The sequence below is a fragment of the Gasterosteus aculeatus genome, chromosome 12 (assembly GCF_964276395.1).
Source record: "Gasterosteus aculeatus chromosome 12, fGasAcu3.hap1.1, whole genome shotgun sequence".
NCBI classification, from domain to species: Eukaryota; Metazoa; Chordata; class Actinopteri; order Perciformes; family Gasterosteidae; genus Gasterosteus; species Gasterosteus aculeatus.
The window spans coordinates 9,144,221-9,427,575 of record NC_135700.1 but is presented as its reverse complement, the minus strand read 5'-3'; the positions used below and the strand labels follow the sequence as shown (position 1 = coordinate 9,427,575).

At 42.8% G+C, this 283,355-nt stretch overlaps 19 protein-coding genes across 47 annotated transcripts in view; 7 read left to right on the top strand and 12 right to left on the bottom strand.

Annotated features, from left to right (window-relative positions):
- gpc6a (glypican 6a) overlaps positions 1 to 4,737 on the top strand; it is a 100,676-nt gene extending 95,939 nt beyond the window's left edge. For both annotated transcript variants that reach the window (XM_040164557.2, XM_040164547.2), the window contains one exon: positions 294 to 4,737. In XM_040164557.2, the coding sequence (XP_040020491.2) occupies positions 294 to 514 (221 nt within the window). In that variant the 3' untranslated portion in view covers positions 515 to 4,737. The remainder of the gene's footprint in view (positions 1 to 293) is intronic.
- A 7,474-nt stretch (positions 4,738 to 12,211) lies between these two features.
- Positions 12,212 to 100,209, bottom strand: gpc5a (glypican 5a). The gene is made up of 9 exons (XM_040167321.2): positions 99,823 to 100,209; positions 96,724 to 96,885; positions 79,681 to 80,141; positions 79,365 to 79,598; positions 78,609 to 78,742; positions 78,341 to 78,466; positions 57,861 to 57,981; positions 47,077 to 47,239; positions 12,212 to 14,800 (listed from the first exon to the last, which is right to left on the bottom strand). The coding sequence occupies exons 1-9, from the start codon at positions 99,971 to 99,973 to the stop codon at positions 14,640 to 14,642; spliced, it is 1,713 nt and encodes a 570-aa protein (XP_040023255.2). The 5' UTR covers positions 99,974 to 100,209; the 3' UTR covers positions 12,212 to 14,639.
- A 7,463-nt stretch (positions 100,210 to 107,672) lies between these two features.
- On the bottom strand, positions 107,673 to 115,144 carry LOC120830535 (ephrin-B2a). Its single transcript, XM_040195250.2, has 5 exons — positions 114,757 to 115,144; positions 113,894 to 114,177; positions 112,778 to 112,870; positions 110,892 to 111,008; positions 107,673 to 109,961 (listed from the first exon to the last, which is right to left on the bottom strand). Exons 1-5 carry the CDS (start codon positions 114,861 to 114,863, stop codon positions 109,570 to 109,572), a joined length of 993 nt encoding a protein of 330 aa, XP_040051184.2. The 5' UTR covers positions 114,864 to 115,144; the 3' UTR covers positions 107,673 to 109,569.
- Positions 115,145 to 123,533: 8,389 nt separating this feature from the next.
- Positions 123,534 to 126,842, top strand: LOC120809802 (C5a anaphylatoxin chemotactic receptor 1). Of its 2 annotated transcripts, none has more exons than XM_040163890.2 (3): positions 123,534 to 123,656; positions 124,552 to 124,692; positions 124,976 to 126,842. In XM_040163890.2, exons 2-3 carry the CDS (start codon positions 124,564 to 124,566, stop codon positions 125,927 to 125,929), a joined length of 1,083 nt encoding a protein of 360 aa, XP_040019824.2. In that variant the 5' UTR covers positions 123,534 to 123,656; positions 124,552 to 124,563; the 3' UTR covers positions 125,930 to 126,842. The 2 variants fall into 2 exon arrangements, with proteins under 2 accessions (XP_040019824.2, XP_077941721.1); XM_078085595.1 differs by having other exon boundaries at positions 123,555 to 123,656; positions 124,552 to 124,715.
- A 118-nt stretch (positions 126,843 to 126,960) lies between these two features.
- cenpq (centromere protein Q) lies at positions 126,961 to 130,792 on the bottom strand. 3 transcript variants are annotated; one of them, XM_078085596.1, is made up of 9 exons: positions 130,519 to 130,792; positions 130,224 to 130,343; positions 130,086 to 130,146; positions 129,836 to 129,944; positions 129,264 to 129,332; positions 128,945 to 129,074; positions 128,659 to 128,772; positions 128,010 to 128,084; positions 126,961 to 127,694 (listed from the first exon to the last, which is right to left on the bottom strand). In XM_078085596.1, the coding sequence occupies exons 2-9, from the start codon at positions 130,326 to 130,328 to the stop codon at positions 127,476 to 127,478; spliced, it is 882 nt and encodes a 293-aa protein (XP_077941722.1). In that variant the 5' UTR covers positions 130,329 to 130,343; positions 130,519 to 130,792; the 3' UTR covers positions 126,961 to 127,475. The 3 variants fall into 3 exon arrangements, with proteins under 3 accessions (XP_077941722.1, XP_077941723.1, XP_077941724.1); XM_078085597.1 differs by having other exon boundaries at positions 130,534 to 130,603; XM_078085598.1 differs by lacking the exon at positions 128,010 to 128,084 and having other exon boundaries at positions 130,224 to 130,608.
- Positions 130,793 to 130,987: 195 nt separating this feature from the next.
- Positions 130,988 to 133,248, bottom strand: mrpl16 (mitochondrial ribosomal protein L16). The gene is made up of 5 exons (XM_040163877.2): positions 132,998 to 133,248; positions 132,719 to 132,790; positions 132,408 to 132,556; positions 132,003 to 132,296; positions 130,988 to 131,575 (listed from the first exon to the last, which is right to left on the bottom strand). The coding sequence occupies exons 1-5, from the start codon at positions 133,065 to 133,067 to the stop codon at positions 131,384 to 131,386; spliced, it is 777 nt and encodes a 258-aa protein (XP_040019811.2). The 5' UTR covers positions 133,068 to 133,248; the 3' UTR covers positions 130,988 to 131,383.
- Positions 133,249 to 133,766: 518 nt separating this feature from the next.
- Positions 133,767 to 144,392, bottom strand: tgfbrap1 (transforming growth factor, beta receptor associated protein 1). Of its 6 annotated transcripts, none has more exons than XM_040163496.2 (13): positions 144,102 to 144,392; positions 142,232 to 142,942; positions 141,508 to 141,702; positions 140,513 to 140,667; positions 140,254 to 140,336; positions 139,838 to 140,018; positions 139,583 to 139,743; positions 139,172 to 139,229; positions 138,938 to 139,081; positions 138,028 to 138,171; positions 137,389 to 137,548; positions 136,825 to 137,285; positions 133,767 to 136,491 (listed from the first exon to the last, which is right to left on the bottom strand). In XM_040163496.2, the coding sequence occupies exons 2-13, from the start codon at positions 142,926 to 142,928 to the stop codon at positions 136,303 to 136,305; spliced, it is 2,628 nt and encodes an 875-aa protein (XP_040019430.2). In that variant the 5' UTR covers positions 142,929 to 142,942; positions 144,102 to 144,392; the 3' UTR covers positions 133,767 to 136,302. The 6 variants fall into 6 exon arrangements, with proteins under 6 accessions (XP_040019430.2, XP_040019439.2, XP_040019423.2 ...); XM_040163505.2 differs by having other exon boundaries at positions 142,232 to 142,947; positions 143,791 to 144,389; XM_040163489.2 differs by having other exon boundaries at positions 142,232 to 142,947; positions 144,102 to 144,389.
- A 536-nt stretch (positions 144,393 to 144,928) lies between these two features.
- cul4a (cullin 4A) lies at positions 144,929 to 153,299 on the top strand. Of its 2 annotated transcripts, XM_078085582.1 has the most exons (21): positions 144,929 to 145,146; positions 145,347 to 145,634; positions 146,621 to 146,736; positions 147,041 to 147,145; positions 147,890 to 147,958; positions 148,054 to 148,127; positions 148,207 to 148,369; positions 148,467 to 148,556; positions 148,647 to 148,729; positions 149,344 to 149,411; positions 149,694 to 149,812; positions 149,902 to 150,094; positions 150,229 to 150,333; positions 150,443 to 150,553; positions 150,800 to 150,885; positions 151,007 to 151,114; positions 151,559 to 151,672; positions 151,750 to 151,855; positions 151,941 to 152,113; positions 152,211 to 152,363; positions 152,452 to 153,299. In XM_078085582.1, exons 2-21 carry the CDS (start codon positions 145,493 to 145,495, stop codon positions 152,545 to 152,547), a joined length of 2,274 nt encoding a protein of 757 aa, XP_077941708.1. In that variant the 5' UTR covers positions 144,929 to 145,146; positions 145,347 to 145,492; the 3' UTR covers positions 152,548 to 153,299. The 2 variants fall into 2 exon arrangements, with proteins under 2 accessions (XP_077941708.1, XP_077941707.1); XM_078085581.1 differs by having other exon boundaries at positions 144,929 to 145,634.
- A 117-nt stretch (positions 153,300 to 153,416) lies between these two features.
- lamp1a (lysosomal associated membrane protein 1a) lies at positions 153,417 to 159,576 on the top strand. Its single transcript, XM_040163569.2, has 9 exons — positions 153,417 to 154,740; positions 156,447 to 156,553; positions 156,637 to 156,856; positions 157,319 to 157,480; positions 157,583 to 157,842; positions 157,919 to 158,044; positions 158,147 to 158,213; positions 158,298 to 158,465; positions 158,701 to 159,576. Exons 1-9 carry the CDS (start codon positions 154,401 to 154,403, stop codon positions 158,838 to 158,840), a joined length of 1,590 nt encoding a protein of 529 aa, XP_040019503.2. The 5' UTR covers positions 153,417 to 154,400; the 3' UTR covers positions 158,841 to 159,576.
- Positions 159,577 to 159,691: 115 nt separating this feature from the next.
- On the bottom strand, positions 159,692 to 166,933 carry grtp1a (growth hormone regulated TBC protein 1a). Of its 7 annotated transcripts, none has more exons than XM_040163597.2 (9): positions 166,761 to 166,933; positions 165,917 to 166,072; positions 164,214 to 164,365; positions 163,973 to 164,131; positions 162,599 to 162,723; positions 161,920 to 162,016; positions 161,634 to 161,806; positions 160,340 to 160,525; positions 159,692 to 160,211 (listed from the first exon to the last, which is right to left on the bottom strand). In XM_040163597.2, exons 2-9 carry the CDS (start codon positions 165,985 to 165,987, stop codon positions 160,119 to 160,121), a joined length of 1,056 nt encoding a protein of 351 aa, XP_040019531.2. In that variant the 5' UTR covers positions 165,988 to 166,072; positions 166,761 to 166,933; the 3' UTR covers positions 159,692 to 160,118. The 7 variants fall into 7 exon arrangements, with proteins under 7 accessions (XP_040019531.2, XP_077941712.1, XP_040019540.2 ...); XM_078085586.1 differs by having other exon boundaries at positions 165,917 to 166,067; positions 166,761 to 166,920; XM_040163606.2 differs by lacking the exon at positions 166,761 to 166,933 and adding an exon at positions 166,246 to 166,671.
- Positions 166,934 to 167,836: 903 nt separating this feature from the next.
- On the bottom strand, positions 167,837 to 174,648 carry adprhl1 (ADP-ribosylhydrolase like 1). 4 transcript variants are annotated; one of them, XM_078085575.1, is made up of 9 exons: positions 174,508 to 174,648; positions 174,158 to 174,404; positions 172,882 to 173,046; positions 172,651 to 172,776; positions 172,334 to 172,474; positions 171,629 to 171,756; positions 171,368 to 171,533; positions 171,124 to 171,289; positions 167,837 to 170,089 (listed from the first exon to the last, which is right to left on the bottom strand). In XM_078085575.1, exons 2-9 carry the CDS (start codon positions 174,369 to 174,371, stop codon positions 168,235 to 168,237), a joined length of 2,961 nt encoding a protein of 986 aa, XP_077941701.1. In that variant the 5' UTR covers positions 174,372 to 174,404; positions 174,508 to 174,648; the 3' UTR covers positions 167,837 to 168,234. The 4 variants fall into 4 exon arrangements, with proteins under 4 accessions (XP_077941701.1, XP_077941702.1, XP_040019409.2 ...); XM_078085576.1 differs by having other exon boundaries at positions 171,368 to 171,527; positions 174,158 to 174,622; XM_040163475.2 differs by having other exon boundaries at positions 171,368 to 171,500; positions 174,158 to 174,622.
- A 1,051-nt stretch (positions 174,649 to 175,699) lies between these two features.
- dcun1d2b (DCN1, defective in cullin neddylation 1, domain containing 2b) lies at positions 175,700 to 181,457 on the bottom strand. 8 transcript variants are annotated; one of them, XM_078085589.1, is made up of 8 exons: positions 181,317 to 181,457; positions 179,228 to 179,444; positions 178,974 to 179,142; positions 178,610 to 178,740; positions 178,388 to 178,470; positions 177,873 to 177,969; positions 177,728 to 177,784; positions 175,700 to 177,450 (listed from the first exon to the last, which is right to left on the bottom strand). In XM_078085589.1, the coding sequence occupies exons 2-8, from the start codon at positions 179,400 to 179,402 to the stop codon at positions 177,374 to 177,376; spliced, it is 789 nt and encodes a 262-aa protein (XP_077941715.1). In that variant the 5' UTR covers positions 179,403 to 179,444; positions 181,317 to 181,457; the 3' UTR covers positions 175,700 to 177,373. The 8 variants fall into 8 exon arrangements, with proteins under 8 accessions (XP_077941715.1, XP_077941717.1, XP_077941720.1 ...); XM_078085591.1 differs by lacking the exon at positions 181,317 to 181,457 and adding an exon at positions 181,089 to 181,225; XM_078085594.1 differs by lacking the exon at positions 181,317 to 181,457 and adding an exon at positions 180,845 to 180,867.
- slc9d1 (solute carrier family 9 member D1) lies at positions 181,432 to 189,303 on the top strand. Of its 2 annotated transcripts, none has more exons than XM_078085583.1 (15): positions 181,432 to 181,573; positions 182,060 to 182,153; positions 183,065 to 183,378; positions 184,124 to 184,291; positions 184,737 to 184,916; positions 185,011 to 185,214; positions 185,333 to 185,461; positions 185,568 to 185,660; positions 186,529 to 186,715; positions 186,795 to 186,912; positions 187,032 to 187,227; positions 187,368 to 187,518; positions 187,628 to 187,707; positions 187,803 to 187,952; positions 188,440 to 189,303. In XM_078085583.1, the coding sequence occupies exons 3-15, from the start codon at positions 183,121 to 183,123 to the stop codon at positions 188,551 to 188,553; spliced, it is 2,028 nt and encodes a 675-aa protein (XP_077941709.1). In that variant the 5' UTR covers positions 181,432 to 181,573; positions 182,060 to 182,153; positions 183,065 to 183,120; the 3' UTR covers positions 188,554 to 189,303. The 2 variants fall into 2 exon arrangements, with proteins under 2 accessions (XP_077941709.1, XP_077941710.1); XM_078085584.1 differs by having other exon boundaries at positions 181,442 to 181,576.
- An 813-nt stretch (positions 189,304 to 190,116) lies between these two features.
- Positions 190,117 to 193,625, bottom strand: LOC120809652 (potassium-transporting ATPase subunit beta). Its single transcript, XM_040163626.2, has 7 exons — positions 193,325 to 193,625; positions 192,379 to 192,507; positions 192,179 to 192,292; positions 191,879 to 192,084; positions 191,697 to 191,759; positions 191,165 to 191,257; positions 190,117 to 190,667 (listed from the first exon to the last, which is right to left on the bottom strand). Exons 1-7 carry the CDS (start codon positions 193,434 to 193,436, stop codon positions 190,509 to 190,511), a joined length of 876 nt encoding a protein of 291 aa, XP_040019560.1. The 5' UTR covers positions 193,437 to 193,625; the 3' UTR covers positions 190,117 to 190,508.
- A 1,055-nt stretch (positions 193,626 to 194,680) lies between these two features.
- Positions 194,681 to 200,250, top strand: grk1a (G protein-coupled receptor kinase 1 a). The gene is given in 7 exon segments (XM_040203692.2): positions 194,681 to 195,647; positions 196,498 to 196,625; positions 196,746 to 196,903; positions 197,640 to 197,723; positions 198,126 to 198,250; positions 199,208 to 199,409; positions 199,776 to 200,250. Coding segments are annotated over 7 exon segments (1,842 nt in total). The 5' UTR covers positions 194,681 to 194,795; the 3' UTR covers positions 200,069 to 200,250.
- A 567-nt stretch (positions 200,251 to 200,817) lies between these two features.
- On the top strand, positions 200,818 to 214,238 carry tmem255b (transmembrane protein 255B). Of its 2 annotated transcripts, none has more exons than XM_040203662.2 (10): positions 200,818 to 201,055; positions 201,800 to 201,941; positions 202,565 to 202,707; positions 202,791 to 202,853; positions 208,937 to 209,026; positions 210,116 to 210,196; positions 210,585 to 210,670; positions 211,508 to 211,667; positions 211,965 to 212,111; positions 212,796 to 214,238. In XM_040203662.2, the coding sequence occupies exons 2-10, from the start codon at positions 201,878 to 201,880 to the stop codon at positions 213,024 to 213,026; spliced, it is 1,065 nt and encodes a 354-aa protein (XP_040059596.1). In that variant the 5' UTR covers positions 200,818 to 201,055; positions 201,800 to 201,877; the 3' UTR covers positions 213,027 to 214,238. The 2 variants fall into 2 exon arrangements, with proteins under 2 accessions (XP_040059596.1, XP_040059614.1); XM_040203680.2 differs by having other exon boundaries at positions 211,968 to 212,111; positions 212,796 to 213,164.
- A 579-nt stretch (positions 214,239 to 214,817) lies between these two features.
- Positions 214,818 to 225,608, bottom strand: gas6 (growth arrest-specific 6). Its single transcript, XM_040203648.2, has 15 exons — positions 225,039 to 225,608; positions 224,608 to 224,768; positions 223,146 to 223,170; positions 222,995 to 223,057; positions 221,341 to 221,463; positions 220,338 to 220,457; positions 219,599 to 219,721; positions 218,506 to 218,627; positions 218,231 to 218,349; positions 217,468 to 217,657; positions 217,218 to 217,382; positions 216,965 to 217,133; positions 216,724 to 216,863; positions 216,433 to 216,634; positions 214,818 to 216,317 (listed from the first exon to the last, which is right to left on the bottom strand). Exons 1-15 carry the CDS (start codon positions 225,112 to 225,114, stop codon positions 216,166 to 216,168), a joined length of 1,950 nt encoding a protein of 649 aa, XP_040059582.2. The 5' UTR covers positions 225,115 to 225,608; the 3' UTR covers positions 214,818 to 216,165.
- Positions 225,609 to 226,685: 1,077 nt separating this feature from the next.
- Positions 226,686 to 243,096, bottom strand: pros1 (protein S). The gene is made up of 14 exons (XM_040203630.2): positions 242,559 to 243,096; positions 241,798 to 241,955; positions 241,365 to 241,389; positions 241,180 to 241,260; positions 240,917 to 241,039; positions 240,613 to 240,738; positions 230,926 to 231,054; positions 230,598 to 230,838; positions 230,161 to 230,347; positions 229,889 to 230,053; positions 229,617 to 229,785; positions 228,788 to 228,924; positions 228,449 to 228,677; positions 226,686 to 227,820 (listed from the first exon to the last, which is right to left on the bottom strand). The coding sequence occupies exons 1-14, from the start codon at positions 242,635 to 242,637 to the stop codon at positions 227,633 to 227,635; spliced, it is 2,037 nt and encodes a 678-aa protein (XP_040059564.2). The 5' UTR covers positions 242,638 to 243,096; the 3' UTR covers positions 226,686 to 227,632.
- Positions 243,097 to 247,030: 3,934 nt separating this feature from the next.
- Positions 247,031 to 280,988, bottom strand: rasa3 (RAS p21 protein activator 3). Its single transcript, XM_040203618.2, has 24 exons — positions 280,696 to 280,988; positions 268,067 to 268,184; positions 266,555 to 266,658; positions 265,509 to 265,603; positions 263,214 to 263,290; positions 259,416 to 259,496; positions 259,247 to 259,319; positions 257,983 to 258,056; positions 257,787 to 257,891; positions 256,984 to 257,140; positions 256,722 to 256,870; positions 256,381 to 256,495; positions 256,117 to 256,191; positions 255,906 to 256,029; positions 255,444 to 255,550; positions 255,134 to 255,211; positions 254,937 to 255,014; positions 254,590 to 254,663; positions 252,163 to 252,269; positions 251,697 to 251,779; positions 251,383 to 251,591; positions 251,203 to 251,306; positions 250,929 to 251,112; positions 247,031 to 250,608 (listed from the first exon to the last, which is right to left on the bottom strand). The coding sequence occupies exons 1-24, from the start codon at positions 280,748 to 280,750 to the stop codon at positions 250,533 to 250,535; spliced, it is 2,502 nt and encodes an 833-aa protein (XP_040059552.1). The 5' UTR covers positions 280,751 to 280,988; the 3' UTR covers positions 247,031 to 250,532.
- Between the last annotated feature and the right edge of the window lie 2,367 nt (positions 280,989 to 283,355).

The window sequence follows — 283,355 nt, the reverse complement described above, 5'->3', positions numbered from 1 at the left end:
GTGAAAGAGCCTTTTCCAAACACTCTCCAATGAAAGCTTTTTACACGGATCTCACAGTTCTGAGTGTCATGGAGCGCTTATAAAGCCTTTTAGAGCAATAAACACAATCTCAAAGTGATACTTCTGCTGCAAATAGTTTGCTCTTAGGCGAAATGAAATATGTACCAAAGTTGCTCAAGAAAAAAGTTCCTTTCCCACAAACAAAGTATCCATCCATCTTCCAACTGCTTATCCGTCAAAACATAATCTTCATATAAATTTCAATTTGTGTGATTCTGTTTTGTCCATCGCAGGTGACGAGGGCAGCGCTTCTGGCAGCGGCAGCGGCTGCTCCGACGGCTGCACAACAGAGTATGTTTTTGTTGGAACAGAAGCTTCTGTGATCGGAGCCGATAGAGGCGACGAACGAGCAGCAGCAGCCGCAGGCAAGTCGTGTTCCGTCGGACCCTCCCTACTGCTGTTGATGGCGGCCATCGCACTGTCTCTCCAGGCAACGCAGACTCAATGGAGATAATACCTGAGTGTGGCCAAAAAAACTGACTTTTATACTATACGTACAGTATCTTTAACAGCAAGTTCTACTGCTGTTCCCTCACTGGACACGTGGAAGCTCCTGAAAGCCAGTGGAGAATGGCTGGCTGTGTGGAACGGTACCGTGCCACTGGAAGTGCTGCATCCTGCTCGTCCCCCAAAGAATGCTAGGTGCCGTCGTTGAACCAGCTTTCACATCAGTAAAAAAAATCAAAATATGGCAATTTCTCATTATTCCAAAATGGGTTTTAAATACCGTGTCTCTCTTTTAGAAAGTAAAAAAACATCTGATCTGATATTTTAGATGGAGGGGATTTATTTTTATTTTTTTATGACGGATTTGTGCAAATGAGACAACGTTGCCCTCAGTCTTTTCCGCCGGGTAAGACAAAAGTCTTACTGTGTGCATGCAGAAAAATAATGTTAACTGACAAAAACAATTATGTTTTCAGGCTACACAGTTTTTTGGCATTGGTTGGTGCAGGATTGTACAGTGCTAGCTGTTTACCTGGTTTCCCATTTTGTCATATCAGTGTGTCTTCAGGAAATAGCAGCCACTTTATAGTTGCACATTTATTTATCTCTTAGAGAGTGCTAATGTACTGCACTAAGAGAACGGCTTTGCACAAAATATTTTTTTTGGCTTCATAAGTTTATAAAGCTAAAGAAGATGTCCACCCCATTGAGACAGAAAATCTATATTTTGAGATAATTTACCTGTATTTTAATTATAAACAGTTACAGTATGTATTTCACTGAAAGGTACTGTAATGTATTATTACTGGTTTAGTAAATGGCTTAATTTTTTTATAAATCTGTTCTGATCTGTTTTAAAATTTATTTGGTCACCTGTAGACACTAAGCCATTATACGACAATTGTCTGCAAATGTTATTCAGTTACCGGATTTACAATCATAAGTTACTGAGGCTACTTAACATCAGCTTAAACCAGGCAGAAACTCTTTTATTGTATGTTATGGATATCAGGTAATGCAAACGACATTGCCATATATTTCCTCCATGCTTTAACTATGTGTGGAAATGGTTTATGTTGCTTGCTTTTAATGCTTGAGGATTATATTACATATATGTATATGTATGTATACATATATGTAGACATTTTTACCATTCAACCTGCTGAAAGCTCAGTCCTCTGACAGGCTCTACAGGTTCCCCACCTCTCATCTTATGGAGCGCCACAATGAAGTTTGTATGTTCTTGTTTGGCCAATCAGAGCAGACTCACACGCCCCTTCAGGCTGCAAGTTAGAGAAGTGGTAAGGTTTCCTAAAAATGATGTAGAAAGTCACCAACACAAAAAGAAGCAAGGGGCTGAGGTCTGACTGTGCTTTTAGAACTGGTGTTACCTCCAAAAAAGTTTCCACGAACGGGACTTCTGGTCCCACAAAAAGGAGGTTCTTAAAATTACGCAGGCATGAAAACAAAGGGTAGATGTTTCCACAGAAGACGACATTTAAGGCAGCCAATCTCATGATTAGTGTTCCTCGAGGAGCCAATCTCATGAACTCATGAACATGAATCACATGTCTAAAAGTATGTCTCAACAGAGGCATTCTTGAAAACTCATTGCTGTGACAAATAAGCAGGTGCTGTGAGCATCTCAAGGAGAGTGCAACCTACACAGCACATAGTAAGCAAGCAAAGGACACATCATCAAGTTGCATCAAGCTGCAACAGTCAAGACCTGCAAAATAATGATGTTCTAAGGCACAAATTAAGGTGTGGGTGACATACAGTGCTTTGTGGACCCCTAACAACTGAAGCAGACTGATAAACACATCACTAAAATGTGCAGCACCAACGTGGTTGTCTTCACAGACTGCACCTTGAAGAGAAATCCTCCTGCAGACCCCAATCACCGCAGGAACTCCCACTGCAGAACAGATGGGAACATCTCCCCTACGTAGTTTCACTCGCTGCAGAAAGGTGAGAACGTGACTAAACAGCAGCCTCCGAACAAAAGACCATTTAAATCGCTGGTGCGTAAACCTCAATTGTGGAAGGCGACTGTCTATCCAACCGAAACTAACACTGACCTGATCAACAAGGTCCTCCGCACATCCAGCTGTTGAGTGTAATAAACCAATCAATGGGAGGGACAGACAGATCATTTTTCAGTAACTTGTAAAGTTCAAAATGAAATATTATTCAACAATGGGCTATTCCAAAAAGAGGTTTTAGAGAGATTATAAAGATAAAATGAATGGCATCAAATATCATACCAATATTGCAGTTACATAGTCGCTGATGAGAAAAACAGCAGCTCAGCAGCATAATGACTAAAATACTAAAAGAATTCTCCAAACAAAAACACATGTATCAGGAGTCAGGAATCAGAAATTTTTTTTACCAAAATATGTTAGATGTATAAGGAATTTGACTTGGCGGTATCTAAGAGTCCAAATGGACAATGGAATGGAGCAAGTCAAAAAGATTCTCATTAGTGAAGCCAGGCAGCTTCATTGGGAGATATGAACCAAGAGCACAATCCGTCCAGTGATGATCCGTTGTTGGAGACCTGTTGGATATCCTTTAGTTCAGGCAAGAGGGAGGGGAGATATCTCCCCCTCTTCTTATTTATCTTACTGGTTCTGTTGCTCCTTTTAATCACAATGGTAAAGTGGATGCTAGTTCAAAAGGAAATCAGCATATGTGAGAACCTGGTCAATGAACCCCTCTGATTGGTCATGAGAATACATGCAAATGTCTGTGTGCACTGCAGAGGTGTGAGCCTGTTGATCCCTTTTGGGGTCAACGCCTGTATAATACAAAACCAGAGGAAACTAAATACTTTTAAACAAAGTTTAACAACCATTCCAAGTCTTAAATACTGTTTCCCTCAGACGTTACATGGCTTACGCTATGTCAAACATTTATTCTGGACTGCTCATGATCCTAAGTCAGATCGTCTCGATCACGAGATGAGAGCACCAAACTCTGTTAAGAGTTAAAGAACACATATCTCGATCTGCGCTCACTTAGTGGGTTATTAGATATGATGCACATCCAGCTGTAACTATTCAAAACTAAATATTGCATAAAGTAAATAACTGCTGGAACTGGACAGGAACCGTTTTTCTGATCAGTCCTGGACAGCAGATAATGGTTGTGACCCTCATAGGGGTCACATGGAGTCGTTGACTCTCAGACCAATAATTCAATTTCAGCTTCAGACATTTGAGTTTCACAGACATTACATCGACTCTTATTTGACAATTTAACACAAATAGTGGTCTTGTCAGCACGTTTATTTTGATATCAAGTGTATTGCTCCTAAAACTGCATTAAACTATGAGGTAACACAGTTGCAATTGGATGGGTTTTTTTTAACTTTGGTGACTATAATTGATTAAATACAGATAGAGTACACAACAGAAGATCAGAACAGCAAGTTAGTGGATTATATATTGCTTCAGTCAAACAGTGTCATATACATTTAGTTTTCAAGTATTACAAAAACACTGCTGGATGCAGACATTTCTGAGTCAAGTGAGACAGAAAATTAAAAATGCCAGCAAGCATCTCTGGCCACACAAAGGCTGAATGTTCCATTAAGAGCCTCAAGAAATTACTTGATTACAACAACTAGAGTTATGGATGAGTAAGGACACGCCAGGACTTTACTGGTGTATAAATCACCAAAACGTCCAGACCTTTCAGTTGACTGACTTTTCCAAAAGAGCTTTTGCTGTTACAAACAACAGTCTCTTACATTATCTCATTTTTCCATTTTTTGCTGGCTTGTGTTTTGTTCTCTCCTGACCAACTACAATACCCTGTTATACAAGAGTGTCACTCTTAAAGTTTCTGTCTCTTTGATTCTCGCTGGCAAAAGGCGTGAATTCATGGTCTGCTGAGGTTTTCTACAGAATGTTTTGAAAACTTGTTATGCAAGGTCTTCTCCGTTTTGATGTTAATCGTTTGCTGCACTTTTGGTAAAACATATGCTGTGGGTGTGTTACTGTTGTGATTTGCAAAATCAGATAACTAAGGAGCACATTCAGATTTTTGGAGTTGTCTGTGCACGCTGTTAGAAGTGTTTTGGGGTAACTGAAGTTGATGGTTGTACATGCAGACATGCCTTACCATTTATAAAAGATTAAAATGGATTGCTTATTTGGCTTTTGTTACACATTCTTGTATACAGAAAATAATACAAAGGTAATATTAAAGATTTTACAAAAATATTGCCTTGCTCTCATTTTCTCTACTGTGTCCATAATTGTCTCCATTTCCTTATTATTGTCCCATGGAAACCATGTACCTTGAAAAATATCATATGTGTGAGAAAAAAAGCTTTTATGACAAACGTGGTCTAATCCACTTCAAATTAGCACCCACTACATTACTTAAACGTTCGATGTAACAAAAAACATTTTAGATGTATCATCTATGTGATAAGTCTTACACATTGAGCAAGCATAGTGTGGTTTGCTTTAACACTGCTTTATAATGATGTCATATAAAGTAATAGAAAAAGGCCATAGCATTGTATGTCAATTAAATGTGATGTTCTGGAATATTAAAAATTGATAATTTAGTACGTCAAAACGACATTTCATAGAAAGTCCAGAAAGTGAAGGAAAAAAAAGAAAGTTCCCCGGTGAGAAGGCCTCTACTAGTTTTGGGATCCATTTGTTATGGTTGGCCTGCACCAATGTGGTATTCTTTGCAGTTTCCACCACTGGTGTCAGTGTGGGGAGAAACCAGTACCTTCCTCTCAACTCGCTAGTGAGACTTCTTTCTGGGGGAGCGGAGCTTCTTCTTTTTTACTTATGTGTGGAATTAAATCATAGAAATGTAATTTGACAATAAAATAGAATAGCATAGTTTGCTAAAGAAATGTCTGAAATTACATTGTTATGTATGTTAAGAAATATAAAGAGAAATGTATAATATTTAATTAAACCGTATATTATGACATAACATCACATGGAAAAGTTCACGGTACAATATGCCAAATTATAAAATTTCCTAAAATGTCATAAAATATGCGATAGTGTAGGTGTATTTGGGTTACATTGAACCCCATATTTATAGATTACATCATACCATACATATATTATTTTATATCATCACTGAACTGAACTCTTACTTTACCGCCAACTGTAATCTATCAATTGCCAAAGCTCTCTGTCATTTTGTGTCGTGGGAGACAGCAGAACATCTTGCTGACAAAAAAAGACAAAGGAAACACGCTTAGTGCATTATCACATTCTATTCATCTGAGTAGCTCCCCCGAGCATTTATTTATTCATTTTCACATGACAGCAGCAATGGGGACAACACAAAACAGCACCACATGTAAACCAGAATTATTCATTCTAATATCTTTTTCTGTCTGTACAATTATTTATGTGCTTCACTTATTGAAAAGCAGCGTGAAAGGACTCAAAATGGACAAAAAAAACCCTCCTTGATTTCAAAGAGACGTACTTTTGTGGGATCGACTTGATAATTCTAGATTGCTCTTGGCAAAACTCTGACCGTAGAAATAATTAATTCCATTTCACTGTATAGTTGGAGAAATACAGTTTAAATACAAGTGTTGCAAGGGCAACCGAAACATCTGATCTGCTGGCATAGATTTTCATTTAAATGAATGAAACCATTTATTTTGTGCTCGTCCAATTTAGAATTCAATTAATCTTGGTAATTTGTAATTCCTTTGCCATTTCAGCAAATACCTACTAAAGCATCCAGGTCATGCATTAAGTCACGAATAGACAGCTAGTGTGCTAGTATTACCATATAGCAAAGGCTTTGAATACTTATCTAGATGTTTTTGTTTTCGTCCTTTATTTTTAACAGATTTGCAAAAATGTGCAAAAAACAGTTTTCACTTTGTCATTAAGGGTTGTTGTGTGTAAAGTGAAGCGCTGTGAATACTTTGCGGATGCACTGTACTTTTACAACTTAAATATCTGAAGATGCTAAAGAGCTAATTATCTGATACATCCAAGAAGAAGAAAAAAGTAACTCTAAGCAAGTAGAGTAATGGTCTACTAGTTAAGGACATTTTTGATCATATGTGTGATTAAACAGATTTGTCTCAGTGGTGCAATAAGCCTTAACAGATTAACTAAAATGAACAATTCCGTGACCAATGTGTATCTGTTGGTCCCTACTGTCTCTTATAGCATCCCAGGAGCTCAGTCTCTCACTCACATGAATGGCCTCTTCTTATAACAAGGGCATTAACTTGATTTTTTATTCAGTTTTTACTTTTGATATAAGAGTGTTTGCATCAGAAACTTGATTGATACAAAAATGTCTTTTGATTTTCACAGGGTTTAAGTTTGTTTCTGCAGCTAATGCACTATCGTCATGTCAAGATTATACTGTTTACTTGCCCTAAAGTATCATGAAATGGGTTTTCCACGGAAGGTGTTTGGAGGGAGGCACTCAGAAAACGTGGGGACAAAAGTTCTATTCCGCAAAACCATTTTGAAGCAGTATGTAGAGAATTTTGTGGCCAGGTAATAATACGCTTCAGGGGAAGTCAGGGGAAGAAGGAAACTTGTTCCTTACATTAACTGTAAGGTTGCTAGGCAATAACATGTTTGACTTAGTAAGAGTTTATGGTGATTGACTGCATATTTATATTTTTACACATCCCAGACTAATTGTTATTTACCATGTGTATTCTAAGCTGAGCTAACTGGCTGCTGGTGGTAACTTTATATTTAGTGTTTAATTATGAGACGTTGTTGTCAATTCTCTCATCCAACTCTCAGCAATAATGTGAAAAATGTATTCATTTAATTCTGCAAACAGAGAAAACTTTGGATTGAATATGTGTAGGTTTTTTTGCACACATTTTAAACAATCATTATTGTGCATTGGAACAATTATAGGGGTCGCACTAGTTTAATAAATGTCATGGAGGCAAAAGAGCTCATTTTAGCATCTTGTCATTTCTGAAGCAATTCAAATACAACAGTACTAAATAAGTACATTTGTTAAGTTGTAATTGCCTCAAACAGATATACTAACAATACAGATCTGACAATGACACCAATGTCTTTTATTTGTCCTTTAAAAACTCATGAAACTCAGTGTGGCCTCTGAAAGTAGGGTGGTGACTGTAAATATTCATTTCTGAGGACATTGTTAATGGATTCTCTGATGACACATTTCATCTATGCACTAATTGTAATTGCTTTTTACATGACAAGTAATAGTGAAAGGGCTTTAGAGACACTTTAAAATCCCCTGAAAATAGAGACCTATGAAATTAAACCTCGCTTTTCAATTTTCACTCCCACAAGACTTAAGCAATTAAATGGATTTAGCCCAGTACAGAATAATAAGACGTACAAACGTTTCAGATTTAATCTTGAGTATCATATTTTTTTGGGACAGGCGTCATTCCAAACCTGGTACTTTTTTATAATGAACATAAGGTTTCAATAAATAAAATCTAATGCTGATGTTTTCTTGCTGTTTCTCGATGTTTTACCCGCTTTCTGTGTTTTAGCTTCACCATCACTGATCTGGTTTGCGTGATATTGATATGACCTTTTTCTGTTTGTATTGTCTTTAGGGACTTATTTGAGACCCGATGAAGGAGGACTCTGTGAAAATGTATTTCTATCTAGCTTCCTTTGAAAAAGTGCTCTGCATACCCAAAGCCCATTGCAATCATCTCAAAAATACAGATATATTGTTCACTTGTTTCACGCATTGAAGGTTTTTAAATATTTCTACTGTATCTCTCTCTCGCTGCTGTCTGTCTCTCCCTGGATTTAGGATGAGGACTGAATTACACAGCAGCCAAGTCCTGGATAGCAGAGACAGAGATTACGCTCCCGGATCTTTCTACAGACAAGAAATAGCTCAGTGCAAAACCCTCCCAGAGGGCTTTGCCACCTCAGTACTGACAGACTGCGTATTAGTGCGTATCAGAGAAGAGAAAGTAAATGGTTTTATCCCTTATGACCCACCACTTGACTTGAAAAAGGGATAAATGTGGTTAGATTTTAGGCATGTCACCACACTGATTTATGCACTGAAGAAAAGGTAAAGCAAACTGCCATGTCAGAGGCATACGGCTGCCGACAGGTAAAGCATGCCGACTTTTACTGAGAAGACAAGAAAAGCTGAGCTCCCAAAACAGCCCAGATTTGTTGGCTCTTTTGTAAGAAATGTTCAGGAAAAAACAAATATATTTAATTTACTGGCTTGCAGAGGGAGAACTGGTTGTTAACTAACTAACGGATACAGAATAACACCCATTCTCGTCCTTACAATTAAACAAACGGCTAAATTCAAAATACATGTTTCCTCTTCTCTGTAGTAATCAGTTAGTTCAGGTCATTTTCAGGTATTTTTTGCGTATTTTACAATGTAATTCCCATGTGAGGTTCACAATATATGCACTTCCTGTGGACTTTCTTAAAATCTTCAAAAGGATAATAATTTAACAACACCACTTTGTCTCTTTGTCATAGTGCCATTTGACATGGAGTTTGCTTTTGTATGGAGAGCAAAGTGCCATCCAACAACGTCATGAACAAAATGTCTAACTAGTGCTTCTACTAGTTAGACATTTTGTTGATGACGTTGTTGGTGGTTGGATGCTACTTCACTAACTAATTAAGAAGAATGAATAATACATTGGAATGTGTCATACATGGGAGTGGCAGTAAGAGGATGTGTCAGGCAAACTGATGTTAAGAGCGACAACCACCTTGTACCCGCACACGATGGTGGAAGTTGGGTGGAGTGGGAAGAAAGGGAGCATTAGAGGAGAAATATAAGGGAAGGGATTCCAGCATGACTTATGTGATCTGAAAATTTGAAATTTGGAAGGTTAGAATGTAACGAATTAGAATTAGAATGTAATGAATGAATCTAGCAAATGGGTCAGTGGCCACGGGGACGGTCTTAGTGGCGGCCGTGATAAATAGGTCAGTAAATAAAATGGAGCTCCTTTCCCAGAACATCAGTGTTAAGTGTTGATGCTAAAGTTATTGCATGAATAAAATGTGTTGTTTTTTCTTATTGAGGACAAAGGAATACAAAAGCGTCAAGTGAAATACGTTGCGTCAAGTCTAAAGCCTTTTTCTATGCAGCAAGGAAAAGATTAATCAAGTCTTTACTGCACATGTCTTATTTCAAGGTCTCACCGTTTTATTCAGGCTTCTTGTATCGACCAGTAGGTTTTGCTAGTTAAAATATAAACTCTGAATTATCTTTGATTTTGTACTTTTCCACAGAATGGAAGGTAGTTGCATATAGTTGATTGAAATCAAATTAAAAAATGACAATTTTCATGAATGTTATTTCAGTTTAGCCACTTACACTCAGCACTCATGTAGTATGTATGTGGATATATTTGGCATATATTTATTTACATGCCCCCTCATAAATGTGAAAAGCTTGTAAAAAGAAAAGACAAAAAATATTGTTCGGTTAAACTGAATTTCAGTTTGGGAAAGTTGAAAGGATAGAAAAAGAAGATGGGTGAAGAGAAAAGGATGGAGGGATGAAAGGATTTATGGTGAAACCTGTGCGGCAGTCCTGTCCAATGATCTGGCAGCAGCGGCGGGTATACAGCCGTATATTGATGGGGTTGTTTTCCCCATTCTCTGCAGGAAAAAGGCTTGAAAACAGAAAACAGGAGTGGGAAGGGACGGGCTGTGATCTCTAGGTTGTAGGAGGTGTGTGTGTGTGTGTGTGTGTTAGTCTCAGTGTGTCCCATTGTACCTTCAGTTAGCCCTTAATTTCTAAAAAAACACACATCAAGAAATGTGAAAGTGTCTCTGGGGCAACGGGGTGGCCTGGTTAAGTGCTTTTCGACGTTGACCATTGTATTTCTGTCTAAAATTGAAAAATCTGATGAATGGGTAGAAATTATAGCGCAAATGAATTATACTGTTGGCTCCAAGCTGTTAATGTTCAGTAAAAAATAACTGTGATTATCCATCATGCCTCTATGTTTTTATACTAAATGGGTTGACAGCAGCTCTTGATCTAAGCTTCACCTGCGGGCTTAAATGTTACGTTTCCTTACCTCTGTTTGTAACAGTAGGGTTTACTGCTTGGTAGACAGGTGTGTGTGTGTGTGTGTGTGTTTGTTAGGTGTGTGTGGGAGGAATTTAAGTAAAAGTTCACACATGCTGACACAAAGTATAACTGCATGAGCTAAATGTCATTCATTTTGCAGGGAATTTGTCAACCAAAGCACCGGACAAATAGGGTTTTATTGTCGACGAGTAAATGTAGAGATTCAAGCAAATACAGGGACGTAAAACCGATTAAATTCTTTTTCATTAAGTTCTTTTTTTTCTTCCTGTTTTTGCTAAAGGAGAGTACACAGCGCCTGCAGGCTGTATAACACTTGATTCACTCCTATTTCACGTCAACCTTTCTCCTTGACTCCTGAAAGGCAAACAATGTTCAGCGTTAAGCTTCTGAAAACACTTGCATCACCAGGAACAACTTGGAGAATGGAACAAAGCCTTGTCTGCGTCTGCACTGTGATGATTAAAGCTCCTGTCGAAGTCGCCTCTGAACGATGGCTGTTGTCAAGGTCACACTTACAGTTTTGAGGGAAACGGAAACCTCGATGGGAATTTGAAATTAATCAGCGTAAACGTTTAGGCAGTGCTCAGCACTGTTCTCCTCAGAGGTTCCCAGGAGCTGTTCTTCAGCATGCTGAGATAACAGGCTGCAAAGACCCCGGTGCAGGCTATCTGAGGCGCTACCTCAGACTCATTTTGGAGACGCCAAAGTGTATTTTAATTGGCCTCAACTCAGTACAGAGAAGCTTTATTCAAAAAACACCTGTCTTCAAAATACAGAGTTCAATAATGTCACCTTTTATTCTTTCCCCTCTGAGTGCAAAGTGAGCACTGTTCCATTAGTGTCCAAGGTTCTCAGCTCCCAAATATCTGTAAAAATAAAAAGCTTCCACAAATGAATAACTTCATTTTTAGCCACTTTAAAAAATGCAGTAATAATTGTTTTGATTTGTTGATTGTGAACTAAATTTTTTTGTTGAGAAATAATAGTTTTCCTGTCATTGTGGTTTGTGGTGTGCAGACGAGTCGGATTGTTCTGTACTCTGCTGAGAAACTTGCCACTGTGTGTTACAATCCTTCAATAAAGAAGGAATATCATCTAGCAACATGTATTCAAAACTATATCAGTGAATTGCATCTTCATGTGTCAAGTCATTTCTAGTGATGAAACAATCCTAAAAATTAAAAAAAAACACAACACAATTAGATGTAAAATTAGTGGTTAAAACCACAGAGACTAGAGATGTTGTAAAATGGATTATTTATTTATGGGTACTGAATTCATTGAAATTAACACAACCCATTAGGGCAGATTTGTGGACTTTGTGGAAAATATTATCTGACAGACTCCCTCCTTCAAATGTCGTAGCTCAGCCTCGCTGTAAGGACAGAGCTGTGTAAGGCAACGATTCTCCATCTGCTTAATTCTTGTTCCAACACCTTCTGTCACAACAAAAGAGGGAGATGATTGAGTTTGTCGACGTAAGATCACAGCCCGGCAGTGATGTCCCCAAGATCATTCTGCTTTAACCACCAACACTACAGGATGAAACCCCCCCCCTCCCGTCCCGAGTAGCTTCATGTGTAGTAACCACCTTCAATCAGCTCACACAGAATTTGGCCAAACCTCATTAAGAAAAATTCTAGTCTTTATTTTATAATATTCTCTTACATGTAATTGAACATATATTAAAGAATAGGCAGAACAAAATATACACCATTCTCTGATAATTTTTTCTGTTTTGGCTTTTCAGTTATAGGGGTACTTATAATTTACAAGAAAAAACAGTGAACTACAATGAAGAAGAAATCATTTCCACAAAAAAGCAGACTTTGAAACACCTGGCGATATGTTTTGAAAGAGACAAATATTGTTATTCAGTGAAAGGAGAGGGGGAAAACATGAATGATAGCCTAAAACCTCATATTTCTGCTGAAAAACATGTGTCAAGATAAAATGTTACAGATTTTCACAGACAAGTTATCATGTAACTACATTCGCTCAATTGAGAAACTGTGTTTTGGAAAAGCACTCATCCAAACTAGTCCAAGAAATTGCTGTGATCCGAGAACGTAGTAGACGTTATTAAAATGAAAAAGGTCCAATGGGTCAAAACAAATAGAAGCAGGCAGAAAATTGGTAGCTCTATTAGGATGTAACACCTAAAGTAGCTAATGTTGGTAGTAATCATTGAAGAGATCTGTTCCGGCTAAATCTTACCTACTGCGAGCATTATTGTTGCATTCCAAGAGCTCATTAATAAGTTTAGTTAATAGAATATTTTAACAGATGAATAAAAAAATGAGCAATAACAATTAAATTAATTACAAAAATCCTTTTAAAAACCATTGAAAATGAAAATCTCACAAAGCTGTGTGTTTTAAAGGAATGCATTTTTGAATTAACACATTTTCTCTCCAAAAACAATATTTGAGGTAAGTATATTCAAGAGGTTGGGAAACTTTGCAATGCCTGCAGAAGGACACCTGTGTAGTATGAGTGCACATCATCACGACATCCGACCTCATCATCAGCGCCAATTCAATTCAACTCAACCTTTTCCTTTAAATACGGGAGAACCAGCACAACCTGACATATTTTATTCAGCCTTAAGGGAAGTTTGGCTCTGCGGCTGCTGCCTGTTATCTAGGTAGAAACTGAACACTATTCTTTAATAGCGACATTAAGACGACTGTTCCAAAGACAGCAGCACTGACTTTGTTGTTTCCAGCATTAACGTGTCTGTTAAGAAGTTAAACCACTGTGATAAGGTTGTTAGGTAGTCATTATTGTTATCTGTGATTCTCGGCCAACACAAAAGACCAAGTAAAAAGATATTAAATGCAACGGTCAGTAACAAATGATGAGTAAACGAATCTCAAGGTTATCATTAAGAAAATCTTTAGCTGAAAAAGCTTCTAAAGTGGTTTAAGTGCCCGAACAGCCTGAAAGTTGCAGACTATGATCAGATCATATTATATATGATCAAACAGGATAACTTGGGAGTCTCAGGCCCATTTCGAGACTGTTGTCTATTTAGAGTAGCAGCTTCAACGCTAGTCTTGTTTAAATGCTGAATGTGAAAAGTGGAATGTGCTTTTAAAGATGATAGGAAGTATCATTTTAGCTTCTGCAGCCCATTAACAGTATTATTCAAATAGCTTAACAAGTAGTTTCTGAGAATATGCCAGTCACAAAAACATACGAAACAAACGTCTTTTCTAGGGGGCCTGCTAGCAACACATCAGCAGACAGCAGTCAGTTCGTAGGTCAGAGCAAGTCGATTCTTCCTCGGCAGTGACTCCAGGAGCTATCAGCCCCCATCCAGGCCCGAGAAGGTGCAGGATTGAGTTTGAAACGATAATAGACTCCTGAAGAAACTAATCCATTCATGAAGAAGAAAGGGGGAAGAATTCTCTCACTTGGCCCCACTTCCACCTGCTCACCTATCTCCTCACAATTTTCACTCAGCAGTAACAGGGCAGGTCAATTTTTGCAATAGAAATATCCCAATTAAATGGAGCCTGGAAAGGATGGCAGCTAACTCATGTGAAGAGGAGAAGATGTCTCCAATTCAATTCACACATATATACATATATATATATATATATATATATATATATATATATACACACACATATATACACACATATGTATACACACATACACACATATACATACATATATATATATATATATAATGTTAGTACCAATCAAACGTTTGGACAGTTTTTCTTTTGATTAAAATGTAAATAAAATGTAATAAATTCCAACAGACGTAGATTTTCTTGAAAACAGCTGTTATAGATAACTCATCATTAGGGTTGTTTAACATAATAATAATAATGTTGCCAGTTAAAAACAATTAAAATATGCAAACGTGAACCATATGTCGTCTTATGTGTTCCTATTTTCACAGAATTATTATCGTTCCCTCCTACCGTGTCCCGCACTCTGTGGAGGTGATTCCCCGTTGTTACGTCCACTGGCCCTTTCAGTTCTTAGTAAATATGATTCAAATAATGTCTTGAAAGTTCCATACTGCAAAAAGGCAGCTGTTACAAGGCCAGGAGCATATGAACACAAGGCAACATCAGGATCCAGATGGCCCCTGCCAATCCAAGACTCCTGGATCTGCCTTTCACCTCCGACTCATCAGCAGGTGGATAATGATGATGATGATGATGATGTTTGTGATCACCGGTCGCATCTGGACTCACTGAGGAGAGAGCAGAAACCAACAGGCGGATACTCGTTATTAATATCGGATATTCAAGCCATATTAACTTAAAGGACAAAGATGATGACTTCTATATTTGTCCTCAACAAAATCCAAGAAAAATCCAAATCCAAAAAGGTGTGTTTGGTAGAATCTCAATGTTATCTGACTTTGCTCCCTCAGCAGTGGCACTAGTGAAGACATAAAACCTGAACGTTTTTTTTAGTAGGTTGAGAAAAAATTGGTGAGTAAGCATCTGGTGTTCTAGTGAGTAGTTATGGCAACAGAAAAGTATATGATGGATTGACCAAAAATAAACGTTGTTCACGTTCATTGTAATGTTGGAAGATGTCATCCAGACTCATCTTTGTGTTTTACTTGTTTTTTCAAAATCAATGAATCTCACATGAAAGATCAATTGATGGTTCTGATTACAAAGTATAAATTCCAAGTTCCAAAAACAAAATCATTCACAGCTGGAATACATTAGTGCCAAACCATTGAGGGCTATTTTTTGTTTTTTTATAACCACCCAGTTGCTGATTCAACTAGGGAGAGTCTTCCTCCATCTTTCCCCCCAGGTGTGCAGTGCCACAAATACGACAATGAAACTTGAAGAATAGATAACTGCTGCAGTAAAACCCACAAACAAATCCGCTTGAGTCACGTGCTGTTTTCATTGTCTCAAGATTGGTTAGCTACCTGTTGATAGATTTGAATGTTTTGTTGAACAATATAGAATATCTCTTCTGCAGTCAGATCAGTAGTGATGACAGGAAGTCATGCGACAGTGGTGTAGATTGCTAACGTTATTTTTTCTACCAGCAGTTGCATTCTCCAGAGAACAGAAGTATGTTTTCTAAAAGGCTTAAAAACCTTCCTCCTATTTCGGGAAATGTAATGTTCAGTGACAGCTGGTGGGAAATGTTCTAGGTAGGGCAATCAAATTCATTTTTCAGAAAAAATCCCAGATTGATTTAACGCAAAGCAATTAAGGTATCAAAAACACATTGTTAGTTTGCAGTTGATTATTTAATATTTATTCCAACATAAAAAAAGCAACAAATAACGCTTTGACAATCAAATTTTTGTCACCCTCAAAGGCAATTTAATATAATATAAATTATTATTAATTATTATTATTTGATATATATATTGTATATATCTAATGATAATCCGTATGATATATATACTGTATATATGTCAGTCATCTCGTCTGCTTAAGTGGCGATAAAATCCGTGCTCTTTACATTCCTCCAGAATGTCATTCGTCGGTTGATACCAACTTCGACAAGAACGCGCAAGCTTGGGGCAAAACCACCAACGAGTCTATTCAACGACGCTGATTGGATAAAATTGTATGTAAGCCGTTTTTTAAAATGTAATCAGCAATTGGCTAAAGTGCTTCTTAAACCAGCCTTCCATGGGCAATCTTGAGATTGCCCCCTAGCGCCGCCAGAACGCTCATGAAGACACGACGTGCGTATGACAGGCAGGGACGTCCAGGAAACGCATTTATTTTGCGCAGATATAATATTTTACAAATTTTAGTACATTACATATTTCAGACACAAATATATTTTTTATAATTTAATAATATCTTATTTTAATGTTAATGTCATAGCTCTCCACATATTGCATTTTGGTCCATTCTGCCGTTATATTAACCTACGTATTTGATATTTGTTCTATTAGTTGTATTGATTGTGGTACTTGGTACTTGTGTCATTTTGCAATAGGCGGTTCTCTCTACTCAAATCCTGGGCACCATTTCTTGTTTTTCTTAAACAGAAATAAGAATGTTGTATTTCTTTAATCCCATGTTTGTATATTATATATTACCGGAGCCGAAATGTCGGTACATTCACACAGTCACCCTCTTCCTGCTAATTTAACTGTTTTTCAGAGGTTGCAAACTAAAATCTCTGAATAATAATAATGACAAATAGCGCGAAAAGAGTCTTTCTGTCCATTACAGCCGGACTCTTACTTGGATACTATAGTTATTAAAAAGTATATAGTAGTAAAGAGTTCTAGCGTACATCATGGCTCAATGGTCTAGAAATTGAACAACAGCGCTCCTTTCCCTCCCTAACCTTCAAAGAGCCCGGACTTGAACACTCTCGACTCTCTTTACCTTAAGAAATGAATCCTTAGCAGAAACAGATATTGATGCAGACAACTGCGGCACACAGGCTGTCAATGGAGGCATCAAGAATTGAGGAGGAAAATTCAGTGTCCCAAAACAGAGTGTTCTCTTAAGCCCTGCTGATGTTACCTCTGTGCACTTCAGACTACGCTTCAACCCAACTGGAAAGAAGTGAAGCTGAACCCTGACAGATGAACAGTTGCTCCGGGACTTCTTCACTTACGTCCAAGTGTGTCGTGGCCAGGATTAGTCTAACATTGACCCTTTCAGATGTTATCATTATGGAGGAATAAAAGACCAGTTGCAGAGGCCATTTGAACCTTACAATTTACAATTTTTATTATACAGCGGAAATAGCCGACATTAATTTCTCCAAAGATGCAATGGCTTTTCCTCAGAGGATCATTAAATAAAAATAAAAATAACACAAAACACCTTAACTAATCTCATTTTTTTTCTTTTAAATTGAACTAAATCAATGGTCATTTTGATTTCCAATTTTCAGATTAGATTCTAATGTAGAAATGAAATGTTTAATACTAACTGCCTCCACATGTAAGGCCCCACCTGAGCTACCTTTGAAGCATCTGATTTGAAATTTGAAATGATCTGCTTATTGATCCACTGCCAAAGAGCTCCCAGGACAGCTATTTAAAGGTCTACAGCTCACAGATGGTCTGTCTGAGTTTTGCTCCTCAGAGTATTGAACTTCAACGCCTGAATCAATTCCTCTTTCTGAGCTTAAATGTTTCTGAAGCAGCAACAAGTTGCGGACACAGGGACAGAATGTATCTTTGAGAGAAATGATTGTATTTCAACTGCTGAGGAAACAACAAAAGACTCACGGCATGAGAGTAAAAACGAAAAAACAATGACATGCATGACATGCATGAGTTCTGACTTCAAAAAGACTTCAATTTGCATGTAACCTGAATATCCAATGAGTACATCTCTTAGAGCGTATTCAATATACAGAGATTAAACTATAGAAATATTTTAAATCATCAAAGTTTAGGGAAATCTATGACACGAATGTCTTGATAAATCCCAATTTGGGTTTATTAGGACATTAGGACGTGTCATAATGCAAACATCTAGTAAATAGTGTACAATATTTGGTTGATTAGGATTTAAAATATATATATTGATAGAAATATAGCACCCAATTGTGCATTTAATGAAATCTTGAAATTAATTCTGAAATGAATATGTAAGTAATGGAGGTATTTTCATTTGGTACATGCATACATGCATACTTGATATTAAACACAGACACGTACATCGACGCAGTATTCCCTTTAATCGCACTGTACTGCTGCATCTTCTGGCTTTAAGTGGGTTCCTTTCATGAATGATAATGGAGGTCAAGGAAAATGCCCATAGTAAACCTCTAAAAGCCCAACTAAATACTCTGTATAGAAATAACACAGAGCTCATGTTGCCTGTGCTACTCAAGTGTCAGTCAGTCATCTTCCACAGTGATTATCCTTGGAGTGTCGCAAGGGGGCTGGCGACCTATCCAGGTTCATCCTGGACAGGTCGCCAACTGGCCGCAGGGCTGACACAGAGACAGACGACCATTCACACTCACACCCGCACACCTACGGGCACCGTAGAGTCACCAATTAACCTGATCCCCACAGCATGTCTTGGACTGTGGGAGGAAGCCGGAGTACCCGGAGTACACGGGGAGAACATGCAGACTCCACACAGAAAGGCCGCTGCGTGCTTCTGAACCCCCAGGACCTACTCGCTGTGGAGCGGCAGTGTTAACCACCACAGCACCGCAGCTGATTTTACCCTGGATCAGAAACGGTCTGTCCTCTTTGTTAGATCCCAGTACACAAGATTTTGAAAATTAACTTGCAAAGTGCTGCAGCTATGACGAATTAATAAGCCATTGCTGGTCAAGATATCTGAAAAGATGCTTTGTCTGAAAAGAGACACAGGTCAGAAAGAGAAGCTTGTGAAGCTTGTGAAATCAATAAAAGCTGATTCCTGAGGACTTGGACCAACAATGATCAATACCACCCTAAGTGCACCAGCGAAAAACACCTAACAGACAAACTGATGGAAAAAGCTTTTTGTATGATTATTAGAAAGGGGAAAAGCATTCAGAGCTTCATTTCCACATCCCCGGCTCTCCTGCTTGAGTAACAGGTTTAGTATCACCATGGAGAGGATATTTACATGGAAACTGTTAAACCTTTTGATAAAAAGTGTATTAGGTTATAACATTCATTAGAGTTGAACTCAAGATGTCCTGAGAGGGACATGCACAGTGTTTTGACGTCATTCTCTGTGGTCTTAGATCAGGATAAAAGGAAAGGGTTTCACTTTTAAGTGTTTGTAATAAATTATCTTTTATTGAAATTAAAATGACTCATTTTTAATAATAATTGTCAGCCTTAATGACAGCTTTCTTTAAGGCTGACAATTATTGCTGCATTTACATTAAATAAATGTTATAAGTGTCCAAAGAAGTCTAGGTTACACAGAATATCTAAAAGAATTACAAAATAAGAGAGAGAAAGAGAGAATTAAACCACTCTATCAAAGCCCCGAAATTGTTTGTGTGCAATTACAAACAGTCCATCCAATCACAAACAATCTTTAAAAAATAATGTGTTTTGAAGTAGACTAAAGTATTTTTTAAATTTGTACTTATTCTTGCTGTCGATTGGCGTGAAACTGAAGACATTTGATTTTTACATTCTGAAACAAAGCGCATTTTGGACACATGAGCTCCACAGAGGTTGTCATCTTCTCTCGAAGCTCAATTAATCTTGTGCTCCTGAAACAGCAGCCCATCTTCACGAAAGTGTCTTATCAATTGACAGAAAAGTGTCTGTGACAACAGATGCCTCCGTCCCTGATTCTGTCCATCAAGTCAGACAGCGTAAGATTGGTGTTTGCTGTCGCCATTTCTCAGATGTTTATGTCTTGTTTTAGCTGCTTGTGTGGTTGCACATCTCCCCTGAACAAGTGCTACATCATCCATAGTCCCGGTCGCCAACCAACATCTTTGTCCTGCACCATTGCTTCAAAAGGTCATAACAGCAGGAGGACACAACACTTTATGTCCCGTAGCAGGGATACAGAAGGCCTTGAGAAAAGGATCAGCAAAATGATCCCTGTCACACTTTGAGACCCACATATATTCATACACATCACTTACGCACTCACTAAACATGACGTTTGGGATGCATGCAAACAAGCTTCTTTATTGATCGCTGTATAGCGTAAGCAGCGTCACCGTAAGCAGCTTGTTTCCATGCCAGTTATTTTTACCCAGAATTGTTTTGTTTACACAAGAACAAGATCAACTGAGGAGAAAAGCTAAATGAAGAGAAACCACCTGAGACCTCTCGCAGAGAAGGCTGAGCGCGCCAATTCTCAGACAAAACAATTAAGTATAGCTCCGTGCTGCAGACGGCACCCACCTTCAATTAGATACAGACGCCCAGAGAAAGCAGAATAAATCAACTCTGTATCCACAAAAATCACATAATTTTGCCCAATTTCATTCATTTACCTATTCTGTATAATTGTGAATAGCCAGTTTATGATGATTGATACATAGTCAGTGAGTCCTCTCTTTCTTCTCTCTCTCTCTCTCTCTCTCTCTCTCTCTCCATGATCAAGAGGTGTAACATTGGACAGTTTTAGTTGCCACATGTTTATTATGTGCTAATTGCCATTAAACTCAATGTACGTTTGTGTTTGATGGTAATTGATCATTGGGGTCCCGACAAAACTATTCTATTGTGGCGCATGGAGTAGAGAGGGTGTGCTGGGAACCGCAAGGTTGCCGGTTCAAACCCCATCTGCTCCATGCCCCCATGTCCCTGAGCAAGACGCCCAACCCCTATTTGCCCCCCGGCTAAATGTAGACCGTGGGTTGACAATGCATTATTAGTTGCTTAGGATAAAAGCGTCAGCTAAATGACATATAATGTATTGACGAATTGTTGCGGTTTTAACACATTTAAATGAATGATTTTATACATGTTTTCAGCTTTTAAATAGGCATTTATCATGTTCTGTCCCGCTTTTTAATACCAAATCAAACACTGCACCAGACGTGACTTTGATAAACATCTTACCTGCTAAACATGAGTCTCATCAACTTAGTTTGCACAGCCTCATAAAAACGCTAGAGATAAGTTATTATCAACTATTATGCACGGTAGCAATAACAACCAAAGACATACATCTATCAAAATGGTTGATGAATATATAGTTTAGAACTAAATCATTTAATTTAAAATATTTTACACAGTGTACACTTGTGGGCATTTACGGCAGCAGGTCAGTGTATCTGTGACTGACTTATGATAATGTTCAGTGTGTGCTTACGGTAAAGAAGGAATATGTCACATAGTGCAGCAATGTGGCAGTTTTTAACAGTCTTTGGGAAACAAAGGAACTCTGTGGTAGAAGGAAGAATGCAAACTATGACGTTGAGGAATTCATTAATTATTTTTCATTGGGACTTGTTGACAATAAGCAAAATATATCACCAAACAGACACTGTTTATTTTGAATAAGTGGTCAAAAAGTATTTCAGAATTGTCTGTCTCAGTGTGTCTGCTGTGTCTGGGGACAGTTGGAGTCCTTGTGGGTACATTTATTGGTAATCTTAGACTGTCCAGGTCGGTAAACACAAACATAGTGTATTTACTGACAGAACATCACAGGACTATCTGTATAAAGAAGATAAAACGGATGCCTTTTGTGGCTGCCGTCAAATGAACTCACCTTGCAGCACAGATATTGAACTACATTGTGTTTAACACATTAAACATTGGAGTAATTGCATTAAGAATACATCAATGGAATGAGAAGTAAAAGTATGCACGGTGTGGCTAAGAATAACTGAAACAGACACCCATACGCTTTAAGTAAACGTCATCCGACAATACCTTAATAGTTCTTTCACCTTATCACATCAACACGCCTTCTGTTTGATGTCATTTAACCATTGCACTTTAGGTTAACGTATTACAAATGTCTGGTCTTACCCCCAATGAAACCAGCATCCATCCTGTTTGTGCAATTATAGACAAAAGCAGAATCAATGGAATCTAATTTAAGGCAGAAGCATTATTCTAAACCACAGAGCCAGATGCATGTCTACGCGGAGCAGGCAGAATGATTAAGTGCCATGGCTACATCCTGTACAGCTCTGCTGCACATGCCACAGTCAGAAGGTCCATGTCCCGAATCCCATCACCTCAGCCTCTATTACATCCTCAGAGCAGTCAATACTGGGCTCTGACCACTAGTCACTCACTCTCATACACACGCAAAATACAAATGATTATATGGAGAAACGCAAAGGTCTGCATCCTCTCTGCGGTCACACCTTTTCAAACAGGCTGCGGTTTGCACAAGCCTGTTTCCACAAATGTGGTTGGTCAAAGGAAAAGCTGGAAGGCAACATTGCTAATCATGACAGCTGAATATATTGGAAGAGAGTCAGGTGATATGCAAATCAGAAATTGCATGAAAAACAGGGCTTCTTATTATTATTATTTAAGATAAACAAAAAGAACTCCAACTATTCACAATAGATATTCAACCAAAGGCACCAACACATATGATCATGTGTGATGTCATCAATTGTCAAATATGAGAGAAATGTAAATATTTTGTACTGAAAGTTGAACGCAACAGCATTTGTGATACATGATTTAATATTTGTGAACTAAAGGAGATTGATATCCTTCAACAAAAGGATATTGTTGCCATAAATAATCTCCAATCATTTCCTAAACCTAATGACCATGGAAGAAAAAACAGATAACTTTTTTCCCAGTGACGAATGTTAAAAGACAAGCTCAAAACAAGTGTGTTAAAATTCAGATGGAGTCACAGAGTGTTAACTAAAGGAAGGGATGTGTTCAATTTTTCATGTGCAGTTCCTTTTTCCACCGAGGAAAGCAAAACACACAGACCTGATCAAATGGACATTCGCTGCTAAGGTCTCTGCAAACCTGACCTTCTTTGTCTTTTTTTTACTCACCCGCAGCAGCTCTTCTTCTCGGAAGTTAACCCACACTTAATTCAACTTGGCAAAAAGTGATGTCATGCATATCGGAGCAGGAAGCTTGCAGCTAGTGGAAAACTTTGTTGATTCACTGCACTCCATCAAGACATATTTAACAGTTTAAGCTGTACACCTCAAAGGTTTCTCTTTTTCAACCGGTGTGAAGACTGATAATTAGCATGGACACGTCATCATTTGACATTACGCTATTCAGAGAGGTATCGGGAGTTTGCAGGGATCACGCGCCAAAAGGCTTGGCCCAAATTCATCGGACCAGCTGTGGAATTGCTTATGGGTGATTAGGCCCTTGATGGCTGCTCGCCTCACCGAAGATGAAGATCTTGCAGAAGCTGCTTGTGAGCAAGGAGGTTACAAGGCCAGAGCCACAGCCAGAGCTTCGTTTAAGTCTGCATTTCCCCTCTCACGTTCTTCATCGCTGATTAGTAAATCAATACAATAGGAAACACTGTTGGGGACAATTCTGAACACTGTGTTTGTTAACTGACATGTCATATTTGTGTAAAGGAAGTTCAATTGTAATAAAATCCTCCAGAAAGTATTGCAAATATGTATCTTTTTTTAAGCTTACTTCTATGTAAAGGGCTATAAGAAACTACAGTAACATCTGCAGCATCGGTTAAGATAGTTCACAAGAATAATGACAGCATTTTCAAGGCTCATAGAAAAGCCTGTCAAAGAAGAAATATACAGCATCTCTTAGTTTAAAATGTGTCCATAGCGTCTTTGTCCATTCCTTACCATTCTGTCTTTCTCAGTAACCTCTGTCTCAGACGGAAACTCTTATACATTGATTAATCAACCTCTGTTAATGAAGGCTTTTGGTGTAATGTGATAGGATGCCGGACCAGACTATCAATCACCGTTTGCTTTGTAACCGGCCTGTATGGAAATCCACCACTATAGATTTGTGAGTCGGGTTCTCACACACAAGTCACCCCTGAACTCTGCTCAGTCTCCCTCTGTCTCCACGACGCAGTGAACTAAACGCATCTGTTTCAGTTCCCACAACTGGACCAACAAGCCAAAGGACTGTAAACAAGATCTGTTACTATTCATACCATTAGCTGAGTCTGCATTAGTTTTTATGACAAGAAAACCACTTAAAAATATTTTGGTGGCCATCACAAAAAACGCAACAAACTGACCACAGAAGAGATCAAGTCCTCCAAATATGGCAGTGGTTTACTTAATATACTTTTAGACATAATAACCTGACTAAGGTCAGAAGTCGTATTTTAAAAAGGAATGGTGGGTAAAGGTTAGAAATGATTATATTCATGATATACTGTACATTAGGAATATTTGTTGAAAACCCGTTGACCTGTCTACATTCCCTCCCGTCTATCTGTGCAAATTGTACTGGGAGCATGAATGCTCCATGAATCCACAAGGCAGAAAATCCCCACTGGTCCATTTGGTGAAAACCAGAGCTGCAGTGGGTGTTTTTCCCCCCGAGAACCACAATGTGCCATTGATGAGCCCATTCCACACCCGAAAACAAACTCTAATGAGATTTTTGAAAAGTGCATAGCTGTTTAATAATAAAGCATCAAAAAGAACGTGTTGGTCTCATGTTGGCACCAGAGTGGTTGTTCAACTCAAATTACATATTTTTCTTGTTAAGAATAATTATTCATCCATTAACATAGTTTAGGAACTATTGGAGAGGAGGAGTTCCTGCTTGTGACAGTGCGAGATGTAAACATTTAAGGCGTCTATACCAGCTGAGCTGTATTGTGAGCTCGCTCAGTTGTGCCAAGCTAGCAGTCTCAATTAGCTATGAACTATCGACACGAACATCTCGGCTCTAGAGACGGCGCACTAGAGTTGTTTTTATGTTTTTATTTGGTGCTTTGCACGCGACCACCCAAGTGCCGTATAGTTATTTTATATTTTAGGAGCTGATATCACCAAAGCTAGACAATTCACACCAAAGCAATCTAGATAGATAATTAAAACTACATGTAAGGGGATAAACTTAAATGATCCTGTTAATGTCCTGTTACCACAATGGCTCATTTGCGTTAGGCCATTGGGCTCATTTTATCATTTTCTAACACTGGTTGTGATGAATAAATATCTATTCATTGTTCTTCTAATTGCATTTTTTTATGATGTAAATTTGGCTAAACCTGTGCAGTCCTATGCAACAGACCTTAATAAAACTCAAAAGATTTGTCAAAACTTTTAATAGAGGTTTTAATTCAACTGTTACCTTGGAAAATGGCATGTCTGCTGATGCTGAACGTTATTGCACAATTCTTAGCTTGGCGAAACAATTTCCAATAACCTATTGGGTCCAAGCAGAGTGTGTTTCTGTGTGTTTGACTGTGTGTCTCCCAGAGGACTCCAGTCTAATGGTACAATCTACTCCTCTGGTTCAGTCAGGCTCTCCCTGCACTTGATTAACTTTATGATCCATTAAGTGGCTTCATCCCCTCAGCGGGAAGAAAGGGCCCTACACCCTCCAAGGATTAGGGGAGTCCCTCGGGCATCATCAAAGGGACTCCAAGGTGAAAAGTGCTGCTGATGTTCTATAAAGTGTCACTGAAGAGATCATCACCTCTGCTGATTATGCTCAAATCAAAGGCCGGTCATAAATACATGGATGGTTTTTAGCACCAAACTGAAAAACATATGACATCTTACATGCAATACAATGAATTTACTGCTAATGACTATTTCAACAGAACAACAGAATTAAGAAGTTTACATGAAACCAACTTCCAATTCAGGGACATAATTCATAGGCTTTCTCTGAAGCTCCAAGGAGTCACCTATTTAGTAAATGTGTTTTATCTACAGAGTTGATTTTACTTTGTCTTTTGAGGCTAAACCCACTTGTGATGGTATTTGAAAAATGAGACACCTATAAAAAAACTCCTTGTAACATCCTATAAAGTTACTCAACGCGTAACACATTCTCAAATTAGCAAATATTTCCATATTTGATGCAGTATGATCTTTCAACTTTGAAGAAATCTGAGCTTTGAATAATTTAGACCAACAAAGATGTCACTACATGTCTGGATACTTCAAGGCCCATCGGAGGATCTATCTTGCACTGCTTGTATACTCATTTAGGTTATTTGTTTGTATTATTATTATTAAAAGCTACGGTACTGTCAAAATAACTGGTAAACAATTACACAAAATTCTCTTTTTGTTTAGGTGGGTGCTTTTTATTTTCATCATACCATAAGATAAGTAGTCTTAACATTTCAAAACACCTTTTTTTCTTTATTTTGAACTGGTATAATACAAGGATTTTTTAAAAGTTATTCTTTATTAGGGATACAATGATATTGTTATCAGATATTGTTCTGAAATGCACCCAAAAGGCTTAATGGGTATTGTCAACATTGGGGCTGACCTATTCCATTAAGCTCTGTATGAACAGAAACAAATGATCCATCACAGTGATGTTTTGTTGCCTTCATCTTTCAGTCAGTTTTGAGAGGTGGTTTCAACATCTGCAGTCAAGAGTCCACAAATAAAATGCATTGCATTTATCGGTTGTTCCCAGACAGACAAACAATAGGCCCACATGGGTAGTGGAGGGAAGGAAACATCAATTCTGTTTTGTCTTTTTGCATTAAAAAGGTTGCTGTGTGGCAGACTGTAAAATCGGGCTTTTCACACAGTTTCAAAGGACTCAAATCTTTGTCATAAATTCTTCCAAATCCTCAATTACAAAGACCAATTATTTCTGCTCTAATGATGTTAATAGTGCCACTGAAAAGAAACAGTGGAGATCTGGTAAAAATAAGTTTAAGATTATCACAGAGGCAAAGATTATGCCTGATTATAAGCATACTGAAATTAACTGTAATTATGTTAATGGGATTAAGCGCATACTACAGACACACTTCCATGAAGAGGCGCATACACATGATATTTGCCCAATTTTGTCAATCGCAGCCCCTACATGTATTGACCCATCATGTCATCACCTTTCAGCATTGTATAATGTGTAGATACCCGCGGAAGGAAACACTGCTGCAGTTTATGACAGCACGCTAATATATCATCCCTAAGCATCAATGCAGAATTCCATTAAGATGAATCTCGAGTGGCTTACATCAAACATCATCTGCCTAACCAACCTCGCACCATTTTTCATTTCATCAACGAAGCTTTGAAATTTAAATCAGCTGTGATCATTTCTCATGTTACATAATAAAAAAGGTTTTTATTTCAAATGTTGCATTCCCTGTAGAAATCCTCTCAAATTGTCAGTGTAAAGACCGTGATGCTCCAACTAAGTGCTGCAATAAATAATATGAAGCTGCAAGGCCACAACTTTCATTTGAACTTTTCCTTAACAAGTTTAGACAAGGTGTGAATGTGGCCTGAAATAAGGAAGTTGGGCCAAATGGATGTTTGATTAATGCTAGGCCTGACGTGAGGGCCCAGGCTCATCTTCTGTATGTGTCAAATACGCATGATTTACAAGAGTGCTTCTTGCCACAGCAACTTTCCACGCATTAGGAGCATCAACGCAAAGTGATGTACGTGGCCAGCACACAGACGAAGCGAGTATTTTATGCAGCAACTCTAAGTGGTGATAAAAGTTATGTGGAGCAAGCCAACATCAGACATATTTCAGAAAACTAAATGCAATGAAATATCAGCAGAACTCTGACGGGGCTTCGACTAGGATGAAGATTTGTATTAAGTGCCTTTGTAATTTCATTTGAAATATTTATGAGCAAAGCAAATTATAAACCGCTTTGCTGATTCGGAAGCACTGAGCGGCTGAGAAAACCTTTTCTTTTTTAAACCCGTCTGTTTTATTAATGAATAACCTCTATAGATCCAGCACATTTTAAACTAAGATAAGATTTTGAATCCTGTTAGCAGGATCGTATGTTTGAAGTGTTTGACATGCATAATAACTTGATAGTTATTGTCATGGACTGGGGAAACTCAACTAAAAGTTGGCTTTTTACAACGGAGGAAATAAAAATGTTTATGAACATCTATACATGATGTACATGATGTTTTGGCATTTCTGACTTTGCCATGTAATCTCATGGCCAATGCTCAGGAGTCTACAAAACAACATTGGTGGGGCTTAAGGGTGTTCTTCTCAAATTACATTACATGTCATTTAGCTGACCCTTTTATCCAAAGCGACTTACAATAAGTGCATTTCAACCATAGGGATACAAACTCAGAAGAACAAGAAACAAGAAAGTGCAATTTCCTCAAATAAGCCAATTTACAATTTGCTATAGATGAGTGGCGTTACAAGTACAATTTAAGTGCTACAATTTGTTAGTCTTTAGTCGAGGTAGAGTCTGAAGAGGTGTGTCTTTAGTTTGCGGCGGAAGATGTGAAGGCTCTCTGCGGTCCATTTCGGAGCAAAGACAGCAAAGAGTCGGGATCTAGTCGAGTGTTTTGCTCTCAGTGAGGGAGGAACGAGCAGTTTGGCAGATGCAGAGCGGAGAGTGCGGGTCGGGATGTCGGGTTTGACCATGTCCTGCATGTAACCTGGACCCGATCCATTCACAGCATGGTAGGTGAGCACCAATGTTTTGAAGTGGAAGTGAAGAGAGCGGAGGAGCGGAGTAGTGTGGGTGACATTCATTGACACAATTGGGTGTCAATGAATGTCACAATTGGGTAAGATGATGATGGATAGACCTGCACTTAAATTTGCGTTACGTTCACACTGCAGCATGTTTTTTTAATGTTTCCTGCACTGTGCGTTTAATCACAGAATTGACATGCTTTTTATTTGTTTTATTCAAATTTATATTCAAGTGTATATTCCTCTTTTGACTTATCAAGACAAATTTAACCTAAAGTTGTGACGAAACAGCTGTGAGTGAACATGACCTGGTGGGAAGCTAGAAGAGTAACATCCAAGTAGGTGGTGTGTGTTTAGATTTCAGTTAGCGAAATATGTGCTTATGTTGACAAAGAATGTTGAGTTTAAGTTATTAATGTCCCCCTCCGTCTCCTCCTCTTCTTCCTGATACAACAACGTGGGTGAGGGACATGTGTGAAGGTGAATAATCTTGCAGCTCCTCAGCTTTGTATATCTCTATGCGGATGTCAGAACGGAACAATTAGGTCCCTAAGTGCATCCTGAAAAGCTCATTGGATTTATTAGAAATAAATTCTAGAGGAGAAAAAATATGAGGATTCTTTAGATAAACTATTGTAATAGCTAATGTGAAGGCAGCGATTTATCCAGCCTGAATGAATGCAAGCCTCATTAAGCAGAAGTGGAATCTAGGCAACATATGTATATATTTTATAAAAGAGCCTCTACATTTACACTCTGATCCCTTGAGAAAGTTTAAGGCGACACATTTGGCAGGTGAGGTTTAACAGGACATCATTTTTCCTACCTGGGCCTTCTGTCAACCCCCCACATTGCCTACGTTACATTAAATAAATGCCTGGCTGTTCTCAGGAGTCCACAGCAGCGTTATTAAACTGCCTACCTGTGTTACGATGATAGATCTCCCCCAAATGTTGGAACCCAAGCAAGCCCAGGTTACCCATAAATGCAGAACATAAAGAGATTGCTTGTGCGGACAACCGGTATAAGCAATGAAACCAGGCTTCACACAGCTGACTGAGTCTCTATTTGAACAGAAGGCAACTGGAAGGGAAAGAATGATAAGCGGCTGTGAAAGCTGACTGTGACTTTGATAACAGCATAAGGACAAAAAGAATAAACCAATGAAACCTAATGATTCCATATGTTTGTGAATGCGTCTTGAATTTCAATGAAACCCATTTTAAATATTACCCCTTAAGGACTGCAGAATCCATGCGTGATAAATGTATCATTAACATGCAAGTTCATTGCCAAAGCCATTTTACTGCTAACGACGAGGGCGCATGTGCCGCTCTTTCACTTTAGAGCGATGCAAATCACTGCATTCTGTTTGCTGCCTCCTGACCTCTGGACATTAAACCCCACTTGCTGTTACCACCAATATCTACAACAAGGACTGAACCTTCAGGATACAAACTCTAATCAAACTTCCACAAACTAAACCTTGGGCCAGTCTTCTTCGGCACAGATATATGGGTTTCTGGGTGGACAATGAAGCTGTCATGCAGAGTCCGCTGTGCGTGAAGAACAGACTAGTGAGTGAGTCAGTGAGTAAGGTATATATATATATATATATATATATATATATATATATATATATATATATATAGGGGACCATTTTTTCCAAAGAAACCTGTAGGGGTTTATCTGGTCACGACCACTGCAAAAACAAACGAGATGAGATGAATAAACGTGTCATGAATGATAAAAATACATTTTTCATAGACTTTAATCAATTAATAATTTAATCAATTAATTAAGCAAAAGCTTTTTTGAAAGAAACTGGAGAGCCTAAATCTGCTTTTGCATCACAGTCACTGCTTGCTTGTCTGCTTGCCAATTTCCCTCCAAGCCCCAGTGACAACTATGTGGATGGCGAGCGTGATAATGGATGGTTCTAATGGTCAAGCCTGGACCGCACATTAGGAATCCGGTCGATTCGCAGTATTGCACACAGGAAGTGCTGCCAGCAATCAATGCGAGACTAATGTGAGAAAAGGAGTAAGTTGAATGTCAGTGTTGCTAATCAATGACTATTCATTTTCAACAACCGCAGTTCAAGAAATAGGACACTTAATATTGTGCGATTGGATTATTACCATGCCCAATTAAGGATGTGTGACACTGAAGGATGGATGTAGGATGGAAAACATCTGCCTCCAGGTGCTAATGGAGACGCGCGTCAGGCTCTGATCGACAGCGGGGAGATGGATCTTGATGTCTGCAAACTGTGGGTTGCCAAGTAAATCCGCAGGAGTCAGATAATCCTCCACCGCACCTCAGATAATGGATGTCCGTCCTCCCTGATTCTGCTGGAACAGGACGCACTCACAACTTCACGGTCACTTCAATATTTGTTGCTAATCCTTCACAGTCTTCATTTATATTTTTAAATGACTTTTTTCAGATAAACAATGAGTCAAAATAGTAAAAAAAATAGTTATATTCCACATTTTCACTAATAGAGAGAATATTATTTCACTCTTCAGGCTTCAGCGCTGCTGCCGCCTCTTTTGGCTTCAGATTCAAACCCGTTATGGGAGCCAAGCGACAGGAAGTCAGTACAGATCATCATGCAGTGGCAACAGACTGACATATCAATCTTGTTTCCCCCCAATCTTTCTGAATCCAGCCCAGTCGCTGCTGATAATGTCACCGTATTTATTTTTTATGAGGAGTCAACACACATATAAAGTCCAGTACTGTTAGCCAGCATGACATTCAAACATCCCTAAATCTACTGTGTGTATCCCATTCTAGCAAAGATGTACCCCTGACTTTCTTACACACAGTGAGCCCCCTGGAAACTACAACAAAAAGCTATTCTCTTTCGGTAAAAGTCATCACCAGGCACTCTGTAAGTGTGCTACAACAATAAATCTATGTTAAATGGAAAACATATGTATTTTTTTGTAATGTAAACGGTTTACTTTAATCTTTGTACACAGACACACACACACGCACTCACATGATGTAACTGAGCCTAAAGAGGCCCATTAGAATTACCATCAAGGATGATCCTCATTGTCATTTACACAATTTCATCATGTTGGTTATCCAACTCCTGGTTGTTGACTCTCAAGTGAACTGTTGTAATTGGATCCGATGCACGATGTGATAAAGACTTCTATGATCAAGGAAGCACTTTGATGCATCACCGAAGGCGGTTACCAAAGAAATATAATAAAGCAGAATGTCAGTACTAGAAGCATGAGGGGAGGTTAACTAATATGCGTTAGTCTAGTATATCAATTCATTAGATTTATTAGTGTTGTGAAATTCTTTTGGCCTGAGGCTCTGTTGCATTCAAGAAGATGAAGATAGCCCAAACGACCATCTTAATAAAGGGACACATCCTAGAGATGGAATTTCTTAGTATGTTTCTTTCCTACAGGTATTCAAGGATTTAGAAAAAAAAGATCCAGAAAAAAAGATCCAGCATGAAGTCACTAAATTAAAATATTAAAACGGATTCATGAATTTCGGGTAGCTTCATTAACACTGATTTTAGGCGTTCCCTTCGGGGAATTGGTGTAAAAAACACAACTGCGGGAACTTGTTAAAAACATGTTAAAAAACAGACAAGTGAGAAAAGTGTTTAATTTAATCAAAGGGGCTATTTTAATCCAAAGCTAAACTCAATCACATCCACTCAACTGGAACAAAACATCCTTTTGCTCTTCTTCACAAAGGCTTATCTGCTGTTGGTGCAGAGACTGCTGCCAAGCTTTGATGGGGCACTTCCTTTTATTTGCGTAGGCAAAAAAAGCTTTTGGATTGTTACTTTTCGAAGCATTACTCACAGAAACCAGCAAAATTCTGCTATAAGTTTGTCAAATGTAATGAAACCTCTGCCACAGTGTGCAGTCGTGGAAGGCTATGTATCCAGGAGATGCACAATAACGCCAAAGCCAGGGCTGCCTTACAGGAGGATTCAAAGAGCAGATGGAGGGATAATAGGAAAACCAACATGGTTCTTAATGGAGAATTTAATTGCTCAAAATCCGGCCACAACATTATCCACGGCTTTATTTCACTTTCACTTTGCAAGTGTTTCTGAAAAATAATTACATCTATTTCAGACAAAATGCTGAGGTCAGCGAGGCATTACTTTGAATACTCTGCAGGCATTTATACTTGAGTGATGAGAAAATGTTTTAAACATTTCCCTGGCATCGGGTTCGGCTGTCTGAACTGTTTGCTTATATTTGAAAAATGCATACTTTGGCAAAGAATCCTACATTATATTTCATTCTTCACGTCTGCCTTAAATGGGTTTAGGTCAGAACATCAGTCTCTCTTGTTTGATGGAAAAATGACTTGAGAAAATATTCATCATTTTTCGTTGGCAGCGACAATGCGGAGACCATTTAATAGGCGCAGCTTTTGCAATCTGTTTAACGTTTTTTCTGCACATAAAAGCACAACAGCGTGTGTTTTATTTCAGTGCTTTCTCCAAAGGAGGGCTTTGGTAGAGGTGCACACATGTAGACTAATACCGCTAACTGTGTATTTGAACAATAATGATATGTCGTTACCATCATGTATTACGTCTTCTTGATCGTCTAGTACAGCCCGGAGCTCTCAAAGTTAATTAAAAAGAAATAAAGAAGACCTTTTGCTGAAACCGATGGAGAAATATGCTGTGTATGGCTACTGCTCCAGTTTTGCCATGTGTGAATTACATTCATTTATTCATTGGAGGCATTGAAATGAAAGTATAAATTTTGGCCTGAGATGGAATACATTTTGTCCTGCTTCAAGAAGACGCACAAAAGTCAGTAAACCTTGTTGCTTTAATGAGGATTTGACTCAGCTCCGGGTCTACAGCCCAGTTAAAGTTTTGGGTATTTGCTGCAGGTGACTATATGTTGCACCATTTATAGACCAACATTCGCTTTCTTCATCAAAGCGGAAACAGTTTACTTGACATTCCTATTGGCTTATTATCCAAAATATCTAGTAGCATAATGACTGAAGATCTTTTCAAAACTTTTCACCCAATGACCGCAAATGCCAGAAGTCAGAACACTGATCTCATTCAAACTAAAAAACAAATGAAAACCTGCTTTTGCAGAAATTTGTCCCAATTATATTTTGTGGGGGGAATTGAGGCTCTGAACTAAGTCAGCCGGATTACTTGAAAGGTGAAGATATTAACCGACTCCTATTAAGCAATATATTTATAAACCCCTGCTTCTACTAGCATAGTTTTCCATCATCAGTTTAACTCCTGCTATCGTTCTGAATTCAGAGTAAAAGTTTAATTTGAAAGCATCTCTAAACAAGATCTATCATTATTTCAGCATTGTGTCAAAAGGGAGAACGTGTATAACGGATGTCAGTCGTACATCATCAATTATTTCAACGTAAAAGTTGCGATATTTAAAGCAAATTTGTATCTATTGCCTTTGTTTTTCATAGCTAAAGTGGAAACATGCACTGCCATAGTTTAATTGTATAATTACAAATAATAAATCAAATCATATTTGAGTTAAAACTAAGCTGAATCTTTAAATAAAACATTTAAAGACAAATAAACTGTATTATAACATAACATGTATTGAATTATGTAGAATCACCAACTTATTAAATGATTGGATCATTTTACTAGTAGTAGTGGTTTACGTATAGAAAAAGATGCTACTTCCATTTAACTTTATCTGAAATATAATTGTAACAATTCTGTTTCTGAACTCAACCTAATTTTACTCGGATAGAAGATCGCCGCTGTACCTATTTATATCCTTTTTGCTGGTGGACGGGATGCGTGTAGTGTGTTACAGACGGGGATTTGAGTGAATGAGCTTGAGAGATGCACACAGTGTTTTGACATTCAATCACCCCGACGTGTAAAATTAATCATTGTGGCTCTTGAGGCAAACCTGAGGAAAAAATGTGAGTCCCACGGGGAGATCATAGATCACGGACACGTTTCAGCTCTCTGATGTCTTACTGATAAGATCGTGTGGTTGCAGTGATGTTGACACTGGTAGATTCTTTGGTCCAGATGTTTATCACAGTCAAATGCATGTGTTGTATTCAGCCTTTACGGCTCAAAAAGATGCATTTTTTTAGTTCAGTTCACTTTCTTCAACAAGGTTTGTAATTTTTTTGGGGGGGAGATTGGGGATTGGTTTCAGCTAGAAGATAAACATGCACTTGAAATTATTATGACCACTCATGTATTTAAATTTCAAATGATGTGGTTATTAATCAAAATATATGGGCATGAAGTCAGGATGGTACAATTTGATTAAATACAAAAATAGGAAGGACTTTCTGGTTCCAGATGTAGCGAGGACGTGTCCTCTGATGAACATCCAAAACTAGTTTAGAGTTTATAGAGATCAAAATACTAAAAAGCAATATGCAGTCAGCAGCAATTTTGTGGGGAAAACATCTCATCAGGGAGAGAGTTCACAGGCAATTGGCAAGTGTTTTTCAGGCCAACAGGAAAGGCCACAAATACGCGAGTGCCACATCTTGAACGTTGAAATGTGTTTGTTGCACCACCGAAAGGACCCTACGAAGTTCTACTCATGTCGGCTAATAAGACGGAAATGGGGCTGCTGAGGGAATTTTTCGGTCAACAAACCTAGATGGTTTACTTGTGGAAAGCATTTCCACGCTCAGAACCCTTGATTTCTGTTGCAACATGTTGATGATTGTCTGTAAGTAGTCGGAGGGCAGGACAGGATGTTTTTGTTGTTAAAGGACACCACTGGGGATTGAGGTGTAATTCAGGGAACAGTTTTGTTGTCACACATTGGGCCCCTTGATGCCAAAGGGGCATTATTTAAATGCCACCCTTTAGGAAAAGTACACTACCAGCGTATAACAGGTGGTGTTACAAAGCTCTCTTTGGTTACTTTCTAATCCAACGGCCTCCAGTCACACCAGTACACAGCTCCTTTGGAACAAGCTGCAATGCATGTAATTAAGGCCATAAATAACATTCATTAATTCCAATCAAGAAATAAAATGATTGAGGCTCCTGCGAAGGAAAAGTTACTAGAAAATGTAAACAGTTCTTTGGCATTTCGTTTTTCTTTCTTTACCTAAGATTTCATTAAACTTATTTTATTTTCATCATTTTACAATATTAACAAGAACACTGATAATGAAGGATGTTAGGTGGATATATGTATGAAGCACAATTTAAACCATGCTGTCTAAACTCAAAAGAAATCTAGTTTGAATTCAAATCAAACACTATAATTAAGCTTCTTATATATATATTTTTAATATGTTTAACCTATATTTTAATATAATCGGACAGGCTGTTAGTTTAAAAGGATAAGTAAAAGTAACAACTAACACCTGAAACGTTGGACCTTCATGTTGTCTATGGTCACTATTACTCAAAGAAGCGATGTAGCATGTTTGAAACTGAGAATGGGGAGTTTTCTAAAGCATCCACAATGCCACAGAAAGCTGTTTCTTCTTTAAGCTCCTTGGTGCAGACCTGGAACATGGTTATTAAATGTAGACTACTTAAACTGAAGGATTCTGTTTGCATATATTGAAAGACAAAAAAGGTGTTCTCAAAGAAGATGCAACTGCTTCTGCGTTATAAATAACAAGCACACTTTAAAGTGTGACTATGACAAACGCCAAGCTGCCTCGAGCATGTTTTCTCTGCGGATATCAGCCTTTTCCATTATTTCTCATCCATTATCATTGAAGGTCAACATAGAACATCAGCAACAACTTGTTTCTGTTGGGCAACTCAGATTTTCACCGGTTCACCTGACAGCGTGTTTCTGTCAGCGCGTGTGTATGTGAGAGTGTGTGTGTGTGTGTGTGTCCGTGCATACTCATGACTGCAGTTGAGGGTGTGCATGTTATTGAGAAAGAGGGCGAGCTGAGGGCTTTTGCAGCACAAATGGTGTAGCTGGGTGTTCTGCATCATAGGGTAGACAGACAGAGAGAAGGGATGATGGGGGAGCAGCGTGTGGGTCTGAAGGCCGCTGATGCACATCTAAGGATGACCTTGCAGGTCTGAGGATGAAGGCTGAGTGAAATTTTCAGAGGACACGAGGATGAAGGAGAGAAAACCTGCCTGTCATATGTCAACATGTTGACAAGTGTTGTAGGTCATGCAAAGTCTACTTACATTTTGCCACAAGCAGCAATATACAACTCTCTATGCTGTGAGAACGTGCTAACAGACACACATCCGTGTTCATGGTGAACTTCTAACTACTACTTTGTATTCAGAATCTGCACACTGATGGAAATATCTCAAATATATGCCAAATCTTTGATTAACGTTTATGAAAATATCTGTACTTTGTGAGTAATGCTAATCAGCAAATGGGAAACTAAGGTGAGGTAAACATCGTTAACAGTAAACCTGCTAGACCGGTCCCTGCTAAAACTATCACGGCACCAAAAGTGCATCGTACTAACCGGCGTAAGAAATGCTGCCATTGTGTAGGAATCCCACACATTTTCTGACAAAATCCCGTCAGCTACTTATCTAGATGTTGTACTCGTGGGACTCTCAGTAGCTCGATTGCACTTTGCCAAAGGGGAAACATTGTCATCCTGGACTCGAGTCTTATACTTTAATTAATTACATAGATACCTGGATTTCTTTTAATACATTCTTCATACATTTTAAGGAGATGTACATGGGGTGTGGGGAAGGGGGGCTGGGCGCATGAATATTTGAGTAGGTATGTAGGTTTTCTCATATGTGCATGCATTTATGTATGTATGAGGTCAACCTGTCAACATAACACACAGAAGCTAGCGCGGCTGTCGGCTCTCACGCTGCAAAAATGAAGGCAAAGGAAAACATAGCAAGGGACTTAGAACTTACATGAAGAAAAATCTAAACATGGAATGGTAAAGCTTATACTGACATACTCTCATAATATAAGATATCATTACCATTACCATTACTATTACCATGAATCATTATAGGAACCAGACAAACAGTAGTAGAGTTCTCATGGTGGCCTTGTGAGCATCTAGTTGGTTACGGAGTCAATTGGCTGCTGGGCCATCACAGAATAAGTTGTGTTAATGAAATATCTGGAACCTGTGCTTATTGTTAAAGCACACTTTTGGAAGATGGGCCGTGTGTCTGACATGAAGCTGATTATTAAAACCGTTCACACAATGATGTGTGCTTGCCCTTTTCATGGTTCATTAACACAATGAGATGTCCTTCCACATCCAAGCCGCAGCTCATTAAGCCATCCATTAAATCATGCAAGGTGTGAAAGAAATGATTGAAAAACAGGAATGTGTCTTTGAAGATAATGACATCTTACTGTGGTTAAAAAAGCTTTGCTTGAGAAGAAGAAGAAACAAACACCTGGAAGGGAAATGATAAAGAAAATGCAAGGTTTCTATTATCTTACAATGAAAATGTCATTATGTTTACTGTGGCAAATCAGAAAGCAATTGCATTTTATTTTCCTCCAAGCATGGTTTGAGTTACAGCAGGCAATGAGGCTCAGGGCACACACACTAGATGTGGTGTATTTCATCTGAAACAGGATCCACTCTGAGCTGTGACCATATGTTAATACACACCAGATATTAATCTGCGTGCTCTCGTCTGCCCTGCTTTGTGGCTTGCTTATATGAACGGGCAACCAATGAAATCTTGAACAAGGACATAAAGCAAAGAGAACAAATAATTAGGAAAGTGCACTACAGTACTGTAGCCCGGTCACACAGCGTGTTTGTGATTTATTATCTCTGTTATAGCTGGGTGATTAGTCACTGTATCATTTATGAATAAAGTGTCACTCTTGACCTGACTTTTCAAGCTTTAGATACTCGAGTGCGTCACCACACGGTTGTACATTGTTGTCCGTTTCAAACAAAATCTCAGATGCAGTATATGTTATCAATGTCAAACCAATTCAAAGTGCACAGCTTCACCAACAGTAATGTTGGCATTACCTCTCTAATTTTAGTCTGATAGAAAAACAACAATGATGAGTCCCTAACATCTATCAGTTCCAATAGTTGAAAGCAGGTTCAGTTGGATAAAAGGTGCCCAATTTTCCATCCGAGTTAGATAAGCCCACAGCGAATGGGGGAGGCATTTATGATGAGTCATAGGAGACTGATTACATAAACTAATCCCATAGTGGAGCTAAACCCTCAAACACTGGATGAGTGGGAAGCAGCGGGGTTAATATGCTGTTTAGTTTCTAGAGCATGCCAAGGTCATCTTACAAAAGAAGAATTAACGTAGACCAAATCAAATCCACACAATAACATATAAAAACAGACCGGTTACATGGGAAATTGGGACCAGGCTTTGCATGCAATTAATTAAATAGAAGATGCCTTGGCCTTTCCGGTAATAAAGCCACTTTATTAGTAATTTAGATGATTTTTGTTACTCTGCATTTCTATTTCCATTTGTTAAGGCAGTACAGCGGAAATCATAAGATATTTCCTTCCTCCCCGGAACGTCCACCGGCTCCGTCGACCATCAGAGAGAAAGCAGTCTTAGAGCAACCAACCTTGGATTCATTTCAGAGTTGTCAACCACAAGTTAAGCGGACAAAAGTTACACGCAGCAACCAGCGATGTTGAGAGAAGTGTGTACATTTGCAAACGAAATCTACTCCCCCCCCCCGTTTTTCAGCTCAAGATAAATCTTTTGGATGGAGAGATTTTATTAACTGTTTAAGTGGGGTTTGAATATGATATAAAACACGTTTTTAAACATGATTGCTAAACATTAGATAAAACAGTCTACCATTGCAGGCGGGATCCTCTTCAGGCCAAAACGGTAGGTTCAACCTCTTCTTTGTTTCCCTTTTTGTTAATGAATCATAATAGACCATCCGTATCAATTAGGCCAATTAATTGGCTTTGAGCCTCAAAAGGTGTTTCAATCATAAGAAGTCTTCCAGAGGAGCAAGAAGACATTGCTCAGTGAGTATTAACCTCTGTTCAGAGGAGAGAAGATGGATGGATCCAGATGCAGCAGGGTTGACTGAGGCGGACTAAAACAAAGACCTGCTATGGTATATCGGGATGATAGGTAGACCTTTGGTGTAGTCTATTATGGTAAATATGCAGGACTTTCCCATGTTTCCAAAAAAATAATGGTTACGGTCAGAGTGACGAATACCTTCATCAACATGATTAATTGGCCTTTTTAAAATTGCACTTAGGTGAAAATGCAATTGAAATACTCTTTGCAAATGTTGAACTCATTATTCTGGTTATCAAATCCATTGCTCCATACGTTCAGGACCCTGCTAATGGCACATGGTGTCTTTTTCTGACAATCTCTTGCAGCCACCTCATCTGTCTGCCAATGACAGGAGCAATTTCACTAATGTACTCAGAAATGCTTCGTGTTTCATTCAGCGTCCTTGGCGCTCACCTCCTCTGTCTCCAGCTGGGGAAGAAGGCTGATGGACTTTAGGTGGAAGCCACCATGCAGTGTAATGATTTTCTGTTTCTTGATATCAACAGCTTTAGCTTTTCCAGGTTTGTGACCAACAGCCGGGCATACGACCTGTTGCTTGTATATCTGGGATTTCACTGCCTTTCTTGGTCCCGGCAGCTGTCCTGAGTCCTTTTGATAGTTTGACCGCTTCAGTTCAAATTATTTTACCTTCTTTTGCTACTATTTACCTACATTGTCCCACAACAAATGCCCCCTCGGTGGCATTCTTGTAGATGCTCCTGTCATTTAACTGAATGGCTTGCATGTATACAAGGTGACTGCTGGCAGCCCCCGTCATGAACCGTTATCCAGTCCTTATGGTAATCTGTGAAAGGTCTAAAACCCTATGCTTGATAGCAGCAGAGATGAAGCATTAGGTTGGTGTGGAGCCACAAACGTCAGGCACTCATGTGATCATGCGGCTTTTAGTGGTTTTCTCCATTGAGTTTACGATGACGGCTCTTGTTGCTCTTGAGCGTTGTTGACCTAGTATCCTGCAAGACGCTCCAGGGATCTATGAGTGCTGCACTAAGTCTTTGACGGTGACTTTGTGGTTGTAAAGCTGAGCAGCCCGGGTAAAGACAACGAGAACAGATTTGGAGGATGTAGTTGGGCATTCCATTATTTTACCTTCCCTTCGAATGGATCTTATAAAATAACATAAACAGCAGTCCACCATAAAGCTCATCCCTTCAACATTACAACAAAACCTATTTCAGGGGTGTAGCATTTGTTTTAGCTACATGTGTTCTAGCAGCTGAGTATATTGTGTATCTAAATATCTCAAATGTCATTCACAAAATCTCACAAAATAAACTGAATATTAGACAAATTGTAGCACTTTGTACATATAATGGCTCTTATCTATAGCAAGTTGTAAATTGGCTTATTTGCTGAAATTGCACTTTCTTGTTTCTTGCTCTTCTGGGTTTGTATCCTCATGGTTGCACTTATTGTAAGTCGCTTTGGATAAAAGCGTCAGCTAAATGACATTGTATGTATCACAATCCCAAAGTACTCTTTACCTCAACAAGTTTTACTAAGTATTAATTAACCCAGGGATGGAAAGTAGCTAAATACATTCATTGAATTACTGTGTTCAAGCAAAACTTTCAGGGATTACTTACATTACTGATATTTCCTTTTCACTTTCTGCATTACTACTGTTATTACTCATAGTCATTTAAGACGTTAAGCAAACTTGGTATGTACATTAAATCAATTTAAGTATAGTGCGTTTTCACACTACCACACCCTACTTTTACTCAGCCCAAAGGATGTGAATACATCTCCCATCCAATCAAAACTGCTGGAGTCGCAGAGCGACGGCTGCGTCTTCAGAATCGCGTGCTTTGGGCGCCTGCTGCTGTTTCCGATCCCCTGCTGAGTTTGCTTTCCCTTCAGCTTCAACACTGTGGAGTCTGATGGAGGTTTTATGGTTGGACAGGAGTTGGGTGGTGCTATTCCCTTGTTTGTACCTTTTGTTTGACAGTCACTGTGGGAGTCTGCTTTAATGCAACGCCATTAGTCCCTGCAACCAGTCGGTGTGAATCGTTTCAGGAACCAACTGCTTTTGTAAAGGTAACTGTTTCCTGCACTGACAGATTGCAATGGAATCTGTGTCACTATTACCCTTTAATGCACTTAACAAAGGTATACAGTTCTGGGGCCTCATTTATAAAACCTTGCATAGGATTTGCGCCAGAAGTGGCGTACGGATGAAACATAGGACGTGCGTACGCACAGAAATATTCAGACTTATAAAATCGTGCGCACGCACGTCCTACGCAGCTTTCCCTTAATAAATCACAATCACTTCTAAATGCAGTGCAGCTTTTGCGGCTTCATGTCACAACCATAGTTGCCCATATATAGTCTGTGGAACGCCCACAAATTAATATTCATCGATTTCAAAATCATGGCAAACACTGAGAGGAAAACGAAGAAACGTAACTTCACTCAGTGTGAAGTCGAAATTATCATTGGCGAGGTGGAAAGGAGAAGTAAAATGATGAGAGACTGGCGGCAATGATTGGGGATCGGGGACAGGGTCTGGGCCAACACAGCCATCGGCGTCAGGGGGTCGAGGCACGTTTGGAAGCTGTGCCACATTATGTAGCACAGCACATGCCAGCACGATTTTGCACACCTTTTCAGGAGTAGACAATAACCTCCCTCCAGTGCAGTCGAGGCAGCGCCATCTGCCCTTAAACAGGCCGATGATGCGCTCCACTACAGCGCGAATACTTCCATTTGCCACATCTTCTAAGAGCGCAAGATCAGCCTTTTTGCGTCATTACGCATTGTGATGGCATCATGGCATTTTATTACCGTCCATTTGATTGCATCTGACAAGCAACAGCTGTGTTTGAGGATGAATTGCATAACATGTAAATATTATTGCAGAACACATTTCCCTTTTTTTTTTTTAAATATGTGTTAATTTGTATTTCTGTTTGTTTTAAGCTGCAGATCGATCAAACGGGTGTTCGTGTTATTTATGAGAGGCAGTATTGGCATTTCTTCTACACAACAGTCTAGTTTTACACACTTTCACACACGTTTGCGTGTTTCTTGCATTTGCCGACGGTTCTCATTTCACCCGTTTTTGTGCGTACGCATGGGTCCGAGCTCGCGTGAAGGACCGCACATTTTTCCGTCAAGTTTGCTTTTTATAAATACCAATTATTGCGTAGACAGCGGCGTACGCCTTCTTTTGTGCGTACGCAACGTTTATAAATGAGGCCCCTGGTCCCAAATCTTACGCCAAGTTGTTTTTAAACATGTGCTTTTTAAGATATTATTCAACAAAAACTATAGCAACAGTTTAAGCTACTGCAGCTCAATCGCAAAACCCAGTAATCACCAAGCAAATATTAAGTAGAATGGAAAAACAGCTCACGAAATGGACAGTTGGTAAAACCTGATCTAAAGCCACCCAGCCAGTTTAGAAACACACAGCTTTTCCATTCTCACGTGTAACATCATTACTACTGTGGCAAGAATGGATGCTCCTCATTTCTGCTTTTAACAGAAAAAAATCCCAATATGAAGCATTCGTTTTTCCACATTTTTTGTCAATGTGTGTTCGCCACAGTTAATGGGAACAAAATGTGCAATAAAGAGAGGAGGAAATATGTGTGCAATATTTAGTTTATTTGTAATCCTAATTAAACTAGGCTTATGATAATAACAAACTAATGTACAATATAGTACACTTGAGAAAATTATGCCGACTCCCTCATTTAGAGATCGAACAAGGTGTAAAATTAAGAGTGAATATTTTTCTTTACTAAATACATGCGGACCTCACCGTCGTATATATTGTCACAGGAAAAGTCAGAGTAAGTAAGTATACAATGGAAGAGTTCTACATACAGCAGTTACAATCAGTATCTTCCCTTCAGGCGGCGAGGTAGGAGCTCAAATAACATCAAATACTCTCCTACTTAGACACTATTAATTAATAAGAGTCACGGTAAAGCAGTCTCTCCTTTCCCCCCCATTGTGCTTACTTCCTAGAAATCAATTGATGTCTCCACTGCTGCCAGTGTGTCTGACAGATGTCTTATTGCAGTACAACGCTCACGCTGCAAGCAGTCACAGTGTCTGCTGCTGAACCACGCCAGGCAAGATAAGAATATAAGCAGCCTGCTGGGGTTGGAGCATGAAAGAAGACATCTTCGTTGTTCTCCGTTGCATAGGCAGGTCACGTAAATCCAAGATTCTTTATTGGACAGAGGGAAGTTGAGGAAAACTTTTGTTTCTCTTCTAGTACATAGCCAGGAACTGTAAGTGTCCATGCATTATTTGGGGTTCTATGCTAGCTGCACCAGCAATGTAATGGCCAGGCACCAATACCGGTACAGATGTTGTGGTTTCCCAGTGTTAGATATCCAGATACCAATGGTGAACCCCCAATTATTTCCCTAGCGGCACCTTCGCGTTTGTGGTTTTGGGGGAAATATCTCAACAACTACTTCATTCGTTGTCGTTTTTTTGATGCCAACGTTCATTGTCCTCTGAGGATGATCATAATATTGGGGATCCTTTGACTTCTTATTTTCTGCAGATTCAAATCTAATCCCAATTCATGACCAGATTCCAAAAATGAATTCACATAAGCCGCAGATGTACTTTGTGTTAAATAAGTAACTGATAAATAAGTAACACGTTAACATGCCGACATGCTTAGGTACATGGTAGCATTGTAATTGTGAGCATGTGAGCTACACAGTGCACTGTGGACTTGTTTGTTACTAGTTTGAGATTAATAAACCACTTTGGCTTAATGGCAAGCCTTATTTTTTTAATCTAATATCTGAGCTATGTAACCTTTTGCAGTGGTTGAACGAGGTTTATAATTGACTCATCAGAGGAGGTCTGCAGCAGATATCTATCTCATCCCAAATGTGTATGACTTCACCTTGTCTACCAGAATAGTAAAAGATCTGGATTTCAAAGTTAAAATTTGTCTTTTGTTATTTGGGATTGTGAAAGTGTCTAATTAAACTGAGATCTAAATTTGTGCTATGAAAAAAAGAAGTTTAACCTTTTATGGATGCACAAATCAAGCAGTCAAAATCTGGACTAACACAGATCCAAAGGCATGGGATGCATTATGATTTTACTTAATGAGTATTCCAATTATGTCGAATATAATTGGTAATTATCATCCTCGTTAGGATGCTTTACATGTGCAGTAATAGGCTGTAATACATAACAATATTACAAAAGTTTTGACATTGAGATGCTAGTTCTAATTAGCGTTAAATCTTCATTTAAATTAAGAAGGGATGTGTGCCTTTGTTGAAGCAATTAGCGGGTCCGTAGTAACTGCAAAATCAGGGCTCGATGGGGGATGAACATGTATGAAGGTCCGTAGATACATGCTCTCTCTATGGTATATGTTGGATGGTTCTTTAGTCAGTGGTACATGGCTGTGAGCAAACTGAGCAATGTATGCATCTCTCTGTTTAGCGGTACATGTTTTCAATAATTATCCTCAGCCCAATTGTAGTTCCAGAGTGACGTGCTGTGGAAGCTCTGCAATGCAGAAAACACTACCCGGCTGCAGTCACTAAACATTGAAAATCCTTGAAATAATTCTGATGAACTGCTCACACTGTATATATTTGTCACATCCATAGCGATCTCAACGCTTCTACTGCTTGATGAGGATAATCCCTTAAATCAGGGTTTTATAGTCAGTATTGAGCTTATCCTATTGTATTTTTCCTATCATCTTCATCTATCGTCAGCATGTTCTGCTGATAAACATCAGAGACACAAAGGAGGAGGATTATGGATAATTGCAGTGAAGAAATATCAGGCGCTGAGATGGCGACACCACTGTGTTCAATTCGTATCAAAAGAATGAAATGTACCGTGTAGCCATTAAATTATTATTGAATTAAATTATGTAAATTATACATAGTCAAAGATTTGAAAACTCAGACTTCTAGAATTTATAAACACTATGGAATGAATTTGAACACATAACTTCATGCATATGTGAATGACTGTTATGTTAGTTATGTGTGACCATGTGCTAATTAAATGAGCACTTTCATTTCATCCGACCTTCACCTTCAGTTTTCCTGCATCTCTGGTTGTTTGCTTCTGTTGTTGTATTTAATACTATATTTCTGTCACTTAAATGTTGGTTGGATAAAACTTACAGGAATATACTGTATTTTCTATTTGAATTGAGCAGTTGATGATTATTTTTTTGCTTTCTAAAGGTAGGGGCCCAATTAAGGATGGAGTCAAAGAAATGATACGGCTTGAGGGCGTCATTTTTATTCTTGTTTACAAATTCTAATGATACCACTAATAAAGAAAATTTGAAGCTGCATCATGTAAGACTCCATTTTTGGTAAAATAGAGCAATAGAACATTGGGGCTTTTAGTAATGCTGTATCCTGCTGTATTCCACTAAGAGCCACTACAGAGAAATCAAACCTCTCTTTTTATCAATGAATGCAAAAAAACCCAAAAAAAAACAGTAGAAACCGGGCCAAAGGTCTGGTTCAGGTGGGGAATCCTCTGTATTTTCGTGAGGGTCAGGGAGCAGGGGACAGATGCTCAACAGGGGTCACAACAGACAGTGGGTCATAAATATGGGAGACAGGCTGATCTGGCCTGTGACAAGGAAAGGGCAGCCCTACTGTAATGGGTGATAAATGTCAGCGCCTCCCCGCAGCCTCCGATGAGCGATTGTTAAGCAGCTTCTCTGAGCCCGACCTGCTAAGGGCCGGAGACCGACTGACAAGCAGTAAAGGAAACATTTACACAGATAAGACGGCTTGTTTTGCTGACCTCCCTCCACCCTTCCTTGCTGCCGCCATAGGCAAAATGAAAAGGCGATTAATCAGGTTGTTACCATGTTTGACGGAGAAGAGATGAGAAAAGGAGTGCACGCGCTGAGAAGACGGTGTGACAGGTAACAAAATGAGGAGGAGAGCTGCGCCATCAGGGGTTGCTGATCCTCTGAGGAGCAATAATTTTTCAAGTAGTGGGCCTTGATTGCAATAATGTCCCCATAGCGACTATTATATTTAATGACTATTATCATGGCTGTAATAAAATTGAGATGGGAGCAAGTCTAAAATATAGTATACAACCACACGTTCAAATTTATTCACTGATTAAAAACTACCTTTATTTTTTTATTCTACAAATGTTTTACTTTTCATGTTATATCCACGGTGTGTGTGCTTTATGAAAATTGATTATTTTCCTTTATTTGTCAAAAGTCTGTGTTACAATTTTGGATATAAGTTTCATGTTTTTGTTTAGTTTCTTCTCTTTTTCTCAGGAAAATCTTAACCTCATACAAAGATAAGAAACTTGCCTTAAAAAGCAAATGCAATCACTCATACACGTTTAAACCATGGACCCAATACGAATCATAATACATCCCCAATCAAATATCTAAACAGATGTGATGCATATTTTACTCAGAAGGGTAAAATATAACAGCACGAGTTCACATGGTTAATTGGTCAGGAGAATTTCAAAATATGAGACTTACATTTGGAGACTCTGGAGACTTTCCTTTTATTCTCACCACCACCTGAAGCACTACAGCCGTCCTCATCGTCACAGTCGCCGCTGTACCGTCCCTCTGTGTCCCCACTTCCTGTTTCAATCTGGTCCAATGACCCGAGTTTAGGAATGGACTTCCCTTGCAACAGCTAAAAGAGACACAGAAAGAAAAAAAAACATAATTATTTTAAATATTTATATTTTTCAACAAAGGTAAACTGGTTTGAAGTAGTAACCTTGCCAATGTATTGTATGACTATTACATTCAATATTCACAAAGTGAACAAGGTCCTCTCACGCCAAGGATAGTGCAGAATATGCACACAGAAAATAAAAAACAATAAAGGGAGAAAATGCAAAATAATTGCTAATTATGAGCCACGGTCCTGGGAGGGATGAAGTAATTAAAGTAACTAACTAGAGTTATTGCACTGCAAAGGGAATATTTCTATATAGATGTTTGCAAAGATTTTTCTCTGCATCCCATCCTAAAAAAAAATAAATCGATAGTTTAATTATCTTATTAGATGGTCAAAATAATTTAATAAAATAAAATAATAAGCCAACACTTATCTTCATTGCCACAACCAATAATCTACACTTAACCGTATCTGCTGCATGTGTTGAATGACCCTCACCCTTCTTGGCCCCGGTGAGCAGCAGGGCAGCTGAACTCTCTGCAGTGTAGTTGTGCTGCACCATCCCAATCAAAGACTTTTGCAGACTCGATACCGAGGGAAAGACATACGCTAATTGGCTCATTTAAATTCATGGTGCATTATTGGAAACCAGAAGGAATGCTTTGTGTTGATCAGAAAGGCATTGTCTATGCTAATTCATTGCTGTTGTGGTTCAGTGCAGCGGAGCAGCAGTGGTGGGGGTCGCTGCTCGGACATATCAGTGCTATTAATTAGCCTGTCTGAGTCCCAACTCGTCAAATGGTGACAGGTTAGAAGATGGAGAATATGGAGAGTTTGGGCAATATAAGCGCTCCTTTCGGGTGTGTAATTGGTACGGTTTTCTTCCCATTCATGTCTGACCACTCTTTTAATATATTACATGGAATAATGAGTTTCTGTGGTTAGCCTGGTTTGACTGGGTTTGAACTTTGCACTTCACACTTCAGGCCGTATACATGTGTGTGAGAGGAATCAATAACATTCTTTTTACACACAATTAGACTCTTAATCATTCAGTCTAAAATTATAACTTCATTGAGTTTATAACAAGAAAATTATATCTGAGTAGAATGAAAAGAGATGATAAATGCAAAGTATGTTATTACTTATTCACTTAAGAAGAATATTTTCTGTTCCCAGTTCACTCCCCATGAATTGCTTTGTAGGAAGTTACTGAAACTAAAAGACAAGGAAAACAATATTTTTTTTTCTTATCAAAAATAAAACTTCACTTTTTGTTATGTTACAGCCTTATTCCAAAATGGATTAAATTCATTATTTTCCTCAAAAATAATGAATTTGTTGTGTTATGAGGGGGTATGTGAAGTGGGCGGAGTCAGCAGCCCAGCGTAATCAACAGGACAGCTGATCACACTTTGCGCGCCAGCTGTAGCTCGTTTCGCCACCCTATAAGACTCTCACCGTGTCCCTTCTCTCATTGTCAGATCGTTGTTTGATGTCTCCTGTGTGTGTCGGTTTTCCTGTCGGTGTTCCAGTCTCGTGCTTCGTATCGTGTTCCTGTGTTTCTGAGTTCGTCGCCGCCGGATCTCTTTTCCTTTGGGCTCATCATCATCCCTCTCCCCGGCTACAGGCTGACCACCCCGTCCATGCGCCACCCACCACCAGGAGGATCTTGGGGACTGCAATTATCGACTCTGACATAATAAACTTTGTTTTCACTCGCATATCTGCTTCCGCGTCTTTAGGATCATGACAAGCACTCCACAAATCAGGCCTGTTTGGTAGAGTGGCCAGACTGAAGCCACTCAGTAAGAAGTTTGCAAAAAAGCACCTGAAGGACTCTCAGACCACGAAAAACAAAATTCTCTGGTCTGATGAAACAAAGATTGAACTCTTTGGCCTGAATGCCAAGCATCATGTCTGGAGGAAACCAGGCACTGCTCATCACCTGGCCAATACCATCCCTACAGTGAAGCATGGTGGTGGCAGCATCATGCTGTGGGGATGTTTTTCAGCGGGAGGAACTGGGAGACTAGTCAGGATTGAGGGAAAGATGAATGCAGCAATGTACAGAGACCTCCTCGATGAAAACATGCTCCAAAGCGCTCTGGACCTCAGACTGGGGAGACGGTTCATCTTCCAACAGGACAACGACCCGAAGCACACAGCCAAGATAACAAAGGAGTGGCTTCGGCACTCTGTGAATGTCCTTGAGTGGCCCAGCCAGAGCCCTGACTTGAACCCGATTGAACATCTCTGGAGAGATCTGAAAATGGCTGTGCACCGACGCTCCCCATCCAACCTGATGGAACTTGAGAGGTTCTGCCCAGAAATAAGTGTGCCACGCTTATGGAATCATACCCAAGAAGACTTGAGGCTGTAATTGCTGCCAAAGGTGCTTCAACAAAGTATTGAGCAAAGGCTGTGAATACTTATTATGTTATAATATACTATGTTTTCCTTCTTTATTTTTAACAGATTTGCAAAAATTTGCAAAAAACTGTTTTCACTTTGTCATTATGGGTTGTAGAATGTTGAGGGAAATAAGGAATTTAATCCATTTTGGAATAAGACTGTAACATAACAAAATGTGGAAAAAGTGAAGCGCTCAATACTTTGTGGATGCACTGTATCTACTCCTTTTTAAGTACCATTTTGTAAAAATTACATAATTATTAACTTCACCAGCGGTGACAATGTAATGTCTTTGCCCATCAGACAGTCAAAAGAAAGCACCATATTAAAAATGTTGGGTTGTTCAATGCATGAAACTGTAGTAATTCATTAATCAATGAAGATATTTCACAGCAATCTAATTTGTTCGCGGGTTAGAAAGAGAAACAGTTGTTGTGTTTCAGTTGGTCTGTCAATCACCAGGCTGCTTGATTCTCATACACTTGAGGGCCAGAGGAGTAACAGCCCTGTGTTGGATTGCAGCTGTAGTGCTTTCTGACACACAATGAACTATGTTACTGGCCTCACTTCTGTGAATGACACAAGGCTTTGTTCAACGCTGGATGTGAGAGAGGAGCTCTGATTCCATTCAGTGCATCTCCTGCCCCCTCGGGCAGGATTCTGGCAGCAACTGCAGCGTGTGAAGAACATTGGAATCCCCAACTTGACCATTTTCTTTTAACATTGCTGCGCCAATTAAGAGCGAACACCGCACAAGATATACTTGTGAGCAACACATTGTCAGGAGGACACAAGATGACGGTTTCAACTAAATGTGGAAATTGAATGGAAAGCTCATATGTATGTGCATGCGAGAGATCAAGGCACATGATCAGATGAACATGAACTTGTTATCCAGTGACACAAACTTTGACTCACTTGACACCTAATTATCAAATCGTTATATAAATCTCAACTAGGAGGATAACCTGGCCATTATTTTACACAGGCTATTGTTAGAAACATATCTTTGTATCTGATTTACTCTGCTTTATTAGTAGAGATACATACATTTCTTGTTTCTGGATGTTCTTTAATGTCAATGCAAATTAGTTTAGTTTATAGTTTAAGCCCAAGGTTCTCACGGTTTTTAAGTCTAAATGATCCACTTCACAATTACTTTAAATGTAACATATTAAATGCACCAGTAAATAAGCATGGCAACCACTAAGCTGGCTGGAAACCCAACTGGGAGAAATTCTGCCTTTTAATAACAGTGAGTCTAAACAGGCGTGGACTACGGACGGAGTAGGAATTAGAGTAACTGATTAGGGACTAAACAATATTTGCAAAACAATTATGTTCAATCTCAGAAACAGGGAACACGCAGCGAAGGCTTCAAGCCCAGTCAACAAGAAAGATTGCTGGTTTGAGCTTTTGTGAGATCAGTCGGTTGCCTCGGCCGAATCCTATTGAGTGCTGCAAACATCGGACCTTTCTTCTATTCATCATCATGGTCATCGTCGTCATCGTCGTCAAAATGTCACTTTTTCCAGTTCTTTAGTTTTGACCAAATAACCGAACAACATTCCCATCAGCCTCAGCTGTGTTTTGGGTTTGGTGCTAACCCAAAACATCTGCACGCAGACATTGTCTTTGTGAGAACATTAGCATCTCAAAGCACAACTGTGCGTGCCCAAGTGCAGTCTCACAGAGCTCCAATCGCACAAGAAATTCCCTAATGCTTCTTCTTGACTGATATATCTATTTATATTTAAATGCATTCTTGTCCTTCCTGTCTGCGGTTTCCTCAGATACTCAACCGGAAAAAAAAAGCCCTGGCCACGTGAGATATTTAATACATGTCATATTCACCACTGTACTCATCTTAATACAAGCTGCTTCTTCATGAACTCACGATGAAGACTGATGAAGTTTCAGGCTTGAGGCTTTGCTCAACACGGCACATTCTAACTACATCACAGGACATGTTATGGCGGGACCGAACACCACAGCGATGTTAAGCCAGCATGAAGAAAATTACTGGCACAGACCCACAACAAATCCATGATATCTTGGTATAAGGAAAGCCTAAAGAATCATCAAGGACACCAGTCATCCAGCCCACACACTATTTTAACTGCTGCCATCTGGAAAACGCTACTGGAGCATTAAAAATGTTCCTCACACAGGTAGTCAGAATAATTAATAGTACCCTCCTCAAACACACACACACACACACACACACAAATATGCACATACATAGACACTAAAGCTGGGCGTATGGTGGGTATAGCCCTTTATACTGTGTGTTTTTCCTGGTATCACATGATTATATTATCTCCTTTTTTTTTTCCATGGTTAAGAATGCCAAAGTGCAAAAATTGTATTTACATAACTCTACATCGTGTTTTTGGGCCTTTGACTGTACTTTTTACTCTTAGAAAGGTAAGGGATTTCTCATCATACGCCACTGTTTTCCACCCGCAGATGAATCCAGCTCGAAAAAAACGAATTAAATGTTTTAAATATTAACTTACCTTTGATAATATAATATATTTATAGTATTACATAAAAGTATAGTATGTGTAGGGTACATATCCTAAAACAGTGCCAGGTGTCATGGGGCAAAACAAACCACACCTTCAGAGATTGATGAATAAAACGGTTTGTGGATTTTTAAACTCATTGTTAATCTCTTTGAACACATTGTACTATCTGTAAATAGAAGGTGGAGAAGAGATCTCACAATGATCATATTTGCCATGCAGAGGAGAAAAGTGTCAAGACGTGAGTCGGCTCCCATGACACTCACTGTCATTTTTCATCTCCCTCACTGCAGCAGCTGCAGCACTGACAGCGTGCAGATCCAGACCAAGTGCTGCAGCAGCAAAGCAAACCAGTGAGTCAGAAGCCTGAATAGAAATTACAATATACAGTGACGATGAGAGTCTGAGGCCACGGTTCTCTGCCGGAGTGCAGCCTCCAGGTTGGAGGTGAGTTGCTGCCCCGAGCAAGTATCTCAAGAGTCCCTGTCAGGGTGTTCAGTGCGAGGTCAGCAGTGATATGGGCGTGGTGGGCTCTTAGTAAAGAGGGCGCAGAGTTGGGAGGCAAAGCTCTCGACCTACCAGGTCATCTGCGTCCAGCCCACCCACTTATGGTCATGAGCCTCGGGTAGTGCCCAGAACGATGAGATTGTGAATACAAGCAGCCAAATTTAGCTTATTTCATCATGTGGCTGCGCTCAGCCTTAGAGATAAGGTGAGGAGCTCATACATCAGACAGGAAGGGAGCTGGAAAAAGGTTGTGGGGAAGAGGAACTTCTGAAATACCGAGCTGCCCGGATATGACCCGGATATGAATACATGAGGGGATGAATGTAGGCAAGGATAGTGATGTGCATAATTCAGATGAGCTAGCCGTCCTGGTTTTAGAAACCAAAAACAAAGAAGTGTTCCTACTAGTACTAGTTATTTTCTTAACTTACCTTATGGGTATAATGAATGAAACAATGAGGTAAATGAATTAAACAAATGCTAAACGCTGAAGGTTTTGAGATGTTTCTCCAACTTGACTTGCTTGCACAGTCCTGACATATTAAGTCTTTGCTGGATACCAACATGATGTTATTGATCAATGTATGTTTAGCACCTGTGGTGTGTTCAAAATGAAATATACTTTAAGAGGACAGTATGTTGTTTATACTCAAGACTTCTCGTAACTCGTTAACCGGACTCGTATGAAAGTCAAACGTTATGCTCATTTGGAGCACGGAAAGTGAAATGTGAATACATGCTCAGTGTTAATCCTTTGGACTAAGAGGAGAGGAGGTATGAATAATTCACAAACAAAACTGCTGGTCAACCACCACATCAATGACTGGTAAATAATTCAGGCTGCAGACGGGGTGAGGAGCTGCTTGCTCCTGATTTTGATTGAGAGACACAGGGACAGGGCCTACTTATAGATTCCTAATGGGTTTTACCACATCAAGAGCAGAGGACAGGCCAGAAGGAGAGGAGCCAACAAATAATTCATAGAAAAAAGGCTGCTGATGAGCAAGATGATGAAATCTAGAGTTTGTACACTTAGATTGCATTACGCATTTGTCAATAGCTGCACTTCTTTTTTGTGTTTTCTCGCCGCCTCAGATGTGGAATAATCATGATACATTTCCCTTTGGTTCTTGGGAAAGTTGTGTACTGTTTCTGCTCCTCAGTTGGTAAAGGTCAGGGGCAAATACAATCAAATAGTAACGAACATTTCTGATAGGAAGAACATGAATATTTGCATGGTTTTCATGGACAAATCACTCTTATCCTTATGAATGCCAAACAGCAGAAACACAATTTCTGCTATTGCCTTCATCCATTTAGTATTTCTGTGTAGATTTTATCTCCAGCCGTTTTAACAAGTAACCTGCCTTTCACGCACTCACGCAGATGCATCTTAATAACAGCGTGCACCACTACCACAGCAATTTATATAGCTAATATACCGTGTGGTGTATACCCCCATTCACACAGGCGCTCAGGCGCACGATCGAATGAGTGTGTGCACTGGTAAAGGTAATTGATGTGTTTGTCGGTCATAATCTGAGATGCTATTAACCCTCCGCACTTCTTCCCTTTGCATCCAGTATTCATCTACCACGAAAAGATCAAATGAATAAACATTTCAAACCATCACCATTTTACGCCAGTTGCATTTTCAATATGATAAACACATCTTCCTGAAAGCAGTTCCCATCATAAACCAGCACAGTGTCATGGAATTACACGATTACCACCTGCTGTCATGCATTCTGTTTAACTTGGCGTGTCCCTCAACACACGACAGACAAACACCTTGAAGACGCCACAGGAAGAAAATCTGTGGGTTGAAAATGGATAATTAGTTACATTTGTTCTGAATTTGCAGACTCATGAGATTAGAAATATTTGTAGATCAAGTCCCAGTGAGATGATAATGCAAATAGACTCAAGGACTTTGAACAGACAAGATGTTGAATCGATAGTACAACATGTATTCTGTAAACGTTTGCAATTCTTAGACACAACATTGGTTGTGAGATTTCACCTTCCTCTATGCCAATTTCTGGTACAAAATATAGGTCATTTTTATACTTTTTTTCAATCTCAAGCACAATACAGTTCAGTCTGAAGGGACTGTGTTGACTAATTAGGTCTCTTAAAAGCATTCACTGCTTCAGAAAGCCTGTGCTAAACCGCATGACCGTACTTAAGGGTAGAAATTCTTTGTGCAAGGCAGCCTGCCTGATGAACTGATTTTATATAAAAGCCATATTAATAAGCCATTATAATATATATATATATATATATGTATATATATATATATATATTTTATGCAAGGCTCAATTGCGTCTTGAGTATATTTTTCACCCACAGCCTGATATAAAAATGTTACCAATCTGTTATTGTCTGTATGTCGCAAACCTTTTAGCAAATACCTACAAGGACTGATCGAGGCCGCCCATTTTTCTGTGAGCCTTACCGATGCATTAAGGGAATATAGTGCTCCAGTAGAAGGGCATCAATTGACTGAATGAACATTGGCCGTGTGGATTGAATCAGGGGAGACCTCACAGTAGCTTTCATGAAGCATCTTGTGTCTGATGCAAAGTTGGGGGAGACTTTCTGCAGTACTGCAACGTCACAATCTGCTTCTATTGAACAAGTCGTAGTTTGAAAGAACAACCGTAGCTTTGTACTAACTGAAATTGCATTCGACCTCAGGTGAGAGATATAAATGGATGGAAAGCACCTTATTATTTGAAAAGCTTCTGGAAAGTATCTTATCCACAAGAGCGATTGGGAGACAGCAAATCACTGCATTCAGTGACTAATAAGAGCATTAGACCCCTTCTGTTTGAGAATTAGTTTGACCCGGTAAGGCATTGTAATTTCGCTGGAGTGTGCTCGAGATGTTGCTGCGATTAATTATCGGGTGTTGGCATCTTGACTTCCCAGAAAAGAATAAAGAAAGAAAAAAATTCAAAATAGCTGACAGCGACAGCTCATTGAACACAAGATCTGGGTGGTTGTCATCATGACTAACACAGACAAGGTTCACTATTTACACAGCGGAACATGCCGTGCATCTTTATTTATTTTTCCTCTGCGTGTGCTGGAGGCAGAGCTGGCACAGAAATGAGGATTTGGCAGACGGCACTCGTGCAAAAGGGCAAGTGCTGAACTCGATTTTGACAAAGAACATCAAACTTTTGATGGCTCTCAATCTTACAAGAGTTACTTTTTTGATCAGCATTGAAGCAGGCATCATGCCTAAAACGATCGCTTCTTGACAAGGTTTTAAATTGGCCAAATTAGGGATTTAGTAAGCAGAGAAACCAGAATAGCAGAAACAGGCTGGAGTAAACTTGTGATTTGCTACCAGTGTCTCCAGATCATGTCCAATATTGTTGGAGATGAATTTACCGTACAGCAAAAAAACAGATTCCGTGTTGCATTTGTACTGTGTTTCATTAGCAGAAATACAGTCAATTTAATGCGGATACTTTATATTGATGTTGAGTGACTAATAAGCACTTTTTTGTGTTTTATTGCTATGCTGGGGGATTGTTACAGCTTTGGCTGATATATTTGTAAAGAGTGTCAAAAAAGAGTGAGATTTTGTTTATTGTTCACACCTTGTGAGTGAGTATCTGTTTGTGCTGTTTGTGTTGTTGAGCTGTTTGAATCATCATGCTGGCTGTACATTTTTAGTGATTTTATACAGCTGCCTTAACAAATTATGATATTAACAATCATTTCATATTAATGCTGAAATGGAGCTGGATAATCGTGTAAGATCAATTTGTAATGGTGTGAATCTATTTTCTACTGTTCAGGTGTAAGGAGTCCACTACCTGCTCAGAATCTAGCGTGCTATTTGCTGAGTCCCACGTGCAGCTCAGGGTGATGGAAATGTTGTCTTTTAGTGGCAGATATTAGTTTTCATTCAATCCATCTTAATGGGAAGTGGTATAATAACAGAAAATCCATCAAATAACCAACAGAAAGACAATCCACTGTAAATCAGCTCTGTCAAAAACTGTAAAGGTGCAAAAACAAATCCAAAACAGAAGCATAAAACACAACTTCCACTGAGAGTGCTCCAAGATTATTAAATGAGCTGTGAATCTGAAATGTCACACTGTCAGTGTTATTTTATTCTTGTATTCTTGTTACAAGTCACACCTACCTTAATTTTTCTTCCCACACAACAGGAGATTTCCCTCTCGGACGGGTGAGTTAACTGATGCTTTGCTTCACATAGGTTTTGTGCAGAAGTGTCGTTTTTCAGCACCGCTTGTGACAGAACAAACGGGTCGGCGCGATGCCTCAGTTTTATAGCAAAGCGACAGACAACTTAATAAGTTTACAGTCACTGAAGGACTGGCTCACTAAAGATTGTAATTCTTACGTTATCTCTTCTGATCTGACGATCGCGATCGGTTTCATAGTTGCAGTAAATCATGTGAAGCAGATAAACAATTTCTCAGCTTTCGCTTAAAAGAAAAAAAGCAAGACAGATCAGGTGCTCTCAAATAGTTATGATATAGATTTATTTGTTCTGACATCCCACAGATGGTGTGAATTAGTCAGGGAGGGGGTGCCAGCACGAGGTCAAGAAAGTTGACCTGGCCTTCAGCCTTCCGCTCGGGAAACCAAAGCAACAGACGTGTGAAGCTGCTGCTGCAGCGCAACAACACAGAAGCTGCTACAGCAGCTGTTATTCAAGCTGCAGAAGAGAAGGTGCCCCAGCACACTGTCCCCCCCAACCCCCAATGTCATCGTACTGAGAGACGACGAGCGCTGAAAGGAGCCACATCAGCACAAACGTGCACGCAGCGCGGTACAAAAGCTACATCGATCTCGGGCAGATTTTGAAAATATAAAACCACCCAAACCAGACAAAATAGTTTCCTAAATGTGTGGAGATGCATTTGTGACTCTGTTAGCCGGTACTTACTGGTTATATGAGCGATGGTATGATATTTAAAGGTAACGAATATAATCCTACAGCTTTGTGAGCAGTAACAGAATATAGTGAGAGACGCTTTATGTCGCTTTATGACACAAAGACGCACAGTTGATTAGCATATAGCCTGAGGACACAGAAACCGGGACTGAGAGCTGCAAAAAAAAAAAAAAAGAGAAAGAAATCCTATAATGTAGATACCGTAAATATTTAGACAACAAGAGCGGCTCACCTGATTGACGTGCTTTAGCTTGTCAATGATCTGGTTGATCACAGGGTCGGCCTCCTTCACTTTGACCTCGGGGTTGACACTCTGGGCCTTGATCCCGTTGCCGACCACACGCAGGGTGTAGCTGTGGACAAAGTACAAGAGCGGCCTGTAAGTGTTTCTACGCGTCTATCTGTCGGGTTAAAACACAACATGGTGGCAAGTAATGAAGCGATTGTGCGGAAGAGTATTTTATTTTATATACAACATGATAAAGGGAAATATTGTACTTTTTACTCAGCGCATGTGGCAAACATACGCCGAGTTAATAACACCGTGCTTTGTGCTTGTTACAACAGGAGAGTTTAGTTTGGGCAGCTGGTAATGTTTCATTTTTAGTTTTGCTCAAGGTGGAATTCTTACGAGGTATGATTGTTACTTTTAAAGGTACTTATTTACCTCTTCCACCACTGCGAAATTCAGGGGTGATGTATTTGAAAAGAAAACACGACCCCGAATAAAGTCTAGTTGTTTCTCTCTTCTCCTCTTGTAAGGTGATAGTGAAAAATGATCGAAATTATGAAGTCAGCCGAGCGTCTCTGCTGCAATGCTGCAACGTTGCACATTGCGTGCATGATTTTATAAAAACTATATATCAAGCTCTTCTTGCCTTCTTCTGGAAATGAAAGTAATAACCCACTTTGAGTAAAAGATACACAACTATTCATTAAAGATCTGTGCTTTAATGTTTGAATATGTGGCATTAATCCTTGTTCTAAAGCGCTTTATTGTTGTTATAGCTTTGTAATAGGCTCCGGTTCGCCTCAAGGACTCCTCACTCTTTAGTTTGAATACGGTTTGTCAGCTGTGATGACTTTGACCATGGCAGCTGGTGAGTGAGAACAATTCAATCACATCTCAATCTCAATCTCCAGCATATCGCTTAATCAAACTAGTAGATCAAGGTAAAGTCACTCATTGCTGAAATACCCTTGTGTGCCTGTGCATGTGTGTGTGTTTGGGTGTTTCAGGTGTGTGTGTATGTAGGTCTGGAATAAAATTCAAATAAATATAACACTATTCACTCTGTTTGTTAACAAGACCAAGCTCATGATGTTCACTTCACCTTTATCTCCTCTGCTGCGTGTGGATCAACACTTTGCCAACAATTCAAATTTATTTCATGAGTATGTACATGCTTCCTGTCCTCCATGACCTTTTCTTTTCCTCATAGTGTGTGTGTGTGTGTGTGTGTGTGTGTGTGTGTGTGTGTGTGCGTGTGTGTGTGTTTGTGTGTGTGTGTGTGTGTGTGTGTGTGTGTGTGTGTGTGTGTGTGTGCGTGTGTTAGGCATCTGTGTGTCAGATGGAGCAGACCACCGAGGTGTTAGTCTCTTTGAATTTAAATATCTGGATGAGAGAATTAACAAAAAAACAATCAGCGGCTTAAATGACTGGTGGGTGGTTTTGTAGCGACTAACTCAAATATGTGAGAGCTCTTCAAGCAATACAAGGTCAGAAAAGGAAAGAAAAAGTATGAATAAATAAGGTGCAGGAAGCCTGGGTGTTTAATTTATTTAAAAGAAAGGTTGGTGGCAGAATTCAAATATTGTCAGGATGTCAAGGTCCTTGAGATGCAATTTTGATGTTAATTTCCTGCAAGTCGGGACTAATAAATGTGATTAGTTTTGGAAAAATACAGCTGCCACTCACTGTGCGTTTTTCTTTTTATCAGTATTTAGTCTGTTATCACCATTTCGTTTCTCATTAGGTTTTCTCTTGTCTTTTTTGTGTGGCCTTTGTCCTCTCTGTATCAGAAAGGCTGCTTCCTGTATTCTAGCCCCTGCATCAAATTAAATATTAAAGTGAACATTTATAATTTCTTTACAACAACTGTCTTTTGGTCATTTTAGAGAGCAGATGCAACGGTCAAAGATGTACTCATTAAATGCATGTTTTGGCCAACTTAGAAGGATGATATAAAACATTTTTAAAAACTATTATAAGTCTATAGAATATAAATTATGGTTACAAGTGGCATTTATACATACCTCAATAGGGTTTCAGGCAAACAGCAATGATCCATCACCAAATGAATCAGCAAAGACTTGAATTTTGCACATGGTGTAAATTGTAAATCCAGCATCCTGGAAATTGTCTTGGTCATTTTACTTCCTGACACCATTTTCTAAAAATCTTGGATTCAAGAAAATAAATCCATTAAAAGTTAATTTCCAGAAAAAAGTATGAAACATCCCTTTAAGACTTTGATGTATGTTGGAAATAATGCTTCTAATTGTGCGTCATTTTGATAGTCAGCACGTTTCCTTTATTGCTTTACAGTTTTTTCTAATTATAATAACAATCGGTGATAATGATGAATAAATACAATGCATGAGGGTGAAACGCTTCAAACTGAAGCATTATACTAAATTTGAAATATACCAAACGTGTCCGGGCCATTGATTAGACAGAAGACATGCTGGTGGTTGGACCCATCTTCAAAGTTAATAAAACCCTTCATAAAAAAAGGGAAAATTAAGTTAACAATTAGTAGATTGAAAGAGACGGGAGACATGTTGAATTGACCCGCTAGATTTGGGGTTTTAGAGCCACCGCTTTGCAGCCTCCAATTCTTTTTTGCCACAACGTGATTTCTCCGAATAATTGTCTCCTTGTGACCCTCAACAAAGTGGTGTGAAAGTGAAGGTCCTGTTTGCTGGCTGCAGCAGGTGCCTCCGGCTCAAGGCTGATGTGTTTGGACTAAACTGCACCTGAACCGTGAATACTGGAGTTATGATCCTGCTGCCTGCAGCTCTGTTGCTTCCCTGGTTACAAAGGCGCAGATTGTATGTGTAAGAATGAGAATAGTCATTGTTGAGTTTGGCACGACAATATATTGATTTGCATAAACCTATTGAGAAAAATAGGGCTACAATTTCAAGAACAAACAGACTTGTTAAATATAGTTATTATGACATCCCATGTCATTTATTCATGACACACGATCCTACAAATCCATCTTTTCATGGCCTCTACTGCAAATTACAGCAGTCATCTGTGCCTATTTTTGCTCAATAAACGCGTAAAGCCGGTATTTTAAAAATGTTACAACCAACAGTTCCTTTATATTGTGAGAACCACAGATAATGTATTTCTTTGTGAGTCAGTATTTATTGCAGTTAAATGTGAAGAAAACATGTAAAATATCACTTGCATCCATAAATATAGACACACACACACACACGCGGCTCCTCTTGCATTCCGTAAGCAGTCTTTTTCATTATGCCACTGGGATCCATAACCTGAAACACATACAATCTCCTGTAACAGGCTGCAGGGTGGCAATGCAACACAAGGACTCTGTGGGAGCTGCAACCCCAGACACTAAAGGTCTGCTCCTTAAAAGGTGTCAAAGATGAAAGAGGAGAAACATTGATCATACTATTACATATTCTTCAGGGTGAGTGAAAAGCACACAGAGGCATCAAGCACAACCTACAAGAGGATATCAAACAGCCGAGTGATTGCCTGCATCTCTGTGGACCAGCAGCAGGATCCTATAATCTATAGCTTGCACCCCCAGAGGGATTCTTGGTTTGCATCTCATCTCTGCTCAGCTCCAGATTGGAAATTTCAATCATTTTATTCTCGGCTCTTATCCCTCTCTGATCCAACTATAATTGTCTGTAAGTGCAAAACCTTCACAGCTGGAACAAAGACATTTGAGGCCTCTTTTGTCTTATTCCTTGACTTTGGGACAGAATAGGATTGGTACGTCAAAGTAATTTACTCTCAACACAAGAGGAACTTCCTCAATCCATTGTATTATAATACTGTGATTGTGCATAAAACAAAGATGCAAGCTACTATGAACAATGGAACGCTTTCTATTTATAATATCTTTAATCGGGGGGAGTTTGGCCGCAAGACTATTTTAGATGCCCAATAAAAAGGCAATTGTTTCTGCGGGTGCGGAGCATCGGCTGAGCAGCAGCGATGCAGTCAGATGTGTGTGTACTTCGTTTAACAAAAGGGGGCAATTGTTTTACCAATTGGCACACAATTGGTTATGTGGTCACCCCCCCCCCCCCCCCCCCCACCACCTCCGGTGTGTTTCGGAGATACACTCAGCTGTGTTATCACTCGGGGCCCCTAGCGGCCAGGAGATGGTTATGACGGGTAAGCGGGGAGTCGGCGGGCAGTCTGGGGCAGCAATAAAACAGAAGTTGTATGTGAAAGTGTAACGCATCTCAACCTTGAGAGGCCCTTGAGCGTAGTGGACGGACAGAGAAGCGCACAATAACTCATGCACACTCCAAAGTAATCACAGGATTATCATTTTATAATAATAACGTGTTAATGGTTCGATTTTAGACATGCATTTGGCCATCACACAACTGAATACGAATAGAAAAACACATCGGAATAGACAAAACACAACCAAATGAAGAAGAAAATGTCATTGTGACATCAGCACATGCAACGTAGCAAACAAAAAAAAAGCTGCACTGTTTCAATCAGCCTGTTTTGATTTCTGTAAGAAGCTGTTGAATGTTCACCACATCATTAAAGGAGCAGGTAAGAGACTGCACCCGGTTCATATCCATTAGTATGCTTCTGCTGCCTTTAAAGGCATCAATCACGAGCTGCAGTTGAGCGTGCATGTTAGCGATTTGCCTTCATGCCGTCTGTCCTTCCATCGTGAGTTCCCATGTATAATTACTTTGTTGAAAACAGAAACATACGAGAAACAGGTCAAACATGAAACCAGAAACCAATTCTGTTCAATTCCCGTCTAATATCGAAACCCAAACTTGTTTTTTTTCCACGGCGGTGTAGAAAAGGAAAAAGGCTGTCTAAATGCAGAAATGTGTTTTTCCAAGGAGCGCCTTCATCAAAATGTTATGGAGAGCGCAGACCATGTGCACACAGCTCATGGAGGGCTGAGTGAGAAACAAAGCAGGCCTGTGGTTAGGAGGCAATACCTGCTCTCCAGCCGTCACGGAGGAAACAAAAGTCCCTCTGGCTAATTGCCGAGTACAAAGAGGATCAGGGGGAGTCGGCCACTTGAAAGCTTCAGGCACGACAATGTGTATAATATGTGCGGTTTAATGTGGGAACTCAACAAGGAGTGTGGGGTGGGGGGGGGGGTTTAAACAATGACCCAGAGTTAATATGGTAACAACCATTAACTCTGTAGCAACTCTGTAATTAAATAATACATCAATGTGCCCAAAGTCAAGCGTTTGTTTGAGGGGTGACATTTATATCAGCGCACAAATTCACAAACCAGACCAATCACTTGACTGACAAAACTTTTGCAGACAGGTTGTAATCAGGTATTTTCATAAAGGATTATTATAATTAGGATTACATGGTTTGCCACTATGTGTATCTAGAACCGTGTGCCTTTTATTGAGAGCTGTGACAAAGAGGATAATAGAACGGCAGTCAACAGGGCCTCTGGCAAAGATTTAGCTCCAAACATCACAACTGCCATGTTTGTTCCAATTACTAGGAAGCCCCGAGCCTTGAAGTTGCATCGACGTGCGCCGGGAGGACGCTATGGAATTAGCCAGACAGAACTGTTTGAGCAAGGTGGCAGCGGTAATTAATATGGTCTGGGGGTTGGTCAGTGGGTAATGGGCAGTCGGGAATCTGTTCTTGCACCTTTGTGCACAAATGTTGGGACTTGCTCTTACAAGTAGACGGTTTATTACAGATTTATAATCACAAAGAAACTAATTGAAGCCAGAATGACTTAAGTGTACTCTGTTGGTGGTTAAATGCAATTTTGCCGAAAAGATGGAGAAAAGATTGTAGATTATTGAGTCAGAATGATGCAGATTGCATATACTGATTGCAAGTATACAGCAAATGCAAATACTGTTGGCCAAAGATGCCGATCTAGCTTTTGTGGGGCTGTTTTCAGTGATTTTATGTGGACTGAGTCTAGTTGGGCGATGATGATGTCACATACTTCCAAACACAAATCAGGAAATGTATTATTGTTAAATTGTTTATAGATGTTATACTTCCTGCAAATGCATTCAAAAAAGCAAATCAGAACTACTACATTCTATAGGTGATGAAGTTTGATCATGAATCAAATATAAAACGTTATATCCTATGACTTATTCACTTGCATATCTAATGCTGCTGCCTTCAAGTTCATGTGCCATGAGTAGATCAGTGAACATTTGTGTTGTGCCTTTGTGTTTCCGCTACTGTTGTTACTATAACCTCCTGGTGCTGCAGCCCCACTGAACAACAACTCAACTATTTGTGCAAATCCAGGGCAAACATTGTTTGAAACCCATCCACATAATAGTGCCAGCATATGGCGCCGCGGCTCTCAGCGCTCATGCCATAAATGACGGCAACATCAGACACAGGGAAATCCATTATTAGGGTTGTAAAGACCGTGTTAAAATGTACAGATCATTTTCCCCTACGTCGCTGAGCAACTCTGTGTGCATATGAGCTACTCCATCATCCACGCTGTTAATGCCAAAAAGATATCAGAAGCCCTCAAATGGCAAAGGAACGTTTATAACACCTCTTAAATAATTGAGTGTTATGGAAGGTAATAACGACAAATGGAAAAGTTGGCTATCTAGGAAGTACAATGGCCTCATAAAAGGCAGATGGTCAGCGAAAGAGGGGATTTTTAAAAAGGTGTTAATGCCCCATAAGGACGATAATGTTCAGGATTAAACAGATGTGGTAAAAGCCGGGCAGCAAATAAAAATACTCATTAGAGCTTTTATGATATCATTGATAAACATGCCCACCTTGAAAATAATGCTGTTCTCTATTTCCTTTACAGTGCACGTACAGTTTTTAACAAAAATCCTGCAGAATCTCGTGTGCACACTTCTTGGTCTCAATCCAGTGGAGATTATCAAAATCATCACTCTAATGAAAAACAATTTTTCTCTCTGGCACAAAACGTAAGAGGCTTACTTTGTCTTTGCCTCATTCCTCATTCAGTGACCGGGCTCGTCCAAGTTCCAACACCTGCTTCACGGAGATGCAGAGGAGAAACATTGAGGGGACGATTATGGATTTGTGAGCAGTTCCGTTAACGCGCATTAACAAATCCAGCAATGACTGGTCCTCCTTTCACAATGGCAGCGTTTCATGACAATGTGTCGATCCGGTCGAGCAGCGGAGCACTAACATCTGGTAAGGAGGCATGAAACGTGCTGCAGCACTGCGTTGGCACATTTAAACAGGTTACATTACACATGTAATCGGTGAGTTCTATGCTCAGCAGCGCTGCACCACTCACGGTCTGCAAATGATCAATGGATGTGAGTGCTGACAGAACGTTTCGTCACAATACCAAGAAAATGTTAACACGGCTTATTGTTTTTTGGTTTAAAAAAAGAGTGATAACTGTAGTTGTGTGTCAATACATCAATTGTTGGTTGTTGATGTTAAGCAGTATTCTATAGAAATACCTAAGATGTTGATCATATTTTTTGTAAAATCTTAATCTGTTAAGTAGTAACTATATGTGTTGAATAGAAGTAGAGTATTAGATCCCTGGGGAATATAAAGCAGGACATATTGGAAATTCTCAGTTGAAATAGAAATACAAAATGATTGTGAGGTACAGTATTGGTCAACGTAACCTCTGGCTCTTTTTATACTACAGAGGGTGTCTAAATGTGGTTAAAGATGTGGTTACACCAGCACCAGCAAGTTAAGAGTTTAGCCAAATAACGTGAATATGCAACCTGTTACTTGTGCAGTTTTTGTGAAATTGCCGTAACCCCTTAATTCTTTCAGTTCAATTATTTTAGGAAAAGCAGGTATGTAGTGGGCAGCATGACAAAAAAGCACATCATTTATATAATGTAAACTATGCTCACTTATAACTATATGTATAAGTAATTATACTGAGAGATATTCTAGATTTAAGGTCCCACTCAAACACTACTGAGGCCCAGTTTAAAGCTCCTAATTCAATGTGGCAGAAACAAGAAGCCACATCTGCTGTTTCTCCAGCTGCAGACGATCCACAGCAGTAAACAACACATTGGCAAGAGGGACCCAAATACCAACAGTCTAATCACCCCCGTGAAACCGGTATTCATCTTCGCTCTCAACCTCTTTCTCCTTTTCACTGAGTGTAACAGCAGCTGTTTGAGTCGAAGCAAAGAATTGCTGTTAGAGGTAAAGCAGCTCATACACTCTTCGTGAAAGCTCAAGGTGAGTGACAGCTAGAAAGAAAGAAAAAAGTATGACAGTATGAAACAAACACACATATATGAGAAAATGTATTTTTTGAAACTTTTGACTGGCACTGTGTATATAAACATGCTTCTAATATTGTTTGTCTACTTGTGTCGGTATGAATAACAGTTCTTATATCGATATTAAGAATGCAGCTCAGAAGGTTTAGCTAAGTAACCCTCTAACAGCACCAGTACAGTAACAGTATCTTAAGTAAAAGGACCCTTTTATTTCCAACAGCGGCCCGGGTAACGAGCTGCATGAAGGTAGAATGTACTGCAGGGCTGTTTGCATTAGATTAGCATGTCAGTTGCAGGTGAAAACACTGGAAGCTGATGGTGTTTGTCTGCTACACACACAACAAGTGAACACTGGAGCTGAGAGCGCAACTGATCAAAAACAGTGGGATTGTTAAACATTTTTCTTCGACATCATCTCTCTTGAGAGACAGTGAAACTGCTCAGTCCAAGTCAATTTTATAGTCGACTGATCACACGCTGCCGCATCTCTGCCTTCATCCTCTGATGGGCTTATCACTGTTTATGTTTCCACACAGTATCTACCCACACTTGTCTCTGTACGACCAATCACAGGAGAATAATACAACCCCCTCCCCCAAAAATCCATCACAATTACGCTCCATCGCTCTCCGTCTGATGCTAAATCAGTCAATGGGTTTTCCCCTCACGTGTTGCTCGCTGTTTAACTTGCTTTGTGATTAAGGAGAATTCAACAAACGCAGGCTGTACGACGCTGTGCTCACAGCTGTAGTGTGCATCCAGCTGAAAGAGAAAGGCTTCAAAAAACACGTTTCCTCCTTTCAGAGTGAAGGGAAATGATGCGCAGCAAACAAAATACAAGTTGATGCCTGGGATTGTGAAGCCGACATATAGTATATTAGAATGACCTAAATAAGCATTCACCAAAACGGTGAGAGAGGAAAAAAAGTAAGTAAACTTACAATCAGGACAGGAAATTAACCTTCCCTACCTTTTATCTATCTGGCAGTCCCCTTGGTGTTTGTGAGGAAATAAAATATCTGGGCCATGTCATTTGAAAGTAGCTTACAATGATGCTTTTAGATTGCTGCTTCATGTGCCTAGGTGGCATAGTGCTAGTCAGTTGTTTGTACGTACCAACCTGTGAGGCGCTCTCGAGACAATTGATGTATGGTTTCATGTGTCGACTGGACAAATCTGAGAACTGTACAGTAGAGGTCAACCCTCTAAAGAGCTGCTATGGATTTACTTCGACATTAAGACGACATTGGCACAAAAGTCTTCATACTTTTTAATGAACTGTATTATGTATCTTCTTGTTTTTCTCTCTTTTTTATAGTTGTATGTCTGTTATTTTATATGGAACTTGGCGTCTGAAATAAAGATTAAAAAAAAAAATCAGACCGATCCTTTACACAAACCGTGATGTTCTTCTGGGTTGACTACGGACTTTAGCCGGGCAATTTGTCTTCCCACTGTCAGCCTAAACAGGTCTGACTGCACACTCTGTGAAGATCATTGTAATTTATCCGGGGGGATTGTACATTATCCTCCACCGCAGCTTTTCAGTTACGTTACATGAGGCGCTTTACAATAGCGGCAGTTTACGAGCTTGAAAACTGCCTACACGTTCATACCTCATTCCCTCAGCAAGGTCTGTGTGCCAATGCTTTGATGAGTTCATTTATGTGGTGATTTCATTTTATTTTTTTAAATAACAAGGCTTAGGGTTGTCCGTGAAGTTTTAGTCCAACTCGGGTTTTTTTTTACTGTGCTTTAATAACGTGCCCTCAATTTAAATGGACACCCATCCTCGTGGGGGGGTATCAGAAGTCTTTAAGTATTTTCTAAATTATTTTAATGATGTTGTTTACGTCATCCTGCCTTATGAACGGGTCTAATTAAGAGTTTCCTAAACTTCGCTCCAAGTGGGGCAAAGCATTTCACCAACAGATATCACCATGAAATGTCCCCAGTTGATCACTTGCTAGTGACAATTATACATGTGATTGCAGTGATACTTCCCCAGACGAACATAAATTATTATTGGTAGGACAAGAAGGAATCTTTGTTAAAATATGCAAATGACGCATTTTGCAATGCAACATTATCATGAATTTTAAATCTACCAACCCAAATAGAAAAAGGATAGTAAACTAAACATTTATTTCCATCAACCATCTGAGAGGCTTTGGAAAGTGGCCGTTACTTTCGAAAAAATTCTTGGATTGGATGATTGGATGAACCATGTGTCAATCAAATTGTTGCAATTGCGAAAATGCCTTCAGTGTTGTTCTTTGCTTTTCTTTCAACAAAAGAAATACGCTCCAGTTGTAATACAAGTGATGTCATTGCATCATCTCTCGAACCTCCGTGTAGCTGCCAGTGGCGCTTCACAGGAAGCGAAGCGGTCCGCGCCTCGGCTTCGTGGTCACGCTTTACCTGAAGCCTGACACAATGGGTTTTTATGGGATCCCCCCCCTGTTCTCCAGTAATCAAAACAGGTCTTTAGAGAAGCCCAAGACTCAATATAAAAAAAAAACACACACATATATATATATATTTGATATCATTAAATAAATAAAAGGTTAGAAAAGGGCCAAAAAGAACTTTGGGAAAAGCTGGAAAACAATTCACACAGCTTAGCTTTAGGTGTTATGGATGTGATGCAATAAGAATTTATCTCATTTTACAACATAAACAAATGTTCCCCGTGCAATTCTGTAAAATGTCAGCATGACAAATGGAGCATGCGCCGTATTTTGGGTTAGCTACTTTTTGACTGAAGCCGGTTCCAAGGCTATGCGGCGAGCGGCGGCGCTAATCTTCACAACTTCTTCACACTTCTTCAGCTTGTGTCAACACCACTGTGAATCAGTTAGCCATTCGTATGCTGCTACAGATGGTCTCATCCCTCTTCTTCGGCTCGGCTGCTGACATGATTCATGGGGCCCTGTGTCTTGATTTAGGGTCTCTTTCATATTTCTTCTTGCCCACAGCGGAGCAGCATTTCTCTAACACAGCCCCGAGGCAATGACCCTGCTCTGCCTGGCTGGAGAAATGAAAAAAAAAAAAGCTCTGCTCGGCAAAACTGGACAGGACACAGCATGCGCAACACACGCGAAAACCCACATGCTGCTGATAAACATGCACATATCAGCTGAGGAGAGCTTGTACGGTCAAAGGCAAACGAGACGTTTCTTTGACCGTTCGCAAAGTGCGCTTTATAGTAAACAGCAGAATTATAAACCAGGATGAAACGAGACAAACAAGTGCAAATGGCCTCTTCAGGGTGGTCTGCTCCAGCTCATCATCACACCACTCCACCCTTCCCGTTCGCTCTGCGGTTATTCGCTTATAGCCAATGGAATAAGCACGTCACTAAAAATGAAATCAGTAGTCTCCGGTGATTGTTTCTCTATTCAATCTCAGTTTGTCGAATTTGTAAAAATAATAACTTTGCGTAATTCGCTGCTATCTGGAGTCAAACTTTTCCTCCAATTTGTTCTCTGCGGGCTTCAGATTGCCCTGTCAGAAAGGACTACAGCGAAAGACTGTGCACACCACTTCCTTATCGCTACGAGTAAATTACTTCAGTATCAGATACAGGCTGCCAACTCGCTGAAACTCCACTCACCAGACACAGAGAGGGGAAAAAAGAGGAGACGGGAAAAAGGGAGCGAGGGGGAGAAAAAAAACATGTCAAGACATGGCGAGAGGAGGAGGAGAGTATTCCTGTGGAGAGCGATAGTTTCGGCTGCTCTCAAAAGGTCACCTGATGTTATCTAAGGATCATCTTCAGTCACCAGCACACGCCTTTTCACAACAGCTGGAGTCAAGCTCCTGTCAATCAAAATCATCACATCCTGCAGCAGCAACAAAGTGGTTTTCTCTTCCCAATGTAAATCGACGTGAAAGAGAATTAACACGAGCAATGAATAGAATGACAAGCATCCCAAAAATATACATCCGATGGCATTTCTGTTTCATGGATTTTCTATCAAGGGAATGTGGCAAAAACCTACTTATGGTTTCAAGGTAAAAAAAGACATTGAAACCAATCAATCGGTGATGTGTCTCATAACTGGGCCGCCGGAAGAAGAGGTGCTTAGTGATTCCTCCTGGTAGTCGCTCTGTTTAGAAAGAAATAATAACTCCACCTACTTCAGGCCCATCATGTAGAGCTGAAAGTAACAATTGCTCTTATTATCAACTAATACCTCAAATCATTATTTTTGTATGATTCTATTCATCGTTTGGTTTATAAAACAGCAGAATTGTGAAAAAGCAAATTCAGACCTCATATATACTATTCCTTCTGAAAAAGAACATGAAGAAAAGCAATAAGATTCACATTTTTTCAATTAACTGTTTCTGCTCCTACATCAAAGTACATGTCCTATTAAAATAAACACATGTAATGGGTCTAAGAGGACCAATCAGAGAGAAATATCAGTTTCTATTTAACGTCAATCACTGATAAATAATATCTTTGCATCTCATTAGGAATCTGAAAGTCTTTTATTTTGACATTTGGTCAATGTCCTTGCAGAACTATTATATATATATATATATATAATACACTTGACTGGCTGGTCTTCTGTACATAATGAACATCATTTACTAAATCAATATTATCATGTGCATCTGCCCTAAAAACTGATGTTGCTCATTGTTTGTTTCTTTTTCTTGTGACCTCTGCCATATAAGCCAACTCCAGGTTGCCCAGGTCACATAAAATATGCGGCCTATCAGACTGGTCACCTTAGCAGCTCGTGGTGTGAAGTCGGGATTAAACTGATCGGGATGCAGGCGGCGGCGGCGGCGTCGGGGGACACTGGCGCTGTGTGATGCAGACGTGCCTCAACTTCTCTCTGCAACATTGCGGGGCGCAGCTCCAGCGCGACGGAGCCGAGCAGATGGTGAACGTATGCGGCGCTCATGCATGTCATCATCACCTTCATTAGCTGAAGGTGACATATGACATCATCTGGCCCGCGTGCATTATGGGGGGCCAGAAAGAAGAAAAAGAAGAAAGCGACTCTTTTTTTATTTGAGCATGGTTCAAGGTTGATGATGGGAGGTATTGTGAGTAATTACAATCTCTCTTCTTCTCCTCCTCCTCAAGCCTCCCCACTTCACCTCGGAGCATTAAGGTAAATAAGGGCTTCCAGCAGAGAGCCAATGAGCACGGGCCGCTGAGCAGAGATGCATGTTTGTGTTGCCTTTCTCCCAGGACCCTGCTCGTTTATCTTGGCTGTCAGGTAAAGGGCAGACTCAGAGAAGGTGAAACTTTTTTTTTTTTTTAATAAGGCTGGGCTTTGTTTCCATAGAAACTGCAAGACAACATTACGGGGACAATGATACGAGAGCAAGGTCTGGTCTCAGGGCATCCCGCGTTCTGCCACATTGTTGTTGGGAGACGTTTGTGTTTACGTCAGAGAAATGAAAGAGCTATTTAGATGAATTCTCAGGGCGCCCTCCGACTTAGACCTTTTTACTGTGGGAGGTGAGATTAATGAGAACGTATTCACACGGCTATCACCTTGGGTCAGGAGTTAAAAGGTGTTTTCCACTTATAAGGTGTTGACTCCTCTGTGGGTTCAAAGTCCCTGATAAAGACAGAAAAGAACTCAGATGATCATACTTTTTTATGCAAGGAACTAATACTGCAGAATGTACTTTTAAGAATATATGGAGGACAATGGCCGGATTCGCTAGTTTTAATTATTATTTTCAAATTAATGAATAATAAAACACTGAACTTCATAAAGGTTGTCTTCTACAACGGTTAATATTCAAAATATGAGCTACCTACGCATTCACAGATTTCTTCAAACTAAAAAGGAATGAAGAAGAAACAAATTGCACAGGTAATGAATACTTAATGACTACCACATTTTTCACTTTGTGGCAGTAAATGGGAAGCATGTTTAGTTAACAAATGAGTGGAAAATCAAAAGGAACAGAAGGTACCACACGCATTGTCAAAAGCCTGCAGCTGTGAGATAAACCAAGACAATGATACCAAGATATGAGTGTCTTTGTTTCCAGAGATACTCGTAAAAGAGAGAAATTCAGTCTCTTCTGGAGCAGAACGCAACATGGATATGGTTCATATGTACTCATTAAGTTGATATGAAATGAGTGCCAAAGTAGGACGGCGCGACTGATAAATGGGCAGACATGCAGAAAAGTGTTCAACATCAGCCATTTTCTTCTGCATGCAGGCATTATGATTGTCTCAGTGGCTGAGGAAAATACTTATGACGCACAATCAACAATGCACAAAACAGCAAGAGAAAGGATATTTCAGTAGCTTCTTTCTCAACGTCCATTACTGAAGTTGCTCCATTAGACCGGCGTATTCTGTAGAACTCATCCTGCTAAGAACTGTGGGAAACAGCTTTTGTCCTCGAAAGAATATTGCTTTGTCGCTATGTTTAAATCCATTTCCTTAAAAAGTATTTTATGACAAAACCAATAGATCACTCTCAGACAGAGGGTTTTTCCACCAAAGACGTGTTACCTCTGCTGCCTCTTTATGAGCATTAGCTTCACATTTTTCCCAACCGTTTTTTCCCCGCTTTCCAGCAGCCTCTGATTTATATCCAAGGTAAAGAGGAAGAGTGCTCCACGGGGACCAAGCACGTATGCTCGATGGTAGACGGAGGCAGGGCCGATATCACACACACGAGGGTGAGGGCTCTGACAGCTCATCGGTGCACAATAGGGCCTTGGCTGTTAATGTCCTGCTACCTGGCATGCTGCAGGGTCACAATCTGCACCAGATGCTGGAGGCGGGCGCCCAACTTGTGGTGGAGGCGTGTTTGGGGAGGGAGGGGGGGTTCAGAAGCAAAAGGCACTGGACACACTGAAAAATGAATGGGACTAGATGGACATACGCATACATGCACCACCTGCCAGCTGAGAATTTACTGTCTCTGCTGTAGTGACCTCGCTGGCAGTTACTGAAGCAACATCGGGGGAACATTTATGTGCACAAATAAATGAAATCTCCTTTTTCCAGAGAGCTAGATTGAAAATGTATCTGTGCAGAGCAATCATGCATAATTCGAGGGGGGTCGCGCTGTCCGCCACACACACACACACACACACACACACACACACACGAAGAAATACTTATGGACTCAATTTACAATTCTTTATTCGGTCACTTGGGGTAATCGTCAGGATGTGGTGGTCTGACCGAGCCCCCTGCGCGTAAACCCAGGCAGGATATAAGGTCATGTTGGAGCGGAACTCTAGCCATGCAGCACCCAGACCTCAAGTGCTCCAGTGGTTTTGTGGTTATCTGCAGTAGCCAGCTGTCGCAATAGAGAGAAGCTTTTCAGGAATGTCCCCTCTCCTCTTCCTCTGCCTCTCATCTTTCCGTCCTCTCCTCTCTCCCCCAATCAAAACTGTCCAATCAGCCCGGCCATCATTTTCCTTCTTTCTTTTGACAACTTTGAACATTTGGGTAGATTTGCAGATTTGTTGCTTGTGTGCACAGACCGAAAATGCGAAAACAAATCTATAATTTTTTGTGTACTATGACAAGACACTAAATTACCAGGTTTGTTTTCTGACAGGAAGAGAGGGGGAAATCCTCGAGCTATATTTGAGTTTATGAACTGTTGCCTTACTGGGGACTCGACACCACATTCATTTCAAATCGGGGTTTTTGCATGTGATGAAGGGGAAACAACTCTTACTTTCTCGCATGAGAGTGACTAAGAGGACAGCTATGCATAATGTATTTGGCAGTGCATGTTTAAAAGGTAATTCCTTTCCGTTCAAAATTAGGTCAGTTCATCAAAGGACTTGATGTTCTGCAGCGTGTCTGTCTATCACCCAGATTCAGTTTTGTTTGTCACTGTCAGGGACAGGGACAGCGGGGATAAGAAACACTTCTCCACCACCATGCATCCATCATTAAAACAGATGGAAACGGAAGAAGCGAGCGATCAACAATCTTGACTGTTGTGAGTGGTGTAACCCAAAGTGTAGAGCTCCCCCTGCTGGTCGGAGAGAGACACTACAGCACGAAAACAGCACGGAGCGCCAGTGCTTGAAGTGAAATGTCCTGTAATTTACTGAAGAGGAAGCAGGACCAGCCGGTCTATTCGATGGACGCATTTATATGTGCTTTGAACAAGGATAATTAGCTGTGTTTTCATGTGTATTTGTGGTAATATATCAAGATTTATCTAATGCTCGTGTAGTGTACGTTTGGAGAACATATTTTTAGCTCTTGTGTTTTGTTTTTTTCAATGGCTTTCTTTCTTAATTGCTTGGGGTCCCACCGATCCCACTGCTGTAAGTATAAAAAAGAAAAACGTTTTATTTAGATCTTATTAACCTGATATATATTAAAGTCTGGAAAGCACTCCCTTCCCTCTGCCACCAAGTGGGCTGCTACATTCAAAGAGTCTGACAAATTACAGAAATAAACCATTGTTATATCACATTTATGACATGTTTCACTAGAGTTAAATGAGCTATGCATCAACAATTATATTTTAGGTGACAGTCCGGAAAGGTGTAATACCTTAAACAGACTGCATAACAAAATCATAAATAAAAGGTATTTGTGACTTAATTAGTTCTTGCTGTGTAAAATCTATAGTGAATCCCAACCAGATAACTAATTAGTGCGGACTTTAGTGAACATGAGAAAATGAATACTTTGTTTATTAGTTTAGGATTAAATAATAATCAAAAAGCATTAAGCTGATTTACAATGTAGCGTATGTAAAGTGTATTTAGAACCAAAACGTTAATATGGTTAATAGATTATATTTTAGGGGTTCAGTGGCTCCCAACCCCTGTATATACATTTATGCAGCGTGAGTATATATTTATCCGAGTGCCTTTTTGTCTAGTAAATAACTTAATTTAATCAATCATTTAGCCTTTTTATATAATAAATAAATGAATGAAGGGAACGTTACTCTTTAGCTAACTGTTGTCTGAGACACAAACACCCTGCGAGGACGGGGCCAACAGTGGGGGTGGCAAGTTTTCGAGTGAATATATATTTCATTATTCAACACATGCTGTCCCCTGATGGGACGACCGTGTGGGTTTCACAGCCAGTCTCACGCAACCCTCAGATGAGCTGGCACATTCCCCAAACAGGCCGGGGTAACCGAAGCTCTTGATATTCACATTAGCAGAGCTTAAAAGCTGTCTTTTCAGTTAAGCCAAGGCAAATCACCTGAGCTCCAAAGTCCAGCGGGGGGATGAAAGCAAAAATGAGACAAATATCAGAAAGGGAAAATGACAAAACAGCCAAATGAAGAAAAGCCGAATTTAAAGAAGACATGAACAGAGCAGCGTAGGCTAACTTTTATAAAAAATCAGACCTTTCCACTGCAAACTGGACACACATTAAGGAGAGCCCTGCACTGCAACTCTGGGGCCTTTATTACCATGTAATTAACCTCTTTAAGATTAATCCGGCAGCAAAGAGACACGGGAAAGGTCAAAGTTCAAAGCTCAGACAGCCACTGCAGCTGAAGGGTGGCCTGCTAAATGAAAGGCCACGCTCAGGTCCTCGTAGCATGCAGCGCTCATATCTTCCGTGTTAAATTACAACAGCATGCGAGGTCAGGTGCCTTATTATCATAGAAATAAAAAAATAAAAAATATTGTATTCAACTAGGAAAAAAAAGGCTCTTTGAAAATGTACATTCACCGCCAAACACCTGGTGTGTGTTGGCAGCCGCGAGACAAACTGCAGGTGGCGATGAATTAAAGCGAGTCTACACCGGAGGAGGTAATCATGAATAACACATCACACTCTTTTTAGCACTGCTATAACTCCTGGGTGTTGTCTCTCATTGTAAGGGTGACAAGAATAAAGCAAAAAACATTTCCAAATAAATGGGCTGCCTCACACCGGTGGCACAGAAGTTTTAGGATCAGTTGTCAAACTGATTTAGAAAATAGAGGGGTGGCAGCTGAGAGGGAATGAGGATCCTTGTATTTCCTTGGGTTTTTCTGCACGTTGTGAAAGAGGTTGTACATAGTGATGAATCCGCAGAGAAACAGCTGCATGTGGGACGCTCACATGTGGAGCACCGTGACAACAACACACAGACTTCATCTCTCGACTTGGGACTTGAGTGCAAAGCCCCGAGGCTTATTTTTGACTTCCACAACATCGACTTGGGCCCATTTCTGTTAATAGGTGATCATTTTCATTGCTGTTCACAGCTCGTTCTCACTGCTCCCCAAGTGGCCACAGAAATCAATCATTGCAGGCTTAATGAAGTCTAAACTGTTTTCCAAACACAAGAGATCAACAACTAATAAAAAGACTCAAAATTAGCTTTAAATCAGTAATCACTGGATTAGTAAATAAGTGGACAAGAATGCAAATCGTACGCAGCTTCCAGAAGATTCCAACTTAACAAACATTTCTGATGATGATAGTGAGGTTTTTCCCCTTTCTCTCAGTGGATGTTGGGTTATGACCCCAAGGCAGGAGGTTATTTATTGCTTTTGTCTCAGCTCGCGTTGACTCTCAGCCACTCATCTATGGTTCTAGGCTAATAGAAAGCAGCACAGGGCTTTGGATCTGCAGGAAGCCTGCTAAGCCGCAGGGACTCTGCTAGTCGCCCGAGAGCCGCAGATTCTTAATGTCTCTCAATTCCCCGGCTTTCCCCCTTTACTCTGGAAGTGACCAAATAAAAGTGAGGAACCTGCGAATGAACCTGAGGTGAACGAGTGCCAATAAATAATTGTTGTAAATGAGAAAAGGAAGAAGGAGGGATAGAGAGCTAAGATAATCCCGCAGACCGCAGACATTTCCCACGAGCAGCAGGCGGAGATGATTGGCGGCCTGCTGGCAGAGCTCTTCGTCCAGCACATGAGAAAACAGCTCTATTCTAAGACATGGCTCCTTCCTTGGTAATGGTGTTAGAGGCGTTATGTCGAAGAAATAACAAACAGATGAAAAGTGTAAATTGTCAACGGCAGAATGAAACTTAACCTTGGTCTCCATAGTAACGAGAGTTCTGATGCGCTACCACACAGACTGTCCGTCCATGTCTCCGGTTGCTAAGGAGGCTGTCAAAGGCCTCCTTCTCCTTCTCCAACCCTCGTCCTTTCTCACCTTCTAACGGCAGCTGTGAAATGATCTCAACGCCGCTGTCACCCGTCACAGCGGGCCGTCCAACCCGAACTGGCCAGCGCGACCTCACCGTAGTTTGAAATACGGGGCCAACTCGCGATTTCTACTGCGCTGACAGCTGATGACAGTTAAGAGGAACAAGCGCAGACTGAGGATTTACGAGACGGGTCCTTGAGTGATGACAGCGCAGGCGAGATGGCTGCGGTGATGTAATAGAGACAAGGACGCTGACTGATACCATGAAGGAGGACAGTTGGTTTGCTTCAGTTCACAACCATTCATATCCAAGATCCATAACCTATGTCTGTGAGCGCGAGCAGTTAATGGAGGACTTCGACATCTATCAGGGCGGGTGTATTTAGAAAACCAGGGACAAACAGTATATCAACGGCCGAACACCAGGAATCATTCAGTGAGATGAGAGCAGTCGTTCCCAAATAGTCTTTCAGAACGAATGCGTCGCCAATTATATTGGCAGAATTTATTCCTTTTGTTTAACATTTATACCCGTACACCTGTAAGCCACGTGAGGCTGAATGTTTGCATTGTTGTGATAATTGTAGCGTATTAATAATCAACTTGAATCCAACACCAAAGGCCAGCTTACATTCGGGTTGTTTCTTCGATGCAACGCGAGCTTGTTACCTCAGGCTGTTTGACATGTTTTCATGCAGAAAACAACAGATTTTATAAATGTGGTTTTCCTATTGAAGAGATCAAAAGCTGAAGCGGGAATTGCAGAAAATGTTCAGCAACGGTCTCGTGCTCAAAATCAATCAAATCAAGATTAAGATGCAACGTCTATTGTGAGCCGAGTCTTCATACTTGATACTTGTTTTAAGGTTTAAGTTTGGGAAAACACTTTGCGGGGATTTTTGTCAATCAAACAAACATGTAGGCATGACTGCACACTGTGATAGTTGTAGGCTCTCATGTTAATACCTCATTAAAATGTAATTATTTTAAAAAATTAAAAAGAAGAAAAAAAATGTCAAAGCCTCACCCCTGGACATGAGAAGTATAAGTTGTATACTGGACTAGAACGGGCTCCCCGAGTGATTTACAAAAAACTCAACAACAGAATAAATTACGATGAAAACACAAAGCATGAATGCACAAACCTTTTAACGATGTTGGTTCCATTCCAGCAGGACAGCCCATCACCGGAGGCCAGGTCACTCACGCACAGCTGATCCGCCAGGCCGCCATAGAACGTACGATGGAGACGCAGACTGCTCAAAAAGTCCCTGCAAAAGCAGCAACGGTGCAGACAGATAAATAACTTGTTCAACAAGGGGTTTTACACATTGATTGTGGACCTCGGGCACTAAATTCAGAAAAGGGCACTTTTTACTGTGGGCACACATCTGGCGTCTTTCACCCACTTACCTCCTCATGGTAGCCAGCGAGTCACCAGACACTCTGACGAGGGCTTTAAGAGGGACGCTTGCTCTGCTGCTGCTGCGCTGGATGCTGACCGACTGCGCAGGCCGCCTGCTTGGTGGGCCACACAGTTTGTGCACCTAATACCCCATGAGACAGATGCAGATATACAGTAAGTCCAAGCACTGAGGGAGACACATGCATTTAGGTGCATGACAAATAATGTTGTTTTTTTTAATGATTAAGTGATTTCATAAGCCAAGGCCATTTGTGCACGTGAAGCCTCTTACACAGCAGTGACACAACACAACCACTAAATGGAGCTGTGGCATATCTATCAGAGCGCGGGACAAATCGTAATCCTTCATAATTAATGGTCACATTCTTTTGTGAAGCTCATTCCCATAGTTGCAATACACTATAATGTATCACGCATAGCAGTTTAGTTCTACATGGTCACAGTTTGCTTTAAGTGAAGTACAATTTACAGTGTGATCATACAACTTCTCCTATGAACATTATATAATGCTATTTTCTGATTATTGTTAGGAAGCATTATGAACACTAATGAGTTCTTATAATCATACAGCAGCATAGGCCGGTCACAATGCACTATAGCATGTTTAATACTTCATAGAAAAGTGTTTGATCGTTCATCTCTTCCGTTTACGGGTGGTACGGTTTTCACCTCCCACAGACCTCTTTACGGTTTCAAGTCAACCATCTTAAACAACATGAATCTCTCCTCGCAGATTATCTGACCTGCGCTGAGAGGCGGGGTCCATTCTTCTGAGCCTGTCCAACCGCATCGCGAAGCTGCGTGTGAACTCCCAAGAGCACTTGCTCCAAATCCTGAGGCCCGTGCATCCGCGCCGACAGGCCCTCCAGCGAGCGGACAAACTCCCTCCAGTGGGCGTCGATCTCTGCCATGCTCGCCAGGCAGCCCCTCATCACGTTGAGGCAGTAGCCCATGCAGGGCTGGGACTGGGTTAAGCCCTGTGAAGCAAATCACTTCGTGATCAGTGATGCCGTTACTTCCGATCGATAAACGTCACTTCGCACAGACCTGCATCCGTACCTGACAGTGAGGACAGTAGTGCATCTTGAGCAGGGCCCGTCTGCACTCGCGGCTCAGCTGTAAGTGGTCCGTGGTGTTGATGACCTCGATGCCGAGGTGCAGCGCCTGAAGGAGAAGCTTTCCCGAGACCCCGGAGCGGGAGATCTGCTCGGCCAGCAAGGAGGGCCCGCCGCCGAACGGCCTGACGTCGCGGCTGGACGACCTCACGCATTCGGCGTAGCCCGGCGTTATGTCGCTGAGGCCCGGGTCGATGAGGTGATTGTAAACCAGCGGGAACAGGGCGTCGAAGAATCGCTGCACTAAGTCATCGACGTTTAGCTCAGACCCCAGCAGGAAGAGGCTGATATCTGTGAAGAGTTCCCGCACGGGGCCCGCCGCCTGGTCTGCCATGACACGGTAGGACTCCTGTAGGACGGCGTTGGTGTGATTCTCCGCCTGCCTCATCAGGACCTCAAAAGCGTCTGTGGGGAGAAGACGGGAACAAGAGAAAGAGAGACAGGATTACAGGAGGGTTTCCACTAATCATCACCTTTACCTGGCTTCAGAGTATTTCTTGCTGCCAGTCTTGCAAAGACAAATGAAAACCCAAATGCCATCTAACCGCCCTCACATACTGTATCTTCTAATTCCATAAACCTAGGACGAAGGAAAGAGCAGAGACTCCGGCGGTCCCAGCAGGAGGTGAAGCTCCCTCCGTCTTTCCAAAGTGGGGGCAGAGTACGTGTTTACAGGCAATTTGTTCTCTAATCAAATGCTGAGCTGACAGAGAGAAATGGAGAAGAAGGGCAATACAATTCATCAGTGAGGAACCGGCAGCAATATAAAGTGAACAGAGCCACATTATATGGTGTCGCGTGTACAGTGTAAAGGCTAATCGTGTCATGATGGGTTCTTGGATTGATGTGAGTAGGGCGGAGGAGAGACAGACACATGAGGTCAAGAGACTGAAATGAGGGGAAAGAAATGCTGAAGAGACAAGGGAGATGAAGACATTTTGTTTTACTAATTAATTCCTCAGAGAATAAGCAACTATTATAATGGCTAAACCAGTACTTCTCAGTAAGAATTGACAGGGCATCACGCTTGTTATCATGCACATACACAACACGCTGTACGGGGATAATAGGCTCACTTACCTAAAAGCATGAATTCACTATACTCAGCACATGCTTTTCCACCCACAGTTTTATTATCACCACAAAAGTAAATGTCAAGCAAATTCCATTAAGCTGCATGTGAGAAAAAAAAAAGAAGTCTGTCGACTCCTGATAAAACGCCTGTGTGAGGGGTACTAATACTCAGGCTGAGGCAAAGGAGTATCATGCTGTTGCTCTTTTTTGCGCGCCACAGCCGTGTAACCCTGAAAGCAGCGTGCATACTTTAGCAGCGGTTGTTTTGGACGACTTTGCTGCGTGCGGCTGTTTGCGGTCATTCCAGCCCTGTTGGGAGCCTTGGCGGAGGGGGGGGGGGGGGGATAACCTCAGCGAAATAGAAAAATGTTTCACCGTGGCAATAAGCTCGCCTTTATCCCCTTGTCTCTCCCTTTTCAGCTTCTGTCTCAGCTAATACCTGAGCCATGGCCATTCTCCCACCATGTGCTTGTCATGTGTTGCGGTGGTCAGGGCTGAAGGCCTGGAGCCGCCTGGAGGGCTGAGGGTCCGGAGGGGGGGAGGGAGGGGCGTAACCGGTGAAACGAGGGCTTAGACGGTCAAGTGCAGTACAATATTCAACGGCGTGGAAAGATTGACTTTAAGCCCCCTGGGGAGGGAGACCGGGGAGGAGGGAGGAGGGAGCGGGGGGGCAGAGAGGGGTCTGGCTTGCCTACGGGCGCATTGTCTCAGGCAGGCAGCTTCAAACGCGGCGGCAGCGGGATCTGGATCCGGCCGCGACCTCACACGGACGCGATCTCGCCCTAGCGAGATCCGCGGCTCAGAGGCTCATGTGTGGATGAGAGCGAAGGCAGCAGTCTCCCGCACAGAAAGGAGAGAATGAATGAGGAGAGTGGCAGCATGTCAAGGAGCATTGGGGATGAGACAGACTGATAGAAGACAGGCGAGGAGACGTGCAGAGGCGCAGAGAGGGAGGGAGGAACGTGCGCAGTACAGTGAGAGCGGCTTGCAGCTCCTTGGGTCGTAGAAAGCACAGCAGGCAGAGTTATGAAGGGTCCCACAGGGATTACAGCATGTGCTTGAGGAGCTGTTTGCCACTTTAGATGGTGGAGTTAATGAATCCAACCTGTCGAACCACCGAAAGAACATCCGTGGAGTAAATCCTGATTATAATTCACTGTTTCTTTTTCATGCGCTTGTCGTCCAGTCCTGACTTCCCCAACCATAAAGGTCTAAACCGGCAAAGTTAAAAAGTCACGGATAACACGCTGACCAGCAATTCTGCTGTTTAAACAAGTGTGCTGTGTTAGAAGAACACCCACAGAGAAGTTGCCAGCTGTCCAGGCAGTGTTGATGACATCGGTGTTTTTTTCACCAAAAAGAGAATTTGAAGCAGCGTCCCTCACTTGGGGGCCCAGACCGGCGGCCAGGCCTCTGGGTGAGCCTGAGGACACAGATAACACAAGGAAAGGAGGAGATGAAAAAGAAGCAGAGTGGGAACGCGGCCGGGACGGTACATCGCCTCACTTTCTGGAGACAGTATTGTCCAAGTCTATTTGAGATTGGGTCTCGAATTTTTATAGCTATTTCTTTAAAGCTGCTGTAATCATTTTTTTTATTTCAACCATTGAACAAGTGACTATGTCTTCGCTCCAAACCAGTTGGTGACCATAGTGACGCCAATTGCCGTTAAAGAACCAGATATTTATCTTGAGGGAGGATGTAGACAAAATCAGAGCTAAACGAAGATGAATATTGGATTCACATTTATGACTCCAAACAAATGCTAATGTTTATCATGCCAACATTCCCCATGTCGGGTTTGCAGCTTAACAAATACATGGAATGAAGAGAGGACAGTTGATGCAAGTTGAAGCAACACCTGCAGATGAATCTTTATTTAGCCATTTATCAGAGTTTATTTACTCTACATTTCTCATCGAGTTTCTAATTCCTTATTTATAATGTCCAGTTTGTTAATCCCCCTTTAGACGCCCGCTGTGTTCTTCTGTCTGTTTACAAAAATAAACAGACCTAACGAGGATGCCTGCTCTGTTCTGTGAATGCGCTGAGTGCCAATGACCCTGCTGATAAGAGGAGAGCAGACATGTTTGTATTTCTGGCAGAGGAGGAACACTGAGAAGAGGCCGAGCCAGCGTGATGGAAAACACCTGCATGCTGTGCAGTTGTCTCTTACTCGGTTACTGAGGGTCTGGTCAGCTTCAATTAACTAGCAACTGGACACATGGTGGGCATCGTGCTTAACGTGAGGTGAAGAGTTAAAGGAGGGGAGCATGTGTAGGTGTGTGTGTGTTTTCATTTAGCAAATTCTTCACAGAGCAATAGAAAAAAATAGCAGCTGCTGACCTGACGCGATGATATGAAGAACGTAGAGAAATGTGAGAAACATTTTAGAGTTGAAAGCCTAGACATGTAACCGTTAACAGAATATCTTTTTGCAACCAGTTACTTAAGTCATTCAGACTTATAAAATTATATTAAACTACTTTATTGTTATATGGGTTGTTATCCCAAATGTTAGCATCCCAACAGAAGAAAGGGATCTGCAACAATTGGCATGTATGTAGGTTTCAGGTTTCACATTCAATTTGATCCCATGAACATTCAACTGAATTGAATGGGATCCACATCTGATGAATGTGGAAGGATTTAATAAAAGGGAAGAATGTGCAACTTTAGACTCACTACAAGACAACATTAGAGCACCCATCAACCTGTGTGGGTTTCCTCTCGCCTGCTGGCGTGGCAAACAAACTGGGATGGATGAGCAAATAATGTCTGAAAGCTCAGTTATTATTATATATTGGCTATTATATAACAATCACAAAGCCCCTTGAGTTAAACTCCTTGGTAGCCGAGCTTTCATCCATGTCTAAAAGGCTTTTAATTTGATCCCATTTTATTCCTTTCTCCTATAATTGCTGCACTTCTCATTTTCTTTAATGTAGGATGATCGGGTTAACCGTGACAGGGGTAGCTAACCGAGTGATGAGTTACACTTAAGGTCGGGGCTTTGTGGTAGTTGCCACTAAACTAGAAAAAAAGGAGCTTTCATTTCGCTTCACAGTGCCACCTTTCTCGCTCTCAGTCTCTCTTTGTGGCTCCCTGTGTTTCATTGGTTTAGGATGTAACAGAGACATTTTTACGTATATTTAGCAGATCAGACATCATATGCAGATTTCAGAGAAATTATTGATCCCCATGGGGAATACAATAGAAAGTATAGATGGCATGAAAACTATTGATAAAGCCAATTGAACATGTAAACCAGTAAGTAAATGCACAGTATGGCCACCAGAGGGAGGCATTTTATTTGGATGTGCACGTGTAGGAAATTGGATCAGTGTGATGTTAAGAAGACAGTGAAGCAACTGACTAAAGATGTGTCTCGTTCTCCTTCCAATGACTGACTTCAAAAAGAGCATCTGATATGACGAGCAAGCATTTGTGCAATTATTATCAACACACTGCATCAACAATGTGTGTATCTGTGTGTTTGTACTCGTTCCCATTGAGGGAACTGTACAGCTGGACGACAAATCCTTTGAAGTTAAAGATCCCTTTGAGACAAACAAAAGACCAAACTCCTGTTCTTTCTTTCCTTCTCTCTCTCTCTCACACACACACACACACACACACACACACACAGGCAAATACAGTCAAAGTATCGCGTTGCATAGTGCACGCCAACGTGTGCACTGTAATGGGTGTTAACAGATCTGCTCCTGCGTTTGAAGCTTCCCGTGTTTCCAGGTTCCGAGCACTCAAATGCCAGCGGCCGACCCCAGCTGAGCTGTTGAGCAACAAAGATGGCTTTTATTAACGTGATTCTTCCTCTGTGAATGGCTGCGACCACAGCGGAGGAGCCCGGTGACATCCGATAGGCTGCGGAAAAGGCCACTCTCCATCTCCAGAGGATGAGTCAGTGGTTCTGTGGGTTCAGCTCATCCCACAGCCAAAGGCAAACAGTGCAATCTAATGACTTACAGGGCGACACGGTCTGTACAGTCAACAGAAAGCTGTGTCTTCTTCATGGGGGCTTATGAGAGGACACGCAGGCTGTGTCGTTCCAGGACGGAGATTGATGACCATGAGGATTATTTTTTGCAAAAATGTTTGCGGCGACTGAAAAAAAACATTGAAAATATCCAAAAGTGAAGCTTAACTTCATATAAGTGGAATTTGTTTGTACCGAATTACATGACTTTGTCAAAATGATTAGGACACGTCCATCAAGCCTACGATCCAATGATACATTTTTTTTTTACATTTCCAAAGATGTTTGCAAAGTTGCTTTGGACTCATCTGGTTTCAAGTTAGGACGGTTTAATCCACGTCTTCTTCTCCGGCTGTGCACTGGAAGCTGGTTTGGTCCGACAGAGTTATTCTAACAAACTAACAGACTTTAAGGCGCTAAATATGTAACGTAAAAAATAAACCTGCCTGTAATCTCTGTATCCACTGAATGCTGCACGGTCTGGGTTTGGCTTTTCTGGCATGACAAATTTTCATCCGAATAAGCAAGTTTGTGAGCGGCGTAATCGCACAACAACACAACACACAGTTCGGGGCTGAAAAAGGTGTCTTAAATTGTCACACACAACAACATCTAGCTGCTCAAAAGTCTAATTATAAATAATGAAGGGAAGCAAGATAAAACGTCAGACTTGATGGAGGTAAAGCACAACGCGTTATTCAGTGTGTGTGTGTGAGTTCAGTGTAGCTGCCTGCTCTGATCTACAAACAAACCACCAGGTACAACTGGGCCTTTTGTGCATGTTTGTGTTTGTGTTGGCGCGTGTGCACATTCTCAGTAGGAAGGGGAGCAACACATAAAGTGGGAAAGTCGAGACCAATGTCTCCAATCTCAAACTGTTTCCCAAAGTTTCAAGCCTCTGCCTCCGTTTGGGTTTGGAAGCTGCACAGCAAACACCAACACAGACTGACCACACTGACCTGCAGATGGCAGAGAAAAGTTTAAAAGCCCAGAGATGTTTGCTTTTTCCTTCCGTCCTTGCTTTCAATAAAGAGAGCATTGTTTCAAAAGTGAAAACAGTCGACTGCTCAGGGGTGTTACAGACGTGTGCTTTGGCTCTGCGCTCCTCGGAGAAGGACACAGGGGGTGAAATGTCCTTTATTTAATTAAATAGTGAAGGAATGAAGGGAAGGAAGGGAGACAAAAGTGAGAAAGGAGAATATAAAAATGAAGGAGAAAAGGGGGGGGGGGGACAAGGAGAGGAAAGAAAATGGAAGAAGGGATGAATGATAAGGAAGCGGAGGAAAGAAGCAAAACGAGAGGGCATGATAGGCCCATTAGGACTGTTAGTCATTTTAATCCATCCTGCCTGGAGGCCGGCTCCACTTACCATCAGCCCTTATCTCTGTGTACTTCCTCCTCTGCATCAATAAACACGCTCCTCCCTAATAACAGCTGACAAACACATATTTAGCTGAACTAAATCCAGTCATCCTGTCATACATCTGATAATACACCCACATGAACTAAAAAATAAAAAAACTTCCTTTCACCCACCATCACTCCATCCCTCTCTGCTGCTCTCTCTCTTTTCTCCAGAAGGCTCAAAAGTCAATATTTGAGGATCTGTTGCGGCTCTTGAGCACTGCAAAGAGCACAGAGCTCCGCTGTGAACATGGCCTTTAATATGCCTTTCAGGAAAAGAAGCAGAGAGGGTCAATAAAGTTCTGCACAAGTACTTCTTGTAGGGAAGTGAGTGTACACGTGTGTGTGTGTGTGTGTGTGTGTGTGTGTGTGTGTGTGTGTGTGTGTGTGTGTGTGTGTGTGTGTGTGTGTGTGTGTGTGTGTGTGTGTGTGTGTGTGTGTGTGTGTGTGTGTGTGTCACATGTGTAGGTCAAACAACCGTTCACACAAAGTTCAGGTTTAGCACATCTCGACTTGTAAAGAGAAAACACCCTCACACACACACACACACACACCCTCACACACACACAGAAACCCAGACAGACTGAGAGCGAGTTACCAGTTATAAGAGCCATAACTTATAATACTATAATAAAGCTTTCATTGTGCGCTTTCAATGGCGTCCCTGTGCGGGGAGTTTCCTGTGTTTGGCCTTTGGGAGCTGCCAGTCGAGGAGCCAACAGGACAGTCACAAGCCTGAATAGAGGCCCTGATGCACACAGCACGCTGCTGATTACTCTATTCAACTGCATAATTACATTAGATTTATAAAAAGATGATATGGATGATTAGGTTCAAGGATCCGAAATTGGTACGCTATTATTATTTTGACTTGTTGATCGGCCTACAAAAAGAGGAACTGTTTTGTTATTGATTGACACCTAATTATAACCTCTATTAATAACCATTAATTAAGTGTCTTACTTGTACAAAAGCATGCGGACGCGCAGGCATTCCTGCTAAACTAACGTGTTGAAAAGGCAGCAGACATGTCGGAGACAGTGAAGTCAAAGAGCAATTTCATCATCAGACATCCATTAAATTGTAACGTTCTCATTTGGCATTTATTGTGCACTCATTTGGGTTGTTTCTAGGCCATCAATGACACCTGCGCTGCTTTAGTAGATTTAAAAAAATGTTAGGAGGTTTTAAAGTTTCAATCATTTAAACTTGATGCTTTTCTATTGGAGGCGGAGGCCTCTTTATTTACCATTTTTAGATAATACCATTATGCCCCAAAAAGAGATGCCTCACCTTTGCACTAGGTTTTATTCTTTTACTAAAAAATAGAATATATATATATAAAATGTCTAGAAAATATTGACAAAAAATGACCATTAAAAATAAACGTGTCATGTTGCATAAAAAATGTGTACACTTCAAAATGTATGTGTACTATTGTATTACATGAATGAATACGACTGTAGTTACTGCAACTTAGATGCCGTTTTGATTAGATTTCAAGTCAACAACTATCAAGGCAGTGGCAAAGTTTATGTAACATTATCTTAACTTGACACACTTGCATGTGAACATGTTTATATAAACTGTGACATGTTTAGTCAGTATTAAATAAAGACAAAAGGTACTTTTAGGTTCAATAAAGTTGTGTCATCAGCTGCAGAGAATTGGCCATCAGACACTGGGGTCCCAGCAGTAAAAACAACATTAATATGGCCCTCATGATGGGACACTGGTGATAAGAAGGTCTATTATACCATTATATCGGCTATGTGGGTGAGAAGGACAGGATGAGGAGGAGGAGGAGAAGAGGAGTGGAGAGAAGGAGCAGACAGTAGGCTTGGTGTGTTGCTGTGTTTAGGATTTCATCGCCCAGACGGCTACAGGCTAATCCCTGGGGTCTCCTTTCTTACTTAGGAAATACTTCCTTCCGTCAGACTGGAAGAAAAGGTGATTTCTCCTCCCCGACCACTACACTGGAACAGAGCAGCTCAATCCCATTAAACAAGCGTCTCATGGAAAAACAATATCACACTGACATTTTGACTGCAGGGTCTGTGGTGGAATCTGAGCAGTTTTCTTTTAAGATCAGTTATGCAAAGTGCTCTTTCACACTTAAATGTTCTCAAATCCAGATCAAAGCCATAATTGTGCTGTCTGGCTTGAGTTGGGCATCTAAATTATTTAAAGAATGTTGGTTTAGGTTGAGGGCCACTTCCAGAAAAAGAACCCATAATGGCCTCAACCATTCACTTGGCATAGCACCAAAGTTCTCACTGACTCGTCCGCTGGTCTTCACACAGCTCAACACTTTTGAGTTTAAAACAACTGTATAAATCCGTCATAAAGATACAGCTCCCGTTGAGCAGCGCGCTGTATAATCCAATCTACAAAACGCCCTTAAAACAACAGCCAGCAGCTATAAATCTCCATTTCAAACGGGCACACAGGAGACAAACAATGTAAAGTGCTGACTGGTGTGTGTATTTTTAGGGCTCATCTCCATGCAGTGGGTCTGTGTGTTTGAAAGAGACACAAGCAAAGCGTAAGACACAGTGCGTCTGTGAGCGCGTGCGACTGCTGATGTCCACCTCTGGGACACAGCTGGATGTGAAGTACGTTGGCTGCACTGGATCTCTTGAGAAGCCGCAAACAGAAGCAGAACACGGGGAAAGAAAAGAATGAGAGATCTATGCTTCAACATTTTAAAAAAAAAAGTCAATCAAAGTCACAGCTGGCCGATTTTGCTTTCTGGTTTGCGAGGAAAAGATTGATCTCACATTACTTTGAAGCTAGGTTAGCTTAGCATACCATAAAGACTAGAGACAGGCTGAAGCAGTCTGATCACAAGGTAGCAAATGTTCACGTACTAGCGGCTTGGTCCTCTAAAACGCATTAATTGACACGTTATACCTCAACTGTTTAATCTGTACAAACGACAGCGGTCTGGTACATTACCCTCAAATTGTTGCATTTAACGGTTCAGTTTTCTGTTTGGGTTAAATAAAGGAGATGTAACATGTTGGTTAGTACGTTTTAGAGGCGTAAACAGATGCTGTTAGCTTTGATAGAGCAAGACGAGTTTTTCCTGTATGTATGCTCATAGAAACAACACCTAAATAGCCCTTGTTTATATCCATAGCTCTCAGAAGTTGTAAAATTGACTGATAGCAGAATCCAGAGTTCTGTTCCTCTCAGCGAGTCAGACACCAATCCAGAGCAGTTCTAATCTTCTCATATAACCCTCTGCTAGGAAACAAATAAGCATATTCCCCAAAAGTTAACCTATAGGGTAAACTGATTAGAAACCAGATTAGAAAAGTGCCGACCCAAACCGGACACCCGGCACAAGCAGTCGCAGTGAAGAGCAGCGCTGTGTGTTGTTTCTTTGCTGCAGTCCAAACGCTTGGATGGGGAAGGGTATTGACTCTGAATAATCCTCCTTCCCTCTAAATCCTCATCCTCTGACTTCAAACACTATGAGAAGACTTTCAATAGCATCTGGCATCCTCCCAACTTTCTCTCCGTCACTCGGTCATTCTTCTTCTCCTTCGCATTCCTTTTCCTTCTCTGTCCTCCCCTGGATCAACTGTCCGGCCTTGAAGCACAAAGCCAAGCCCAAATTCTGTGGAAATGTGGAGGAGAGGCCCCTGCGTTGGGTGGAATACACAACCGCACCAACACACACACACACAGACACACACACACATACACTCCTCTTGTACGAGTGACAACAAAGCAGGCACAGCCGCAGACCGGTGGACAAAGAGTCTGCTAAAGGCCCGACACAAAGGCGCAGAGAGCGCGTTAGAAAGGGTTTCAAGACCAACTGTGAGAATTAACGTATCTTCAAACAAAATCACCACAACGCATGTATTCTTTATTCAGCCGATAGGCCGTGCATGCTTGTTACTATGCAACTCAGGGTTAGGCAAAATAGTAAACTAAAAAAATGTAGGTGTAGGTATTTGATGAATAAAATAAAACCACACATGGTAAAATCCTGAAAAGTCAGGAGGTCCAAAAAGCAATTAATCTTCCAGGGGGCCATACATACCTGCATATTTCCTACTGGACCAAAGTACATGCGTTTAGCGTGGCTAAGAAGCTTCACACCGTAGTTCATCCACACCTTGTCATATTTTGTCATATCCGGTATTCTAAATGATTTCTGATAAAAAAAAACTGAAAGAAACTTCTTGCAGTGTAGCAGTTTCGAGAGTGCGATCTAACACGAGGAATGTTCATTTTCAAGACAAAAGATCCTAAAATACAGAGTCCTATAAAAAGCAGCATACTTTCCCTGAGTGAGGCCAGCTGCCAATTTGTGACCAACATAGAAACTTCACTGGAAGGGAACACTACGTTACTGTAGCCAGTGGTGCAGCGCTGCTCCGGACTGGTCACAGCACCGTATCTGTCTCTGCTGAAAAATGACTGTGAACTTGAAACTCTGTGTGGTGGCTTAACCAGCTCTGATTTAAGTGTGATATCCACTGAAGAGCGGCAATCAAGCTGGAATATTAGTAGTAAGTAATTACAGAAGAAATGTATTCATCCAAAATTCAGCCGTCTGAGCAGTCACTAGTCAACAGCGAGAGTTGGTCCAATTAGAAGATCAGGACGATGAAATGAGTTAGTGAGGCCGTAGTTCACACTGCTCACATTACAGAAAGCATCATGTAATTAAAAATAACACTTTGTGTGTTAGTAATATGAATACATTTGTATACGAATATCTAATTTACTTCAGCAGTGCAGTTAGAAGAGTAGAGGCAGCAAGTGAAGCCACAACATCTGTGCTTATTCTCACCTACAGAACTTTACTTGCTTGACAAAATTTATTTATTAAAAAGGATCTTTTACCGAAAATGTTACTGGACATCGGCTTTAACCGACCAATAAAAAACATAAGTCGTGTTTGGAATGTTATATTTCATGTTAACACATTCATGTGATATATATCCATGTATATTTGGACACAGGCTTCTCCAACAGCCAAGTAACAAGGCAGGACTTTCAATAGGAGCCAGTTTGCAAAGGGCCTCGTCTTTGAGAGCCTCCAAAGGAGCTGCATGGGGCGGAGGGCAGTTGACACCCTGCCTCTAAAGGGCAACTAAGACTCAGGTTTCCTCTAACAAACTAACTCATGCACGAGCGTAGGCCAAAGCATTTTACACCGCAAAGTTACAACCGATTATAACATAATTGTTACTGTCAATAATAGGTTCACCCTTTCAGTTCGTACAATGAAACACAATCATTATCCTTCTTCCTAAGCGGCAATAAAATAGAAACTCTGCACGATGATCAGCTTAATGAATAGGCAATCAAAACAACGTTACTCCATCCTCCACTCAGACCTCCTTGTTCAGCACACACTGTGCTGCTATAATTTGTTGTCTCCTCTCAGTCAAGGCGAGGGGCCGCCATTCAAATAAGCTCCTCTCTGAATTCTAAGAGTTTAAGGTGAGCAGTGGGTCCTTTAAAGGCTAGTACATAAAAAACACAATTGGAATTGATGAGTGCAAAGAAGACCCAGTCCCAGAACAACGGGTTAGTTTTCCACGGCACTCAGCGTAGACTGTTTGATCTCCCATCAATCCACGACCACTTGTGTTCACGACAAAACGGTAGCTCACAATTTGAAGCAGAGCAAATCGAAAAGCAAGAGGTTGACTAACTGTGTCTCCTGTTAGCTGGGATGTTTTTATTTTCCCAGGCTAGAAACCAAAATTAAGCATTGACTGGAAGGAAGGCCACAAGCCACAGAGCGTTCGTGGTGACGACACCTCCGCGCCTCAGTAAGAGCAGCATTACATTTAAAACAGCCTGTCCCATCGAGTGGTCAGGCAGACCAGAGCCAGCCAGAGCCAGGCAGCGGTTAGCTTAGCTTAGCATCAAGACTGGAAGCGTGGGACACAGCTACTCCGGCTCAATCCAGGGACAGCCGGTGGGATTGGAGCGGCTGGTTCCTTTAACCTCTCGAAAAAAAGACTCTCCGGGAAGTGACTGAGCACTGAGAGAAACCGCTAGAGCACTTTACCCCACGTAAAAACTGCAACTTTTATTGTTTTATTTTATTTTATATTTTATTATTTCTGTATAAGAAATATAGCTGTTGATTAGTTTTACATACGATGTGTTGATCAGACAACTCAAATTCAGTATTCTTTTAGGTGCTGCTAGGATGATATAGTCCCCTTTGGGGCCTTTCACGATACGCTAAGCTAACTAGCTGCTATGTGCAGCTTCATATTTTAACAGACACGTATGAGAGTTGTTTATATTTTCATGATTGTCCACTGTTCCTTAAGCTAACTAACAACTAACAGTAGCAACACTCCTTCAGGTTGTCAGTCAACATAAGACATATTTTAAAGTTTCTCATATCAGAGATTATCCCAAAGGAGGGCACTCCTTTGATCTGCTTATCCGAGACCTTTTTGCTTTACCTTCAGCAGACAGACTCTCAGACATCTCAACAGATGCATAGTGGGCTCCGTCTCCGAGTTTTATTGACTCCTGCACCACAGGGCGCTGAGATTGCACAGGTTGGTTGCCATGGATGTAACCCAAACCTGCACAACCTGCACACAGAAAAAGGATCTCCCCTGAAGCTCAGCAGGCCGCATATTTGTGCATTGTGGGGACGACGCAGGAACCTCACAGCCGCTGAATGAAAACATGCAGCCATGAGAGACTCGCAGACGGACCGGGATCGAGACGGGAGAAGAAACACGATGGGCTGGAAAACGTGTCAACAATTTGCCATCAACTTTGACTTTATTCTTTCAACTTTCCTTTGACTTTTTAGTCGAGTTACGCAGCCATGGTTTGGCGGTGGAATGATGAGACGTCTGTGGTCGGGTTCATTTAAGGACATGACATTAAAATGTCGAGGCGCATTCCTCGGAAGAATAGTGAAAAATGTACGGAGCCATTACTGCGGGATGAGCTGTGCTTTGAAGCTCTACTCATAATTAACATCACTTGTTTTTACTTTATTACTCATTATGTTAAAGCATTGGTTGCTTTTTCTCCATGTGCCCTTGATGATTTATTTTTGCTCCTTTTTTATAACCGTGGGACATTACAAGCAAAAAACATCAAGTCTCCTAGGAAAAAAAAAAACACTTTTAAATAGCACTTTATTGGTTTGAGTTATTTCTCAATGTCTCCTGAGTGTTTCAGACTGTTATCCATCTACATTCCTCTAATTTCCTCATCCCTCCTCTCCCTTCAGCTGCCTCATATAAAAGATGCCTAATTGAAGGCTTTGCACAAAACATATGACCGCATTAGCCTCACCCCTTTTAACTCGTCTGTCTTCCTGTCTGTGGTCGTAATGCATTATACTCTCCGCTCTGACTCCGTTGTCTCTCCAATTACAGGCGCGGCTGCCAATCATTTTGGAGACCAAATTGAAGGGACTTTTTCTCCAGAGCCCCAACCCACCTACCGCCTGAGAGAGAAATACGCCTTCCTGTACTCCGCAAAAGTGTTTATGATAAAGCAGAACGGTCGTTGTGCTGGGGGCAACCAGCCGACATAAAATCTATTTTCCATTTGTAAAATGATCCATAACGTTGTTTGCCCGCTTCCACTCCAATTACAATATGAAAACACCCCAAACAGAAGTCGCCTTCACACAAGATGAATCACAAACAATTCATTCATATTAACTCAGCATCATTGAACGCTCCCTGGTTAGGAAAGACGGATTAAATGCTTGACTTGTGTTTCTTTTATTTTCCGCACATGAACAGAAGAACAGCTCTTTTTCCCCACTCTGTTAAGATCTAGAACCTGCCAGACATTTCTGTCCCTCCGTGCTTCCCATACATTTGGTGCCACAGAGAGTTTCCTCCATGTGACAAAGGCTCTTAAAACCATCGCGGGCAAATAGAACAAAGCCACGTGGGTGGCGCTCTCTCTGGCTTTGTGCATGTGTGTGCATGTGTGTGCATGTGTGTGCATGGGTGTGCATGGGTGTGCATGGGTGTGCGCGTGTACGTGTGCAAGTGTGTGCGTGTGTAGACAGATAAGACTATGAGACAAAAAGTCTGCATCAACATTTGAACAAGCATCAGGTTTCAGCACAGATTTACTTCGATAAACAATATGAAAACACACTGAGTTGGCATTAAATTACACACTTGTATATAACATTTTGATGAAAACATTTTTAACAGTAATGTTATAACGATATACTATCGTTGGTGGTAACGAGTCAATAAACAGCGGCATCAAAGTCAGTGAAGAAGAAGACTGCTAGCAAGCCAACACGGATGTAAACAATGCAAGATTTTAACAATTAAAAACAGTTTTTTTGGGAAATGCACTCAACATGTTTACTAGCCATATATATATATATATATTTATATTATATTGTCTTCATCCAAATGACCCACAACAGATTCAGCAGACCCTCAAAACTACTTTACTGTGTAAATAAACAGAATGAACATAATGATTTCCAGAGGTGTATAAATAAGACCACATTCATGAGAATTGTGATAACAATTATTCAGTGACAAACAACAGCAGGTCAACTCCACGTGACTCCTATACGACAGGACTGAACCGCTCTTTAAATTGTGCTCGGACCCTTTGTACAAGCCACCCAACAACAAATTTGATTGTGTGCGCGGTTCTCGCATGAGGCCAGGTGTTTTGCCAAGGAACTGGATGTCATGCAGTTTGGATTGCAGTTAAATGAATAACAAAACCGCCTTAGGGACACTTAAAAAAAGTGAGATGCCAAGCAGTTACACGGCTGCCGTGACTCCAATATGAGACTCAAATTGCTGAGCGTCTGTTGCCACTTGTATTACGCGGCCCGGGTGTTGGAAGCAGCGACCAGCGTTTGTTGACTGACGAGAGCCGATGTTGACAAGGAACTCTGTTTGGTTTGGCAGGAGAGGCCACTGGCTGCCATTCCACAGATGAAACCATGTGAGTGCTGTTCATTTTGAAACGGCTACTAGACCCTGCAGCCTTTTAGGACTTAAAATGAAAAGACCAAAACCAACAATGAACTCATCTTAGTGTTGCATATCGCCTGTGTGGCCAACGGCTAATTAAGTTTACTGTTCTTTGCAATGTAAAGACTCACTAGAGCACAAAATGTAGCAAGAATCTGCTGCTCAGAATATGCGCTCGTTCAAAGGAAAATTAATTAAAAACCTCATCTTTTGGAAAATTAATTCCAAGAAACTACACATTTGTGAGACATTTTTTAAAGCTTCTGTTGGGGGCTGGGAGCCCCCAAAAGGGGAGGGAAAACCCAATGACAAATTAAGTAAGAACCTTTGATACATAAAATAATGGCAGCCTCCTATGAGTTAAGAGGACGCAGAACAGAGCGGTGGGGTTACGTATCCCTTCTGGTTTCCCAGGAAGAGCTGGAAAATGTTGCTGTTGAAAGAGGGACTCCTGCCCCCCTCCCCCCACCCCCCTCCGTGATCCAGCCCGCCGTAAGGATGCATGGATGGATAACCCAGTAATAACTTTCATTCAATTGCATTTTGTAACTATGTTTTAAGTTAAAGTAGTGGCCATGCTTCATAATGGTCATTATGAAGACGGAGAATTTTAGTTCACCTTGGGAGTCTGAGGAGGCACATCTAACATCAGGGGACACAAGCGGGGCATTGCCCCTGTCAACCACCACTAAAACACTGTGATCATGCGGAGGCCCTCCCATAAATCATTTGATTTTGGGAGCAGGATAAGAGCCCGTCCTTAAACTGAGACACATCGTTAAAGAGAATTGGCTTAATGATACGTCTCAGACGGTACGTTCAAGTCATAAGCGCTGTATTTCTTGCCCACTCGTTTCGGTCGTCACATGACAGCCATGATCTAGAGGTGTGGGGGGGTCGGGTGGGGCGGGGGGGACATGCCACGCCGGGGCCAGGAGAGCAGACAGAGGCAAGTTGTTGCCTGTACGTTAACGGTCAGCTGTTGCTGAGGGAAAAGATGGAGAGGAATGGAGAACAATAAGAGACAGATGTGGAAAACAAATGCAGGGATGGACAGCTGCCCGTTCGTGGGCGCGTCCCAGCACTCATCAAAATGACACAGAAGAGCCTGACGCCTCGCACAGGAAGAGAGGTCATTCAGGAAGAACTCGGCACACATCATGACACAAATTCACCCCCCGAGCCTCCTACAGGAACGGCCGACCTAATCTCAGGATCACAGGGTAGCGGTAGATCTGCCAGCAGGACAGACCCTCCTCTGTTCACACTGCAGCCTCACAGCGCGCGCGCACACACACACACACACACACACACACACACACACACACACACACACACACACACACACAGACTCATCCAATGTTTTTACAACACCCACACAAACTGCAAATGTGCACTCCGACTCGGAAACACACACAAACATCTGCACGCATAGAATTACCCATGTAAACACTGACGCTGTCATCTCAGCACACACACACACACACACACACACATACACACACACAGGACGGTTAACTCTCACCGTGAAAAGCAGCCACATTGCGCGAGATGAGGAACTTGAGGCCGGAGCTGGACGTCTGGACGAGGTTCTGGGCGTCCCTGCGGGCCGCCACCTGGTACTTCTCCTCCATCTTTTTGGTGCAGCAGCTCAGGTTCTTGGACATGCACACCTGAAGGTCTGAACCTGAGAGCCACATGAGGGTGAATGTTATGAACCCATTATAGACAAGCGGGTTAAAAATAAAACTGGATTTCTAAATCCACTTAGTCCGAGCTTCGAGCTTTTCAAACAATACCAAATAATATGCAGTGAACTTAAACAGTGAAATAGAACACACAGAGTAAATGGTTGATTCCACTTGCAAATATTTGTAACATGGCTACCATGTTTGTTTGTTTTCGCGAGAGGCATTAACTGAGCTTGGAGATTTGCATGCTCTCTTTAAGGGGCTCCACTTTCTTTTACACATTCCACAGACGTGCGGATCAGGTGGATTTGACACCTTGAACTGCCTGAAGGTGAGAATGGGTCTAACTATCTTCTGTGTTATCTGTGGGATGGACTGGAAAGTGTCCAGCAGCTTCCTTTAGCAGCATTTCATCTGCAAGAGAACAACAACAAGAGCCTAAAGTCACGCAATCCAGCCAATGGAGAGATTTCAATCAAAACCGCACAAGCCAACCATGTGGCCCCCAGGACGAATCGTCATCATCATCTTAGATACACATAAACAAGGATTAAGTTGCATGAAAAGAATGTGAAGAGATATTGGTTCTAACGGTGGTAATCATGCCTTTACACAAAAAGCAAGGGCCCGTTTCCAGCATGTTCAAACCAAAACACGTAGACCCGGAGAGGAGATCTAAGCGTTAAGTGAAGTCTCAGGTTTTCCACTACGAACAAATGTAAGCAATCTCCAAACAAAATCAAAACATCTTACAAGAGACCCCCAAAAACTCCTGTAAAAGCCGCTCCGACATGCCTAGGCAGAGCCGCTGCCAGAGACGCTATCAGCTCTCTGCGAGGCTCGAGAGGAGTGAAGAGGGAGCCGTGCAGGCGATGGCACACGTGGAGGAATTTAAACTCTCCCAGATAAGACGACTTGAAAGAGCCCTGGGTCTTTGCTTTTTCTCTCTTTTTTTCTTAACCTAAATGCTCCGCGTGCCGTTTCCACAAAGAGCAGGTTTTCGTTTGCCTCTCGTGACAGACTCCTGACTTGTTGTGTTCCCACCTGAGCCCAGGGCTGTTTGGCTCTTCTTATTAGAAAACATGGCAACAGCTTCATCTCGCTCAGATTCCTGAAATATCTGGAGGTTATTTGTGACGAGCCCACGAGTCGATCCCAGGTAGCTTCTAGAAGGAATTATCCCGGACTGACTGTAGCTCTCGCTATCTTCCGTCACGCCATCTGATGTGTTTCAGCATATTAACATGAATCCATCATGGGAAACTCCCTCCCAGCGTGGAGCCGCGGGGAGACTTGGAGGATGGGGTGTGAGGTTGCGAGGAGCTCGGCATCGCTGCAGAAGGAGGCGCCCACCAACTCCTCGCTCAGAGGGAGAACTCTTCACAACACAGGGGCTCAGTCTCTCGCACACTGGCGTAAGGGGCACGAGTTGCGATGCCATCATAAGGGTTAGCGAGAGGCTTCAGGAGGCAGTTGAGGGTTTTTTTCTGTCCATGCACTTAAGTCTCCTGGTATCGGCGGCGGAGGAAAGGGGTGAAGTTTGCACAGAGGATGGAATTCTACACCATTAAGATTTACTGTTCCAAGAGAAAAGAGCAGCAGCAAACTGCCCACTCAATAATGAACAGATTGCATAATCCACAACCCTTAAATTGAGCCATGTGGAATTACATGAGAAGTGGTGTTTAGTGAAGCCTATTTACCAAACTTTACAAGTATCTCAGCCACTTGCGTTACTGGTTAGATTAAATTAAAACAGTATATTTGAATTTATCTTATAATACAGTGAAGTACACAGCAAAAGTCTTAGAGTTCATTTTCCAGTGTTAAACAAAAGCGTTGAAGTGCAGAGCTGAAATCACACTGCAAAAAGTTGATTCAACTCTTACAGAGTCAATTGTAGGAAAGAGCTGGAGTCATTGTTCAGTGTCAAGATCTGATCCATTTGCGACACTTAGTAGAGTTAAATTAACTCTTTGATTAGGTTTGAAATTAAGCTGTACGGTGTCACACTTCTTGGTGTTCAGTTTAACTCTACGCACTGTGGTGCATGGAGTAGAGAGGGTAAGCTGGGAACCACGCGGTTGGTGGTTCAAATCCAGGCTGCTCCATGTCCCATGTTGAAGTGTCCCTGAGCAAGACACCTAACCCCTAATTGCTGCTCGGGCTAAAATGTAAAAACCATGGGTTAAAAATGCAATGCAAGTCGCTTTGGATAAACGTGTCAGCTAAATGACCTGTAATGTATTTAACACTGGGAAGATTTATTTTGACACTTATTCCGAGTTAACTTGTTAACACTTCGTCGAGTGTTGATTTAACACTGACAATATAGGGACAATATAAACACCAGCTTAGAGTTAAAATTGAATCTCACAAAGTCAATTTAACTCTCTGAAATTTACTGTGTGCCCCAAACTATTTTACAGGCTGACTTTTAATAAACTCCATCTCGAAATGTAGTCGTCTTGCAAGTGTATTTCAACATGTGACAAGAACGTGAAACACAACCAAAAATAGAGTACTAATGTAAAAGATGAGAGATGACTCTGAAAGCTGTAGTAATTTAACACACACACACACACGTGCGCGCGCTTTCGTCATTGAAGTCCGGCAGCAAGATGCACTTTAAACACCTTGAAGCTCTCGTTCCATATTATCATTATAAACTGCACACACGCCTCTAAAGTGTGTTTTTAAAAGCTGTGTTTTGTGAGTACGGAGAACTTCAATGACAGGTCCACAGAAAGGTAATCAGGTGTTGAGGGACTTCACAAGCATGTTCCTCTCCAGCATGTATGTTGCCAGTGAATGAGGAGAATGGGCGAATGATCAAGTAGAGATGCGACTTGTTTTGTTTTACTGGCTTGTTTGCCAGGAGGTTTAACCTCAGGAAGGGAGAGACACGCAGCGCGTACTCAAACGTCACCTACCTGCTCGGGGGTTTAGAGGCAATAATTGATTCGGTCCAATTTGTCTGAGTTGGAAAACTTTCCGCACGTCGTCACATCTGTTCGGGGTTCCGAAGCAAAAACCAGAGCAAAACGCCAGCAAGAAAACGCAGTGCGCCCGCAGATCTCCCATTGTGACAACAAACCGGGTCACTACTCCACAAGAACAGACGCCGGTTTTAGGAGTTGACGTTTCTCCTGAAGGTGAAGTCCGCTCAGGTGAGTCTCGGGTTGCAGCACTGAGCGCCGACAACGTTTGCGCCGAGGAAAACGCTCCAGGTCACCGGTTAAGTCCAGGCACACGGGGGCAAAGTTGCAGCGGTGTGAAGGCTCTGTTTGAAAGCGGCATGTTGTCAAACTTGGCCGCAGCAGAGGCGGACAGAGGCGGACCCGCAGACCCGCCGCCCCGCAGCGCGCGGCTCAGCGGCGGCCTCTAGCGGACAGAAGCACACTTGCACCCTACGACTGGTTTGAGACGCGTCGATACGTAGTGAATCATAATGTCGGGGGGGAAGAAAAGAAACTCCTCACAACCGCACTGCATTTTCCCGCATTGAATGAGGTCAATGAGGGTGGCATAGCGGATATAGTGGTGGGGGATTTATTTAGTTTGATTCATATTAAAAAAGTATACTGATTGACCATTTTAAAGTCACAAATTAAAAAGAAAACTCATCTTATGTTCAATTAAACGGTTTCTTTTTTTGGTGGTCTTAGATCTCAACCCTACCACAAAAAATACAAACCAATTTGAACACAGTATTGTGGTTTTCCTTTATCCATTTCTTAATAAATTTTAACCAGCACAAAACAATTTGAAGAAAAAGTAATTGTTTGAATGTGCTGAAATTTATTTTATTAGCATCTTGGCATGCAATTATACTAAATGAGGGCCTAACACCCCCTGCAAGACTTGTTGAAAATGCTTGTGGTTCACTGCTGCAAAACTAGGTTACAAACTACAACTAAAGCACGTGACAACTTGGGAAAGATTCATTTGATATGGTGAAGAAAATAGTCACACTTGTTATGTAATATTTGTATATTGCTAATAAAGCTTTTAAATTAACCATAAGCTAAGTGGTTTGAACAAAGCCCCTGGTGCCACCGCATGTCAGACTAATTAGTGCCCACAAACCACATAGTTCTCATAAGTGATTAACAGCAGTCAGAAAAAATGTTTTAAAAAATGTATTCGGTTTCATGAAACATTACAGTCAAACACAGATTTCATATGAGCAGCAGTTCTTTAATAACTTGGGTCATGGTCTCTGTCAGCTCCATCTCCTTTTTCCTATACAGGCCGGGACAAGTGCAATACCTTCTGGTACACAGCATTGCTACTAATCCCCACCTGCACAGGAAGGGACATCTCCAAAGATCCAAAAGTCATCCACATCCACATTTTGATGAAACTGTTTAGCAGAAGATAGTTCATCAACTTAATCAGTTTTGCATGGATTTGCACAGCAAACAATAGTTAAAGCTGGATGCAAACCAGCAAAACTGACCACGCGACGCTTCAAAAAGATCTTCTGTGGTGATGAACACCCAAAGCTTGCGGAAAGATGCAGCAAGTTAGAAGTACTTCAAGTGCTTATATTGCAGTAGATAGGAGAAAAACACTACCTGCACTATAAGCACTTTAGTACTGCTGAAACCGAGTCAGTTGAGAACTGGAAAAACTCCCCGTTTTCAAAACAGCGTTACATGTGTATTATGACAACAAATTATGTTTAATGAAACGACCCCCCAACCCAAAAGATCTTTACAGGTGGAGAGCAAGCAGGCCACCATCAGTTTTGCATAGATTTGCACAACTCATCTATTCTTGTAGTGCAACTATGCAAAACTAGCAGAGAACTGCAAGATATTTCAGCCCAATTGGAAATTTAAAATGGCCTAGTGGCGTATATCACAGCCCCTTATGCCAGAAGGAGCACTTAGGGCAGTAGGTGCTAGTCTATTTCACTATCTGCACTAGATGCACCTTAGCACAAAGACAGTACTTCAAATCACATTTTGCATCAAACAATCTGCACGTCAGTGTCGGGGTATTGCTGTAAGTGCCTCCACTGCAGTAGGTATTGCATAGTACTACCTGCACTGTAAGCACTTTGACAATACACAGACTGGTCGGTGCCCTCCAGCACCATTGGAGAGATGGCCACATGGCTGCAAATTGGGTCTAGGGTCCCGCACTTTGGGGCCGATCTGAAAATGAAAGACACAGGACAGCTTGTTAAGACGAGCAATGCGACTTTTTTTGATATTAGTTACACACGGCGGTGCACGCGTGCCCACGTGCAACCGGTTTAAAGTCACTGAAAACGCGGAGCACGCGTTCCCATCAGTTGCGCGCCGCGATCACTTGTTCGTCGTGCAAAGTGTAAAAGATGCAGTTGGCGATGCGACGTGTTGTGATTTAACGGAGCAGCACGAGGTCACTGGGAAAAAAAGCATGAATGAGAAGCGCAGGCTGTGGCCCGCGTTCCCTCCGCGACACGGGGGCGCCTGCGCAGGGGCCGGTGTTGTTCACCCCTCCCCCCACCCTCCTTTAACATGGCGCCTCGAAGTGCGCCAAACCTTAGCACGAACGACTTTTAAAAAAAACAACAAACACAACCACTGTAGTACGCAAACGCGCGAGAGCCGCACAGTGGAGCCCGCACGCGCGCGCTGTGTATGAGGCGGGAGGCGCGGTGACGTGCGGGCTCGAACCACCGACCGAACACCGTGCTGGGGGCGCGGATGCTAGCGGGCAGCGCTGGGTCGGGACGCTTTAGCTGCCGTCGGCTAACCTGCTCGCGTGATGAAAACACGGCTACGCGTTTTAACGGCGCCGCGGTCACAATGACGTGCGGCACACGCCGTGGAGGTGTCTCGCGGGCGGCTTGGAGCGTTTTGTTTTTGGGATAAATGAGATGGGGATTTGTGGGGCTCGTGAAATAAAGTGTTGGGGCAACACGTTAGCAGTTAGCCCACAACAAACGACCACACTTTTTGAATTTACACAAAGACCCATGTGGCTCGCGTGGTTGTGTGTCTTGATCTCCGCCCGTACGTGTATTAAAACATGGCGCACAACGGTGTTTTTAGCACGAGGGTTAAACTACGTCCAGCGTGCAACCACTGGGCTTAGCTTAGCTAGGCTAGCTTAGCCTAGCTAGGCTAAAACGCGCGGCCTAACACTGCCCCATGTGCTGCTGCTTTGTTCTGTGGGCACTTTAACTCACACGCCACTGCACTCGACACGGAGCAACAAAATAAACCGATTTGTAAAACTTTCTCTCCGGGAACCGGACCAGCACGTTTATACCGAACCGGGTGTGGTAATTAAGAGGCCTGATTTTTGTTCAACTAGTTGCTAAAGCGCAGCGGAGAGAAGCTCCGGACAGCTTTTCAAATCTCCCTCATTCCCTCAATGGTGGAGCAGAGGGGGCTGCCACGCTGTTTTCATCGCCAGCAGATCACCTATGTTCAGATATCCCCGCCGGCCGGATAGTAAAACACTTTTTAAAATGTATTAAATACGCATTGGTTTGGACATTGCGTAAAGGAACCGGGGCTGAGCAGCAGAGGCAGAAACCCCCGGACTTCCTCGGCGATAAACACGCGTTCGGTAGAGACTCACCAGCTGAAATCCACCATCTTCGCTCACTTGCTCGGTCTGCAGTCTCCTACCGACAAAAAAAAAGAAGAAGAGAGAAATAAATACGCAACTATTCCGAAAACTTTTACACCTGCGGATTAAAAAAAAAACAACAACAAAAAACGGAACATAGAATGAAGTCCGAGTCGAGGCGCGAGCGTGTTCGCAGCCCTCGCACGCTGCTTAAAGAACGCTTTGCGGGATTTGGGAAAGTGGCGCGAAGGCGACCAGTTGGTAACCATGTGGGTGAATGAAGGGCGGCTCCCACTGAACGTAAATATCTAGCTACAACCCCCCGACTCTCCCATTAGCATACATAAACTACGGTACTTCCGACCCGCATCTCCAGCCAAACAGCCTCCACCTCCCCGGAGGAAGCGGAGGGGCGAGCGGCTGCCTTCCACATCCTTAAACATAAAGAAAACATGGACGCATGCTTATCGGGGGGGGGAAGAGCCGCCTGGGCAGCCGGGGAGTTTTATGTTGATTTGAGTTTTGCATTGAGATGTTGACGAATACAAATGTGAATCATCTCAAAACAAGTTTCATTTTTTTTTCTGTGAGAATAATAGCGCTGAGTAGTTGAACTAATGTGTATTGGTAGCGACCATATGTTGTTTCTTAAGTGCCCCCGATGCTTGTTTGACTAAAAGATATTAACGATTAATTAACCTGTTGCTTGTCCACAACACATTGAAATTAGCCCACGGGGAATAGTTTTCACACATATCAGCCTGAAACTCACCCATGATAATTAGTTTATTTTTTTATCGGACGGAAAAGGTTTTGCATTTACTTGTAAATTGTGATTTGACAACCTTTTATGATATAAAACAATGGTATTGTATGCGTTATTAATACATTCAAATAATTACGTTTTTCCGATCATTTATTGCATTAATCGTCTATGTAACACCCATTAAACACCAGAGTCAATGTGTATTAAATAGAATATAGATCTTTTGAACGTTTTTTTATTCAGGAATAATCATTTACTCAAACTCACTTAACATTTTTGCCAAATTGGCTTCCAACCACTGATTCAAAATAACATGTGCAGCAAAAATAATTATACAATAAATAATCCTAGGACTAAAATCATTTAAATATATTAATTAAACAGATTGGGGTGTTTAATTAGTTTCTTTCATACTAGAAATATTTTTCACTATATTCTGTCAGTAATATTTTGACCTTCAAAGTAATTTTACTCTACACCAGTACTTAGCTTCCCCAAATTATTGAAACAATGTACATTTGGTTTGTGCAGTTAATTACCACTTGTTAGAATTATAAAATATTTACAATCACAACTGCATTTCATCATTTTTCTCAGGCATGAAAAAAGACTTCATTTCCCGTTTGTCCACAGCTGCACAGTTTTCTCAGAGTATTACAACAAATTAAATGTGTTGGGCAGTGGGGCCCAGACTTACTGCCAAACACATTCAGTTTGCATTCGGTTAAAGTAAAAACCTCTCGGAGCACTTTAAAAGTGTTCGTTAGGATGTTTGAAATTACAGAATTCTTACATACTTTGCAGTGAGATCGAAAGAACGCTGTAGATGTGTACAAGCAAACATGCTTCAGATATTTGCGGCATTCTACAAAGTGTACTTTTATAATGAATATAAGATCTCCTGGTTTTGTGTTTGTTTTTTTAATATGTTTATGATGAGGATGGCTGTGGTTTGGTGCTCTGCAGAAAGAAATTCAGCTATTCATTACAAGGATATCATTTTAACATGATTATGAACATGAGGTTTTCCTTTTGCCCCCCGCAGCAGAACTCTTTATGTACCCTGATTTAAGATCCATTTGCAACCGTTTCAGGGTGTTTTGCCTGCAGCTTATCATAAAGGATCACATATCACTGAAAGATTTTTCCCTCAGATATAGTTGAATAGAAAGAAATAGAGGTCGGTAACTTTCCTAACTTTCATTTGTGTTAAGAAGAGCTTTTAGGTCCCACCCACAGCACCCGGATGTTCCAAGAAGAACAGTACCCGGTTCTTCACAGAGATTACAGAGGGCCGAGGATGATGTGGGGCAGCGAAATACAACAATTAAGGCTTACAATCAGATTGTGAGGGCCGGAAGGATTCTTCAACAACCATGCTTGCAAAAAATCCAGAATTATTTTCCATCAAAAGGGTTCTTGATTTACACCCTTAGTCTTACGAGAAACCCCTTGAAAAACAGCAGAGCAAATGGCTGTGGGTGGAACCTCAATCCTGAAGGGCCGTCTATGAGTGTCCCCTGCAGCTTTAAGGACCAAAAACAAATCTAAATTCTATGTTGCCTTTGCACACAAGCCAAATATGTAAATACATTTCAATCAATTGTAAATGGCTATTTATCAAGAACACCCAAGTCTATTTTCATTGGAGTTAATAACAAAGAAACCAGAGATGATCCCCTCCAAATCATTAACAGACCCCCCCTCCTCCTGCTAAATGCACCCCTTGAGTAGTTGAGAGTACAATGGGGGTTTGAATGAAACGCTGTAATTAGTTTTACCTTACAATACAGAGCAACTCATTGTCATTAATGAAACGTCGCGTTGAGAAGCCGCACAGATGTGAGTCGATCGCATGCAGAAACTTAGGTATTGTGGAACGTCCAGTCTGCTGCTGACCTTCAGTGTTCTTTATCAAATTTGTTGGACCCTGTCAACCGCCACAAACAGCGTGAGCGTGATTCAGTATGGCAGCTGGCCAGCAGAGGGAACCAGCAAACTAAATACTGTACTGAAAAAAAGACATGATTGCATTTCAACTGTAAGAGGAAGTAACCTACCACAACTTCCCCATTCCTGGGGTTTCTGTAGTTAAAGATGCATCACCTGTATGCAACCCACTGACCGTCAGAGAGGGGTTGGAAGCGTATGTTGCCAGCTGCTGATCGATGACATTTGTCCATTATTTAGTTGTGGTGCTGTTGATGTGAACTACACTCGGTTGTCCACAGATTGGTCAAGTCCACTTCCACAAAATGTTAATTCGATTTGAGCTTCAATGCTCACTCCTCGAATACCCCCCGATTCCAGAATATCTGTTCGTCTTCTCCCACATCTACGGACACAGGGTGGGAGTGGGAGCGCTCATTCGTGACCCCCGACCCCCCACACAAAGCCAGTGGTGGGGCTAGTTCCTCTGCATATGGAAGTGAGGTGGGGGGTGGGTGGACGCAGGGAGCCTGCAGACTTCACATCGTCCCATGGGGTCAGATAAAAGCTTACAGCTCTCCTTATTAGACCTTCCCCCTCCTGGTAAAGCCCTGTGCGCTCTGCACAAACGTCAGTTAAAGATTTATGTGGGTATCAGTTGCAAAAGCATTTTAGGACACTTTTTATATAATGGTTTTTATATTATTTGGGACAAGGATATAGTAAAAATAGCAATCCATTTGGACAATACAGCGGTACATGCAGATACGGGATGTTTTTTATTTCTGCATTATAAAACTGAGCAGACCTCACAAAATGTACAGCTTCAAATGGTAATACCTGTGATATTCAAGCAACTACTGTACTGTAACCATGATATAAAACATCCCGTCTGATACAGTCCACTTCTGGGTCTTTTTTTCTGAGTAAAATACCACAGCCAAGCCCCTCCCACAACAGGGGCCATGAGCCCGGGGGCCTCTGTTTTGTTCTTCCTATAGAAGCCCGGCCGCCATTGTCTTCACGTGATCCTTAGGTCAACTGAACTCACCTCTACCGACCACAGCCCATTCAGCTGTGAAGCCTCACATGGGACAATAACGTCTCTCAGGACCGAGGATCACTTCAAGTGAGGGGGTGGGAAGACACACACACACACACACACTCACTGACACACACAGACAACGAGCACACTCTGTAGTGTTTCAGAGTCACAAGTTGCTGTTTCTGTTATATTGTCTTTTCACAATGCAGCAGGACACTAGAGCATGTTGAGGTCCTACGAAGTGCTCAAAAAATGAATTGGTCTGCTTATGGTTCATTGCATTCCCCGAATGCGTTTCTCTGTTGGAAAACACCCAGAGTCATTTAAAATTGTCTGCGACACGTTGGTCTATTAAGATAATTTACAGTAAGTAGTAATAACGTCATCTTTGACACATTTCCCAAAGAATCTCTCACTCGCCTGAGAGGAAACTGCATGTTGCTGCAGGTTAAGAATGACAACATCCATTCCGCGTCCCGTCATCCCTTTATTACAAGTCAATACATCAGGCTACAGGCCAAATAGAAAAGTAGTGCATTGTCACAGTTATCACCATATTCAGCCCAATGTTCTCCTGCAAGTTTTGTTTAAAAAAAAGCATTTTATTTTTATTTTGTTGACTAGTGGCTTAATTTGAGCGGAGCCGTTTCCTTGTTGGATGCACATACAGCACATTGTCCTGGAGATCCTCCAGTCTGCCTTCCAGAGGCAACAGTGTCCCTGGTGGAGAGGAAGCTCATGGAAGCTGACAGGTTGAAAATGTGCAGCATGATGTGGCTGAAGGAGCATGAAACATGTTCACCCATGGATGCTGTGCACAGAGCCTCGGGAGGCCCTATAGGGACAATTAAATGCTAGGTGTTTTTATATTTAAATAAAAAGAAATGTCATTACCCTTAGAGATGGTTTCGTAGCTTGCAGGTAGATTAGACACATGTGTTGAACTGTGAAGACGAGCCTGTGGCTGTTAAAACATCTTCATGAGTTGATGGGAACCAGTGAGAGATGTTGATGCACAGCCTTCTCTCGACCCCGTGTCCTTCTTCTGGTCGCGGCGCTGTTCCCCCGCAGAATGTCAATCAATGTTCCATTGATACCGTTACGTAATGGTGAGACATGCTGATTGGGGAAGCATCTACCCACCCAGAGTTATTCAGAAAACATTTTTGAATATAAAGTGTGTGTATCAACCACATCAAAAACACCTACCAGTGAAAACATCTAAATGTCATTTAAATCTAGAACAGCGGGTATAAATGCTAAGTGGGGACCTCCATTATCTTCTATTCCTTTTCTGCCTGCGTGTCCATCTCGTTTACTGTTGCTGGTTTGTGAAAGGAGCGATGATGAGACGATGAAGAAAGCACTACTTACAACTTGTCTCCTTTCTTTAACTCTTCCCCCTTTACCAACAAACAAAGCACTTCTGCTGTTTTTACGTGTTTTCTTTTCAGCACAGCTTTATACGCTGTTTGAGAAGAGTTATGTCTTTAGAAGGAGACATAATATTACCTAAATAACATCTGCCTGGAACAGAGGGATCCATTGCACAACATTTTAAACTGAGTCAGAAAAAAACATTCAAGTTCTCTTCCGTTTGGCGTGTTGGAGCGCGATCAGTCTTTATGGGGAGATGTAGTGGAAAGGAAAAAATAATAGGTTTCTTGATTTGCTTTTTCCTCTGGTGGAAGAAGTGCAAAATGCACTACTACGATCAAAACTCTGTAATTAAAATATAAGTAAAAGTATGCAATTATTACCAGGCAATGTTCTTATTAAAAGTAACCTCCGTAAGTAACCGTTATATTTAACAATCTAAAAGGACGAAACGTTTGACACAGAAATGAGCAAAACAGTCAACATTCCTTTTTTGATGAGTTTTGTCTGTAAATATTAGTAGTACAATGTACCCAAAGTAACATCCGTTTAAAAAGCAACATTTTTAAAAAAGTGTCACAAGTTTCATAGTTCTATGTTATTGGATCATTATTACTGATCGTTTTAATGTTTAATGTTGGGTAGAATGGAACTCTAATATAAAGTTGTGATAAGTTGTCCATGTAAAGTCTGCAGAGTAACAACTAACTGGATGTGCCGCCATTTGAATGTAGAGAAATAAAAAGCAAAACATTGTAGTGGAATGAAATGAGACTTCAAGCTCCTCTCTGGTCGTCTCTCTTCGCTCGGTTTGCACTTGTGACAGAAATGTGAGGAAAAAAAGTTCAGAGCAGGAGCTCAGATGAACGTGTGACGAGTTTGGACGTTACCTTTCTTTCCAATTGCTACAAACCAACTAAAGCGGCGGATGTGCTGCGAGTCCCAGGCAGCAGTGGGACCCGCAGGCCGGCACCACAGCGGCCCACATCAGACTTTGTAGTAGACGTTGGTGGGACTCTGGGGCGTTATCTCCTGAACGATGTACACAGGGGGCCCGTAGTCGCCGCTCGCACGCTCATAATGGCGACAGATCATGCTGTCAGAAGCCCGCAGAGGAAAGACGGCATCGCTGCGGTCCGAGTCGTTGTAGTCGCTGCCGATGCTGTCCCGCTTCGCCCCGGCCAAAGTGCCGAGGGACACGGAGGCCGGCTGCTGGCCGTCTGGGACGAGGAGGAGGAGGCGGCGGCGCCGTCTCCACAGCAGCACCAGCAGAATTGTGACGACCAGGAGGAGGGTCACGCCGCCACAGGCGACCCACATCAGCAGGCTCGCCGCTGATCCATCGCCGCCGCTGGGGTTGGTTTGTCCCGTTTCCGAGTCTGAGTCCGTCACGGGAAAATCGGAGGAGGGAGAGAAAAGAGGGATGTGAGGTGAAAGAGCGAACTGGGGCACGCAGACATTTAGCAACACACTTTCCCTCAGAAGATGTGTCCTCATCTTTAGTGTGTAACTGCTAAACGCCATGTTGCTCTCCTCTGAATCAGAAAACGTTTTAAGCCATTTTAACAACAAATGATACATCGTTCAAAATGATAAACTTCAGTACACATCCACAGCTGAACTGTAATTCGTCAGCGATTTGCATCGTGAGAGAATGTGCATCAACAATCAAACTTCTTTGGTTAGTATGCTCCCTGGTTTAATTGTAATTGAGTTTGCCTCTTTAATGCACTAAAAACAGCAGCAATAAAATGTAAAAAAAAAATGTATAGTCATTTGCATCCATGTGTAGATACAGATGTTAGAAGTAAGTCAAACATTCTTTTTTGGAGAAAAAATACCCCAAAGATTATATTATATATATTATAATAACCACAAAGATTTGAATTCACTTTCATACTTCATACAGCATACTTTAAAAGCTAATTTCATGAATAATTTCTTGCCACCTGGGCAAGAAAATAAAAAGGTAATCAGTAAAGTTAAAGAGTAAAGCAGAAGAACAGATCTCATTTCTGTGAGTTAACAGAACTAACTAATACTGATTTGATGACAGTGGCTTGTCTCCTCTCCATGGAGCAGAAACAATTAGAAACACATCAATGGGTCCCGCTCTGTGGGCCCTGTGGTTTACTGTCCTACTACAGGAAATTAGTCCTTAGCAAATATTTACTACTGTTTCGTTGGCTAAAGAATGCAGTCCACCAATATCTTTTGAAAATAGTTAGCCTCTTTTTAAAATACAGAGTGGGCTAAAACATGGAAAATATATAATTCATTTAAAAAACATTTCTGCTTTGTCTTCATACCAGTTTCGCCTTTACTATCCTCTTCTCTTGCAGGCGGGTCCTTGGATTTGGACTTCGGCCGTGTCGGGGGGAACCGAGTGGGGGACTCCTGCAGGGTTGAAGTGGGATCTGAAGAATCTGTAAGAATAAAATCACAACACACAACTATAGTAGCCAAACACTTCACATCCCCTGTGTGTCCCTGCATGGCAGCGAGTGCAGGTGGGGTCATGTCATAGTGTCCCTATCGGGACGTCTGTTAAATCACTGATGGGTGGTGTCAGGACCAAAGCAAGAAACGGTTTTCCATCAAGAGATTGTTTTGCAGCGGCAGTCACTCAGGTAAAAATGCAACGCTTTCCTAAACAGACAACAACAATTGTGTGCCGAGTCATGACCGGGTCTCTCATTTACCTGCTTTCAGGATTCAGCTGATTCAAATCCTTTACAAAAGGAATCTTAGTAAATGTAGGAAATTCAAAACCTAAATCGGCACTCTACCAATTTTACCGTTTTATGATGTTGTAAAACTAACTGCGAATAAAGTCAACAAGACAACAATATGATCAACACATTGATGCACCTGTCATGTAACAATGTCACTTTACATTTTGCTAATGATTCTTTTAGGGAAAAAGGATATTTTTTGCAGGGATTTAACTTATGATGGAGTATTTTTGCATTGCTTTGATGCTATTTTTTATCAAGTAAAGCATGTGAATACTTCCTAAAACATTGCTTTTTAAGTCTCTCACAAGTCCCTCTGCTTTGTGCACATAATAATTGGGCTTCAGCTGATATGGATGAAATTAAATAAAGTTCCTTCATTCTAACATTTAATTTGTTTTGGTTTATTCATTTCATTTATTATTTAATAGGGATAACACAGGTAAATGAACATTTCTGTACAGCATTCATTCAGTTTTTGGAAGTAGTTCAATTTTACTCAACTCATTTAGCATAAAAGTACAACATTAATTATAACTATATTTTCAGTTCTAAAATGCTCAATCCATTGATGCAAACCTCAGAAGGATCGTGGCCAAAGCTAAAATCTCCACACAAGACTGGAAAAGGCAGGAATTTGAATATATAAAGATATTGAGAGGAGAAAACAAGTGAATCTGAGTTATTAATGTTTTCTGTTGCTGTTAAAAGCTCTGTTTACATCAGTAGCAGTTTGTAAACACAGCAAGAAAAAAGCCCCATATTTGCAGTTATGATCCTCTGAGAAACACACAAAATGCTTATTTTTCATCTCAAATTCTTAAATAATTTATATGAATAATACTTCACATTCATGAGGTCACAAATTACATGTTGGAGCTTTAAAAAATTCAGCTCTTCAAGTTTTTAGGATCACACACAGGAACAGCATCTGTTTATTTTATCTGGTTAACCTCAAAACACCCCAAAACACAACTATAAATGCCTGTTACTTCAAATATAAGGTGATGTCCTAAGAACAAATCCCACCACCATCATAGTGTACTGATTTAAAAAACAATAATTTTGTCTCGATATCCCAATAAATTGTTTGGACGGAAAAGTCAGTGAATACGTTCAGAATCGGTGTTATTAGACTATTGTCTATTTTGATGTTTATCCAGGGGGGAAATACGATTGACAGCCCGGATGATCGCAAGCAGGATAATACTGACGGTCTTAAGCTGCCAGCGGTTTGAATTAGGGATTTGAGATAATTCGTAACGGCAATCCCTCTTCAAGAGAATGAATAGATGATTGAGATTATCTGACCACTTAGAAATGCCAAACAGGAGTGATATCATTGCAGGACGCATACAACAACCACGGGGAAACAATCGTTGTCATTGTTCCTGCATCATTAGTCATTTAGTTGCTCTTTCATCCTCTCACCCAGCTTTACGCAAACACAAAGTACTTACTTTGGCCGACTCTCAGCACGAGCTTCATGGATTTGGTTCTGCACACCCCTCCATCAGGATTATCCAGACCCTGCAGAGAGCCTGCAGAGGTGGCTGACATACAGAGAAAGAGCGAGAGGGGAGGCAAACATTATTAAGTATTGTTGAACATTGTATGTTTCATGCAATCATCTTAGTATCGGATTAGCAATGCATGTTGCAACGTCGGAGGCAACAGGATGCCGCCACAATCCCACAGCAAAGGTGTAAATGATAGTTTATGAATTATTTGGTGTGTGAAATATCAGAAGACAGTTATAATTAGTGTTTTGTCAGATCAGCGCTCCAACATCTGAACGGGCTTGTTATCCCATCAGACAGAACAAAAGCAACAAATATTCATATTTATGAAGCAGGAACCGGAGAAGCGACATCATTTTGCAAGGACATTAACTATTAATTAATTATCAAAACAGTTACAGATACATTTTTCTTGTTGCACTGACAAATCCACTCTCTTTAAATTCAAAATGTGTTTTGAAATTTTTTTCTGCTCACGCTGTCTAAATCAGACATAAACACACACACCAAGAACTCTTGTTCAACCCATAAACCCACCCAACACACACACACATATACTTGTTAGCAGCATTTAGGTCAGATAACAACATCTCACAGTCTACGAGCCACGTTGCCATGAAAGCTCCCATCAAATCTGCCTGATGCTGTAAAAGCCTTGTGTGATTTGGGGCATGTAAGCCCTTGGAATCACACTGGCTTGCCAGAGCAAAGTGTGCTGTCAGAGCGTAGCGAGGTGGATGAGGCTAGATGGTCAGACTTGCTCTCTATCTCATGCATCACTTGCCATTAAGATGCTGGTTCAACCGACAGCAGCCCAATAACGAGGCCACGTTTTTTTTTGACTCTCACGCAAACTGACACGTTGAGAGGGAGCCAAGGATGATGGCTTGCTTTTAACCCACGAGGAAAAAAGAAACAGTTGCTTGCATCGATTTAAATCCACCTGTAGGAAGCGGCGACCTGTGACTGTGCATTTATAAAGGGTTCATTTCTGCAGAAACCTATGGGGGGGATGAATGGGGGGGATGAATGGGGAGGTTGCACACAGAGACTCACAGGTGATGTAATAGTCCCTCCCCTTGAGGAACTCCAGACCCCACAGGTTGGGGCTGAACTCCTGGAACTTGAAGGTGAACTTTACGTCTTGGTGGGGCTTGTCGCAGTTGAGCAGGGGCGTGTCCTTCTTGGCGATGGTGCAGGTCTCTATCTGACTTCTGGGGACCAGGTACACTCGGTAGAACTCCTCCTTTGCCCCGGAGGAAGCATCTGCCCGGGGACACACAATGTCCATCTTATCCCCGATCTGGGGGTACAGGATCAGACCCTGACTCCGAATAAATCTGTGCGTGGGGTGTAGAAACATCAGTTCCATATTATCAAGTTCAGAAAAGGCCCACACAGAAGAAACTAAGATATTACATTTTGAAGCTTGACAATTAGCCGACCACAAATTATTTTGATATTTCATTACAGCAAAAATTGATCGTGAGAATGTGTTGTTTTTCCTTGTATTCTGTGACAGTACGTTGTGTTTTTAAACGAAATAACTAATGCAGGTGTTATAAAAAGTTCAATCAATAAATCGATCAAGAAATGAATCATGGTTTTGCATCAACAATCATTGGTGAAGAAAATATAAGCTATTTGCAGCCCTCTCAATTGACCATGAAACAAAACATTGCTTTGAGAAGATGAGGCCAGAGAATGAATGCTTCATTAAATGCTTCATTAAAGAATTCAAACGATTAATCAATTATCAGAGTTTTCTGAGAGTAACTGTTTCTCCCTCTCAGTGCCTCTTACGACCCAATACAACCACGGGCTTCAGCCAAATGATTGTTATACTGATATAACCTCAATCAGTCTAAAAGCACAAAGCCTCAAGTATCCCCGAGCGTGCAACTGCTTGGTGCACTTACTTGGTGTTGGAGCTGCTCCAGTGGACGGACTCCAGGGTGACTGCACGACATGAGCTGGTGACGGCCAGCAGGATCACGGCGGCGCAGCTGCATGTGATTCTCCCCATAACCGGAATAAACCGCGGCTCGGTATCATAAAACAGTGTGGAAAGCGGCGGGAATGCGGTGCGTCTGCATGTCTCCGGCGGCTCCAGGCGCGCGCACAGGACGCATTCCCACCAAGTTGCGAGTCGTCCCCCTGCAGCTGCAGGAGATCTTCCACATTGTGCGTAATTGGCTAGAGAAGCGTTCGTGTGACGAAATGCATGTATTGGGGACAGCGACAGAGCAGTGTTTCAGTCATCAGCTGACTGACCGGTCCGCCCACACGCCGCTCGCGCGCTGCTGTGGGGAGACCGGGGCTGCTTGGCACGGTTTGTCCTACATTAAGATAGCCCGAGATAAATATGGCATCAATTAAATGGTGGATTTGGTGGAATGCCGGGTTCGTTCTATGAATACCTTTTAGAAATGTAATGTTAAAAATGTATTCCCCAAACCCGTTTCACCCCTCAGGGCTAATAGTGCAACTTGTATTTATAACATTTATTGCTCAGCTGAATTAATGACTGTAAAGCCTGTTCAGACAACTTATTGAATTCTATAAATTGATTCATCCATTATTATTTCCCAGCGGCCTTTAATATAAATTGGGTTTAATGTGTTTGTATTGCTTTTGTATGTTTTGTCCTCCTTCTTCTTCTCAGGGAAGTGACCATTTGAGGGAATTTCAAGACTCAGAACAGATTGGTTTGATCTTGTATTTTGTGGCCATGATGACTGACAGAAAGAGGAGCTCTGACTCGGGATCACCATAAAGTACCAGAATATACAGACTTTAATCAGGATCAGATGTGTGCCGAGCTTCATTGTTTGTGGATCAGTGAATGTTAAATCATTATTATGAGTGTGCAGGGATTCTGTAGTTGTCATGGCTGTATCTGCTCATCTTTTAACAACAGGTTTAAAAGATTGCACAAGACTTCGTGCACCACAAATGAACTGCACAGAAATGTACAGAGTCTCTGCTGGAAACTGACTGGGCTCCGTGCAGCATCTTTCCATATTTATAATTCATTTGGTGTTTTATTTATATATTTATTTATTGGACAGGGACTGCACAGAAGAAAACCGATGAAGATATGTTTTCTGATGTAAACACAAAATTATGCTGCTTCTACGAAACAAACTTTGGATATGCTACAACCTTTTTATTTTCTTAGTCGTTCATTTAGCATAATTAAAGGCCAATTCAGGTGTCATTGGACAGTACGCATTTTGAGTTTTTAGTACCCATACTGAAAATACAAATATGCAAAGTGAACTTGATCACAAAACACGTCTCTGCTGGTTCTTGCTGGATTGTAATTGAGGTTGAGGTTTTTCCGTCTTTGTTTTGAATTGTTGCACTTTTAGATTAGAGCCAATTTATTCACAGTAGGTAAATTAAGCACACCAGAGGACCAATTACCACCTATTCATATAATATTGTGTGAGCCTTATCTCTTAAAAACATAGGCTTTTTATTTGTTAATAATGATACAACCTTGTGACAATGCATTTATCGTCCCTTATGTCACATGATTGCGTTAGAATTTGAGGTAAATCAATCAAAGGAACACTTTTGATTTTCAAAAGAATGCATCATTTTAAAGCCAGACGGCGGTTTTTCTTGATCTGGGTGCATAGACCTCTCCTTAAGTTTAACATATATATATATATATATATATATATATATATATATATATATATATATATATATATATATATATATATATATATATATATGTTAAAGGAGAGGTCTGTGCAGAGTTGTGCTGAAAACTTTAAAAATAGACACAAGTCAATCTGCGCATGCTGAGAAGAGGTTGAATAAGCCAACAAAACTGCTGTACCTATTTTAAATCATGTTGCGAAGGTTCCAACTCAACCTTTAATGCATTAAATGAACGTCAAAGATTTGCTGAGAGCTTTAAATGTACCACTGCAGTATCTTGACATCCCCACAGAGAGCCACATGTGAGTAAGTCCACGCTCGGTTCGTTTCTGGCATCACTGCAGGCATCGTTGCTCGGCTGAATGGTGACTCCGTCGTTGATGTTTGGCTTGTTTTTTAAGTGAGATATCCCAAAGTGAAGCTAATGCTAACATGTTAGGTGTCTGATGAAGAACAACCCCTATCACGATTAGCATTAACTTCAACCTGGGACTGGATTGGACGGCGTTTTCTTCAGGTCAGTGCAGCCTGTGTGGGAGATCCTGCAGGGGGGGACAGACACACTGATCACTGGGTGACTTGGAGACAAGATTTGAATTTGTTTCATTCACAAGTATCATTATGAATAAATTCACAAGCTGCCTGAATGTATGAAGACAAAAAAGCATCAGCTTCAACACAAAAGTGAAGTCACACATAAATCACACTTCAATTATTATAATTCATTTATGATATATATTACTTTGTATGCAGAATATTTGCAGTCCATTAACTTTTCGTATTATTTATATGTTTAGGAAGCACATTTATGAATACAGAACTTTAACTTGTAACAGAGAGTTAATGTGGTAATGTTAAGTAAAACACTTCTTCCAACATTGGGGGCACGGCCATTGTTGTTTTTGTGGTAACCTAGGTAACAGTAACAACAGTAACGGTATTGGAGAATGGGAGACTAAATGAAACAACATTCTGTATGTAAACTGTCATCTTTACCTGTCACTGCAAACAGAACATCATTTACCCAACTGGCCATCTGAACCACAATTTTGTCACTTATCCTCCTCATATTTTCTCTTAAACAACTTTACGGTTTGATGAGAGATAATTTGTGTGGGTCGATCCGAAACCCAACTTAACACAATGGGGATTGAGCCTGTCGCCAACAGATGAAAGTATTGTACCATTAACATATTTATAATATTACAGCCAGGTGTCCATACTGCGACATTCACAGAATCTGCGCTGTACTGCCGTGTTTTTCTCCATCGTACACACAAACATAAAACGGACGTTTACACACAATTATGAAAATGTTAAGGTTTTTCAAAAGATTCTCCTTACGGTGAGAAGACTCTTGTGAGATTGAAGAGTTTAAATCAGGTATACATGAACGAGCGTTCACAGAGACCTAAACGGTCTAGGTGTGACGAGGCAGCTGCAAGTAACCGTAAAGCTTTGTTTCCGTTATCGCCCTCCAGAGAAGCCATGAGCTCTAGCAGGATATAGCAGGTGTGGTTGTATTTTGATTCTGGTTTAGAAGATACTAATGTGAGATGAGATGTTGCCAGTAAGTAATTGTGTCTGTGTGTTTGTTGTAATGGTAGTTGGGTAGTTACTGACCGCTCTCCACTTCCTCTTTCAGCAACGGGTGTCCCTCTCCATCTTCTTTCCTGAGTGCCTCTCGCTCTCTCGCTCTCTCTCTCTCTCCCTACCTCTCTCTTTCTCTTTCTCTCTTCTGTCTGCTCTCCACCTTCTGTATTTGCTTTTTATACACTCGCGTGTGACTCATATGAAATCCCCCATCTAACAGAGAGACGATGAAAAATGACACATTTTTCAATAAAAATCCATTTATCATTTATGTAAATGTTTTGCCTACAGAAGAGAAAATGAATCTATGCTTGACACATTATTTTGAGTCACTTGATATGTTGAAATATGCAACACGTCAATGACATGTCTAAAAAACTAAATCGCTTCAAACTTATTAAATTACCTCAATGTGATATTTAAAGAGATTTAACAAAGATTGATTAAGTAAAAGGGCATCTGAAGTTCAATTTAATGTGTGTGCATTTCAATTATAACTACATTACATGTTTACCTCAATCAAGAGAATGGATGGATACATGAAGAAACAAAACCGTATTAATTGTAAAATCATTTTGGTTTGAGTTTATTCCAAACGAAGTCCCTTTTCCAGTGTAGAAACTAAAAACCTGCTACAGGCAAACCAGAAACACTCTGAAACTGCACTTCATACACTGGTAGAAGTTAAACGTTGCCAACAACGCTCTAACATGATGCGATTAGAGGTCCCATATTGTAAAAGATAATTGTCATTTGTTATAAAGCGGGTCAATGCTAAATAGATACTGAAGAAGTTTTGAAATACGTACATATTAAAAAATGGGGCCTTCAGGATTTCCATGCAGTTATGAGGTCACATGTGCATACACCACTTCATGGTTTTAAGCGACACGCGCTCATTGTGTTATTTCTGGTTACAGTGTGTGAATGACATCAACTGACAGGAAGGAAACATGGACCCCAGCGGTTGCATGGCAACGGATTTCTGTTGAAACAACCTTAAAAGGTGTGTTTCACACAGCCAACGATCGCAAAAGTTATTCAGTTAGACAGTATGAAAAAAAGAATCTTTATTTATCAAGGCATGTAAACATGTTCTTGAACAAACAGTTGTAAATGAGCACAGTCTGTCTTGTTTAAAATAATATTTTACCCACAAATGAGCCTAAATAGGTCAATGGTGGTCAGCTGAACTATGTCAGAAATAAAGTCTTTTACTTGCGTGGACTCGAACACAGGAGACATTATAGTGGAGGAAGGGTTTTAGTAAGTTTTTAGCAAAGAGTGTTTGGGCAGCATTGAACGCGGATGAATGAGACTATGATACTCCTCAAATTGGGTTACAGTTAGTAAACGGATATTTTGATTTTTTTCTTATTATTTTCTCTATCTTTGTTTGTTAATTCAATTAAATTTATTTGTAGAGCCTAAAAATGCGACCACAACTTTGTTCAAGAGGGTTTTACAATCTGTACAGCATTCAACATCTTCTGCCTCAGATATCAGTGAAGGAAGAATCCCCCCCAAATAACGTTTACAGGAAACAAAAGGACAAAAAGGGCAGTAAGGGAACGGAGAAGGGACCCCTCTTCCAGGATGTCCACGTGTGGTAGATGTTGTGGGTACAGGAGTTATTCAAATTACAAGATTTACCTGTTTTTAATATGGGAAAAGCCTAAGAATCACCAAAATCCTTAGGTTTCATTTGTTAAAACAATACGGTTTGATTTCTGAGCACTGTAACAGACTTTCTCTGTGCGACCATTTCATTGAAGTCATAGTCATATATTCAACATACAGCCCCATTTCTCACCTAGCCACCTGTACAATCCATGGACATTATGAGTGTGCAGGGTCGTGAGATGAACTGGAGGTCTGTTTGACAGTTAGCGGCTTGTTACTGGTGGGGATTTTGACAGCGACCCCTTTTCGCCTAAATGACTGTGATCCTGCAAACTTTCCTGGTTACCATGAACTGGCCCAGAATGATCACTGCCCGTAGTGTTTGTGGTTGTGGTAACCCGGTAACCAAGTCATATTGCTCTGTTTCTGAGAAGACAAGGTGCCTCCCCAATCCATTCTCACTATCTGTTCGTCCCCTCCCGCTCTGCTCCAGAGCTTCACGCAACCCTCCTGTCTCACACTCGCAGGGTGGACGTGTGCCGCCGAGGCCACGTCGCATTCCCCTGGGTGTGTTGACGAGGGGACACGTTCGAGAAGACACATCGGCGGGGAAGTGGGTGAAGGGAAAGGGCTGAAAGTACATGAAGAGGCGGGGGAAGAAGCGACGCTGTGGCGGGGACCCTCCCGTTCACCGGTGGAAATTACACAACGTGTAATGAGCCAGCTGAGGAGGCTTCAGGACAGGCCTCACTTCTTCTGTCTGGCGTCACGTCTCCTAAGCATTGACGGAGGAAGTTGCTTCTAATTTTCCCCTTTCACGAAAAAAAAAAGAAGACGATCAGAGAAACTGATATCACATGAAAACGTGTGTCGAGATAAAGAAAGAGAGGAAGTGACGTCAAATTCAGATGTTAAGGGGAAAAGCAGATCAGTCGCATCGATATCCCTGACTTACTTTCAATTATTTCTCTGGAGTGGTGGAAACGAGAAACAAAAGCCAGGGTGAAAGTTTGTGTATTAGAGCGATTATATGAGAGGCAGCGCTCTGCGTCGGTGTTTCCACGTGGGCAAACCGCGCTCTGTTTTCCTGTCGTGTGCGGTATCTGCATGAGAGGCCCCAACAGACGTACAACTCGTGTCATGACATTTCCAGCTCTCTCTCTCTGTCGTCATCTCGTCTCCGTGTCAGGTTATCGTCATGTCATCAACGACATGGGTTGAAGACCAGAAACAGCTGCTGCTTTTACTCCAAAATCTAATGAAATGTCTGTTGAACATTGTGAAAATGAGACGAAGGCAACAAAGCGCAGAGTTGAGTCGTTTTCTTCTTTGCAACATACCAAAACTGTTCGGTTTCCCCGATCAAAACCACGAGAGCTAAACTTAGCAGGTTTATAGGAAGTGTGGGTGAGCTTGAGAGGGGGAAAGACCGTCGCTGGTTCAATTCCACAAACTATTTTGAATATACGCACAATTCTTAGTTTCATTGGTTATTATTCAATGAAATATAAGGGGCAGTCGCCCGCAGAGCTAAATGTCACTTTCTTTTCAAAGTGTATTTTAAAACGTTAGTTTTTCAGAAAATGCAAGTATTATAAATGTTAGACATAATACATGTATGTGTGTAAATACTGTTAATAATTTTGTTATTTTTCAATGCTTCCGAATTAAAAACATTGCAGAGCAATTATAAACTTTGACATTGTGGATATTAGTTGACGTGGCCACATTTCCGCCACAAACTTTGGTTTTCCTTTTAGTGGCTGCCAACCATCAGAAACTAACCGGGACAAAGGGGACACTATTCAAAATAAACAAATCTAAAAGTGGCCATTTACGAACTTTCTTTAAAGGATGTATATTTATAACCTCAATTTTCTGTTGTTACTGTTTCTGTCTGTCATTATTTTAGTTAAGTAGTACGCTGAACAGTGTGTATCATTAATGGGGATCTAAAAAAAGGGAAAATATGGAACACAAAGCATGTTATCTTTAAAGAAAAGAAAGGTGTTATGGTTACATTGGAATGAGTCGTTTGTGCCAACATACGGAGGTCTTCTTCCTTCCTTCGGAGTCGGCGGCCATGTTTCTACAGTAGCCCAGAAGGGACAAACCGACAGCCATTCACACACTGGGTTGAAATCTACAACCTCAGCGCGAAATGCTGCCACACATTTAAGTACAGTTTGATTTACTTCATTCAATCATTTACATTTCGTTCTACTCTACTACATAGAGGAGGCAATACTGTACCTTTTCATCCACTACATGTACTTGATAACTTTGGTTATTTGTTACGTTAGAGATCGAACAATCAATAAAAACATTGAACTCAGCGAATAATTAATTATATATAATCATAGGTCAATACATACAGCAGTGTATTTGAAAGCTCCCATATCTATTGAAACGTTAAAGTATTGGACACATTTTTCATTCATTAACTATAAATTGGGGATTTAATACATACAATTCTGGAATGGGTCATTCTGAATTAATACCATACTTTTGGTACTTTTATTATATTTTGATGGCTCTGCTTTTCCTTTTTAGCTTTAATCCTACAAACCCCATCTGGCACCGAAAGGACAAAAGATGTAATTGTTTGGAGAATGAGCAACACTGCTCTCTACCGGGGAAGGTCCTCTACTGCAGCTCGATTAGAAAGAAAACGCGCTGTGGCTTCAAGTCTCGACGGGGAAGTCAGTTGTGCTCTAAGCAAACGCTGATACACAAGCTTACCTTTTCATTCAGTGTGGCACTATGAAGGACTTTTATTTCAAACAAATTCCACAATACGGCCAAGAGTACCAATGGCTTGATCCTAACAAGTTTTATCTGACCAACACATCAGAGTCAAACTGTGGTACTGACCTTTATCCCCTTAAAAATGGCCTCTGTGATTTGCTTTGAGTCAATCGCCGGTTAAGTAAAGCAACAAATCTGTATTAAAATAGTCTCTTTTTTTTGAGTAACATTTCTTCAAACGACAGTGGAGCAATTGAAATTGTTATTGTTGTTGTTGTTGTGGTTTTTTTGGCAGTCTTGTGACATGAAATTACAAATACATAAGGCCAAATGTGGTGAACTCAAAGCAACGTTTCAGTTAGAAGAATTTTACTCAACACCGGTGTGAAATCATTTGAACAGGACATTTGCTAAATGCTTGCAAGCATGAAGCAGAGTTGAAACACACACAAGTCATGATTCATGCCTAAGATGCTTCCTAGTCTTAGATGTCACAATCCGTGACCCCTGCTTCCGATGGGGGGTTGCTGAATCAGCTTACAATGGTCACCATTGTAACAAATACGCTTTGTAAAATGATTACATATATATTTATATATCCACATCCAAAGTTGGCTGCACTATCAGTACAATGCCAACATTTAGGCTCCCTCATGTGGTTCAAAGATTTACTGCAGATTTAAATGTTAAATAAGAGACCATAGAAGAAAGCGTATTTTCCCCCTCCGTCTTCAATCTAATTAAAGTAAAAAGCCAAAATCCTTTGAAGAGTTCTAACAAAAAAAGCGTTAAAGGACTGCATTTGAGAGCATAAATGTGCACCTCTGAAGAGAGCGCACTGATTAGGCTGTCCTTGTGAATGGAACCTCACACAACTCACACAAAAAATAAAAGCAAACAATATTTTATAAGTGTAATGCGTAAAAGTTATGCATCTGAGGCTAACGTTCACTCAATCCAAGCTGGTTTATATCAACTTTTGTTAGAAATCAAAACGTATGTTTTCATTTCCATAGATATGTACAAAGGAACAAGTGTGTGTTGCAATCTCACACAGGAAAGAGAGAGAGAGGGACAAGAGAGAGAAAGAGAGAGAGAGAGAGAGTATAACAGCAAGTGGCCGCTCCTTCTTTCTTTATCGCCTGCTCCATTTCTCCCACACACAAGCCAAATAAAGCAGGTAAGAGGGAACCGCTTTAAATTTACATGCAAATAATGTCAAAAATAAAAGAAGCTTTTTAACACGGACTTTAAGCGCAGATAGATCTTGACTCCTAAACGTCTGGTTCAGTGGAGTCTCTAGAAGTGGTTGTGCGCGGAATCAGGAGCCACAGCGGCTTCAGGTAACTTTGGCGCAGTTTGTCGGCGGCGCTGCTGTTTGGAGGCCGAAGGAGAGCATTCATGCACGCCGTCCTCGTTCCAGCTGCACGCCAACCGCTCGGTCCACATGTACAATCAGGCAGGGCCCCCGATGGGCCTGGGGCCCGCAGGAGATAAGACCGGATTCCTTTCTCCGTCTTTAGTGACGGCTTAAGCAACACCTGACACGCGTCCTGTAATCTGGGTAGCGTGCGTGCGCTTGTAAAAATACTGGTTGTTTGTATGAAGATATGGCGAAAATCTTCAGAGGTTCACTCATTTGGGGAGAAAAATCTGGTTCTTCAAATGTTACTGGTTTGGGAGTAAACCTGTGGCGGTTGCGGTTGACGAAAGTCGCTGGCAACTCATCATAAGAGATCAAAAACAAATGTGCTTGGAGGCGAGGAAGAGATTAGACATGAATTGCTGTGCTCGATTCATTTAGTGTTGAACTAATAGACACAATATTGGATGCAACACTGAATATTTCTAGTCAGGAAACCAAGCTGTGCAAAAGTAAGGAAGGAAGTGTGTGGTGACATGTATGTGATGTGGCCATCAGCCAGTCAAAATGTGAAATTCATATTCAGTGTTCCACATCTTCCATGTTTGTCAAAGGTGAAATGGATTTTTTTTTAAAAAGAGAAAACCCTTTTGGGATGTTTTTGATTGTCTCGTCCAAAAAAATGACCCTTTGACATAAATGTGTGTTTCAGCTCCTCACCTCAATGGCCGATATGAATGGCACAAAGTCTCCAGTCAACTTGCTTCCAACCAGCGCGAGCAACCCCAACGCCACCTGGGAGCAGGACGCAGCCCGGGGAGTCCAAATGGCCTTTACTTTGCTCATCTTCCTGGTGAGAAATCATCTTTAAACATTGTACGTATGGAAATATGACATACCACTCGAAAAACCACAACTTCTCAGTTTCTCATGTTGTCTATAATAGCAACATACACCGTCTTTACTAGTTTAGCGTTGATGTGTTTTCCTTTGGACCGAGCTCACCGTGTCCTCGTATCTCTTCGGCCGTGCTGAGCTAATTGGCCACCATCTTTCCGAGTGTGTTTTCCCTAAAATGTGCATTTGCCCCAAACGCCTGCCATGCTGAATGTCCTGGGTTCTCTCGGTCTCTCGAGGTCGGCGTATCCCTGAACGGGCTGGTGGTTTGGGCTCTCGGACTGCGCCACAACCGCTACCTGATGCGCAGAGGCAGCGGCGGGGAGACGCGCGCCGCCAGCAGCTTCCGCATCTACGTCCTGAACCTGGCCCTGGCCGACCTGGTGCTGCTGGTGCGCACCCCCCTGATGTTGGGATACCTGGCCAACAGAAACAGCTGGCCCTTCGGAACCGTCATGTGCCACCTGACCATGTTCCTGCGCGTGCTGGGGCTCTACGCCTCCGCCTTCCTCATCTGCGCCGTGGCCCTGGAGCGCTGCCTGTGTCTGCTGAGGCCCGTGTGGGCTCGCCTGCGACGCCCCCCCTGGGCCGTCCCCCTGGCCTGCGGCGTCTTGTGGCTGATGGCCACCGTCTTCTCCGCGCCGTACCTGTACCACGCCACCCTGGTCAACGCGACGGGCTTGCAGTGCAAGGAGAGCGGCACGTTTAACATCGGGCTGGTCGTGACGGAGACGGTGGCGGGGTTCATCTTGCCCCTGCTGGTGTTCTTGGGCAGCAACGTGGCCGTGTTGCTCACCATCAGGAACGCGGTGCCGCTGACGCCCACCTCCTCGGGCCCTTCCACGGGCCGCAGGATGACCCGGATGTACCACTTGATGTTCCTCACCATGCTCCTCTTCCTCGCCTTCTGGGTGCCGTATTTCGTGTGTCGGTTCCTGGTGGCTGTGGCTCAGGGACAACCAGGCCGGCAAGCGCTGTCTGTAGGAGCACTTAAAGGCACTTACATTTCTCTGTACCTGGTGTACGTCAAGTGTGCTCTGAACCCGGTGCTGTATGTGTTTGCGGCGCGAGGATTAGGCCACGCGATCAGGGCTTCACTCGTCTCCACTATTGAGAAACTCTTCAACGACGACTCGTCAGAGTCCATACGCAGGAAGTCCCTCAAGAACTCTCTGAAAAACTCTCAAATATAATTCAGAGAAAAAAAAAGGTTACGCAAGTAACTACGGTTCTATGAATTCCTGTAAAAAAACAAAAAACAGAAATGCCTAGAACCATTTTTGAAAGAATGTGAAATCTCTTAAATATAACTTTTAGCTGGTTCATCCATTTGCTCGTATTTGCCTAAAAAGTGAGCTGCGTTCATAAAACAGGCAGACTTGAGTTACTGCAAAGCAAAGTTTATGCTTGAGTGTCTTCCAAATGTGTCAAAAAGCAGCTGCAAATGGACAAATAGTGGGAATATGCTCACATCATGTACACATGTGTATATATATATATATGGGGATCCTCTACATTAAAAGGGTCGATTCCAGACTTGCTGGCCGGGCTGATGGCGGCGCTGGGTCGTTCACAGACAATCTCATGGCAAGTGAAAAGTACGACACAACAGTGCACGAGGAGGAACCCTCAACTGGGTTCGGTTGCTCTACGGTCAGCGGAGATGAATGGATGCAACCGTCGGTGAAACTACATGATCAGAGATGTGGGGAATGCGGCTTCTGTTGCAACGCGCTAAATTAGGCCGGCACATACTTGGGCAGCGGAGTGAATTCATGAATCATCGTGTCTGTTGCCTAATGAGCGAGGAACGCCCTCATGGTAATCCTGCCGATGCCAGTCTCCTGTACCTGCAGTAACCTTGTTCTACCAAGCTCATGCGTTGAAAAGCCTTCACGCACGAACTCTGCCGTGTTCCGAGGGAACGGGATACCGAGTTTATTTCCTCCGCCTGGTTCTGGTTGTAACTCATGTTAATGGCCGTATGTGTCGTAGAGCACAAGATGCTGAGGAGGAATTATATGTTGCAGGTTTGTGGTTAATGACAGCAAACCTGTTCTACCTTTTTTTTCTTCTTTTCTTTTAACATTAAAACATAAGTGACCAGAGGTCAGCGTCTTTAAGAGGCATCGGTTTAAGGACATCAGATTTTACTTGTCATCTGCAGGCACACGCGTCTTCATGATCCAGCAGAGAACAAGTTCAATGATTAATGACCACAATCTTTATTTGCAAGTACAGTATTTCTTTAATGAAGTGTATGTATTTAGGCTCCTCTAACGAGTAGACTGCTCTCTGAACTTATGATGTGAATAACATCAACGGACAGGGAGTTTACCTGAAACGAGCTAAAGGCAGGGTGTGATCACAGGTACAGTATGATAAGATACCATTAGGACATGTAAACATGTTCTAGTAGGACCCAGAATGCAGGAGTGAACTTGCAAATGGGCATGATACGACTCCTTGGAAGAGAGTTGATCATTTGTCTCGTTAAATAATTATTGCTTGAGTTGCTGTCTGCTCTAGTACTATTGCTGCTGCTGTTACAACCAAACGTGAGACTTTTCTTTATTTCTTCACATGGGGGCTACAATTTCCAGGGGTTTAAGTTGTATTATTGCAAGTTTTCCACAACCACACAAAGGTGGAAATGTGCAATATTAAGACTTTTCCTTAAAATGCCAAGTGAAGTTTGCACATTTCTTCAGTCACATTCCTTTAAAAACACACACACTTTCAGACCAGTGTGAGCAGGGCTTTGGGGGCATTTAAGTCAGAGCAAGGTGCAGCAGCGGTCGTGGTGAAGCCGGGGTTGAAGAGCTGATCGGCGTGTTTGTGTGCCTGCAGGAGCAGCGCCTGTGCGGCCCGATCGGCCCCGGGTGTCTGCAGGATTTCTCCCAGTTTCCGGGCGGTGGTCTCAGACTCGCTCTCTGGGATAATTCTTCTCAATCGGGCCTGTGGAAAAAAGTTGTAAAAAATTAAGCACTGCCACTACGTGTTTTGTCAAATGTTTTTTAAACCTTAAAAACAGGATCAACAAGATCAAACGAGACAACACAGAACACCAGATGTCACATAGTTTCTCGGCCTTTCGTAATACGTATCTACAATTATTTTCACAACTTCACAGAACATGTTCAGACTGTTGGGTAACATTTCCGAGGAAGCGCTAGCACAGACATTTTACCACATCTTATTCACAAAAAAAAGAAAGACGCAACAACACGAACGCTTGCAAAAACAGCTGTCAGAAGTTTTGAAATCGCCCACCTCTAATGTTGTTCCATCGGGTTGTGGCAGAAGCCGGGGAAGATTGAGATCTGCTTGTTCAGCTATCCGTAAAATCTATGTTTGCACAGGCACGAAGGACAGCAGGAGTAAGACATTATGGCCTGTTGGTCATCAGCTAATAGATTATGTAAACGTACAGCAAGAATGCTGCAAATCTCTGCTTCCGGTTTACAGCTCAGACCTATTTAATGCAGAATGCAATACATTACATCGGCCCCCACATCAGTCCGATTTTTTTTCAGCATGCTGCTGAAATGAGTCACTGGGTGGAGACTGTGGTAAAAGAACGCATTGGTGTGAGCTGATAAAGATCACATGAAACGCGATAATAAAAAAGCTACGTTGTTAAAATCATTTAACAAGAATCCTTCCGACAAAGCACCTCCCCTTCAAACTGATTCCAAAACCTATATATTTACACCGCGTGAATGAGACCAGCATTCCAATAGAGTTTCAGGTGTTTCATGCCTGCAAATTAAAACATAAACTTAAATAGCCGTTCACAAGAATATCCGAAAAGACAAGAAGCTCATTTAAACTAATCAACATCATCAGCTACGGAATATAAGCTACGCCCCATACATTAAAATACTTGTGGTTTATTTCCCAACGTTGGCATGTTTTGCACCTCTTTAGCGAACTCCTCCTCCACCTGCTCCCTCAGCTCACTGCACGAGTGCCGCAAAGAGACGTTCTGCTTGTCTGTCGTCTCCAGAGCACGGACCACCGACCTCAAGTCCTCCTGAAGACCCAGAGAGGAACACGAAAAGTAACACAGTAACAGACACCTCCGCAATGCCTGAAGAAGATTTCATCAAGGTATCATTAGTGGTTTACGAACACGTTACACACGTCGCATATAAGCAACGGAAGAGGTGAAGGAATTGGCCTCTTCGGACTAGATTTGTTTTTACCTCCAGAGAGCTCAGACTTGTCTTTCCCACCAGCAACTTCTTAGCTTCCTCCTGGTGCCGTTGAGATGATTGCTCGGAATTAGCTTTTTTTTGCAATGGAACTTTGAGTTCTGAACATTGAGCAAGAAACCTAAAAATATATAACAGCAAGGAAAAAACAAACTCATTGAATTATGATCGGATGATATATTAAAGTCATATGTTGTATTGCTCCTATTCTTTAAATGTTAATGGAGCCGTAAATTATATATATATATATATATATATATATATATACACACACACACACACACACAGTACATATCAACTTCTGACTCACCTGGTTTTCATTATGTTGAGATGTTCCTGGCTCCCTTTCTTCTCTTTCTGCCTCAAAGCAAGCGTTGCTCTGGGGAAAAAAACAAAAACGAAGTGTCTTTAAAAAGTATATTTTCCACTATTATTTAATGCATGCAGCAATTGGCTGGTCCGAGTACAATCATGTCTGTCGACCCATAGCAGAATATGAGGGCGATGACTAAATCAATATTTGGCTAATCTGCCGTTTGATGAACATTATGTTTAGTGACTAATCTAGTTGGCATTTGGGTACAACAATCTCTCCATCAATCAATCATTACCGACATATCTGCCATAAGAAGCGGTTTATCACTCGTGCTCTTGGTAAAATAAGTAGGCGTGTGAGACCAGACACTCTAGAATCTAGAATCTAATGCATTCCTGCGTGACTGCTCTTCCACAGACAAAGCTTTTGGAAAGCAAAATATTATCTCTCTTTCAGTTATTCACCTGACACAGCAAATAAGACCCACCATTGTATTAAATGAAATTAGGAAAACACTTTTTGTAACAACAATGAGTGCTTAGGTTCAAATCAACGGGGAAACTCACAGTATTGACAAGTCCATGATGTTCTCCAGCGCAACGACGGAGGATACTGGCATCAGCTTCCACTTTTCCTCCTTTTTGACTTTTTGGGGGACCGAAGATGCGCCTCCAGCTTGGTGAGGACACAAATAAGAGCGACGCAAAATAACAACATTGCGGTTGGTTTGCGGTGTGTTGAGCTGTTATACCTGCAGGGTGTCACATGCATACACTTGAATATAGATGCCAGTGTGCTTGGGGGGGTTCCTCTAACCTTTCCTCTTGCGGGCGGGGTTCGGGTGGGCGCCGCGGTTGCGTTCACTGACCTGCGGGTCCTGTCCGTCAAACATCGGCAGTGAGTGAAGCAGCGCGAGGGAACCTGACCAGCTGGTCGATGTTGTCTGTGACTTACCTGATGCTCAGGTGTTTGCGGCACCATCGTCTGGTCGGTTTTCTTCTTGGGTTTCAAGTTAGGTGCCTGTGACGAGGCCCGGTTCGAACCTCTCGCGGGCTTCATGGCTGCAGACGTCAGCTAGCGTCAAGTTATCTTAAGGCAAATGAACGTGACGCAATGTGACGACACAAGCTAAACTAAGGCAACGTTAGCTTACGCGCTAACCGAGCCAACGCTAAAGAAACGGCAATTAACAGAGACGGCTTTCTGGTTCAAACTAAGACCGCCCGCTAAATTAACGAATCAGGAATACAATTGCAAAGTATACGAGTTTTTGTCAACAGCCGAGCTGCTTTTTCGCGCTGCTGTTTTTGAACGAGCCCATTCAACGCGCATGCGCAGGGAAACTTTTAATCCCGGGGTTATGCTCGGCAGGCAGCTGATGAGCTCTGCACAAACCACACCGGGCTTCTTATTGACAACTTTATCAAACACTTTAATCCCTCGGAAAAAAGTCCCCAAAAATAACATAGTATTCGATGGATGCCTCCTCCAAAGGTCACGTCAACAATGCTACCTATTAGCCCGAACTCCGGGTATAGTCGACTGATAGCAAAGAGAATCAGATCATTCATTTAATGGATATCTGGAAACATGCAGCAGGACATTTGGGTTTCTGTGTTCAGGGTATATATTGGCTGGTGAAAACAGCTTGGTTGTCATTTAGTTTCTGGCCCACGTACGGGTGCAAATTAAATTGTTGAAGTTGACAAACACAAAAGGGCCACTAAAGATGTATTTATTAGGGGAATTGTGATACTTATTTCAACATCATTAGCAAATACACCTCCAGTAAAAACAGGTTTATTGCAACACGTGAGAGAATCTGTGATACATTTTTCACTTCATTTTTACTTTTTTGTAGCCAATTAGAAATAGACCGTTTAATCCAACAATGTGACACTCTGTGACCATGTGATAATGAAATACAGTATCTAGTTTATTGGGGGTTTTTGATGAAAAAAAGAAATCTCCCTGACAAAGTAATATCTCAAATATGTTTGCATATGAAATAAAAATGAAATAAAATTCCCGGCATGGCTATTTATTTGGGTTGCTTCTTCCACATGGTGGTCCTGTTTCAGTGGGACACTGTCCATTTCTGTCCCTCAGGTCCATCACACCCTCCATGGGAGGTGAAATTTGCCTGTGAAGCAGCCATGGCTGCGCAGGTCGAAGGGGCTGAGCACCTTCCTGATACCCAGCATGTTGCCCAGTGCGATCTCCCTGAAGGTCCAGGGATTCTGGTTGTTCTGCTCCATCTCAACATGCTTCTTTTGTAGGGCCGCTAAGCTCTCTCTGGTCATCACCTGGAGGAAGAACACAGTGCAGGGAATTATTGGGCTATTCTTTAGTCATTTAACCCTCTAAAAAGGATCTTTGGCAGTAAAGTCCTTCTCAACTCAAAGAAAATTGGTTTTGCTTGATACTGTCATATGTTTTTGTTCAAGAGGCAGTGTAGAGAGGTGTTTCTGTTATTACAGTACCACAAACTGCAGCTTCCGAAATGACCAACAAGTTGAATCAACACGTCTCTAAAAACAGTATGAATATTACGGACTGCACTGATCTAGGATGTTTTGAAGGACTGTATTAGACTGCAGCAAGTTGTGCCTGATGAACTGAAAATGAAGTCTATTCAAACAAATAAATAACCAAACCTTCGACAAATATACTGAAACTTTACTACCTAAAATGATTTAAGTGTATGTTAGACATTAATATCAGTCATCTCACCTTGGCAGGGAAGGGGAGCTTCTTTGCCACTTCAATCAAGATTGGCTCAACCTCCCCGAGCTCCACCTTTCCTCCCACTTCCACAATTAATCGACCGTAGCGGATGGGTGTCACATAGTGGTCGATGGCTCCCTTGCCCCCACCCATGCGCTGACCCAGACCTTTGCGCGTGATGGGCTTATACGGGCCATTGATGCGCCAGCGTGCAAATGTGGTCCGGGAATCCATCTTGCGGTTGACGGTTAGACGGATCATCTCTATGTGGCCCCAGTGAAGGTAGCCCCCTCCCATGGCCTGAGTATTAGAAAGAAAGACAGAGATAGAGAAAAGTCCCTTGAGATGTTTCTACAGACTCTGATGCTTCCAGATGTCACTAAAGTGTTTACAGAACAAATATGTACTGACCACAATAGCGTACTTTCCTGTCGTGAAGGTATTTGCTGCCTTTGCTGGACCTTGAATATCCCGAAGCTTCTTCATCTCTTTCTTTGCTTTCTTAAAGTTGGGAACCTTGTTCATGAACTTCAATTTAGGCTTCTCTGGCAGCACCACATCTTCAGAAACAAGAGTATGGAATCATGAACATGGACATACATCATCATCATGCAAACAAGTCTACTCGAATAAAGCCTAGGAAACTGTGTGTTTTCCCCCACATCCACCGCATGTACTGTGTTTGTATAAAAACGAAGAGGCAGGAGACAATGAATGATTACCGCTGTAGTCTGGTGGCATTTCGAGTGTCTTCAGTCCTGCAAACAGGACTTTCAAGTGGCTGTTTAGGGGACCTGTGGAACAAACAGAAGAATCAACATCGGTCATGTAAACCTGCTAAAATCACACTACTGCGTTTTAATGCATGAGAAATGAAATGGAACAGATGCATCTTCAAGAGTCATTGTCGGATATTATCAGTTTAAATGAGCCAACTTAAAGTTAGTGGCATTGTTGACGCGTGACGTCATTGTACGTCACCGCTAGCTACTCGGCGTTACCTTGCTGGTGACCGTGTGCTCGACAGATGCCTCCCAATCCACCGACTGCGACCTTGATGAAGGAAAACATGTTATCGCTGAGAAGGACACTATAAACACCGAACGGCCACTTCGTACGTGCGAATTACGCCGGCATTTTACGATGGCAAACTAACGAAACTGTTGTGGACAGCATGCCCTGTACAAGGTCGCTGCCGTTACCGAGCTGCTACCACGACTTCCGGCAAGTCACTTCCTGTGAGTGTGTGGTCTTTCACAATAAAAGTATCTTTATGAACAGATGTGCAGGCTGCCACCAAAAAGTTGTATTTACTAAATGCATCAAGTGTATAGAACTGTGTTGAGAGAATTATTAGCGAATTATTCGTTTTCCAATTTGCTTTCTGGCCCAGAGAAAGGGTTACTTTTATTATAATTATATTTTACAAATAATCAATAATACTTTTCATTTAAGGAATGTGATTTGAGTCAGAGGCCTGGGGTTCAAGAGGTTCACACAATAGTTTTAGAAGTTGTGTAAAAAAACATACAAAATGTCTTCTTGCACATGAAGGTCACTTTAATCTTCTGCCCCGCCACCTCATTCTATTCAACCTATCTGCAGCCCGGTCGTGTTTTTACTAACATCCATGATTATTATTCGATCCACATTTAGAAATGAGTTAGTTGTAAGGAATCCCAAAAGGTAAGTTTATTGTCAAGTTCTAATATAAGATAAGAAAAAAAGAGCCATGCAAAAACGTGAAATGTGAAATTGAGACACTTGAGATGATATAGTTTCACGTTTATTAAAATGGGACGGATTTACAGTTTGTACACCATCCACATTGGCATTGATTTAGAAAGAAACAAACAAGTACAAATGCAGTATATACATACTAGTATACATGTTATAAAATACAATAGTATTTTTTTTACACAAATGTAATGTTTTAAATTATTTAAAGTCATGGTTAGGAGGCCTTTCAAGCAAGCTACACTAAAACTGTTGATTTGTGCATAAGATGTGAATTCCCACATGAGTCAAGTCAACAGAATCTACAACATTCAGATCTCCATGTTAGAAAAATAGTCCCACGTTTGTTCCCACAGAGATGTGTTGCAATTACAGAAGGCAAGCATAGATATCACCAGCATCAGGGAAACAAACAAACAGCAGTATAATGGTTGAACAAATATAAACAAGTTCAAACTAAACAACTGAGACATAATTCTGTTATGTTTATATTTTTTCTACTCAGAAAACGGCAAAATCTAGTCAATGGAGGCTTGATTTTGCAGATACAACCTCTTTTTCCCCCCACCAGAACAGATTTAAGTGAATATCTTGTTTGTAGCGTGTGAAGAGAAAGATTCAATTCTACCATCTGCTGATCAAAATAAATCCGAGTGAGCATCTTCAGAAAAGAAGCTGACAGTAGCACATCTCTAGGATGAGAGACAGGAGTGTATGAGAGAAAGGATTTAAGCAGCGTTACATAAACATGTTTAGTTTTCCCATTTCTGTCATAAATTATCTTTAGCAAAGTTCCCCCCCCCCCCAGCACACATTTAGGGATATGTCCCTGATTGTTAGAGGTTACCACACAATTGCTGCACTTTGTAAAGCTACTCATACCAGACTTTTGAAAAGCACTAAAGAACAAACTTGTGGTCCGTCAATTTAAGGAGTTCTACATGAGATAACACATTTTTGAGAATGATGTCATGATGTAGGAATTAAAGATAACACTCTGGCAGTTATGAGAGCTAAGGTGTTGTTCTTGGTAACTCCAATGATTAAAAAAGGAAGGAGTTTGGTGCAATGCAATAAATCTTTCTCTGACAGAAAATTGTTAAGCTTGTTTGGAAAACTCTGCTCTTTTTCGACTGCTGAATCTGGAGGTTTTCATGCTAGTTCTGTACACTGTCACAATATGTAGTATGCAAAGATAGTTTAATAGCAAACTGACTGAAGAAAGCACTTCTTTTTAAAACCATAATTTAAAAAGGATATTGAGGGCATTTAGTAGAATAGTGAGGACGAATACCATAATATATTTTCCATCACGTTCCAACTGTAGTTTATTTAATTTATTTTAAACATGTTACACATTGATGCCAGCTTGAGGTAAAATACAGCTAAATTACTCGTATCTCACAATGTGTTAACTGTGAGGGAAAATACCCAAATAACCACTGAGTTCAAATTGAAAATGATTGGAACAAATGACCCGAGGGGCCGTCCTGATGTCAAATTGTATTTCAAAATTAAAATAAACTACATTGGCCTTCCTAGCTACAAATTAAGTTTGACACTGAATGTCATTTGTTTGGTGTCATCAAAATATTAAAAAAAAGTCAGCGTGATTGGTCCTTGATGCAGTATGAGGAGCTATGTGAGACCTCATGTAGTGTCTTACACCGATATTGCTCCACAGACGACACCTCCAGCAGTGACAAGTAAGTTTGGATCAAAATGTTGAACTGAATTACTGTGAATAAAACATCCGGAGCCCTGATAACTGAGGGGACACTACAGCAGCAGTGAGTACAGATCCCACAGAGTAAAAGACAGACAAATAAAGACTTATTTTCCATCAGTAATGATGAATATTTGTAGGATCACATTAAAGCCCAACATCACAATGTGCCAGTTAGGACAATATTAATACAATAGCCATAAGAGGAGGTGATGAGATCAGAACTATAAAGAGTGGTAGTACGCTGCATGCGTATACAATGCTTTGACAATACAGGTTTCAAATATGTCTTCTTTAGCTCAAGCAGTTTCTCAAGTTCTGCTTTAAAAACGGTTGAAGCAGAGGTGATGATCGGTACAACCCAAAGAACAGCATGGGGTTATGGGGAAAAGGGGGCAGGTGACTAAGCGGTTGTTTGTTAGTCCCGGTTCAGGCCTGGCAGTGACATGCGCCGACGGTGACATGATCAATAGAGGAAAGCTCCAAATTGTCGGTTCACACCTGCCATTAAAATGCATCTCCAGTGACCATTCTCTGCTTTATGTGCAAATTATCACCCATATCAGGAAGGAAGCAATGCAAATGCACCGTGTCCAGTTTGTCAATTGCAAAAAAAAACGTTGTCATCTTACAAGTCAGTGCCAGCCCTGAACGGGAAAGAACTTGCAGTCTGACACACTCGCACAGCTGTCTGTGTCCTCAGCAGCTCCATAGCGCATCACTATGGCAAAGGGTGTTGTGGGCTTTCTGTTCTCCCCACAGTCCTCAGTCCCCGCGAGCGGGTCCTGCTTTTGTTTGGTGCCTCTGATCACAGATCACGTGGCCATTTGAAGGTTTGAAGTGTCACGTGTGGTTACTGCTATTAGTTAACTGTCTCTTTGTGGGAGAGTCTCTTACTCTCTGGGCCACGCAGCGGGTGTGGACAGGCACTCCACCTGGCAGACACACCACGTCTGGCTCACTGAAGGTGTTGTGGCACAGGTGGCATCCTTTCTTCTCCGACACAAAGATTGGTTTCTTACAGTCTTTCAACTGAGTAGACAAATGAAACAAAAGAAATTGAAAATTACAAAAGAGAACATGGAATCATCTCACATATGATGCAAATCATATTAACTTTAGTTATTATTTCATTGCTTCATTCAAGTATGGGGAGAGCTGTAACTTCACAAATACCTTTAAAAGTGGTAGACATTCATGTTTATATTGTCAGTATTATTGCCTCATTGCGTCAGTAATAAACATCTGATAAATGATGGTGTCCTACGACGAAACACAACTCACTAAAGTACAGCGGTCGGAGGAAGAATTCATTAAATGTCTCACTAATTTTCATGTTTTTGAGTCGTGTCATGCGTGTCTCACCCTGTCATGCAGCAGTTGAAGGTTTTCAGAGTGCGCCAGCCCCACGGCGATCTGGGAGGTGCGGCTGGCGTGCACACTGGCCCTGATGGCCCGACCCAGGAAGGGCCGCAGCAGCTGCAGTGACCAGCCCTCGGGCAGCATGCGCAGGACGCGCACGGCATCAAACACCTCGCCGTGCCGATTCAGGAGGTCCACCGCTGCCATCGCCAGGTCTCCACTCCCCGCTGCAGCCTGCGGGTTTCCCGCAGGGTTTCCGTCGAGGTAAATCCCCAATAGCAGGTGGAATAGCCGCTGTCGGTACGCCAAATCCCGACTGGAGGAGGCCCACACACAGTAGGCCTCGGCAGACGGGAAGTCTCTCAGCTCGTGCACCAATAGGTGCAGCGCTTTATCGTGCTCCTCCAGCTTCCCATATAGAGTGGCACGCTCCAGCAGCAGATGTTCACAGTTCTCCATCTTACCTGAACAGAGCAGAATAACTTGAAACATTAAGAGTTAAAAACCTGAATTTTGACCTCCATCTTTAAGTAAAATACTAAAGTGTAGTTCCAACCTCCGACTCACCCAAAAGCGACTGCGCATGGTAAAGGTTGGACCCCCTGAGCAGCGCCTGGAGCATCTCTCTTGCTCTGCAGATCTTCTCTTCGTCTGTTGGTGACATCGACAACAGGGACAAGACCGTCTCCAGGTACAACATGGCCAAGTGAGTGTGGAACTTCTCCTTCTGTATCCACAAACAGAAACTCCACGTTAACATGTGCAGATTTCTGATTTCTACTTTTGATTGAGTTGCATTTTTCTAATTATCTTGATCACAATGGGGTTTTTTTTAAAACCGGTCTTAAAACTAAACATTTTTTGAGGTTGAATACTCCTTTATAAATCTACAGACATGCCCGTGAGACGCCCAGTACATCGGCCAGTGGTTTTAACGGTCAGATTTTCAGTGGGAATCTGACAGCAGGGCACTCCAGAAAAGGAGCAATGCTCCAAGTGGAATTGTCTTGGTTCAATTTGTTTCTCAAAACCATTACAAACATTCATCCCTCTGTTGGCTTTCTTGTGTACTTAGGTGGTGGGTCTGTTGCAGGCCACGTAACTAATTTAATTCAGGACACTTCAATGGGACGGGCCACTTGTTGACCTCACTATCTGAACCAGTCTCCCGCTTCTCTCTTTCACCACACAGCCTTTTTATTGTACCTTTATCCGTCTCTCTAGCACCAGGTGCTCCAGGTAGAGGAGCAGCGCCTGGCTGTGCTTCCCCAGGTAAGAGATTACATCATCAGGGTTGAGCTGTGGAAGCTCTTTACTGGCAGGCCTCTTGGTAAAGATGTGAACACCCACCTGTGGACAAAGAAAGACCACATTTAAAACCATATGACGTAAAATGAAGGAGAAAGCATGCAGAATATGAAGATGCTTCACACGATACGCACTGATGAAGTATTATGTGGGTATATGAGGGAGGTCAATACAAACTTGATACGATAGCGGCCTGAAGAAATGGCTTCCTACCAAAATATTTCCTACCATCATAAATGTTTGAAGCACTTAAATCAATGCAATGAGCATTGTAGAAAATTGTCGCTTACTTTCAACTATAAACAATTATGTTAATTTCTCACTGCACACTTGTCACTTTCTGTTCGCTTTATTTTTTAAAAATATTTTTCACTTTTGTTCCTTTATTTTTAAATTAACCCATAGCCTTGTACTACTAACCCATAGCATTATATTTTATTTTATTCCTCGTACACTGTTGTCTTGTCGTACTGTCTGCTGTTACACACCAACCGCCAAGTCAAATTCTTTGTATGTCTGACATATTATGGCAATAAATGTTTCCTGATTCCTGAAAAATCGTGTGTTGTGTTTATGGGATATTTTTCACATGATTGTATGTTTTTTTTTTATCCTTTTATTCTAAAAACAAGTCCTTGAGTATTTGCGGTTTTATCTTTTGTTACTGAACAGGGTTTTCTTGAGACAATTATTGAAATTTAAAAGCAAGACAAATTCATACCCCTGGTTTAAAATTGAACCAGCATTAATAATCTTGAGAGCACAGTTGGGATTTGTTTTCATACAATTTAAAGTTCTGGTAACCTACAGTGGGATCCTTCCGTAAGGCCCAGTCTGCGTACTTCCACACAAGGTCCAGGCTGGAGCAGGAGCCGAGAACGTCCACAATGTACTCGTAGAGGTCAGACCTGGTGGAGTCCTGCAGATCCCCATCTGCAACTCGAATCCACAGCTGTCAGAGAAAATAAAGAGACAATATGAAAACACCTCAAAGATTGGTGTTGGTGCCAATTCTTTAGTGACACAATTAAGGAGTTCGTACCTGAAGCGCTGCGGAATCCTGACCGTTACAGCGATAGAGCAGACCAAGTGCAAAATATCTACGAGAGGGTAAAAAAGAATGAAGAAAAACGTCACCTCCATGTATGTAATTAAACTGGCTCGACTAAACTAGACACAATATTAAAGCTTTACAAGGCAGGTAATGAACAGTGTCAATTAACCAAACGCAGCCCTCACTCATTCAGTCTGCGTAGGAAATCAATTGATTCACAAACGTTCAATCACTAGCTGTAAGCACATGACACCCTCAAATAGAGGAGGAGCAATTTAACATTCAAAGCTCTTGAAAACATGAAATGTGATTGTTAAAAATAGTATTTTTAACAAAGAGGATTATGACGATCAATACATTCTTAGTAAAGGCTGGACCCAAAACTGACAGTATACCGACTTGTTGTATTTCTCCAGCCATGGGACGCTGTCTGCTAACAGGCAGGCGTTGTCTGAAGCCAGCAGGTCTAGGAGGCTGTCATGATCCTGTTCAGCATACAGCTTCAGCAGCGCCGTGTCCACGTCCTCTCTGCACCCGTTGGCCGTCTCTGTGCTTCGTACCTGCGTGTAAAAAATGACAAAAAGAAATGATGCAATACATATAGAACCTGCTGCAACATTTGTGAATAAATCAATTTCTTGGGACTGTGTTCACCTCCCCCAGATAACTGATGAGGAATTTCTTGCAGCGCAGCACTTTGTCCTGGTCGCCCTGTGCCAAGTGGTTGAGATCTGCAAACTCATGGAGGGGAGGATGGCAGCGTGTGAACGGAGAGGACGCTGGCAGCAGCAGCGGGTAGAGAGATATCAACTCCCGCACGTCCAGCTGGCCCTTCCTGCAAATACATAAAAAAGGCAGCAAGAGAAATGAGCAACGCAATAAAGAGCTGAAAGACGAGAGAAACCTCGTAGCTGCACAACATTACTTTTAATATCAATAATTTCAAAATATTTGTCAAATATTATATATAAATATTATAGTACCTCACATATAATAATATTATATAGTACCTCACAGTAATTTGTTAGCAGTTAGTTAATAAACAAAGTAACACCAACTTAAACGTTTACCTGAAGTGTTCTTTTGCTTCTAGAAACTGAAGTTGGCCAAACTGGATGAAACCGGCCTGCTGCAGGATTCTTTTGTGCAAAATCTATAGATGCAGAAAGAAGCAATACATGAGACGCTTTTGTTTTTTTAGTAGAGAAACATCCTGACAATGACGCAATAGTTTATTTTTAAATATGTACAAGTTATCAAGTCATCACCCACCATGAACAAATTAACACAATTCAGTCATTTATTTAAAAACACAACAATGTCTGTTACCTGGAACTTGTCTTTGGGAATATTTTGCTGCGCTCCCTCTGTGAGGAGGAGCGCCTCCTCCACTCTGTGACCGGCCAGCAGGTCCTGGATCTGTCTCTCCAGGGGCAGCGGCACCAGGATATACACGGCCTTAGTGGAAGCCAGAATGACCTTTCCTAAAATCACACACACTCACGGGTCAGGACTTCAACGCTCACGCACGGCCACAAAGGTGTTTTTTTTTTTGCATACAACCAACCGACTTATTTGACTAATTCTGCGGTCTACACGTTCAAAACGTGTCCAGCTCTGGGAAGAGATGACTACATCTGTAACGTTTCTCTTGCTTTATCAGTTGTTACTATCTGTAACAGGAAGCTCATCCTCCAGATTCAATTGAGACTCCAGTGCTCTAAAAAGTACCTAAAAAGGTTTTGGAATTACGGTCCAACCGGCCAAGGCGGAGACTCTTTCCTTACGTAGACTAGTGAAGAACCGACATGTTTACCAATTCCTTTTTTCCACACATCCGTAAGTAACAAAGAAGCACTCAACAGTTAAATACTGGCTTCTTAATGGTATGAGAATTACACAGCACAATAATATAAAACAATGTCAAGTAACTATAATGTCTCATTATTAGAGAAGCGCTTTACAAAAGGAAAAGTAAAAAGATCAGCTGTGGGCATTAAAAAATGGCAGCTCGGCCAGACTGCTTCAGTCTGTATAATAGACACCTGCAGATGTACTCAGGACACTTGGCAGGATGTAATGCACAGTAAGCATAACGCTACGGTCAAGTGAAACTTTAATTATTACTACTTCTCATTACATTTTAAGGAACAGGTTATTATCAGGGAGCCTTGTTGACCTTTTTTACTGCATTACAACCTAAATGAATAAAGAGGAAATGCATAGACAGCAATTAGATAACCACTCCTTCACATATCTATTGATAAATATTTAGTTTCATGACATATGTTGAAAATGCGTGGGAAAGCCATATGTAAACATACCTTCAAAGTCTTGCAGAATGTGTCCATCCCTGAATGCAAGTGTTTGTTTTAGCTGTTGGTCCAACATGCTGTGGATGGTGATGAAACTTTCGTCCAAAGCAACCACATACGGAAAACACACAGCGGCACCAATAACGCTCTCCGACCAGTTGACTGGAGCCCGCTGAGACACCCCTTCTGCATTGGCAAACATTCCTGAGAAAGAAAAGGGAGAGAAAACTTTAGATGGATAGGAGATAAACCGGGATCATTAATGGAGCACTCGAGTCAAGAAGTACTAATAAAATACAAGAACAGGCAGGTAAAACTACCTTTAGATTAACACTAAATGCTGTACATTAAAAGAAAAGTTAGGAATTCAAACCATTGGATGGAGAAGTAACAATAATTTGAATACAACAGGTTGAATTTAGTATATTCTTCAGGCATGGAGGTCAAAGAATGACAAGATTGGTGGATTGAATAAGGCCAACAAATACCTATTGAGTAAATTAATTTATGGACATTTGTGTCGCCACTTCTCAGCAGTAAAAGGAAGGGAAAAAATCATAATTTTCCCAATAATAAACACGATCTGGACACTGATAAGTGACATAATATGCATCAAATGTCAGATAAAATGTAGACTTGTCCATTCTGTGAAGTGCACAGCTTTTTATAGCGGAGTAAACCAAATCCAGTGCTTCGGGTACTGAACAGGAACCCTGGTTTTGTCCCAACGTACCCAGACCACCAGGTGCTGCCAAGAGGAACTCCTCCCTGCCGATCCGCTTCACAATGGGTGTCCTCCTCTCACTGTTGTAAGGGAAGAGGTCTTGGGAGGCTCCCGTGTTGTAGTTCAGAATCATGTACTGTGTAGCGAGGGCCACGCACAAGAAGTAACCATCAACACTGACGGCACACGGCTGCTCAGGGGTGGTCACCTCTTTGACCAGCTGCACTCTGTCCTCGTGCACCATGTATATCTGCACCGTACGGCGCTTGGAGGAAAGCACTCCCATTTCCACACAGAACGGGTCGCCGTTTACAGGGTTCTCGTTGACGCAGAACGCCGTCACACCTCGGATCTTGGCTCCGCCTCCTGCCCCCGAGGGCATGGTCTCCAGAGTCACCATGTCGACCAGGAACACTATTCCATCACAGAGCACGATGAGACGCTCCAAAGCGGAGGCGGCGCGCAGCTCGGCAACTGGTTTCTTAAGGCCCAGATATTTGTGCAGCAGCTTCTGAGCCGAGTAGCTCAGTTTCCCTTTGGAGGAAGTGACCTCGTCCAGCAGGAAGTGGTGGATGAAGCAGTCATTGGTGCCCAAGTACAAGTGTTTTCCACAGCATTCGATGCACTCGATGTTGATGCGAGCCTTGTCGCCCATGAGGAGATCTCGCTCCACAGCGGGGACAAGCTCAAAAGCCTTCACACTCATCTCAGCCCAGGCATCTACACTAGAGGATGCAAAATAGAGAGACCTCATCAATCTGCATACAACTCAAACACTTACACTGGCCATATACTGCTAAATATCAACTATACAGAAATAAGACACAATGAGGGACAGGTGTGTCCCTAGTTCACAGCGGTCTTTGGATTTGAGGCAGTGGAGATTTGGGTAATTGGACTGATTCTCCTTGGATGAAACACACATACACACACGAGAGGGAATTCAAAATCCCAAACATTGTTTATATCTAAAGGATTTCCAGGTGGAAAACATTATCTTGGATACCTAGGATATCAAAGCAGATATTTTCTGAAATGATCTGACATTTCATGGATCAGACAATTCATTGACACTAACTGTGTCTAGTCATGCTCCCTCCTCCTCCTCAAGGGTTGGGCACCTTGGGTTGGTGATACGTTTATAAAGATGCTACTTATGGCCGAGCTGCCAGTCATATATGTACATAGTAATATTAAAATGAATGAGTCGTTTTTTTCTTAGATATAAATGTTGAAGCTACCTTCAAAGTCTGCCCTGTTACTGTAATCAGCTCCTTCACCGGTATGGTTAGCTCATACACATCCTTTAAAAAAAACCGATCCCGAGTAATGTCGTGAAGCGAAGTAAGTCTTATTTCTTAAACAGTATTCATGTTGAGTCAAATTTTAGTTCATTTTCAACAGTTCTTGAAGACATTAGCGAACATACTCTCTCATGTGGTGACAGCTAAAGACATTAACGCTAGCTTGCTAAAGGCTAAACCCAGTAGCTAACGTTAGCTCAACAATGTCACCTGGTTAGCACAGGCTGACTGGTGGCAGAACAATTTACTCGTAGTAGAAGGTACCTGTGGGTGTGCGAGGACGTCGTGTTCAGATTTAAAGTGCTTATACTAGTTAGCCACGGACCAGCTAGCTAAGCTAACGTTAGCTTAAATAGACCAGTGGTGCCAATGCTAACAAGCTAATTCCGCTGAGATATTATATTTTCAATGTGGTCATAGAAAGCGGTCACTTTGTCTCACGAAGCGAATATCCAAAGGAAAAGGACCTAGTTTCCAACCGGCCTCCTCTCCCTCGAGATGATGCTCTGTCAAGGACTCTGCGCACTAACTCACTCCCTAGTTTCTCTTGGAGCTGTTGGCGCAAGCATACGTACCGCTGCAGACAGCGTTCAGGACGGCAGGCCAGTTCACCGCCAGCAGGCGAGCCTCACTACTCTAGAAGCAGCCGCCGAGACATTTATGTACTTTGTAACATTAATATGGCCATGGCGCTCGGGTCAGCCCCATACCGACAAATGCAGTAAATACAGCTAATTGAATGGTGCCCTTTCCACTATATTAAACGCCGCCCATCTGCACTAAACTCCTGCTGGTTGCAGGTGATATAAGGATGCGTTTACGACCTGGAACAAAGTTGTTAGTTTTCTCAACACATGTTGTACTGACCTGATGTAAGATGTATGTGTGTTGCAAGAGCAAATATCAGATGGGTTAAGTGCTTTGTTGACACTACATGTGCGTTAAACAACAGTATTGATTGCATCCCACAAGGGAGGTCCTGGCACGGAAATAGCTCATTATGACACTTAATGGAAAAAAACAACATTGATTTTATTCCACCTGTAGTTTCCCTGCTATGACAGGGCAAATGTCTGTTTTTTTATTCTGTTTAAAATACGTAAATTTGTTGTATTATGGTATTTTTCAGTACAATGTTACCGTGAGAAATTGTATGTACAGTATGTGGAGAGCAATGGAAGAAAACGGAGTCAAATGAAAAGGATTCGAATGTATCCGCTTTATTATCATTATTATATTTTAATTACATTTCTGTAATTGTTAAGTTATTTTTTTTGACGTTGCTTAAACTGTGATCTAGTATAATGTTGGTTTAGAAATTAAAGTATGTGTATGTAATTCAATTCAGTGGTTTGATTTAACGTTTTGAGAACTTAAAAAAAAAAGTTACTGACGCTGAAAGTTCAAATTGTCCTGAACGCACCTCGGCCGCTTTTCACCCAGGATGCACCTGTTCAGCTGAACTGTCCAAGAAAAGCCATTTTGTTGTGCTAGCTAGCTAACGTTTAGTGGGTAAAGAAAGACACATTTGATATGGGTCTGTTATACCAACGTTAACTATGTCGCTTTTACGGGCGCGTATGCTTCTGCCAAATGCAATAATTGAACTGGTTGAAATCTGTAAGTAGTCGAGGCTGGCATGGACTAGCCTCAAAAAGCTAAAGTGTTGTGGTGAAGACGAGAGCTGGTAGCTAAAGTGTGCTGCAGTTTCAGATAACACACTGTTAGCTAGCTGCTTACTGACTTTACGCTAGTTATGTTTTCTCATTGATCAACCCAACGTTAGCCAGCGTTTATTTCTACCTGTGTATCACATACAGCGAGACTGCCCGTGCTGTCTGCCAGAGACGAACCGCTCCAACGAAGAGTCCGTGTCGCTGACAGTAAATAAACAGGCGAGGGGAAACAAATCTAACGTTACAGTAACTTGCACCATACCGCGTTAAGCCCACGCGCTAATCTGATAATGGCAGAAGACACCCGACAGGACAAGAGAGCCAGCTTCTCCGCTATAACGGAGCACAACACCAACGGGATGGCCAGGACCTCCGCCGTGGCCTCGAGCAAAAGTGGCGCCTCAAAGAAATTAGTGATCAAAAATTTCAAAGGTAACGTGGCTGTCTTCGTTCGTTTTCTTCCTCGTTAATTAACAAAATCAGTCGCGTTGATTTTTTTCATGAATAAGACCGGATGAGTTAACTGGGAGATCACGCTGTTATAAAAGTTGATCTCCTGCGGGGCAGTGAAGAATGTGTTGACCCCCCCACGCTAACTGGTCATTAGCACATGTCAGCCCCGCACGGGGCTTTTGTTTGTAATCGCAGTGTTGCGTCACGGTGAGTTTGCTGTTTTTACTCAACGATGCATTGATTTAATGATGGCGTGATGATTTAAAAGCCGTTCACAGCTTTTGGTTGTATCAATCGAACATATTTGGTTCTTGTGGTGTTAATACAGATACCACTGTGTATGTACTCGGAACATCGTTTGGTAACATCATTTTAGGGACATAAATGTTTTTTTAGGTAATTGAGTTTTGATTTCTGGCAAATCTAGAATCCTAAATTAAGATGAAATAACATCTTCCTAAAGTGGCCCAATGGCTTGTGGTGATATGTATTACTAACTAGTAATCATATTCCAAAAAAGGACTATCTTCTTTTATTGAAAAATGTTAAACGCTATGCTTTTTACCTGTGTCCAAACCTTTTCAGATTCATCCATGTCCATTTTATGAACTAGGTAAAGAAATCATAGTTGGATAAAGTTCCATAAAAATGAGCATTTAAATTCTTACCTTGGGTCCAAAGTGTTTCTATGTGAGGCTCTCTCTCGTCCAGTGTTTGGTTATTCCAATACGACCATGTAATTATGTATCTTTGTATTTGTAACTGATATATTAAATACTACCCATTGCAGATGTTGGTGAGAAAAAATGGCACTGCAGCATAAACTATAAGAACTGATGGTTTCCAAATCTCAAGCTATGTTCTATCCAATTGCTGATATTGTTTGATTTGTATTAATGAGTTAGCATGTTTAGCGTTTCCCGGTGTGTATGAATAAACATTGTTGCTTTTTTTTTTTGTAACAGACAGGCCAAAACTAGCCGAGAACTATACCGAGGACACGTGGCTGAAGCTCCGGGATGCAGTCAGCGCCATCCAGAACAGCACCTCCATCAAGTACAATCTGGAAGAGCTCTATCAGGTTAGCCGATTACTCCTGTACAATTTGGATGGAATCCATCACATTGTGAACAGCATCTCTCCTTAACAAGTAACTTGTGTTACTAGTATACGTGGATGTGCATCAAGATTTAGAAACTACATTTCCTCATAAAAAAAGTGGATTTACAAATTTTACTAAAATGAATGGAAACTAGTGACTATATCTGTCACAATGAATGTGGTTATAATGTGTTAAACAAACCGCTGTCTGATCCTAGTAAACCACGTGTCTGCTGTGTGTCTCTTGTCTCCTCTCCGTGTCTCTCTCTCTCTTTCCCTTGAAGGCGGTAGAAAACCTCTGTTCGTATAAAGTCTCCCCCACGCTGTACAAGCAGCTACGGCAGGTCTGTGAAGATCATGTGCAGGCCCAGATCAAACAGTTCAGAGAATATCCTTTGTTTTGCAACGCCATCACCACGTTATCGGGAACATCAGCTGTGTATAGGATGATTAATGAGGTGGTGTTACATTTTGAATCATGGTACATTGTGAAAGAGAGACGTCCATGACGGTAGTTGTATTACCTTGAACTGAATCTTGTCTTTACTTGCATCGAGGAGCCCGTGAATGATAGCGAGAGAAGACAGGTGTTCCAGTTTAAACATTGCCGCGTGAATGCACTGATCACAAAGCTGTTGTGTTGACCTTGATTCCAAATGTGGTTTTCTTTGGAGTTACCGTGTTGGCTTTAAACTTAATTTTTCTTGTCTCGGGGTTTTTTGCAGTGTTTTGTCATCTAAGGGCAAAATGCAACAATTTAGGCATTTGTCCTTCATATTATTATATTATATAGGTGAATCAGCTTGAACAGACTTTGTCTGTCACTGACTGATGATGCACAGCTGCTTAAAGTGTTGTCCAGTACAACAAGATGCTGAATAATTGCCTCAAATGACATACGATTCCATTATATAACTATTTTAATTTCCCCCAGTTGCTTAATAGATGTTTTTATACTTTATGTACTTGCACATAGATTTATTTCTTCTAAAATGACCCTTGTCAGGCTCAGTACATTTAAGAAAATTGGTTTTATTTTATTCCTGCTGCCTAGTCAACGATACTGTCATGTACGGTCATTCACGTTTTTGGTTCAGTGACATAAATGTTTTTCCCTTAACACTGAGCTCACAGAGTCTTTGGACAACCTTTCCTTCCTCAAGCGAATGAACCGCTGCTGGCAGGATCACTGCAGGCAAACTGTAAGTGTGACGTTTGACATGTATGCACATGAAATGTTCACTCGTACAAGGATTTCCTTTGAACCTGTTTTTTTTTTGTCCTTCTCTTCTTATAGATAATGATCCGAAGTATCTTTCTCTTCCTGGATCGTACCTATGTGCTTCAGAACTCCCTCCTCCCTTCCATCTGGTAGAGTTACAGTTTATACCTTATTGTGTTTGTTCGGGTGTACTTGCACTAGGACGCTGATGTTATGATTGCGCTGCAGGGACACTGGATTGGAATTGTTTCGTACCCACATTGTGAGTGACACTGCGGTTCAGAAGCGCACAGTGGACGGCATTTTGGAGCAGATTGAACTCGAGCGAAATGGAGAGACAGTAGACCGGAGTCTGATCAGAAGCCTTCTGGGGATGCTGTCAGACCTGCAGGTACCTGATCACTTGTTTATTAACGTGCTACGCTGACCAGTAGGAAATCGGCCGAGGATGTGTCTGAGCTGTTGGCGTCCCTCTAACTTGTGTTAAGGTGTACAAAGAGTCCTTCGAGGAGAGATTTTTGATTGAGACCAATCGCCTGTATGCAGCAGAGGGGCAGCGACTGACGCAAGAGAGAGACGTGAGTGAGACTATTAATGCTTCTATCATCAGTAAAGATCGATGTCCTTCTCATCTGTATCTGTATTGATGTGTGTTTGTATGTGTCCAGGTGCCTGAGTACCTGCACCACGTGGCTCATCGGCTAGAGGAGGAGAATGATCGCATCATGAGCTACCTCGACCAGAGCACTCAGTAATTAGTTTCTTACATTTGTTTATGTTAATATAATGTACAACTGAGACAAAAAGAAGAAAATGAGCATTCATTTCCCCTGAAAGCTGTAAACCTAGCGGAAGCTATATGTATAAAACTTTGTACAATCTACTACATGGTACTATTAATGTAGGGCCATGCCATCAGAGTATCAAATGACCCCAGGGCTCTGGTTGTAACTCTAGTTTGTGGTCATTTAACTGTATCCACCTTGTCACAAAACAGTTGGTTTTGTCATAATTAGACATGAATGCAAACATTTCTAATTCGTATTTTAAAAATGACATTTTTGACTTCATCCATTTCTGAGTCGATGCCGATTCTTTCATTGAACAACCAAAAACAAACGTTCAATAAAATAGTGATTACCTACTCTCACTGCTGTAAAAGGTTAGCCTACTGTGTACAAACATGGAACATGGCTCCAGTTTACCAAGTGATCAATAAGCCAGGTAATGATAAGGATGCTCAAAAACAACACAACGTTTTATGTCTGTTTCTGGCAGACAATGTTCCCAACTAGCTGCATCCAGGAGTAAAGGACCAATATGGATGTAACCAACATTTCCTAATTTCTTGTCATTATTTTGCAGGAAACCCCTTATTAACTGTGTGGAGAAACAGCTTTTAGGAGAACACATTACTGCAATGCTACAAAAAGGTACGTCCACATGAACGACTTTAATTGGTACTCAATGTTAGTATTTGTGTTTGTTTGCGCCGACATTTACTACATTTGTAAAAATCAATTTTTCGAACTGTGCCAGCAGATCGCACTGCAGTAGTTTTTGAGGCTGTAGTTCGTGGCGTCCTTGATTTGGTTTCCATTACTTTGCAAGTCGCCGTTTTGTTAATAACCTCATGCCCTGTGTTGTTTGCTGCTCTGACTCCCGCCTGTCTTCAATTTTGCACATGCAATAACAGTGTGATATTTTGGTACCAGGTCTGAGGACCCTGCTGGATGAGAATCGAGTGACTGAGCTCGGCCTCCTCTACCAGCTCTTCAGCAAGGTGAAGGGAGGACTCCCCACTTTGCTTCAGTTCTGGAGAGATTACATAAAGGTATAAATAATGCTCAATCACCATACACACGCAGCGCTAAGCGCTAAGACAAAAGTGTCTGACATCGGCCAACCTTTCTCTGGGCGCAGTCCTTCGGTGGGGAGATCGTATGCACCCCGGAGAAAGACAAGGACATGGTGCAGGACCTGCTGGACTTCAAGGACAAGATGGACAACGTGGCACAGATGTGCTTCACGCGGAGCGAAGGCTTCATCAACGCCATGAAAGAGGCCTTTGAGACCTTTATCAACAAGAGGCCCAACAAACCGGCTGAACTCATCGGTGAGTCAGGCAAACATACGGCACGCCGTGGCGGTCGAGCTCGGACGCGAGCATTTGTAATGTGGCTTTAGTTCCCTTCCGCATGTGATAACCGCTCCCTTGGTTACCCTCCCCCCTCTCTGCCCTCTATCCAGCTAAATATGTGGATTCGAAGTTAAGAGCGGGGAACAAAGAGGCCACGGAGGAGGAGTTGGAGAGAATCCTGGATAAGATAATGATAATCTTCCGCTTCATACACGGTCAGTGACGCTGATTATAGTCTGTGGCGTGTGTCAAAAAGTGTTGCTAACCACTGTGTCGCCAGTTGCACTCTGCTGAGACCTGTTGCCCATTGTTGTCTGCCTGCAGGGAAAGATGTGTTTGAAGCTTTTTATAAGAAGGACTTGGCCAAGCGTCTGCTGGTCGGTAAGAGCGCGTCTGTTGACGCTGAAAAGTCGATGCTCTCCAAGCTCAAACATGGTGGGTCCAAAGTCTTCTGTGTTGAATTACTAAATCCATTCATTGCATTAATCACAATCCTCTCATAGATATGTGATGAACGGCTGCATTTATGTTCACTAGCACCTTTACCAAAGCATCTACGCAGTATTTTAGATCAACAGATGAGCACTGAAGAAGTAAAAGTTGAAAACAATCTGAGATAGTCTCTCGCGGTCGCTCATGTCAGGCGAGTGTGTAATATTTTGTGTGTTTGACTTCCTCCAGAATGCGGAGCAGCATTTACAAGTAAACTAGAGGGGATGTTTAAGGACATGGAACTGTCCAAAGATATCATGATCCAGTTCAAACAGGTACTTTCAGTCTCTGTGTGTTAAAATATGAATACCATGTTTATAGTGTTTATATGCAATGTACTGTGCTGTCATTTAATGGGCTTTTCCTTCAGTATATCTAATATATATCTCTACTCAGTATATCCAGAACCAGAGCGGGCCAAGCAACATAGAACTTACTGTCAACATCCTCACCATGGGCTACTGGCCTTCCTACATACCCATGGAGGTCCACTTGCCCCCAGAGGTAAGTATTATTATGCTTTAGACTTTTTAAAGCATAATTCTATTTGTTCAAACAAAAATCATGTGTTGATTCATTTATTTAAGTCTGCTGGTTTGTGGTACGTTGGCGGCAACATGGTGGATTTATTGAGAAAAATATTATCGAGAATGAAAGTTTAGATTGAAAGTGCTGATGGTGTCGTCCTCTCGATAAACTCTTCTCATGCCGGTGACCTGAACACATCCTTAACAGACTGCGATCAGGCTAAGCAAGTTCATTTCAACAGCAAGGCAGTTCAAAGTGCTTCATATAGAACCATTAAAAGCATCAAAACATTGATTGTGACATTAAACAAGCGGAAAATGACTCTGAAGAGAAAGGAGACCCATCGCAGACGACCTGAGGGGGTCAGGACGGTTCGTAAGGCAGCACGGATACACAATTCAACCTCTTATGTTTTGGTAGATGGTAAAACTCCAGGAAGTGTTCAAGCTGTTCTACTTGGGGAAGCACAGTGGGAGGAAGCTGCAGTGGCAACCCACCCTGGGTCATGCTGTGCTAAAGGCGGAGTTCAAAGAGGTGAGCGCACGCTGCGTCCTGACGACAGAGCGAGTCATTGAGGATGAGGAGTCATTGTAGACTACTTTATCCTGCAGGGCAAGAAGGAGCTGCAGGTCTCGCTGTTCCAGACGCTGGTGCTGCTGATGTTCAATGAGGGAGAAGAATTCAGCATGGATGACATTCGCGCTGCCACTGGCATCGGTTAGACACGTCTTTGAATATGTAGCACAACTTCTTTTGTCAAAGCGGTACATCCTGTATCACAATCTCTCTCTCTTTCTCTCAGAGGAGGAAGAGCTCAGGCGCACGCTGCAGTCGCTGGCCTGCGGAAAAGCACGCGTCCTCAACAAGAACCCTCGAGGGAAAGACGTGGAAGACGGAGACCGTTTCAATTTCAACAATGATTTTAAACACAAACTGTTCCGTATAAAGATCAACCAGATCCAGATGAAGGAAACTGTAAGAATACTGCCACATTTCTTTCTCTTCTGACCCACTTTGTGTCTTTGGCAAAAGTTTGATTGGTTAACCATTTTTAAACACATTTTCCTTGCAGGTCGAGGAGCAGGTAAGCACCACAGAGCGTGTGTTTCAAGACCGGCAGTATCAGATCGATGCCGCTGTGGTGCGGATCATGAAGATGAGGAAGACCCTCAGTCACAACCTTCTGGTATCGGAGCTCTACAACCAGCTAAAGTTCCCTGTAAAGGTGATGTCCTATTCTCACTATTTAGTTTTTCTTCCAACACACGCTCAGAGCTCATCATCATCTATCCGACTTGCTTCCCTCTCTGCAGCCGGGTGACCTGAAGAAGCGGATCGAGTCGCTCATAGACAGAGACTACATGGAACGTGACAAGGAGACTCCTAACCAGTACCACTATGTTGCCTGAAGGGATACCACTGTAACCGCCACGCTTTCCTCAAAGCAAGCGTACAGCTGGCCCCCTAAAACAGCATTACAGCCCTTCAGACACCAGACTCTCCTCTGGTGTCCGTCTTTTCCCTCCATCCACACTCCTGGACGCAGCGTCCAGATGCCACAGAGCTCCAGAGAGACGAGAGAGACTTTGCTGTACTGTCCCCGCTCTGCGTTGTCTTTATAGGGTGCCGCGGGTTGTTGATGGACTTACAAAATTGCTAATGCAAAACTCAAATGAAAAATAACTAGCACTTTCCTCTGTTATTGTTTAGTTTTTTTTCCTCCCTGGAATTTGGATTTTATTTTTCTCCACAACGTTGTTCTAAAAATCACTTATTTTCTACCGTAGTTGGTTTGTTTTAAGAATTTCTTTAGGGTTTTTTTCTTTTTGTTCAAGGCGTTCTCTTTGTGAATGGTTGCATAAACTGCTGAGTGTGACCCTCATTGGTTGGTTGTTTGATTGGGCAGAGAAACCGCTGCTGAAGAAGATATTTGAAGAGGATGAAGTGGGCCAGATGTGTCTGGGTCGCAGTGGGAGGGGGGTTCATTGCTTGTAACACAGAAGCTAATTGACTGGCCGGCACTTGGGTATTTCTTTGGGTATCTTATATGTTTTGACCAAAATGTCCAATGTCATGTGCTGACGGTTTTTTGTAGATCAGATTGTATTCTATGTAAGAGTGAGAAAAGTGAACCTGAATAAATGGATATTTAATGATTCAATGAATGATTGGTAGATAAACAGCTAGTGGTAGATTTTTTTAAAATTATTTTTTAGTGTATAAAGTCTGCTCTTTTTCCTCTGTCAGCTTGAGCCTGCTACGTAGTTCATCATGGACAGTGTACAACTCCTGCAGTCTAATCTGATTTCAATGTTAAAGTGAGTTCTAGTAGAATAAGGGCCGTTTGGGATGATGAGTAACAAGGGATGTTTGCATAATATCCCGCTAATGTATGTGGCGTGCAATTCAAATATCAAAAAGTGACCAATATCTTAGTGTGAAAGTCTACTACACATAACACGACGTTGTCCTTCAGTCTGTATCGCAGCCCGAAATAATACAATAAGTGTCCCAACTCTTCATACACGGGATTTTGAAGCACTCGTGCTATTTTCACTTTTGATAGAAATTAGGAACACAGGGTTTAAATATCTCGAGATAGCTTTTGTGTGATAAGGAAGTATAACTTGAACAAACGCATGAAGAAGTAATAGTGGTTTGGCATTTTCTCTTGATTCTAAGACAGAAAAACGACCCGTGTGTGTTTGAAGGAGCGTGGTGGAGGGAGAATGTAGCAGGGCCCCGATAAGTCTGCCTGCAGCATTATAGAAGCCTTTGCGTTCCTCCTTGGGTTCAGCACACCCTCGTGAATTGATGATGGTGTCAGCTGACTGCCCACAGCGCACTTCGCAGCCTGCGCAGTTCAGGGGGAGCGCGTGCGTGTATGAACACGTGCGTGTGACAGTCGTATATAGGAAGATGTAGGGCGAAGCGGATATTTTGCATGCGATGTATTTAAATAGTGTTGTGTTCAAGTGCGCATTCCTGTATTTCCCAGTCAGCAAATCAACTTCTCCACCGACTAATAGTTCAGTTTGGTGTTTTGGTTCAAGGAGAATTGAAATATTCCTTCCAAGTCATCTTATTTTTCTCTTTAGTTGCGCGGGACAGAATCTGTGTTCACATTTACATTTAGTTGATGGACCATTAAACTATTCGTTTATTCGATCTGCTTCGAACCGCGCTCAAGTAAAAAAAAAAAAAGGAGCGAGTGGCCTCACGTGACGTCACGTGATTGCGTTGCTAAACTCCGCCAGGTCACATGACCAGTCGTCAGTTTAGTCAGTCGCTCGTAGCTGTGACCGACATCCTACCGCATCTATCCGCCGTTTCTCTTAGCGGGACGTGCTTTAGGAGTATCCACCAAACGACTCCAGCCTGCAACGTGAACATCAACAGGAAGAAGAACAGCGGTGACGCCACAACACTTTTAGCTAACGATCCGTATTGGCAAGTGCCGCCCGACGCGAGACCACCTCCTCGGGCTTTAATCCCTCTACTACGGGGGCCGAAGCGGAAAAAAAGAGGAAACATTTCCCCGAAAAGGATGAAACTCTCTCACGCTTTTGTGGCGCTCGTCATCGCCTTGTTTGCAGATTCTGGTGAGTATTTTTGCGGAAGTTACTTAAAGCTTCCTCGCCACGCGCCCCGAACGTTGGTCCGTTCAATTGTTCGCGAAAAAAAGCCGTCAAGACTCAAGAAAATAGTTGGCAGGTTGTATATATATATATATATATGTATATATAAAAGACTGCACATACTCGTTAGCCAGTTATAGCGGTCTGTGTCGTCACGGCTATAACGTAACGTAGTCCAGTGTGTCACGTGACTGTACGGCAGGACGCGAATGCCACCGGCAGAACCCGCGCGGGGCTGCCTGGTGTAGGCCGATAACCAGTGGCGACGTCTCGCTCCCAAGTTGGACCAAAGGGCGGACGGGTACTGGCGGTTTCACAACCGCAAAACGGAGGTCATCTGTCCTCGGTTAGTTGGGTCAAAGCGGACCGGAGTCAGTTGACTTTGTTCCCGTTTGCTCGCGCTGCGGCGCTTTGGCCTCTTTGTTGTATGTATGAGAGCTTCACGTGACCACAAAGGCCTATAGTTCACTTATCGGGCAGTAAACAAACACACAGACACACACACATCGGACAGAAAACAATACAGGGCAATTTTAAAAAATATATTAAAAAAAAAAACGTTCCAATACTCTTAATTTAAAACATTGGATTACGATAGATAACTTGGTGCATAGGTTTGACTTTCCACAGACCCCGGTGACTTAAAGAGGTTAAAGGTCAATTGCCTGCACCAGCATTTCTTACACGTGTCAAGAGTCGGAATACCTTTCTGTTTTGCTATCTTCTCCAAGCTGAGCGTCTAACGCCGCTATCTGTAGCTCAAGACTTTGCACACACGGGCGCTTTTACCTCCGGGTTCAGATTGCCGTGTTGTGTAAACCCTCTGCTGAGTGTTTACAGGGGGAACAGAAAGGTGACACCGGGGTCAAGTTTCAGCAAGTCTGCAGAGAAGCGACTGTGGGATTGACCGAGTGACACAGAAGCACGCTACTCTATCCAACACATTCTACTACACTCGGTCAGCTATGAAACCGGCTATCATTTTGAAAATGAAATGTCTTTTGATCTCACAAATCTTTTTTTATTCAAATATTTAGAGTAGCTTAGAAACCTGCTAGTGGTCGTGGCCTGTTGATTGACTCTTGGGATCGATTGACAGGTGGGATCCATCCAGTATGACTCCTACTGATTGCCTTTACAGGAGACACTTTTTACAAATAGTTCTATGAAGCTCAAAAATTCATAGCCCACTGTGTTTGCTACTGTTTGCTGACCTCTAGTGGTTGCTTCTGTGAACAACTTAATTCTGTATTTGTTGTTGTTGCTGCTGTTGTCTTCTGCATACTTTACCATCCGGGAAGTCAAAAATATACCATAAGACATAGAGGATGTAAGCAAGTGTGCATTCTAATATCATTACAATTAAGCTAGTTTAACTGGGCATCAGGTCACACTAAGGGTCAATGTCCATTCTTCATATTTGTGGCATGTTTTATAGTATTATGAGATATGACACATGTAACACCTGTAACACACACATGTAATGACCAGTGTCATTACCTCACTTGTTTTTCAAATATTGGAAAATAAAAGAGAGACCTGGATTAATTTTTTATTTTGCAGTAGATTTTCGTTCGAGTAAGTCTATCAAGATATTTCTCATTAATGGAAATGCTTTCCCATATGATTTCACTGCAGCGCCTCCCTGCTCGTTGTGTCCTCCTCTACAGGTTGCATTCAGGCGGCTTCTCTTGAGGTGAAAGAGGGAAACTCCCCCTGCATTAAGGCGGAGCTCTCGGCAACGTTCTCTATCACATACAACACCTCAATCAGCACGGTATGTAAACCGACGGCGACCCCTCAGCAGCTGTATGGATCGCCTCTCCGTGAATACCAGTCTCACCGCTCGTCTCTCTCCAGAGAACAGTGCATGTCTCTCTGCCCGACTCCGCCACGGTGGACGAGCGCAGCAGCTCGTGCAGAGAGGCCGACGGCTCCTCGTGGATGGTGGCGCTGTTCGGATCGGGCCACACGCTGGGCCTGCGGTTTACCACCAATGGAAGCCTGTACAGCGTTGCTAACCTGACGCTGCAGTACAACCTCAGCGACACCTCCATCTTCCGGGACGCCAGCGAAACGGGTGAGAACGAACGCCGCAGCAGCCAGAGGGCTCCAATGGATGTGATGCTCGTAGAGACAATAACTTTCTCAGAAAATCCCGCATTACGAAATGGAACAGATATGTTGGGTCAGCACCCACAACCCACATGCCGGCTTTTGCGTGACGGGCAACAAATAAAGGGTTATATTGTTGAATTAGCAGTCGGGTTCAGAAGGGCAATAGATTGTACTTGTATAATCTTCCATCCACTCAAAGCCACAAAGGAAGAAACCCTTAGTGCAGAGAGGTGCAAAGAATGAGGGTCAGAGGAGTAATGGCTGTGGCAGGTAGCGCTGGCATGGCAATATAAAAGGAGGCGTGTTGCCTCCCAGAAGGCGCTTTGTTCCCCCAAAGTAAGGAAATGTTACTACTAACTAAAAACAAAATTCACCGGCAACACATTCGGACGTATTGGTCTTTTTTTCTTCTTCTCATCCTCAGGTGTGATCACTGTGGCGTCGCCTTCGGTGGGGATCTGGGCGATGATCAACACCACCTACAGCTGCGTGAGCCCCTCCACTTTTAGAATTGGCGACGAAGCGGTCACTTTCACCAACGTGAGGCTGCAGGCGTTCATGCTGGGAGATGACCTGAGTCCAACAGGTGCCGCTCCGGTTCTGGGCCCGGGGGCTTTTTAATCCGTGTCTTTATCCCCCCCCTCCCGCCTTTGTCACACATTTATCCGTCGCTTCTCTCGTCTCACAGAAAACGTGTGTACGGCAGACATCGCAGATACAACCACCACTGCCAGCACATCGACATCGACGACGACGACGCCGCCGCCGCCGACAACAACAACAACAACAACAACAACTGTGGCCCCGGCACCGACCCCGGTACCGACCCCGCCGGGAACACCCGAGCGCGGCACCTACTCTGTGACCAACGGCAACGGCACCGCCTGTCTCCTGGCTCAAATGGGACTGCAGCTCAACGTCTCCTATTTATCCCTATCTCAGAATAAGGTAAATGGGGGGAAAATACGGCCGGTCCCATTCAGAACAAAATCTTTAGATAAACCCACACTGTCTGCTTTGACAGACCGTCCAAGAATTGGTCAACCTGACTCCAAATCTGACACGCTCATCGGGTTCGTGTGAAGCCAGCAGTGCTTCCTTGGTGTTGAGTCAGGGCGAAAGCACCACGCTCAACTTCACCTTCACCCTGGTGAGGTCCTCCTCTCGTCTTTTTTGTAAATTTGGCTACATAATCAATTGGTTTTTGTTTGGGTTTGTGGGTTTATTGAAACTCGTCTCCTCCCGTCCACAGAACACCACGAGCAACAAGTACCACCTGAGCGGGATATCCCTGGTTGCCAATTGGTCAGATTCTACTGGTATGCCACTTGTCGTAAGCGACACTTTTGGACTGGTCTCTGATTCGCTTTATTCAACCATTGCTGATCCGTTTGTCTCCTCAGCTCCCCTCTCAGCCAGTAACAGTAGCCTGGACTACCTGCGCAGCACGCTGGGCCGCTCCTACATGTGCAACGCACAGCAGACGCTGGTTGTCGTGTCAAACTTCTCTGTCAACACGTTCAGACTGCAGGTCCAACCCTTTAATGTCACCACCAACCAGTTTGCCACAGGTGAAAATGCTTTGTTTGACTTTCCCAGCCCAAGTTTTCTTCATCTTTGTCCTTCCTTCACATTGACAGTGGTGAGGAGTCGGTAGAGCTATGGTATCACAGCTTCTTAATTAAATATGAACCTCTCATCACTGTCCTGATAAGTGAGCTTTAAAGGCATGGTTGTTAAAGTCGGGAGGATACGGCTGAATAAGATCCCACATTCTGCAATGTTAACTTGAGTGTCTGTCTACAGCGGAGGAGTGTCAGGTGGATCAAGACCAGATGCTCATCCCCATTATCGTTGGAGCAGCTCTTGCCGGCCTGGTGCTGATCGTCCTCATTGCGTATCTAATAGGCAGGAAGAGGAGCCATGCTGGGTACCAGACCATCTGAATGGACGGACCGGTCGTAGAGACGAGGATGAGCTTGTGGAAGCAGGTGTTGCTTTGTGGCAAGTGCATGTTTTTGCAAACCCCATGTGACCTCTGGATATTTACTATTTTCCCTCAGTTTCTCTGTGAGATGATGATAAGCCAAAGACCTGCTAGCTTAGATGAAGCCCGAGTCTTTAGAGGATGGAGGCAGTTTGGATTTTCTGTAGCAAGTTCACCGCCAACTGTCCATTCTTTTTCCGTTGCGTTCTTGGAATTTTTTGAATTTTCTTGAAGTGCCGTTTTTATCGAATGTAATTATTTATTTTAAAAAGAAATTTGTCAAAATGCAATTCAAGGAGAGTTAAAAGAACTGTAGGACGAAGCTCAGTTCTTATGGTCAAGTGGCGTTTTATTCCTACGCCTACACATGTTTACTAGCATCATTTCTTTTTTTTTTTAAACTTCACCAGCTATAGAAATTTCTCAGAGAGCCCGTGTGTCCGATTCCTGCGCAGTGGATACCCACCGAGCTAATCAAACGCAGACTGGTTGTTGTGAGGGTGAGAGGTGGCGAGCTGTTTGACGGTGTTCCAGCTGTGCAACTGCATTACTAAAATGTATTCAGTAAACTGGTGCATGGATTATTTTTTTTAATCTTGCTTTTTCCAAATCTTAAAAGAAATGTTTATTGATAGTGATTTGATCTCATTTTCTATCATGCATCTTTCTGAAAGTTAATAAAAATCTTAATGAATTGGGTTGGGTTTTTTTGCGGGGGTTTCACTGTGTTGATCTAACTTCTGGTTGAAAATAAACTCCTTTCTCATAACAACACATCTTGGCCAAGCTGACCAAACTGGACACAACTTATTTGTTATGTTATACAGCATTCATTTTATCGTAGTGCACTTGATTTCATGACAGCGGATTGGATCTAAAGCAGTTGATACAAAAATCAGCACAGAATGAGATTATAGCGAGTCTTCACTAACCGTTCAGTACGAAAGACAGTGGGCCTCTTGCTTGTCCTTCGACCGGGCAACGTGTTATTCATCTGACCGGACCGCTTCTCTACAGTGTCTCTGACTTTCAGCAGTAAAGTGCAAAACATCACAAAAGAGGAATAAACTACTTCAAATGGAATGGTCCGATCACATACCGAAGAATAAGCTCACTTCAGCATACTCAGTATGAAATAGTCAATTTAGTCGGTAAAAAAGAAGGTGCAAACGAGCGGCCCGGATGTGATCCCAGTGGAATGCGTTCTCAACTTGAGCAACAGTTGGTCCAGTTTGGTTCAGGATTCTTCTGCAAGGCAGCGAGATCGACACGTCCCACGCAGCTTAGTCAAGGTTGCCAGGGAGAGACTTCCTGGTTCAATGAAGATTTTCTAGGAAAAAGCAGGATTATAGGATTAAAGACTGTTAATAAGGGACGTGCGTTTTATTCTAATTGGTCCGTGCTTCAGTGACTGACACTCATTACCAGCAGTGATGGGACGCCTCCCTTTTCCTTTACCTTCATAAAAGCGTGGCAGTCTTCGACAGATGGTCCCTGGGTGATATGCTTGAAGTTCTCGCAGACGTCCGGCAGCGAGCGGGCCTTTTCAATCAGAGCCTGGTTGTGGTGGATCAGTGTCAGAGCTACACGGAACAGGATTTTAGAGCCCTCGTAGAACAAGCAATCCCAAATCCGCAGCACCGTCTGCAGAGAGACAGGAACATCGGAATAAATCCAATCAGTGAGCACATGCAAGGGGCCGCACGGCATGTTCCACAAGCGCTAAAGACATTAGTGGGAAGGCTGATCAGTGTACCCAGAAGAAAAAAAAAAAAACGATCCTAAAAGCAAAATAAAGATTTGAATATGAAAATATAAAATCTGCGACCAAAAAAAACAGCAAATATCAAAAATATACATAAGAAAAAACTATATTCAACCCCAAAATACTTTTATTTTTCAATGTTCAATGAAACAAACTTTCAGGTTCACGTTTGTTTGTCAAATGATCAAACCTTTCGGCCTTGATTTGGCTCCGTAGACTTCCATCACTTCTGCTTGCCAAACTTTTAAGCAGTTCAAGTGTATTTATAGTACAACATTTACCGCTGAGATGTTGTAAAATTTATTCATCTCTGAGAAGAATAGTAATTGGCACCTGACGTCTGGAGTGTTATCCGTCCAATCCGAAGACAAGGATTTTAACTAATTAAAGCTAGTGATACAATAGTGACTGAGTGTGCTCTCTAACTATAACAATAAGAAATAAAAAAAAACATTGTAAAACTAGCAAGCGAGCAGGTGAAAGCTCTGAAAGCAGCGTTAGAAGTCGCCTAAAGCTTAAATATGGAGAGCAATTTTGCGCATCAGAACCAAAACATCAATAAACCAGTAGTTGAATGAACACACACCACCAGCTAGCGATAACGAACTGATAAAAACCCACACAAATACTCCTTCCGTGACCATGGAGTAGTAACTGTTTACATTACATGTTAAAGACAGATGGAAAAAGTAAGCAGAGACAATGTGTACCCATCATATAAAGGTTCATTTGTGACCCTGAATGGAGGAACGCTTAAGCCCTTCTGGCGAAGCTTGTGTGTATTTGGAGAGCAAACATAATCATCCCCGCCCGTCCCGGGAAGGACTGTTTATGTGCTAGATCAACCCTTCCGCGGTGGAAGAGAAGGTGTTCTGGATTCCACTAAAGCAGCTCCCTTGAATGCAGCACAGCAACGTTTTGAACCCTGTTTATGATTCTAGTAATTAGAAGCATCAACATCCGGACCTCCGTCCAGGGCTCACTCACCTCGACTGGCAGGACGTCTATGAAGAGACAGATGAACCATCGGGAGACCACCAGGGTCCACATCACGCTGTTGTCCGTCATGGTCCGCCACACTCCGGGGATTTTAACTCTCACCAGTTCGCCCAACACCTCCTGGTCCGTCTTCAGGCCCAGCATGGCTGGAGTGTAGTAGTCTGGAACCACACACACACACAAACACACACGTCACAGAAAGGTGAAGACCTCTAACAGTATTATTATCCGCCCACAGCTCAGGGAGAAACACGACACAGGGTAACAGACTCACCTGGTAAGATTCTACCGAGCAGCGCGTCCATCAGCCAGAAGGACTTCTCTTCATCCTTTGTGATGATGAGCAGATACCCAGCAATGAAGTTCATCCCCTGAACACAAAAAGACTTTAGTCACACACACACACACCATGAATCATGCAATCCAGCCGGAGCAGGTTTTATTGGAGCTCTTTGATAAAGCATCCCGGGCTGTGCGTGTGCAGTGGACAGGAAACAAACCGAAACCCGATTACACATTGAATGGTTCTGGTTATACTTTAGAAGTTGTAACCATCAACACGGCCTTTTGAATTGCAAAACAGACTACGCATGCTTTGCTAGAGGACATTTGTCTTTCAAATGGGAATGATTAACAAAGGCCATACTGACAAAACAACCTTTCTTTAGAGACATCTGCGACACATAAAAGACTCAGCGGGGCGGTACGGAGTCCACCCAAAGTAAATATACATTGTCTTCTGCACTTATTACATATTAAAGTGAGTATTTATATCAGTTTTGCATGTTTTTTAAACTATAATCCACACTGCTTTTGGACCTAATCCTTCATTGCAAATTTAAACCAAACACCCCTTGAAATCTTTGCCTCATGTGTGAAAATGAATCCCATGAAAACGTAAGAATGGGATAATGGGAAACATATTTTGGGCTGGAACAAGGCCGACGTATTACCTGACAGTATCCCACAGCTGGGTCGTGGTGGCCATAAGCCAGCAGCACATTGTACAGAGCTTTCTGCAGACAAGGGTTGGATGTCTTGTGAAACTGGACGTTGTCTGGAAACGTTCGGTTCAAGTCTGAAAGATAAAGCACACAAAATAACACAGTGAGTGCCGTGTGTTTATGGTTGTGTGACAGCAAGTTGGTTTAAAAGAAGAAGCGAGACAGTCTGCATCAGCCTGGGGTTCAAATTGTGTCTGCATGCAAACTACAACAGCTGAATAAGCTTTATCCATCTATTAGGAGCTTTGTCTTTATACAAAAAGGTAGAAAAAACATCTTAATGTATGTGGTTCTCTATTCCGACACGCGGCAGCTCAAATACAGCTGTAACCGTCTCACCCGTGTAAAAAGGAAGGGCCACAGGAGTTGAGCTAAATGTTCTTGCCGCAGCACTAACTCGTCCCGTCAATACATCACAAGGCAACTTAGAATTGTACAGAGTATAACAAAAGACACATTTCTGGACATACTTTACCCCGTAAAGCACTCAGGATCACGTTAAAGTATGGTTTAATGTTGCAATCTAAGACGCAGAGGATAAAATGATTGTGGCCCTGATAACTTTCCGGAGTCCTTGGCCACTAAAGCTGTTGGCAACCAGGGTGCCAGATGTGGCCGGCTGTTGACTGGGGTCTGGCACCGTTTGGCCGTAGTCAGCACAAATCAGCACCTGTTCAGTCGAATCGGCACACTGACTGCATCAGCCTCAGAGGCAGCGACGGGGAAGGAATCCTCTGACTGGCTGTTCAAACACAATGTTACTTCAATAATTTAGGCCCTATTGATGTCAATGTCAGACCAAAATATAAACCTCTCAGGCCATAAGCAGGCTTTTTATTCAAATTGACAGGAGTGGATATGACGGGGCAGCTGGTTTTGTATGTTTATGGTGAGCGTACACCTGGCCGACTACTCATCATATTTGAATAATTTGTGTTACAGAAATTAGACATCTTTTACGTCGTTCATTCTGTACACATGCCATCCATTGTAGTCGGTCCTTTCCGGGAGAGGGATCCCTGCTATGCAGTCCTCCTAAAGGTTTCTTCCCTTTTTTCCCCCAATCAAAAGCATTTTTCATTTTTTGGAGAATTTTTCCAGTGCCAATGTGAAGATGATGCACGTGCACAGACTGGAAAAGCTCTGGGGCAAATTTTTAATGTGCGATTTTGGACTAAACAAAATGAAATAAATTGATCTTTTGGTTGGAAACATATATATTTCTTAATCGAGGGTCTCTCCCAGAAGAAGTGCTTGTCAGGGCTTATAAAAGGGAGGTCTGAGTGAACAATTGGACCAATGATAAACAGTCCAGGGTCCCACCTGTGTTGATGGTCTCCGCCAGTTTGGGGTCGTGCTGGGCTCTGAGCAGGGACTGGTAGCGGCCCGGGTTCTTCTCCAGCTGGTCCTGAGCCCCGCTGGTTGCCATCCAGATCAGAGCCCGGTGCTCATTGGGAATCCCCTTCCGGACGTAGCGCTTTACTGTAAAGGAGAGGAGGAACAGACCAGTGTGGCTCAGCTCACTCCGCTCACATAGTGGCACGTGTTGCGTTCTCACACTCACGTTTTACATTCCTCGGCACCTTGCTTTTCCCCTTCAGCAGCTTGGACCACTTGATGGATCGTCGGGTGAGCACCACCAGATACTCCGACATGAGCTCCTCATATAACTCATAGTCGAAGTCGTTTGGCCGCTGAAAGCCGTACGGATCCGTGCTGAGCAGGAGAGCGGAGGGAGAAACGGTCAGCACCATTATTCAAACAAGCAGCCACATGACTGCACCGGCAAACTCAAACAAGTTCATTCAATCACACAGTCAGAGGGCACTGGGTTACAGATGCAGCTGCACTATGAGGTCAATTCATGTATTTGAGGCAAGACTGAAGACGACTCTGGATGAGCTCTGAACATAAAGGATTTGGCGTTACTATATGAAACCCTATAGGTGGTATAATGTACTTTTATATAGATATATATAAACACATTAGCTACATGTACAATCTGGTTGTGGATGAATAAAGTTGCGTGTCATTGGCTCAAGCTAATTGGTTGGGTAAGGCGATAATCTTCCTGCAGCTTAACCCCTTCCCAAGAGCAAAGTTATCCCTAGAGAAGAAAATAACACACGGCGCGGCACGGTGAGGGGAATCTAAACATGTTCAAGCACACTAGCACTGGATGCTCATACGGGATGTACTACAAACTGTGCAGGTCTCTGCAAATACTGGGTGAAATTATAGGTTTCAGAATGCAAATGTTACTCAGTGGAGAACAGCTGTTTTGGTGAAAACAAAGGAGAGGCCACAGAGTGAGTGAGTGTGTGTGTGTGGCACTTGACTTCAGGTGTTGGTTTGGGTTATCTGTCGATCTGAACTGCGCTACAGCTCCCCTTCTCTTCAACAACAACAAAACATTGAACATTTACTGCAGAGACAAAGTGTGAATTTCATGTGGAACATGAACAAAAGAAGCCCATAAGGCTTCAGCCCACATTTAGCCCACACGTAAATAGAGTTCATGAACTGTACTATTTCAAGAGCAGTTATATGATTATATACCATCATTGATATAAAAAGGAAGTTTACTATTACAAACCACAAACTGCTATAATAACCATAAAGTTGAATCAACACTTCTCTAAAACCCGTTTACCACAGAGTGGGTAATATTCTTATTACCACGCTGTTGGTTGCACCAGGTAAGACTACATTACCAAAACTGATAGCATTTAAAAAAAATATAAATGCAAATGTAATTACTATGTTTTCTTTGAACAATCATGTGATTCAAAAAGGAAAATTCTAAAGCGCCAAAGCAAACAAAACAAAAACACAGCTGCCTGCCAGTTGTGCACAACTCGTACAGAAAGCATATAAATTCGATTAGTCAGCGGAGTCCATTTATTGCAGAGACGTGCTGAGGCTCACAGCGACCTTCCCTGCACACTGAATTACATAAAATACCGTTTTTTAAAGTGGGAGAAAAAGTTTTAAAAGTTTTGTAATAGTTAGTCGTGACTGAACACCGTGAGTTTTAAGAACAACGTAAACGGTTGACTCAAGTAACGTGCGAATTAACTCATTACCTTTAAGTTACGTTTTCCAACGTTGCTTCCAACTTACACAAACTAATTGTTTCAGAAAAAGAACATTCAGTTCGGGTTTTCTTATCGGATTAGTCATTAGCCTCCCGAACTCCGTAACACCGAGTGGTACTCGCGTTAGCGGGCCGACGGAAGCCCGTTAAAAGCGCAGCGTCCGCATTACCTGCCCACTCGGTCCCGGGCTTTGCCCTCCGGTGAGCGGAGCCCGGCGGCCGGCTTGTCCTTCTCCCCCATGGCCTCTTCTGCTCCGCTGATATCCCGGCGATGTGTGCGAGGGTCTCACCATGTACTAATCCACTCGCGGGGGGCTTTTTCTGTCCTCGAAAAGCAAACAAATGCAACGGTTTACAACGTCCGTGTATGTCGAGGTTAAGTTAGCGTCAACTCTTTTTCTCCATGTTGGCGTACGGGGAGGAGGGGGCCCGAGGACAAGTCTCTGGCGCTTTTCAAACCCCCCAAAAAACTAACTCACTTTGTTGCTTTCGCTCGTACCTACGCGAAAGTATCGACCCGCCCGGTGTTCAGGGCGGAGTCTGCTTTGTGCACCTGCTGCTCGCTCCCCAGAGGGCGACCAACCGACCGGCCCCCTGGAGCTCTGGCCGCCTCCTCCCCCAACGACTCGCGGGTACGTGAACGCAACACGTCCGAACTCAAGTCCCTTCAACGGCTCTCGTCCGGATCAAATTACGTCAGCGTCTTCGCGGGTTTGTCGCGTTTGGCCCGGAGACGAACGTCGACGTAACCCGATGCTGCTTTCGAGTGATTCCTGGAACATCCCAACTTCAGAGCTGGGAATGGGATTTGTGGTGCAGTCACGGCGCGTTGGTTTGGAAAATAGTAGCGCGCTGAGAGGTCTGCTTCTGATTAAGGGTTTTAAGTGAAATCAGTTTGGCGTTGCTCAGTTTTTTTCTTTTATATAAACCAGCAACTGGTAACTGATAAACATGACCCCCCCAGAAAGACATTTCAGAGCATTTAGAAAATCATTCATTTGCCATTTCACATACCACGTTTACGCGTACTTGGCAAACAACTTCACAGCCCTTGGCATCTTGCTCATTTAAAAATGTCTAGGCCAGGGTCACCCCCTCTCCATGGTCACCCCATTACCAGAAACGGTGGTAGCAGGTCCGATAACACGGGAAGGCAGCAAATACTCATGTAGCCACGCCCTCTCAATGACGTCACACCTATTCACCTGATACTGCTAGCCAGCGTTGCTCCAGTTAAATTAAAAACATGTCTGCTGCTTGGGTAATGGAGATCTCCCGCAGTACATGAAAGTCACTGGGACTGTAAAGATAAGTTGTATGACAGTTTAAATAGATGGATACATTTTACTATGTTTTTTTCCCTATCGAAGGCTTATTATTATATTTTGTTCTTTTGAGTTTTTCATGGGTCCGATGTGTGGGTTTCGGGACAGAGGATGTTGCATGTGTAGGCTACAGACTGTCCGAGGTACATTTGTAATTTTGGGCTATACAAAATAAAATGAATTGAAATTGAATTGAATTAACCAATTAATAAATAAACACGGTCCAGGGTAAATGGAATTCATCAGTTTATCTCTTCCCCCCTTGCACAGCTTTGATGATGACATGATGAATGTTTTACCTATTTTGATGAGATGAGTTAAAGATCATGAAAATGAATATGAATAAATATATGTTTGGCCATATTCCGACATAATGAATGCATTAAGCAGCTTTAAAAGCAGGCAGTCATAGTAATTGGATGTTTATTTAAAAACAGTTTGTTGCTGCTTTTAGTTATAGAGAAAGAAAATGAGAGACATTGTTGTAAATAATACTGCATGCAGTTAAACAGCCTGACACTGAGAATGAAATCATTTGGCTTTGGAACGTCCCGCCATGAGGAGCTGGGAGACGCAGCCGCGGAGAGAGGCGTCTGGACCTGGCCCTGGATAATTGGACGGACAGATTAACAGATTTATTTTGAATAACACCGTCAAAATGTAAAACTGTTTACGGGTAATCTCGTTTTTGTACTTCCAAGTCTGACACTGACTTTTGTAAAACAATTAAACAATAGTCGTCAAGTCTTTGGACGAAAGTGAACTTTTTTATTCTTATATTTATACTCTAGGCATTTAGGAATTACTAAACAAATGTACCAAATGGCTTTTAATATAAGCCTATCAAAATGTTAAATAATCTTTGAATCAACAATGTTGATACAAACATATACAAAATATAAGCATTTGCACAGGTTTTTGCATGAGCCATCGTGGCCCATTATTTATACCATGTATTAGCTTTTTGAACAAAAACACTAGTTCCACTTGTTGCTCCAATGGCTTTTTTGAAGCTGTAACTGTCTATACACTTTTTCTGCTGTTGACGTATGAAGCTACATTGAGAGTAGCCAAGATCTTGATTGGAACTTCTTGTATCCGTTGGAGGAAACCGATGAGGCCGTCAGACACGGATGCATCACTGTGTGTTCGACAGGACCAACCTAGAAAGTAAAGGTGTCGGTAAACCGAATGACTTTGGGTTTAAATGTTTGCTTGACTGAAGGATCCCCGTAGTTGATTGTTTTGTATTTTGGTCTCTGCTTTGCATTGTCTCTCTCACGCTGGATCTCCGGTGATGTCACGGCAGACGTCTCTCCCTCTTCAAATGCAGCCTCACAGGCAGTGACCTCGGGAGGTTTAAAACATTGCAACGCACTTGTGTCTTTTATTTCCATTGTATTTACTTTGTCTCCTGCCTTACCGACCTCCTTGTTTTGTTCATGCGATTGAGCGTGCGTTGCTATCTCTTTTGTCCTTGTCGGGGTTTGCACCTTCATGTTATCAGGAGGACAACTAATAATCCCCCTTGCAGCCGATCCTGCATTGAAAGCCATGATAGAAGCGTCGTATTGTGACGGTGGCACCGCAACCGAAGGAGTCTCAGTTCCAGTGTGCAACGCCGGCCGAGGGGAGGAATCCTCGACGTCTCGTTCAAATTTACACTCGCATGGGATGACGTACTTTGGCGACCTTCTCTGAAGAGAATGTAGTGCAGGAGAGGAATCTACACACGTGGACCACACAGGACTGCAGGTCACGACGGTCGCCACATGACACGTGACGTGGGCTTCTACCTGTGGGACAAGTCTGTGAGGCTCGGGGAGCGACTGCTCGGTGACGCACGTTGAACACAGCAGCTCTAGATGTGCATGTTTGAGATTGTGTCTCATGCTAGTTTCTTCTCCTCTGGTGTGAATTTCACCACGTTCGTCCGCCCTCCGACCAATAACATCGCTATCACGAGGTTGATCTTTCCTGAGGTTTAATGAGCAGTGAGTGTCAGAATGTTGATCCGAGGCCGACTGGCTGCGGTTTTGTCTCATTTGCGCTGCTTTTAAACATTTCTTTTCTTCCAGGTTTGAGTTGATTTTTTCTAAAGCGGCCTCTGCCTGCTGTTGTTTTTGTTCCTGCCCATTTGTAGTTTGATTTCCCATCAGGGATGTACTTTTCAGCTGCTTGCGGTGGTGTCGTCTGTGGGCAGTTTGCGTTGGCGCTTGCTGGAGCTTACTCTCATGACACGGTACTCTCTGTCTCACGCTTCCGGTCACCTTGACTCCTGCAGGCGGCTTTTCAGGTGAACATTTCAAGTCACATCTCGTGCAAACAGTGGCCATGGACTCAAACCTCTCCATCAAGGAGGAAAGCAGGCTCCCTCTTCCAGCAATACTCTGTTTGACGGGCTCTTTCTGCAGCGTGCTCGCTCCCTTTTCCTTTTGCTCCGCCATGGCAAACTTTGCTACAATATCTTTCACTCTGCCCCCCATCTTCAGCCCTTGATCTCTTCTGGAGCGCTCCGTCTTGTGAATGTCACGCTCACGGTCTTGGCAGCGGTTGACTTTCCCGGCCGCTCCTCTGCTGGAGGACAGCGTTCCAACCTCCCTTTGGTGGGTCACGGGCGGTTTGGCTGTGGACCGTATGAATTTGGATTGGAGGAGCTGGAATGTGGTAAGAGGCCTTTGTATTAATCCTCCTTCCTTTTGCTCCCTTCCATAGGTGTCTTTTTGTGGATCTGTCCAATATTTTCTCCCATGGTTCACTTTATGCTTTTCAGGGACCAGAACAACAGTGCAAACCTGCTGAACTCTCTGATCGGGCCAATATGTGTTTCTTTTAATGATAATATCTGATCCTGGATTCTCCGGCGGTCTGTTCCTGGTGGTCCCGGGCCGATCCTGTGTGAGGTAATGCAGAAGACTCTCCAGAATCCCTCGGAGAACGGGGCGGCAGTGGCGGTCTCTAACCAGCTTCCTCAACATACTGGCATCAGGGCAGATGCTGGTTTTCCGACAATCTGGTCTATGGAAAATAGAGGACATGCAGAACTTAAATCCTTGTAGCCATTTGCAGGTAAGCTGATACCTGATTATTAAGTCATCCTTGTCCTGCAGCAAAGTGCAGGAAATAAGATGTTCAGACTTGAGGTGAAGCGCTCCAGCAGTGTGAACTTGTTACAGGTGATTAGTCGAGGGGCATTGCAGAGGAGTGGCACAGCAAGGAGATATCATGTTGGAGAAAAGTTGTCCTTTAGAATAAATGTTGTAGTTAAGATAAAGAGAGAAAGGCACTTCATGCAGGATTCATATTGATAAGTTCTTTTTAATTTTCATATCATATTAATATTCACCATGTTATGATGCTTTGACATTATAGTACTCTAATGCCCGATAAGAGCATCACAGTGCAAATAATAATCCTTCACAGTATGGATACAATGATTACAATTGTGCATACAAGTTAAAATCATTCTAAGATCCCACTAGATGAAAAGCCCAAATGTACTTCGATTAAAACTATTGAAACTTACTGCGGTAAGAGACCAAATCGGGTTTGCACAATGTTTTGAGGAATTAAATACATGACACAACATGATGATGTGCTTCTTGTTAATACAGGTTAGCCTTGAACAAGTTAAATGTCAGAAAAGAAAATGATCTAGTAAACTAGTCTACTCTTCCCAGTTAAAATAAAAATTAAAAATGCAGAAGTATTTCCCTTCCAGCCAGCAACAGAACATGGCCTTTAAACACAATTATGGAGATACAGGTAATTGGCTAAAGGTCACACCGTGATAGGTTTCCCTTTTGACACTCTTGCCTCAATCCTATAGCTGATACGTGCTTCAACTTTTCCAATTTATGACACGCTATGTGAATAAAAATGCAAAGACTGCAGGGCAAGAGTGGCGAGGAGAAGGCAGGATGTCACTCAAGACTATTGAAATACTGCCGAGGGACTTGAAGGGAGCTTTGGGCCAAATGAAAGCGGTTTGACGGCTGCGTGCAGTTCCTCTGATAGCCAGTAGGATTCAGGCCAGTGAAGAGCAGCATTACTTGTCCATGCACTTCTCTGCAGACGCTGCTTTGTAAAGCTTTTCTCCCAGCTCCTCCAGACGTTCTCTTTTGTCCAAATCCTGGTACAGTCCTCGGGGAACCTGATCCAGGCCGTTCATGAGGCCAAAGAGGCACCCCGCGATCAGGCCTGTGGCTTCACTTTCACCTAAAAAAACAACAACATTTTCAGTCACAGTGAGCAGGCGTGGAGTGTTTCATCCGCTAATGTCGTGCACTTTCTCACCTCCATGGAACATGGCCCGTTTACACAGCTCGGCCCAGTCGCTCCCGGCTGCCAGAAGGGCATCGTAGGCTATCATCGGGGCGTCGTGGCCTCTGCGCCCCGCTCGGCCCTCTGAGCTCCAGCGCTTGTATATCTGTAGGGACGGAGTGACAGCGCCACACTGCTCCTGTTAGGGGTTTTGTTACAGGAAAACCTGAATGTACGTTCTTGGTAATACATGTATTTATTTTTGGGGTGTGAAAGAGAAGAGGCAGGATCTACTTTGTCCGTCTCCTCAGCATCATAGCGATCAGGGAACAAAGGTTTGTTCTGTCCTTCCTTCTCTATCTCTTTTTCTTCAAGGTAGAACTGCCACTTGGCCTCAAAGTAGAACCAGTTTTCCTGATACTCTGGATACATAAACACAAATACACATTACTGGCGTCACAGAGGTAATGGTCACTTTAATTTAAAATACATAAAAAAGAAGAAACAATGATTTTGATGATGTTTCTGCTTTAAAATAAAAATGATACAAATCGGCAGATACCACATGAACATTTGATTGGTAAGATCTCTAGAAGTAAATTATGACTAACCCCACCAAGATAAGAAATTATCTTGAATTAAGGCTGGGAAACTAACTTTGAGGTATATTTCACTGGTATTAGAAATTGCTATAGTTCATAAGAAGCCTGTAATCCTAAATGTAGTATGTGTTCACTTACAAAGTTTTTCAAGAACCAATGTCTCTAATATCACAGAAATGTAACAGGCTATTGTGTCTTGTATATAGTGTTATGATATATTTTGACTAGTTGTTAGACAGATATACTGTACGTGGTAATATTTTGCAGTGCATCTGATGGTCCTTTGCTCTCGGACAGACAAAGAAAACCCAGTAAACTGTTAAGACAAACCCTTGCTGTGTACTTCCAGAGAGGCTTAAGATGAGCAAACTGTAACATGACAGAGACACAGTCTAACCCGACATGTGCCGTATCGTCTTCCTGCAATACTCCTGAGCCCGAGGGATGACCTTCATGAGCTCGCGGCCCCACATCACAACAGCTTTCCCCTGGATCGCATAGGATGCAAACAGCGCCGTCGTCATGGAGCCCAGAAATCCTGAAGCCAAGAGTGACATTGCTGGTCACGTTTGTCGAATGACACGTCAAACGCACACATTGAGCAATAAGGTTGTTATTGCATGTAGAATTACACTAGAGATGCTTAACAGTTTATCAGTGGGATAATAATCAGCCTGCAGTTTGATAACATTTGTGTGGGTTAACCATAGTCACCTGTGGGGTGGTTGTGGGTCATTCTGCCGATCTCAATGCTGACCTCCACCAGGTTGTCTATTCGCTCCGGTTGCCAGTATCTCATACCCACACACATGGCCTTGGCAGCCGCCCCAAAGCCAGACCCTGCACACAGACACATGTGCACACATTTTCATGAACTCAAATGTTAGGGGGAACTGTATGAATATAAATACATAGATATGCAGTATATACAACATCTCCAATGACCTTTTTCATTGAAGGGTGTGTGCCAGGCGAGGAGGAAGTTGTGGGGTTTGAGGTGAACACAGTTCTCCACTGTGGCAGGATCAGGAGCTCTGCCCTGGAGAGACACAATGGCTTCAACGTAGACGCGCACCAGCTCCCGGTACAGATCCTCCAGACACCAGTAATCTGGAAACACACACATAGACTGAGAGTCTTTCACAACCTGCATGCAAAGAGAGATGAGTGGTGCTGCGGTGGACTAAATTTAGCCTTAGTGGGCGACGCCGGCGATTAGGACCAGCATGCCAGCGAGTGGCGTCACTTCCACACACCATGAGGTGAACTGGGATCCATGAGCAGACCCCACAGCCTACTTGCAAGAATTTAGTTTGTGAGAGCCTATGTGGACAAACAATCGTCATCTCTAAATTTAGTGATCAAGGATTTCGATGAAAGATGGGTACTCTCACACGCTTAACTGCACAGTGGTTCAGGTTTGGTCACAAAGCAGCTGAGGGAGTATTGATGGCACATTCTTCAATCAATGTGTGTAAAGAGGAAGTTGCAAATTCTTGTCTTCTTGTCTCTGGTTTAATTGAAGTTCTTTGTTCTCTGCACGCGGTAAGAATGTGTTAACAGTTTCTTTTCCTCACTGTCATTCTGTATGCTTGACTAGAAAATTGGCAAAGCAAACACCGACATTCACCACATTCATTCCACTCCACGACTTGTATGTGTGAGTATGTGTACAGGCATGCTGGACGGCTGCTAAATAGGGCTCCCTAATCTCAATGGATGTCACCACCGTTTCAGTGCTGCTGCCTTTGGCTTTGAACCGCATCTGCAGCCAAACATGATACCGGCAGATTATGGAGGAGTCCGACCTGCTATTGTTCAGCAAAGCAGAGCCGGGGCTCAGCTTTTCATAAGTAGTCTATTTTCGACTTTTCTGTCCTAGCAACTCCTGGCCACCATAAAGGGGCTCGGTGGGACATTTCAGTGATAGTTATAGGCTTTTATGGACATTTTGTCTTTGATGAACATTTGGCAATAACTGATAATGATAGATCAGCGGGTTATCATTCAAAGACCGGCGTATCAGTTAGTGATTAGCAGTTTCCTTTGACTTCATAGCAGCAGCTATTCTGGTCTTCTTACACGTCGACTGGTCCGTTGTGTCTATATTGTGTTAAAAACAATAAAGAGTTAAATGTTTCGATTTTGCATGAACTTAGGCAGAAGAAACACTACAACGAGTGTGTCTCCCTCTTTGACAATCACCAACACTTAAACGTACCTGTTACCAGTGCTTCCGCTGTGGTGATGTGCATCAGCACTGCATCACTCAGGGGCCAGTTATCAGGGTCCAGTTTCTGCGCCCCGAGTCCCCCCAGAGAGGCCAGTTCGTCTTGGATCTTCTTGCCCGAGATGCAGCCTTCCCAACGGCCCTTTCGGGAGCCCAAGGCATCCCCAACGCCACCCAGCACCATGGCTGCCTTGAATTTCTCCATAACACTGCGCTCCGCTCAGGTTGGCTCACCCGGCTGAAAAAAAAAAATTTGGCTTCTGGCACACTCACTGCTTTCAGCTTCACGTTGTGGCCTCAACACACTCGAAAAATACTCAAATAGCTTTATCAGCTCTCACAATTTGACTCGTTCCAGTTGACGTGGAGCTGGTGAGAACCTCGGTCTTCACTACATCACAAGCTCTACCGCCCTCAAAGCTCTCGTCTAGGTTCCCATCAGTTGTCTGCTCGCATACACAGACTACCAGAGGGCGGGCTAACGCACACGCACGCACGCACGCACGCAAGCATCAGGTTGTCAGCCACAGCTTCTTTGTGTCTGGTAGCAAGGCGCTTTGCTGCGATCAGGTGTCTCCTAAAAAGGCAATCCCCATGGTCCCAAAGCTGGATGGCCGGGTGTGCAGTGGTAATGGGAAGAGATGCCAATGTGTCCTGCTGGGCTGCAGCGCAAAGCCCATCAGCTGGTGCTGGACCTCCATCCCAACAGACACCCATGGGAGGAGGGTAAGAATCGAGCATCACCCCCACTGCTTGAGGCTGCCTCCTTTATTGAAGCTCAACTCTTCAAGTCTTAACGCGACTATTTTATCTATTTATCTTCGACCCCAGATAAATGTAGATCCTCTCCGTTGTAACCCCTTTGGACACAATCTGAATTTTAGAAAACCCTTGATAGTTTGAGGGAGGGTGTTGGTGGATGTCACCATGAACATAGACAAAGCAGTACTAGAGGAGCCGATGATGATGACACGCAGAAGGAATGCAACATGATAAGGGACAACTGTTCCCAAGCTGACGTTTTAACACACACACACACACACACACACACACACACACACACACACACACACACACACACACACACACACACACACACAGTGGCTGTTAGCAGAAATATGGGGGTAGTTTGTTTCAACTCTCAACATAATTACATTGATAGATCTCTCTTCTTGGCCTCTATGCGACATGAATAACTTCTGCATAGCATCATAAATGGCTGGCTTAAGTCTACATGATTGTGCTGTTGACCCAATAGTGGTTCCATATCATACACATTTTAGATTTACAGAAAAAAATTATTTAAATATACACATGAAAGTTACTAATGTTTGTCTTATGAGGTTTTTGTTGATAGAATAACAATCGGTCAGTCACACTGAAGATCAAGTTGTATATTTATCTGTAATTTTAGATTTATATTTTCTTCAGAAATATATTTATGTCACTCATTTTAGCACAACGCAACGCCGCTGAGCAGCATTGAATATCTTTGTTTCGGACGTTCCAACAGAGGTAGATCTTTCACAAGGCTGTTAAAAACAACATGCTTTATTGACAACTTTTCTTGAAGAAAACAATGTACGATATGCTTCTGTAACAAAACGTAACATTCTGTAAATACCTGTCGTCTTGCTGGCAAAAAAACCCAAAACTTATTGGATACAAATGATTGGCATGACTTTTGTTGACCACACATTTGACAAATAGAAACGCACAAAATGTATCATATTAACAGAATGAATACAGAGACGTGTTCTATCTCCTGAAGCGGAGACAATGTCAGATAATCAAGTCGACAACGATCAACTGGAAAGCTTTCGCGCCGTCTCGCTGTCTTGACCGAGAAAAAGTCTGTGCACAACTTTGACAGCCAGAAAGTCACGTTGGATATTTAATTCCACCAACATGTTTTGAACTTATAGTTACAAAGGATGAACAATACAACGCGTCTGACTGCTGCTACTACAGTGACTGTTTCACAGCCCTGATGAAGCTGGAAATCATAACATCTTAAAAAGTCTACTTCATGCACACCTTCACATCAACATGAAGACTTTAAAACACATATTTGTCAACTTAAGAAAAACCAAAAGGCAATTGTCTCTCTTGCAGTTGAAGGAGAAAATCTGATGCGGGGGGGAAATAATCCACCCTTATTTCAACACATCTTATCGTGGCGACAGCGATTGGCAAAACAGGTTGGCATAGTTTGATGGCAAATACCGGTGGAAGTGCAGGAAGGCGCCTGCTGCTCAGCGTGAGAGGAAGACTGGTACCTGAGCTCGACCTTCTGTCACGCCCTCTAAGCCCCCCAAAGAAGTGGATGCGGTTAGTGTTTATATTCACACATGAAGAGCAACACGAAACACTTGTGTGAAGGAGAAGCGTTTCCCCCCCTAGATGTGGTTCTCAGCGTGACCCTTTCTTCTCTTTAGTAGTTCTATGGTGCTAATCCGTGGGAAGCGACCGATCAAAACAGTGTAAACAAACAGTTCAAATGATCGCGATGTAGATGCTCATCTAAAAAGGCCTAGTGTGCATGTGAACCTCTGTCCAAGAGGTGTGACTAACGCTGGAGATCAGTGCTGCCTGGTAAAAGAAGACCTAGAGCAAGAAAAAAACAAAACAAAACAAAAAACAGGAGTGAACCGGTGCAGTTTGTAGTCGGCGCAACAGTCAGTCAGTTCCTCTGTGTGTGCACACACACACACACACGGCAAAACTTAAGTCAACCTCATGTTGAACTTTAGCGGTGAGGATCTTAAAAAGCTTCTGTACTCACCAGGATTTTAAATACCGTTCACTACCTGTCTTGTCAGACACACATTTGTTGGTGTAAAGCGGCATTTATAGCCTTTTCACCGCTGTAACTACGCCTAAATGTAACTCTGCTGGTGCGGAGAAGAGCGCGCCGCTTTGACCAGTCCTCCGTCACAATACAAAATGTGGAGCTGAACTTCTCCCGCTGTTGCACCAAGAATTTCTTCACGCTCCAATTACAGTGAAACCAAAATAAAATATTTTGCATTGTACCGTAAAAGAGGCCACGTTGTTTAACCCCAACCTTAAAACACACACACACGCAATGCAGATTTCACAGTTGACGACGCAAGAGGCCACATTATACTGCATCTACAGCTTAATCCTCCGCGTGTGCCGACAGCTCGCCGCCACTGTCCCTCCTCACGGTGCCAAGGCTGCAGGTCAGTGAGCGGCAGATCTGAAGCCGCAGCCACGGGGCGAGTTGCCCACGACGGACCAATCGTCTCCATATTGCAGTCCTTGTCAAACAAAAGAAGAAAGAAAAAAAGACAACTCCCTCCTATTCAGTCCCCCCCTGCTTTTCCTCGCACCTGGTGTCTCAGGTCACACCCCCCCCCCAGTCAAGGCATCTTATGCAGTTGAAAGATTTGATCTTAAGGACAAACTGAGAAGTACTCTCTTTTTGGCTCATTTGTATAAAAATCCTCATTGAAAAGAAGAAGAAAATTGGGGAGAAACACAAGCTCTGTTTCGCTGCATGACGCCGGGGCAAACACTATGTTATGTTGCGCTTACTCGTCACGATCGGCCGAGCAAACTCCACAAAGTCATCTATGAGGACAGGCCATGCCCCTGAGGAGAGGGAGAGAAAGAACACGGAATACGAGTCACTTCTCAGTGTGATCCACACATTGCTTTCATCCTGCTCCAACAACCTCACCTTCCTCGTCATAGTTTGACATGTCGTCTGCAATTATGTTGCCGAAGTCCAGGAGGAGGTTCCACGTGTCTTTGGGAATCGAGCGCTTGTGATGCTCCTGAATTGCAGCACGGCGACGGGAGAAGAGACGGTTAAAAGTGAACGCGGTGCACCGACGATCAATTCAGCGCTCTGAAAATACTTGACTTCCGTCGTGATGCTTAACAGGTTGTTGATCGTGGTGTTGTTGGATTTGGTTAACGTGTTTGTCATACTTTTGCTTCCTCATATGTACAGTAGTTTGAAAAGGAAATGAACAATAAATATAATGTGTAATATATATATATATATATATATTATATATACACACACACACACACACACACACACACACACACACACACACACACACACACACACACACACACACACACACACACACACACACACACACACGTATGTATATTTAGAATTTGTGTAATATTTGTGTCATACATTAGATAAATTACAGGGTGAAAACGGACTTCCTCTCTCACCATCAGGAAGCGGTTCCACAGATCCAAGAACTTGAAGCGACCTGTGAGAACTAAATTCCAGTAAGCTACAGCCATCTCAAGGTCTAGGACATAAAGTACAGTAAGATATTCAACTTGTCTTTAATGTTATAATGCCTTGTCTTTTAGAATAAAGGTAAAATTGGCAAAACTCAATGACACAACTTTTCTTTGTCTACATGCGGTTACGGCGTTGATGCTCACCTAAACCTTTCTGTCCGGGGTTCTTGGCAAAATTAAAGGTGAACTGGTAGAAGTCTTTGAACTTCCCCGTGTCTTTCAGGTCCTGCTCGAGTCTGGGAAGGATCGACTTGAGTTTTTCAGGACTGTCACAGCTAGAGGAGACATTGAGAGAAAGAAAAATCTGCTTACTATCAGTGGCGCACCAAAAAAACACCTGAGGTGTCTGTGATAATTGTTGGATTTAACAGAACATTTTAAATGCAATATTTGGGCTCATAATAAAACCCCTAAAAAAAAAAAAAAAACAGTTTAAACACACAACTTCTCGCTCCTTAAATATGGGCGTCAAAGATGCTGGGGTTCAGTTGCCCTCTGCGTCGCTCACCCTAGCTCAGCCATGCCGTCCAGGAACTCCTTCCTGCTGAACTCGCACTGCGTGGCCGCCCTGAACTTCCACGCCACCACCAGTATGCTCATGCTGGCCGGGTCCAGCGTCAGGTCGTCGCAGAACTGCTGGATCCCGTCAATACCGATCTTGTTCTCATCCTGGGGGTCTGCGGAGAGAGACAGCTGAGGGGAGTGAGCAAAACCGGACGGGCAAACTGCTGCGACGTTAAAACGGGCTTCAGGGCGACCTGCCTTTGTATCGGTTGTAGAGCTGATCCAGCTTCTTGCGGTCCGCCGTGGTTTTCATGGATTCTTTGTAGTAGAGGTCTGGATTCTGGAAGTAGTTGTCTGTGGCGACCTCTAGTTTCCAGTCATTCTGCGTCAGGCAGTAAACGGCTGTCCTCTCCCCAGCCTGTGTGAAGGACATGAACTGCCGTGTCTTGTCCTTCTGCGAAGACTTCAACTTGTGCTGTAAGACAAGGAGGGCGCAGTAACCTGTTAGTGTCTGTTAAGCTCCAACCAATAATGAAACAATCACAAACTAACTGCTTCATATGACCCACAACCAGCGTCCTTCAGAAGGGTCCCCAAGGGACCCAACTGGACAAGCGCAATCCGTTCTTGGGTAAACGGGATACACTGACATGCATGTGGAGTTGAGGCAGGCTGACACACACACACACACACACACACACACACACACACACACACACACACACACACACACACACACACACACACACACACACACACACACACACACACACACACACACACACACACACACACACACACACACACACGCTGGAAAAACAGTTCCTGCACACAATTCTGCAAACGAAATGCAGTTGAAGGTGGATTACACTTCAACAGCTCAAATCAACTATAGAATCTGGTGGTTTTAAAAAGCAAGACTCCTACAACGCAACAGCCTTATTTATTAGTAAAACGCTGTCACTTCCAAATGCACCGACGGCAGGTTCCGTCAGTTCACAAAAAGACTTCCACCGTGTCATTTTTAACCGGACTTTCACCGGGAGGACCGCACGCCGTTGCAGAGCTGCAGAGCTGACCCGCCCGGTGATCACACAGCGAATTCACCGGGCCAGGGTTAGGTGACCCGGTTTCTCTGATTCTCCCCTCTGATCCTGCAGGGCTCTCTACACCGAGCCCCGGCGGCACCACGGGCCAGCTACCAAAAAAGGGTAAGGTACGTGCGCCAAGTCCGATCTGAAAATACCAACAACTGACCTTCCATTTCCCTCATATCCCCGACACACATCGGGCTGGCAATGCGACACTTGGCTATAAGGACGCCCCGCTCGCCTCTGTCCGTGTGACCCCTTAACGGCCGTGACAGCGGTTGCCGGTGTTTGAACTTGCTCGTCGGAGTTAAAGAAATTGCCCCGGTTTCTTATTTATGATCTCACCTACCATTTTATCACACGCTGTATTGGCCCACTTGATATCAAATTACGCCCCCCCCCCCCCCTCTCTCCAGTGCGCATGCGCGAAACCAACTGCGCCACCGTCGGAGCGCTCGGCTCGTGGGAAATGTAGTTCTGTGAGTGTGGCCGTTCCACAGGCTCTGAGCCAACTGGCTTTCGTTAACTTCAACACGAAAGTTAACTTCATAGACAAAGTCTTTAGTTTATTCACAAATACGTTTCTGCTGGAAAAAAATGGAAGGAAATGATCGCGTAACTATATCAAAAGGAGCTGTTAAAACCAGATGTAAATTTATTATAAAGAGAGCATAACAGACAAAAAAACCCTATTTCAACGTTAAAGTGCGTTGTTGTTGATAGTTTTTAACCAAAATGCAAATATGACTCTAATAAGACCATTAAAGGTAACGTTACGTCTCACCGGGGAACCGCTGTCACAACAGGTGCATCTGACGCGCTCGAGCGACAAACCACAACACTTGAAAAACTACAACTCCCATACCAGAGCTGAGCAGAATGTTTCGGAAGTACTCTTAAAATGGATCAAAGTTATATTGACGCTATATTATATCACGTAACAATGCTGTGACATAAGTCGTCCGACCCTCTGCCCCGGTGTGTCCCGACGTAATACGCGCATCGGCGAGCCGCTATGAGGGGCTAACCTTCTTGAGCTAACGTTAGCCGGGCGGCGCTAGCCTCAGCGTCGGTGCGGCACGGCAGTGTGTGCGGGGCTCGGCTGGCTGCAGCCGGTCTGACAGGAGGGCTGACTTCGCTCCACAGCTCCCCCCGGGGAACGGAGAGAAAAACAGGGTGAACTCTATAAACACATTTAGGGAGGGGGGGGCGAGTTTCCCAGCGCACGACCGCGGCCGCACCTGAGGTGACGTTACCTGGACGAAGGAGCGCTAGCAGCCGCTTCGAGGACGGATCGGTCCGAGGTCGAAGTGAACGTGAAGTTGGTCGCAAAGTAAACCGGTGATCGTCTGCACCGCCGCCGGCTCCGGCTATGTGGCAGGGGAGGAGGGGTGGGGGTGTGGGTGGTGGTGGTGGTGTTGTACAACAGCGGGGTTGTTCCCTTATTCCTCAGCTCCTGCTTCGGTCCTTCGCCGGGGAGTTGTGAGCCGGGAGCAGCTACGTATTTTCGCAGGTAGTCGTAACCGTTCTTTATTTACCTTTTTTTCTTTGTTGTTGTTGTTGATGTGTACCAGTGAAAACAGAGTAATCGGTGTTTGGCACAATCGGTCAGATTGAACATTTCACCGGAGGTGGTTCCTGAATAACCAGTTACGTCTGTGCTGCGCGTATTTTCTATGACGTTTTTTCCTGCGGTGATGACGTCATCTATGTCCTTACAGGTTGTTCGTTTGGCTGTTTGTGTTTTTGATTATGTGCACGTGTCTGTCATTAAAGCCTCCAGGGTTTTACTAACCACAACGTCAAAACCGCATTGCATTTAATTAATATTGTACCAAAAGAGAACTTTACTAAAAGTTTTTAATTTTATTTTGCTAAATGGGTGCAACTTTTCCGATTAGTTTCTTCACACATATCAGTTTAATGATCAACTGAACTAGGACGCCTTGTTATAGATGGATCCGGCTAACAGGATGTGAATTGTGCTGTTTGTTTCTAGCAACACTACCCGGGTGGCTGCAGTCCAGTCGTAGGAAGAAGGACATCAGGGTTTGGAGAGCAAACATCCTTCAGCTTGACTCATGCTCACAAAGGTGCGGCCCCTGCAAGTACAAGTTCAATGCATCCAGTCATTTATACGTATGCAGGCACATAGCTGAATGCTGAATGCATTCAACGCTGAACTACAGGCCACAATTACTTACTCAAGCAGCTGGTGGAGCAGGTCATGGGTGGGTGGACGCTGCTGCTCTTTATGCTGTTGAGTTGTGATCAACTCCTCTTTCTTGACAATTAAAAAAAAAAAAATCAAATTTGTGTCAAAATATTGTCAAAAATGTTTTGCTTTCCTAGGTTGACATTTTTTTTATTTCCGTCCCTTATGAAAAGTCCCAAACAAAGGTGTCCATCTTCCCATTGTTGCTACCAGCAGCCAGCAGCTTTAAGCACAGAGTCCATTGGCTCTTTAAACCCGCACTGCTGTTTTCAGCTAACGTTTTTCAACCCGGATAAGGCCTGAATAGCGTATTTATTAGGGACTGTTTTCAGCTGCAGATTTGTTGAGGTGGTCAATTTCCAGGGGCATCAGAGCTGTAGTGACAGATTTTCTTGAGCCATTCGGCAGGGTGCGGGAGAAGATCCTGTTCCTCACTCGCTCACACAGAGATTCCAAGTCTTTTTGTTTTCTTTGGGTGAAGTTCCCGTTTATTCGTTTTACACTTTACAAACCACGACTGCATCTATATTTAGTTCTTGATCTCGCTGCGCATCTTGGGAGCGGTAAAAACCGCGCGATCTCCCCGTCAGCCATGCATCATTACCCCGGCTAATTAATATGTGGACTCACTGTCACACTGCCACCCGTGGCCAACTTGAGCTTGACTCCCAACACCAAGTGGTACACAAACATCCTGAATGGCTCCTACAAGAACAGCGTATAAACACACACAAAAGGGACTGTTCACAAGCCCTTTTGTGGATTTCTTCTTTCTTTCTTTATTCCCAGATCTCTTTCTCATCATCAATCTCCCAACTCGGGTGGAGACCGAAGTGAGGGTTTGGATGCAGCTTGTGTGTTGCCTGCTGTGCCTTGGCGCGGCAGGGGCGTTTGCTGTGCTGCAGAAGGAACAGGTGGCCGAGCACGCCATAAAGCTTTATCGGAGCAAGGGGGTCCCACATGGACACACATGGGTGACCGGCAACTGCAAGCGGCTGGTGGGTCTCCTACGTCAGAACAACGTGGTCGTCAGGAAGCTGGCGGCCGCCGCAGACGCCGTTAGACGAGACCAGACCCTTTCAGAAGCGGAGAGACTCTTCCAGGTACCCGAGGATTCATACCACACGGGGCAAAGGGCCGCTGGTCATTTGCGGTGACCAGCATGGTTTCATATACAGTGGGGAGAACTCACAGTTGAAGAGTACCTGTGATAAAGATGCTTTGTAAGTGGGAAAACCTGCAAAATCGGCAGTGTATCAGATACTTGTTGTCCCCACTATAACTCTGATAAAGTACATTTCTTTGTCTCTTTGTGTGTTGACACAATAGTTTTAACACAGGGGCGTCGTTAGGCCTATTTCAGGAGGGGCATTGTTGGTTTTAAAATTCTTTATTTTTTTTATTTGAATTTTGTCATTAAATAAAAATATTGCTTCTCACATGGACACGTTATTTATAACTCTAACATGCTACATGTGTGCGTTCTAGTTTGTATGTTTATATATGCAAACAGGCCGCTGCCGTTCTTTTTTATAGATCACTTCTAATTGCATGACAGAGGCCTTTTGCAATTTCCCAAGAACTAGTCTGTCATCATAAGCTCAAAATAAAAGTACATTAAATTTAGAATGACACAAAAGAAAAATAATAGAATTGCTATATTAGGAAAGCTGGAACAATAAACTTTAGTGCCTGACAACAGACTATTGAATTTTAACCCACCGTTTCTGCATCTATCTTGTCGCGTCAGAACTCTGACAAAGACACATAAACTTATCTTGTCCAGTGTTTTAAAATAAAAACCAGGGGTTTCAGATATTTCACAGTTGTCTCCCTGTTTTCATCCAGGTTCACACTCTGGAGGTTTTCCAGAAAGAGATGAACGAGAGTGAGCACCTGGTCTTTCAGGCGGTGCACGGCCTACAGAGGGCGCTGCAGGGAGACTACCGGGATGTGGTCAACATGAAGGAGAGCAGCAGGCAGAGGCTGGAGGCCCTCAGGGAGGCCGCCATAAAGGTGAATAGTGCTTCCTGCACACCAAGATTGTTTGCAAGCGCGTCTCGACAAAGGCAAAGAATGAATGTTATTGCCATGTGTGGGATGCTTCAGTGTTGTTTTATAATTCCATTATTAACGTATACAATCATTAGTTTTGGAAGCCCAAAGAGAAGTCCTCAAAAATGTCTTCTTAATTGATTAAACAAGTGATCAATTTGTGATCCTTCCGAGCAACTAATCTAACACCAACTTCAGTGATCATATTGTTGTCCAAATGAATGATTTCCGGACAATTGTGCTTAAAAACTAGCAACATAGTATAATGTAATGTAAGACAACAGTAGAGAAACATCATGATATGGAATTCTACCACATTGCCCGCCTCTTTCTTCTGCATGATGCACGTGCATATTCACATGTGTGTGAAGCTAATGGCCAATTCTCCGGCTCTACTGGGCTTCAGGAGGAACAGGAGTATGTGGAACTGGTGGCTGCTGAGAAGCACCAGCAGGAGGCCGTCAAGAGCGCTCTAGCCCAGAATAAGACCTTGTCCATGCTGGATGAGATCCTGGAGGACGTCCGGAAGGCAGCAGACCGGCTGGAGGAGGAGATCGAGGAGCACGCATTCGACAACAACAAACAGGTCAGCTCAAACGCGTCGATACCGACGAGCCTGTGATTGCAAACAAACGTTGGTGTTCAAATTGTGCCTCCCTCTGTGCTCGCCGTTGGCGCAGATGAAAGGGGTAAACGTGGAGGCGGTGCTGAGAGTGGAGGATGACGAGGAGAACGGAGGGAAGAGGAAGAACAAGTCCAAGCAGCAGAAGGAGGTGGAGGACGACCTGGGACTGAGCATGCTCATCGACTCGCAGAACAACCAGTATGTCCTGACTAAACCTCGAGACTCCACGATGCCCAGAGCAGACCCTCACTTCATCAAGGTCAGTTCACTCCCGCTTCAGAAGATGGGAAGCTCCAACTGGTTTTCATTCCCCCGTAATGCAAACAACAGGGCTGTCGGTAATAGTCGGTACAGTTCAACCGTACTTGTACTTTCAGGACTTGGTGTCGGTGGTGATGCTGTCGCTGCCCTGTGGTTGGATCTGTTCTCTGGTCGGACTTCCTCCCATGTTTGGATATATCGTCTGTGGGGTCCTGCTAGGTCCCTCTGGCCTCAACAGCATCAAGGTGAGTGTGTGTGCGTGTGTGTGTGTGTGTGTGTGTGTGCGCGTGTGTGTGTGTGCGTGTGTGTGTGTGAAGGAGCTGGTGCTTAATTTCAGTGTCTGTCTTACAGTCTATGGTCCAGGTGGAGAGTCTTGGGGAGTTGGGTGTGTTCTTCACTCTCTTTGTGGTGGGATTGGAGTTCTCACCTGAGCGACTTCGAAAGGTAAACAAGAGGGATTTGAGTTTAGGACAGAAATTGATTGATGAACGTTTATTTTTGCAAGTACTAGATTGTAAGGCAATTCAATATGCATGTTATCGTTGCAACGTGATTTTATGTTTCATCTTGGCAACACTTCCTTTTTTAAGAAAATAACCACCAAATAAATAGTTAACCCTTTGTTGTTACTTTCCTTAGACATTGGTCAACATCCAACTAGCTCAAAGTTACCTGAAAGTCCCCTTCTTGTAGAATTTCTTTACCCTGAATATTTTAATACATTTTCTTCCCATTCTAGTTTTCCTAGATTTTAAAATATGCCCCATACATTCAACATCTGCTCTGCTGTTTTTTATATATATATATATGTTTGTGCGTGTTTGTGCGCGCTTGACGTCACATTTTAGAATTCTGTGATTCACAAAGACATTTCATCTTGTTGTTAAACTGATCAAGCGCATTCTTTGGGGGCCGTGGACTAAGTACTTGCTGCGTCCTCTCTCCCTGCCGGGAATGGACGGGGCTCCCTGCTCCCGGCGCGACTGTGGAGCAGGGCGGACTGTTCCCAGTGCGCCCCAACCAGGTCGTCCGGGTGGGGTCCGCACTTGTTAAAGGCGTCAGGCAGGAGCGGACGGTCAATAGGGGACACCGGGAAAATCCCCGGTGGGCCGACGGCCGAGGGCTGTTTTACCCTCTGTTTTATTTTTGCTGACTAGGCATCAGTGGACAAAAACAGATTGTCTTCTATGAAGAAAATCATTGCAGTAAATCCAGACTTCAGTGAGCTCAGCGAGCCCAACACGTCTGCCTGCTGTGGAGTTGCTGCTCTGGTAAACGTGTGTGTGGTTTTTTTTTTTGTGTGTGTTTGCAGGTATGGAAGACATCAGTCCAAGGGTCGTGCTCTCTAAGTCTGCTGATGATTGGGGCGGGTTTGCTGTGGGGACAAGTCCTGCGCATTCGACCCGGCCAGACTGTCTTCATTTCCACTTGCCTCTCCCTGTCCAGCACGCCGCTAGTATCTCGCTTCCTGGCCGGGGGAAGCAGAGCGGACAAAGAAGGTATGGAGGGACACAGTAGACATATTGTGTGTAGAGCAACTTGTGACAAAGATCAATAACGTGAGAGTGTGTGTGACAGGTGATTCGGACTATAGCAGCGTTCTCCTCGGGATGCTAGTGATGCAAGATGTTCAGCTCGGTCTCTTCATCGCTGTCATGCCAACGATGATCCAGGCGCAGAGTGGAGACTTGGACAGGTCAGTTTGCTGTTGAGAATTTGCAGTTTTCTGTTGTTTTTTTTTCTCTTGCATGTGTCCTCTCCTCAACCAGACACACACACTAACACACAGCTTGTTTAAACATTTGTGAATCACAGCTTCCTGTTGGGGAGCCTCCGTGTGCTTTACCTCCTGGCCCTGGTCCTGGTCTCTCTGGCTGCTGTGCTGCTGCTGTGTCTGTTACTCAAAGCATTCCTGATTGGCCCGTATTACAAGAAGCTGCATGCTGAGAGCAAAGGCAACAAGGAGATCCTCGTGCTGGGGATGGCAGCTTTTGTCTTTTTCATGCTGACGGTACACACTTTGCTTTAATTGTTTTGTTTTTAATAATTCCCTCTGCGAGCCTCTGGTGTTTTCTCGTCCATTGCAGTATTATTGAGTCTCCCTTGCAGCAGCTGTTAGCGTCGTGTCTCTGTCTGACCCTGATGCTGCAGGTGACTGAGTTTTTGGATGTTTCTATGGAGCTGGGCTGCTTCCTGGCTGGAGCCCTGCTGTCCACACAGGGCCACATTGTTACCACGGAGGTCATGGGATGCATCGAGCCGATCCGAGATTTCCTCGCCATAATCTTCTTCGCCTCTATCGGTTAGACGCAGTCAATTTTAAGACAGAGCACAGCTTCGTTAACCGGTTACATTTGTTCACCTGTGAGACGTGCCTGAATCCCCTGGCGTGTGTGTGTGCGACCCCGTAGGTCTCCACGTGTTCCCGACATTCGTGCTGTATGAACTCACCATCCTGCTGGTGCTGACCCTCACGCTTGTCATTATGAAGGTACGGCACCCTTTTCCTCTCTGCTTGCACTTCCCCCTCTGCAGGTCACCTTGTGCGTGCTCTCAGTCCCTCCTCTCTCTCTCTCTCTCTCTCAGTTCGGGATGGCCGTTCTGGTGCTGTCGGCCATCTTGCCTCCAGGCTCTCGACACATACGTTGGATTGTCTCAGCCGGTCTCGCTCAGGTCAGCGAATTCTCCTTCGTCCTGGGAAGCCGTGCACGTCGTGCTGGCATCATCTCCAGAGAGGTCAGTGATGAGCGATGTGATATATAAATGTGTATATATATATATTATAGTACTCTGAAGACCGAAGATCACTCAGGTAGTATATCATTGTGTAAAATACTTGATTCTAAAAAGCACTATAAATACAGTACAGCATTGCCCATACACACTATTATTTTCTATAGCAATTAATTTCTTTTGAATTATTAATCAATTAGCAGATTGAATTAGGAATGACTTTCCGAGGGCCCACGATGGCATTTTTCAATGCTTTGTGTTCTCTGCCAAATACCATAAATATGCAGCTTGAAATGATGCAAAAGCAGCACATTTCTGAGAGGCTCAAACCAGAGAATACGTCATTTTTGCATGATTTAATGTGTCATTTAAAGGCTGCTCCTGAGCAAACGTACCTCAAATCCTGTTTTATTAAGCTAAAACTGGTCTTTCAGTAGGAAACAGTAGAAACAAATACAGATTCTCCATGCTTACGTCTCTTTGTGCTCAGGTGTACCTGCTGGTTCTCAGTGTGACCACCCTCAGCCTGCTGCTGGCCCCGGTGCTGTGGAGAGTAACCACACACAGGTGGGTTCCCCGGGCCGAACGCAAAACCGTCACATGACCGACGACCTTCTTCGGGGACAATAGAGTTTACATATTTATTGAAATGGAGCACACCTGGTTCACCGTTTACGGGAGAGACGTAATATCAATTCTGATGTCTTTAATGCAGCTAATCTTGCATTATGAAGATAAACTAATATGTTCTCTCTCTACTGTCTGTACGAAGGAAAGTCAATGACATTTTTTTTGTGTTGATTCTGCACTTTGAACAACAATCACAGTGACCATATCTTTTTCTTGTAATATTTCCTCCATTTTACCTATATTTGACCATCTCACATATCTATTCTTTGGTCTGAAGTGTAATGTTGTCCATTGCAAATTATGGAATCTTTGGTACTTGTAGTTTAATGAAAACAATGTGAATTAAGCTCTGTGGCCAGTAAAATGTTAAATTAAATGTTACCTAAAATATTCCTTTTACAAAGACTCTTTTACTATAGTTGTTTGGGGCCTTTTATTTTTCTGTTCAAATAATACAAATGAAATCTGTATAATACACATTAGTTAAAAGTAAATAATGGAGATAATGAAATATTGGTGAGCCACTAACAAAAAATGAAAATTGTCGTCACAACGTATTTACTGAAAATCCTGCACTAGTTACCATTGAATGTCAAACTTTTGTGCCTGTTAAAAGTGAGCAGCTCTGCGGTTTCTCCCGCTGTAAATGTCCTCATATCGGTATTGATAATGTATAAACGACCATGACACTTCCAGGCAAAAATAAATGCTATTTTCATCGGAATGTTTATGTTTCTTTAAGTTCATTCATATATATTTATTAAAAATAAATAAAAAATAATTGTCCTTCTTGTAGTCTTTATTTGCTCTTATCAGAGTACTTTCTTTGGAGTACATGGAAATAAATCACGGTAAAACAATTAAATCAAAACGACAATGGAATATATCTAAAGAAAAGAGGTCTTTCATCCCCTCTACCAATACTTCTAGCAATGTGTCTGCATTGTGTAAGCTGATAACCCACAAACGCTGCAGTCAGCAGATTTGCGAGTGACATCATCATCATCCTATTAACGGTTGTACTGTAGATGGTAACAAGTTACAAATACTATACTACAGTATTTCAGCATTGTTCTAGAAGTTTGACTATGCTCATGTTAACTAAATTAAAAGGGATTAAAGTTCATTCATTCATTCTTGTACTTGTTGTGTTGTGTTTTACTTCACTATACAGTTTTTGTTTATTTTCAGATTTGTGTAATGAATGAAATGCAAACCACGTACCTTTTAGGATTTAGAATGTTTTTGATAAACTGAAGGAGGAAGTCTTGCTTTGTGTGATGGTGAAATGATTCCAATCCTTTAGGTTCGCGCAGCCACGAAGCTGAAGCTCACGAAAAAACACTTTCAGACACACACAGCAAACACGTGTTGATCTTGTAGCACATTGCTAAAAATGAAACTAACCAACAGTATGGAGCACACTTTCTCAGTGTGGGTTCATATTGTTATTTAAGTAAAGTATCTGAGGATTTCTTCCACCTGTAAAGCAAATCACCCCTAAACTACAAGCAGGTAACTAAGATGAGACCAAAGACAAGTTTTTAGTTTGCATTTAGTAACAAGTTCACCTCAACAATCATGTTGTTTCTCTTTTATGTCATCAGATTTTATTACTTTCTTGAGTATGAAGAGAGGAGAGAGACACATAAAGACAGATGCTGCAGTCTGTTACTGTGCGACAGGTTACATCATAGTTATACAAACATAACATAGATTTAAAGGTTTCTTTTTTTTGTCTTGGGTAAAAAAATCAGATGACGAAGTTCATGAATCAAACCAAAAACATGACACAGACATTTACAAGTGGGCCTAAAATATTGAGTAATTTTGTTTAAAGGTTGTTAAATCACAGTGCCCACTGATCTGTAGACACCCTCTCCATCTCTGATGCTGAAAGGTTCGTTGTCACGCGACTAAAGGATCTTCTCATTTCACCGCTTCCAGTTGGAAGATGACTTTTCCCTCGTAGGGGTCGTGGTAGTTTTCGTAGCTGATGATTTTGGAGACCACTCTGCACTGGATCTTCGCTTTCTTCCCATTGACCAGGCTGAACCGAACCGCCACCAGCGGGTTGATGTAAGTGGGCTGGACAGAAGGAAGAAGGAGGCACAGCACAGATGAGTTTAACTTGTTGTATCTTCTTTATGAAGATTGATACTTCAATCTGCTATAATCTTGTTAGCTTAGCATTAAGACTGCAAAATGTCCTTCTACCAGCACCTCTGAATCTCTCAACATGGTATATCTCATGTGTTTGGTGTGGCTAAAAACCTATTCAACATATATGAATATGAATGATATGATATGAATATCATACTATGAATGTTGGTGCTAGATGTGAGTTAAAAAGATTTAACATGAATGCATTAACGTATGTTTGCCTCCCTGGTAGTAAATCAAAAGTGAGAATGACTTGTGGTCTTCTATTGAACCGCTGCTTGTGGTAATTAAGTTAAGCATATTTATATAGATATATGCAAAATATGTTCACCACAAACCGGGGGACTATCAATGCCTTTGTTATATGGGTCCACTGGCGAGTTTACTTTACTTTTAAACAGGACATCTTGATTCTCACTCACCTGTGCCAGTCTTCCGTAGTAAGGAAAGTAAGATAAGTCCATACTTCCACCCTCAGGGAAATACTCAATTTTGTCCACATTGTGTTGTCCTTCCTAAACACGCACATGTACATAAACACAGAATTGTTTAATGAGAGCACCAATTTAACTGAGGAAGATAAGTTTACTCGCCACAAATAGAACGCGCCCTGAGAAAAACGCTGTATAATTACCTCCAACAAAGAGGTTGGGTTTTGTTTTGTTTGCCAGCAGGATGTCAGAAAAAATACCGGCTAAAAATGTATAAAACCTGGTGGACGGGTGCAGCGGTGGCCAAGAAAGCACTCCCTGGTTCGCAGGGCAAAATCACTTGGCCACTTTTTTAATGAAAATAGCTGCATTTTAGGAAATGTGGGATTCAGTGTTTTTGGACTTTGGTCCATTAAGCAAATACAAATCAGCTTTATAGACGCGGAGGACTAAATCATTGCAATGAGATGTAAAACTTCAGACACAGTCTCTGTTAAATGTGGAATATGCAGTTGTTTCTCACCAATACAGTGCAGTTGACATAAGCCGGATGCTCAGTGTTATTAGAGGGCAAAAAGCTGATGATCTGCAGAGATAAAACCTAAAATTAGCCTTTAGTCATTACTATATATCTGATATTTTTCCATACACTGCATGATCAAAGTTTTCCAAAGTGCTCAGAGGGTTATTATGGAATAAACCTACCCTGTTCATCTTAATGATGACGCAAGGCATGGTGCAGTTGTAACCAAAGGTCGGGTCCTCGTGTCCTGAACAGGCTCCCAGCATGCTTTGCGTGAAGGGGCACGCCCACTTGGTGTGGTTAGGGGCAGAGAAGGTGTCCTGGATGAAGTACTTTCCCCTGGTGCAGTTATGTTTGTTACATTCAAGCTGCTTGGTGTCATTGTACGCTGACAGAAACAGACAGAAAGTCAAATAAATGTCTATTTTATGTGTTAAACAGCAAAGTGTCTGTACAGTACGGTTGAGTAACTAAACACTAACGCTCCAGGAACTCATTAAGGATGTTGGTCATCTTCATCCAGCTGGACTTGTCTGATGTGTTGTAGGAGATTTCAACAATCTCCTCCCCGTAAGTGTCCGGCCACACCATGACCCCTGAACAGAGGCGACAAAACAGCCGGTTAACCGAGGTCTAGTTCAGGCTGTTTCTGTCTTAACTCATGTGGTGGTCGTTGGGTTACCCGGAGACTTTAACCGGTCTTGGTAGTCCGGCGCATACGGATCCAACGTGTACATGAGCGTCCAGATGGCCAGGCAAAAGAGGGACGTCATCACCACGTAGAAGGCCACATAATACAGACTGATGTACACTGTGGACCAGAGCTTTTATTACTAACACGCAGACAGCCTTACATGTTTTTGGGCCCTCTGTCTGATGCTTGTTTTAAAGCTCAGTGTGTAAAGTCAATTAGAGACAGAGAAAAATCTACGTCCACCTTCACAGAGGTCACGGTTTCTACTGTCGATACGGGCTCAATTTAATCTGATTGTAAAATCAAACAGAGGGCCGAGGAACAGAAAAAAAGGAAAAGCTTATCACAACGTCAGGCTTATCTCGCTCCGTCCACAAGCTGCAAACACACACACACACACACACACACTCGCTGTGGTGATATTCACATTCCCCCCGAACACGTTGCATGAGTTAATGATGGGTGTTTATCTTTCACTGTAACACGCACACACACACACACACACACACACACACACACACACACACACACACACTATTTCATGTCTTATTAAGTTCTTATCATATTTTAGGGACATGAAATATTTTTCTAAACATCTTTTATATTTCCATGTTTATTTGTTGGATGAGGCCTGCATGGCTTGTGAATGCTCATTTGTAACCAGTTTAGCTAGTTGTGCCACAAACAAAACTCAACAAGTAATAAATTAAATACAAGTAGCCCATTGGAAGATATATTTCAGTCCTTTCTAGTGAAATAGATTTTTCCTGAATGTTTTGCAACAATGGTAACAAATTGAAAAGGATGCAGTAAGTAGACGCTGACGGCACTGGCCTTAGAAATTACACGTGCAGTCAGGTATCCAACACAGAGCCACTGCACTGCATCACGGTGTTTAATGCTGCAAACGAGAGGTTAATGACGTTATATTTACCCCATTTCTCTGGCGTTCTGCCCAGTAACTTCCCTTCGTCGGAGTTCCAGACAAAACGGCCAAAGTCTTCACATCGCTGCCCACAATTCCTCTTCTCCTTCAAGGCGGCCATGATGAACTGACCTTCCCTTCCCTGCACTCGTTTTACTTTTACTTCCCTTCCTCTCTCCCTCACAGTGAGATTCAGACAGCAATATCTGTTTCTCCTCTCTCCTCCTTCCAGGTGTGTGCTTCTATCGTTTTATGCCCTGTTTCTTGGTCTCTTACAGTAGTTTAAGCTTGAACTCCCTGGACGTCGCTCCAGTGGGATGAATTGTTATCAGGTACTCAGTATTTATTAGGCCAAGATAAGGTGGGGATGCTGCGTGTATGGAGGCTGAGGAGGGACAAAGTAGAAACAGGTAACTTCCCTCTTCCGCATTAACGTCCTTCCCTCCTCAGAGGGACCTGGGGATCACCTTGGAAAGCATGGGTTGCTAATAGCAACAGTCAAGGTGAATGACTGCATATGATTGGCTCACATTTACTAACAGATAAGTCTGCATCTTGTTGATTATGTACAAGCCAGTAAAACAACCCGGAGTTGATACATTGGATTTGTCCTCAAGTTGTAAAGGAGGACACTTTAAGGGGATTGAAAACCATAAATATATTTTTATTGATTTGTTCAAAATTCAAATGTGACATCTTTAACATGCCTGTATATTAAAAAAAACACACCAATCACTTGATGAGTTTATTTATTAACATTTTTACCCATATATTGAGAGATCATGTTGCCATAGAGATGGAAAGCCTAGCCCCCATAATCCCATCTGTATCATACTGTACGTCTTTATCACACACATTCATACATGCACCATTGTGAGTCTCTGTATCTTTCTGTTTAGCCCTTTTCAACCAATACGCTCCATGAAACAAAATAAGACTTTTACATAGTGTTATGTCTTCAGCCGTGCTGACATAGCTAAATGCTATTGCTAGCCATCATTAGAGGAAACCCTGCATGTTTTTAGACACAATATGTGTTTCTCTCTGGGAATAGAGAGAGATAAGGTTCAACTACACAGAGTAAGAAAAAACTAGTACAGGACCCATTATTTTAGCCGAGGCCGCTACGTACTTTCCTTTCATTTATCCGTCTCTCCCTCTCAGCTTCCTGTTATTAGCAGCCCACTACCTGCATAGCCACATTCATCCCTCCACCTGCTTTCTGTTCGCTCCTCTCCGTCACATATCATCAGTGTGTGCTTTCACTATATGTTCCCTTGTCCTGCGCTCACCTGGGTGTGTGCAGGATAAAGCATTGCAGTGCTACAGGGTGGATAAATCCCTCTGGGGAAAGGTGATGAGTCAGGTAGATCCTCATGTGTGTGAAAGGGACTCTCATGCGTAACGACAGAGGGAAACACAGACCTCGCTGTGACCGTGTGCAGCGAGCGAGCAGTCGGATGTACAGTATCCTCTGCTTATGAAGAGTTCAACGTGCACATCACATCTCGGCTCCTCAACTGCTTTCCTGTTCTCTGTGCCCTCTGGTCACCACCACTCATGCATCTTTGCTTCTTTGGCTTTTTGCGGCGCCTCACATATTTCTCTGTCGCTTTCCAACTGCGTCGCCATGGACATCGGCGGCCCGGCGACGGCGTTGGCCAACTCTGCCTACATCTCAGCCCGCGGCACTTCGGAAGGCCCCGGCAACCCCGACTCCAACCGAGAGCGTAAGTACCACTCCCTTCTGAAGCTGCCTCACATCTCAGTGTGTGAAGGCCTGCGGGAGACTTTGGATTTGGGCTTCCACACAGTCTGTGTGGAGCAGCCCATCGGCAAACGTCTCTTCCAGGAGTTCCTGGACTCCAACAAAGACTATGGAGGCGCCTGCCGCCTGTGGAAGGATGTTGAAGAATACAACATGGCCGAGGACGAGGGTCGCGCCGAGAAAGCGGGCAAGATCTTGTCCCAGTACATGGAGCCCGACGCCAAGTATTTCTGCCCCTTCCTGCCAGAAAACGGCATCACAAAGCTCAGAGGGAAACGCCAAGAGGCCGGGGACGATCTATTTAAGGAGACCATGGACAGTGTGATGGACTTTCTCCAGGAAGTGCCCTACACGTTCTTCCTGGAGAGCATGTACCTGAAAAGGTTTCTGCAGTGGAAGTGGTTGGAGATGCAGCCCATAGGTGAGGATTGGTTTTTGGATTTTCGTGTTTTGGGGAAGGGGGGCTTTGGGGAAGTGTCTGCCTGTCAGATGAAGGCCACGGGGAAACTGTACGCCTGCAAAAAGCTCAATAAGAAGAGGCTGAAGAAGAGAAATGGCAACGAGGTAAGAAGTTATTTTTCATCAGGAACGGAAATTTGGCAGACTTAGCAGCACAGAGGAAGTTATGAATATCCAGTAAACATTCCAGTTTGGGGAGAAACCCAAGTTGAAATGTCATTGATTTTCTTGTTGTCAGTATCCGTTTAACCGCCCGTCTAAACAACAATCACTGACAACATGAACGTCGGACACCCTGGGCTTATGTGATTAGGGTCCTCAGAATAAGAGCATTATAAAGTGCCAATCATGCCATATTTATAAATGGAGCAGCTCTGGAGTGCACTTCCTAATTATCGGCACAGTCAAGATAAAGTGAACAATATGTAGAAAACAAAAGTCTCAGTACGAACCTCTTAATGTAGATACGATGTCCAATATCGTTGAATGCTTTGTTCAGATGCATTGTTGACTTGTTTTCAAGATCATTATCTTTTTACGCGGTTACTCTTAATTATGATGAAACGTGACTGAAACAGTGCATTCAAATCTAACATATATGTTTTAGAAATTAGTTCTTTGACTGAATGAAAGCTTTAGTGAAGCCAACAGAAGTCAGATCTTCCCAATCTCACATGGCCGAGGCCTTAAACTACATAGCATGTACGTGTCACACATGTTGTAATGCACATGCTAAAGCCTGACTGTGGCCACTCATTGAAAGGAATGCAGTGTAGATAAGCTAAAGCTTATCCGTGTTTCTTTGTTAACCTGAAAGGTTTTACTGATAGTTACGATGATGTGCAGACAGGACTATTTATGTGTCGTTATTACGTCCTCTGAAGATGACTGCAGCCTGGAAGGCTGTAAACACTGTAAACATCCATCATGTCTGCCGTCCTTTCCCGTCCTGAAGGCGGCGATGGTGGAGAAGCGGATCCTGGCTCGAGTCCACAGCAGGTTCATTGTCTCTTTGGCGTACGCCTTCCAGACAAAAACAGAGTTGTGTCTGGTCATAACCATCATGAACGGAGGAGACCTGAGGTTTGATCTCACTCACATGTGCTCGTATTTCAGCCCCTCCCCCTTTTATGCTTCATCCTTGAATGCAAGTGTGAATGAAAGGTTGTTAAAATAAGCGTCTAAACACCCTGCACCCACCAGGTATCACATTTATAACGTGGATGAGAAGAACCCGGGGTTGGGCGAGCCGAGGGCCTGCTACTACGCTGCTCAGATCATTCAGGGCCTGGAGCATCTCCACCAGAAGAGGATCATCTACTGAGACCTCAAACCAGAGAACGTGTTGCTGGATAATCAAGGTCACTTTATATTGTCCTAAAAAAGATCAAGTCTCTTGTGTTTGATCATTTTCTAGGATTTAACTTGTTACGCTGCTTTTCGAGGTCACAGCATATTGGTTTATTGGTTTATATGGTTTATTGTTTTTTTTTGGACCAATGCAACATTTTCTTAAAACATTAATTAGAAATGTGCTTATTCACTTTGTTTTGGTTTTGATTAGGATTCACTGCATGTCGCTGCCATGTGGGTCTGTTAAACATGAAGAGGGCGTTAGCGGAGCTCAACATTAGCAGTAACACATGAAACAACGGCTCTGCTTAAAGGTGATACGGTTCAGCAGCTCAAAGGCTCACTGATTAACATGTTTCCTGTTTGTTTAAGTAATTAGTGGTTGTGCTCAGGGAGAGTTTAGAACTCAGCTGCTTAGCTGTCCTAAGCTAATGTGCCACAAGCCGTGTCCTTCTCATCATCTCAACTAAGTGAATAAGGGAACGCTGCAAACACTTGAGCAGACATACTGACTTTGATGAAGTCCCGTCCAATGACTTTGAAAGGTTTGTCTCATTATTGTCCTCTTGAGGTCAAAACGCACACACACACGCACACACTGAATTACACTGAATTACACTTCCAACACAAGGACGGCTCTCCGTTATCGTCCCGCCGCAGGTGAACGTGTTGTTGCGGGTCAACATTGGTATCAGTGACGCGCGCGGCTCTTGACTTTACCCAGGTGTGTGTTTGTTCTCGCAGGTAACGTGCGTATCTCTGACCTTGGTCTGGCCGTCGAGCTGGCTGATGGTCAGTTCAATATCAAAGGTTACGCCGGGACTCCAGGTACAGTTGAAACAATGCAGAGACTTTTGGTTTTTGCCGCTCTCGCAGCAGGATTTGTGGACGACACCCTTCAGTTGGAGCAACGGCAAACATACTGTATTCAAGTATCCTACTACAATGTATTAAATGGCTTAATATATAGTGGTCCTTCATGTTAAAAACAAACAAAAAAACAAACAGTTAATGCACAATAAAGTGAATATGTTGTAGTTAAAATGAGTACTTTACCCTCTGAAGTGTTGTAAAAGTCGCACAAATATCAATTTAAATTCTCATGGAACAGGTGTACATGTGAGTTACTGTATAGATTTTAATGTAGGAAAATGTCATATGACTCTTTCATCTCAATATTACAGTATTCATGTGGATTTATTATTAAGAACTCTTTTCTGTCGTCGTCAGGGTTCATGGCTCCTGAGCTGCTGAAGGGAGAACGGTACGACTTCTCCGTCGACTACTTCACTTTGGGGGTCACGCTGTATGAGTTCATGGCTGCTAAGGGACCTTTCAGGACCCGAGGAGAAAAGGTATTCTGTGTATGACTCGGTTATTCTATCCACACACTTCAGACCTGTCTCTATATTCGTTGTGTGGTTTGTTGTCGGTTGGCCTCATGTCATTTTCTCAGTCAGTTATTTCTTTAAGTAAAGTCAAAAGAAACGCAGCATGGATTTAAGAAAAAAAGATTTCATGGCTCAGCTTTGCCTTACTGTGGCCTGATGCTGACACTGCAGTGAAAGACCATCATTGAACCAGTGGTGGGGGAGGTACTCATACTCCCTACTTAAATAAAAGTAGTAAGGCCACCCTGTAGAAGTATTTTGTTTATTTTACTTGTACTGTACTGCTTCAGCTTATCGCAAAGGAGCCTTAAAACCTGTCTCCAAAGAGTAATAATACAGGAATATTACAACAAACACATCTCAAAAGGGGGCTTTAACGTTTCACAGGCTGAATCTGATCAAATTAGGTTTGCATTTAATCAAGAAGGGATCATATTGTTCTCAACCTCTCTTCGCCACCTCTGATTGGCCCAGAGATGAAACGGGCCACGCTGCTCTCGACCCTTAATTGGACGCCTGTCCTCACCTGCTCCACAGCTGGGGATCTGAATCTGAACGCTCCAATTACCGAAAAATAAATCGGTGCTTGCTAAAGTGCAAAAAAATAAAAGTAATAACAATTACTGTGTTTGCTGTTGTGCGTAATGTACAGGGCTGCATCATATTTAACAACAATATGAAAACGTTTAAGTTAGCATTTAACGGCACATTGTTACTCTTCTCTGCTGAGAGCAGAGTTTATTGTAAGCATTTTTGTGCATGTGTAGAGGATTCACAGCGCATTCACCATTATTCCTTCAGAATGTTCTCCAGACTTTAAGAGGAAAAGGAGTGTTTGCTGTTGTTTGCTGTGTGTTGGACTTGTGTGTTTTAAAGCGGAGGAACGAATAAATCCCTGATCCTTTTTTGTGCTGTTTGGAGTTGGAGAATAAGGTGGTGAAGAAGCGTATTCTGAAGGATCCAGTTTCGTATCCACAGCGGTTCAGTGAGAACGCTCGGTCCATCTGTGAGGGTCTTCTGTCCAAAGAGGTCGACAAGAGGCTCGGCTTCAAGAACGGGACATGTGACGAGATCAGGGCGCACGCCTTCTTCAGCGGGATCAACTGGAGGAAACTCAACGCCGGTCTGGTTCATATCATCACGGTTTCTCAATTTTGCCAGTTTTGTCTGTTTGCGTCCAATTTCTCAAGCTTTTTGAGTATTATATACAATTTATTGAATCTTCAATACATACATCTTGAATCATTTATGGTTCTACTTTAGTTGATGAGATTAACTGCTAGAAAAAAGTTTTCAAGTTAATTGTGTTTGTTTTCAATATCATTATCTTCTCTAAAACTCTTAAAAAACGTCCAATGTTCACACAAAAAGAGGGTTTCTAATGTTGTTTCATACAGGTTAGGTAGTTCTTATGCTCTTTTTGGGGCTTTTTTTGTTGCTACATTTTGTTTGCAATTCAAAATGCTCAGGACTTTGTACTCATCATCAGGGATCGTCGACCCCCCCTTTTTGCCGGACTCCAAGACTGTTTACGCCAAGGACGTCTACGACGTCGGGGGCTTCTCCACGGTTAGAGGCGTGCAGCTCGAAGACAAGGACATGGATTTTTTTAATGAGTTTGCCTCGGGGAGCATCTCCATCCCCTGGCAGGAGGAGATGATCGAGATGGGGATCTACGGCGAGCTCACGCTCTGGGGAGCAGACGGCGCTTCGCCCAAAGACCTTCGGCGGGAATCGATCCTGGAGCAGCCGGCCAAGTCTTCCACCTGCGCGCTGTCATGACACCGCGATGACCTAAGAAACACCCGGCTGATAGTGGAATATTTTACATGACTGCGATCTAATAGATAAGGAGAACATTCAGTGAGACACTTTCAAAGTGAAGCTGCTGCTGCCGCAAGACGTTGTTCATTAGAGGATCATTTAATGATCATTTAGGGGTTCATTTCAGCTCCACATGATGTACGTGCAAAGAACTGAAGAGGGTCATGAGGCTTCACTGATGAGGCAAATATACATAGTGTTGGCGTACCTTCGAAAATAACAGATGCTATTGGTTCCCTGGTTGCCACGGCGATTGGAGCACCAGGGCCAAAGGACTGAAAAGATGTTTGGATTGAGAGTGGATTTTGCACAAAGCTACCGGCCAAACTCCTGCCTCAGATTTTAAAACCATCGGCAAAATATCATTGTCATGACAGAGAGGAGACTCTGCTAAACGCATTGACGTTTGAGACTATTAGGGCACCTGAAATGCTCTTATTATTTAGGATTTATAGGTGGTACACACACATGCTCTTTGTACGCTGTCAAGGATTTTATTGAAAGCTTTACATTGCTTTCTGACCCAAAACCTTTAAACATGTGAGTATGACAAAGGATTTCATTCATATCAACTCTGACATGATCTCAGCACGGAAAAAGGACACCGTCTCCCACACGCTCACAGGGAGAAAAAAGAAGAGAGACTTCTAGAGAACGAAAAAACAAGTTCACAACGGACCAGGACCAGAAAGAACAGCCAGAATATTTTCCAAAATAATATGTTTTCGATCAAAGCACAAAGCTGTGGATGGAGAGCTAAAAAGGTCCTGGAGGACCACTCTCTGAACATGAAGAATACGAGTAGGGACTTTTTTGGCAAGAAGATAAAGGACGGATCAAGTTGGAGAAAGTAAAAAGAGAAATGAAAGGGAGGAAGGTGAAATAGAAAGAGAAGTGGGAGAAAGACAAGCCCAAAAGGAGGAAGACGTGTGATGACGAAAGCAGGTGAGGTGGATTTACTGTTGGAATAAGAGGCTGAAACTGGGGAACATTCTGCAACTATTATGAAAACTAATTAATTAGATCATTGAGTACTTCAAGCGTCACAGTTTACACAATACATAAATGATATTGCCACTATGAATTATCAACTCAGATGTGATATGCTCTCCTGCGTTGTAAATTATATAATAAAAGCTCCATGTAGTGTCCAACAGTATCAATCATTTAGATGTTATATTGATATTTATTTTATATTTTAAAAAACACAGAATAAATAATAAATGACCACAAGGCTTGTTTTTTAAATGTTGACCAACGGAGGGCACTGTGACCTCACGTCCACACTACAGCATCACGTTCCGCCTGAACACACTCACTGTATTATTCTAAAATACGTCAACACAACTCAAATCACTATAAGAATATAGTATAGAGTTTATACTGTGAATATTTGAGCCCAGTCTAAAAGCTGAAATAAACGTATGTAAGATAGATGATTCAATAATTGATCACTGGTGAATGCAGACAGCTGATTGGTCTCTCTCCTCTCTCTCTCTCACATCGCTCTATCTCTCTCTCTCTCTGAGGCTGAAGAAAAGTTGAACTTGTGTGTGCTCGGGATCGGCTGTAAAGATCTATACGAAACTACAATCGTATTTAACATAACATGTTTACATTGTGAGAAAAGGAAGCATCTTGTTCGCAGCGTGTTGCCTGAGGAGGATTGTGACTGTTTTGAATCTACAGGGACAGAAGAAGCGTCCCTTTAGCTGCCTGCGCTGCTTTCATTCATTGCTAAAGAAAATTCATCCAGCTTGAGGCGAAATGCAGCAGCCCGAAACGCAGCGGACAATTCAGCAAACAGCGACAGAAGTACTGGATCCATCAGGTAAGCTGCGACATGTTTCATCCTGAGCTCCTCTAACCGGACTCTGCATGAAGCTGCAAGTTACAGCAGCATCTTTAATATCATCGGCACCTCATTCAAAACATGTCTCTTCTTCTGGTGTCTTTTAACTCAACGAATAGAGAATGTGGACGCAAACACGGGATAATTAGATGTCCAATTCATTTTAGAAAGCTCGCTCATCTTCAGAGTGTTTACTCAGGTATCCCTTAAGCTGTAGTATTGTAGTATATCTTCTACCACGGGTTACTTTGCTGATTAATGACAAAACCACCAACAAGCATATGTAATAAGACTTGTAATACAGGAAATTAAACCAGACCATAGGCAAGGATTGAGTAGACAAAGTACTTTTGCTTTTGGATCTTTCAGCACATTTTGATGAAGTAAGTGAGAATATGAGTGCAGGGTTTGCACTTGTTTTACATGATGTTGTAATGATACTTTAATTATGTGTATTCCTCCTCAAAAGCATCATCAACAAATGAAACAATAGTACGACGGCACCATTTAAACATGTGCACGTTGTGGAGAGCAAAGAGTTTGGGATTTCATATTGAGAGTGAGGTGTGATCCAGCGTGGTCTCCTGTCACCCCGTCCTCAGTTCGGTACCTGCGGCGGAGGAAGGCGGCCCTGTGGGTGACGGTGTCCCTGCTGGCCCTGGCCCTGGTGGTGCTCGCCGTGGGTCTGATCTCTGCCACTCGCACGGACAACGTGCCCGTGGCTGGCTACTACGCCGGCATCACCGTGAGTGACGGACACCTCCGGTCTCACGTTCGCAGACCGTAAGACGAATTTGTCCTGAAACTTCCCCTTTGACCTGCCCACAGCTGAGCTTTGGAGCTTTCCTGGGGATTGTCGGCATCCACCTGGTGGAAAACCGCAGGCCCATGGTGAGTGTGTTCCTGCGGCTCTTATGTCATCATCACTCCATCCCATGTAACACCTCACTGGTCTTCCTTACTTCATGAAGGGTCTCATTGGTGCATGCATGCTTGGTATTTTATTATTTAGCAGCCACATTTCTATAACCTTTAACAATGAAAGCTGGTAAAGGGTGGAGCGTTGAGCAGCTAAACACAGTTTTGTACGGCCTGTTAAAAGTTTTAAGGGTGAAAACATGTGTTAACAGCTTGTTCTGCTGCGCTCAAGCAGCCAAAAAGGATTCTGCTGATGTTAAATGTGGGGCAACCGCTTTCATCGTGATTGTTGGCCCTTTTTTTGTTGTGTTTACGGCATCAGCCAGAGTTGTGTGTAGCCTTTTCATCAGCTTTTCAAGCTCCATAATGTCTGTCTGCTAAAAATGAGGCATTGTTCCTGGAACATAGGACACATATACCCCGTGAATTAGAAGATTATGTTACCAACTTTGCAAATTCACTAAACAGTTTTACGGGAAATTGCTCTATTATGAGCAAAAGGCAAATCCGATTACTCGATGGCAGCCGTGATGTGTTCTTTGTCCTTGTGCCCGGGTCAGAGTACGTGACTGGGTTTGTGGTCGAGGGAAGTGAATGTGATTGGCTCTAGATTTCCATGACAAGAAGGGGAAATTGCATTAGTATCGGTCAGTTACTGACAGAGCTGCATTGTTTCAGAAAGGGACCCATAATCAAAGTGTCTCTCTGTCCAACAGAGACAATTTCAGGTAGACTGAAGACCTGAAACCGTGGTCTGAAACGGTTATTGACTCTCTTCTCATATTTCTAACATGCTGAACCAAGTAAAAGAATAAGAATTAGAAACTCCGCTCTGAGACCTTCGGACTGCTCTAAAAGAAATAAAACGCAATTAAATGGGAACAGGAGCTGAAAATCTGACCTCCAATCTGAAGAGCCGGGGGCCATCTGAAGCGGAGACTGTTTCCTAATGTTTGAGTCAGTATCACATTCACAGGACATGAAACCCGGCAGAGACTGAAGAGGACACCAGTGACACAGAAACTCAGACGCAGATTGAGAGTCCTTGTCTTTCAAGTGGTGATACGTCCTGATTATCATCTAATGTAGGAAGTGTGCAAGTTGATGGGAATACAGCTTCATTACATAATTACATTTCTCAATACAATGTGTCAGATTTCCCATTTTCTATTAAAACATTTTATTCTTCTAAGAAGAATGACCAGGAAGAAATAAAGGAGCGATTTAGTTAAAGCTTCAAGCCAACTTCCCAAATCCTTTAAATTCAGATACCAGACATAAGAGCAGTTTTTAGATGGCCGTTATCAGAGCACGTCATACATGCATTTCTTTTGCGTGATAGAAATGAAGCTTCACCGAACGTCACCGTGATCGGGACATCAGATGTGTGTTGTGAATGTTTTATGTGACGTGCAGGGTGTCGTTGTCTTACGTTACGCTACGCTAATCCCCTCTGCACCAACCAACAGCCTCTGTGTGGTTTAATGCAACCATCCTAGAATGGAAAATAAAGCATCGGTAATAAAGACTATTAAAATCTCTCCCTACATTTAAGTCCTCCCATTGTTCCCTTGTGTGGCTATAAGAGTGAACGGGGGAGGTTGAGACACGGCCGAAGACGTTCACTGCCTGGAGCATCGGCCCGCCTCTCCCACATGGCTCCCGGGTCTGTGCTTTAAACTTTAATGGCCAGATTCTACGGTGTCTCGTGTGAGGCCCGCGTGGCGCGGCGCTCCTCTCGCGCCGGTGTCTTCTTCCCACCCGCCGTCTGACGCTCGGCCCCCGTAACACGAGAGCCGGCTGGCAGAGCTCATTAAAGAACAACTAGCGTAACCGACGTGGCAACAATGGCAAGGACATCGGAGAGCTCTATTCCCTTACTGGGTGGAGCGGTCGGGCCTTTGCTCCTCTTGACTTCACAAGGCGCGCAGATGGAGGCCATGATGCTGCTACGTCAGCCCATGAGCTGGTTGTGTGTGTGTGTGTGTGTGTGTGTGTGTGCTTCACATTGGACACATGATTGGGATTTTTCCACAAATTTAAATGTCTTCAGAATCAGGATTGTATTTATTGTGTTTAAAAATACATTAACATGAATCCAACACATTGTAGCAAACGGATAAATTGATGGAGAAGACGTTTTCTTTCAGTCCGCAGCGCACACATTCAGCTACACACATTCAGCTACACACATTCAGCTACACACATTCAGCTACACACATTCAGCTACACACATTCAGCTACACACATTCAGCTGTCAAGCTGCACACCGGTTCACTCACAGCACCTTTCATGCAAACCCGACAGCACAGGCACCGGCCAATCAGATCCCATTCATGCTCACGTCTAAAGAGCGCGAAGCTCAAAAATAAAAGATCACGAACCAAACTCCGTAGAATAGGGGGTCCCTGCTCCTTCAGTTTGGGGGTCCTTGGCCTGAAAAACGTTGTAGGCCCCTGTGTTAACACATACTTACCAATACTGGTGAGGGTTTGTACTGGATTTTTAAGCAAATGTGTAAAGACTACTAAATAAATTCAGCTCAGGGATTCAGATCTACTGAATCCATTTTTTAAATAGTAAAATAATTATCAAATATCTACACAATGGCCGTGGCATCCTTCTAGATAACGTTTGAGTCAGGTTTATTTGGATAAAGGTGTAGTTTGTAGTTATATTAACTTGAAAAATGTGACATAGACAAAATCGTGTGTTTCAAATTGAGGCAAAGTTTTGGACATGAACACAGAACAGATGAAAGAAATTCAATGTGAGAGTGAACAGAAAAATCTACTTGCATACTGCATAATGAGCCCCATAGAATAAAAAAACAAGTCTGGATACAAAAACTACCACCAACAGTAGAAACTAGTTAAACCATCACCTGTAATTATCCACCAAAGAAATCAGTGTTAAACTGCCATTTTAGTGTTGTGAGACATTTTGCTCTCATCAATTTCTGTTCCCAAGAGACGCATTTCACCAACGTGTGGAGTGTCACAGTTAAACCCACATTTCTGCTCACTGACATCCCTCGAAAAATGAAATCTTAACACCCTGAATTTCGGCACTTTTCACTTCGTCTGATCTTATACTCCAAAGCGTTTTAAAGGATGGTGGAGCATGAAACTCTGTCCGTAAACTTGCCTCCTTGACTTCTCGCTTCAAAGCAATAAAAGGTCCTCGACTTCTTTACGACTGAACGCCTCATGTAGCTCATGTTCTTTGCTCTGAAGTCAGTGCCTGCGTCCCACCGACTGTCGTCCCTTTCGGTCACCTTGCAGGCTTGAACGCTGAACCTTTTTAAAGGGCCGTATTTTACCCAACAGGTTTCTTATTACCAGAGTGTCCCGCTGTGTTCGTGATTGGTCACTGGACCACGGAGCCGGGGGGAAAGAGACCTTGCAGCGGTCAGCGACTTTAGTTACACAACCTGATGGGTATCTCTGCTGAAGCCATAAAATTCTGCTTTGTGTCGTTATCTCTTTTGTCACCGGTGTCTTCTACTCTAAAGCTTTTATCCGATGCGTCCCTCTGTTCTTCTGTGGCTGTTACGGATGTTTAAAAAAAAAGAAAAAAAAAGAAAAGAAATTATTCTCACTGATGAACCCACGCAAAATTATCATCTGAATGTCCCTAATGTCCCTCGGGAGAAGATAGAGACCAAACACGGAGCTAAAAGAGGAGTTCTAGTGGTCTCGGGTTCATTAAGTGGACGAGAACAAGTCTTCAAATGAATGATCATGTTGGTTCACATCAATAATGTGTAAAAAAAAAAAGCCTGCCAACTCATTTTGCCAAATCGGCCTAAAAAGGGATTACATATCAATGCTGTGTTCTACTACTTGTTTCTGCTGCCCTAAATTGACCATAAAAGTAATTGCAGGTTTAATAAATGGTACTAATACCCTCACATAAAAACTCTTCATTAGTCTATAAGTAGTAAAAGTCCTTCATTTCAAAATACTACTGATGCAAAAGTCCACTAAATCCACCAATTTACACTTGTAACTGGACTTTTAAAGTCATCATTTTATTAAACTCAAATTTTTAAAGTAAATGACAAATTAAACTAAAAAGTAGTTGAATTAAAACATCATAATATTTTCCCCTCCAATTTAGTAGAGTAAAAGTATAAAGTAGCATAACATGGTCATTTTTGAAAGAATTTAGTTAAACACTTGAGTAGTTCTACTTCCACTAACACGTCCTCACTGACTCGACTCCTCAGAGCAGAAAACCACCTCCAGCGCGTCTGTGAACCTTTCATCTTTTACTGCTTTTTTTCTCTGTGCTTCAGTATCGAGGGAGATTCAGGGCTTTTGGCGAGTGTGGAGGTGTTTTATGTGCTGGCAGCTGGTGCTAAGGTAATGTGGAGTAATGCAGTTGTCAGGCTCTATTGTCTTTGCTACTGGCCTCATCTCCCAGTTGCAGCCCATAAAAGCAGAGTCATTTAAACCGCTAATGAAGTGGAAAGTCTGGGCCGGAGGCAGATAAAACCCACCGGGAAAAAAAGGGTTATTTTCTCCAACCGGCTATAAGGTCATTTTATTCTGGGTTTTTCCTTTTATATTTCCCTTCTTTTAATATCTTTTTACGAAAGGTTTTTCAGCCAGTGCTGCTGCAAACCAATTCTGAGGAGCAGCTTGTGTAAGATGTTCAGTTAAAGCCTGATGTGATGTGCAGCACAACAACAGCTCCACACAACGTCAGTCAGTGGAAACACCTGAGCAGGTGTGCAGGACCTGCTCACATCCTATTGGTCGGCCTGATCTGGCATCAAATTACTTATTTAGTTTAGTTTATTCAGTTATTTGAAAGATTTTCTTCAAATTGGAGCAAAAAAGTATTATTATTATTTTGACCTGTACAGGTTTTCAGCAAAATGGAATTCTGTCATGACTAACTTTATCACTCGCGTGTCATTTTCCCACAAAATGTCTTCAGTGGAAAAGACTGCTGACTGCAAATAATCGATTCTCATCCCTTGTTCAGCATTATTTTAGCTGTGGTGGTTTCAGTTGAAAAAAGGAAGAAAAATACGAGTATTTTCATAATCCTACAAACAATTACTATTGTTGTTTTGGAACAGTTGTCACTCAGTCACTTGTGCTACTTTAGCTTCGTCAGCATCATTTAACCAGAAAAACGGCTTCACGGATTTAAGACATTTTGTTGAAATCTCTTGAGAGAAACTTACGGATCCTAAATGGCCTCAAAAATCAAGTAAAGGGAACAAGGGTCTCACACGCATCAAATAAGTAATTCGTGCCAATAAAGCATCGTTAATTATTTAAATTACGGCTGGACTATAAAACAACGACTTATTACTCGTGGGGACTAACTTACTTTCCACCACCTTCCATTAGTTTAGATGAAAAGAAAATGGTGTGTTTTTAATCTCCTGCTTTAGTGCAGCGCGCTCGGTCCTGGAGGAGCGATTGAACAGAAAACGATGCTCAGTGATGAAATTCACCTTCAGCCAGCTGTGATCAGCCAGCTGGGTCGGCTGGTGTGAAGCAGAATGTAATATCACAAAAGTACTTTGTCTTACAGTAAGAGTCAAATTGTTTGTGTCCCAGATTTAAGGTTATTGATCAGGGATTCGAGTCTCGGGCTCAGTTTGCAGAATGAGTGTAAATGAGCGAGATAAGCAACATTGTGTGTGTCTATGTGTGTGTGTGTGTGTGTGTGTGTGTGTGTGTCATCAGATTGGGAGGATTAGATTGACCTTGCTGGTACAAAAGGCCGTTCCTCTGTCCTGTGCGCCTCTACTGTGCCCATAAATTTACCCACAAGGCACTTCTGCGTTGGCAGAGCAAGAAGCCGTACATTTCCTTTATCGTCCTGCAGGACAGACGCTACAGCCGACCGATCAGGACCCGCCAAGACGCAGGATGTGTGTGTGTGTGTGTGTGTGTGTGTGTGTGTGTGTGTCTAAAGGTTATGATTAGAATGTATACTTGGCTCTCTTATGTAGACATTTTGGCATATTCATTAATAAATAAGTTATTAAGTAGTCAGGAAAATGAACTTACCATCTTGATCTCTTTAAGCTGGTGGCAGCGATCATATTCATCAGCATGGGAGTGATTGCGTCTTTCTTCTGTGCCATTGTGGACGGGATCATTGCTTCAGAGTTCATCGTGAGTATGAAATGTATTTTACATGTCTGCACTGAAAAGAACATAATTGCATTAGTGAGAGCAGGGACTTTGCAGAGGAAAGAAGACAGAACTGTCGGTAGCTGCCGTCACAGACAGGTCGACCAGACAAACTAGTCCCAGTTCCCCACCTGCAGAGAGCTATTGAGCAGGGAAATATCCAACATTAAATCATGTTTTAACAGAGAATTGATTTCCAGAAAACATTATTGCAATGGTCAGATGTGTGCACATATAATATTTTATAACAGCAAATTAAAAGTATTATATTTGTGTCCCTTTGATTCTCCGTCCCACTACAAACATTCATAATACATTACGTTCGTATTTTGCCTCATTAAACATTTGTTCAGAATTGGTCAGTTTAATCATTTGTCACCTCCGTAGCATCAGTTAGAGGACGATGACAAACTCTCTGGAAACAACTCCCAGAATTAATGACTACACGGGAAATTACATTTTTACAGATACTTGAATTTGTTTTAAAGGAAATACAATTCAAAATTCAGGGGGGTCAAATAAGGGGATTGTTGCTTCCTGACTGAACATCCAAGATGTTCTCTGTGTTTGGATGTGCGGATACCTCAGTTTGTCACATCAGCGTAATGCATTTTAATGAGTATCTTAATGTGTATGAACCAGAGAGAGATTAAAAAGCTGGCACTGACTCACTGATATTGATCAACAGTGCTATCAAACCCTCTGCAGATTTATTTATTTTGTGCTCACTGAATAGTAAAATGAATATTTATTGCTCCTTGAAGCTTTGGACAATGAAAATGATTATATTACCTTTCACAATATATCGAGCCTGCTGAAATGTAATGCAGTGGGGTTTGGACGGGTTTGAGCAGCATGTAAACCTTCACTGCCGCAGAGACACAGAAGCAGCATCGAGAAAATAACACCCCCAAAAAAAGTGCATCATTTAATCACAGAGAGAACAGGAGAAAACATTTAGCTCTCAGCTGCAGTGTATGACAAGTCGATTGATTCATGCGTCCCATGTTGGGTTGTGTGTGTCTTTTGTATTTAACAAATCGGTCCCTCGTCTGTCTTTCTGACAAACAGGACATAAGGCCCCTGCAGGAGGACATGTGTGACTATTACACCAGTGGAGCGGGCTACGCCTACGACAACTACTATGCTGAGGTGATTCATTTTATTATTATATCATAGATGTACATTTTCTATCTTTCAGTTACTGTCTTTTAAGTGTTTTGTTGATGCTTTAAGTGGATTTTAGGTTCATTTCTGGGATTACGTTCATTTTCATTGAAGTGTGCAGCGACATCTAGTGGTCCAATGATGTTACTGCATTTAAAGCAACGACTGCATCTGTGTCACTCGGCATCAAACTATAAGAGAATATAAGTTCTGGATATTATATGCTGACATATAGACAGTTTCTTCCCGCGTTTATTTTTTCCAAACCTGCTCATGTTGCTTGTATTTGTTTTCATGGGGCTAATAAACTTTTATCCCAAATGATTAAAAGCTCAGAGAGCCTCTTTAACTCATCAGACGTCTCACGCTGCAGGTGCCGTGCCGTTCGTTTGACAAAACCTGCAAGCTGAAGCTGAGGAGCAACACCTGCTACTGCTGCTACCTGTACAACTGTGCGAGGTGGGAAGACCACCCCCCCCCCCCTTTTTTTGGCATTTGTTTAGGTGTCCGTGTGCCTGCAGCTTACTTGGGACAAGCAAAGGCCATACAGCTGCATGTTAAGATCCCATTACCTTCCATTTGCATGTGCTTTACATTACTGCAAAGTATTTCCACACACATTTATTCATTCAACTACACCCAAGTAATTATCTCGGGTACTTCAATCATGCTGGAGAGTGGGTGAATATGTTTGTTATTATTGTCAATAATAATGTGATAATATGGGGATAATACAGTAGAGCGGTGTGAAAACAGCATTCCGGATTTCAATTTTAGTTACATCAACGGCTCCACTGCTGGAAAAATCTGATTTTGGCACTTTCTTGCATTCATTTAAGAAGTTCCTGTTCCACGGCCAACATTTAAAAACAGTTTTCCATGAACACACACCAAAGAAGTCCCAGCCCTGCATGCAACTACGTTACTATTAGGTTATTAGGCCGATGAATGGCTGTCTGGTGGGCCAATGAAGTCATAAACTGATGGACAGTGAGAGGGATTTTTCCTCTTTCTTTCCTCCTTTAAAGGTTTGAAAAAAAAATAGTGTGATTTGGAAAATGGTTGCTGTGCATTAAACGTTTTTTATGGTACAACATTTAGTTTGACCGTAGTTTCCTTGAAGGTATTATCATTTTTTTAAAAGAGCTTCCCTTCAGTGAGCATTACCTGGCGGTGGACATTTCTGATACTATAATGGAGCAGAGGAGTCACACGTCTGCCGTGAACAAGGCCTCTTGCACAGTTGTCTTTCCCACTTTACGAGGAGCTGTGACTCCTGCTCTCTGCACCTCGCAGCACGGAGTTCCACACACAGTACTACGCCTTCACCGGGGTCAGCAGCTGCTGGGATGTGATCCACCTGCACCGTCTGCTGTGGGCTTCGGTGGTGCTCAACGTGCTGGGCTTGTTCCTGGGCATCATCACCGCCGCCATCCTCGGAGCGTACAAGGACATGGTGAGCGGGAGGCCAGAAAAGAGCAAGTTGCACTTGTAGTTGGCAAAAGAAAATGATTAAGAAGATGTGAAAGCAGTCTGAGTGCCGAGAGAAACATTTATATTGGATATATTACATGTTTCACTTACAAACATCTACTGCTCATCCATGAAAGAACTAAAAGCTAATCTTATCAGTCAAAGAAATGCGTACCTGTGGTCTTACTCATTTTCCATACTGATCATACATCATTTACCTCTTACACAATGAATTGCATGTATGTTTCATGTGCATCTGTGTGTTTATTGTTTCCTGCAGCAGAAGCCGACTCCGCAGGTGGCCGCCAGCCCGACTCCGGCCCCCCACATCCTGTACAACCCGACGCAGCACATGGTCAGCTACGCCGGCTTCTGCCCATCAGGACAAAGTCTGCCCTCGTACCCCAACTATCCAACCAACATGCAGGTAGGACACGGAAAGACACATGTTGTTACACCGGAGGAAAAGCAAGTGCGTGAATAGTATGAAACGGGCCGATCTACTACTCCAGTGTGTCAGTTTGGAAACCAGACGAGCAGCACATTATCAGACATGTTTTTGCTGAAGTACCACAGCTGCTTCATTCAAACTTCAAAGCATCTGATAAGAACAAAAACTACTAATCTTCATTGCTGCCACCTCACATTCCTAAAGGGGATATTGGCGAACTCTGTTTACTCATTCAGATGACTTTTGAACATCCATCTATTTGATTGATTATTATGACATTCTGACATTCATGGTACCAGAGGATGCATTCATCAGTTTGATTGTCCATAATTGCTTTTTTGCACCACTTTTAGGTCGACATTTGTGTTTTTTTGTGAAAGGTTTCCAAAGGCATGAATCACCATTAAATCAAGTACAAACATTCGTGGTTCCCTCAGGATGGCTTGTTATTGCTTTTGTGATCCTGTAACTTTTCATTTGCCAACATCAACTCAAAATGTGTAGACAGTTATAAAATGATCAGGCCAACGAACAAGCAAACGTCAGCATGCTGACTGGTGTCGGCACTCAAACTGTATAATAATACTATATATCTATAATACAAACCGTGCCTCACACCATGCCGTACTACCACTCCCCGTCTCCTCACCTCTCCCACAGCACAACAGCAACTACCAGCCACCTGCCGCTCCACAGGTGATCCCCGAGGGAGGATCTGCCTCCAACTGCTGCCTTTCTGAGGAGAACCAGAGCCAGCAGCCGTCTCAGACGCAGCCGCAGCCTCAGGGGGCCACTCAGGAGCCGGGCGGCTACATGCTGACACCCAACGCCCCCGTCCTCTACGGAGCCGCCTACAGCCCCTTTGAGAAGCCGCCTCCGTACGCCTGCTGAGCCACGAGACCTACGTCTGGGGGAGTGGTGGAGAAATTCCATCTCAATCTGGTCGGACTGAATGTAGCACGATACATTGCATAGGTGACCTTGTAGATGGAAAACAAACAGTGAGCTTCTCAACTACACGGTGGTGATGCATATATATATATATATATATATATATATATATATATATATATATATATATATATATATATATATATATATATATGTATGATTGTGTGATTATATAGACACTAGTAAGGTATTTTATGTGAATTCCTTTAAACGAAACGGTTTGGGAAATATTTTTTTTTGCCTTTTGGGGTTTCTTGCGTCTCTTGACTTAAATGAGGAGACTGATTCTCTCATCAGCCACAGCCAGCAGCCTGCTAACGTAGCTTAGCAATAAGACTGAAAACGGAGGGAAGAATAAAACATGGCCGTAAACTCACTAACTAGCACAATATATTTCAATTTTTAAATATATTACTTTTTAATAGTTTAATTTGCACAGAAAATGAAGTTTAATTCTGTGTTCTGAGTACTTTTGGGTAATGTATACCATCGCATTCTCACCAAGAAAGCAAATAGGTTTATTTCCAAAAAAGCTAACCGGTGAATACGTGTATAGTATTATACTTGACGGTGACTCGATAGTTGTTTCTATTCTAATTCGTCTTGACTGGAATTAAGGTTCTCATTGTCTGTTTATATATTAACTAATGTGTAGTACTAAAAAGGGCTTTCTAGAAATGTGAATGGAGAGTAAACAACGATTGTATTGCTGTTATTTCATTCTGTAAGTGTGGATCATCTAATGTGAACTTTAAAGTCAATACACTGTATGTACTATTGATAATGCATGTTAACTGCTGTGGGACTAGATGCTGTAGCGGTTTTAAAAAAACAAATGTATTAGTCATATTTAAGAAATACATACTGGTACCGATGCACACAAAGTAAATGTTCATCAAAGTCTCACATATAAATTGAGAGTTTGATTTGAAGGAGACTTGAAGGAGAAGGTTGACACCACTCTCAATGCGGGGAGTGGTTTCATCCTTCTCACGTAGCAGTACTTTTATTTCCTAAAAAGGTTTTTTCTTTCCACATTAAAGTTTCAGCAAAGCTTATTCCCGAGCCAGTTTTCAGTGTTTCGCCTAAAAAAAACTATACATGTAAATCACACAATGTATTCCTGTTCAATAAAAATGTAAATCAATGAAATATTTTGTTTAACTCAATCCAAAAGCTGTGCTGGAAAAAGATATTCAGGTAAACCTTGAGTTTATAATGTTAACAGGTCACACACACTGATGAAGTAATCACACAGAAAACAAATCAGTTTTTTGAAAATACGACTTTACTCTATAATGTTCATACAACTGCTTTTATTTTTAAATAGGATTTTCACTGTTGAAGGAAGTTAAAACTCAAAGACAGACTCCTCGCAGCATAGTACACATACTGGCAGTTAAAAGTGTAAAATGAAAACAGTCAAATTCAATTTACAACACATGATAAAAAAAAAGCTCATCAAGCTCTATATTCTGGCATTCATTCATCAGCAAACTAGAAAACGATACATTAGAGAGAAGTAAAATAGAACTGGAGCCCTTTTGGCATTCTCAGGCTCAATGCTCCTGTAATCCTGTGTTTTTATTGAATTTTTATTTGCTCAGCACCTATAAAATCAAATTAAAAACCGAGTCCCTAAAGACGTATGATACTTTGATCCCTGGCAGTCACCCATCTCCTACATGAAGAAAATAGTTCACTTGTAGCTCAAACATTGGCAGGAAGCAGATGAAGTTCAGAGACCCAGATTACGGTTTTATTACAACTTAAAAGTGCAAGAAACCTCAGTGAGCCAAAGGTAGTGTTTTATGTTTTCCGTCTTCTACAAAGCATTGTACACTCACATTATTTACAGATTCAGTATATTACAGCGCACTCTTCTTTTCTCTCAGTAGCTTGTGTGGTGCTTTTGGCGCAGTGCTCACTCTCTCTCCTTCATGGCGACGGCCCCTTCCGGTGCTTCTGGGACTAATCTATCGATATATGCCAGGTTTTACATGCGTTTGGCTGATTCAGAGTGAAAGAGGGGACCTTTGTGATGAAGTTAGATCATTGAGAATGCGGGTGTCAGTCAGGCTAATACCAATGCTTCAAATTGCACAGGGGGTAATGTGTGTTAACTGCACGGAGCACAACATTTTGAAAGGAGTAGCGTTAGCTCGGTGTGTGTGTGTGTCACAGCTGTTGTGAAGTTTGGGTTTGGTTGTTCTTTTCTTTCTAGGCACACGGTTGATTTTTAAGGTTGCAGGTTTACATGGAGTGCTGCTTTAGTCAAGAAGAAATCAATACGATTCCAGCACCGCCCATGGCTCCCTGCAACAATGTGCAAAGTTTCTACAGGAGACAAAGTTGTGCCTAATACCGCCCACCCCTGCTGCAGTGATGGAGGGGATTCAAAAGATTGACCTAGCGCCCAATCAACCCCGAAATTCATTAGGCGCTCATGAAGATCTGAGCAGCTAGTCACACATTTTCTCTGGGTAGCTGATGAATGACTTTATTTCTGGTCCCCATTTAATCAGATGCGCACTTGATTATTTTAAGCTTCGTGACGCGGGCCTTAGGTGGCCTCGGTGTGAGCAATATGACCACAGCTCTATCAGCTGAGCAGCTGCAGCGAAGACTCACAGCCTACAAGGTCCCAGGCAGATCGGCACAGGATGCCGGGCATAGCAGGCTGAGCCAGGAGCAACAGCTGGACACTGATCTAGAGAAGGTGCAGTGTGGGCTTGAGAGACTGCGATTCATGGGCAGTTTTTGAGGCAATGTTGTGCAGCATTTATTCCCGTATCTTCTGCCTGGCACAGGGGACAATGCTCATTGGCTGACTCACTGCCCTACAGAGTCATTATACTGGGAGTGCTTTTAAAATCCCCACAAACGCCTGTAGACCGCAGCGTCATCACAGTAATAGTAATCCTGGGCTAAGGCTCCAGCTGAACCACAGCTGCTGGTCCAGCATTTGTTTTTTTAACATTCCAATAGAAATCATCTCCCGTCAAAGCTTTTATCAATGTGTTGGGGAAGGAAAAAAAAATCCCCATTGCCTCAATGAACTGCTAATGGATGGCTCTGGTCACTGGTGGGAGTCCAGCAGGGGGCAGGAGTGTGAGCGGATGTCGTTGTGTTTGTGGATGGCCTGGTCCAAGTCCAGGGGCTGTCCGTTAACACTGACCTCCATGCAGCCGCTGTAGGGCGCCGACACCAGCGTGGTCACCAGAGAAACATCTGTGGGGGAAGAAACAATGATATGTGATGGAGTAGATAACAAGATAAGACTGTGTGGGACGTTTAAATGTAAACTAAGCCCACTAAACGTGTACATAAACGTGCACGCTCTCACCAGGCAGGCCTCCTATGAAGGTGCTGGACTGTGACAGGACGTCTGTAGAAATGTCGGTTTCTTCACTACGTCCAGCTTGGCCATCCACCAGCAGCAGGGTTTGGTTGCCGGAGATCGTCACGAGGATTTCATGACTCTCACCGTCGCACAGCGGGGCAGGAGAGCTGGCGACGATGACATCACTAACAGATACCAGAACAAACTGAAGGCACACGAAAAGGCCACGGTTGATCAACACGGCAACTCATTTGGGAAACACACACACACACACAAAACAGTTTGAGTGCTCACATCTCGCCATTCATCAGTGCCGGGATGATAGTCGGCCAGCGCGATGGAGAGAGGGACTCTGTCCTGGTGAACAAGTGCAAACAGCACTCCGATCGCAGACGTTGGACGCAGGGTCAACTGCACGCTCAGACTCTGTGGTTCTGAAGCAAGAGAAGGAAAAGCATGAACTTTAGCGACAGACAAACCGTAGCTGTTAGCGGGAACAAACAGGGGAGCCACGCTACGCATAACACTCGCACACCATAGCTGATGTTGAAGAGAGCGAAGCCGGTGCCGGGGTAATACGTTCCAGGCTTCTCCGTGTTGAAGCACTGCATGTTGTCGTTGGACCGGATGGTTTCTTGTATGGACGTATCTTCGCCCGTCAACCACTTCCACTCCTTCATACAGCCATCCAGACGGGGGTTCACCTGTGCGGTGAGCACACCAGTTAAGAACATCTCTCCTGTGGGTATCTGTCCAGGATAGTACACAAGCGCATACAGGTAAAACACCTGATTGACGAGGCCGTCCTCTCTGAAAGGGACTCCTCCCACGGTGAGGTTGAGTTCGTGCATGCCTTTGTTGAGCGTAAACAGATCACCGTTCACTGCGATCTTCATGACCGCCTCCCTGTCGATCTTTATCACTAGACTCCGCCCCTGCTCCTCCACCGAGATCTGAGAAGAAGACAAGACATTGAAAAGAAGCCTTCAATCGGCTTATGTAGACAGAGTATTGCTGTTCACTACAAACACCTCCAACCTTTCTCCACTCTCCGTCATTAACCACAGGCCCGCTGCTGGTGACCCGACTGACGGTGCCGTATTTAAGCTGGAGTTCCAGCTTCCCATGGTGCATTGCAAGAACGATCCAGGAGCTATTTAAGTGACCTCCGGCGAAGAAAATCACTCCCTCGGGGTCGTAGCTGCGGAAGTCAAACTCTGCAGAGAAGCTGGGAGGTGGGTAGCAGAGACAAGAGCATTAATATAAATAAGTGTGTTTGTATGAAACATTAAATAAAAAGGACAATTAAGAAAAAAAAGCCAGGAGCAGAAAAAAGCAATTCCTCGGAGTGACAACAATTTTATCTGCGATCCACTCGGAACTCAATCAAGGTTTTCCCCAGCTAATACTTCACAGAGTGACTATGTATGCTAAAATAAAAAAACTTTTGCCCTTCTGACATCAAAGGGACTGCAGCTTGCTCTATCATTGTAATAAAAACATACGTTGAAAACATTAAGAATGAGCTAATTTCTTGTGAAATCAAAATTACGTAATCTTCTAATACTGACAAATTGACAAAAATGCAGAAACATTTATCCAAATGTTTGGGTAATGATACGACTGCTGAGGCCACATTGGGATAGTTTGTTTCCAAGAAAACACTTAACACATATTTCTTCTAATTACCAGAACCAACCAGCAGGCTGGAAGAGTCCATTTAACAGTTTATCGGTCTTTATTCGTACTATAACAAGGCTGAAAATGCAGAAACAGTGTGATGTTGTTGTTATTTTCTCACCCGGTTTGAACCCGCCGGCGGAAACGCAGCCTCACCACCGGCACGCCGCTGAACATGCGGCCGAGGTAGAGCGAACGAGAGTTCCTCCTCAAAGACGGCGACATGCACGGAGTTATAGTCTGGGAAAACATTAAACTACAGGTAACGCATGCTGCTGCTTCACGGGAACCATCATCACTGGACTCCTTGAATAGTTATCGACTGTTTGATCACATTTGTCAGGGCTGTAGTATGAAATACGCTGAATAATATTCGCCACAGTTAATGTATTTCACCTTACAGCTCCTCAGGTCCCGGCCCAGCTTCATGCCCTGACGACCATCACAGAAGCAACGGAAACTCCCCAGAGTGTTCAGGCACTGCTCCGCACACACATCTGCACCACACTCATCCACATCTGGGGAGCGACAGAGCCGGTTGAGATGTAAAAGAGAAGAAATAGAAGCCAGGACTGACGTGTAAAGGTTATAGAATAAGGTTCATGGATTTTGTGGAGGAATCAAAAAAGGATTTCAAATTTAAAAATATATCTGCTGCCTATCAACATATCAGAGAATGTAAACAGCACTTGAGCGGAGTGGTCTTTGGCGTGGACTGCGTGGTTTCTCCCCGCTCCTCATACAACCGTACATGGCCATGAGAAGGTTGGCTATAATAAACGTTCATTCTCAGAGGGGGAACACTGAGGTTATGAAAAGTCTGGATTCCACTGCAGAGCAAAACAGGGCACAGGAGAGATTAATGACCGTGGGTTCAGTTTTTCATTTCTACCAAAAGGCCTGATGGAGTTGTTTATCTTATTAGGTTATCTTATTGAATACCAAGACAGCGTGTTTTTGACCTTGGACATTCTTTGATTGCATGATCATTTAGCATTTAGTTAAAAACCCTTGAGCACCTTTAAAACATTTTTTTTCCCCAGAAGAAGACGTTACATATTATGCAACATGCTTTATAGAGAACTAAAGCATGTCTTGTTGGATCAGTACTTTTAAAGGAATAATTTGTATTTTAAGGGACAAACACTTCTCTAACCTGTAAACCTATGACGCGTCTTGTAATCTTCATTGGATTTTGTTTTGACCTCATTTGTCGCCCTTTAATAGCCACTTCTGTCCCATTTGAGATCCAAAACACACCAGGGAAAGGTGAATCCTGGGGCCACTCTGGGTCTATTTTCGCGTGTTTTCATCTTTCTCTAAAGCCAGGGAGACGGTGACCTGTTACCTACTTATGCAGAGCTCCTCCAAATGTCTTTGCATTCCTTTCCTGACCCCACAACACAGCTGCATTGAGTCCTGCTGGGGCTGAAGCTGCTCCTCAGTTTGCTCACATCAACCTACGAGGACAGTTTGTCTACACGCTTACCGACGCAGCTCTTGGTCTCGTTGTCGTAGACGTAGCCGACGTCGCACGAGCAGCCGAAGCCGCCCTTCTTATTCTCGCACCGGGCGGTTCCACACACACCTGGGTTATCACACTCGTCCACGTCTGAAAGATCAACAAAACGCACAGAGCGTCACGGGTCAAAGTCAACAGAACGAGGACGACTAGAAAGTAAACTGCTCAGCTGGAATGACATAAGCAGAGGAGGTTATTTATATACTTCATTAGAGTCAGGAAAAGACATCAAAATCAGTCACCAGATGGAGGATTGTAAATTCTGGTAGTGCTTAAACCAAAATGCTCATTCTCTTCCTCGCTGGCAAATGTCCCATTTACACAGAAGACACCATTTTTAGTGTCTGTATCATTTAATCAAGTGGAAGTTGTAGAATGTCTACATAATTACTTCTATGTTTAAAGAACGATAGCTTGCACAACATGAGTTTGTCAAGTTGGAATTGACCCGTTGGCAACGGGTCTGAAAGGCCTAATTTATCAACTAAACCATATAATCTACACAATTATATTAATGTCATAGGACTAAAGAACACTGCTATTGGTTCACTAAAAAGGGACCTCGACCAAAAGAGCACCCATTCAAAATCCTTACAACAAATTACAAATACCTACACAATAACTGGAGAAACGTTATTTATAATTAGACATGGATTCAAAACAAAGTGTTATTGGCACGATTCCAGCTGTTAGATGGAGTACTTACCGTCGCACATGTGTCGTTCTACCAGCACGTAGCCTTGGTGACAGGAGCAGCGGTAACTGCCCATAGTATTGTTGCACTCGTGGTCACACCCTCCATTTCTCTTGCTGCACTCATCGACATCTGCAAACAGGACGACGGCAGAGTGAACGTGGACGCAGGAAAAGCCTCATCATGGCCTGGGAGCATAATTGGGCTGTTTGGGTGGTGTTAAGAGCTCCCATAGGAGCTCAGGACAGGGCTGTACTTACAGTAACTGAGCGCACGTTGAGAGCTGCCAGTTCGATGCAGTTTTCTTCGACTTCTGATGAATTTCTACTTTGTAAATATCGCTCACAAATAACTGCGGCACTGTGTCATAGCGACCGAGTGTTTATCGGAGAGAGAGAGAGCGGTCGGCAAGTGGAAAAGGCTCCGACCGAGTCTAAGCGAATCCGTTTTGGTTTGCCCTCACAGTAAGGTGGCAGGATGAGTCACAGTGGAAATGCGTGAAAGGTTGGCAGTCCTGTACATCGACATGTTTCCTTCACCAAGTGTGCGTGTGCATTGGGCTACATTTCCCTTGCGGCCGTGTTATCCTTCCTCCAACGTCCGCAGCAGGCCTCCCCTCATGTCTATGCATAGTGACTCTCTTCGACCTCTACAGAGACCAACAGATTACAGCTGGGAGTTCATATTCACACATCACTGATGGAAGCACCAGCAACAGTTGGATATTTATGACGCATGTGAAAAAACAGCAGTAGCAACTGTACGATAACAAAACACTTTGGTGGGTAAAATACCAAAACAACAACATTCACAACGTCATTGTCACGATGACAAACAATGAAAACATTTCGCAATGATAAGCCTATCATAAGGGATGAAGGGAAGGCGTTTCTGACGGTGCACGAGACAGCAGTCGGCTGTCAGAGGCGAGGTCAAAGACTCAGATGTGACACGGAGTGACGGTGCAAATGTCCAGCGTTAAAGCATAAACCCTCTGTCATAGCGAGCACCGTACCTTTATCACATCTGGCTCCTGCCCAGCCCGTGAAACAGTGACACAGGAAGTCGCCCTTTTTGTCCTCGCAGCGCACCGTACCTCTGGCGTTACAGGGAGAAGGAGAGCACTGGTCTGGAATATCTTTAAAAAAGGGAGAGAGAAACAAACACAGGCAGATAAGTTCATGTTGCGTCTGCTCAAACCGGATGCAGACGATGGGTGAGCGTAAGTTGATAGCGGACAGAGGAAGGGCGTCTCTTGTGTTCTGCATATCCGGATAAATATAAATAGCCTGATGCTGGCTAGGCCTTGAATCTGTCCTTCACAGCATACCTGACATCTAGCTCACAAAAAAAACAACATCAAATAGAAACTCCACGTTTCTGTTTGCTTCTCCAACTGTTCGATCAAATAGTTTCACTTTAGCTCCTTTTAACTCCCAAGATGTTGCGTGAGCGCACATGAGAGTCTTTTCTCTCCCGATCCATTTTTTTTTTCCTTTTCCCAGCAGTGAAGTCTGAATGCTTGACAAGTCCGGGCATGTTAGCTGGAGTTCAGAGAGAGGCAAAGTGGCTGAAAATAAATCAGGGGAACGGGTGAGAGATATAAGCTCACATGTTAAACCTGTAACTATAACAACCTTCTTTCCAACTGTTGTTTTACACGTCGACTTTAAGGGCTTTGGCACAACGCAATCTCAGACCAGCAGCACATGGGAACTACAGCATTTAGCAGACAATCAGTGTCCACGTTAGAATCAAAGTAACTCGTGCTCATCACCTTCAGAGGTTACAGACTATGTTTATGTTACGGAAATGATGAATACGTTAAGAATCAGTGAAAATATGTTTATCATTATCAGTCCATTTCGGTTGCGTGCCTCCCTTTGATGGGCAGACCCATTTGACCAAAGCTGCTGGTTCGTAATATGTTGAGCTCTATGAACAAGCAGGGTGAAAAACCCGCAGGAGCCTCACTTGTTTCCTCTGCCCCTTAACTACCACCCATCCTCAGACTGCAATGAGGCATACGGACGGCCAAGGAGAGAGAGAGAGAGAGAGAGAGAGAGAGAGAGAGAGAGAGAGAGAGAGGTGTCATGATGCTGCAGCTGAGTCATGGAAACCCCCTCCTCTCCCCCCGCGGCCAATCGCAGTAGAGCCGGCTTGGTCGCTTGGATCCTGATGCAGCACAAATCCTGTGCTTTTCTCACGTCAGACCTTTTTTTTTTTTTTTTTTTTCCCACGTCACTGCTCCGCTGAGCCAACTCTCTGAGATGCTGCGGCGCAGTCGCCCGGGAGAGTGTGTGAGAATGTGACGACTGAAGGGGTGTGTCACTCATTCACCATTCTGCAGCATCACTGTAGCAAAGGGCTGCAATGTCACTCACAGAAACCTGGGCTCACACGCACACTCAGAATAATTCAAAAGGCACAGAATCGCTCACATGCAAAAAACTGTGAGGGAGGGGCTGTGAAGAAGAAATTCAGCCCCCTTTCTTCCGTTCAGCTGGGAGAGAGTGCGAGTGTGCCGGTGTGATGCAGAGCATTGATGCTGCAGTGCAGCCCAACCTCACATCGAGGTGCTTCTCCCTGGATATAGTCATATTTACTCAGTTAAAAAGACCCAAAGGAAGGAAAAGGAAAAGAGTCTCAGCCAACACGGCTATACTTACTGTGAACGCATGTGATCAGATCCTGTTTCTTCTTTTCAGCGTCTCCAAACTTCTCCATGCAGGCTAGACGAAAGCATTTTTTTTTTTTTAAAGAGATTGACAACATCTAAAACAGTCAATAATCTGACAAAGTATTGTCTTTAGAACTTACCTAAATACTTTGGATAGAAGTAGTCCTAAATCAGGGAGAAGGGGCAGAGAGGGACACAGTTAAGTATCAACCAAAATCTAGACCAGAACCAGATGATCTACATAAATACTTACAATAAGTAAGGGGGGAGTCCCGTTAATACTTGACATGAGCTATAATTTGGGTTTGTTTCATGTCTGATCCCTGTGCTCATGGCAGTAAAAGGAGACTCTTACTTTGACCTGTGTGTGCGTTTAATTTGCGCTGAGGGATCACAACATGATTACTCTAATCTCTGTGTCAGTGCGCTCTCTCTAATGGGTGCGGCCCTTCGCCAAAGGCTTCCTGAGAATTCTCTGCATTCCTGACAGTAGTAGCATCCCTCCCACCTCCTGGCTGCAGCACTCCTCCACATGTAGGTCAGAATTTGGGGATGATCTGCTCTGGAGACTTTAGAGAACTCCTACTGCAGTTGTTTCTGAATGCAGCAGGAGGTGAAAAACTATCTGCAATGAATCAGTCTTTGGATAAATCACTTTTGTTTGGTTGAAATACAGGGGGGGGACCTAAAACTTGTTTGGGCCCATTGCTAAACATAATTCTTCACCTGTAACGCGCGTTACCAAAGAGTATCAAGGAGCATCCCTCTCTCTGCAGAGAGCAGAAAGCTGCAGCAGAATCAAACCCAAAACTCCTCTTTCCCTCCGAACCCGGCTGAACTCTGGTTTAATCCTCGCTCGGCTTCCATGTCGGCCCGATTGGCTAATCTTACGAGTAATCTCTGAGTCACTGGTTGCCTCATTCACTCCCTCGCCGCTACAACTCACAACGGCAAAACTTGTTACTGGCAGGTGCAGGAGGACATTTTAGAACAACATCTGGAGACGTCCACATAATAACAACACAGATGGAGTTGGACACATTCGGCATCGCACAAGCCAAGCACAGCTCCAACTTACAAGGGGCAAGTTTGATCAAATGTTACATATTCAGACAGAAAGCAAAGACACACAAGCGACACAGTGCATACAAGAACGACGTGGCGCGCAGGGAGAAGAGCCTTCACCGTATTTCTCAAATCATAGATTAGTCAACAGCTGTGACAGAAACCAACAAAAGAGAAGAAGAAGAGCCGGTGACATGTTCTGTGACAGCTCTCAGAGGCTGTGGACTTATTGGAGCATGAACACCAGCGGCCCACTCAGCCACTCATTAGTCTGCTGTTGTCATCAATTCATGAACGTGATGTAGACAACAGACCTTGAAGGTTGATGTTGTTGTTGTTGTTTTCTACCAAATACCATCCATCTCAACTGGTGGGATGTGATTTGGGTTTGTGAGAACGCAACACGTACGTGTAGCTCAGAGGAGAACAACAAGGTGTGCTGGAGGTGGTGGAGGTTGTGTTTGGGTTTGATGCGTTCAACGTCGGACGGAGAGAGAAGCGCAACTCGGCGCTGGTTTGGTGCCGTCAAACACTCACCGTCTCCGGGTCGTTTTCGAACACTTCTCTGGCCTCCTCCTTGCTGCACTTTTCCTCCACGCACTCCCTCTCCAAGTGCCCTTGCTTCGTCTCCTCGAAAACTTGGTTCGCTCTCCTGGGTCTGCTCAGGAACTGATTCGCCTCTTCGGGAGACAGCGAAACTTCAACAAAAAGGAAAGAAAAGACACCACGAGGAATACATGAATTAACCCGACATAACAGCAGAAGGTCAAACAAATGCATTTATGCGCTATTTTGGTCCCGCAAATGCGAATACAAAAACAAACACGATTTCATAAAGGTTGCGAAACGTGCAGCGTTAATGCCCCGCTAATGACGGCAATAACACGCATCACCGTCAGCCGCGGCACGCGCGTCAAAGGGGCACTTAGCCCGCTAGCTAGCCGCCTAGCATCCCGCTGTTTACTCACTGCCGTGGGACCAGCGGGCGACCAGCAGCACCAGCAGGGCTGCCGGGGGGAGCCTCGTCGTCGGGGTCAGCCGCATCGTCTCAAACCCGGTGTCCCAGCTTCAGAAACTTTCTCCCGTCCCGTGGCGTAGTCTCTCTCCCCCCCCCCCCCCCTCTCTCCCCGCCTCTCAATGTCACCGAGCCGAGGCTAACGACACGCCGCAGGTATTCAGGTGCTCCCGGCCGTTGGTCGTCAACGGCTTTTTGTTGTTTGTGTTGTTTTTGCTGGAGGGGGCGAAGGGGCGCTGCGACCTTAAGCTGTCGCGTGTTTCCCCCGCGTGCCGCACATCGCTCAGGGCTCAGGTTTTTTTTTGTTTGTTTTTAAATCACGCCGGCGTCCTCGTTCGTTCGCGGCTCAACTCGTCCCCCCCCGTTTGCGGAGCGTCCTCTCGTCTGTGGCCGGACCGAGTCTCCGCGCTGCGGAGAAGCACTGCGCGCCTCTGCTGCTTCTGTGCGCGGAGAAAAGTGCAGGCAGGAGTTTGTGGCGATGCATCTCCTCCCCTTCTTCTCCGTGCGTGCGTGCGCGCGCGCGTGTGTATGTGTGTGTGTGTGTGTGTGTACGTGCACTCATTACATCCCCAGTGAGAGAAAATGAATAAATATCTCTATATATATATCTATATATTTCTACTTGGTTAAGATCATTTTATTATTTTATTCAGTGCGCCTGCGTGGACAGCCAACTCAACTCACACATTCATACAATTGATCTTTCGCTATGGAATCAACTACACAGCAGAAAATAAAGACAACTTCAAAATAATGCCTGCTTATTATTCCTTTAAAAGTGCTGATCCAACAAGACATATGCTTTAGTTTTCTATAAAACATGTTGCATTATGCATGTTGCATAATATGTATGTCTTCTGAGCTTTGGAGTGGTTTTCAATGTTGGTATCATAACTAAATTAAATAAGTGCTGAGGAAAATCCTGCACTTTAATGGGCGATCAGAGAAGTCACAGCTTAAAAAAAGGGCAGTTTATTTTAGACACGAAACTTATTTAGTAAGTAATTTTCCTTTCAGTTTTGTTTTATCTGAATCCCGCCTATTTCTTAATAATTCAGCTCACATCTTGCATTTCCTGTTTTCCCATTTCTGTCCAGGCCACTCTTGACTTTAAATTGGACCTGTGTATCACACGTGTTGAACTATTCCATTTGCACTGTACACGGTCATACGATAAAGTTCTACTGAGTTGTGATCATCCTCACACACTGGGAAATCCAGTTGAAATCTTAAAAAAAAAAAAACATGACTAATAAGTGTGTGTAATGAACCTGATCGGTTGCAGAATTTTCATTTTGTACATTGTCTTTATGGATGGATGGACATTGTCTTTGTGTTGATGTTGTACAAAAAAAGCATTTTGCAGGTTATAATGATGTATTACCTTTTGTGTCTAATTAATCGAGCGGCGGGGGCAGAGCCGTGTTTCCTTTGGTCCCTACAGAAATGAAAGACGCTTGATGTTAATCCAAACATGACCGGGGAAAACTGTGTTTTGTAAATTACTGAATTACTGGAATTGGTTGTGTCACCAAGGACTTAGAAAAGATGGCTTGGCCACACAAGAAGTCCGTTATTGATTAAATGCAATACTATCCAGTTGCTTTAAACAATTTTATTAAAACAAACAAGTACAATTCAAATCATATATTAAAGACTGCTTGTCTGGTATACGTGGTGACTTCTGAAAACGGACCAACCAGGAAAACTCTGCTTTTGGCTGAGAAGTGTAAAACATCTGGAGAAAAGCAATGTCAGGTTCTGGGAACAATCAAATGATAGACCACATTGCAGGAAGGCAGACCTCCCGTAAGGGATACTAATTCAAACAAGAAAACGCAACAGCGTCGGGGGGGGGGGGGGGGGGGGGGTGGGGCCTCGAGGCTCTGCTTTCTCTTCTGTGGTTTTCAACACCACAATTGCTAGTTGCCTCCCAAGAAACCCAGATTGAAGGGAAGTTAGAGAAAGTACTGTGATGCATCAACGGGGAAAAGGATGCATGTGGTCTCAAAGCCTGGTCAACAGCGACCATTTGTTTGTATTTCTACAAAAACATAACCACCTCTTTTCAACGAATGGCATCTGAGCTACAGAGCTGCGCTCTTTTTGAATGTGTCTTGGAAAGTATTTAATTCATAGCAACAGACTGCTACAACTACGTCATCCAGCGATCCAGCTTCTGCTGGCTCACCGGCAATAAAAAAAAAATAGAATAATGCTGCCTGGACAGAAAAAAAATAATACTGTATGGCAAAAAAGCACAACACAAAGCATAAAATGAACCCATTTGAGAAAGTTGACAAAAGTGACTACAATAGTCAACCTCGGTCTTCTCTTCTTGTCACTTCCTTCTCGTTCCTTCCTCCCTTCCATCGCCTCTAAACTTCTATATATATATATATATATATATATATATATATATATATATATATATATATACACACACACACACACATGTATATATATCTTTCCAAAATGCCCCAGGGTGGGGCTGCCGTGGGATTGTGCCTAGTTTGCTGGGCTTTTTTAATGACCTGTTAATCCAGGTCACTTTCTGTATGGGTGCGTCGGCTCAGGGTGACTCTCAGGGGGAGACACAGGGGGACACGAGTGGGACCGGATGCTGTTGTGTTTGCTGAGAGCATCGTCGAAGTCCAGCTGCTGGCCGTTGATAGCGATGTCCATGCAGCCGTGGTAAAAGGCCGTCACAGGGGTGGCAGGTAACGGGACATCGACTGAAAGAGACAGTCAGTGAAAACGATTGCAATAGATTTCTGGTAAAAATAGCCCTTTCACAACCACGGCTATAACATGGTACACAATAAATGAAGACAAAAATAAACACAACGACAGTTGAAAAAGATTTAAAAACGGAATTGAATGTACTTTAGTTTGAGGCAAAAACATGGAGCATCGTACTGGATGGCGATGAGTCATCCCTTCTTGACTTAAATATAAGTATAACTCCGATACTATATTCATAGAAAGTAAATTCCAAATTTCTAAACACACACCACGAGAGAATGAATTTGCTGAATGAATTTCATTATACAAACAACATGTTTAGAATTTTTTCAGCCCCACCACCAGGGATTACAATATCGGTCTGTGGTTTTAGTCCAGATTGAATTATCTCAACAAATGTTGGATGGTTTTGCATGAAATGTTTTTTTTAAGACATTCATGGTTCTAAGAAAATGTTTCCTGGTGATTTTGGTAATTTTAAGTAAAACATCTTCACACAAATAATTCATTTCACCCTCAAGATGAATTTTCATCACTCTCACCCCATAGTTTTTAATACAGCGCCACTATCTGGCCAAAAGAGTAACCTTTGTACTTTAACAAAAAAACAAAACCAACCTGGTATCCCACCAATGTATGTACTGATGGGGTTCTGCATGGTGCTGTTGAGCTGCTTCAGAGCCTCCTGCAGGGCATCAGACTTCACGAAGGCAACAGTGGAGGAGTTAGCTGAGATTTGGATTTCCGTGGGAGTCACATTCAGCTGCACTGTCACCCGGTCGGGGTAACACAACATCACTGAATCCAGCGTTGCCACGGAGACGCCGTCCAAGAAAACTTGCAAGTTCTGGAGCGTGGAGGTCAATGACATGACAAAGTTTAATCATGCCGGCTTTTGTGTGTGAAGACATGCAGAGGTACACGTGTTCTTACAAACAAAAGGGTGAATTGACTCACAGCATCTTTTTCTCCCCGTGTTACCACGGCAACTGAAAGGGGGACTGTGTTGTTGTGGATGAGCGCAAAGAGGACACCTGTGCTGCTGGACGGGCGGATGTTCATCTTTATATCGATGTTCCAACTCCCAGAATCACCTACGTTGTACACACATAATTACATTACATTACATGTCCTTTAGCTGACGCTTTTATCCAAAGCGACTTACAATAAGTGCATTTAACCATAGGGACACACACACGCTTTTGTCAGGTGGGACATTTAGGGAGGTTGGACAGTCCAATATAGGAGTATCTCATATTTCTCCACTCAACTCAGAGGGGTTATGGTCACTACTGCCTCAGTTTATTGTGTGACTTTGTTGAATCCAAACTAACCCTTTATAATAATAAAGTGATGTGATATTATACATTGTAATAATATCGTGAGCGACTGAGGCAGCTGTAGGCTATCAGCTCTGTGCTGCGACGTACTGTTGCCCATGCTGGTTACTCCTGTCTCTTTCTCCAAACTGGGGGCATGCTGCCATCTACAGTAAGTAACACACAGATTATCCATAAGTACCCCATACAAACACACTGCCTTTCAGTCGGTGTTCCTGCAGCCGTGACAGGTTTTGTCATAATATTGGTACACACCCCTCTGTGTGGAATTTTATGGCCTCTCAGTGTTCTTTCAGGTTTAACCCCCCCGGCCCCCCAAAAAGTTTTAGTAAAATTAAAGTTTCAAACTACATTTGCTCCTGCGGCACTCTGCTCTGGTTGAGAACCTGGTTGAGAACTAGTTAAGAACCTTTCCTATGGGAATTAATAAAGTATAACTTACTCACTGTAGTCAATGTTGAAGTGTGCCAGTCCTTCCCCCGCAAAGAAAGACCCTCGTTCCACAAACACAAAGCAATGTTTACTCTTCTTCTCCTGGATGACCTCCTTGACCCCAGACGCTCCCTGGTTCATGAGGTTCCAGCCCCGAATGCAGCCATCGAGTCGAGGGTTGATCTAATGGGTCAACACACACACACACACACACACACGCTGAGCACAACACGGGCTTGGAGCCTGATCTAGTCATTTCACAGTGTGACTCCGGCCACCTGCTTACAGGCTTGATGACGTTGTCGGTGCGGTTGGGCAGACCAGCTAAGTAGACCTTAGTCTCCAGCTTGCCGTTCACCGAAGTGAAGAGGCTGTCTGGGCTGTTGATGCTCATTACAGCTTCCATACTGATCTTCACACTGATGCTGCCCTCCAACTCATCCACGGAGATCTGCACGTTTGGGACGGAGTTCGGACAGTTCAGGTTATCCATCGCTATTTTGTAGGAGAACGAGACGAGTAAGTGCAGGGAATTACTGGACTAAAGCGAGTTCCTACCACATGCCACTGTCCGTCATTGATGGCTTTCCCTCCGCTGGTGACCTTGAACGTGTGCTGGTTCTTGAACTGGACTTCAATGCGACCGCCTCTCAGGCCCAACATGAACCAGGAGTCCTGCGAGGACTCTGCGTACAGCACGACCCCCTCCGGGTCAAATGTACGGAAGTCAAACTCTGCGGCAAACCTTGCAGCCAGAAACAGAAAGACAGTTAACACTGTAGTTATGTGCCACTGTACCACAAATAGTTTGGTTACCCAGAATTTGCTTGGGATAGATTTCTGTTTGACATTTGCTCAGATGGAGCACCACGCTGCATTGTATAAACCACTACCACTTTGAAAGTTACCAAAGAGACAGAATGTAATGCTCCAACTCATCGTTATTTAGTAAAAGCAAAACAAGTCCACTGGGCGTGAACGCAGGTTTGTCTCACTTTGTGTTCTCTGGCAGACGGTAGCGCAGAAAGATGACAGGAAGGCCCGCAAACTGCTCTCCCAGGTAAAGCATCTCCGGGTGTCTGTAGTCATACAGGTCCACGCAAACGGGGATCATTTTACAGTAGCGCTCGTCCGCCCCCAAATACAGATGCTGACGACCATCACAGTGGCAGGAGTAGCTGCCCGCCGTGTTTATACACTTCCCGTCGCACACGTTCAACTTGCACTCGTCTATATCTGCAAAGGAAGGAAAAGAAAAAGTTACAGCCGGGATCTTTGGGTCGGTGTCTATGGTAACTTTTTTTTTATTTTTTTAAGTCTCACCATTGCAGGTCTTGGAGGGGAAGTCATATTTGAAACCAAGGGGACACTGGCACTCGTACATGCCCAGCGTGTTGACACATTTAGCCATGTCTTTACAGATACTGGGGTACATCAGGCATTCATCAATATCTGGAAAAGAGTACGGGGTGGAAATGGAAGTCTGAGTTTTGATTAAAATAATTAAAATACATTTCAATATGGTGTTGATTGCAGGTGTAATTTTGGTACTGGCTTTAAATGAATAGAAACGGCAGATCTTACAATAACTTCAATTGTATATACCTCCATGGTTCAAAGTTTTAGACATCCGTAGTTTGTAAAAGTTACATTTATAATAATTTGAAATGCAGCTGCAAGAGGCTGTTTTGAAAACTCATCCCTGGTTCATGGGGTCATTTGCTGAAAATAACCTGCTATCATTGTTGGAATGCATTAACGATGCATTCCAAGTATTGTTCTTCGAATCTTTATTGTTGGAATGCATTGAGATGCATTCCAAGTATTGTTCTTCGAATCTTTATTCTTCATCTTCTATTTCTTCCGCGGCACCTTTCAACTCCTTCACACTTTCAGCTATTAAAACCGTTCAAATATTAAAATGTTCAGCTCCTTTCTGGCTTGAGGGCTATGACTTTTCAGCTTTCTACCTCTTATGCTTGAATTTATATAAATCAATAATCATTAATATTTTAACATGGTTTTCAAATGGAGTTTGCTTTCAAATCCTCCTAAACTTCTTCAACTTTCAGATTTTTCAGCTTCGTAAATCTTTCAGCTACAGACACCATTTAAACTTTCAAATGTTGACACAGGTCTAAACTATTTTATGAAAAAAACTGCTTGTGGATATCTATTGTACTTTTTTCATAATCACTGATTATGTTTCACTAGTTTTTCGCTCCGTTTCTGACTTTTACATGAGTGTGTATTGCGTCTGCTACAGTGGAGAGCTCGACGGCTAGAGTGTGGGGCATCGCAGGAATCTGGTTAAAAAAATATGGAACTTCTGTCCTTGCAGCCAAAGTATACACTCTAGAGGCTTCATTTCTTCAGATTAATGAGGGTATGGTTGTGCTGATTGGATTAATGTGTTCATGGAATCCCAGAGTTTTTTAGTTTTGGCGCAAGGAGTGTTTGAGTGACACAACCTCTGCCAAAAGCCCCATAGGCTCCAATACAAATCTGCCGACATATTTGTTGGAATGCATTAACGATGCATTCCAAGTATTGTTCTTCGAATCTTTATTGTTGGAATGCATTGTGATGCATTCCAAGTATTGTTCTTCGAATCTTTATTCTTCATCTTCTATTTCTTCCGCGGCACCTTTCAACTCCTTCACACTTTCAGCTATTAAAACCGTTCAAATATTAAAATGTTCAGCTCCTTTCTGGCTTGAGGGCTATGACTTTTCAGCTTTCTACCTCTTATGCTTGAATTTATATAAATCAATAATCATTAATATTTTAACATGGTTTTCAAATGGAGTTTGCTTTCAAATCCTCCTAAACTTCTTCAACTTTCAGATTTTTCAGCTTTGCAAATCTTTCAGCTACAGACACCCTTTCAACTCTCAAATGTTCACACAAGTCTCAACTATTTTATGAAAAAAACTGCTTCTTGATATCTATTGTACTTTTTTCATAATCACTGATTATGTTTCACTAGTTCTTCGCTCCGTTTCTGACTTTTACATGAGTGTGTATTGCGTCTGCTAGAGTGGAGAGCTCGCGGGCTAGAGTGTGGGGCATCGCAGGAATCTGGTTAAAAAAGTATGGAACTTCTGTCCTTGCAGCCAAAGTATACACTCTAGAGGCTTCATTTCTTCAGATTAATGAGGGTATGGTTGTGCTGATTGGATTAATGTGTTCATGGAATCCCAGAGTTCTTTAGTTTTGGCGCAAGGAGTGTTTGAGTGACACAACCTCTGCCAAAAGCCCCATAGGCTCCAATACAAATCTGCCGACATATTTCTCACAAAAATCCACAAGGTACACGTTTTGTAAACGGCCATAGGAGCCGTATTTATTACCGGACAGACATAAAAAGCACATCCACGCGTTCGGTAGAGTCTTGGGTCTCATACAAACGCCGTATTTTTTAGATAGCTGTTATAGTTTTGCGCTGGTTCTCATTTGTGTGAGGTGTGGATTCTGTGTAACTTGCTGCCATGTCTCTGCATTTTGCAGCCGTTAATGATCACAGGTGCGCCGTTGTCGTGGTTACGAGCACTCACACGCTGCAGGATCTGTCTGTGACTCACAGCTGCTCCTTGTGACCTGATTAGTGGAGTCACATGACGCAGCTATGCTTTCTGTCAACAGACCAATATGATAAAGACACTAGCCCCCCTCCCCCCTCCCCCCTGACCTCTACTTACTGTTAATCACTCTCAGTCAGTCTAATTCTCCTCCCCTCTCCCTCTCTTCCTCACCACCATTCCCTTCCTCACCCTCTCACCCTCCCTCCCTCTATCTACACCCCCCCACCCCACCCAATCCAATAGGTGCGCCGTTGCCGTGGTTACTCGTAAACACGCTGCAGTATCTCTGTGTGTGACTCACAGCTGCTCCAATGACGTGATTAGTGGAGTCACATGACGCAGCTATGCTTTCTGTCAACAGACCAATATGATAAAGACACTAGCCCCCCTCCCCCCTCCCCCCTGACCTCTACTTACTGTTAATCACTCTCAGTCAGTCTAATTCTCCTCCCCTCTCCCTCTCTTCCTCACCACCATTCCCTTCCTCACCCTCTCACCCTCCCTCCCTCTATCTACACCCCCCCAACCCACCCAATCCAATAATTTCAAAATAAAAGCCACATGGAGGGAATTTTTACTGTAATGTTTGTGATGAGGCCTATTAATTAAAAACTTCTTAGTTTGAATAACAAACATTCTGTCTCCCACTACGAATATTACTCGTACTTCTAGTACTACAACTGATACTTCTACTACCATACTACTAGTATTTCTACTGCTATTAATACTACAACTACTACTAATGTTATTACAAATACGACTATGGCTAATAGTATTACAGCTGTTTCTACTGCTATTGATACTAAACCTACTATTACTGCTAGTACTACTAATACCACAATTATAACTAATACTACTACTAATATTACTACAAACAATTTTAAACAAATTTAAGCTCCTGCAACTTCTGTTTTTAGAAAATCTATTGAAATTCAGCTTCCCCACTTCCTGTATTTTCAGCAGTTCTTTAAAATAATTTCAGCTATTCTTATGCCTCTATCAACAGCAATTTTTCACTATTCATTTCTGTATTTTTTTGCAATATTTCAAATTTATTTCAGCTGTTTTCATTTCTGCTTTTTCAGCAAATCTATTGAAATTCCTTTCAGCTTCTCCCATTTCTGTATTTTCAGCAATTTCAAATTCATTTCAGCTTTTCTAATATCTATAATTTCAGCAAATGTATTCAAATTCCCTTCAACTTTCTGTATTTTCAGCTATTTTAAAAAGTTCATTTCAGCTTTCAGCTTTTTGCATTCCAACGCATTTTCAGCAGGAAATGCATTTTTGTTGGAATGCATTAACGATGCATTCCAAGTATTGTTCTTCGAATCTTTATTCTTCAGCTTCTTCTATTTCTTCCGCGGCACCTTTCAACTCCTTCACACTTTCAGCTATTTAAAATGTTCAAATATTAAAATGTTCAGCTCCTTTCTGGCTTGAGGGCTATGACTTTTCAGCTTTCTACCTCTTAAGCTTGAATTTATATAAATCAATAATCATTAATATTTTAACATGGTTTTCAAATGGAGTTTGCTTTTCAAATCCTCTTCAACTTCTTCAACTTTCAGATTTTTCAGCTTCGCCAATCTTTCAGCTACAGACACCATTTCAACTCTCAAATGTTCACACAAGTCTCAACTATTTTATGAAAAAAACTGCTTCTTGATATCTATTGTACTTTTTTCATAATCACTGATTATGTTTCACTAGTTTTTCGCTCCGTTTCTGACTTTTACATGAGTGTGTATTGCGTCTGCTAGAGTGGAGAGCTCGAGGCTAGAGTGTGGGGCATCGCAGAAATCTGGTTAAAAAAGTATGGAACTTCTGTCCTTGCAGCCAAAGTATACACTCTAGAGGCTTAATTTCTTCAGATTAATGAGGGTATGGTTGTGCTGATTTGATTAATGTGTTCATGGAATCCCAGAGTTTTTTAGTTTTGGCGCAAGGAGTGTTTGAGTGACACAACCTCTGCCAAAAGCCCCATAGGCTCCAATACAAATCTGCCGACATATTTCTCACAAAAATCCACAAGGTACACGTTTTGTAAACGGCCATAGGAGCCGTATTTATTACCGGACAGACAAAAAAAGCACATCCACGCGTTCGGTAGAGTCTTGGGTCTCATACAAACGCCGTATTTTTTAGATAGCTGTTATAGTTTTGCGCTGGTTCCCATTTGTTTGAGGTGTGGATTCTGTGTAACTTGCTGTTCTGTGTCTGCCCTCTTGCAGCCGCACAGGTGCGGCGTTGTCGTGGTTACGAGCACTCACACGCTGCAGGATCTGTCTGTGACTCACAGCTGCTCCTTGTGACCTGATTAGTGGAGTCACATGACGCAGCTATGCTTTCTGTCAACAGACCAATATGATAAAGACACTCGCCCCCCCTCCCCCCTCCCCCCTCCACCCTGACGTCTTCTCACTGTTAATCACTCTCAGTCAGTCAGTCTGTCTAATTCTCCTCCCCTCTCCCTCTCTCTCTTCCTCACCACCATTCCCTTCCTCACCCCCTCACCCTCCCTCCCTCTATCTACACCCCCCCACCCCACCCAATCCAATAGGTGTGCCGTTGTCGTGGTTACTCGCTCACACGCTGCAGTATCTCTGTGTGTGGCTCAAAGCTGCTCCTTGTGACCTGATTAGTGGAGTCACATGACGCAGCTATGCTTTCTGTCAACAGACCAATATGATAAAGACACTCGCCCCCCTCCCCCCTCCACCCTGACCTCTGCTCACTGTTAATCACTCTCAGTCAGTATGTCTGTCTAATTCTCCTCCTCTCTCCCTCTCTATCTCTTCCTCACCACCATTCCCTTCCTCACCCTCTCACCCTCCCTCCCTCTATCTACACCCCCCCACCCCACCCAATCCAATAATTTCAAAATAAAAGCCCCATGGAGGGAATTTTTACTGTAATGTTAGTGATGAGGCCTATTAATTAAAAACTTCTTAGTTTGAATAACAAACATTCTGTCTCCCAACCCCCCCTCACCCAATTCCATCATTACAAACTAAAAGCCTCAATGATTATCTGTACCTTAACCATGAAGCGGTTTCGTTGAAATACGCATTGCTCTTTCAAATACTACTATAACCACTACGAATATTACTAGTACCTCAGTAGAACTACAACTGATACTTCTACTACCATACTACTAGTATTTCTACTGCTATTAATACAACTACTACTAATGTTATTAAAAATACTACTATGGCTAATAGTATCAGTATTCCAGCTGTTTCTACTGCTATTGATACTAAACCGACTTCTACTGCTAGTACTAATACCCAAATTACAACTAACATTACTACAAACAATTTTAAACCTCTTTTTATTCATCTCAGCTTTTGTTATTTCTGTACTTTTTAAAATTCATTTAAGCTCCTGCAACTTCTGTTTTGCAATATTTCACATTTATTTCAGCTGTTTTCATTTCTGCTTTTTCAGCAAATCTATTGAAATTCCTTTCAGCTTCTCCCATTTCTGTATTTTCAACTATTTCAAATTAATTTCAGCTTTTCTAATATCTTTTATTTCAGCAAATGTATTCAAATTCCCTTCAACTTTCTGTATTTTCAGCTATTTTCAAATATTCAGCAAATGTACTCAAATTCCCTTCAACTTTCTGTATTTTCAGCTATTTTTAAATATTCAGCAAATGTACTCAAATTCCCTTCAACTTTCTGTATTTTCAGCTATTTTTTAAATATTCAGCAAATGTATTCAAATTCCCTTCAACTTTCTGTATTTTCAGCTATTTTTAAATATTCAGTGCAGCTTTCAGCTTTTTGCATTCCAACGCATTTTCAGCAGGAAATGCCTTTTCTAGTTCTTCAACTTCATCTTCTTCTATTTCTTCCGCGGCACCTTTCAACTCCTTCACACTTTCAGCTATTAAAATCCTTCAAATATTAAAATGTTCAGCTCCTTTCTGGCTTGAGGGCTATGACTTTTCAGCTTTCTACCTCTTAAGCTTGAATTTATATAAATCAATAATCACTAATATTTAAACATGGTTTTCAAATGGAGATTGTTTTCAAATCCTCCTTAAACTTCTTCAACTTTCAGATATTTCAGATCCGCCAATCTTTCAGCTACAGACACCATTTCAACTTTCAAATGTTGACACAGGTCTCAACTATTTTATGAAAAAAACTGCTTCTTGATATCTATTGTACTTTTTTCATAATCACTGATTATGTTTCACTAGTTTTTCGCTCCGTTTCTGACTTTTACATGAGTGTGTATTGCGTCTGCTAGAGGCGGGGCCTCGCAGGCTAGAGTGTGGGGCATCGCAGAAATCTGGTTTAAAAAGTATGGAACTTCTGTCCTTGCAGCCAAAGTATACACTCTAGAGGCTTCATTTCTTCAGATTAATGAGGGTATGGTTGTGCTGATTGGATTAATGTGTTCATGGAATCCCAGAGTTTTTTAGTTTTGGCGCAAGGAGTGTTTGAGTGACACAACCTCTGCCAAAAGCCCCATAGGCTCCAATACAAATCTGCCGACATATTTCTCACAAAAATCCACAAGGTACACGTTCTGTCAACGGCCATAGGAGCCGTATTTATTACCGGACAGACATAAAAAGCACATCCACGCGTTCGGTAGAGTCTTGGGTCTCATACAAACGCCGTATTTTTTAGATAGCTGTTATAGTTTTGCGCTGGTTCTCATTTGTGTGAGGTGTGGATTCTGTGTAACTCGCTGTCCTGTGTCTGCACTTTTGCAGCCGCACAGGTGCGTCGTTGTCGTGGTTACGAGCACTCACACGCTGCAGGATCTGTCTGTGGCTCACAGCTGCTCCTATGACCTGATTAGTGGAGTCACATGACGCAGCTATGCTTTCTGTCAACAGACCAATATGATAAAGACACTCGCCCCCCCTCCCCCCTCCACCCTGACCTCTACTTACTGTTAATCACTGTCAGTCAGTCAGTCAGTCTAATTCTCCTCCCCTCTCCCTCTCTTCCTCACCACCATTCCCTTCCTCACCCTCTCACCCTCCCTCCCTCTATCTACACCCCCCCACCCCACCCAATCCAATAGGTGCGCCGTTGCCGTGGTTACTCGTAAACACGCTGCAGTATCTCTGTGTGACTCACAGCTGCTCCAATGACGTAATTAGTGGAGTCACATGACGCAGCTATGCTTTCTGTCAACAGACCAATATGATAAAGACACTAGCCCCCCCTCCCCCCTCCCCCCTGACCTCTACTTACTGTTAATCACTCTCAGTCAGTCAGTCAGTCTAATTCTCCTCCCCTCTCCCTCTCTTCCTCACCACCATTCCCTTCCTCACCCTCTCACCCTCCCTCCCTCTATCTACACCCCCCCACCCCACCCAATGCAATAGGTGCGCCGTTGCCGTGGTTACTCGTAAACACGCTGCAGTATCTCTGTGTGACTCACAGCTGCTCCAATGACGTAATTAGTGGAGTCACATGACGCAGCTATGCTTTCTGTCAACAGACCAATATGATAAAGACACTAGCCCCCCCTCCCCCCTCCCCCCTGACCTCTACTTACTGTTAATCACTCTCAGTCAGTCAGTCAGTCTAATTCTCCTCCCCTCTCCCTCTCTTCCTCACCACCATTCCCTTCCTCACCCTCTCACCCTCCCTCCCTCTATCTACACCCCCCCACCCCACCCAATGCAATAGGTGCGCCGTTGCCGTGGTTATTCGTAAACACGCTGCAGTATCTCTGTGTGTGACTCACAGCTGCTCCAATGACGTGATTAGTGGAGTCACATGACGCAGCTATGCTTTCTGTCAACAGACCAATATGATAAAGACACTCGCCCCCCCTCCCCCCTCCACCCTGACCTCTTCTCACTGTTAATCACTCAGTCAGTCAGTATGTCTGTCTATTTCTCCTCCTCTCTCTCTCCCTCTATCTCTTCCTCACCACCCCTCCCTTCCTCACCCTCTCACCCTCCCTCCCTCTATCTACACCCCCCCAACCCACCCAATCCAATAATTTCAAAATAAAAGCCACATGGAGGGAATTTTTACTGTAATGTTTGTGATGAGGCCTATTAATTAAAAACTTCTTAGTTTGAATAACAAACATTCTGTCTCCCACTACGAATATTACTCGTACTTCTAGTACTACAACTGATACTTCTACTACCATACTACTAGTATTTCTACTGCTATTAATACTACAACTACTACTAATGTTATTACAAATACGACTATGGCTAATAGTATTACAGCTGTTTCTACTGCTATTGATACTAAACCTACTATTACTGCTAGTACTACTAATACCACAATTATAACTAATACTACTACTAATATTACTACAAACAATTTTAAACAAATTTAAGCTCCTGCAACTTCTGTTTTTAGAAAATCTATTGAAATTCAGCTTCCCCACTTCCTGTATTTTCAGCAGTTCTTTAAAATAATTTCAGCTATTCTTATGCCTCTATCAACAGCAATTTTTCAATATTCATTTCTGTATTTTTTTGCAATATTTCAAATTTATTTCAGCTGTTTTCATTTCTGCTTTTTCAGCAAATCTATTGAAATTCCTTTCAGCTTCTCCCATTTCTGTATTTTCAGCAATTTCAAATTCATTTCAGCTTTTCTAATATCTATAATTTCAGCAAATGTATTCAAATTCCCTTCAACTTTCTGTATTTTCAGCTATTTTAAAAAGTTCATTTCAGCTTTCAGCTTTTTGCATTCCAACGCATTTTCAGCAGGAAATGCCTTTTCTAGTTACATACGTTGCTGTAAAATTAAACAAAGAAATCCAACAATAATCAAAATAAACCAAAAAAGCAAAAAAATGAAGAAATCTGCTGTTTTTTTTGTTGTTGCGTTGTGACATAACATACATTTGAGGCTATATCATCTTCTAAAAAACAGTCAATCAAAAGAAAAGGGGCAAAGCAAATTTACCAAACTGACTCAGTCCATGTTTGTGAAGACTTTGCACTCAACAAGCCGCAACACACTAAAGGTAAACATTGAGTGAACATCCCACGGATACAAATATGTGGAGACAATTATCTACAAACTAGTTCGAACAGCTCAGAGATGTGAGAATGGTGGACCATCTCTTTACATAAATACTTTTCAGATTGTGTTACATAAGAGGTTACTTTAGGTCGGCTTTAGAAATAACAAATGCTTAAGGCCCCGAGCGCAACAGCTGGACAGCACATATTTTGTTATGAATGGTTCCACGGCCCACATTAACATGATAACAAGAAGAACCAATTCCCCCTCTACAAACGTGTGTTTGCTCAGCTGCTTTGTAACGCTAAAGGTCCCTTTTCCACAGGGACATCACAAAAGCTTGATGTCTTTAGTAATGTCACATTAAAGGGTATAATACACATAAAGTACATTGCACATTTCTGTTCTCTAATGTGCTGAGTTTTAAAGTGGAAATGAATGAGTCTCACCAACGCAGTTGACTTTGTCGTTGATGAAGTAGCCCTCTTCACACATGCAGTGGAAACTCCCAGGTAAGTTGTAACATTTCTGGTTACATCCGGCTGGATACTCTGGATCTGAGCACTCGTCGATGTCTGCCCGGTCAACACGCGACACAACAGCATTCGTCAGTAGCCAGGTCAACCATTTCAAAAGGTTCAATTATTGTTTGAGTCCAAAATATCGACACAGGATGTTGGATTAAAAAGAAATGCCTGTTTTATAAGATGAACTAAAAGACATAAAAACACCAAATGACGTATCGGAACTTACCGTCCTCGCAGCGCCGCCCCTTCCAGCCGGGCTTGCACTCGCACGTGAAGGACGCCTGTCCGTCCACACAGCGGTTTGAACCCTCCCTGTAGCACGGTGGTGGCGTGCATTGGTCACTGATCTCTGCCATGCAACAAACAGTTTTGGACACACACACAGTTTCAATAACAGCCTTGAAAAAAGGCCATTTCATGGGGGGGACCTTCATTAGCCTTCAATACTTTCTGCCATTAAAACGCACTCAACCCTGAAAAGCCCCTCACCCGTCACACAGGTGCGTAGATCTGACGGGATGGCGTGTGAGTTTGGATTGTTGATGCCGACGCGGTGTGAACCCAGGCAAGCTGCAACAAATCGTCTTTGTCAGGACAGACTAGTAAAGGCAAGACGGGATTGAGGAAAAAACATGGCAAACAAACAAGAGGCAAAACACATTCTGCAAACTTACCAACATATTTGGGGTAGAAGTATTCCTGTAAAAAAAAAGGGTTTTAAAGTCACATTTGACAATACAGGAACAGGAAAGGAACATCTGATCTGAATATCATGTCTATGTAGAATGTATGGTGCATACATCTATAATTCAATTGTAAGGAGAGGATTGATAGATACAAATTGTTTCAGTAAAAGTGCAAAAGAATTTGGAATATGTCTCTGTTTTGGACTGTTGGAACACATGGTGGCTTTTTATTTGGCCGTTTTCATACATGTTGTAGATCTAATAAATAATCAGCATTGAATCAATGAGAAAATGAACGGTTAGCTGCCGCCCTCGTCCGATCTGTTGCTTGCATTTTATTTCACACCTCAATCCCCCTCTGAACTGGTTTCTTCCCCCTCATCCCCAGTGGATCTGGGGGGGATTGCTGCTCATCTCTTACCGTCTCCGGGTTGTTCTCAAAGATCTCCCTGGCCTCCTCCTTGTTGCACAGCTCCTCGATGCACTCCCTCTCCAGGTTGCCCTTCTTGCTCTCCTCAAACAGAGAGTTGGCTCTCCTCTGCCTGCTCAGGAACTGGGAGGCTGTGCTCTGGCTCAGGACTCAAGACAGAGAGAGAAATAGATACGCATAAACACACTGGTGTAAATAATGGAGTCATCTTTTGCTTATTTCTTATTATTGTTGCATCAGTGTTGTTTCTCTCCACAACAATCAGAACTGAACGACCCAATAAGGTGCAGTTCTACTCTGGCGTGTGTGATTAATACAAGCAGGCATATGCAGTTAGTTACATTATAACAACACATGACTGATGCCAGCAGGAATCCAAGTCCTCATGACAGATGGCTGATGCCTGCACGGACAAATCTAATTACTCTTCTGTGAATTGGTTTGAAAAAATATATATTATTGCGAAACCGTTATTTCCCAGAAACGACCCCCCGGTTGTTGTAACAAGCAGATCATGTGGTCCAATCATTGGTTCACTGTGCAGAAAGGAGCTGTGACCCCACACACACGCACACTTTGTTATCATTTCTGTCTGATTGCTTAAAACTATTGTAAGAATCCCGAAACCGTTTCCAACGGGCCACATAATTCAGAAAAGCTGCTTTCAATCAGAGGCACTGGCGCGGAATGAGACCGCGACTCACTACGCAGGGTTCAAAACGCAAATAAGCCCCAAACACGTTCATACTTACATCGATACGCATCGACAAGGGTCACGAGACATACGAGCCCGGCCAAGGACTCCCCGAGCGCCCGTTTCCTTCTCCACATAGTCGGGCCGGTCTTCTGCTAGGCCTCGGCTCCGAGTAAACACTGGCCCAACTTCACGCTTCCCGAAAGTGTTTTCACAGAGGGAGAGAGAGAGAGAGAGAGGGAGAGAGGGGGAGAGAGAGAGGGGGGGGAGAGAGAGACAGGGAGAGAGAGAGGGGGGCACACTGACCCACACACACACACGTTGTTCTCGTTCAGCGTCACTTGCAGGCACGTCGCCGCGCGGTTTAACGGTGTGTAGCAGGATTGCTAACACGACTCACAACACGACATGAAATCATCCCGCTGAGAAACGGACAGGAAAGGAATAAGTAACACACACACACACACACACACACACACACACACACACACACACACACACACACACACACACACACACACACACACACACACACACACACGCACACAGAGCTCGCCGCCATGTTTTCCCACGTTCAAACGACGCGTTCAAAAGTCGGATAATATATTGTTGCTAGGCGACCAACTTTGTCGCTAGCTGTACAATTATTAAATACGTATTTTTACTTCATTTTTAATAGAAGGCTTCCATTCTCTGCTACTTCATACTTCTACTCTACAACAGTTCGGATAAAATATGTATAGTTTTTACTTTTATTTATCAGAAAACTTACACTAGTCAGCAGTGTTGGAAAGTATTCTAACTCATTTTAACACAAGCAGCTACTCGAGTACCTCAGAAGTACAACTTTGAGGTACTTTTATTTTATTTCCATCATGCTAGTTAGCCGGCTACATTTCAGAGACCTTTGCTGTAGACAGATTCAACATAAACAGACAAGGATTCGAATGGACGTTTTTGGCAATTTGATTAAACTGGCCGTACATTTAAAGCAAAGTTAGATGTTTCACTGGGAATGAAAAAGCCAGGACCACAGTGCTAGCGTGACACTATTTGATTACAATTAATTTAAGATGCCAGACTTTTCATTGAAAGCAAAGCACCGTTGGAATTAATAACAGTAATCAAAGCTCCTTTTCATTTGTCCAAATAAGGAGCATACAAAGGTATTTAAATCATAGCCAACCTGTGTTTTCCCTGCTATCTCAAGTCCAAATGAACGCTGAGTTCTTTAATAGTTGAAAAACTTGGTAGCAAACAATAAACACAAAGATAGATGTATCTGGGGGGTATTCCAGAAAGGAGGTTTAACAAACTCTGAGTCTATCCCTGAACTCCGAGTTTACTCTGAGACGGGAAACTCTGCGTATCCGGTTCCAGAACAGCTGGGGCCTGTTTCAGAAAGGAGGTTAAGTGAAAACTCTGAGTATGTTAACCCTGAAATGAGGGAAACTCTGAGTTTTCTGTTTCAGAATGGGAGGTACGTTAAACCTGAGAAAGCAGAGTAAGTCAAGCCTGTTTCAGAAAGAGAGGTAACTTATACTCAGAGTCAGTTACCATGGCAACTTACTCTGTGAACCTAACCTGGTCGGGAGCAGGTTTTCTTCGGGAAACCCAGAGTTTATTTCGTCTCCTCCCCTTTTTTTAAGAGGAAGTGGTATTTAATCACCTCATTCATTCTTTCGGTATTCATTCATTGCGCACATTTCGGTCACGCAGAGCGCATCAAATCGACACTGGATGCTATTTAGTTATTTATATGTCAAATGTTTGTAAAGTCAGGTAGACTACAACCATGATATGTTCAAGCCATACCTGATTGAATTATGTTTTTATATTTCATTTTCAGCTGCTGCCATGTTCTTTTAATGCCTGCAGGATTGCACCTACATGAAAATTAAAATTAGGTTGAATAACACACTGTTCTTCCAGTTTCACTTCTGATATTATAACAGTTGGGCAAGTCACTTATATTACTAACTACAACTGGCTTCTTCAACAGTGTAATTAGATTAATGTAATAATGACTATCTCTAGAAAGTATTGGTCTACTTATTACTAATTACTTTCTAAATCCCATATCAACCTCAACCACTTGAACAATACAAGGAGAGACAAGAAACTGCACTTTTAATGCTTTCAAATAAACATTATACAATTGCATGAATTATTCTTGAAAAAATATATCTTTTAAAATTTGATGTTAAATCCACTATTGTTTTATACAGAATTGCTTTATAGTTTATGCAGCATTTAATGCAATTACATCAGATTTTACTTTAAATTACGGAATTAAATTACAGTTTTTAGATTACATAGAAATTAATAACACACAACACTGTATAACAGTAATTCAAATGTAAACTTACGCATTGACTCGAGCAGCTATTTTCTCCCAAGCTAACTCTCTGTCCTTCGCCGCTGCAGCCGTGTTGCTTTTTTTTTTAAATATATGTTCGTACTCTCCATATGCTTGCATAAGCACATCCAGTTCTGCTGGTGAAAAATATGAAGACCTCTTTTTGTCTGGCGCTGTTGCCATGGTAACTCGTAATATCTGCGCTCCATTGATAATGGCTTTTTATAGTTGTGGTGCACGCGCTTAACTCAGAGTAGGTCAACTCAGAGTTGATTGAACTAACTCATTTCAGCTGTTCTGTAACCGAAAACTCAGAGTTTCCCATCTCAGGGTAAGTCAACTCAGAGTTCAAGTTTTAACTCAGAGTTGGTTGAACCTCCTTATTGAAACAGGCCCCTGATCTGCGTTAGTTCAATCAACTCGGAGTATGTTCACCTTGAGTTAAGCGCGTGCATGACGATTATAAAAAGCCATCATCAATGGAGCCCCGATACCACGAGTCACCACGAGGCACCATGACAGTAAATAAAAGAGCAAGCGCACTGCGATGGAGTTGGAGGTCCTTCCGCAGGCCTACGATGAGCATGAGCATGTATTTCGCTGCAAATGCAATACAGCTGCAGCGTAGGAGAGAGAGACTGCGTGGGGAAAAATCGCCGAAACAGCTTGAAGCAGCTAAAAATGAAATTTAAAAACATAATTCAAAAAGGTATGGCATATATTGCTAGGCTATGATTGCAGCTCACTTTAATTGTTAATTCATTTTTTTTAATTGACTTAGGCTATTAAACAAAGTAAATTTTAATTCAGTGGCTACTTGAAATAGTAAATTAAACCCCTAATAAAATGTTGTTTTTACACGTCTTTAAAATACTAAAATACTAATTAAAAAACAAAGAAACATTGAGTTCTGCTCAGCCGACAGAAAGAAGGCAGAGGCCCCGAAAAACAGGTGGACATGTACATCATAATTAAAAAATATATAATATATGATTTCTACATCAGTCACCTGCAAGAATTCCTCTTTGATGGTTCTAAGAGGTTTGTGTCCGGGAAACACGCGTTTCAGTGCGAGGTGAACTTTCCTCACAGCTCTACAAACTGTTGCTCTGCATCCCTGATGTTATAAAGAAAACTACCATTTGCAAAAAAACGTAGCAGGATGCACAAGATTTGCTCTGATGTGAGTGCACGTCCGCGGTGTGTGAGGTTGGTGATATATGGCCGGAGAATGTTATTGAGATAAATGATGCCTTGTGAGGAAAAGCAGTAGCGTTCTAACAGAAACAGAAATGATAAAACGTCTAATCTATGTCGGAAGACTCTCTCGCGACGTAAAGCATTTCGAATCAATCGGCTTGGATGTCAATTGGATTTGGTAGGAATGGGCAACCCATGTCTACCAGCTTTCTTCATGTGGGAGGAGACGGTAGAAACTCTGTGTTTCTTATAGTAAATCTGCCAGCGAGCAGTTTATGTTCAGAGTCTGTTACCATGGTGATTGACTCAGAGTTTCAGTTACCTCTCTATCTGGAACGGATAACTCAAGTTTCCCTGATCTCAGGGTTAACTTACTCTGAGTTTTCACATAACCTGCTTTCTGGAATACCCCCCCTGCTCCACAACTAGACCCAAACAAAGGGAAGCTTGTGATATGAGCGACTAGCTCTGTAATCTCCAGAGTTGGACCTTTAAATAGAGGGATTGACAAGGAGGCACCAGGTAAAGCTTATTGATTTATTGACTCTCTTCCAACCTGAGAGTCCAATGGAGGGCAGGTAGCAAGAAGCAGTGGGCAGATTGCAGGTAAATACAAAACACAGGGGAAGCTAAACAGAAACACAAGGAAAACAGGCAGGAACTCTACGCACAGGGTAAAAAGACCAACAAACAAACAAAACGGTGTCAACAAGGGGAAGGTGAAATTGATCAAGTATAAGTACAGACAATCACAAAGATGGGACAAACACAAAGGCTCCTGCCTTTGTGCTTTTTAAAACAGGATGTGACACACACGGTGCAGAAAAAACACTAAGCATGTATTAAACATCCCAAAACACAGAACTATTAACCTCACAAAACAACCAGAGTGAAAGATACATAACTCTGTATTCAGTGCGGTTCAGAGGCAGACCGCAAAGTTGACACAAAATAAAGACACTGACACCAAATTTTCATTAATATTGGTTTCATTTAGTTATTCAGGGAAAAAACACATCACATTTTCACCATTCATTCAAATGTTCTATGTACACATATAGCAGGCTTATTTTAATACTTTTAAAATATTTGTACAAAATACATTGTTTGCCCTTTATTACACGTGTTTATCTGAAGAGAAATTTCACTGCTAAGGGTCAGCGGATGTGCATTGATAATTTGGTGGGCTTTTTGAAGGGTTGTCACTATTATTGCATGCTGAAACACCATTATTGCATAAGTTATTCCCTTTGGGGCTTCTGGTGAAGGAATTGCTGACAGTGTAACTTACATTACTTCACCAATTCAGCCGATGTCTCCGGCAAGGTTTCACCAAAAATGATAATAAATATGATCATCAAGTTAGGGCTGAGTGACAGAGCTGTTTGGTGGTTTATACGTAAGTCAGAGTCTCCTCACTCTCTGCAACCCCCCCCGCCCAAAACATTAAAAGAACATGCAGTGCTGCAGTTTCATACACCTGAGGAGACAGTAACACTCACCAAAGTTAAGAGGTTACAGCATTACTGGTCTCTTAATGTTATCACTGTGTGCATATATAAACTGTGTGGGTAGATTATATTGGCAAAGGTTCCTTGAAATGGAACAGTGGTTCTATAAAGAGAAAAGAGGAGACACGCCATACCAGGCCAGAGTACAGCAACCGTGTTTCCCCACTGCAGCAGCCTTTCGAGGCAGTGATCTTTCTCTTGTTTTTACACGTGGGAGTCTGCCTTTGCTGACCTGTAGCACTGGGATAATACAACCCGTCATCCCAGTCACTCATGCACACACTGACAAATGTACAAACACGCACGTACACACAAAACAACACACACACCTCAGTCATTCACTTCAGCCACACAGGAGGATGTTTGTATGACATAATTAGAAAACACAGTCCAACAGTTGAGCCTCCCTTATGGTTGATAGATCAACACATTTGACAGAGAAAAAAGATGTCTCTGAATAATTGCTCATCTGTTTTTAAAACAGTATAGAGATATATGTATAAAAACATATCTAAACAACTAACTTTTTTTTGTTGTTTTTCATAAAGAGAATTTTATAAAAGTGATGACTGGCACTGTTTGTGATCCTGTGACCACAGGAGTACCCGCAAGGCTACATAACCAGGTACTTAGTTTGGGAAAATACAAAATTTGTTGAGGTTTGTAGTCACCTGGTCGCACAGAAGTGACTGTTGAGGATGCCGCCGCCGTGGCTACAACTTATTCTTCACATGCACTGGTTTTGGCAAGAGGGAGTGCTGATGACAGTGGTTGCCCTTGGAAGGCGAACAACAACACAACACAACTGGTTAACAACAATAAATCCTGTACCGGGTGCTGACCGGTAAGATTCACAGCAGGCGTGATGGGGGGAATGCATGTCAATAGTTTCAAACTACAGGGCGCAGCTATTTCCAAAGTAAGATGGAGACAACGCACAAAACAGAATAACTACATTATTAGGCAGCCGACAGTGCAACACAACCAGTAACACGCTACCCATTTCACAATCATAACTTGAGACAAGACTTGTTAAAATGTTAGTATATCAGTTAAAACCTAAAGAACATCCCTGTTCAGGAGCTGTGCTAACGCGTAGATTCTGCTTTGTGATGGGCAAATAGATATGTTGGCTCTTCTGCCTCCTTCTCATGCAGCGTGAGTGTGAGCTCGATGGATGGTTGATGAGTCAAGCTAAAGCTCAGCCACTGACCAGTGGGAAGAAATACTGGCACCCCGTAAGACCAGGCAAACACGCTGTTTTCCATTCAAATCTGCAACAGAAAAACTCATATTTATGCACCATAGATTTGTGCCACTCTCAGCCAAGTTTGGATTGCTGACTGGACAAATTGGGAAACTGCCAATGGGCCCACAGGGGCCCACAGGGGCCCACGCCGCAATTGGTTTGGGGCAATTTAATGTAGTTGCAAAAAGCGTTTCTTTAATCTATTATACACTCATTGGCTACTTATTTGTGTACATCTGAAGCAGGGTTGTTATTAGATGTATAAATAGAACTCATTTGACCCATACAGTGTCATGCAATCACACACAACTGTTCTGCCATAACGTCTGCTTTTATGATGCCAACAATATTCACTTTTCTTCTTTTTACACTGTTGGTGTTAGGTTGTATATTTATTACTGAGGTGATTGTGATGTGACTGCCCTTTATTAAAGCTTTCCTGATATTCTGCCAAACTCATGTACAGCTGTACTGTGAATAAGAAAGACAAACACATTAGAGGCCAGAACAACCTTAATCCTGCTTTGCCTTAATGGCAATAGATTGTACTGGTGCACCTAATAAAGTGGCCACTGAGTTTATATTGCTAGCACATAATTATTTGTTTTAAAGCGCAGATGTAGAATTTACAAGGGAGGGAACGGGGGCCATCTGCACGCAGTTGGGCGTTATTAAATGTCTTTGTTCAGATGGCGATTAAGATGTTCAGCTAAAAATAGAAGCTGCAATTTGACTCCCATTGTGATACAAAAAAGGCATCCATGGGTTTTTCTAACTCTCCAAAAAGAAGAAGCTAGTGATTCATCCCAGGTACTGGTCAGACAGGAGCATGATATCCCACCACAGCAGAACAAGGCTTCAAATGAAACGTGAAAACATGATCCTAAACGTCTGTGAGAGCGTCGTTGATAATGATTAAAAATGAGGGATGAAATTGAAAGATAACGTTGATAATCATCACAAGTGCCTCTCGTCTCTGCTTGGTCCCGCCAATCCTTTCCTTCCCTCGACCTTCACAGCCTTCCTGAGGAGGTACGGGACCAAGGAACTACAAAAACATGGGGACAACACCACCCAAAGAGGGCAAAGTACAGTCCTAACTTCCTTCTGGGGTGAAATACAATACATCTCAACATGTCAGCCATTATAATAACCAAACACAAATCAAACAGATAAAATGAGCTTTTGAACGTGTGCTGCGATGCTTGTTCATCCATTGGTGTGGAGGCGAGTAAAGTGCGTGTTGGTCACTGTCAAAACTGTCCAGTGAAAAAACGTTGGCTTGTTCTCTCGTCTCATCACCGACCGGAGATCCACATACAGTAGATGTCTTATTAGCATCCTTCCTTTCCTCCACAACTGTTCCTGTATTTTTCATGCAGAACGGAGGTCTGTTCTCCACATTTGGAGTGATGCATCTTGAGACGCTGCAGAAAAAAAAGTCCATGTATGGACTCTTATTTTCCTAAAACTGCACAGATGCACCAGTCAGGTGACACTTATTTCCAAAACAGAAGTCCGTTTCCTCAGAAGGGGTTAAAAAAGTGAAACATGGATCCTGCTTTGGAAATAAGTGAAATTATCTCACCTTAAAATCTCGATTTGGAGGGAAATAAAAACTCAATCCTAGACCCGGCGCATTGTCAAGACGGAATTATTCTCTAGTAATGAAAATAATGCTGGTTCTAGGCATTGTGGGAAACCGAGCACAAGCTAGATGGAGTAGGTGGAGCTCTCAGACTGCTGGCGGATGTAGCACTGGAAACTTTTATCTCCAATTGGATGCTCCCTGGGGAAAGAAAGAAGAGATAGTGTTTATATAAGGCAGTGGCTTTTGCTGCTAAAAATAAAACATCAATAAAAGAAATTTTCTGTGCATATTTTAAGGGGCTGAGCATAGCAGATGGCCAAAATAAAGATGCCAATATAACGTTATTTGAACTGTGTTTTATTTAATCTCCAAAATACTGAAAAACTGCCACACCTGCTGGGGAAGGGGAAATACAATTTACCCGCCAGTTATTACTCTCAATTGCATTGAATATACAATAACTGTCATGTGGATCACATCACAATCTGAGCTACAAGCGTGAACAACAAACCACTTACTGGCTGCCAATCTTTGTCTTCTTGAACTTGTCACGTTTGTACTTGGTGTGCTGCTGCTCTAAGGTCTGCACCGCTGAAACAATCAGTTTCAGGGTCTTGTAGGTCTCCTGGGGGTCATCGATGACGAAGCTGGAGTACTCCTCCTGTTCGGGACCGTCGTACACCGATTTACTGCCGCAGGCCTCTGCGGGCAAAGACAGACCAGCGGCAGAGTGAGGGACGGCACAAAAGGGTGAAAACAAACGTGGGGAATGCGCTCTGGTCGGCGTCTGACCTTGCATCTTGATCAGTTTGGTCATGTATGTGCTAAACAGGGAATAAATCCTCTCGGTCTCTCTGTCTCCATCCACGTCCAGCTGGATGTTTGCTGGGAGGCCGCTGCAGGATGAGAGAGAGTGGAAACAAAGTAAGAGGAACCCTGACGCAGGGTGGGTTTTCTGACAACCCCACGTACCCGGTGCAGGGCGTACAGCCGCTGGCTGTGTCTGCCGAGAGCTTGCAGCAAAGCCAGTGGCCGTTGAGGTAGGCTGAGGGATGGTAGGTGCTCAGGCGTTTGCGGTTGCACTGGCTGACTTTGGTCAGGATGTCGATCCAGTCGCGAGCCTCGACGCAGTTGTTGGCCTGGATATAGAGCGCCCGCTCCGGCTGGATGACCTGGAACATCTGGAGAAGGGAAAAAGAAAGGAAAGCAAGTGAGGGAAGAATCTTAACAATTGTAGGAGGGATTTGGGTAAAATGATGAAAGCTCTAAAATGGTCCGTTGCTTACATTTTTCATCTTGAAAGACTCCTCCTCTAGCCTCTCTACAGCCAAAATGTTCTCTATGGGAATGCTGCAGAGAGCGCTCTCGCCTTGACATAAAAGAAAACACATCAGACACGAGAAAGGACAGAAAACAGTAGGCAGAAGGGTCGAGGAACGTGTAACAGCACATCACAACAAGAACCTCATGTTATTTGGTATTTTGAAGACAGATGCAAACCTGTTATGCAGTATGCCATTTAGAAACAGCTCAGGTGTAAGTTTTGGCCCGAGGTTGTTTGGATGCAGCACGAGTGTTTTGGGTGCTCAGTAACTTAATCTCCACCACGTGTGTCAAGATGCTCATTGTGTGCAAAGTAAATGTACATTCAGTAGATTCGCTCCCTCCTGCTGATTCTTACAAAAGCGCACACAGCGGCAGAAATAGACGTGGAAACAATGCGAGGAGATCCCGAGGGACCTTTCACCCTACCTTTTGTTTTGTGGTAGGTAAACTCGTGATTGGTGAGGCGAAACCATCTCTTCTTGAAGTTCTTTATTCCGAACCGCTTTCTCCCCTGTGCCCTCTTTATCATGAATCTGAGGGAAAATGGAAATAGCACTGAAAGCATTGAAAGATGAGCTCATGTTTCACAGAATCATTTAAAATATTTCACAATATTTTTCATTTATCTGGCAGAACGCATCCCATTTATATGTATGCAGTAGGAAAATGTTAAAAGAGTGTAAATGAATGGCTTTGTATGAAGCTATTAGTAACTAGCATTTCATGGTCGTTGAAGGAATCGTGTGCAGTCATCAGTCTACATTCATCATTCTGTTTTCATGCTTGCAGTTCCTTGTTTTCATTGCTGCTGTTCATGTAAAAAGCTTAGGGGAGATTTACGTCTATGGGCCTGAATAAAAAATGGGTCAGCAGATCCATAAGCTTTTGCATATTTTACCCCAATATCTACATTTTTACTATATTATAAATAAATCCCCACTTTGCTTTTTGGGATTTCCTTTTTGTGTCAGAACATTAAGAAAAGCGGTTTGCAGAAACCCTTGAGAAAGATAATCTATAATACTGAATGATGTTTTGAATTACTTTAGCCTGTATTTATTTTTGTTCTGATGCTTGAACAAAACAATGCGATTTAAGTCGTCACATGATTAAACGGGAAAAAGATCAGCAGATGAATTAATAATGAAAATTAATGTTAGTTAGTACACATTAAGAAATAAACGGAATATGGATTTATATAGTTTCTTAATTCTGGGCTGGAAATTCTGAAAACATTCAAAAGCTCATGAATGTTACTCTGTCTGCAGCTTATTTGTCACTAAATAATGCATAAATCCACTATGATGGATTATCAATCTCAAGGAAATGTCTGTGCAAGTACAATAAAATAAAATAAAATAAAATAAATGGAACCACTGGATGCCTGTAACTCCAAAAAATGTCTGACAGTAAGTAAGCCTACACTATTTGTTGTTTATGGGCTAAAACATGTAAAACAACCAGCACAGTCCTCTAAGGGAGAGTAAACACCAGGACGTCTTTTGTTTATAGAGTTTGAAAGGCCAGAGCATGAAATATGAAGCACAAGGGTTCTAAACACCAGTCCCAACCCTCCCACAGGGAGGCCTCACATCTGCCGTACCGCCGGCAGCTGTGCTGGAAACACTAACGCGTGCGGCGGTGATATGTCCACAGTCTGAGGTATAAAGGGCTCAGGATGCGGACAGATATGAGACCCCAGAAATGTTTGTAGCGTGACCAACCGTACTGTCACATCCAGCATGTCTGGCGTGGCCAAAATGTGGAAAGGCAATCAGCACCAGTGACTTAAAGGTTAACACTTTACTTTATACCATTATAGTCAGAATGTGCACAAGACGCAAACCCACCACACGGTGCCGGACAATAACAGAGAGGTGCCGTGTGTGTCGTTCGGGTATAAAGTAAAGTGCAGCAGCATTTACAGCATCGCATGATGTTGGTGGGAGAGAAACATGGCCGGCTTGGTTCGGGGGGGCGGGGGGGGGGGGGGGGTTGCAGTGCACACACAGGGGGTCACAAGGGCAATGCCTTAACACAGAGAAGCTCTTACCTGCCCTTCGTGCCTTTTGACCCCTTACCATTACCCCTCTTTATATAGAGTTTTACACTCCTACGCCCGGTAGCAGAAACAAAAGAGGGTGGAGATGTTGATGAGCAACGAGCTGCCACGACTAACGTCCAACACTGGGAGCGCTCCTCGCTTTTGCAGCGTCATCAGAAGTATCATCAAAACAACGGCCCATGTGCTGGTAGAAGGGCTCAGTTTACAGCAGCGGCATCTGTGCTGTAACTATTATATATAGGTTATATACTGTATACTGGACTATTTCTTCTTGCTATTACTGGCGGATAACTGGCGGATTCTCCAGCAGGCTATTTACTTTGATCCAGTCAAGAAATACTACCTCGTAGTACTAACCCTGATTGTTGTACGGATTATACATAACATAACATGTGACATAACTGTAATAAGTTAATAAGTAAGTGGACAGAACCATGCTAGTTGTGTTGTGGAGTTTCTCATTCAACTCTCTGGCAGAAAGAGAATATTTTCTAAAATGATTCCTTTAAGGTAGTCTGGACAGTTGAGACTCAATAGTACTTTTAGTAAGAAAAAAATGACAGGACAGTCTTTATAAAGTGGTTAAAAGACTAACACCGCAGCTCCAGAAAGGTTACTTCCCCTAAACATGAAAAAGGACTACAAAATCTCAAATTAGCGTCCAAGCAATTCTCTAAATCAACCAAATATAAGATACATAAGACTTTTTAGGAGTGGTATTGAGAGAGCTGTTTATGGGCGTTTCTTCTTCCCATGAATGTCAGTTTAACAGTAAGCTGGCTCCTTACCCCTCTTTCAGCATGATCGGTGTTTCAATACTCCTCTGATCCCATTTGCCAGAGGTGGAGATCAGGTCCAGGAACTGTGGGAGAAGTAATGGACGCCATATTTCATTCTCATGGGACATCCGAGGAATTCCAACCATGAAAGCCACGCTTTAAGTATTCCAATACGCAGAAGTTTTATGTACACCAAAGCTTAGCTCCACTTTTTGCTTTTATTTTATTTTCAAATGTATCCTCTCCTTCATTACTCATCCATGAGTTTGTCTTCTGACATACAAGACAAAGAGAATACTGATCTTGTGTCCAACAACTGGAGATTTATAGCATGAGAAAAGAAACGAAACACTCACATTCTTCACAGCGTCCGAATATTTCTGCTCATTGAAGTAGTCGTAAAATGCCGCCATATAAGACTCTTTGAAATTGGCCTTGAAAGGAATACAAGTACATAAAGAGAGAGTGACTAGATTAGAACATTTTTAGAATAAAATACAAAAAAGAGTCAAAGACCCGCGCAGAAGAATAGATTTTGCTCAGAGAAACTCACAGATTTAGATTTGGCGAGACTTCCCAGGGTCTGGATGGTCTTGGAGATTAGGGTTAGGGTTCGAGAGGTGGCCGGATCCTAGGGAGACAAAAAGACTTTATCTCCAATCTCAAAAAGTCATCACACATGATCACATCCTAAACACTTGAAAAAACGACTTGAAAAACAAAGAAATGTTTGTGTCTTCAGTCAAGAATAAACTTTGAACTTCCGCTTTTATGCCAACCGGTATAAGACGTCTTAAATATGGTATACATGCAGATGTTCATACGTTGGCTGCGTGTATGTTTGTGTTGCATATCGGACTCACCGGATGGTGCGGCCGTAGATGGAACAAGTTGGGGGAGAGTATGGCTGGAGCGAAGAAACGCAGGAAAATAAAACTGCTCACTGCTGTGTATCGGACATCTTGGTCGACTTGAGAGCAGAAAGGGAGAAAGTGTCATAGTAGTACTATAGTACATAGTAACTATCTATAATTCCTCAACTACAGTCAGTCTGGAGTAAGAGCAGCCTGTGTGCTGTGCTGCTTGTGACTGCAGTACTCTGTGGCGGCCAACAGGAGGCAGCACAGTATGGCTAACATGCTCACATGACCATAATGAGTGTGTGGGAGGCTTAAGTGTTTTCAGCTTTGACACAAATAGCAGTGCACAAGAAAAGTGTCCTTGGACGTCTTGCACATCCCGTTCTTTATTGTCTATTTCCTGTTACTTAACAGCAGCTTGCTCTCTTTCCTCATCACTGGGGAGTCATTGAGAGGGTGAGTTACCTTGGAAACGGGTGGCAGCAGACTCTCTCAAAGAGAAGAAGATGTCACACATGACGGTGGGACAGCGAACGCCAGAGGTGGTGATAACGTTGAAGATCCGGTCCACATACTGACGAAGATTTTCCTGTCGAGGGCGGGAAGGTTAGAAGAAGGTCAGATAACACTGACCCCACACGCACAGACACACAAGCAAACACACTCATCTTCTTACCCTGTTTGTCTCCAGGTTCTCAGATTCTTTGAGCTTGACCGGGTCAATTTCGCAGGATTTGTGGTCCGTGCAGATCTGTGAAAATTGAGAAAAGTATTAAAACAACCATTATTATCTGATTCAGCAAAAGTACTCCGAGAGCTGCTGCAGAGAGAGAGAGAGAGAGAGAGAGAGAGAGAGAGAGAGAGAGAGAGAGAGAGAGATGAAATCCAGAAAAGGGTAATAACAAAGAAAAAAACACCAGAGCTGATCGCAGTGCCATACCTCATCGATGATGGGTTTGAGTGTCACTTGCAGATAGTGCATTCCTGCCAGTTTCATGGTCTCGTCAATGCACTTGGAAGTCAGCGAGTTTCCCCGGAAAATGGTGTTAGGATCCCTACGCAGAGAGATTCAACGACATTACTGCTGCTGCCTTTATACTCGTAGTCAAATAGAAATGCAAGCTATTTGATTTTCGGGGACTACATGATGACCTAATTCCTACAATCACTTAGATGCATTATTGAACCGAGAAAGATTTCCTGGCTAAAACCAGAAAAGTCATTTTCTCAGCACGGGACTCGTCCAACGTCTGCTCCGCCCTCCAGTGACGAGACACTCACTGCGTGCGGTTGACTTCGGCGTGAGCGATGGTGCTGATGAAAGGCACAATCTTGCCGTAGTGGAGAAACAGCCGCACGAGGGGGATGGCGGCTTCCTGTTTCTCTCGACACACCTCCCCCAGAGTGTGAGCCGGGGACGCCGACACGGGCTGAACAGAGAGGCGTGACACGGAGAGTCAACACACAGCGGTGAATGGGCACGAGGCGCCGCGGGACACCGGGCATGTGCGAGCAGAGCAGAGGCCCGGTCATGTGCGCTCACCGCTACATTGGCAGATTGCAGCAGCAGGTCTCTGAGGGGCGTGTAGTGTTCGGAGGGGAAGACGTGGTCCTCGGTGTAGACGATGTTCAGACGCAGAGAGCCGAGCTCCTCTACCTTCACCGACTTCCCCCCGTTCTCCCGGGGCTGCAGGAAGTACCTGGAGAAGAGCAAAGATCAGATGCCGGATCGGACGCTGGTCGACCTCGAAGGTTGATAATGGGCAAGGGTTGTTCCTCATTTTGAAAAGTTGTGATAAAATAGAGCTGTTGAGTCAATATTTTCCATTATCAATATTCCTCGTATGAAATTGCACCGCGGCTTCCTTTGTAGCATCTCTCTAACTTCCTGCAACTGTATTGTTTTGGTAAACTCTCACTTCCGCCAGATATTTCCTTCAGGAGTTGGTGGATACAAAAACCCCAGAAACCCAATGTCAAATGAAAATGTAGAAAACTGAGTAAGTGAATTGATTCTTATTCAGTGGAAGGAGGTGATTACTGCACTCTGTATTGGACTACATTGAAAACACATTTTTTATTACCTCCGTTTGTATTTCCAAAGCGGCCCTCCCATCATTCATGAGGGCAAAGAAATCGAATACACAAAGAGGCGCTGTTGGAATGCTTTCGACCCTGGTCAATAAGAACTGTAACTGTTGTCACTGTTGACACTTGTTTCTCTGCTGTTGCTGTGGCAACACATGCTCAGAATGTCAACTGACGTACAGCACGTGTCCGGTGTAAAAAACCCAAAATGAAAGACTGAAAGCCGATGGTGCTACGTGTGCGTAAGGCTCCTCTCACCACGCGTCATGGACACCGGCCTGACCCAACGCCCGCAGAGGGACTCGCACCCCTCCCAGGAACTCGTCCCCGAACTTCAGGTTGCTGGCGTTCCACAGGTCCACCCTGATCACAAACCACAGCGCACAGTTCAGCCCGAGGAGGCGCCTTACGTTCAGCACCGGCGCGAGGAACCCAAGCGGCTGTGCGGACTCACCTCAGCGCCAGCTTGTCGACGTCCTCCTCTTCAACGTCGAACTGACGCTTGGTGTAGCTCAGCGGTCGCGTCACCTGGAAATGGAAGCAGGGTGAGAGGTGTTCACACGGAACATGGAGACTCCACCACATGGCTGATTAATCGATCAACACTATTTTGATAATGGATCACTCATTTTTGTCATGGATTCAGCTTCACTAATTTTAGTTGTTTTTCATTCCATGTCATCCAAGTTTAAGATGCTTCTAAATTTGAATCATTTTGTTAAAACTAGTTGTTATGTTTCTAATTCACCCAAAATAAATACAAATGTGATCAATCAGAGATAAGAATGTGTCGTAAGTTTGGAGCATCGAGAAAGTTAAATCCAAAACAATAAAAAAAGGACAACCCCATGACAGAGACATAATGAATGGCCCGTGTTTGCGTGTGGATCGGGGGCCTCAGAAGGGGGGCTGCATGCAGACAGCACCACAGGCTACGAGTCCTGCTCATGTGAATAAATGAGACGGTCTTGTCGGATAGAAATCAATGGGCCAGATTGTTTGGTGGCGGTTTGTCCGAATCAATCATACTCTTGTCCTGCTGTCTTCTAGTGCTGCGGCGAGGAGGCCAGAAGGAGGAGTGACACAAAAATCTGGCAGCGGAGCGGCTGGTGAGCGGAGGGGTTAACGGGGTCAGCGTGAAAGGAGGTTTGTGTGCCTATATCAAAAAATATGTAGAATTGTGAATATAAAATTGCACGAGAAGCGTGAAGTTTTTGGAGACATTCAGAGAAAGAAAATTTTGCCAAATTGTCTGTGTTTCCAGTTGCTTTTGTAACACTAATACCAATAATTACAGAAGTAATGGCATAACAAATACTCTGTGAGGGTGTTTGGACAAAAATAACTATTGAATAAGTATTAAATAATGCTAGAGATGTTTTTTTTACTTGGTACTGCATTATGGCATTATGACACAATGATACTGATACTGTAACAATAGGATAATACCCAGGTAAGTTTTAGCTTGTTACCCCCTGAACCTTTTAGTGCTAACTTCAGTGTGATGTGAACGGAGTGCAGCCCAATAACTTAGGCAGTGCGATTAGGTGCAATAAAATGATCAGGATGGACAGAGAGATTAGCCCGGCTCGAGGAACCAAATACTAGATCTACAGCTTTGACTCAACATGCAAACACTTCTTTTCAATGAGAAACTGAATGTTCAGAAAAGGATGTTTGTGTATAACATACAACAACTAACAAGCAGACATGCTTACCTCAAAATAGAAAACCTCATCAAACTGTGGATTATTGGTTTTCCTCTTCACTTTGGTCTTCTTGGCTTCCGACCTGGGAGAAGCAGCACCACATGTTTATCACAAGTTCACATGAAAAACAAAGTTGTGTCAGGTTCAAACACAAGTCTAATCGTGTGCGTGATCTGACCTTGACGGTCCTAGTAAGGAGACGGCCGCATAGGGATCACATTGGCCGTTGACGATTGGAAGACCTTGGCACTCCAAAACGCTGTTTAGAAACACACACAAACCATGAATGAATAAGCACGCTGCTGCAAAAGCATAAGCACACACACACACACACAAACCTGTAACACATTAACATAATGCTAATTAGCAATGCGTAATCTCGTCCCGCGCCAGGTGTCAGGTGTGATGGTGACAACAGTTGAATGGTCTCTGATTATATACAACTGAACGCTTTTCATATTTTCTTTATTATGCTGCCTTATTCTTCATTACATGGTAACATGGTACCTGCCATGTTAGGAGGCTTAGCTATTACCTTTTGGCAGCACGAAAAATACAGGAAACCGGGTAACACGATCTCCAAACGCCAAAAGCCAGGCGCCATACTTAGTATGGAGAATATGAGCCTCCTCCCAGAGGGCTCCTAAAGCTCTATTAAGTTATCACATAATCAAATGACTAATGTAAACGGGTCACTAGATCTGTGGGACCACTGAGAATTGACACCCGATCTTCCACCTACACAGGCGGCAGGAATGTCGTTGCCCTCATCAACCCTCATATACTGTATAAAGCACTATGCAGCAATTTAGAGTAAACAAGACGATATGCACAGCATGATACAGCAGAAAAGACATGAACATCTAGCAGCTCAATACACAGACATTTTTACACGAGTTGGTGAAGACCAAAGAGCTGAAAGGTCTGTTGGACCTTCATTATCAAATTAGCAAAAACACGACTCACGATTCTGAAACTAGCAAAAACACGACTCACGATTCTGAAACTAAAAGGCTTTCATCTCGGCAATTGGTAAAAAACTGTCTGAATGCAGCTTTCACCTCACTTCATGAATTCTGATATGATTACACTAAGTTAACAGTTACACAGAGCTGGTAAACGAGAAAGAACTTAAGACACGGGACACAGCTTTGTTTGAATAGAAGGAACTTGCTGCTGCTTTCCAAAAGACATTTTTCACAGCAGACATTTTGCCTGAAAAAAGAAAAAGTGCTACCAAAAAAGACACCTTTGGCCCATTAGGTCTGCCAGTAAGCAAAGCCTTGAAATGTGCACACCCAAACAGCACACATCCGTGACTAATGTTAAGAATTGTCCCTCTACAGCATGTCAAATTATCTGAATAGAATGTTTAAAAAATAATAATTACAAAAAAACAACATCTAATGAGAGCATCCACTCAACCGCCCCCTTTTCACAGACATAAAACATCTGGTCCATTCATGCGGCTGACTCCTACGCTGGGACTACTTGCTAGCAAATTTAAGAGTTTCCTCAGTACGTGAAACGGTCCCTGGTGTCAATGTTAGGTGTGTCTGTAAGAACAGCAGAAGCAGAGAGAGAGCAGAGATGAAAAGAGACGCAGGGAAGTAATTCCATTTGAGCTGTTGGCCGAGACTTGTGCCAATTTTAAATCCTGTGTGATCCAGCAACTGCAAACACAGAACATAGACCACGGACCATACGGAGAAAAAAATAAAACAAAGAAAGCATATTCCTCTGACACTGAGAGCCAGGGAGAAATAGGAAACACAGCTCAGAAGTGACTATAAAGGAAGAGAAAAGCAGAAAACATTTTGCTTTTCCAGTTCTGCAGAAATTCCCTTTTGCAAATCACATATGAAGATGCATTTGCTTTCTCATTGCAAGGATTCTTGCTGCTGGCTGTTGTTTTATAAGCTTCCAACACAGATGAAAAGCTGAGAGACATGTGTGTTTTGTTCCTGTCCGTCCATCCTTCTATTGCGTCCTGTGTCCAATGACATCATGCATCCAGGGGATTAGCAAACACCCAGTGGGACGAATCCCTTCCTGTGTGTCACAGCGATCCACCACTACTCATGTTGATGAATTACGCAGCAAATCGCAGCTTTGCCCACAACTGAACTGACTAAACACACACAAACCGACACAAACAGAGACGCACGCGGCCACACACTGGTTCCTAATAAGGAATAAGGAGAGGGTTGGGTTAAGCATCACTAATACCAGAGCGCTTCCTGTCCAATAAGCTTGTTTATGTAACCCCCGCTCGGCCTCTCTCCCCCTCGCCCCGCTGTGAGCTCGGACAAGCAGACAGTGGTGGTGAAGCCAGACTTATTTGTTCTTGTCGGCATTACTCATATTTGGTCAATGTGCTTCTATGTTGTGTCCACGTAACGTGTCGAGAACAATTTGGCTCAAGCGCGAGGGAAACGACTAACGTCACGGTGCCAAAACCACAGACAAAAGAAAAGGGGATATGATTATGAGTGTGTGTCACTCATGGGTGCACTATTACAAGTAAGTGAAATATTTTACGTGTTTCCACGAGGTTTCTTGTTCTGAGACTTGTAGAATAAACCACAAGTTAACCACATTGTTGAAAATCTTTCACACGTACATTCAGACTATTACTTTAAGGGGAACCCCATCGATATTCACACATCTATGTCTGTTCACAGGTTTTGGGTGGCTTTGTGGCCCCGGGGGCGGAGAATCTGAAGAACAATTTCAAGTGATGCCCTTTGAGTCAGCTTGAGTTTGGGCTTAAGACAATAAGTTTGAAGGAGGAAATTAGAGGGCGTGACATTAGTAGGAAATGAGTCCTCCTTACTGCTCCTCATCTCTGCTCAAGGCTGGCGGTTTGAGGCTAGCAGTGAGACGGACACACCCGAATGTCCGGCCAAACTGTCAGGGGTCGGGTTGCATTGGGTTTCATGTAGGCATCATTTTGACAAGGCAGAAGAATGTCTCGACTAAAAAAGACAATTTTGTTATTATTAAGTGAATGTATAGTACTAGTATAGAGTAGAAGTACTTGTGAGAGAAGGGCCAAATTTATCAATCAGTTAGTTTTATCGGTAGAGTTCAATGCACGCCGCCATGTCTCCGTCCCGCTTGCAGTAGATCAGCTGCTGCTCTAAGCTCCTCCCCCACATTGTGCTCTGGGAACGAGCCACGCCGGCTCTTCAATGGACTTCTCACACAAACGTTCACGCACTGAATAATCCATCCAGGTCACAAGCACGTCATTGATCCACCGCCAGCGCTGAAGTTCACACATCACGCACGCGGCAACGCGGGCACACTGACACAATGAGCGGGTGTAACGGCATGTGTGTGAGTCAATGACATCCATCATACATACTGGTTCGCACATTCAAAAAAACAGATATATTTTAAACAATGTGTTCTAGCCTCCAGCCCGCTCACTGCCTGTCAAAAGCTGTTGCTGGGCAACAAGGCCACGCATGACAGCAGCACAATGCATCAAAAACAGGTGTGCACAGCGCTGGATCTAAATTTGACATGAGCACCGGTCCATATCCAGATAGCCGTGTGCTGCGTTGTGTCTGCCCATGTTGTTCATATGAATGTGAGTCTGTAGTTTGACACAGCAGCACGTTGAGCCAGCCTAGCTTAGCATGTTAACATTTAATTATTAGTGCTAAATATAAAGTACAGTTGTAGCTGATGGGAATGTGAATAAAGTCCCATTTTAACTTTACGATGGCCCGAGAAGAAAAGTCAGGGGATCAACAAAGTCTCTGCGATACATCTTCTGGCGACCATGAAAGCATGAACAGCCTCCACAGTCTAGAAGATATTTCATTGTGGAACAACGCGTGGAGCAACTGATATTGCAGTCTCTGACACCTCGTTTATTTTAGACTACACTACACGAGTCAAATAAACATTGTATTGAATTGTGTGTGTGTGTGTGTGTGTGTGTGTGTGTGAGTGAGAGACTCACCGTGTGGCTAGTTTATGGTTAATGACCCCACTGTCTGTGATGACCTCACTCAGACGCAGCTCCAGGTGCACTTTTCCCTGTGGAACGCAAACACACAAACATGTACTTGTCATGCACCGAAACATCCGACGTCCTGCAGAGAAGCTCCCGAGCGCTTCAACGTCAGCCAGGCAGGCCAGGCGCCCAATCACAGGTTTAGACCATGCGTTTGTTTACAACAGAGCTGTCTTGTGACGCAAGAGGAACTTTTACTGACAACAGCATCAATCCAATCCCTGAAATGTTAAACTTCAAGCTTGTTTTATGCTTTGGGTGTCATGGGTCTCAGCTTGTACAAATGTGTAATCCTCGTTATTGCCCCTCTCTGAAGTGAGTGGATTAATTACATTACGACAGTGCCGTGGTCCAGGTGTCCAGAAAAGCTCCATTAAACATTAAACAGCATCAGTATGCAAACTCACAAGTAGTGAACAAACATGCACACTTACACATGTCAAACAATGTGTCCTCTGTGGAAAAGAGAAGAGGGACACTCTATCTTCCTACATCATTTGATCCGTCTCCCTCGCTTGCTCTCTTTTCTCCCATTCTCTCACACATCCTTCCTCTCCCCGGCTCCTCGGATGAATGTGTCTCTGTTTCGGATCGCTGGTCCAGGGCTGCACACACCCATCTGTCTGCAGATGTTACCGTGTCACTGTGCGTGACATGCGCTGGGTGTGTGCGTACATGTGTGTGTGTGTAGCCATGCGTGAGGGTATGTGAGACTTACTGAAGCACTCAATGGTTGAAAATGTTGCACATATGTCAAATGAGCGTGTGGGACATGTGGGGGGGCGCATCAGCTCACAGCTGGATTACTAGAGGTGGAACAAAGTTGTTTGTTTTTTTATGTATAAAATGAAATTGACTATTTGGTTTGTTAACAATTTGCTGAGACCCCATGAGAGGTGTGAAGTGGATGCCAGATGAAAAGATTAAAAGCTACAAGTTCACTTTTAAATGCTTCTATGAATTGTGCAGATCAGCAGACAGGAAAACATGTCGTTTTTGGATTTACTTTTGATTCACATACGTAGATGTGTAGACATCTAGGTAGAAGTGCACACATTTCTAATGGTAAAAATTAACATTTCAGTCAACATCTCAAAAAATAAAGGGGTGATTTGCTTTGATGTACTTTTTCCTCCATCGTATAAGAACCGTGAACATATTAGCAACGTTCACTGATATCTTATTTGTCTCAATAGCAAATCCAAACCACAACCATACGACCCAAACACACACGTTTTTATCACAGCCAACCTTTCATCAAAAAAAAGAATAAGAGAAGAAGGAAAGTATAGTGATCTTGATCATAACTGCATGTTCACTCTTTACCAGCTGATGGAAAGTGGGTACACGCACAGAGACGCAGGTGACTTTGACCCTGCAGGCTCAGGTGTTTCAGGTGCACACATTCTGTATTTGTTTGGATTCTGCTCTGCTTCAAACATTGAAATGCAAAAACACTATCACACCTCGTAGCAAGTACAGTATGCAGGCGTCTGCTGGGTGTCGCTTGAAACCCCCAAATGAGTCTTATCTTGATTTAAGGAATAAGAAGGTTTTCTTCCAAATGATTTAGTTTTCAATTAAAGGAGACAAATTTATCTCCAATTCTAATGCATATATATGTAACTTTTGCTGAACAGCACATTATGTGATTATGTGATTAAAATGCTGAAATGTAGTGTTAATGTAGAATAGGTATAACAAGGTCATTAAGTAATAAACAAAGAAGCTCAGACCAGCTCAGTGATTTTAACATCTTTCTAAACTTACACTAAAATGAAAGTGTGGAAGGTTGTATTATTACAATTAGAAAGGTTGTATTGGATTTAACTTTTCCACAGAACTTATTGCATGAGTAAAGAGTCATATTATACTCACCCCTCTGCCATTCCAGTTTCTATAAAAGGAAATGTTGCAATTCAAGGCAGCTCAATGTTGGTTGGGTGAAGTGGAACATGTGTTGTTGTACTGATGGCATTAGTGCATTGGTGGGAGAACAGGGGAAATTAGAAATATAACCCATGTTTCTGGTATATGCCTGTCAAAGTAATCTGAGCATGCGGCCCACACCAGTCCACTTTGGTCAATATCAAACCGTATCTAGCCCTGAAACTTACTGCCATGTGGTTTCTGCGGAAAGGCTGAGAAGCCAAAAAACAACAGGAGGATCTGTGAGAAAAGAGGAAGAGAGGCGCGCTTTGTTTTCTGTCTGTGTGTCACTGCTTTTCTCTCTGTACTGACCTGCACTTCTGAGTCAGCGCTGACAGGTTGTAGCTGGAACCAGGTGTCTTTGCCGTGATATTTCTGCAAGTCCTCTTTCTTCACTGCAACCTTTCCTGCACGCACACACACACACACACACACACAAACACACACATTAATACACAAAATCGAACTTCTTCAGTGTTTCTCCTTGGGTTTTGCAGGGTGCCTCCCCGATATAACGACACTGGCCTTTCCTAAAAGATCTATGTGCTTAGATAGAAGCTTTAACAACTTGGATAGATCACACACACCTGCTGTCAATACACACACTTCATCTCATGCAGGCCCCTGGTGGAAGAATACTGTGCAATAAGCGTGCTGTCGGTGGCCTGGAAATGACCCTGACATTTCCACCCTGAAACTAACTAACAACTTCTCTGTTAACTACACCCATGAAGAAACGGGAGGTGTTGATACAAATCACATCCTGAGAAAGATTCTTCAGTTTGTGGTCCGTCGTATGCACACAAATACAAACCCACCACGATGCACACTGACACGCCCGATGGCACGTACAGAAACATCCGCCCTCACACAAACGGGCACACACCTTTATACAAGAGCCGGCTGACAGGAGTGATATAATCTCCACTTCTGTGAATACTGTTTATTTAAGTAGAATATTTTGAATATCAAATATTCATACCATTTAAAATATATAGTTGTACAGTTTTTGTTCATTTTTAAAAGTGTTATTACTTAGCAGACATATAATCTGGTTGCTGGGTAAACACTATATTTAGGCAAAAACACCTTAAATACAATTTAATATTTTCAATTCATCTAAAAATTTTCACTTTTATAAAAGACGAACCCGGATACATATACAATTCTTTGGAAAACTGGCCTTTTAATTGTTTGTTTACTTATTCGGTTCAGAAGTATTTAATAATTCAAAGCATATTAATGATTGAGAGATTTCCTGAACGTGGCTACGGCTGAGTGGCGGATTTACGGCAAAGCTCAAAGAATGCCAGATACCACCACGGCCTGGGCAGCGACTTCTGCAGCTGCTTACTCACCGATGCTAAAGTCCCTCCTGAAGACGTCCCTGTCGAAGATGTAGAAGGAGAGGTGTCTGAAGCTGCGTGGAATCTCACAGTAGAAGTCCTCCCCGTAGAACGGACTGCAGATTAGAGGAGACACAAAGCCAGCTGGGATTACACACTCCTCTTGTTTGAGTGAATACGTTTCACCACAAAGTATTTATATGTTGAAATATCACAAGAAAGCATGCTGGGAGGGAATTGACTAAACTAAACTAAACTTCCTATTTCCTTCCTATTAGGAACGTTTAACGAGTTATAAAACAGTTTAATTGTAATATTGATGCCCCTATATGACCAAAGTGAACAAGATCTCCAGTGAGAAAATGTTGTATTTCTGTGCCATCAGGTCCAATTCTGGCAAAATCCCACAAAATCATTCAAGTTCTCCAGGAACTCAGGCTGCAGCGGGGCCTCCAGCAGACGGAGCCGAATCAACAGAGAAAGCAGCTTCAGTGTGATAATAACCTTCTAATAATCTGTGTGATCAACCTCGTTTTCATCTCTCTCTCACGCATTTCTTTATCCACCAACTAAGTGACTGATTGATTGGTTAATCTGTAAACCGCTCGTGCCTCGTCCTTAGAAGTCGGGCAGTTGAACCTCCAAACATCATAGACTAAATTCTTTCTTCATTCTTACCCCATAGATGATTGATTTTGTCCCCTGGCCAGACATTTAGAAAACCGATCACATGCCTTTACATGTTGCCGTGAGTCACGTGGACGCTACAACAATGGGCCCGTTTGTGACCACTGGCTGGAAGGTACATCCACTGCCGTGCTCGGCCGTACCTCAACATAGATGAATTACTGATATGAGAAGCTCGTGAGCTGAGCCCTCAGGGTCGCTGCTGACAATTACTGACGTCCCCCGGAACTCCTCCGACATTAAGACAGACCAGTGGACGGACGGGCAGGCAGAACCGCGCTTGAAACTCCAAATGTAATTCAATTAAGTCAACTATGCGAGAGAAGAAGGGGACGTACTCTTTATGTTTTGATTGAATCGGAAATCAAATTTCACTTCGAGTACTTTGTCTTCCTAGCATTTTCCCTTTAGTGTGTTTTCAACATATTTACACTCTCTGTACAGAGGTCTGCTGTGTTTATAATAACACCCAAGTACGGATTCATTCTGCGGCCAAAGAATGCGTGGAATCTTTGTACATAATTAACAGGAGTGAGATCTAGCTGGTAAAAAAACACTTCATCTTTATTAATGTTCAATAGCATCATCTCGACAAAACATTGGCTGAACTAAACTACAGCTCTAACCTGCTGAAGTAAATGTTTTATTCATACTAGTCATTGAGGCACGAAGGTACTGTTTGTGACTAAAATTGGCTGTAATTTTCCTCACTTATCAACCTTTATGTTTTAACCGAAGTGATTTAAATTTGACTTTCACTTCAACTGCGCCTTCCTGTAAATACGGAGTGATGGGATGACAAAAAAAAAAAAAAGGCACGAGGTTGCGTGAACGTACCAAAGCGACTTCTCTATGATCTTGGTCCTGAAGACCTCTTCTTGGTCCAGGTTGACGGTGCAGAAGCAGTCCCTCATCTTGTTTGGCCCCGGGTACGGAGGGATGTTTTTCGCTTCTCCTGCACAAAGAAAAAAGGGAGAGTGGGCGGTTATTATTTAGAAACGCTGCTGTAAGCAGTAGCATCGTGTTAATTCAGGCACACTGCTCTATGCCATTACTTATTTATTAACACTGGAAGCACGCTGGGTTTAAAATGGAACGCTATTATGTAAGTTCACACCTGTTCTGGCTTTGAATAATCTGACCGCCTCACATATAATGAGCTTGGCTCTGCCAGGTAGACTCCTTCTCAAGTGGTCGCAAAGACAACTGCAACATGTTTGTCGTGGTGAAGTGTGATGTGCGCGAGACACATCCTGAATCCTGAGCCCAATGTGTCAAACACGTGTGACAGATAGCACTCCCTCTGTCGAGAATGTGGTCCAGCCACATACACACACACACACACGCAAACACACACACACCGCACAAAGGTGGTGCTCCACTCAGTCCCTACGGGGCAATTTTGTCCTTGGTGAAGCCGTGCATTCACATTAGTCAGTACTCGGTTCCCTTACTGGGTTTCTCTTCACCCGGAGGACCGCAGAGGCTAAAGTAGGCTTAAGTTACGTGCACGTTCGTGCCGCCGCGTCCTTGTTTGCTGCAGTGACGCGCCGTTATCTGCATGCGAATCTGACGCCGCCGTTCGGGCCGACGTCTCGCGCGGTTATTTCTGGCCTTAAATGAGTAACTCTTTAACAATGGCAGCATGGGTGTGCGGCTGGGTTACAATGTTTGCATACTGACACTTTTCTTCGAACTCCAAACATTTTCCGAACACTCGAGGCGCCATTAAATCAATCAATCGATCTTGAGTGATGCTGTAGAAATCTACCACTGCTGTGGCTTTTTCCTAGTGTCTTTTGTTTTAGGCTGTTAACACTTCATCCTTCCTACGGCCTTACCAATAAGTCAAGTTTATGTCCTGCAGCTCTGACGCCTCATGTTTGGGATTGCACAACACAACCAGTTTGAACAACAATGAAAAGGAGTGCGTTTGGGAAACAAGGCGAGTTATAACATTAACGTCACGTCCTAAAGCGCTCAATAACATGCAATTACACAGAACCTGCGATTTATTTACATGCTGGTAGGTCCAATCAGTTAAACGGGCGTCCCTGCACTGAACTGTGACTATTTAACGGTTACGCCTTGTGATATTTGATGTTGTCTTGAACATATGAAAATATGTTGTTGGAATCAATTGTTTTCTTTGTAGCGTGACCCTGAAATCAGGAACAAATACCAGGTGTATGTTTTTAGCTCTTCTACACGTTGAGCAGTTCCTCCAAGCGACGCTCTTTCTCTATTTGCTCACTTGAATATGCAATAAGAGTGACTAATGGCCAGCGTATCTGCTAAATGTCCACTTCCGATGCGTCACTCTGCAAAGAGGGGGAGCAAAGTGTAGAACACGCTGAGACAAACAGAGACGATCGGGTGTCTCTCTTTAGGGTTTGTGGCCCGACGCGGTGCAACAACGCGACAATTCACGGCAACGTGAATTCACAAACGAAAACGACACCTGCGCTGTGAAAGAAGCGGCGATAAGGGAGATAAGTCTCCCTTATCGCCGTCTTCATCCCTCATCTCCCCCGCCTGCGTCTCTGATCGTCCCTCGTTTATTCTCGCACATTTATTTTACCTCCCTCCTGTAATCCTCCTCTTCTCACCTCTGCTGCGCCCGGATTCTCTCCCATCTGTTTTTTTCCCCCTCCGGCTCTCATTCATGACCTGCGAGGTCCCTTGATTGGATTGCACCATTCAAGTCACCCGAGTAACCAAAACATCACGGGGATTAGCACAGCTTTCGCAGCTCTTTGTGTGTGTGTGTGTGTGTGTGTGTGCGTGTGCGTGCTTAATGACTCAAATCACAGTGCAGAAACAAACGTCTGTGCCAAAATCAGAGTTACAGGAGAAAGTTTATATATTGTACGTCACATTCACGCCACAGTTCAACCACTGTTTGAGTGGTTAAGCATGTATAAGCACAATTCTACTCCTAATATTGTATGTTTTCTCAAAATTACTGGTGACCTTTCCACAAACTCTCCTCTTTTTTTTACCCAGCAGCCAGAAGATTCAACTCAACAACATTCAACAATAGGGCATGAAAATCAACGTGCGGGGACTTGCTGGAGATAAGTAATCCATTACAGAAAACATCTATTTGTGTTGAGTCATTCTAAAACACTTTGTTCAGAAATGTTGGTTAAAAGTATTCTTTGCAAGTGTGACATGTGAGAATCACAGGCCGAACACTATCGGACGATTACATCTCATCACAGATCGGTATCAGCGTCAAGAAGGCAGAGAAGACAGATTTGATTATTCGTGAACAGCATCACATTACATCGTTTGTCCACCAACGTGAGGTTAGAAGTCCATGTTTCCACCGTAAAAAGACAACTCAATTCATGTTAGTCACGATGCTTAAATGAGCACCGTAGTAAATCAATAGGATCACAATAACAGCTGAATGGAAGCGCTGTGAAATGTGGATAAACATCCTTCAAATGAATATATAAAACACAGAGAAACAGCATGCGGCCGTCATGATTTGTTTGGTGTTTGTTTGGTGTTCCTTTCACTCCCTCCGATTGCAAAACCATGCAATGTAGAGGCCACTTCAATCTACAATGCAGTCTGTAGGTATGAGTCCTCCAGTAGAGTCTCCTGAGCAGCACCGGCCCACTAAGAACCACCGCCACAGACTGAGGGTGACATGTGGCTGCTTCCTGTTTGGGGGAAAAGGAAGTGCTGGGCAGTTGTCTTTCTGGAGGAGACGATAAGCGGCAGAGTTATTCAGTTTGGAGGGAAGTTTATAACAACAGCGATATTGCTTGTGAGTGTGTGTGTGTGTTTTTCTGCGATGGAGAGTGAGTCGGATGCAAAAGGAAAGGATGATACTGTCTCAGCTCATTTCTATATTTCTCTCTTACTTTTGTTTCATCCTGGTTCATGTGCTGCCATTTTAATGGTTTCCCTTTTTGTCTTAGCCAACTTTTTTTTTTATTCAGAGAGGGGGGGGGGGTGTTGTCGGGCTCGCGTTTCTCCACATTGTCCTTTTTGTTTCCCTTTCAAAATTAACCTCAACCTGATTTCACTCTCCTCTATTTCTGGTTACATCCTCTTTTTCTCCCCTTCCTCTCATTTACTTTCTCCAGTGGCGATGCGCTGTCTCTACCCAAGATTCAGAATAAGCATTAAAGCCTCTCTCTTCTCATCAAGCGTCGCTGCCCTTGGAGAATACGTTGCCTTTGGGATCTTTGGGAAAACACAGTGCAAAGACAACTGCAGCGAAATAATGATGACACCCCAAAGAGGGTGAGAGTGAAGGGGAGCGCTTTGGCACATCAACAAAAAAAAGGTTGTCTCCCCGCCTCATTCCTGCAGAGGAAAGTGACGAAAAGGAGGCGAAGACGGAAGAAACGAGGAAGCACAAGCGATGGAAGCGATGGACGGTTGGCTCGTTTCATTCGGCCTCTCTGCTGCGTGAAGTCACAAGTCGTCCTTCTAATCTCCTCGGACATGAACGCGTTTGGACGCGAGCGCTTTCGGTGGCTGCTGCGCGCTCGACCTCGCAGGCCTGGGGAACACAGGCTTGCAGGGAAGGAGAGTAGGGAGGGGGGAGGGAGGGGGGGGATTGTCTGTGAGCAAAATACAAGCAGTGTACTCTACTCAATCAAGGGCGAGAGAGAGAGAGAAAGTCACTCGACAGAAGACTGGAGAGTGGTTAGTTTTGGAGAAAGCTACAACAGGAAATGATATGAGGGGAAAGGAATTCCAACTGGGTCCAAGATGTAGTTTAAAAGGCAGTGAACAACCCCGTTACCCCTGTGTGTGTGTGTGTGTGTGTGTGTGTGTGTGTTTGAGATAGAGAGACACCGTGAGAATGGAAATAAGGACGATTTATTATCCTACAGTTCCTCTGAAGGCCCTAATTAGAGACTCAGAACAAGAAGTGAAATAAACCTGTAAGTCATTAGTGTCTTTCCAAAAAGGACACACACGGAGCCGCACTCTTTGGATGTATAGAGCGGCAGCTTTGATCCCACAGTAAAATGTGTGTGCTGTGTCGTTGGAACAAGAGCTGCAACCCCGATTTAAATTCAACACGAGGACGTTTCTTCATCATTTACTGCGTGAAAGGAGAAACAGCACTCATTAGCAGTGTTCGGATCCCCCGGTCACATGTTAGAATGTGTCACAAACAACCACACGTCTGACTGTGGGCCAAACTCCAAAACTTCCCATGGTGCAACGCAATGTTTCTTAGGCCTCCGCTGCCTGCATTTGTCAAACAGACTTGAACTCACAGTGAAGCAATTTATGTGTATTTCACAGTCGTAAATGCAGATGGTGTGAGGCCTCGTGCGGGCTCAAAAACACTGTACGAAAAGTAAATAAACTTTTATGATTGTCGCAAACCCTTTAACTGATGATTTCTTTGTAGTCGTAGTAGAACGATGAAAGTTAAATGGTCATCTTACTACTACCAAAGAGTTCCTTCCCGTCGGCAGTCGGGCTCATCAACAGAGCCGCTGACATCCCACCTTCACGCTGCACATGCACCTGTCACTTTCACTTGTCACTTTCTGTTCGCTGGTGCACGTTATTTTTGACTTTTTAAACTTTTTAACTATTTTTAATTTAAATTCATTGGCATGTTTGTCTTGCACTATGTTGTCTTATCTGTCTTGTTGGCCATTGTCTTACTGTATGTATGATGTTGTGCACCAACCGCCAAGTCAAATTCCTTGTATGTGTATGTGGTAATAAATGGTCCTGATTCCTGATTTCTTGTGGGTTTCACGTATGCAGAAGCCTGAAAGCCATCTTCAGCAAATGCATCCAACAAGAAAATGCCATTGAAATGAAGGGCGCGTCGTCTTGGTGTTCTGTTCTCTTGAAACCTCCACATGTCCGGATTATAGCAGAAACTTTCCATTAAGGAGTCCATTGAAGAGCCAACCTCTCCAGAGCACACCTCATCACAAGTTAACTGCCCGTGAACTACGTCAAAACAGAAAAACAAACACCAATGTGATTATTTGGGGCCATCCATCCATCCATCCATCTTCAACCGCTTATCCGGGGTCGGGTCGCGGGGGCAACAGCTCCAGCAGGGGACCCCAAACTTCCCTTTCCCGGGCCACATCTACCAGCTCTGACTGGGGGATCCCAAGGCGTTCCCAGGCCAGTGCAGAGATATAATCTCTCCACCTAGTCCTGGGTCTTCCCCGGGGCCTCTTCCCAGCTGGCCGTGCCTGAAACACCTCCCTAGGGAGGCGCCCAGGGGGCATCCTCACCAGATGCCCAAACCACCTCAACTGGCTCCTTTCGACGCAAAGGAGCAGCGGCTCTACTCCGAGCTCCTCGCGAATGGCTGAGCTTCTCACCCTATCCCTAAGAGAGACGCCAGCCACTCTCCTGAGGAAACCCATTTCGGCCGCTTGTACCCGTGACCTAGTTCTTTCGGTCATGACCCATCCTTCATGACCATAGGTGAGGGTAGGAACGAAGATTGACCGGTAGATCGAGAGCTTTGCCTTCCGGCTCAGCTCTCTTTTCGTCACAACGGTGCGGTAAAGCGAGTGCAATACCGCCCCCGCTGCTCCGATTCTCCGGCCAAACTCACACTCCATCTTCCCCTCATTCGTGAACAAGACCCCGAGGTACTTGAACTCCTTCACTTGGGGTAAGGACACATTCCCTACCTGGAGTAGGCAATCCATCGGTTTCCTGCTGAGAACCATGGCCTCAGATTTAGAGGTGCTAATCCTCATCCCGACCGCTTCACACTCGACTGCGAAACGCTCCAGTGAGAGTTGGAGGTCACAGACGGAAGATGCCATCAGGACCACATCATCTGCAAAAAGCAGCGATGAGATCCGCAGCCCCCCGAGCTGTAGACCCTCCTCCCCCCGACTACGCCTCGATATCCTGTCCATGAAGACCACAAACAAGATTGGTGACAAGGCGCAGCCCTGGCGAAGGCCAACCCCCACCGGAAACGCCTTCGACTTACTGCCGAGCACCCGAACACAGCTCTCGCTTTGGGCGTACAAGGATTGGATGGCCCCAAGCAAGGACCCCCTCACCCCGTACTCCCGCAGCACCTCCCACAGTATCTCTCGGGGGACCCGGTCATACGCCTTCTCCAAGTCCACAAAACACATGTAGACTGGTTGAGCATACTCCCAAGCCCCCTCTATGATCCTGGAAAGAGTGAAGAGCTGGTCCGTTGTTCCACGACCAGGACGAAAACCGCATTGTTCCTCTTCAATCCTTGGTTCGACTATCGGCCGAACCCTCCTTTCCAGCACCTTAGAGTAGACTTTACCCGGGAGGCTGAGTAGTGTGATACCCCTGTAATTGGCACACACTCTCTGGTCCCCCTTTTTAAAGAGGGGTACCACCACCCCGATCTGCCACTCTTTTGGCACTGTCCCAGACTTCCACGCAATGTTGAAGAGGCGTGTCATCCAAGACAACCCCCCAACACCCATTGCCTTTAGCATCTCTGGACGGATCTCATCAATCCCCGGGGCTTTGCCACTGCGGAGTTGTTTGACTACCTCAGTGACTTCCACCAGGCTAATTGACGATGATCCCTCCTCCGCCTCCAGCTCCGCCTCCACCACAGAGGGCGTAGTAGTTGGATTCAGGAGTTCCTCAAAGTGTTCCTTCCACCGCCCGATAACCTCCTCAGTCGCGGTCAACAGGGTCCCATCCTTACTGTACACAGCTTGGATGGTTCCCCGTTTCCCCCTCCTGAGGTGCCGGATGGTCTTCCAAAAACACTTTGGTGCCGACCGAAAGTCCTTCTCCATAGTTACCCCGAACTCCTCCCATACTCGCTGCTTTGCCTCCATCACGGCAGAGGCTGCTGCCCTTCGAGCCTGTCGGTACACTGCAACTGCCTCTGGAGTCCCACCGGATATCATAACCCGGAAGGCCTCCTTCTTCAGTCGGACGGCTTCCCTGACCACCGGTGTCCACCACGGAGTTCGAGGGTTACCGCCCCTTGATGCACCTAAGACCTTGAGGCCACAACTCACCGCCGCGGCTTCAGCAATGGAGGTTTTGAACATAGACCACTCTGGTTCAATGTCCCCTGCCTCCACAGGAATGTGAGAGAAGCTCCGCCGGAGGTGTGAGTTGAAAATCTTTTGGACCGGGGCCTCCTCCAGACGTTCCCAGTTCACCCTCACTACACGCTTGGGTTTACCGGGTCTGTCCCGAGTCTTCCCCCATCCTCTGACCCAGCTCACAACCAGATGGTGATCAGTTGACAGCTCTGCCCCTCTCTTTACCCGAGTGTCCAGAACATGCGGCCTCAGATCAGACGATACGATTACAAAATCGATCATTGATCTTTGGCCTAGGGTGCTCTGGTACCACGTACACTTATGAACATCCTTATGTTCGAACATGGTGTTTGTTATGGACAATCCGTGACTAGCACAGAAGTCCAGTAACAAACACCCGCTCGGGTTCAGATCAGGGAGGCCATTCCTCCCAATCACGCCTCTCCAGTTATCTCCATCGTCGCCCACGTGCGCATTGAAGTCTCCCAGTAGGACTATGGAGTCCCCTACAGGAGCCCCATGCAGGACTCCATTCAGGGTCTCCAAAAAGGCCGAATACTCTGAGCTGCTGTTTGGTGCATATGCACAGACAACAGTCAGAGTTTTCCCCCCCACCACCCGAAGGCGTAGGGAGGCGACCCTTTTGTCCACTGGGGTAAACTCCAATGTAGCAGCACTCAGCCGGGGACTTATGAGTATCCCCACACCCGCCTGGCGCCTCACACCATGGGCCACTCCGGAGTAGAATAGAGTCCACCCCCTATCCAGGAGTTTGGTTCCAGAGCCGAGGCTGTGCGTAGAGGTAAGCCCCACCAGATCCAACTGATAACGCTCCACCTCCCGCACAAGCTCCGGCTCCTTCCCCCCCAGAGAGGTTACGTTCCACGTCCCCAGAGCCAGCATCTGCCGCCCAGGTCTGTTCCGTCTAGACCCCCCACTGTCACTGCCACCCTTGTAGCAGCGCACCCGACCTTGCCTCTATTTGGGGCAAAAAACACAAATGTATTAACCGCCATGAGGCCCAAATCAGCACTAATTCACCAATTCTTAAAAAGCAATCAGCAACAGGCAAACACACACACACACACACACACACACGCTCACGTTGAAACCCACAATCAATAAAAACCTGTTAACCCCTGAAACCATGGTTTCCCTCTTCCTCCATCTTTTCAATATTCATGAGTCAGACTTGTCGCAAATAGTGTGTAGAAACGTTGTTGAGCAGCTCGAGGAGGAAAAGCTTGGGGGGTGGGGGGGCACAGTTACAGGCTGCGATAAAACACCTTTCGGTTACTGATCAAACTCGCTCTCCATCTAGTGCGTCCCGGAGCTAATGTTCAAACAGATCCGTTAGACTCAATGGAAAACTTGGTAGTCCAGTGAAGTCAACACTGCGTGTGGGAAAAATCTGCATTAAAATCTGCTCAAAAGTTCCAAATCGGGGTCTGACACCTGGTGTGTTCCCATAGAATGTGTCTTTCAGACCAGTGTGGTGCTTAAAAGTACATGGAGCTGCTCTCACAGGTTGCCATGGCCCCATATATGTCCATTTACACAATACTCGTCTTAAGCAAATGAAAACAAACAGATGAGTACAAGCCTCCCCTGTAGCCGCGCTCACACACACACACACACACACACAGTGATGTGGCGATACGATATCTTTTGCACGCACAGGAAAGGGAGAGCAGGTCGGCTGTAGCCCGTGTGTGGCAAGCTGACATTGCTCGTGTTGCCATAGGAGAGCAACACTGTTGCAAAATCCGATTTAATCAGCGTGTTTTTTACCACATTTTTCACCACTTTTCTGTTAAACCCATTCGGCCCCCAAGATGGAAACGATACGTAGACGCGCTTACGCCAATTCCAGGGTTTCTCTCTCTGCAGAGCGGCATCGCGAGTGTTTCCCAGCAGGTGGAGGTCAGGGGGGGGGGGGCGTGAAGGACGTCCTGGAGGAGCTGTGCTCCTTTGTTTACCCCCCCGCTGACCCTGCATGCTGGCCCTACGCCGTCACTTCCCCGTTGTTTCTGGTACTGTTTTCTGGCGGAGGAGGGGGGTGGGGGGGCGTTACCGACAGCGGCTGTACTCGGCCCGGATTATTCCACCAGCCCCGAAGACGCCCGCGGCGAAACACGGCGCGCGTCTCAACAGTCAACAAATGTGTTTACAGCCAACGACTTCCCAGAGAGCCCCGTCCTTTCCCGTCCCCTCTCCTGTCACTCCGTGTTTCCTAGTCATTCTGGACAGGAGGGAGTTTGGGAACCCCCGGTTGGCCAGGGGGGAGGCAGTGAGAGAGGGGGGAGGGGGGAGGTGTTCTCTGTCACTCTAGAGTCCTCCAAATTCTTCCGACCTCCACGATGTGTACGTATTCCACTCCTTCCGACAGGGGTCAGCGGCCTGGTGCGTTCAGGTGGAGCAGCTTACAGGCAGAGCTGCACGTTCACTGGAGATCATCTACTCTCAGGCCAATCCAATAACCCACAGAGCTCCGGGAAGACCTGAACCTTTCATTCGGGGGTCAAACCTCGAACTGTAAACGACGCTGCAACATTTATCGGAATGAATAAACCGCACACCGACTAGCGCGTGGTCGGGGGCCCGAGCACGTCAAAGCCACGACTCCGGCTGTGGTCCCGGGGGATCTCCCCCCCCCCTCCCGCCCCCGTCTCCGCGCGGGGCCGTCGGATGAGTCTCAGCCCGCTATCCACGCGCGAGACGCCACCTTCTGTCCCTCGCCCCGTGTCTCCCGCGCATCTGCTTTGCATTAGCCTGTTGCCATGCAGGAAAAAACACAATTCTTTTGTAGTCTATCCCAGCCAATCAGGAAGTGAATCGGGGGGGATGTTTCCTGTTTCCTGTGGCAGCCAGACTGAACGGACTCGGGGCCATGTAGCGACGCACGTTTTTTTCTATGCAAAAAGCGTCATGACCTGGCGGAGGGAGAAGAACACAAGTCCTCCCTGTTTATCCCTCTCTTCTACAGATACCTGCAGACTACGAGCTGTGACTCATCCGCCAGCCTCAGTGGTTATACACGGGTCACACAGACAGGAGCGGAGCGCCTTGGGGGGATCAGACTGACAGCCAGTGTGACTGCTGCTAGGTAACAAGTGCAGAGTCTCCTCTACCGGGCTCCCCGTGCCACACCAACAAGGAACTCAGGCGACGTTGATGTTCTTCAACAAGTCGTCACATACAATAAAGCTTGTGAGATATTTTTCCAGATATTATTCTTGCCTATGAAGGAATTTATTCAGTTGTGGTTGTTGTGCAGGTGTTGGCAGGGTGTCGCAATTGGTGTTATTAACAATTTATTTGTATTTAAAATGTCATGAAAATGTTTTCAAGGGTGTCTTGTTTTTGTCTAATCAACAGCTCAGACCTAAAGATATGAACTCAAACATATCAAATTAAAATCTTTCAATTTCAGAGGCAGAAAATAGCTAATTTGTGGCGTTTTTGCTCGAAATAACGAAACCCATAGTTTTCTATTATTTTTAAGGTATTTTACTTATAAAAAAAGATTTACTTACTTTATTTACTCTCATTTAAAATTTAAAAACAAATTCAGCTCAACCAACTACAACAGTGAAATATGACATAAATACATTTTCACTAATTCAGTATTTATTGATATAATAACTCACAGGGGGGATTTCTTTCAGCATTGTGTCCTTACATTTTGGGCACATTCTACTTAAGTAACATTTTAAAAACTAGATTTGAACTTGGACAAGTATTTGACCATTACCTAAACAATGGATGTGAATGCTTCCGGCACCACTGCACTTCGCTGGCGTGATTAGTAAGCGCGATCGTATCTCGGAAAGAAGTTCGCCGTCCTCCGCTCACTTTTCCTACACAGGAACTCACCGCTGCTGGCTGACTGAACATTCATTCACAAAGTGCTGCAATCGACAAAGGCCTTTGTGAGTTAACACAACAACTCCCCTCCAGCCTCCCTGGGGCTGCACGATTTGATCAACTCAGGGCGCTTCTCCCTGCAGCTGTTTACCGACGATTCTAACGGCAGACAAGAGCTCCAAAACGCGCTTAACTTTGAGCATCGACTCGACTGAGAAAAGGTCTAAATGCTGGCTGGCATCAACGCACGGCATCGCAGCTAGTGTGAGTGTTTGTTGTCATTTTTCTTCTTCCTCTTCTTCTTCTACGCTCATCCCGCCTGTCGCATGGGTGATGGGCCCGACAGATGTCAAGGGAAACTGCAGCAGACGCTTCCAAAACGTCCCGTGTTGACCCGACAAGCCAGTTTAGAGCAGACGGAGGAAATGACTGTTTGCTTTAAATGTTTTGATGTAAAAAAAAAAGGCAAAGACAATATAAACACCATAGTGACACAGTACAGGAGTAAGATTACTAACACTGCAGGAACAGTTGGTTAACAATGGTTTGACAGAAACTTCATTTCAATCACTTTCATTAAAATACTGAAACCACCGCCCCAAATTCTCAGAAAACGGTATCTCAAATATGAATTCCTACAGCTTTTGTAGGTTTTAATTGACTGTACATATAAAATGTTTGGCTTTTCAACTATGGATTAATAAAAAACTATTTGATGGCAACAAATGACTTGATTTATCAAGAAAACTACATTCAGATTAGTGACAATATTGATAATCACCCTAACTTAAATAAAGTAAAGATCACGAGTGCACTTCAAGCTTAAGAGTAATGTGATTTCTCCCTCCTGATATTACAACTATTTCCACAGTATGACGACCTAGTGTAATCCATGAGAAACAGAGGGCTGTTGTGTAGTTACAGTTTTACAACAAATAAAAACAAGAAGACCAACTTCTCTCCACTAAATGCTCCATGGCTCACTGTAAGCCTCCTCAGATATGAATGCACCACATTCCTCCTGCAAACCAAGGGTGCTCACTGGAGACCAGCTAGATATCTAAAAATAGATATGTGGGTTAGCGATCAATAGCTAGACGGTTTAACATAACGGTGTTTCGTGGGGGGCTGGGTGGGAGGAGGGGCGGGGGTTGTGTTCAATAACATGAATGGTGTAATAAAGGCGTATTGGAGCTCAAGTGTCAAGTGAAAGCATCTGGATGTGTGCAGCTGTGGAGTAAGAGTCTCCATACGTGGACCTCTGACACATGATTTGGGTTCTTCTGCCAGCTGCCTAATTCCCACAAAGCTTCGAATCCCTCGATTATTACACTTTTTATTTACTATTCTTTCTTTTTGTATCAATCTGCAGTTTACAGCGCTGGGAGGAACGCGTGTGATTGGAATCACAATAACAGACGGAACGAGACGGATCAGCATTCAACCCCCCCCTTCCCCCTCTCCCCCCCCGCGCACCCCGATCCCCCTCACCCGCCTGGCCTGTTAACACGGAGCCATCCATAAAGGCGCTCAGACTGGGGGGGTGGGGATTTTTCGTTTTCGTCTTACCTATTTTTATTTTAACGCTCTGGAAAACCCGGAGACCTTCCTCTTCTACCGCCATGCTTTCCACCGTGGCTCTTTCCCTTTTCTTTTTTGACGACTAGATAAACACAGCCGTCCACGGTGGTCGGTTCTGGCCTCTCCAGCGCACGGATAATCCAGGGGTTTTGCACATCTATGCTCTGCGGACAGCGATCATACTCCGGTCCCGATCACTTGCCTCTGCTGTGTGGTTGCGAATAAACGGGCAGTTTCGGCTTCAGTCCCGCAGCAGCAGCGCAAAAGGAGGCGTGGCTCCACATGACACCGCCCACACAGTGTATGGAGGGTGATCCGTGCTGCTTGGGGGGGAGTGGTGCCATAGAGGAAACCGAGGACAGCCTCCCACTGTCATGTCATAATGGTTAAAAAAAAAATTCTGGTTGTGAAAATAAAAAGATTCTTAATAATAATGATAAACAAATAATATGGGTGTATAGCAGAAATGCATGCGTTTTTAAGATTAAAAGGATTAAAAGGTGGCAGTATGAAGTTTGCCTGGCTCCAGACCTTTGAACACACCCACTCCACAAATTCAAGTTGACTGCTCGTGACATTAAAGCCAGGCTGGGTTCAAATTGTCAAATTTTCTTATGAAGGTTCCTAACTGAGTGAAATGACCCCGAAGTGGTGTAAGTGGCGGCCATGATAAGAGCTGTTTGAATTGTCTAATGCTAAGGAAAACAGCTTCAGTGCTTTCCTACTTAGCTCCTTTAGCATAGGAACCACTGGACCATCCTTTACGAAAGGAAAGGAGTCAATTCCCAACAGAACTATGTAGCTTAGTGAAAATGCAGTCGGATTCCCTAAACACTTTCTTTTCCTAACTCCTCATGAATTCTGCTAACCATCTAGCGCTCCGGTGGTAATACCAATTAGCGAATCAGCTCAAGGGGCGGGACCAACGCCATTATCAAGATCAACATGGTAGTGTCTTCCTATCTAGCTGTGCTCCACTCTTCAAACCCTAGCTAAACCAGTGACGATTTAAAATGGCGTTCCCGTTTTCAGGCAGATACTTAATAATGCTTTTCTTCTTAAGTATCACCAATTTTAGAACTTGAATAAGGAATATTGTGTACGAATCACGAACAAATATATGAAGGCTTTACACCGTTCAAAATGATATCTTGGCTCCAATCTCCACTGTTTGAAAATGCTCCAAACTCAAATAAGTTAAAAAAAATGTGTTATGCAAACTAGTCAACAAAATGTGAGCGCAGTGGTTTTTATATACATGTTTTTCATTGAAGCTATAAGCTGAAAACTAGTTACCAAATCATTAACGCTGATTCCAGTGATATTTGTATTATTTCTCCCAGACTATGCATGCCAAATTTCCAACAAGTTACAGCATGGCAAATTAAAATGACTATAGCTTTCAGACAAAAAAGATATTTCAGATTTAACTGATGTAGTGGCTCAATAAATATACACTATAAATAAGTAAGGGATCATGTTGACCAGAGTTCCCCCTTAAAAGGTGTCTATCCTTTTTCATGTCTTGCACATAAATAATTTAGTCTGCTTACTAATTGACATATTTATTTTTACATATAACTCTCACTACTGCGTTAATAAGAATTAGAGCTAAATATGTTTCGGATCAGCATGTATAGTGTCTATGTCATGTCTGTACATTGTCATGTTGGAATATTTGACCTCTCAGATTGACCTTGTAAATAGAAGCACTAGTTTTGGTGACACTAGTTCTTCTCTTCCTATTTCTCTTCCAATCACCTCTCATACAGGCTTTGATGCTCCTGCTCCTCTTTGGCATTAATCACCCCCTATAGAACTACTACGTCACCAGGCTAGCCTCTGAATTGACAGGAACTGACTTATATGTTATGTATGTTGAACAATTTAGAAATATTCAATTGTAGCCGCTGACAAAGCTGGGTCACTGCACTCAAATGCTTCAGCATCATATGTGTACCCTCCCCCTCTGAAACATTGGCGATGCATGTTCGGTGGCTGTGCAGCGTTAGTCCCCCTTTATGAGCCCCACATGCAGCAGCACCAGGTCTGACTCTACTGGGTCCCTCCAGATTGTTTCCTTCATCAAATAAAATACAAAACAGCTTCAAACGCTCATTACTGTGCCGCAAATGATCTATTGCTGTTGCCGTGTGCTGAGCTTTAGAGGCCGTATACCACTAAGGATTAGCCTCTTTCATTAAGGTCACTGCCAAACGGAGGATATGCTGCACAATACCATCCTTTCAAACGTGAAGCTCAGTGACATGTCAGGCTGTCACAGGAAGAGGAAACTGCTTTGACCTCTGGAAACTAAATGAATGGATCAATATGTGACAACCAGCAAAACGTTCACTAGAGTTGAGGAGGGGACTTTTTGGTTTCCCTAAAGCATGGCCTCACAAGGACAGAAAAGTGAGACAGATGAAGAATAGAAACCGTTACCACTTTAAGTCATTATTGAATGTCATGTGATGTCATGTGTTACATTTCAAATAACCACAAATTCCTCTGCAAACGAATAATGCACATCAACCATAGTGAGCATTAATAGAGTTAACCTATCTCAACGGTTTGCATTCTGTTAAAAAAAAGGTTGCCAGACTCTTGTAACTGTTGTAGTCAATCAATATTTCTTGAATGGCCAA

Bases quoted from the DNA above. Each gene is read 5' to 3' on its own strand.
- cenpq (XM_078085596.1), bottom strand. From the start codon at position 130,328: ATGAAGCCCGCGAGAGGTTCGAACCGGGCCTCGTCACAGGCACCTAAC. The intron at 130,147-130,223 runs GTAAGTCACAGA...TTTGACGGACAG, and splicing joins CGCAAACACCTGAGCATCAG to GACCCGCAGGTCAGTGAACG. The intron at 128,085-128,658 runs GTGCAAAACATG...GTGCAAACATAG, and splicing joins AGGAGGAGTTCGCTAAAGAG to ATTTTACGGATAGCTGAACA.
- rasa3 (XM_040203618.2), bottom strand. From the start codon at position 280,750: ATGGCGGTAGAAGAGGAAGGTCTCCGGGTTTTCCAGAGCGTTAAAATA. The intron at 258,057-259,246 runs GTAAGCATGTCT...TTCCATTTCCAG, and splicing joins ATGAGGTTTTCTATTTTGAG to GTGACGCGACCGCTGAGCTA. The intron at 257,892-257,982 runs GTGAGTCCGCAC...GTTTGTGATCAG, and splicing joins GTCGACAAGCTGGCGCTGAG to GGTGGACCTGTGGAACGCCA.
- grtp1a (XM_040163597.2), bottom strand. From the start codon at position 165,987: ATGGGGGAGAAGGACAAGCCGGCCGCCGGGCTCCGCTCACCGGAGGGC. The intron at 164,366-165,916 runs GTAATGCGGACG...TCTCCTGCTCAG, and splicing joins GCCCGGGACCGAGTGGGCAG to CACGGATCCGTACGGCTTTC. The intron at 162,724-163,972 runs GTGGGACCCTGG...TTTATCTTTCAG, and splicing joins GGCGGAGACCATCAACACAG to ACTTGAACCGAACGTTTCCA.
- mrpl16 (XM_040163877.2), bottom strand. From the start codon at position 133,067: ATGTTTTCCTTCATCAAGGTCGCAGTCGGTGGATTGGGAGGCATCTGT. The intron at 132,791-132,997 runs GTAACGCCGAGT...TTTGTTCCACAG, and splicing joins AGCACACGGTCACCAGCAAG to GTCCCCTAAACAGCCACTTG. The intron at 132,297-132,407 runs GTCAGTACATAT...TCTAATACTCAG, and splicing joins CAGGAAAGTACGCTATTGTG to GCCATGGGAGGGGGCTACCT.
- gas6 (XM_040203648.2), bottom strand. From the start codon at position 225,114: ATGCGGCTGACCCCGACGACGAGGCTCCCCCCGGCAGCCCTGCTGGTG. The intron at 223,171-224,607 runs GTGAGTGTTTGA...TCCCTGATTTAG, and splicing joins TCGAAAACGACCCGGAGACG to GACTACTTCTATCCAAAGTA. The intron at 220,458-221,340 runs GTACGGTGCTCG...TCCTGTTTGCAG, and splicing joins AGGAGCCAGATGTGATAAAG to ATGTCGATGAGTGCAGCAAG.
- tgfbrap1 (XM_078085578.1), bottom strand. From the start codon at position 142,976: ATGAGGTCTCTCTATTTTGCATCCTCTAGTGTAGATGCCTGGGCTGAG. The intron at 140,019-140,253 runs GTAAACGTTTAA...ATGTATTTGCAG, and splicing joins GAAGCAAAAGAACACTTCAG to GAAGGGCCAGCTGGACGTGC. The intron at 137,549-138,027 runs GTACAATAAAAA...TTGTGGATACAG, and splicing joins TGCTAGAGAGACGGATAAAG to AAGGAGAAGTTCCACACTCA.
- tmem255b (XM_040203662.2), top strand. From the start codon at position 201,878: ATGCAGCAGCCCGAAACGCAGCGGACAATTCAGCAAACAGCGACAGAA. The intron at 210,671-211,507 runs GTGGGAAGACCA...TGCACCTCGCAG, and splicing joins TACCTGTACAACTGTGCGAG to CACGGAGTTCCACACACAGT. The intron at 212,112-212,795 runs GTAGGACACGGA...CCTCTCCCACAG, and splicing joins ACTATCCAACCAACATGCAG to CACAACAGCAACTACCAGCC.
- pros1 (XM_040203630.2), bottom strand. From the start codon at position 242,637: ATGTGGAGAAGGAAACGGGCGCTCGGGGAGTCCTTGGCCGGGCTCGTA. The intron at 231,055-240,612 runs GTGAGACTCATT...ACTCTTTTCCAG, and splicing joins CGACAAAGTCAACTGCGTTG to ATATTGATGAATGCCTGATG. The intron at 227,821-228,448 runs GTTGGTTTTGTT...TGTCTCTTTCAG, and splicing joins ATACATTGGTGGGATACCAG to TCGATGTCCCGTTACCTGCC.
- dcun1d2b (XM_078085587.1), bottom strand. The intron at 178,741-178,973 runs GTGAGCGACGCA...TGTCTCCTCTAG, and splicing joins GACGGCATGGCTGAGCTAGG to CTGTGACAGTCCTGAAAAAC. The intron at 177,970-178,387 runs GTGAGAGAGGAA...GCTGCAATTCAG, and splicing joins TGTGGAACCGCTTCCTGATG to GAGCATCACAAGCGCTCGAT.
- LOC120830535 (XM_040195250.2), bottom strand. From the start codon at position 114,863: ATGGGGAGAATCACATGCAGCTGCGCCGCCGTGATCCTGCTGGCCGTC. The intron at 114,178-114,756 runs GTAAGTGCACCA...CCCCACGCACAG, and splicing joins TGGAGCAGCTCCAACACCAA to ATTTATTCGGAGTCAGGGTC. The intron at 109,962-110,891 runs GTATGAAGACAA...TGACGGACTCAG, and splicing joins GGATAGTAAAGGCGAAACTG to ACTCGGAAACGGGACAAACC.
- cul4a (XM_078085582.1), top strand. From the start codon at position 145,493: ATGGCAGAAGACACCCGACAGGACAAGAGAGCCAGCTTCTCCGCTATA. The intron at 145,635-146,620 runs GTAACGTGGCTG...TTTTTGTAACAG, and splicing joins AGTGATCAAAAATTTCAAAG to ACAGGCCAAAACTAGCCGAG. The intron at 150,334-150,442 runs GTCAGTGACGCT...GTCTGCCTGCAG, and splicing joins AATCTTCCGCTTCATACACG to GGAAAGATGTGTTTGAAGCT.
- LOC120809652 (XM_040163626.2), bottom strand. From the start codon at position 193,436: ATGGCCGCCTTGAAGGAGAAGAGGAATTGTGGGCAGCGATGTGAAGAC. The intron at 192,508-193,324 runs GTAAATATAACG...TCTGGTCCACAG, and splicing joins CAGAACGCCAGAGAAATGGG to TGTACATCAGTCTGTATTAT. The intron at 190,668-191,164 runs GTGAGTGAGAAT...CCTTCTGTCCAG, and splicing joins ACTACGGAAGACTGGCACAG to CCCACTTACATCAACCCGCT.
- gpc5a (XM_040167321.2), bottom strand. From the start codon at position 99,973: ATGGGAGATCTGCGGGCGCACTGCGTTTTCTTGCTGGCGTTTTGCTCT. The intron at 47,240-57,860 runs GTGAGCCGCTCT...TGTCTCTTTTAG, and splicing joins AGCTAAAGCACGTCAATCAG to CTGTTGCAAGGGAAGTCCAT. The intron at 14,801-47,076 runs GTAAGTCTCATA...CTCTCTCCTCAG, and splicing joins AGTCTCCAGAGTCTCCAAAT to TGAGTCCAGATGCGACCGGT.
- LOC120809802 (XM_040163890.2), top strand. From the start codon at position 124,564: ATGGCCGATATGAATGGCACAAAGTCTCCAGTCAACTTGCTTCCAACC. The intron at 124,693-124,975 runs GTGAGAAATCAT...CGGTCTCTCGAG, and splicing joins TTACTTTGCTCATCTTCCTG to GTCGGCGTATCCCTGAACGG.
- adprhl1 (XM_078085575.1), bottom strand. From the start codon at position 174,371: ATGGAGAAATTCAAGGCAGCCATGGTGCTGGGTGGCGTTGGGGATGCC. The intron at 172,475-172,650 runs GTGACTATGGTT...TCTTGGCTTCAG, and splicing joins GACCCACAACCACCCCACAG to GATTTCTGGGCTCCATGACG. The intron at 171,290-171,367 runs GTGAGAAAGTGC...TTGTTTTTTTAG, and splicing joins ACGGGCCATGTTCCATGGAG to GTGAAAGTGAAGCCACAGGC.
- lamp1a (XM_040163569.2), top strand. From the start codon at position 154,401: ATGACCAGTCGTCAGTTTAGTCAGTCGCTCGTAGCTGTGACCGACATC. The intron at 157,481-157,582 runs GTGCCGCTCCGG...CTCGTCTCACAG, and splicing joins AGATGACCTGAGTCCAACAG to AAAACGTGTGTACGGCAGAC. The intron at 157,843-157,918 runs GTAAATGGGGGG...CTGCTTTGACAG, and splicing joins TATCCCTATCTCAGAATAAG to ACCGTCCAAGAATTGGTCAA.
- slc9d1 (XM_078085583.1), top strand. From the start codon at position 183,121: ATGCAGCTTGTGTGTTGCCTGCTGTGCCTTGGCGCGGCAGGGGCGTTT. The intron at 186,716-186,794 runs GTATGGAGGGAC...TGTGTGTGACAG, and splicing joins AAGCAGAGCGGACAAAGAAG to GTGATTCGGACTATAGCAGC. The intron at 187,708-187,802 runs GTACGGCACCCT...TCTCTCTCTCAG, and splicing joins TCACGCTTGTCATTATGAAG to TTCGGGATGGCCGTTCTGGT.